Source organism: Phasianus colchicus, chromosome 1 (genome assembly GCF_987193195.1).
Source record: "Phasianus colchicus chromosome 1, bPhaCol1.hap1.1, whole genome shotgun sequence".
NCBI classification, from domain to species: Eukaryota; Metazoa; Chordata; class Aves; order Galliformes; family Phasianidae; genus Phasianus; species Phasianus colchicus.
Window position 1 is genome coordinate 173,303,759 of NC_143436.1, and position 249,578 is coordinate 173,553,336.

General features: G+C 38.2%; 3 protein-coding genes and 3 long non-coding RNA genes across 24 annotated transcripts; 3 read left to right on the top strand and 3 right to left on the bottom strand.

Moving 5' to 3' along the window:
• Nucleotides 1–58,404: 58,404 nt before the first annotated feature.
• On the bottom strand, nucleotides 58,405–64,829 carry LOC149920245 (uncharacterized). The gene is made up of 4 exons (XR_016470738.1): nucleotides 64,699–64,829; nucleotides 61,779–61,843; nucleotides 61,352–61,426; nucleotides 58,405–58,989 (listed from the first exon to the last, which is right to left on the bottom strand). It is a non-coding gene; the product is annotated as an uncharacterized LOC149920245 (long non-coding RNA).
• A 23,205-nt stretch (nucleotides 64,830–88,034) lies between these two features.
• Nucleotides 88,035–162,031, bottom strand: LOC116244230 (uncharacterized). 4 transcript variants are annotated; one of them, XR_016462611.1, is made up of 5 exons: nucleotides 161,906–161,994; nucleotides 133,179–133,247; nucleotides 124,924–125,077; nucleotides 90,891–93,498; nucleotides 88,035–88,156 (listed from the first exon to the last, which is right to left on the bottom strand). It is a non-coding gene; the product is annotated as an uncharacterized LOC116244230 (long non-coding RNA). The 4 variants fall into 4 exon arrangements; XR_016462621.1 differs by lacking the exons at nucleotides 88,035–88,156; nucleotides 90,891–93,498 and adding exons at nucleotides 109,913–110,059; nucleotides 126,940–127,039; XR_016462610.1 differs by lacking the exon at nucleotides 88,035–88,156 and having other exon boundaries at nucleotides 90,695–93,498; nucleotides 161,906–162,031.
• LOC116244237 (uncharacterized) lies at nucleotides 88,193–94,212 on the top strand. Its single transcript, XR_004170143.2, has 2 exons — nucleotides 88,193–88,538; nucleotides 93,979–94,212. It is a non-coding gene; the product is annotated as an uncharacterized LOC116244237 (long non-coding RNA).
• A 24-nt stretch (nucleotides 162,032–162,055) lies between the features above and the next one.
• SUPT20H (SPT20 homolog, SAGA complex component) lies at nucleotides 162,056–197,740 on the top strand. 14 transcript variants are annotated; one of them, XM_090132829.1, is made up of 24 exons: nucleotides 162,056–162,172; nucleotides 165,487–165,584; nucleotides 167,493–167,528; nucleotides 168,561–168,619; nucleotides 168,712–168,778; nucleotides 174,500–174,629; nucleotides 175,286–175,389; nucleotides 175,891–176,007; nucleotides 176,113–176,166; nucleotides 177,112–177,251; nucleotides 178,228–178,384; nucleotides 178,472–178,528; nucleotides 179,371–179,442; nucleotides 180,359–180,516; nucleotides 181,866–181,898; nucleotides 184,238–184,355; nucleotides 186,296–186,404; nucleotides 186,642–186,809; nucleotides 188,619–188,931; nucleotides 189,958–190,112; nucleotides 192,442–192,497; nucleotides 195,810–195,915; nucleotides 196,435–196,562; nucleotides 197,348–197,740. In XM_090132829.1, exons 2-24 carry the CDS (start codon nucleotides 165,582–165,584, stop codon nucleotides 197,483–197,485), a joined length of 2,478 nt encoding a protein of 825 aa, XP_089988955.1. In that variant the 5' UTR covers nucleotides 162,056–162,172; nucleotides 165,487–165,581; the 3' UTR covers nucleotides 197,486–197,740. The 14 variants fall into 14 exon arrangements, with proteins under 14 accessions (XP_089988955.1, XP_089989006.1, XP_089988959.1 ...); XM_090132880.1 differs by having other exon boundaries at nucleotides 188,862–188,931; XM_090132833.1 differs by having other exon boundaries at nucleotides 186,299–186,404.
• An 83-nt stretch (nucleotides 197,741–197,823) lies between these two features.
• On the bottom strand, nucleotides 197,824–206,701 carry EXOSC8 (exosome component 8). 3 transcript variants are annotated; one of them, XM_090132907.1, is made up of 13 exons: nucleotides 206,602–206,687; nucleotides 206,227–206,263; nucleotides 205,566–205,588; nucleotides 205,064–205,103; nucleotides 204,620–204,683; nucleotides 203,364–203,437; nucleotides 202,727–202,772; nucleotides 201,623–201,728; nucleotides 201,493–201,538; nucleotides 201,141–201,237; nucleotides 200,279–200,399; nucleotides 198,452–198,558; nucleotides 197,824–198,035 (listed from the first exon to the last, which is right to left on the bottom strand). In XM_090132907.1, the coding sequence occupies exons 1-13, from the start codon at nucleotides 206,616–206,618 to the stop codon at nucleotides 197,920–197,922; spliced, it is 894 nt and encodes a 297-aa protein (XP_089989033.1). In that variant the 5' UTR covers nucleotides 206,619–206,687; the 3' UTR covers nucleotides 197,824–197,919. The 3 variants fall into 3 exon arrangements, with proteins under 3 accessions (XP_089989033.1, XP_031471664.1, XP_089989042.1); XM_090132916.1 differs by lacking the exons at nucleotides 197,824–198,035; nucleotides 198,452–198,558 and adding an exon at nucleotides 198,565–199,165 and having other exon boundaries at nucleotides 206,602–206,699; XM_031615804.2 differs by lacking the exons at nucleotides 205,064–205,103; nucleotides 205,566–205,588 and having other exon boundaries at nucleotides 206,602–206,701.
• ALG5 (ALG5 dolichyl-phosphate beta-glucosyltransferase) lies at nucleotides 206,683–227,046 on the top strand. Its single transcript, XM_090132906.1, has 10 exons — nucleotides 206,683–206,842; nucleotides 207,595–207,766; nucleotides 209,191–209,237; nucleotides 209,908–209,976; nucleotides 211,011–211,103; nucleotides 212,651–212,764; nucleotides 214,828–214,887; nucleotides 217,208–217,359; nucleotides 224,462–224,547; nucleotides 225,774–227,046. The coding sequence occupies exons 1-10, from the start codon at nucleotides 206,765–206,767 to the stop codon at nucleotides 225,884–225,886; spliced, it is 984 nt and encodes a 327-aa protein (XP_089989032.1). The 5' UTR covers nucleotides 206,683–206,764; the 3' UTR covers nucleotides 225,887–227,046.
• The last annotated feature ends 22,532 nt before the right edge of the window (nucleotides 227,047–249,578 follow it).

Genomic DNA, 249,578 nt, shown 5'->3' on the forward strand with positions numbered 1-249,578 from the left:
CTCTGTGACAGTGAGGACTTTACAAAGCACTTGTTTACTATCTACTTCCAGGCATAAGAGATATTTCACATTGTAGCTGCACAGGCTTCACTATCACTTCGGCTTTTCCCTGAGGCATAAGTCCAGTACAAGATTTAGACAGTTCCCATGTCCTACCTCATCTTTAAATCACAGTGTAACTGGATAAAATATTCCACGTACACTACCTCAGGAAGATATTTTGCCAGCTGGAGAACCTCCTCTGAGATGTCCTCCAAGCTGCTTACTTCCCACCTCAGAAGCTTTCAAGGCTCCAACTTCTTTTCTTTTTACTCTTTTCTTTGCCTTATCCTCATACACTTTCCCACTGCTGTTCCCACCCAGCTCACCTATGAGGACCTACAGCTCATCTTCCTAAAAGGCAGCATAAAGAGCCACCCTTAAAGCTTTGTATACACAGTTTCTTCCTTTCCTATTTTTCTCTTAGTTCTCTACATAACATTGTTCCCTGAGAACAAATGTAATTCTAAGTAGTTATTTAATCCAGCATGAAGATATGAAAGTGGGTGTGGATATCCTATCCATGGACTCTTACACAGAGGAATTCATCTTTATGTTCTATTTTGGCATGAGATTATGTAATGTCAACCTCCGTCAATCCTACTGACTACTATGTGGTCTGGGGAAAGATCTGAATCAAAGAAATAAAAAACTATCTCAAACACATTTATATGCACACACACACACACACACAAAGGAATTTCACCCCAAAGAGGATGGATTAAGTTCTTGCTGCTCTGATGAGAAACAGAAGTGATGCAGCTGCAAACGAAGCATATCAGTGTATCTCCATGTGCTCTTTCTACTCCTTCAACAGTTGCAGCACCCAGCAAAACTTCTCAGGCCAGAATGTCCAAAGGAATAAGTGATTTACTATCCTCAGCCTGCTGCATAGTTTGCCCATACTTAGTGGTATCTGTAAGAAGTAGAGATTCACGCTGCAATTTCAAAATGCTTTGTTCTCAATTAGAAAGCTGGTATGACAAAAAAGTCATGAGGCAAGGTAATTTCTGGGTAAAGCTGGTATGGGGCTTTTTTGATTCTGACAGAAAAGAAATGATTTCCTCGTATACTTCTCTGAAAACAGTTTAGATTTTCCCAGAAAGTCTTTTTTTTTTATTATTAATTTATTTCAACAATATTTAATAACTTAATTGCTGACTTTTGAGGATTCTATCTCCCCTTAGCGGATGCTAAATTGCTTTCATTGCTTTGAGAAACACAGAGAGGATTCAGTTTTCCCATGTGAGCACTGCATAACCACAAAGTTTCTTTTTCCACTTGATCTTTCTGAAAATGAACTTCTATTTATCAGCCATCCTGTGTGGACAGTGATACCAGAAAATTCTGAGGAAGTTCTGGTCAAACTCAGTCTGCCTCAGTGGAATAAAAAAATGATAGCAACAGCAACACCAGTTGGCCAACTCACACAAACACAGAATGCAGTGAATTGTTGGAAAAAAAAAGTTAATAGATGTGGACATGCAAATGCAAAGAAGTTTAAAAATCTAGATTCATTTTAAAACTCTTTAAAGAGACGTAAACCAGAACCGTGGATGAAAATTTTATAGTTCTCTATCAAAGGTAGACATTCAGAACCAGACTTCTCTACAGACTGTTTTGTTTAAATCTAATGCATTAAGTTTCCTTCATTTTAGACGATTCTTACCTGAAAACTCAGACATGAAATTAAGCCCATATCCTAACTTCAGATCCTTGGCTTTTTGTTTGGTTAAATGTACAAAATTAATCTCCAGTATATTCTTACACCCCAACTAGAAAAAGAATGTGATCTCACCAGGTCAGATTTCACAATGCAAATATGCAAATTCACAGATTTGCATATTCTCATATATCCCCTCTGTGCAACTTCAAATGTTTAGAGAGGAGCTCAAAGAAGTACTACGCAAATCCCTCAGGAGGAAAGCATATTGCACATTAGCTGGTGCTCAGTGTAGGCATTAGCAAGGACAGTTGACAAAAAGTAGACCTATAATGAACTCCATATATATACATCTATCATGCTAAAATGTGTGAACAGGGACAACTTGAGCACTGGGCTCCTCTTTGCCCACAGACTTTCACTTTTCTCTCCCTAATTCTGATTTTGTCTCTAAGCCAGCACTAGGGCACAAGCATGAAAACATTTCCTCAAAGCTGTATTGACAAGGATGTAGGAAGCCCTCCTTCAGTGGGCTTGCCATCCTTTCCATGAGTTCCACAGGCAAAACTATGCAAATACATCCCTACCATAAAAACATCACATATACATAGGGAAAAAAAAAGGGGGGGGAAGGAGGGAAGGGAAGGGAAGGGAAGGGAAGGGAAGGGAAGGGAAGGGAAGGGAAGGGAAGGGAAGGGAAGGGAAGGGGGAAGGGGGAAGGGGGAAGGGGGAAGGGGGAAGGGGGAAGGGGGAAGGGGGAAAGGGGAAGGGGGAAGGGGGAAGGGGGAAGGGGGAAGGAAAAGCAGTACAACAGTACATGCAGTGCTCTAAGAAGACATCACAGGGAGAATGTGAGTGGTTTATGTAAGTTACTCAGCCTCAAGGCCAGAGAATTGTCCAATGCCCTCTTTACTGAGAGGAGGAAGGGTGATTAGGTCTATTCTGGTAGGTGAACTCCACTGAAGGTTTGATGCCTCTGTTTAGTTTTTGCTCAGATGAACAAGACTATGCTCAGTAAAATGAAGCTTATTTTAGATAGCAGGAACTGCTTTTAAACTAATGAGAACACCATTTATTCCTAAATTTCAATTTCAAAAATTCATTTTTTCAAAAAAATAAATATTGCTATGTAAATAATGAATGATTCTAAATGGGTATCACATATTGGAAATGAAGTAAGGAAATGTTTTAAAAGAGAAATCTAATATTTATCAGGAAATTTAATCAAATTTAAGTTAGTACATGTATAAACTTAGTTACATTTTCTTAAGAGTGAGCTGACAGGACAGAGATTCTCAGTGTCTGGTTTTACATGGCAGCTGACTTTATACAAATATTCAGTCTCTGAGACAGCACAAAGGGAACTCCTATAAGTCCTATAAGCTACGGAACAACACAAAGGGAAAATTCAAGGAGGATATCTCAGATCCAACTATTGGAATTTCAGTTCTCTGAGCATGGAAATAATTTGTCCTCTCATCTTGCAACATAGGATCTTCTCCTGAAAGTCAATGCTATTGTTTCTCACAAAATGAGTCTTGATTTAAACTTTTCTGTTTCTTAAGAACTGTGCAAATTTCTTTGAGCTTGTCTTCATTATTTCCAAGAGATAAATATAAATATGCAAATTATGAATGATCCTAAATGAATGTCATACACTGGAAACCAACCAAGAACTGAAAATGATGAGAAGAAAAACCAAAACCTTTCAGAAGACTCAGAGTCTGCAAAGATGCCTTAGAGCTCTTGTGATATAGATCAGTTAAGTTTCTTTATTTCACTGTTCCACTCCTTTTAAGTCAAAATGCTTTGGACACTAAAGGTATTTGAAAAAGGGAATAGACTGCCAAGACAAGAAAGAAATCATGTTTTCTACAGGAAATTTTTAGATGCTCATAGGTTTACTGAGAAATCTTGAAAAAAAAGTTTTCTTACAGTGTTCCTATTATAGACAAGTTATTTGCAGAATTAAGAAATTAGTGAAGCAGTTACCAAGATGAGATCAGGAGAGAGACTTTGCTCTTTTCCTCAAAATGAAAACATTGCTTTGTTCAATTAAAAAAAAAAAAAAATATCTAGAAGTTGCAGCTGCTTTTTAACAGAGTGGTAGCCAATTCCTCAAATTTTCACCCACTTCCAGTTCATATCTTTGTGCTTTATCAGATTAATCCCTTTTTACAGTCACCACAAGTACCAGAGACATTCAGTTCTACAGTGACATAGATGGTTGGTGCCCAGTGTGGATGCAGTATTTGTTATGGGTCTTCCAACCGTGGGTCTTCTGCTAGATTTCCACTCTAAGTAGATTACATCACAAGTAACTGCTAACTTTAACAGTCCTAAATCTCATGCTGAAGGAGTTTTCTCTAAACTGAAGTGCCTACTATGGCCATATGTGGCTAGTCTATGACTCCTGACTTAGCTAAATGCACTGTATTAAGCTAATCACAGGATTTTATTTTCTATTTATTGTTGTTAAATACATACAAAGAACAAAAAATATTCCCCTTGATTGCACGAGTATACTGCCAAATGTTAAAAGGAGAGAGGATAATGTGTGAATCTGAACACTAGAAGCCCTATTGGATAAGCTTATGATGAGTTGGATAGGATTTGGCTATGAGAAGTTGGAAAGCATGTACATGTTTGGTGTTCTGTGGCATAGGATTCAGACTTCAACTTTAATTAATCAAGATGGTCCAAGAGGATAGCAGAAATAAAGTCATCTATCTAACCAGTAGCACATGGTTCATCCACATGCCTGTGAGTCAGAGGGCCCAGTACCTCATGTGAGTATTACTTTTATTTGCCAAATTTCTGCATTTGGGGTACAGGAAAACCTGGCAGAAACCACCTATACCAGCCAGTCTGTTCATTTCATTTTTTGAAGATCAGCATAGTTTAAGAAGGGTTGAGCATTCACCAGAAATATCAAATATGGACAAATTTTGTTTTAATATCTTTGAGCCCTTTCGTGTTACTGAGAGACCTTTTCACTTTGTACTGCTGGGCTGGATCCCAAAACATTCATTCTCACTTGCTATTCCTTCAAGAAGAATCAAATATAATTCATACTCATAACAAAGCTGAAAGCAGCAGGAGTTTTACAGGACCAAGGAGATTAGAAATTTAGGGTAAACTTCTACAAATGGGATGGAAGACACAAGTGCTGGACTTCACTCAGTATTTTCCCCAGGGGAGCACGCAAGGACTCACCTCAAGGCACTATGCTTTGCTTTTTAGTATCTATATAACAAAGAAAGAGCTTTTAAAAAGTCACCAGCTCCATGAGAACTTTCCCCTGGCTTCAAGTCAGAGAACTTGAGACCAAGCTCACAAATTTTTGCCACTGATGTATTCTAGCCCTATTCTGCTCTGTTTTAACCTTAGTTAAACTTGGTAACGATAGGTATAAACATAATCTTTCTGTCTGCTGATCCACTAAGTCCTCAGTCTCCTAGAGGCTTCTTCTCAGGTACTTCACAAAGATTTCATGTCTCTGAGCTGGTATTAAGTCTCCCCACATTGAATGGACCCTACATCAGCTGCAGCGGCCAGTAATTAATTCTATGTTGCAATACAAGGTCTAATTTCTTATCTTCCTTGATCATGTTATAGAACTTGTTACCCAGCTTCCACCTATCTCTCTTTAAACAAATTGCTATTAATTAAGAACAAAACCACCTCAAGGAAAAATAAAGAAAACAAGGAGCCTCAAATTCATGTAACTAAATTACGTGACCTTTTATGTAGACATCCCAGCGTATTGGTCAAACAGTCATGCCAGTCTGCTCTTGGACCAAGTCTGACTCCATAACTAGGGTTGCTGTCTTGTGCAACATCATGTCCATTGTCTTTTTAGCCCCTTTGAAGCAGGGCAAAGAAGTTTGTGTTTCTTCCATGGTGGAATGGAACTTCAAAAGACTCACTTCAGGAACAGAAATTTGCATTAATAAAGGTCTTTAACCCTGGCAGGGAACATTCCTTACAGCAGCCTTTGGGCTAGGAATCCAGTCATTTCTTGTACTAAAACAGAGCATGAATTTTATTTTATGATTCTATGCATCATTAACAGTCTCATATTTAGTGAGAACTATTGGTGATTGGTGTATGGTTGGACTGGATGACCTTGTAGGTCTTTTCCAGCTTGGGTGATTCTGTGATTCTATAATTCTATGATACTATTAGCTTTCTACCTGTCCCACTCTATTAATGAGAAGCTAATGATATAGACAAGACAAATATGTATTTAGTATACCAAACCAAAAAATGAAATTAGAAACAGACCAGAGAAATTCCAATGATCTGGCTTGGAATTTCTCCCAGAAATATATCTTTGCTCTTTGTCAGAGGAACTCCTGTATTTGTACTTATTTGTTATATTTAAACACCATTAGGACATGGTATGCCAAAATCCTATTTAGTTTAGTTAGTACTAAAGGTCACTCTGCATATGACAAACTTAACATCTTGCACTGAAAATATCACTAGTTGTTAAATATTCCTATGCATAACTACTACACTGTCACACTAGAAAGGAAAGTACTGTTTATACTGGAAAGTTTGAAAAGTCATTTTAATTTGGAAGGACTCTACTTAAAAGTTGTTTCTCACTCTGCAGCTAGCTTTAAATGCTCATAGATCATATACAACTAAATGTTCAGCAGAAATTGACTCCTCTGAGAAAACAAAGCAAATCCCATCCATCAAAAACAAAAAGGCAGTTTTCAAGATGAATATTCCACAACCACTTTGGGAAATCAAATTTTTGAGTGTCAGAAACTTAAAACTTGATATCATTTATGGCGTCTATGCCATTGCAATAATCTTTTGGGCAAGATCTACAGTTCTGAGAGCCCATAGTGAACTGTAAAACTAAATATATAAAAATAGGCTAATCAGAGTTATGAAATAAGACTGAAGCTTCTGTTTCTAGAGAATTTTCCAAAATTCATTGGAAAATTATTGTTCACAATTCACTTCTTAGGAATAAAATTAACTTAATTCTTAGTCACTGAATTACGAAAACAATCAGTGCCACAATTAAACAATACATCACCAACTCCTAATCCCAAATAAAAGTTAAAAAAAATAATAATTTGCTTTTTAAGATGTTGGATGGCTGGACGTCAGGGCATTTAGGAAGCAATTAGGAAGTAATATTGATTTTATGACATGTTTCTTCAATGCAGGCTTGCTGATTTACTGTACAACAGATACAAAACTTTGCTAGAATTTATAACAGTGCTTTACAAATCAATATTTTTCAATCTCTACCCCAAAAATTGGCTTCTTACTTGCTCTTTCCTGTTTGCAGTTTTTTTCTAAAACTATATTTTTGTTGCTTCTTTACTCTTTCCTCCCCGCTTACTTGGCCTGCTAAGACATACTTGGGAAAGGTATATTTTTTATGAGAACTTAGCTTAATTCCCTAAACACTGGGACAAATATATGAAGAATTTGATAGTGTCACAGAAGGAATCAAAGTGAACATGCCATTTGCTCTTGTCCTTGTGTTAGGCCTCATCTTCTTTCAATTAATCCATGAGTTGGATCACAGAACCCATTCAGCTGAAAAATAACTTCAAAATACTATTTCTGCTCATTAAAATATACATATATATAGGTGTGTGTATATATATATATATATGTATATATTGCTATGTGGCAACACTAGCATCATCCCAACATTTGAGTGGTGCAAGGAAAGAGAATACTGATGGCAGAAAAAGTCTGAACTTTTAGACTTTTATTTTAGGTGGACATCTTACTGGACATTAAATTAAATGCCTGTCTTCAGTTTTATAGGTGTTCTGTAAGAATAACAATTTCTGTTCAGCTCTCTGCTTTAAGTTCGTACAGAGCACTAACAGAAATGGAAGTCCCAGGTTGATGCTCAAACCTGAGGAGCTTCAGGATATGTTTTTTACTGCTTATCATCAGCTCTTCATTATGCTACTAAATGAAGAAGAGTATATTCAGTCTTTGTGTGTCTGGGACACTTTACAAAAAGATAGGCAGCTAAAAGTACATAGGACTGAATGTAGCCTGGACTGTCAGGTAGTGAGATTTTCACATATCATAATATATCTAATATATCATAAAACTTTTATAATTCTCTCGAGGTATATTTCAAGTTTTATCCCTTAACCTCTGTATAGCTCATTTCAAATCCCAAATCACTGGAATGGTTAGCAGAAATCCAGCTCTTAGCACAGCAACCTTTTTCCTGTATGGATAAATGTGAGATCAAGCAATAAACTAAGTTATGATTATCACAAGAAGTTGTTAACTGATTTCATTCAGGTAATGATATCATCATATCTACAGCAACGCTCCCTACTGCATAATCTACTAGGAGACACTGCTTAGTGTGCCCATTTGCCACAGGAAGATGCTTTGTTGCCTTCTGTAAGATATTTTTTTATATTTCAACTGTACTTCATTCAATAGAAATTTTCTTTCAGCTCAGCAACTCCATAATGAGTCTTATAACAACTTTTTTTTTTTTACTGAAGTCATAGCTTCACACTGCTTGGAGAAGCCACCTAACACATGCATACCTCAGTTACGATACTGTTTCAAAATCTGAAGTCTTCCAGTTATGATAAGAAATACTTACTGGGTATTTTTATGATACAAGCTATCATGCTCGTCAGCTTTTATTGTGTAGTTGTGTGTTTTTTTCCAGTTTTCTAACAAGCATATCTATAGCTCAAGACTACATGTAGCTAAATCTTGACAGCGTTCATTTCCCACCTTGCACAAGTGTTAAGAGGTATGGAACTTAACAATTTGTAAATAGTAAACTGTTGCTGCACAGAACAGACTTCTGTATGATATTTAAGAGATGTCATGATAGGAATGAATTTTGCATGCACTGAGGTGGTAATGTAGGACCATGAGAACAGTGGTTTTTTGAAGACATAATTACAAGGAATATTGCAACTCAACCAATTTTCAATGCCAAACAACCACAAAATCATTTTGTTTGAAAGATCAAATTCCCTGTGCAGGTATCACATTTTTGCTAGAAGCTTTTCTGTAAAGGAATAAGAATCCTAATAGTCTTAATTCATCTGCAAGTATTTAGGAAGTTGCCTGATATTGCCACCCCTGATTTCTTTTGCCACAATAAATTCTCCCATTGATGCTGTGCTTAAGATAATTGCTTGTTTGAAGATTTAAAAAATCAGCTTTAGAGCACTCATTTTCACAACAGCAGACTTTCACAGACTATTGATATATTTATTCATGGAAGATCACTTTTTTAAAGGCCACAAGCCAAATTTCAGGGAGAAAATTGACTTGCCCAGTCTTATGAGTTCAGTTAAACTTGTTATTTAAAAAAATATATATTTTTTTTTAATTTAAAATTGATCAATCTAGGAATCTAGGATTTCAACAGAATGATGAAATAAATCCACAATAAGACAGAGAAGTATTCAGGAAACAGAACTTAGGCAGAGAAAACAGTCATGTATCCTGCTACATAATTTTGAAGCACAAAGTCAGATATGGAGACCAACATATATTAATGGACATTGTCCACATTCTTCAATACTATCTTAGTAATGTACTGAAAATGAAAAACCTGTAAAACCAAATACCATCTTCTGTTCTCTGGCCTACTCACAAATACGTTCTCTGTAGTCTGCACGATCTCACTTCCATGATCAATATAGGGCCATTAAAATTTATATTGACATAGAACATTTTCCTAGGAAAATTCTTTTTAAGTGTACTGAGAAGAATTATATGAGTTTATATGAATTATACAAGCCAAATAGTAATGTACCTGAATTTACTTTAGGTTTTGGAAACTTGGCAGCATCAACGCTACAATTTCTCTTAGAGACAAGTATGGTATATTTTAGCCTAAAAACAAGTGAAAGCTTTGTCAGAAGTGCTGTAAAGTAGGCTAAAAGTCCTCAACATATCACTATTAATCCAAGGAAGGAAATCTGCATCCCATCTTTATTCATCCTACGCACACTACAGAATAAAGAATATTCCAGGGAGACAAGAGAGAAAAACAAATAAATAAATGATTTCAAAGACATTTTTTAAGGAGTAAAGGTAATGGAAAACCAGCTTTAAGAGATGAAGAGTTTCACTTTGTTCACAGGCAGAAATGAGAAGCCACAGTCCTTCAGAACAGTGGCACAAGAAAGTGATGTCTGTAGTAAACTTTGAAGAGCTTTGGCTTTAACAATGCATTTCCATTACTTGATGAGTTCACCAGAAGACAGGTCTAATCCAAATACTGATGTAATTTATTGAAGTCCATGGAATACTTCATTTGAACAAAAGAGATCTAAAACTCTTGTGGCTAAATAGGCATGATGTTCTCGTATCTCAGACTAAAGTGTCAACATTTTCTACAGGAAGAATTTTATACAAACTACAAATTTCATTACAGTGATAATCTGTAATCATGCTTTTCTTCTTAGTCTTCATCCTCTGCAGTAGACATATTAACTTTCTTTGGTGCTTCCTCATATTATAGTAACATTCACCCTGGACCTAATCACCACTACCCATTCTTGAGATACTGCTTAATGGGTTCACACTGTGCACAATTATTTTCCTTCAAATGCTAACACTCGTCATTTACATTCCTACCATGAATAATGGTTTGCAACAAGTTGATATGAGAAAAACACTTGCTGAGCATACTGCAGTAAGAATAAGGACCCAAGTGTGATTGACACATAATTCCAATGGATGAAGCATTAGATCTGACTGTCTCATATGGATTGATATGAACACAAAAATGAAAAAAAGATTGCATATCAAAGAAAATACTTCAAGTTGCTTTAAAAACGTGACAAATTCTCACCTACTCAGGATTCTTAGATGCAAACAGGCAATAATAAGGAAACAAATTCAAGTATCAGATCAGAATCAAATTAAGCTCTAACGTAGTTCAAACTTCCTACCTAGAAAGTCATATCAACGAGAGAAGCCTGCAATGAAAACATCATGTTACTAGAAGCATAGTAATACATATGAAATATTTCTGCAGTTTCTGCTTGAACACACTGAATGCTGTTCACCTTAATGTATTTTGTGTGGCATTCAGAGGTATTAGAAATAAATCCATTTTATTACTGTGCAAATTCACTAAATCCACTGAATTGCTTTGACTACATTATTCTCATCATCAAAAGTGGTGTAAGTGAGACTTCACTGTTGAATTTTACTACACGTCCTTTGTTCAGAATAATGGAGTCCATCAACTTCAAACATTTTTACTTGAAGAAGGCAGACGGAATAAATAACATGACCAATTTGGTGAGCACCTGTTGAATGTTTTGGATTCCAGATTGAAGTTGGCAAAGTGACACTATTCAAATTTTTCAGCTCTGGAGACTTCAAAGGAAATGAGTTTGCTGGTGTTGGTCTTTTCCTTACAGAATATCTTCTGTATGCCATAAAATTATCCAGCATATTCATCTTGACTTTCTATAATCCATAGATAAAACACAAAGGAATCATGCAAAGTAAAGCAATGAATAACACTTTGTTGGTTTCTCTGTAGTCTACATCTGTTGGCCAATTCCTTGTGTGAGTATTAAAAGTCAAAACAGAATAAAAAATAAATGAATGAAGCAAGAAGGTTGTGAGGGACAAAACTGATTAAACTATGAACTCCAATGTCTGTTTTAATAAGCTCTATATTCTGGTGTACTTTTTGTTTGAAGTATAAATACTACATTTATTATCATTTTCATTATGACATTCTTTGTTTATACAATTGATTCAGCTTAAGGATATGAATTAATGAATATAATTTCTAGTAAGAAATTAAAAATGAATATATTTACCTCTATCCATTATTTTTATTACCTGTCTGCAATATTTTGTACTAATAAACTGATTCCTGTGCCTTTGTGCCTAAGCACATTTAAAGACTAGACTTATATACAGAATCATGGTTTCACTGGAGGCTTACAAATGATCCTTTTTTTTTTAGTGGAAACCAGATGCAAAAGATTTGGTTCTCACATCCTTAAAATTCAATATTTTTGAGTCATCAAGCTTTTTGATATCATAAAAAGAAATCACACTGGGTAGACTACTTGGCCCATTCAGCTGAAAGTAAATCAAGTAAAAATAAATAATTTAGTAGATCAAAAACTCTGACTTGATCAGACATGAATGTTGGAAAATATCTTCTGCCTCTTGGCCTGTGAGGTCTGTAAACAAACTTCAAAAGAGCAGATGAATGTTAAGCTGGGGATCATTTCATCTCTCAATCACATTTTTCTTCAAATACTCATAGAATTCACCTTTTTCTTTTCCTAGTAGCTTTGGAATTGGAATGCAAAACAAATTGTCAAATCAAGATCTTGGTTACTGCTTCAGGTCTGGATCACTCAAGTTCCACCAATTTATATAACACCATTCCAATTCCTTCAACAATGCCAGTTTGTTTTGTTGGTAATTTATGTGTGACTGTAGATGGATTCAAGCAAATGTATCTATGCCAAGTCTAGATTCCACTCCACTGACCAGAGTTCCTTTTTATTCCCAACAGCATAATAGATAATAATATCTCCTCCTCATATTGTTTAGAGGTCATATTTAGGGTATACTTCTATTCTGTGCCTAGTGGCTACCACAGTGAAATCAAAGAGTTGGACAAATCAAAGAGTTCCACACCCGAGATTGACTGGACAGTTATTGTATGCTCTGATAGTCTCCAGGACTAGTAGTATTTACCACCTCTCTGGGCAACCTTTTCCAGTTCCTCACCACCCTTACTGTAAAAAACTTCTTTCTTATATTCAACCTGAATTTCCCCTCTTTTAGTTTGAAACCATTTCCCGTTGTCCTATCACCACAGACCCTGCTACAGAGTCTGTCCCTTTCTCTCCTATAGCCCCCTTCAGATACAGAAAGGCTGCTCTCAGCTCTCCCTGGAGCCTTCTCTTCTCCAGGCTGAACAGCCCCAGCTCTCTCAGTCTGTCCTAGTAAGAGAGGTGTTCCATCCCTTGGATCATATTTGTGGCTCTCCTCAGATGCACACTAACAGGTCCATGTCTCTTCTGTACTGAGGGCTTCACATTTGACAGACACTTGATATTTAGTGGCAGAAGTCTAGACTGCCACTTAATTGATGAGTAAAAATTGTAGATGCAAATGGTGTGAGTACCTTCTACAAATGCTCCATCATGAACAAACTTTATTTTCTTCCCTCCGTGAGAGAGAGGAGACATGAACAATATTTTTTAGAGAGATTCTTTCAAATTAAATTAAAAAAAAAAAATGCATACAATTTTAAGCTATGCACAAATGTAACATAAGGAACTCTCTCCTTTTCAAAAGAAATCATTAAGAACATTGATAATAAGAACATTGATTTATACTGATTGTACACACAGTAATTTTTCTTCTTTGCATTTTTAACCTAAATATAAACTGGACACATTAGTCACATAAGGATGGTAATTGTGCAAATTACATTTATTACAAGTTTTCTTGCCAGGAAACTTTGTTCTATAAAGAAATCCATGATTGGTAGAATCTGTCTTGTTACTTCTGGCAGGAAGGTAGTGATTTTAATTTAGTGGTTATTTACACATATGAATGGTCCAGTCAAAAGCTTGTACAAGGCATGAGAATGAATCCAGATGGCTTGAAAAGTCTTTTAACAGTCATTTCTGTGGTCTTCATTGATAAATAAATATTTTCTCGAAAATTTTGAAGAAAATCATGTCAGTGTCTTTAGAATAATGCCTATTAAGAAAAATAAATTTTGAAACTTCTAGGGAAGGAGCTTGCTCATGCCAGTTGACACTGGTGAATTCTCAAACATAATTTTGAAATGTCTAGTTTAATAAAGCTTTTAGGTTAGTTGTTGGGGTATTTTTTAAAGTTTTATGTTTGGGAAATAAAGTCATTGGTTTCCAAAACATTTTTTGTGAGAGAACATATTTTTCAAAACATTCGTTTCTAGCTAACTAGAAATCTGGACTCTGAAGGCAGTCTCGATCACAGTCTTGAAAGTATTTCTAATTCTTCCAGGAAGACTACAGTAATACAATGCAAGATGCAACAGTCCAAAATTTTATTTTGCCAAAGTTAAAGAGAACTTAAGCCTCAGGAGTTCCAATTTCTGTCTAAATTTAGATGCTGTGTTTTTTGTGAGTCCTACATTTGGCACTGGTGATTTATTTTTTTTCTGGATTTGATTTTCAAAAAAAAGTAAATGCCTATTCAACAGACTTCCAACAGTAGTTGAATATGCATTGTGCACTCACCTCCCTTCTAAAATAAAAAATCATCCTAATTTATTTTATTCTGTTATCATTGGGCTTTCTCTTTTGTTGACTGGTTTGGTTTAGTTTTGTGTTTTTTGTTTTTTTTTTTTCCCTCAATGAGATATGAATAAGATTCCGTGCATCTAAGGTACAGAAAAATCTTAATTTTGGCCAACTGCAGCTAATTGGCTACTGCGACAGTGAGTTGGACTGATGGCCTTGATGCTGTCTCAGCACAGCTCAGCAATAGCCAAAACATTGGTGCAATATCAAAAGTGCAAAGCCAAGTGCTATATGGGCTGCTGTGGGGAAAGGTAACTACAGACAGCTCAAGCACAATATGGCACAGTTCCTGAGTTAATAGCTTTACTTGGAATCCTTGCTACAACTCTGCAAACCCCTGGACAAATTTTGCCAGTATTCTATGATGTAAATGACAAACATTGCCTTCTTCTTGATGCAGTATTTTCTGCTTCAGTATACCCTTTCTCGTTCGAACCACAGTGCTTCATCTGGAAATAGTGACTTGGCCATGAGTTTCTATATGTATTAATCCATAAGCACTCAAAGTCAATTTTAATATTGTCATTAACCTGGAAGGACAGAGTCTTTTTTTTTGGCTGGATAGGGTGGAGTTTGGGGAGAAAAAAATGAGGACGATATATTTCTTTTTTTCTAAAATCTGTGCCTGGTGTAAGATGTAAGAAAAAAAACTTGAAATGTCAGAAGAATTTAATTAATAATAAAATCTAATAAAAAATAAAAGCTAATAGTGTAAGTAATATAATAGATCTATCAAAGCACAAACCAAAGTTTTATGTGGAATTTATAAACTTTGTGTATAGATCCTGGACAAGAAAAGTTTTTGACTGAAAAAAAGACAGCGATTGCTTACTAAGGTATCTACTGTTCATTTTTTTCTTGACAAAGTTATGATGATTTCATCAAAAGATATGTTTTAAGACATATTGAAAAAGCCAGAGCAACAATATGTAGGCAAAATTGACTAGAAAAAGAAATAATTATGTAATGGTCATTTAATTTAGTAAGGTTACAAATCAATACCATTCTATAATAAGAAAAGAAGAAGAGTAAATTGAACAAAGGAACTAGTTAATTTTACATCTGAGCATGTTTATTTTCTGCTACACAACAAACTCAAAATCTCCACAGCATATCAAATGATATTTGCTCAAAGAAAGCCACCATAATTAGGTAATAATAAAATACATAAATTAATCTTTGTAGTAAGAAATATGCAGTGATAAAACTGTTTAACCTTGGGCTGATGGAAAACTGAACTTCTGTCTGGGCATAAAATTTTGGTTGTGCTTTTTGACTGGAATAAATGCAAAATGAAACAAGCTACACTACCCTATCAAAACACTTTGTAACATATGGACACCATCCAAGAGACACAGCAAACTTATTGGTATGTTTTCCAAGCTCTGACTCATATAAATTTGGACAAAGTCAGAATCATTTCTGGCAGTGATAAAATGATTTACACAAGGGAAAGAAAGAAAGAAAGAAAGAAAGAAAGAAAGAAAGAAAGAAAGAAAGAAAGAAAGAAAGAAAGAAAGAAAGAAAGAAAGAAAGAAAGAAAGAAAGAAGGAAAGAAAGAAAGAAGGAAAGAAAGAAGGAAAGAAAGAAAGAAGGAAAGAAGGAAAGAAAGAAGGAAAGAAGGAAAGAAAAAGAAAGAAAGAAAGAAAGAAAGAAAGAAAGAAAGAAAGAAAGAAAGAAAGAAAGAAAGAAAGAAGGAAAGAAAGAAAGAAGGAAAGAAAGAAGGAAAGAAAGAAGGAAAGAAGGAAAGAAAGAAGGAAAGAAGGAAAGAAAAAGAAAGAAAGAAAGAAAGAAAGAAAGAAAGAAAGAAAGAAAGAAAGAAAGAAAGAAAGAAAGAAAGAAAGAAAGAAAAAGAAAGAAAGGAAGAAAGAAAGGAAGAAAGAAAGAAAGAAAGAAAGAAAGAAAGAAAGAGAGAGAGAGAGAAAGAAAGAGAAGTGAGAGAGGGAGGGGATTTGAGATTTTTTCTTAGAAGGAAAATAACCACCAAGAAAATGCAATCTGTATGCATGTATGTTTCTGCTCAACTCAGCAATATCCCATTTTGTCATGAACTGTACAAAAACTTGCCTGTGTAAGTTGAAAATGGCACAATTTGTTTTTTAATGTTAGATCTTGGGGAAAAATATAACGTATACATGTTTCTTCCCATTTTATGTCCTCCTATTTATATTTGTTGAATGATTCAGATTCTTCCCAAGAAAATGAAGGAAAGACATTCTCATGGAGAGTAGACAACAGTCAGTTTCGTTCTCTGACACTGTGGCAACCACTGTTGCAGACAGATCACCTCTTGGATCAGGTAAGTATTGCAAAAGAAAAATCTGCAGCACCAAGTGAAAATAATTTCAAGACAGAGATGAAGAAAGCATTTAAGGAAAAACACTTGATGAAAGGGGAAGAATGGATGTATTATACTACTATAATAAACCCAGAAGTAAAAACCTTGATAAGTTAAAGGACTTTTCTACAGTATCCTTATGGTCCATTATGGCAGCAAACAAGCACAGCAATTTAGCTTCTCTTTTCCAGTGTGGAAATAATAAGCCAAAATTTGGGCAACATTTCATGCTGTCTAATTGCTTTATATCCTGTCCCTTGCTGTAAGTAGAGAAGAATATCATGCAAAGAATGGAATTTGATCCTTTTTGCCTCCCCATAAGAGTGTGCTTTTCTCATGTTCTGAAGAATAAAGAAGAGTATCTCAACACGCAGAGCCAAAACAACAGGTTAATTCTGCTTTTGCTGTAAGTGTTGGGAAGGAAATTACAGAGGCCAGGTGATTAAATGTTTCAGATATAAGTAAAAGTTTCCATTCTATCATAATCTAGCTGTGTGACTTGCAGGACCAGAAGCAAAAGAGGTCTCATGACTCTTCGTCTTGCAATGATGTCAACATAGACAAAAACAGAATGAAATTCCTGAAGTGCAGTTTAGACAGACTCTGGGCTCACACACCCAGTACGGCAGTCCAAAAGACCCTGCCCAGCTGGCAAGCACATGAGATTCTTCTGGCCTGTGGTGCCTGAAGTTGCACAGCTGCTTCATGTCCAGGAGCATGTTAGCCGGACTGACCAAGGAAATCTTCTGACAATGCCATTTTCCAGTAACTACTGACTTTTATGGAAATCAGATCTATAAGGTCATGCATTCTGCTTCTGTATGTTTCTCCTGTTCAGCCTACTCATGGGAACCTGATTTAGCAGAAATGTTGAACTAGATGATCCCTTCAACTCCTACACCTCTCTGATTCTTTTTTGCTTACTGTCTAAACAGCACTATCTTTTCTCAGACCCAAGGTATACATAGTGGTTGAAGATAGTGAGGTTTTTTAAAAACAAGATCTATAAAAGCGTCATGATGAACAAGGAACCACTTAATTTGGTCTGGCTTTTTTCTTCCCCATCAGACACAATAAACACTTCAGAAATCTAAAAATTACAAGATATTTCGTTATACTTTTGACATGAAGATATAATAGGGGATTTGTGGTTCGCCAGTTTATTTCTCATTGTCATAACTGGCTGTGGAACACTCACTCAACTGAAAAAGAGGTCTTACAAAAATAGTTAAAGAATCTGCAAGAATATATTATCACTCAATTATAATATATATAACAATAATTATATAATAATAATAATTTTTAAAAAAAGTAGAAAAAAATATGCTGTCAATGTTGAGGTTGGTGGTGCTGCCTGTGGCTGGGGATTTGGAGATTCATGATCCTTGAGGTCCCTTCCAACCCGGCCCATTCTGTGATTCTGTGGAAGAAAAATCTCTAACTCCAGTTTGGTATTAGACAGTGGCTTTCCTTTATTCCTCACAGTATGTACAGGGCAACTTGACAAACAAGTGCACCATCTTGGAGATCTACATTTGAACATCGAGACATACATATGCAGTACATTGGCATACATGTTCCTCTTTTCCAAGAACTCATTAATATATGCTAATGTTCCTCTGGGCATGCACAGTTGCATCAAAGGAGGTTGTATGACCACTTACTTTGTCTCCATTTTTCCAACATCAGCTTCATCACAGAGACTTTTAGCCAAACTTCAGTTGTTTTTCCCCAGTACAGAAAAATTCCATTGCTTGTTAGGACATAATGGGCAATTTCCAAAACAATATGTGTGAAAATTTGAGGAAAACGTTCTTGCACCTGGAGAAATGCAAAGATAAAAGTGGTCATAATAGGCTTCAGTGCTTTTTGTGAAGCAGAATCATTGGGTCAAACAAGGCTGTTCACACACCAAGGAAAGATGAAATGGAAAGTTTTAGAACTCATTGATTCCTTTTGCAAAACTAATATATTGGTCCTTAAAACAATGTACTAGCCCCTATTGCTAAACAAATCAACCTGTATCAATGCATAGATCTGAATCTTGAGATTGAATCAAACAGCAAGAAAGGATGTGTGCTTAATGTGAAATTCTTGTTCAGAATTTGAATTGAATTATTTACATGGAGATGAATCTTCCTCATTTAAGTCCATTTCATTGCCTATTAATTTAGATCTGGTTTAAGATAATTGAAAGGATAATTTGGAATACATGGTTAACATCATATCATCATCTGTCTTGTTTTCTTTTCTCTTTTTTTTTTTTCACTTAGTCTGATCACCTCACTGACTACTGTTATCTAATTCTTCCCCAGATATTTTGTAAATTCATTGAGTTATTTTTTCTGGGAAGCTTATGTTTAAGCAGACACTCTTCTACGAAGATTCAAATATTATACAAATTTGAGATGAATGAAGAGGGATTGTGAGTTTGTAATCATCTGTGTATTTCACTGCTTTTTGGACAAAATAAATAAATAAACATGTAATAGGTTCCATTTCCTTCACTTGTTTTTGCTATAGTTACAAGTAGGATATTTTGTTTTGTAACATGACTCTCCAAATACAGCCATAGATGTTTACTCAGAGGATGGCATTGTTTTCAGAACTGAAAAGACATGAGTGTATAACGTGATGATATTCACACTCAAGTGAAATGATCATAATAAGTTTTAATATAATGCTTAAAGGGAAAACTAAATATAAGGCACTATTCAAAGCAGATCAATAAAGGCAGAAGCTGTGATTCATTCCAGATCTTCTCAGCACATTGAACAGAGAACTAACAGCCCTAGTGAAGGACAGAAAAAGGCTTTCTGGAATACAAGAGAGTTAATGAGGCATGTTGTCGAGAGGAATATGAAGCATAAATTAGTAGGTGTGTCAAGATGATTCTTGTCCAGTGGAGAATCTGTTGCAATCTCAAAGAATCAATTGCATATGGGTGAAACAGGGTGTCTGTGAGAGCAGGCAGACATCCAGGCAAGCGAGGATGTACTGCAGGAACAGGGACAGCAAATACTACCAAATTCTTCCCAGGTTCTTGAATGGGTATTTCTGGCTTGATCTATGCATTTTTCTTCTGCATAGTATTCTCAAGATGGTTTTGCATTAAAGAGCTTCTGCTGTGATAAATTCTTTAGACATTGCAAACAGACAAAGGGCTGTGTTTGTTGATCTTGCAAGCCGAAGAATTTTGAATACAATTATTTTTTAAATATGTTCCGAATTAAATATATCCTTCAGTCATTTAGCTTTAACCTGAATTAATACCTTCTGCAAGAATTCCTCAATCAAGTCTATAGATTTCTCAGCAGAGAAGAAAGTATGTATGTGTATGACAGAAATAAGAATTCTACATAAGCCACATGTTGTTTTGGAGAAAAATCAATGTGATCCTTTTTTTTTTTTTTTTTTTTTTTTTTTTTTTTTTTTTTTCCCCACCATGGCTCTATAGGATAGGAGCAAGAACCACCTGAGAAAAGCATTCCCAAAGGCAAATGATTCTCTATATACCTGCTTTATGACAGAATGACACATAATACAATTAAACTCTAAAATTTACCAAAAGATGATAGTCAGACCACTTGGATTAGAAACCATTCACAACTTTGAACTAGCATATTGTTTTCATGGAAGCTATAAAAAGTCATCTATACAATGTTTTTATGTCTATTTTTTTTTTTCTTTTTCTTTAGTAAAACCAAAGACAAAACCTATTCCTGATCTGGCAAGCACAGTGGCATTCTGCAAAATTTAGCCTTCAGTTAGAATAACTGGAAAATTCCTGCACATCTTGGATGGCCCTGATAGACTTGTGAAGTTTTATGTAATCTAATTGATCACTGCACATGTCAGAGAGGCTATACTCCTTCATAGGAGATTCAGCAACTCAAGTTATGATTATTATCTAGTCTAGTTTATGTCTCAAGATGTGGCTTCATCAGCCTTCCATCAGACGGTTCCTACAAGTTCCTACAAAGATGTGTCATTTAATGTTTCATCTCCTTTCCTAGAAGTGGTTGCCACCTGTGGCTTGGCTCATTTTTCTTTCTTGTTTTGCTTGATCTTATCCACTTTTTTTCCTTCTTGTGAAGTTCTTTAATCTATTGATATGTTACTGAGTGCTGCACTAATGTTTTACACTTAGTTTTATTGTTCCTCTGAGAGAGATCTTTTTTTCCTATTTGAGCAGTCTTTTCTAAAATGAGTTCTTCTGAACTGCATGCGTAATGCCTTTTTTTCTTCATGAGCTATTTAGTTTTCAACTCTCTACTTTCTAACAGAGCAAAGAGAGATGCCTTTTTGAGGTCTCTGTATCAGATACCATGCTAAAAATCTGATGCTTTTAATACAGACATTACATTATCTCTAAGTATTTTCTATTGCTCATTTGTAACATTAGCTGCCTTTATTAAATTATTTTGCTTTTGTCTTTGGTATTTACTCTTATTTTTAGCCTTCTTATTTATAGATTTGATATGGTTAAGAACATGGCATTGATACCTCTTAGATGGAGTCTGAAGAAATAGAAAGTGGTAGCTGCTAACTTGGTATCACAACAATGGCAGTCCAGCTATGAGCTCTGTTTCAAAAACAAAGCGATGTGATTGGATTAATCCTTTACCACCACACTCTGGGATAGTTATGAGGGTTTAAAAGATGCAGATGATTCAGGAACCATCAGTAACATGATCAGCAGGCAGAGCCTTTGGGTTTACCCTTTTCCTCTTGGGTTCAGGCAGGGGCAGAAGGACTAGCAGAAAAAGATTGCCTAAGGTAAGTGGCAGTTTGATACCCGATAGTATCAAACAGAGACTACCAGATGAGTTAGTCATAAGGAGAACACTCAAACATCTGTTTTGTGGAAAAATATTTTCTTTTTCTTGAAATATCATGGCTGACACTACTTGCAGGTGTCTGCTTTCTGCTTTCCATGGTACAAATAATTCACTCTGATTGATTTTCTCTCTGAATTCTACCAGATTATCCCCCCGCTCTCAGCCCTTTACATCCCTTTAGATCTCCTTCCTAAGCAGAGCTGTACTACTTAAAGACAACAAAAACTGAAAATTTGTCTAAGGACTTTGTGTTATCACACACAGGTACTAGGCTGCATCTCCTTTAGTATACACTTTAAGACCTTTCAGTTCACAGTACTTGCATCTATTATCAGTCACTTCGTTTTCTTTTAAGAGAACATCTCACCTGTATGTGAAACCAGGTTTATTTACAACATAAATAATATGAAAGATGATTTATGTTTCAGGAAGGGTTTTTTAATTTTTTATAGTTTTTTCTATACAGTAAACTCAGAGTCTTCCAGAGAACAGTGAAGAAAATCTCATTTTTAAGTACTGTTTAAAGAACTCTTTTGACTTCTGTATCACTCAGTGGTAGAAATACAATTCCTTCTCTTAAGCTGTGTAGTTGGATAGTGGTTTAGCTTGCATCCATTTTAATAAAGGAAAAGAGAGTAAGATATATGAAAATCACTTTATTAAATGTATGCTGGCAAATGTTATCATTAGTGAAGGTCTTTGACCATGCAATTGCATTCCAGGAATCATACAGCTTGGTTTTCTGAAGAGCCATCTTGACAGAGAAGAGACATACCCACCATTGAAGCTACAAATATGTACTAAATTTCAACATACATTTGTTCTTCTTGTTTTCAGTTGAAATACATAGCTTTTCTAAAATAGTCCTAGCTGAATGATTTTGTGTTTAATATTGTTTCTCTGACCATTCAGAGTAAGGATGCATCTCCAGCTGCTGGAAAAAGTAAAAATAACCTCCTACTGTAATTCTCAATGCCATTGCTCTGAGTAAGAATATGCACCCCAAATTAAATTCTAGATGCATTTGCAGTAAACTTCCAATGCCTTTTTATTTAAATACAGATGAATTTTTTAGTCAGCAGTAGTTTAAATACAATGTTCTTTATATTATTTAACAGGTTCTCTGGTCAACAGAAAGAAAAAGTCAAAAGGATTTGACAAGGACATCTAAAGTAAGATTTAGGAACTTTAATTATTTTTCACTGATCATGACTAGCTTCAGAAATAAGTTAGTCTTTCTATTTGTACTGCCTAGTAAAATGTGTTAAATTAGTATTTATTAATATATTCAAAATATTTGACAAAGGCTATTGTTGTGGCAAACGGGTCTAGAATGAGTTTTCTTAAGAGTTACGCACTTCATTTGTCAAATGATTAAGACTGTGAAAATCATTTAATCTGGTGCTTTACAGAAGAAAGTTTGCAAAATTTGAGTCTAATGGCTTCTACTCAAACTTGCATCTGGAACTGAATGTTTGAATATCTTCCATCGGTTAGACTTCAGCCTGGAATTCTATTACTCTTGAGAGATGTCTGAGAGAAAAGCAAATTGATTGTTAGTAGTCTTAATTTTGGTGTAAAAACATCCATATACTCACTAAAAATCTTTCCATCACAGTACTTGTTGTGCTTCTGTGATTTTTATTATCAGTATTCCACATTATAACATAATGCAATACAGTGGGAGTAAAAGATTTAATGATGCAATTCTTGGACTGTTGATATTTCCAGGTACATGCTCTCAGAAGAGAATGAACTACAGCTCCCAGAAGACTTCATTGTTCTCTTTCTGTTTCCCGTTCAGAGGGAAAGATAAAACTGCCCAGGAGTCACAAGACTGATTTTTTCTTTCTGCCCACTTTGCTGGGTGTGCTCCCTGGCTGTCTTGCCTACAGCATTAGTGTAAAGGCCTTTGCTTTTGGACACTCTCTCTCTTATTTTATTTGATTTGTTAGCTTGAATTCTAATTATATTGTATTACTGTATTATATCACATTCTGCTATCACATTTAGTAAATTTGTTTTCTCTCTTAGCTCATTGCTGCTGTTTTTCTTTGTCTAGGCACATCTTCCTGCCTTTTTCCCTACTCCCTTTTCCCTTTTCGCAGGCATGGGACCATGTGTCCCTTTGTCCCCTGTCATGCAACTGGGCCAAACTGGGCTTAGTAACTGTGACAGTACCACTGAAAGTTCTCCTACTTAATGAATTTTCATGTTTAGGAATATAAAGGAATTCTATCATCTCTTTACAGAGTGGAAATATTTGGAAAGCGTGAAAAGGAGGACATGATGTAGATCAGATATTTGGAATATACTGTATACAGCCAACACTTTCACCCAGCTTTTCAACAACAACAACAACAAAGGCTTCTCCTGCCTAGTATAAATAAGCCCAGTCACTCGACAGCCTGAAAGACACTAAGGCAAGGATGAGTGAAAGACAAAGGTGGGCTTCTTCCCAGCTCTTCTGTGTGCCCTGGATACCTCACTTCATGCCCCATTTCAGGGGCAGTTTATAAATGTTTATAAATGTCCTCAGCAGCTTTTGCATATAAGAGTTTCTAGCAGCAATTTGTGAAATTTAGTAAATATGTCACATCTCCAGACATGATCTAGCACACGACTAGTGCTTAGACAAGCTGATTGATAATTATTGTTGTCTGAAAACATTTTTTCCTTCCTCTGTGATACATAAAGAATTCATAAGATCATAGAGAAAAAATTGAGTTACAGTCCTGAGATTTATGGTGAGTTGTTCAGTTTCACAGTGAAGCAATATTATCCCATAAACACTTCACTTCATCAACTGCTTGGTTGAATCACTGTTGCCAGAAATATGCTTTCTAATTTCTGTCTTTTCTGCTGATTCTGATGTTGCTGGATTCATTTTAATAGCATGCAGTATCCGTGTTTTGTTAAAATACTTTCCATCAGTTAAAATATGTTTGTGTAACACATTTGCCTGTATTTGTATTTGTGCATTCTCTAATTTTATGGTTTCCATGCACACAAATGAAATAGTAGTTATCCTACATTAACTGTGGGTTAACTGCTTACAATGCATTCTAGGAGTGTAACTTTTTCTAACAAAAACAATGCAGTTTGCAACATGATAATAGGTGGAAATAAAAGACAAATTGAAACTGGAGGAATATAACAAAGGTAAAGTTAGATCCTCAAAAAGTGTTTTTGAAAATGTCTTGTTGCTTAATAAATCTGGGCAGAGATCATTTTAAAATACACTTTCTAATGCTGATGAGAAATGTCTGAATTTTCCTTTGCTGGTTACTCTACTTATACACAGCCATCGCACCTGCAGCTTGTTATCTATTGCTGGGTAAAGTAATTCACTTCCATTCCAGTCTTAGCCTTCTCTGTGCTTTGTCAGAGAACTATCTAATTCATCACAGAGAGAATCCCAAGTGTAAATTAACATCTCTGCCATGTAGACCATAAAATGATGAAAGAAAAGGAGCAAAGAAGCCTGAAAGTGTAGATGTGCTTTCTGTGGCAATTCTGAGCAATTGATTGTTAATCAACTTCCAGCTGAATGGGGATAATTTAAGGCTATCTCACCTTCCAGAGACGCATTTCTGTAAAGCGGGGTTATTTTCAACTCTGTGAAATCTCAGCTCAGATGTATATATATGAAAGTCTCATCTAAGTTTCTATTCCACAGCTTTATATCGACTTTTTATATTGTACTAAATGTCTATAGCTGATAAATTGAGTTAATAATAATAATAGTAATGAATTAATCTGTGATTTATCCTTAAGTATTGCACAACTATACAAAAATGACATATGTAATATGTTAACTTGGATTTCAGCTTAAATTGTCTTCAGACTCAGGGTTTCCAAGTTTTGGTTAGTGGCCAAATTTTATAAAAATTACGTAAGATTATACTGGTGAACACTGAAGGTACTGTTTCTTTCAATTCAATGTCATGAAGAATAAACTATATATACGTTCATCCCACGTTTCCAATACAAGGTCTAATGATTCATATCTTGATGGACTTATGCACAATACACACTGAATTAAAAGCCTCACTTTATAGTAAGAAGATGTAATAAGATGTCCTCTTACTGTAATCTTTTATTAAGAAACAGTAAGGCTCCTTTAGTAACCCTCGTCTATTGTGATTTTCATCAGTTGACAGCCTCCTCTCATACACCATTCCACATGTACCTAGTGGTTCTGCCAGTTATTCAGATGGAAAGGGTGGGGTTAGAATCTGTCTTAGGAAGAAAATTAATATTTTGCACTGAAAATAGAATAATGCAATATTATAACTGATGTGTAGACTGGAGTTCAGTTAGCATATAAATCAACTACGTTCTTAGAACTCCATTCTCAAATAAACAAAATCTTGATTTTTTTATACTTTGACACAACAAAACTAATTTATTATATTACAAAAATAATATATCATTAATGAATCATCTTCCCTAGACAGAAAATTGGCAAATGTTGGATTACACAATGTACCTAACAAATCTGTACACAGGCTCCGGAGAATAAAAACAATATTGCCTATAAAATCTTCTAATAAAAAAAAATAATAATCTCTGCTATTAACTATAAATTATGGTGTGGGATGATTAAAAACAAATGGGCTTGGAGGAGTTCTTCAAGATGGAGACATCAAGTCTGCTTGAAGCCTGTAGTATTTACTATGTATGTCAGAAATGCGTATTCAATATAAGAATCACGTATTCAATATAAGAATCACATATTCAATATAAGATTGAGTACTTAGCTCAAATTGTACTGAATATTTATACTAAAATGTTTTTAACTATTTAAACCTAAAAAGTCATGCAAGTGTTACAATAACTAAATAATCTCATGCCTCCTCCCAGTATTCTATGTAGTGACTATATCCTGGATCAGTACATTTTATTGTATTTCATATTGAATGTTTCCTTTATCAAAACATCCAAAAGTGCATTTATTCCTAGAATAAGTCCAGTATAGGGTGACAGAGATGATGAGGGGCTTGGAGCGTGTCCCTTATGAGGAACAGCTGAGAGACCTGAGTCTGTTCAGTCTGGAGAAGAGAAGGCTGAGAAGGGATCTCATCACTGTTTATAAACATCTAAAATAAGGGAGCCGAGTCAATGGGAACAGACTCTTTTTGGTCAGATGTAGCAGTAGAACAAGGAGCAATGGGCAGAAACTGGAAGGCACAAAATTCCACAGTAGCACAAGGAAGAACTTCTTCACTACCAGAGTGACAGAGCACTGGAACGGGTTTCCCAGAGAGGTGGTGGAGTCTCATTCTCCAGAGATATTCAAGCCCCAGTGATATGCAACACCCATCTAGACACCTACCTGTGCAACCTTCTATAGGGTACCTATTTTAACAAGAGTTTGGATTCAATAATCTCTAGAAGTCATAGAATCACAAGATTGGAAACGACCTGCAAGATCATCTCGTCCAACCGCCCTCCCACTCACTACCACTGCTACCACAAGCACAAAACTATACCTCACAGCTCCTCATCCAGATGCCTCTTGAACACTGCCAGGGACGACGACTCCACCACCTCCCTGGGCAGCCATTCCAGTGCCTGACCACTCTCTGAGAGAAAAAGTTCTTCCTTATGTCTAACTTAAACCTCCTCTGGTACAACTTCTGGTCATTTCCCCAGGTCTGTTTGTTGCCTGGGAGAAGAGGCCAAACCCCTCTTCACCACAACCTCCCTTCAGGAAGTTGTAGTGCAGTAAGTAAGTGCAATGAGGTCTTCCCTGAGCCTCCTCTTCTCCAGACTAAACAATCCCAGCTCCCTCAGCTACTCCTCATAGGACTTGTGCTCCAGACCCCTCACCAGCTTTGTTGCCCTTCTCTGGACACGCTCCATGGCCTCAATGTCTTCCATGTAATGAGGAGCCCCAAACTGAACACAGTACTCAAGGTGCAGCCTCACCAGTGCTGAGTACAGGGGGATGATCACCTCCCTGCTCCTGCTAGCCACACTATTTCTAATGCATTGGTCCTCTTGGCCACCTGGGCACACTGTCGGCTCATGTTCAGCTGAGCATCAACCAACACCCCCAGGTTCCTTTCCTCTTTACAGTCATCCAGCCATTCATCCCCAAGCCTATAATGCTGCATGGGGTTATTGTGGCCCAAGTGCAGGACCTGGCACTTGGCCTTGTCGAACCTCATCTCATTCACCTCAGCCCAGTAATCCAGTTTATCCAGATCCCTCTGAAGGGCCTCCCTACCCTCAGGCAGGTCAACACCACCTCCCAACTTGGTGTCATCTGCAAACTTACTGAGGGTACACTCAATCCCCTCATCTAGGTCATCAATAAAGATATTAAACAAGATGGGCCCCAATATCAAACCCTGGGGGACACCACTTGTAACAGCTCACCAGCTGAACTTAGCTCCATTAACCACTACCTATTGGGCACTGCCCTCTAGCCAGTTCCTTACCCAAAGAAGGGTATATCTGTCCAACCCCTACAATTCTGTGAATATATGATTCTGTGATATTTCAATTTCCTCTGTTCAGTTAAAAAAATACATTCCACAAGATACTCATATTGCCACCATGATTTTATTTCTATTTGTATTATTCTTATTTTACTTTTTTCAGATGAACCCATCCCTTTTCTTTTGATGTTACACTTAGACGATTAACATAACAGAAATTGTCATGGCAGGAAAAATTTCTGGTCTGGCACTTGTCCCTACATCCATCTGCAGAGTGACATCATAGAATTTAGGTGGATAGAAGTTCTGGATGTCAGCTAATCCCACCTCCTTCTCACAGCAGGGCTAACTTCATGATGAGGTCAGGGCAGTACTTTGAGCCTCATCCATCCTTTTACTCTATGAAGCTACTGAGCATGACCTGTGGTGATAATGGCAAGGAAAAGCGTCTGCATTGAAGTTGAGACTGGGCAAGAAGGAGGAATGGATTTTGTCTTAGCGTTTTAGCATTTGTTTCCTTTTGCTGTTTTTGTCTTCCAAATATGTAATTCAATATTTATATTCATTGGTAATAAGTCAAGTTAATTTTCCAAATCTGAGTCTATTTTGACTCTGGCAGTAACTGGGAAGTGATTTTCTTGTCTTTATCTTGACTCACAAACTTTCTTGATCCCTCCTGTTCTTCCTCTCCTCTCCCACTTCCAACTGCAACAGGGATAAACAACAGGGTGAGTGCTTGTTTTCCAGGCAGGGCCACCACATCTTTCCAATAATGAAAAACAGCAAAAGGCTAAAGGCAAAGCAGGACAATAAAAAATGTCATCCCATAGGACGGGAAGGGAATTATGGGATCATTATCTAGTACTAACTGCACTACAATTCTGTTGTTATGTTATACAAAGGAAGCGTGTTGAAAGGTCAAGGGGTTTGTTCATTTTCCCAAGACTCAAGTGGGTTATATGAGTTGAAAATGTTCAGACTTATAGATTTGTAGGTGATAAACTGGACTGTGAGGAAAGGAAGGATTGGCATATACAGGAGAGATGGAAAAGCTCCGTGGGTATTTTGTAGAGCAGAAATCCCAGGATATCTGTGGGATCCAGAGTGCTAATCCTCCTTACTCTAATCTGCCAGGCATAAGCCAGATATAAAAAATGTGAAATTTTTCCTATGAGCTGGAACAAAATGAACAATCAGCGTCTTTTCACCCTCTAACAGAGCCAGGAAAGCCATCCAGCTGTGCTAAAGATCCAATAGAAGAGTGTCTAATAGGGTAAGATTGCACCTACTGTCCTCAAAGAAGCTTGTACTAAGACACATATGTATGCCTGTGTGAGGCAGGCGGTAACAGGAAGGGCCAGTGGAGTTATCTCCAAACAAGTTATTTGGCGATGCAAAGGCATTATGGGTATGCAATTTGGGACAAACATAAGCCTGAATTCTCTCTTTATTTCTCTGTTTAATTCAGCAGCCAAAACTCTCAGTCAAGCAGTCAACAAATATCCCAAAGCAATCTCCTTCATAGGCTGTGCTTTCCACATATGCAAGATGCATTAAGACTGTTTTCCATGTCCTACACACATAACCTGTGTGCTTACAACAGCCACCTGATTCATTATTTGTGATGCAAATTAACTTTACATCATGCGTACATCTGCTGTGCTGCCTTGAACACATTGTTCCCGGTTTAGAGTTGAACTAGATTCATGTTGCACGTCTGTCTTGTTCAGGACATGTCAGAACTATGCAAATCAGTGCAAATCACTGCAGGAAGCATAGATCTAACGCATCACAGCAACTTTAAGCATAGCTGGCATGAGCACTGTGACATACACATATTTCGGCCAGAATTCATCAGTCTTACAGAGAAGCTTCAGATATCTGAGCAATAAATAGATCAAATGGTCAGCTCTGCTGATCAACTCCGGGATAAACATAGCTCTTTCTATTCAGGACCGTACTGTCCACTGTTAGCGCCCACATCACAGAGGAATGCCTTAAAATGCCTTAAAATGTGAAGACCTATGTTTGAACTGTGGAGTCTGTGTCTGATTTATATTTTAATTTCCTCAGAATTCCTACTTGCAGCACATTTTATACAGGGCTGCATTTCCTATCTTTAGTCTTATTTGGAAGGTCAGAGGTTTCTGCTTTCAATGCTGAAATGAATGATAATTGTTACTGGTGCATTAAGTTCCTTCATTCTCTTTACTAACCATTTTTCCCATCCACATGTAGATGTAATACCAGAGATGCAAGTAGCACAAGACATCTGAGGGCATTTATTCTCTGCAGTAAAACAATGTACCTGGTACAAAAGTACCAGATGTCTAGTAATAATTTCAGTGTTCAGATGACATGCAATGTCACCATATAAACACTGCATCTCTTTTGTAGCTAATGGAGATCTGGAAGCTGCAACGAAATGCAGTGCGCATGAAAGGCTGCTAAAGAACTGAATGCCTTGTATGCCTTGTGAGCACCATAAAAAGCTGCATGGGGGTGGGAGGACAGGAGAAGCCTATTGCTTATTCATTTTTCTTAATCAGCGCAACCATCAGAGAAGTTCATCAGATACTAAACTCCTGTATACATAACTGAACACTGAACTAAGATTTTATTTTATGGATACTTATCTTTGCTTTCTAATATTAAGTGCAACAGCTGATATCCTATGTTTATCAGCTTGACTGCAGAGCCTTTTTTTTTTTTGTGTTTAACATGGATAAATGAGTATCAGTTTGTATATTAAGATAGCACAGCTCCATGACTATTACCGTGCCTTGTAACAAGCATGCTCTCTACCAGTCCAGTAATCTAATGAACTATGTTTGCCTCCTTATAGTTATTTCACATTACTAATTTGAAGAGGACCATCGCAGTGAAAACTTTGGACATACTTCTGATTCAGTAAGTCTCTAAAAGTAAGATTCTTTCACAATCTGCTTTCATTTATCTTAATTGTTTTCAAGCAACTGCGGTTCATCACCAGAGCAGGCAGAGTATCAGAGAAGATGAACCATCAGTTTGACCTGAAATTAACTTTAATTTGTTATGTTTTTATGACTTTGATCTTTTCTAGTGAAGGAGTTAAATAATCTGAACAGCCACATGTATAAGAAGATCCAAAACATGGGGGCCTACAAGCTCTTTGTGTGTCTGTGTTAATTGCATATGCCAAACTGAGCATTCAACAAAGGCTATTGTACTCATGAGAAATAAATGTGAGAAGAAGAAAAGAAAAACACTAGTTTGACTCATTAAAACCTACAAGAATGTCTTGTTTTTATTTACTTTGTAACTGGTTAATATGGCATAAGACATGGGGTTTTTTCCTCCCCTCTTTTAAAAGGCGTATGAAGAAAGTGACTTAAATTCTTCACCAAGAATGGAAGCAGAGATATTTTGTAAAACAAATGTGTGAAAAGTACCCTGAAATCATGTCACCATGTAGTAGGAGCATATATATCCATGTTAAGAATACTTTGCCATTGTTTATATCCACGTTTCATTTTGCTAATAATATTTTTGAATATATTATATACAGAAAACCCTTGAATAGCAGTAAGGATGTAGATGAGAAGTGTTAGTGATAATGCAGCATAATGCACTCAGCTGTAGAATACTCGGAAAAAAACAATCTATCTGAAGTATTTTTCACCTAAAAACTTAAGAGATTTTAGATTTTTTCCTGGACACATTTTTGGAGATTTTTTCCTTTTCCCTCCAGTCTGTGTTTTAAACCTCACATAGTTAAGTAGCAGAGGGTTTATAAAGCACAGCAGCAATCGGCTTCCAAAATTCCTAATTTGATCACCCAAAAATGTGAGAAGTGAGTCTTATTAGACCCAAAGTTTGCAGTAGATTGCTCTCTATGATGACCTGTACCATAACAATTTGGAATATAAAAGCCTCCAATCTTTTAATCTCCAAACTGATGCCTTCAGTGCTGTTTGAGGTACACGCTTCATGGATGCTTCTCTTTCCACCTTCTATTGTAACAGAGCATATTTCTTGAAGTAAATGCCAAAAAGACCAGTTAGAGATGTGTTTTGTCTGAGACTGCTTCCTGTGCTAAGCCCAGGAGCACCCTCTAACTGACTGATCATCTAACTGAAATACTCAGGCATCTATTAGTTCCATTAAGACAATCAGACATTCCAGACTTACAGCCCCACATACTATGCCAGAGTAAATGCCACCCTTTCTTAAGCTCTTCCTCTGAGAGGAAAATCTGTCCACTTGCAATTAGTACAAGCCAAGACATCGCATGCCAGGTCTTCAGCTGAAAGTCTGGAATTATCTTACAACAGCAGTAGAAGTATCTTGGGGCGAGTGATTGTCAGACGGGACTCATGGGACTGTCAGCGTTCAGCAGGACTTTGGCCAAAATAAACACCAAGTAGACAATGCTCTTCAGTCACTGTAGCAAAATTCCAGCCCCCTACTCTCTACTCATATATAATAAGCTTATTTTTAAAGCATAAGAAAATAAAGTTTCAGATGAAACTAAGCTTTTCATTCAACCTATGGGGAGTTTTGTTTTTTTCTTTTTCTGACAGGCAGAATGTAGAAAAGAGTAACACAAGAGAAGATTCATGAATGGCTCCAAGGAAAGAGACACTGGCTATCAGCATCCTGTGCAAGGGATTGGCAACAGTCCCACATTCCAGTGAGTCCTCTGCCCCAGGGTTGTTCAGTGATCTTGCAAGCAACTCAGGCTGTATTTCTAAAACAATGACTTTGAATTTGCAGTCCAAAAATCCCTGAGAGTTCATGGCCCTTTTCTGGAAATGTGAAGTTTACAAGACAATTCTCAAGAAGCAGAAAGTTGATATGCTGCCATCTACAGCTTCACTGGAAAAAGATTAAGCTCTGCTCGCTGAGAAGGATGGAAACTGCTGCTCCTCATTATCTGGTCTGACCATCTTCAGTAGTCATATGGATGCCGGAAAAAGTTTAAAGTAAATATAAGACTCAGCTGGCTGTGACTCAGCCTGGAAAAATAAAAAGGTATTATTGCTTATGAAAATAGCCAGAAAAGATAGGAAAAACTCTAGGGTGACTTTAGAGAGAAGTGTGGGAGCAGGTCTTTAGAGTCATATTGTACTCACAGCTGCTATTTGGAAAGAAAAGTGCAGCAATAGCCATCTCTATTTTTCACTCTATTTCATGTAATCCAGAATTCCACTTTTCAGGAGCAGACCTTACCAAATTGTTAAAGATCACTTTGAGGTCTTTCACAAGTAAATCTTATAGCTTCCACCATTAATGCCATGAGACCTCTGACCTAGACTACTAGGACAGTAATTTTTATGGGGCTAAACCATAGGCTTACCCCAGAGCTAAGGCTAGTTCAGAATTCAGAAAATTATTTGTTACATGGCACCTCTTTCAAATAGTGCATGGTATAAGGGACATCACACTTGCACTGGCTCCTCAAAGGTTACTATTTCAGTCACAAGCTTTGTCCTACAGTTCCACAAAGATGCTGAAAAAATGATTCTCCCCATTTCCATAGTTGTACAGGTGTTATCCAAGAATTTCTGGTATGGTGATGGATTCAAGAACAAAGGAAAGGATGGGCAGTGTTTTGGATGGATTTACCTGACATTTAGAGATTACTTTTTTTCTTTCAAACTAAAACAATTATAATTTTATTTTATTTAGAACAAGTTCAGATAATCAGAAATTTAAGGCAGTTATTAAAAGTTATAAGATTAAGCTTTGTGTTATGAAGTGAGCTATAATTAGTTTTATGTATTTTTGGAAGACAGTGACCTGCAAATTTTGGGTAAGAGCTATGGATCTTGAATACTTTATCAGGAAAACAACAGCATTTCAGTGTCAGGAAACTGTGAGAAAACACAATTTTTGCTTTGCTTAGAACAAAGTCTATTAAATTAATGCCTGTATTTGTTTTTAACCTAGTATACTTTCCCTTTCCTGCACTCTCTCTTCTCTGTATGTAGAAGTATTCAACAGACATTATGCATTAGAAATTCTTAGCTAATAGAAAGTAGCATTAATAGTTGGAAGTGCCTTTAGAAAGGCAATGTTTATCATTTTATAGATTGGATAGACTTGGACTGTAATCAGATACGTGAGATCATGAAGGAGACTCTTGAAATTGTTTAGAAATAAAGCTCTGAGCTTCTTCCAGGCTACTGGCTCTTGTTGGTTTTGCCCTTTCCTAGATGATAACAGACAAATGAGGGAGTAATAAGGAATAAGGCATCTAACTTTTAGACAAATTGAACCCTAAATTACCTACAGCACTGACCAAGGAGACTTCATCCTTAAGAACAAAAAATGTGAAAAATCTGATCTAGCTATTAGGAAGTAGCATAGGACTTTGTGCTTTCTACCCAAAGAAGGTGGCACAGTCAAGCAAATTATAACCTCCCATGAGGAACTGTGCTCTCTCTACCTGGCAACCTCTGTGGAAAGAGATGAGTTACCAGAGCCCAACTTACATGCAGTCACTCACAAAGCTACAGGCAGTGTACCAGTGGATTCTTAGACATCTGCCCAACAACCCATTTTAAAGTCAGTGTGTCAGACATACACCCCAGTCAACCCCCTTCATGGGAGTTGGGGAAAAAAAAAACAAACACCTGAAAGCATTACTCTTAAGGATACCTGAGATCCAAAGCTATGGGAAAGAACTGAGGAAAGTTTTTTTCCATTCTTTTACACAGAATCCAGGACTCTGTGCACAATTACTTAAATATCTGATGGATCTGAGGGATGGAGATAGTATGGTGAAATAAAATAACTGTACAAGCAAACTGACAAGAGAACGGGCCAAACTTTCTGGCCATGAATGTTTCATACAAAACTAATAACATTTTAAGAATAGCCACATCAAATGTTACCTTATATTTAACCGAAATGATTTTAAAAGTGCAACAAACAACAACAAATACTGAGCAAAATCTTACAAACAAATTGAAATCATTTTGTCCATTGCTGTTTTTATTCTTATTACTTTTATTCTGTCAGTGGATCAGGATATTCATTTTTGTGATACGTTTCATTTAGTCCTTATAAGAAGAATTCATGGTCTGTGGGATGCTTTCCTCCTCCTGTGGACTTGCATAATGGGTATTGTGAGTCATCACCTGATTGTACTGGAGGAGGTGCAGCAGAAAAGGATTTCTCTTATTGCCAGATAAATTCTTTGAAGTAGGATGGCTGCAAGCCTTTCTTCATGCCACACTTTTCTGTGAGGACTAATAGCAGCTGACCAACTTCATCCCTGCCTCTTTTGTTTGCTGCCTTTGGCTGATAGTCCACTGCCAGATGAAGAACCAGATGCCTCAGACATAGATGTTTTTATGTCTATCAGCCTCATAGTTCGTTCCCATAGCTTCTCACACTGTTGAACCTGAAAAGGGGGCCAAGCTGAACACATCCAAATCCCTCCACTTAATCCTAGTTCACATCAGCCAAATACATGTGGAATATAAAGCACTGGAGGCAGAAGGTAAGGATTAGGTTGAGTGCTGCCAGGCCTGTTCTGAAGAAGAGATCTCATTTAGGATCCATATCTGTCAGTGATGCTCACATTTCTGATACTGTACATGGAAAGGTACAGATGTTTGGAAAGTTCCCAGAACTCAGCAAATTTATTCTCCAAAGACAGACAACAAGACTTACTTACTGGCCTTATAGTTCCCTTTGGCTGACTTCACCAAATGAAAGGGTTTGGTCTCTTGGAGTGGACTTATGTGGAGACTTGTGTAATGATATGTTTGTGTTTCTTAACGAAGAAATTAAAAAAAAAAAAAAAAAAAAAAAAACAGTAAAAGAAAATCTCTGGGCAAAGTAGTTTATCTTGCAGATTTCTATTGTCCACGCTAAATATGAAAGCATTTGCAGAAAAGCTAGTGTCTCCAAGACCACTGGGACAGTAAGGCCTAATTTTCTAAGAAGCTGTGTTTTGGAGATGAATATTTCTGTACATTCCAAGGTGTCTAAGTGCATAAAGCTCAATTCTGTCATTGAAGTAATTAACAGAGGCTCTCTTCTAAGGAGCCTGTCAGAACTTAATATCTCTGATATCTCCACTTTTCTAATTGTGGGCTCAAATATTTTTAGACAAAGATTGGCCAAAAAAAAGAGTGAGAGATGAGTTAGCATCTTGTTTCCCCAGGAAAGATGGCTTCTGTATACTCACGTGCTGATAAAGCCCAGTTGATTTGGTAATAAGAGATACAGTGACTACAACCAGACTGCTTTTACCAATCCAAGTAGTTGTTCATGCTTCTGCAATTTGGGTCAAACACATACCAGCACTCAAGAGTCCATATTCAGTGCTAACTAAAAAGAACATCATGATTACATAGGAAAAGATATATTTTTTTTTCAGTTTTGTGGAAGATAGTCTTTGTAAATGTAAACATGAGTGTATGTTTCTTTCACAGTCTCAGTGCACATCTTGTGTTCCCTCAATAATTTCACCTTTATTGCTGTTCCTTCACTTTTCACTTCATACCATGCATGTGATGGCTACCTTGAGCTTGCATATATGCCCACACACTAAACCTCCATTAGGAAATACTCTGCTACAATACATATATAAAAGTTTCATCACTTTGTTAATCTTACAATTGAATTTGCTACTCAGCTCTCACTGAGTTTTGTGTTTTGCACACCACTTCCATGGTAAAACTACTCAATAGAACTGATTAGTATAAAAAGTGATTTTCCACCCACAGGTGGGAGCCAGTAGGGAGCGTAGAGGGGAGAGGACACACAAAATGGCAGAGATTTCAGGAGCAGTGCTGACTCATTTCTAAATTATTTACTTACTTTTAGACCAATTTTATATTTACTGTGGGAGCCATAAAACTTAAGAAGACAAGATTCCTATTCATGCTACATGTTTCATAACTTATTTTGAACTCCCCACCTGAAAAACAGTTTGAAAGCCCCATGACTATAGTATATTATCATTCATGATGCCTGCCCAAGAAGTGAGGGAAGTAGGAGACTGAAAACACATAAAACTTTAAGCTTCCTTAGACAATATGTAAGTTCAAACAAATATCATTCATTGGTGAACTGACCTTCAATAATTTAGAAAATTATTTTTTTCAACTAAGTTTGTGAAAGCATTTTTTTTCTTATTTGACTGTATATTTTACTATTGAAGTATCAAAAATTTCCAAGGGTGAGAAATGTCTGTTTCCAATCCTTTCTTGGAGTTACACAGACTTCTCATAAACCTGAGAAGATTTTACTTAATTTAATGGTTTTGTGGGAGATTAGAAAAATCCCCATAGAAAAAAAAAGACACATGGAAAATAATTTTGTAAATCAAAGATTGTTGTGATGAGCTTTCTGTTTTATTTCTTTTTGTTTTATACAAATGTCTTTAATATAAATTAGTAATGGAAAAATAAATTATATATATGCTTTAAATCTACTGAATCTTTTTTAACAAACTTAGCTTTAAAATCACACAGCACTGAAAGTAAGATCTGATGGGTTTTTTTTGTTTTTTTTTTTGTAATTATTTTGCTATGTTCTTATTCACTGAGTAATTCCTACTGCATGTAGTAAGACTGGGATTGAGATCTAAGATAGTTATTTGAAAACAAAATAAAGTTATTCATACACACACTCGTACACATATAAATATATGGTATAATTATTTTTATGTTTGCAAGTGTATAGCCCAGCAAACTTTAGCGGAGATCACAATGTTATTCATTACTGGTGCACTACATCCTGTTAAAATAGTTTTAAAAAAGTATAATTCTGAACAGAGTTTGCAACGTGTATTGAGCATATTGAGCAGCTATACATAACATCCTCCCAAGGTTTTGCAGATGTTACTTAGGTTTGCCAAAGAGTTTCAACACTCTGGATGAGGTCTTGAACTCAGGTTTGGCTGATCCAATGTAATCTACAAGTCCTCCTTGAGGCAGAAAGGAATCTACACAAGTTTCAGATGCACTGGTCAGCTGATCTTTCCCATAAACATTTATTTTGTTTTGGAATAATCCATAGCCAAAAATTACTCTCCCAAAACCAAAGAGGGCTTCAGGAGAAGTTTATCAAAAGCATCCATGTGGGTAAACAGAGCTATGTATCAATGTGCAACACTTGCTCTGATGTACACAAGATAAAGACAACAGAAGGACTTAGATTAACAGGAAAAAATGTTAATCACCTTATTTTATCCATGCTATAGAAATCTACTCATTGATGAGGACCTGATTCAGTGCCTTGCAAACATAAATATCTAACGAAAAATCACTAGGCTTCTGAGTAATTATTACTACTGCTTATTTACCTTCAATCCTTTGTGTCATGCATTACATTCTGATATAATAAAGGAGAACTTGAAGGAATATAAATAGTAAATAAGGATATAATCAAGTTAAAGAGCCATGAAGAAAAGACCATTCCATAAGTATTTCCCAATGCTGCTTTTTAGCCCACAGAAAAGATAAGATAAAAACAGTATTAGTCAGATGCATTTTCACTCCCTTAAGTTTGTCAGCCACCCACGCAGTTCCCATTTCAGTAGAAGTAATATAACATGGTACCAGTAATGTTTTATCTCTTATTTTTGAAGAGCAAATTCTCCACAGGGAAAAATTCTCTTGTGATACTGACCTTCCCAGTGAATGGGGTTTTCCTGACCATAAAGTTTCACTCATCTATTTTGATACTCATTTTGCTACAGAGTGAGCTCTCTGGAGGGATTCTTGTGAGTTTTCTGAAAAGTCCTCAGTAATTATAATCTTTTATACGTTCAGTTCCATCAACCTGTGACAAAATGAGAATTCAGGAACAGTCAGATTGGAACAATGTCATACTTGAAAAAAAAAAACAAAAAAAAAGACAAGTTGCCCAAGGTCACTTGGATTAACCAATATATGCCATATAAATATATGCAAAAGGAAACCCAGAACCCAGATACAGGTACATACCACTGGTGGGAATTTAACTTTCTAAACACAGTTATTTTTGTCTCCTACTTCCTAATTTACATTATATAAAAGTCATTGTCTCCACTGCATTCAGTGTCAAGATGAACTAGTTCCAAAGATACTAACCTAACTAATTGAGCCTGATACACACAATACTTTGAGTTACGGATTGTTTTCAAAAAGGAACATGGCATTTACCATTCAAAATGAGGCTTGAAAGTGAGCTAATTATGGCAAAATAATTCAATGGAGAAGTTGTAACCAGATCCCTCTAGGTACCAATTATTTCAAGAACAGCAACAGAGTTTCTGTACTTCTTTTTCCCTACTATTTCTGTATGGTTTTAATTGCCTTATTTTCTAGGTTCATCTAGGCAGCTGAAATTGCTAAACCATCAAACTACATAATGAAAAGGATGCATGAAGCCAAAACAGTCACTTGAGGAGACAGTTTACTTTTACATAGATTAGCAGATTTATCTTTCTTAACTTTCTCTCCATTAATGACCTCAGAGATCTTCAAAGATCTATAACAGCTGTACTTAAAAATGCTTGTGATCACTGTAAATTAATGCTTCATTACTTATGATAATTTTCAAACTTCTGGCATATCACAGAGCTATAACCCTGTCAGCAAATTAGAGGAACGAGAATGAAGAATAAAAATTTTAACTATGAAAGAACAACCTCAGAGCACATGAAAATAAAAGAGCTTTGGAGTTCATATTTGCTATTGTTCAAAAAAATTAAAACAAATTATTTAACTCTTTTTTTTTTTTTTTTTAAGGAGGAAAGGGATAAAAGGCCACAGCCTATTTGAATGTACTGCATTCACTTTCATTCTGCTGGTCAGACTAAATCAGATTTCTAACTTCTGTTGCTCTTTCAGAAGAATTGCTCAGACTTCAGGCACAGAGATCATTTATGTAAAAACCTGATAACTCCCTATAGAGTGAAGCATCAAATTTATTGAATCATGCATTTAATTTATCCAAAAATCTCTGGAAAAAAAAAATGTAATATCTAATGAGAAATATTTTTCTTACTACGAATAAATTTGGAATAATATTTATTAAAGAGAAAATCTACAAGTGAACATTCTGATAGCCCTCATTTTACAGCTCTGAAGATTTATTTCCTATGTTAAGGCTGAGCTTAAAAATTACGTGAATACATTCCCCTCTGCTCTTTTTGATCCAATTTCTCAGATTGTGTCTGCAGTATTTGCCTCTACCAAATGGTCAGACCCATCATCACAGACTAGTGTGGCTGTCTGGGCTGTTGGCTGCCCTCGTTTCCATTCCCAGACTCCTATTGCTTGAGTGACATGGGATGGAGCCTTTGCCCTGTTGCCACCCTTTATCTCTGGGCTCACTTGTTCTTAGAGAGCAGTCCCAATATTGTTGCACCCTGAGAGTCCTGCGTTCATGCAAATCAGCTGTTTCAATGCAGTGAATCTACCCTGGGTGTCCTCCAACTCCAGCAAGGATTTAAGAACTGAAAGCATAAGGCTGTCTTAATGTCAAGCATCAAATTCTGCACATGACAGAATTGGAGCCATTTGCAATCTCCAGTAACTATTGCAACTGAGAAATCAAATGTTATATAGACACTTCAGAAATATGGGTATTAACACAAAGAAATGTAATAGTTCTGAAATAGTACTTAAAGGAGTCAACTTTCAAAGAGCTGCTTGGTTCTTTCATGATGCCTGAACACTTAACCCTAAAAATAATTCAAAATGATGCATAGAACTTGGCCTGCTTTTGTCTCAGTGAAGTTTATCTGACTGAATCCTATGAAGGTTTTAGGATTAGACTTTTCAGTATACATCACTAGCAGTTTCTTAGAAAGTTTTGTAGATAGTTTATTTCTACTTAAGATTTTAAAATGAATGCTCTCTTCTCAATACAGCAGGCTGGTTGCATGATAACAATGACCATGATACAAATTGACAGAGCAGACTTCAAAGGACGCCGATTTTTAATTCAAGTTTCTTTGTATTAAAATGATATTAGATTTGCCACTGCATTGACTGAGGGGTGAATCTTGATTACTTCCTATGGAAAAACAGATCTGAAGATATGCAATAACAGACCAAATATGACTAATCTAATAGTTGGTTCCAAACAGGGAATATATTTTGCGCAGTAATCCACATCACGTGTAGCCCAATATAATACAAAATATATAATGAATGAACAGGGAATAGATTTACCATTTAGCATCATTATCTTAATGTTAAAATTCTTAACAAGAATTTAAATGCTTAGAATAGTGCTTAGAATTAGACAGAAAAAAACTAGGTTTCTGCTTACTTTATATGGATGCAGCATGGGGATGAGGAGTCAAAAGCATTAGAAGAGCTCTGCTTTGAGTAGGTTGAGTAACTCATCAGAAGATAGATATATCTGAAAACCCTGCACATTCCAATGTTGCCTGAAATTCCTGTGTTCTTCATCTGTATAACACTGGGAGTCATAGTCCTGTCTATAGTCTTGAGTGTTCTAATCACTGCTTTAAATAAAGGCTCCTAGAATGGTTATTTTTAAGATCTTTCTAAAGGGAAAGATGATTATTATCCAACTTACATTTATTAAAACAAAAAACAAAAACAAAGCAAAAAAAAAAAAAAAAAAAAAAAAAAAACCACCAGCAAAATAAGTATTGTGGTGGCAAAAGGGTAGGATTCATGGAAATTGACTTCAAAGTATGATGAGTTGCTAAAGTTTAATGTAGAAGGAACATGAATGTAGAATTTAAATTCACCAGATATACTGGCAAATGACTGAGAGAAAAGGGCAGTGATATGTTTAATTCAGTACCATGTGGAGAAGAGCCAAGGGAGATCCTCAGCTTTGCGGGCAGGATGTTTTATTTTGATGAATTCCAACTGATAAGAACTAAATGTCATGGATGACGAGCTAAGATATCTGATCTTACTATCAGATGTGTTTTACTGAGCCTGTAAATATATACATTTATAACCTAAAAAAAATACCACCTTTTCTAAACCTGTTGAGTAGAAATATTGCAACTTTACTGTCAAATAATATGACGTCTGTCCATGGTTATATTATACCTGTGGTGCCTGACCATGTTCACTTAAAATAAAAAGACAACTGGAGCAGCATAATAAAACGATAAATTAAAGCATAAATATTACATTTCTGTTATATAAAACATAAAGACACGTACAATGTCCTGACATTAGTTGTGTTTACAACTCCAATTCAATTACCTTCTCATATAACCAGTGAAAAGACATCAGGAGGTGGTCTATCTCATGGATTAATCAAAAGTGGATTTACATCTCTGAAGGTGAGATTTGTCTTTTTTGCTTCTCTAAGTGCTTGCTCTGCTGAATTGAACTTGATGCATTTTCTCTTCCACAGCTTCCCAATCTGCTGCCTGCCTTCCCCTTCCATCTGTAAACCAGAATGATCTGCTAACAGATCAAGGAGATCATGTCTTGGGATAACATATGAGCAGTCAACAAGTAATTTCACTATTTCGCTGGTCCAATACTGTGCTGCCTTCACAACACATGTGAACGGGATCTCACAAACACTGTCTTTTCTGGAGAGCAGAAGGCTGGAGTGATACACGTTGCTGTCTGCATTTCTGTCTTTGTTTCAAGTCAAGTAGGGCATTTATCATAAAACGTCTCCTCTGCACTGGAGCAGAGAGGGAATGGATTGCTCTGGAGTGACTTCAAATAATTCTGGTGGACTGATGCAAAATTGTCAAGGGTACCAATAAAAGTTACCTGAATTTCAGCAGTAAGTTGGAAGCCAAGCTTCAGTAGACATCTCCAGCTTGTGCTTCTGAAATATCTCTCTTCTAGGCCTTTAAGGACACCATAAAGGGTAATGGCACTGCACTGTGCTAGTTATATTCTGTGCTACAAAAGCTTTTTTCCAGGCATTTCCTACTCACCGGTAGGAAAGAATACAACAAATATACTTTGCTGCACTTAATGGGAAACTCTGGAGCACTGATCAGAAGACCCTAGCGGCGTGAATTTAAATTTGATTAATCAAACCACATTAAGACTTTCATCACCCCCATTCAGTATTAAAATTCCTTAATATTACATATTTAATTGGCTTCCCAAGTAAATTTAACAATGCTCTGAGTCATTTTAATATTGGAAGTGAATGTGACAAACCTAAATCAACCCACCATTTTCCACTTAAACAAGATGTCATAAAAGGCAGAAAATATTTAAATATCCATGCAAAAATCACAAGTCTATGTGTTAGAAAAGAGATAATACTTCAAAATCCAGCAATTAACATATATACAATTACTGCATCTTTTGATGTTGTCAGGTTCTCCCTGATGTCACGTTCAATTCTTCTTCCACTGGATGTTTTTCATACATCCCAATAATTGCAAGTATAGATGGAAGAAAAACTCTTTGTAGAAAACTCTGTTCTACTGTTAATTGTGTGTATTTTGGAGATGTTAGGAGAATTCTATGTAAGAAAGTCATATCATAGCCCTGCTATTTTATTTATTTATACATTTCTTTCTGTTGGAACATACTGAAATTAGAGGTGAAGAACTACCAAGTGTCATATCTGAATTGTGTAATGATTTAGGATGTTATTAATACCAAAGTATTCGAACCACAACTCATGTAGATCTAGTCAATTTTAGCTGAAGAAATGTCTTATTATGGAGAGAAATTCTAAACCAGAAAAAATGTGCAATAAACCCTAACATAAAGCTGTACCACTATTTCATACAGGAGTTGATGGAAATTTTCTACGAATGACAGCTTGCAATTCACCACTTCTGTTATTTGCAGAATGACAAAAATATTTGCCTGAATCCAAGCCAAAGGTATGACTCAATAAAGGTTCTTCCAGAATCAAAAGCCTGTGGACTTCTAGGAAAAAAATAATGATTCAGATGATGTTGCTTATTATTCATCAATCACTAGTCAAAATTCTCCCATTTAAAATACTTCAGCCTCCTAATGCTTCCCTCCTCTCCTCAAGGACTAAAACAATCTGGTCATTATTTGAGTTTAGATGGTAAAAATAATAAAAAGAAACCAGTGAAAACTATAGCTGAAATAAGCTCTTAATGCACAATTTGCAACCCCATGGAAAGATAATTACATTGTCACCAATTTGAAAGAACCTGTCAAATTCATGATGACAAAAAAAAAAAAAGCTAAAGATTTTGAAATATATATTTAATAATTCAGAGTAATACATTGAAAAGGCACATATCTCAAGAAGTTACTTGAGAAACATGGTCAGCACATTATACCGACAGTAAAGAAAATCTACTTCATGCAGCATGAGTGGCAAGACAGTTTTTCTGTATTCGTAACCACAATTCTAATTTACAGTTGGACTAGATGATCTTAGAGTTCTTTTCCAACCTTAATGATTGTAGGGTTCTATGAAACATGATCAGCCATTGCCCTTTTATTTTTTCCATTCAGGAAATCTGTTCACATTCATTTAAATTTTAAACTCAGATGTCTATTCTCCACATCTGCCCTACCATACATGTCTGTGTGAGAAAGACTATGAGGTCCAGGACATAGACCTGAACATTCAATTATGGTCATCTCTAACCTTGGGACATTTCAGTCCCAGGAAGCCTTTGCCCTTGTCTAGTTAGCAACCTTCCAGGAGTTTGTAGGTATGATTCAGAAGGAGTCTGTTCCATGGACTATTCCCCATAGGACATTTAGAGAACTGGTTGAGGCAAGACAGCTTTGCTTTGCTTTACATTTGAGGTGGAATTTGCCTTGGGGACTGAGAACAATCCCTCACCCTTAACATATGGATGTTGCCATGGGTATGCTTTCAAAAAGTAAACATCTGACTGATTACAAGATTAGAAAACTGATTAGACAGACTAGCCTGTAAATATTTGATCACAGGTTTTGTAAATTAGGGCCTACAATGTTAATTTTCACAACACATGGCTTTCTACTTTAGTTACTGCTGATGTCTTTAATATTTACCCATTTAAAGAAAACCATTCTTGAATTTGAAAAGGCTGCTGTATAACATAGTAGTAACTGGGGTGCAGGAGTTAAACCCAAAGGCATTTGGCTGAAGTGCACTTGGACAATGTGGAATGGTTGTCACAATTCCCTGCTTAATTATAAACTTGTTCTTGCAGCTATTTAAAGGTAAAGGGACTTGAGAATATGTTTAAATACTTTGCAGAATAACAGTGGCCTGCATAACTGAGACCTGGGAGCATTTCCACTGATTTCAGTGGGAATATTTGGATGTTGTATAGCTAAGCACGTGTGTCAATTTCGCAGATATTTAATAGAATTCCTCCTCTGAAGAAATACTATTTTGTTTGAGACAGTGTGGCAAAAGTAATTATGTAGTAGACAATATAATGTAGCTCTATATCTAAAGGAAATCATTATATATAAACAAAGCATAAATGCAAAACAAACATATGATTTAAAGCAACTAAAGAGCTGATTTTCTAATCACTGCAAAAATTTTGCATTGCCTGATAAATACCTGTATTAAATTCTGCCTACAGCTTTTCAGCTTTTTCCATAATAGTCTCAGCAAATCTCTCTGATCTGCTAAAGCCCCCAAACATAAAACGCTAGAAATGGAGGAAGTCTTCTAATTAGAAAAAGCCTGTTTTGTTCATAAAGTAATATGGATATTATATTTTCTTCTCCCAAAAGAAGGTTTAGGAATAGTGATATAGAGTGTGTTCAAATATATATGTCAAATAAAGTATTTCCCCATGTATCATCACTGTCCAATGAAAAATAATAGTTCATCTGAAAAGCAGACTGTCTTCTATTAGAAATGCATGTCCTTAAAGTATAACAGAACCCTTACCTTTCTGTAAGCTACAGAGTGGAGGCTTTCAAGTACTTAACACCAAAAGAAGGAAAACCCTTCCTTCAAGTTCATATGCCAATAGGCACAAACAGAATCAACAAAAAAAAGAATATCATTTTAAGAATTAAAATTTGAAAAAATGTCACCCATTCATCATCTCTAAGTATACTGATTTCAGGGATAAATTATTGGAAATTTCTAGATAAACATCTACAAGGAGTAAAACATTTTATTCTTCCTGCGGAAAAGGAGGTGGACTAGATGTCCTTCTGCAGTCTTTTCTAGGCATGATTGTCAATGCATCCATACGTATGTTGTTTGTCAAATAGCACATAGTTATGTACACAGATTTCAGTCCTGTTTCCTTGTATGGAGCAGAAAATGAGACATTTGAGACTTGTGCATGGTCTTTACATATAAACCCACAGCCATCTCATTCACTTGCTAATTAATTTCTGCATATGCTTTTCATTTGATTCTGTAACATCTACAAATCCAAGTCCCATCTGCTGAGATTATATGGTACACAATCTATAGAGAATACTGCGGGGAAATGTATTGTATTATCCTGACTTTGAAAAACAAATACTCTCCCTATGAGTCTACTAAAACACTATGACCATTATGCATACCTCAACTAATGGAAATACCTTGTGGGATTTGCATATGTAAATGAGGCACGATATATGTGTTATTGTGGGAAAATGTTCAGCTAGGCTCCAACATACTAAGGTTTGCTTTGCAGTCATTCAAACTAAGATATACTAAACATCTGAAGATTCATTTTACACACATCACTTTTAATAAATATCTATTTAGCACATGAAAATTATTGTTTATGTAGTTTATATGTGTTTTTAGGGAGCCTACAAACAGGAGGGGAATCAACTCTTTGAAAGGGTAGATAACAGCAGGACAAGGGGAAATGGTTTTAAGTTGAGGGAGGGCAGATTTAGGTTGGATGTCAGGGGGAAGTTTTTTACTATGAGACTGGTGAGGTGCTGGAACAGGCTGCCCAGAGAGGTTGTGGATGCCCCGTCCCTGGAGGTGTTCAAGGCCAGGTTGGATGGGGCCCTGGGCAGCCTGGTCTAGTATTAAATGGGGAGGTTGGTGGCCCTGCATGTGGCAGGGGGGTTGGAGATTCATGATCCTTGAGGTCCCTTCCAACCCTGGCCATTCTGTGATTCTGTGTTTTATTAAAAGACAGGATATTTAGTGTGCAGTTGGTGAAAATGGTTTCTATCTTTATGTCATTATCTATTAAAACAAAAACTTGTAATATATAGTCCAATATTCAGATTCACTTGTTTCTGTTTTCTTTTTAATTCACATTTCATACATTATTTATTCTTCCAAAAGCAGATCAGGGTATTTAGCCATTTCTGCACATATTCTAGAAAATGTGTAAGAGGGACCAAATTCACCACACACATACAAAAAAAGGAAATAGTTTTCACAAAACTACAAGGCCTCATTTCATAATTTGGAAGTTATTTTGATAGCCAAACCTACCTAAACACTCATATTTTGCAGTTTTAGTCAAGAATGGCAATATACAGTATGAATTCTGACACTTCTACACAATACTTATTGTATTTCTGTAATATAATTCATAGTTAATTCTGCTATATAATAAGTATTTTTTGCAGGGAAATATCACCTTTTATTAAACAAGCATTCAGTAACTTTTTGAATAGACAACTCATGGTAACTTTTTGTCACCAAACTGCAGTGCTGAACCATTGTTCTTCCAAGTATTGAGAATATTCTTGCTTTCATTTCCTCATGTCTAAGAGATAGTAGATAATGGTAGATAATCATAGAATCATGAAGGTTGGAAAAGATCACTAAGATCTTGTCTCATTCAACCATCAACCCATCAATACCAATAGTAGATACTTCTACTTATCACAGCTAATAAAACAAGTGTGCCTGCCATTTGCTTGTGCTACTCATTTTCCCAGCATAATTTCTTTTATAGCTTTCCTAACATTCTCTGAAACACAAAGTCTTCAGCCCTATATAAAAAGAAATTAAAGATCACATCTGGCGGGTTCTTCACAGGCATTGCAAAGCTCCTGCAGATAGACTCTCAAGGTAGAAAAGATAAATATGGACTCTCTGGCTACAAGGGTTTTCAGGGATTATGAGTCAAATCTGTTACATCTGAAAATCATTTTGCAGTGTCTGAGACTATTAGTGAAGCCAGAATTTTTGTACTGAGTTCGTAAGGTATACTTATGTGTGTGTACACAGGTATGTATATTTGCATACTTACAACAAAGGAAAACAAATTGAAACTGAGAAGGGTTTTGCAGGTGTTTGTCAGTTTTCTATGGCTGCTTGCTGAATTTGACTGACTACTTAAAGTGAAATATGCTCCATTAATGACAAGAAGGACTCAATGTTGCTATTTCAAAGGAATATCACATTATCTAATCTTTGGTTTATGTTTCTTATAAAATCTGCATAAATGTTTATGATTGAAAGGATGAGTCCCTTAATAAGAGATTAAATAACTTAGATGGAATCCAGCTGTGTACTACCAAAGTAGCCTGTTACTGGATAACAGCTTTTAACTACTTGAGTGTAATTTTGTACTTCAAGAAACAGTTTCTAACTAATGATGGCAGGAAGATATCTGTAACATATCAGTAGCTAAAATCTGTAGCTCTTCTGTTCCATTAATTTACATATTTTGTTACAGTGGCAAAGTCATTTTCAAGAAAACTGGATAAAGAAAAAGCTCACATAGCTTCTTAAATTGCTGCCTTTGAGGAGATGAGACATTATTCCAAGAGTAATTTCTCTGTTTTTCCCCAGTGGAAGCAATCATGCCATGTCTCATATGCAAGCATAAAGCAAATAAAGAAAACAAAAGTCACCACTTGCAGCTAGGAGTTAGTGCTGCTTCTCACAGTGACTCCTGATCCCCCTGTGTTCCAAGCTAATATTAATATAATATGTGAACTAATAAGAGATCTCTTCACACAACTGGGGACCCATTGGAGGACACTGGTCTCCCTTCATAAGAGCATACTATTAATGACTGTGAAGCTAGAGTTCCATGTACATTCATTGCATTAGGAAAAAAAAAAAAAAAGATGAAATTGCAGTATAAAAGAAGTACAGCAGAGAAAGCAGCTGGTTCATCTTCATCCCACGATATCAGTAGTGCAAACAGCCATGAAGGATCTTGCACGGCAAGGTGTCTCTGCTCCTGTATTCCTCCTGTAATTCCTGTGCATTCCTGCACAGCTCATTGGGTTTGGCTCTACTCCACCAGCAGTGGAAGAAAATGCTGTCAGACTACCAAACAGCAGTGAAAGAAGGGGAAACGTCAGGCAGCCTTATCTGTCCCAACAAAAACATGTTTGCCTGAAGGAATATAAAAAATACATGGTGTGAATATTAGCCTCCTACATGCACAGAAAATAACAGTGAAAAATGGGAGTTGGGCGATGCTGTTACCCTCCTGTGCTTGTATCTTTAGGTCAACATCTGTTCTGTCAGCACAGGACTCTGGGCCTCAGTTCTGACCTGCTTTACGTGTGCAGCAACAGCTGCTTCTGTGTTTGTTGCTCCATTTTAACATCCTACTGTAGTTCATGGGGTTTGCCATGTTATTTAAATCAGGTTTTCTATTTTTTTTAACAAGGTTTGAAGAAAAAAAAAAAAAGAGTTCATTCACAGATAGACATAAGGACAGCATTTTATCAAGAAGATATTTTTAGGAAACAGAAATCACCTGCCAGTCTGCATCAAATTTAGCTAGAGTGGTCAGTTAAAAAATACATTTTTCAACCGGAACAAAAAAAAGGACTCTTTAAAACGTTTTTATGAGGAAAGGGAAAGTGTTGCATTTCCTATCAGTCCAAAACAATTTCTGGTCTTAGGGAAGTTCAAGTGGTCTTTCCTTCCTGAAGGAGTCCATTGCGCTCTCTCTGGGATCTCAGAGAAGACTGCTCCCAGCAGCAAGCAAAGGCCTGAGGATGGCGGTTATGAATAGAACCATCATTCTGTTGGGTCTTTTGGTCACAGATCATCACTTCAAAACTGAGACAAAGATGATTACGAGGCAGAAAGCAATAATTCATATTGCTGACTGTTGGTATTTTTACTAATATCACTAAACATATACCAAAGAAGTGAAATGCATGACTGTTCAAATCCTAAATGTGCATAAACCTAAATACCAAGGAATGAAAGAAAAACTTTGTCAGTTACTCAGACAAAGCCAAGCAGAGGGAGAGAAAACAAAAAAACATTCAGACTTGAGAAATCTTATCCTAACCTTCTGTTTATCCATACTTGATCCACATTTCCTCTCTATGAATATGTGGTCTATACAGTCAAATATTTAACAATAGAAAATATTTTTATCTTCTGCTACTTGTTAATTCCTTAGCAGACTTTATATCTTAATTTCACTGCAAGAGGTTCTTCTTGATTAAAATACAGCTTTTCAGTGTAGATACATGATATTTTTAATTCACTTCTTTTTGCAGGGAATTACCAGGTTACAATTACTGCAGTGTTCTTTTTCATGTAGCTAATTTCTGAAGAATAGGTTCTATTTTCCTTAGTTTAACACCACCAGATGCTAGAACTCTCATATTTCTACAGAAATATTTATAAAAGAATAAATAAAGAAGACACAATAATCATTCCAAACTGAAGAATTTAAAATGTAAATAAACAGGTTCTCAAGAAGGCTTTATCTCTTTGGAGCTTATTCCTGTCCTCTCAGAACATTTTTCAAGCTCTGCAAGAAACAGTGTATATTACATATTATAGTTAATTGATATACACTGTATAAACAATGTGAATTTTTTTAATTTAAAAGTCAACTACAGTGCTAGATGACTTTGCTGCAGCAGAAATGGGCATCTCACTGGTACTGTAACGCCAGTGCAAGGGAGTTGCTGTGATATTGCTGGCCAGGCACCTAATGCTTTGTTATCTCAAGCACTGCGTATATCATGAAAGGTCACATCCTTAAGAGGGAAAATAAATTATTCTGAAGGAATAAAGATGTTCCATAGAATATTTCTGTGCACTGGTATTTTTCTTGAACTGTGAAACATTCAGATGGTTTTTATAAATGGTAGGATTTTGTTATTTAAGTTTGAAGTTTTCAATAAGAAAATATTTTGCATCTTTTGAGTAGATTTAAACTGAATAGGAAAGAAATAAGAAAAGCATTTACTTTACAAGATAGTTTAAGGTTCTGATGGTATGCTCCCTCACTCTTTCTCTCTGCTAAACAAAGTTTCAGCATAAGTCTACTTTTGCCACTGCAAAATCTCTTCTAAAACGTACGTGTCTTATGAAACTAATTTTCATGAGGCAAAAAATAGAAATATTGTTACATATTAACCATGCTGTTTGATATTGAATAAAGGTTTCTGAAGATGTTCCCATGTATTTTGAATAAAAGAATTCCAGTTTTGACAAGGATAAGATTCTTCCTTCTCCACACTCTGACATTAAACACTGTGGCAGGAAGGTTCAATTCAAATAGAGTTGCTGAGAGGAAAAGAATTTAGATGAATCTGAGAGAATTGGGACAAAAAATTCTAGGAAGTATTTCTTACAAAGCATGAGTCTCAGTAACAAGGCCAACTGTGTTCTGGGCTGCATTAAAAAAGCGGTGGTCAACAGGGAGAGGGAGGTGATTGTCCCCCTCTACTTGGCTCTTGTGAGGCCCCATCTGCAGTGCTGCATCCAGGCCTGGGGCTCCCAGTACAGGAAGGACATGGAGCTCTTGGAGCAGGTCCAGAGGAGGGCCACTAAGATGATCAAAGGGTTGGAGCACCTTTCCTATGAGAACAGGTTGAGGGAACTGGGCTTGCTTAGCTTGGAAAGAGAAGGCTCTGGGGAGACCTCATTGTGGCCTTCCAGTACTTGAAGGGAGTGTATAAACAGGAGGAGGAATGGCTGTTTATGAGGGTGGATAGTGATAAGACAAGGGGGAATGGTTTCAAACTAAGACAGGGGAGGCTTAGGTTAGATATGAGGAGGAAGTTTTTCACACAATGGGTGGTGATGCACTGGAACAGGTTGCCCAAGGAGGCTGTGGATGCCCCATCCCTGGAGGCATTCAAGGCCAGGCTGGATGTGGCTCTGGGCAGCCTGGTCTGCTGGTTGGCGACCCTGCACATAGCAGGGGGGTTAAAACTAGATGATCATCGTGGTCCTTTTCAACTCAGGTCATTCTATGATTCTGTGATTCTATGAATTAAAAGAACAGGAATATATGGTTATGTTCTTCCAAGACCATGTGAATAAAAATTACTAAATACATTTCTTAACATTCAGTAAGACTTCAAACAAAAATGTAATAGCCTTTAATTCTAAAAATAAAATAAAATAAAATAAAATAAAAAATTAGCAAAGTTGCATTCATACCAAATTGTGAATCACTTTGTATTTTTTAGGCATATACTCTGAACTTGGGACCAGAAAGAGCAGATGTAGTGACCAATAATTTCAGAAATGGACATTTCTCAATATGTCCAGATCCATTATTCACTGCAAAACAGTTACTTAAACATTGGTACATAGTCCAAGTAGCCCACCCCCAGTAAAATGTGAAAGATATTATCAGTCATTTCTCCTAAAAGAAGGTATAAGTAAAAGTTATTGGCAAGCTATCTCTCTTGCTTTAACCTGAAGGGATTTTTCAAGTCTTTCCTTGAGTAAGAATCCATATTTTGTGAAGATCCATAAAAAATATTTCCATCTGACTTCATAGGAGACTACTCAAAAAACAAACAAACAAACAAACAAACAAACAAAAAAACAATATATGAGAGTTTAACGTTATACATGCCCTAATCTAAATTACATTTCTCTCTTACCACATAGGGCTCAAAATAAAACTGATGTTGAGCCAACCTGGACCAATACGTTTAAAGAATTTAAAGTAGCTGTTAGAAATACATTCTTCTCTTATTTCCAATCTCAGAAATATACATCACCATGTTACGAACATTTTTACAGAATGGAAGGCACAGGTAAACAAAGTATAAAGGAAGAAATTGCAGTGTCTATGTATTTTTCTATGGCTGTTGTGCGTGTATTCTTCCACATTCAGAGGGATTTTACTCTTCATTACAGGAATATTTTTATCTGCCACAGTACCTGTAGGGAACTTTCCTATTCTGTTCATTTTGAGCATATAATAAATTTCTTTTTATTCCTTTTTTTTTTTTTTTTTTCAGTTATCTACAGGGAGTTTCCTTCTTGTTGTGCTGAATAAGTCTCATATCTGCAGGAGAGTAGGTCTGTAGGTCTAATCCAGAAATGTTACATTCACTAGAACTGCAAAAGAAAGGGCCATGATATTCAGCATTATGGTAACTATGATAACCATCAGCATTTGGGATCCACCTTTCAGCTGTTATCAGTGAGGCAGGACACTGAAGCCTTTTGTTTTTTTCTTTTACCTTATTAGCTTTCTGCTGTAGGACTACTTCTGATTTTGTATATGGCTTCCTGCCTGACTGCTCCAAAGGAAATCATGTGGCTTGAACTGTGGTCCAGCGGATGTTTCCCTTGGCTGCTCCTCAGTCTGCTCCACCCTTGCACAGAGGTATTCTTTCTTGTTCTCACGCCATACCCTTGCGCACCACAGCTGTTTGTCAGACTGTGAGATGAACCAATACAAGGAAGGGATTAAAAGGCTTAAGGTTAAAAATAGCCCTTTTTAAAAGATATTCTTAATCAGAATCGGCTGATATATGTGATTAATTGGCAAATCCATTGTGTCATAAGCATCTCTGCACTAGAGGTATGGATGGGAATAAGCATGGAGGCACGGGAGAAGGGCAGGAACAGCTACAGGCAGTTTTGTTGTTGGAGCACTATCTGTGGAACTAAGGTATCTCTGCCTCTGTAACACCCACAGATATAAAAATTTTAAAAAGTTGCTTTTGAACATCATCAATTTTAGGACTGATGGGAGCAACAGCCTCTCTGTTTATAACACTACTTACAGACAGAGTGTTTAATACATCAACAGCTTGGCAGGATTCAGTTTGCGATTATCTTTCTTTGATGGAGCATCTGGCGCCATCAACTGCTACCCAGCATGAGACATCAGGCCTATCCAAATCATGTGAGCTTCAGACATGCATCATGAAAAGAGTCTAACACATAGGACTGTTCAGTTGGATTACTTTCTCTTTTTTCCCCTCTGTGAATATTTATTCCAGCAGATTTATCTCTGTTCCTTTTTCCTTCTGTTCAGAACTGTCATTTTTAAAAAGCTCCAGATGTAATACCATCAGATACTATTTAGAAAAAAAAAAAAAATCTTCTGAATTTTTAGCATTGGTTATATATTTAGTTTGCAGTATATCTGGAATTTAAGTAGGTACCGGTAATAAGTCAAGCAGACAAGCCTGTATTGCCAAGAAAATCTATTACAAAACTGAATCCTAGATTTTCTGAATTTTTCATTTCTATCACCTCTAGGTCTAAGCTGAGGATTGATGGGTTGAAAGAATCAGTATTTTATGTCCTGGCCCCATTTTTTTGCACTTAACTTTCAAGAGATCATAAAAAGAATATGAAATACATATACTTATCAATGCCAGTCATCAGCGAATAAAATCCAGTCAGCACAAACACCAATCTAAGATTTGTAATTTCTACTTTTAGAATAGCTGAAACTGAATTCACAGTCTGGCCTACACTTTGTGATTCAGATATTGCTAGACCACAGATAAACACAATAATAATGGAGCACTGGTTACACTACAGTTTCTGTCTGAAGGGGGAAATATGTTTTTAATTGATTCTTGATTCAAGTTGTCTGAAATCTGTTTTCCTTTGAGTTTAGTGACTTTTAACATATCCAAAGTTTCATGTCAAAGGCATTTTAAAAATGATTTCTTATTCATTAAGCTATGTTTCCATAACTCACGATGTTAGTCTCTCCAAAAGTAATGCCTCCTATTTATTTCTAAAGAAACTACAACAAACATGATAGCACTATTTGAGAGAGCAAATTATCACCTACAAAACCTATTTTTCAACACAGTCACCACCATAAGCTATGTGTTTTCACCAGCAATGAACAAGAACCTGCATGCCATGCTCATAAAAATCTGCACAAGCAGAGGTGATCCACTGTTTCACAACAGGAAAATAGGAAAATGTTGCCCAAACAGTCCACCTTTCATCAGCTTTAACAGATGGAAGTCAGAAGGCACCAATCCAGAATAGGTGGTGAATGTAGTAGGACAGTCCAGCCAAGATTTACAATGCAATCCACAGTCTTCAAAATGATTTGGGGCCTGGCGTTTTCATGCTGTAAGAAAAAGACTGTCTTCTTCTCTGGTCTAATTCTGGAAGTTCAAGACTTTAGCTTAGTCAGTACCATGATTTAGTGGTCAGATTTGATGGTTTGTCTGGGTTCCAGGAAATCCAGAAGCATCACACCTTTCCTATCCCAAAAGACAGTGCTCATCACTTTATCTGCTGAGGGCTGCGTCTTCAACTTTTTCTTTGATGGGAATTCACATTTCACCACTCCACGGACTGCAATTTTGACTCCAGCTCACAGTACTGACATAACATCTCATCACAGGTAATGATGAGATCTTGTAAACAAAGAGGACTCTTCTGCCTCATACTGTTTCATTTGATTCTGAAAAACTTGTAGAAAGCCTTCATTCTGTTCCTGCGTATTTGAGGAACCCATCTGGTGCAAACTGCTATATTCCAATATTGCCACTGTTATTTCCAATGCATCAAACCATTGAATGTTCAGTTCCATTCACAGTTCCTTGGTTGTAATCTATTGATTATGTGCAAGTGAGCTGATGAAGATACTATTCATTTCATGGTGTGACGACAGTCTTTCACACTGTTGTCTCCACTGCTGAAACGTACCACCCACCACCTCATTGTGTTCATGTCTACTCTTGGTCTTCATAAATATTCAGCAAGCATCGATGAATGTAAGTGAGCGAAACGGTTTGCACAAGGACAGATTCAATCACATATCTTTCCTTCATATGCACTTCCATGTCAGGCACCATTTTGTCAGACTGCCCCTTTGCTGCCATCTATCACACAGCAACAAAATGGAATGGAATACTGGTGGGAAGGTTCAAGCATACCACCAGTATCTCTCTCTGACGTTATGGGAAAACATAATAAAACAGGAGGCACTACTTTCAGAGCAGCCCTCACATTTGATTACTTACAGCAACTTATGAGAAACGACTGCAGGAAACTGTCAATGATAAGAGTGACGTGCAATTCTGCAAATGTCTCACCTCTGTATCATTTGGCCTATTGTTGATCTTAATCATGTTGAAAAAGTTCACAACTGGGAATAAAAGAATGTAAGAGGGTCTGGTATGTCAGGATATAACATGAAAAACTGGATTTACTAATATAAACTGGAGCACAGGATTTTCTACTTGCAAAATGACTAATTCACATCTATCATTCCCCTCTTCTCTTGGGAACATTTTTCTTTCAAATTCACCTTTCTTTTTTCTCTCCCACGAACACTTTTGCACTTGGAAGCTTGGCTGCATCTATTAATGTATAGAGAACTTACCTAGACACAAAGGAATGCTTAAACTTCTTTAAGACTATCTGTACGTTTATCTAGAAACAAAAATTTCTTTGTTGTTTTATTTTTACTATGTACAGAACGTTTTCATTGTTTTTATATTGCTGATTTAAAAATAAACTCTTATCTAATAGAGATGAATTTATTTTTTTCTAATTTGTTCAAATTTCTAATTTATTGATTGATTTAGCAACAGCTATTCTTATTATTCACTTATTCAGTTTGTTTCATTGATTCCCCTATAAAAACGCCTGGAGTGAATTGAAGACCAAGTTAAACCCTAAATTTCAGGAGAGCAAACTTCAGACTGTTTAAGGAATTGTTGGATGAGATCCCCTGGGAAACTGTCCTTAGGGACAAATGAACAGAACTGAGCTGGCAGCACTTTAAAAACAAATTTTTGAGAGCACAAGAGCTCTCCATCTCCCAGAATAAAAAATAAGGCAGAAGAGGCAGGAAAACAGCTGCCTCAATGACTGAGCAGGACCTGCTGTCCAGGATGAAGGAAAACAAGGAAAAGTATAAGTAGTGGAATTAGGGATGGGTGTCCTGAGAAAAATCCAGGGATGCTGTCAGGATGTGCAGGGATGGGATCAGGAAAGTCAAGGCACAGATGGAACTGAATTAGGTGATGGATGAGAAAAACAACAAAAAGGGTTTATTTAGATACATTGGGCCAAAGAGACAGGCAAAGGAGAATGTACTACCTCTGATAAATGAAAAGGAAGAGCTGGCCTCTTCCAACATGGAGAAGACTGTGGTATTAAACAAGTTTTTTGCCTCAGTCTTTACAACCAGTCAGGCTTCTCACACCTCTCATGTCCCTGAACTTCTAAGCTGGGGTCAGGGGAGCAAAATTACTTCCAGTGTAAAAGTGCAGCAAGTCTGATGAGTCTGAATGTGTATAAGTCTATGGGATCAGATGACATGCATTGCAGGGTTCTGAAAAAAATGGCTAATGTGGTTTCCGAGCTACTGTCCATCATATCTGAAAAATTCTGGCTGTCAGGTGGATTCCCAGAGACTGGAAACATCAGTCCTATATTCAAGAAAAGGAAAAAGGAAGGCCTAGGGAACTACAGGCCGCTGAGCCTCACCTCTGTGCCAGAAGATCATGGAACAGATCCTCCTGGGAGAGTTGTTAAAGCACATGCAAAATGAGGAAATGATCCAAGACAGCCAGCATGGTTCACCAAGGGCAGATCATGCCTGTTCAATCTGCTGGCCTTCTGTGGTAGAGTGATAACAAAGGAAGAGACTTGTGCAAGGCCTTTGGCATGGTCCTCCATCATATCTCCCTATCTCTATACTGGAGAGATATGGATTTGAAGGCTGGCCTAATAGGCAGATAAAGAATTTGTTGGATGGTTGTAGCCCAAATATTCATGGAGATCAAGCAGTGGATGTGAGTACAGTGATGTGGTGGGTGGTGTGTTTCAGCAGTGGTGACAGTAGGTCATTTCTGCTGGTGCAGATTTTTATGAGCATAACATGCATCATCACTAACAACAATTCAAGGCTAATGGTGGTGACTATTTTGACAAGAGTGTTCTGTAGTGGAGAATTTTCTCAATCAAATAATGATAGTGCTCTTAGTATCTATTATAGTTTCCATGGAAATAAATAGGAGGCATTACTTTCAGCGTGACTTACGTAAACACACCAAAATAGAAGCTGTGATGGTATTTTGATTCATTTATTCAGCTTCTCTGTGACTTCCTGATTATAATTTAACTACTACTTCTGCAGTTAACAATTTATTTGAGCCTCTCTAAGTGACCAAGGAGATTTCACTTAAAGTAATGTATATCACAACCTATTTTTTATCACATTGAACAGAACATTTCACTCTACTACCGAGATTTTAAACATAAATCCAGTGCAAATCAAGACCACATTTAAGTCTGCTTTAAGGGAAAATACACTTAGAAATAAAGAAATAGAGCTGGAAAACAGATTTCTGTTTGAAGACTCTCTGCACATCATTTCAGTTCTTGACAGAAGAGAGAGGACAAGATCAAGCAAAAGAACAACAACACTTCTTCTATTCACAGTTCTGCCTCATATGTGTTTTTTTCAGCACAAAACAGAAAGTTTACAAAAAGGTGAACAAATGCAGGACAGCATTCATTGGTCAACATTAACAACAACTGCTAAAGTAGAAGGTTCCATTATTTTATTTCAGAAATATTAACATCTTCAAAATATAATAATGGATATTTCTCTTTCCATTTACCACAGAATCATAGTCCAAAATGGAACAATAATTCCAGAAGGATCAGCAGTCTATGTACCTTGGAAACATTGAGTTTCAGTTTACAATCTGAGCTTTATAGCTATAGTCCTGGGTTAACTTTCAAAAGAGGAAACCAATAAAAAAAAAAAAACTGGAAATCTATTCCAAATCCTAGAAATTATACTCGAGGGAACAATGCCCCTTTGGCAAAGACATGGGCTAGATGACCTAAAGGCGTTTTTCATTTCTCCTTAAGTCTTTTTATAGATATGTTTAATAAATTCTTTTAACTTCTACAAATGCCACAACAGATACCAACAGATCACATGAGTTTAACCAAAAGACCCAAATAGATCTGACCTTGAAAAAATATACGGTGGTTGTTACCTATAAAAGCAAGCCTTGAACTTGGTGAGTTAGACTCACAACTCATGAATAATATCAAAGGGATAGCAGGCTTTAGTTTCTGATCCTTCTTGGCTTGTAATAGATATGAAATGAGTAGAAGAGAATGAATTCCACTGAGGTATGAGTGTCCCTGTGCACAGACAAGTCTAAGAAAAGGTTTTGCAATTCAACAGCTAATCTATCAGTTCAGTCCCAGACTTCTTTCATTTGCTGATTGTCTCTGAATGTAGAGGGGTTTCTGGTAGGGCCACAATAGACTTCTTGTATATCACAGGAGACCACTGAAAAAGAAAAGGGCTTTATTTTGAGATAGGAAGTTGAAATCCTCTGTTTTTCATTACCTATGTGAGCAATAAAAAAACTGAAGCCCTTGATGAGTCTGAGATTTTAGAATATATTTTCAACAGTGAGCTTTGACAGCTGTAGTCTAATTACTAGCAAGTGTAAATATTGTCAAAGAAGTCTGAATAGCCATTCCATAAGGTCTGAAAACTAATTTCATTAGTCAAAACTATTAATTCTGATTTCAGAGTCAAAATGTGTTAATTCAGAAGCCTGAATACAAATAGAAATAAACATTTTCCCACATACCAGGTGAACTGCCAATGTGAAAATTTAATGTAATGTTTAAATGTTTTAGTGACAGCTACCAGAGCAAATCTATTACATTTTTTTCTATTTAAATTATGTTACAGCACAAAATCTGAGATTGGTATATGGCATACAATAGCAGAGACATAACTCTTTCCCAGGATTGTCTAGATAGAAAAAAATACGGAGTTTGTGTTTGTTTTATTCTATATCATCATTTCTGAATGGCTTCTACATCTCACCCTCCATGTTCAGGTGAAACGTGTTGGTAATGGAAGTTTTGAATGAAATCAGATAGTAGTGTACCTACCGAAGTTGGAGCTGAGCAAATATACAGGGTTTTTTTTTTCCTTTCACAGCAAGACTGAGAAAAGGCTTTTTCCTTTTCACTTAAAAAAGTACTGTGTGCAGCAAAAAAGATCTTTCGTTCACAAAATTCAATGAACACTGCTATTAATCTGGAGTCTACCTCACAGAGCGGCATGCTAGATGCAGTATTTTGAGTTGACAACTGACAAAACTGGGTGGCTCCCACACTCCTGAGGCACATGTACAGTTTACTTCATCTGGTCTGTCTTCTGCATGCAGATTATTTGTCTTCTGACTAAATCTGAGCAGCTCCAGTATCCCAGTAAGGGATATGAACACAAATCTATCATTTGTGGTTAGTTGTGTCCTAGCTTATCCCCAGCTAAACCTTTGAATTGTTTATTCATTCGGGAAGGATCTGTGTTTTTGCAGATTATACATTAACATCTGTTGTGGTTGAACCACAGCAGGCAGCTAAGTACCACCCAGCTGTTTGCTCAGTCTCCCCATATGGAATGAGAGAGAAAACTGGAAAGGGAAAGTGCAAGAACTCATGGGTTGAAACAAAGGCAGTTTATTAGGTAAAGCAAAAGCTGAACATGCAGGAAAATCAAAATAAGGGCCTCATTCATTATTTCCCATCAGCAGACACTTCCAGGAAAGCAGGGTTCATCATGCGCAATGGTTTCTTAGGAAGACAAACACCATCACTAAATATTCCTCCCTTTCCTCCTCTTTCCCCAGCTTTTAGTGTTAAGCATCACACCATATGTTACTGGACACCCCTTTGGTCAGTCTGAGCAAGTTTCCCTGCTTCTGTCCCCTCCCAGCTCATTGTGCACCTCCAGCTCCTCACTGGCAGGGCAGCATGAGAAGTAGAAAAGTCCTCGACTTTGTGTAAGGACTGCTCTACCACAACTGATCGGTTTGTTATCACTGCTATTCTCAGTAAAAATCTAAAATACAGCATCATACAAGTCTCTTTGAAAAAAATTAACATCAAAACCAAAACTATGCCAACATCACTTGTTAATTTGCTAAATCTGTCCAGTGAAAATTACAACTGACCACTTGAGCAGAGGGATTCTTCACACCCAAAATCAGGCAGCTCAAAACGCCATTATTCCCTGGTGATTAGCTTTGCCCAGTGGGGGCAGCAATTGTTAAGACAAATTTGCAGCTGGTCAGTAGCCATGCTTCTAGGACATAGGCAGTAAAACTCTCTCCATTTCTGGGACAAATGATAAAAATTGGCCCTCATGACTTTACTGGGACATCTGATGGTGCTAAGAGAGGAGAGAGGTACAGGGTAGATCAGCATGGACACAATGATCCTTGCAGCTTCTCTAAGTGGGAGTTTCAGTCACATAGCTTAACTTCCAGGATTCTCAGAGGTTTCTCCTCTTCAATATGTAGTGGCCTCTGAAAAAACTTGTTCTTTCTAATCCAAAACCCTTAGAGCAGTCGCTAAAGATTACAGTTAGCAAAACCTGAAGTTGACCTGCAGTTGCTGACAGCACCCTTCTTATTTGCTCTACAGAATATCTAGAAAATCCTAACAGAGTTAACTTGGAAAGAGTATTCCCAACTCACAAAACTTCATGAGCTTAGACAAACATTCCCAGTTTTCATCAAGACAAATCTAACAGGTTTTGTTTTGATTTTTTTTTTTTTTTTTTTTTCCATGAGAAGAAGCAAAAGCCAAGGAAACAGAAAAAGAAATTGTCAAGAAATTGTACTCACAGATTAGCAGTTATGGGAGTTGTCTAGTGTGTGAGAGATCTTCATCCTCTTCCCAAGACCCATGCATATTTACTTCTGCAGAGCAGTGCAATTCCAAGAAGAGAAAAGAAAGAGAAAGAAGGCTTTCTGACTGCAGACTGTGATGTAGAAAATAGTAATCAAGGTATAAGGTCAAAATAGTATTTTACCTTTTCAGCTATTTGTTGTTGTTCAATTTTCTTACTTGCTGCTTTTGACCAGAGCTCATATAAGTGAGCATTAGAATTAATTCTTTTTTATTTATTTATTTTTCTTTTTTTTTTTCTTTTTTTTTCTTTTTTTCTTTTTTTTTTTTTTTGAATGTTTGCAGGTCTAATGTATCTGGGAAAACTTTTTAGTGTAGAAAACGGGAAACACTCTAGAGCATTTCAACATCTAGGAACTTTACCTGTCATTTGGAGAGCCAGGTTCTATTTCAAAGACCTTTGAGTCAGAGTAGACAGAACAGATAAACTGTAAAAGAAAAGGAACTATGAGAGAAAGGAAACTAGTAGTTAATCATTAAATAGCTTTTTCTATTATATGAGATAATGAAAGACTCCACATCTCCTGGTTTCTAGAATATATCCTACTCAATTGCCCTAAATCAAGATAGGCTCAGAGAGACTCTTTGCCCTCTTTAATGATCGAATTGACCACACCATAAAATTTGTTACCTCCAAAAGACCAAATTCTAGCAGACTCTGGCCCAAGTCAGGGAGAATGGAAGCAGAAAGTGCCTAACAAAAATCCTGTTAAATATTTAGTAAGTTGGTTCAAACATTTTTTTCTCAGAATTTTCCTAAGAACATGTAGGCATAGTTCTTTTTAAAGCAAAGAAAGTATTTTTTCTCAGATCTTATAGCCTAAAGCATACTGTGTACATTTTATTTTAATCTTATTGTAGAAGTTGGAAATAGACTAAAGCCACAGATGCCTGGATATGAACATAAATATTTGCACCATGATTTTCCACTTAGAATCACGTTTTTCACCTTTCCATGCTGCATAGGCTTTTCCTTGCCTGCGGTGATCTTTTTCTCAATTTTATTTGATTTTGTTTTAGTCAGACAGAGTACTTACTGATGGAAACAATGAGGAATACCAAAGACATATGTATTTATGCAGTTATCTGATTTCTAAATAAAGCCATATTTGCAGTTTTTTTGACAGAATTTGTATGAGTCATGCAGAAGCTCTCACCAGTACACACATTAATGAAAACATTTTGCCTACAATTATTTTCGGGTACAACGTAAGTATGTCACTGATCTATCTCCTTTTCAAATGTTTGAGAAAGACTGCAAGTATTTCCCAACTATAAAAGAAAACTAAGTATAATCCATTTGCTAGCGTCAAATCACAGCAAGTATCAATTATATGGCCCAGGAATTGGTGGCGACAGGAAGGTCAAGGAAAGGACTGGAAGTTATTTCTTAGTTCTTTAATGCTTAACATATAAAAAATTAGAAGTATTGGGTTTAATATCTGACAAAGGAACTGGTCAGGTAAATTCTTGTTTAAGCCCATTTATCTTAACATATTTATATATTTGATTCAATAAAGCAGAGTCAAAGAGGAGCACTCAGACTTGGTGGGTAACCAGTCACCACATAAACCTTCAAAGTCATTTGACTTTTCAGATTGGTTGGAGTGGCAAACAGTAGATTGTTTATTAAACTGCATGTTTATTAAGAAGTCACTGTTTATTAAACTATACACATCATTTTATTATTTGGGACTGTATGTTGTGAATGAGAAAAAAAAATCTTATTCTTTGAATTGTCAATACATACGTCATTTATTGACATGAGTAAAACATCTGCTGCAAAGCAGACCCTAGATACCAAGATGCAAGAGAGGCTTATCTGTTCTGTCTACTCTGTACCAGTTCCTCAGGCAGCAGCTGAAGATTTGTATGTGTGTGAGCAAACCAACTCACAAAAGAATTAATGAAAAAATCATCTGGGCAGGAATATAGAGTTCTACATAACTGCCAGATGAAAGCCAGATTGAATGTAGTCCTCTAGCAGTGGGAGCCAACAATAATAATAATAGAAAAAAAACATACACAATATAATTTAATTGTAAAGACAAAGAATCAAGATTCTATATGCACAGCAAATGTTAAATAAACCAGAAGGACATTCTTAGATTTACATCATCAAACCATTAAATATCCTCTAAGTTCAAAGCAGCATAGTAAAAATGTCAAATTCTTAGAAAGCTATTTCTGCAGAATATATCATCACAGAAGGAAAAACACCAAACAAACCTATGGAAATTGCAAAGCCACTGCACTGCTGAATAAAAACTAAATTTAGATGTGTAAGCAAATTCCATTTAAAGGTTAAGCATTTCTGTACAGCAAGGAGCAGTAAGCACTGAAGATCTTTCAGTACAAATACTTTTCCACCGGTACAAATGCTTTTCCACAAACACTTAGAGCTGTACAAGGTGTGAAAAAACTTTTTCCTTCTCATTTCTCTTGTTTACCCAAAGAACTTAGAAATGGCCAGATACCCCAGAAGAGCTCCTTAGTGGGAAAGTATAAAATGTGGATGGGTGGAGAAACAAAATATTAAGAGTCTGAGTAAATCTTCTAGCAAAGCAGCAACCCTCTGAGTGCAATTAATTATTCATTCCTGTCAACATTTCTTGCTTGTCTTCATTATGTACTTCTGTCTACAGATCAGTTTCCTGTCACTGCCATCCAGGAGATGCTTTCAAGTACTCTGTGTGGTATGAAGTCTGTGAACTGTCCAGCTGATGCTAAAAAAAATATTCAGGTCAATATTCAGGTACTTCTCTGAAGGAAGAAGAGATATTTCTTTAATCTTTTTAATGGAAAAAGGCAAAGGACATGGAAGCATCCTTCCGTATGTCAGGGACATGTGTCTCAGTTCTCTTCTATGTTTATATCTTCACTTATTGCTGAACAGTCTTCCATGTCCCATCACAGACAGAGGTTGTCTTCGTTTTACAGAGTACATGAAAACTCTCACACAATAACTTTAAGACTTGAGGAATAAACAGTGTGAGTTCTTTTCGGCTTGACAGTTAATTCCAGAGAAACATTCCTTATTTCTTCAGTAGAATTATATATTTGGATTCAGTTCAGATGAGGAGGGGGATAATCAGGCAAAGTCCTGGATTGATTTTTTAAAAATCTGTGATATGGAATATTACTGTTGCTCAAAACAGCGTTGTTTGAAATGGGCTATTGCAAATTACCCCAAGTTGGGAACTTCATCCGGTTTTGACAGGACTACTCTACTGCAGTCTATGTTTCCAGAAGCTTTGTTCCAATAAACTTTTTAGGTACTTACCTATGTGTCATTCACACTGCAATTTGCAAGCTGACTTTCGGCTCTTGCAATATTTATTGACTGTCCCATGATCAAGAAAGCTGCAAAAACAAAGTGATGAGTTTTAACCATGGGCTAAGAAGTGATGAAGAACATTATTCTAAAGACAAAAGAAGTATGTCCTCTGAAATTATTTTTTTCCTCTTACAGATTTCCCAAATCATAAATAGGGAAGGAAAAAAAAAAAAAACCATAGGAATATAATATTGTTGCCAATTCACCTTCTTTAATAGGAAGAAATTTGCTCGATATCCCCCCCAAAATGCAGGAATTAATTTTCATGTACTTGGGAAATTAACACTGGCTGCTGGAAGAAAATTACTTTCACTCATATTTGCTCTATTATCTAATGAAAAAAATACCCATTAACCCATCAAATGAATCTTGGTTGACATAAAGTTGATATCAGAGGTGGAAATAGATATAACAGGAAAACACAGACTTTCATCCACAGGAAATACAAAATATGCAGCAAGCAGATATCTGAGAGGCACTACAGATGCAGCAGCTTTCCTGTTCCCTTTTTGCTACAGCAGAATTTTCTCTATCAGCTAGGGGCAGAGCAAAGATGTAGATAAAGCAGAGATTTCTCTCAGCTCACCTATCCAGCTTACCAAAGTCCCTCTGGATGACAGCCCAGCCTTCTGGTGAAGACATTTCTTATGTCTTCAAATTAAGATTAGATGCCTTTAGCCACAGTAGAAGAGAACTGAATGCAGTTGTTTGATCCATTTCAAACAGAAAATGAAACTAGATGATCTAACATTTCCTTCTTGTTTCAAGTACATCATTCCATTAAATGGATATTAATTTGTTTTCCTTAGCCTGTCAGAGATCCTCAGATTAATGTCTTCTCAAAAAGAAAAAAGCTTTTAATTTAAGACTGATGGCTAATTTCACCAGTGATTTCAACTACTTGGGAACTGAGGATTTTCTTTCATATAACAATTCTCTGGATAATTTAATCAAAGCCAGATGATCCACACTCTTTCTTTGTATTTCAAGATATTGTTGACTGTGCTCTGATGATAGCTTCTTTTCAACTAAAAATATAATTTCTCACAGGACCAATTGGTTATTAAGTCAAAAACTGTATTAACAAACTTTTTGGCCAGTAGAGAGGTTTACGTTTAAGTACTGAATCAGAGAAGGGTGCGTTAAAATAATTGTTTTCTATTTGTGACAGACTCCTGGCTTGAGGGAGCCAGTATCTTGCCGTGAAATCTGGAGAACAGAGAAATGATGATTAAGCTCCAAGACTTCCAACATGAGAAATGTGGGAAGGAATGTGTGTCTATGCAGGTATCAGTTTTGCCATTGATGACCCTTTGGGTCCCTTTCTGCTCCATCAGTGTTGCTACTGACCCTAGTGGTCACTCCAAGGCCTAGATCAGCTCCAACTGGAACCACTCAATTAAAGCTTCTCAGTCAGTCCCAGCATTAATCCAGGCTCCCCTGTGCATCCCCAAAAAGGGAATAAAGACAAAAAGCAGTTCTGGCCTCTAATCCACAGACTAAATAGGTCTGGATAGCAAAATTTATTTTCTTGAAAGGATACTTGACTAGCTGTGAATTTCCTTTCCTATACCTCTTGGGAAGTGCTTAGTTGGGAATCTTAGTTCTCAGAATCATAGACTAATTCAGGAGGAAAGGGACCTCAGGATATCAGGTCCAGCCCTTGCTAAAAGCAAAGTCACCTTCCATGTTAGATCACACTGTTCAGGATCTTTTTTTTAACTCACACTGATTTCAGGCATCTGCCAAACCCTGTATTGCCAAAAGGTGTCTACACAAACTGCTTTTTGGCTGTTTCTAGCAAATCAATTTAGATTTTATTCTCCTTCTTTAGCTTGCTTGTAACCAAGCCCTGCTCTCATAACCAGATCTCAGTTTTTCAGATCATGCTGCTGTAATATCTCCATTCAGAAACCTAACTCCCATCTGGTTGTCCTGTATTTTTATTTGAAACTATGAATTCTGTGAAGATTTGCAGAACCACTTGAATTTATTTGTTGACTTTCATGGCAGAAAGTTCAGTACAGAAGATTTTCCTAAGCATAATCTGATCCTGAATTACCTCATGTTTAAAATACTCCACATGGAAGTTGTAAGGAATTGAGTCATTTTTCCTATGGAGAGTACATTACTTTAGATAGAAATATTTTTCTACTGTCTGAAATAAATTAAGATGGGTCTGTCAATTCTAGTACACACAGATGCCAATTAAATAGGAAGAACTAAGAACTCCTTATATTCTGTTTAAAAATAAGTGGTATTCGTTCCAAAATGTGCCTTACTTGCCATAAGACTGCTGCCAGTTCTCTTTTCAAGAACTTTATTTAACCAGAGTAGCAGAATAAGATCAGCCAAATTTATAAAAACCAAACAACACTGAAGGATGAAGAGCTAGTAGACACAGTTTATGATTCTGAAGAACAGGAGCACTGGCAGTAAATTCCCTCCTGAGCAGCCAACATTCTGTGGGGGAAAAAACACCCTCACACTCTTTTTTTCAAGAGGTCCCTAATATGGTCTGTCACAAAGTGTCCAACCCAACTAGCAATGATCAGTGATCTCAGGGACCGTGTAACAAGTTCCTCAACAATTCTCAAAGAGCTCTCTTGATAAGGCTTAAACAAAGAAAAACGGTTCTGTGAGTGCAGGTAAAAGTCAGTCCATATCCTTCTGCTCTGGGCAGCAGCTAACTGAGAAGAAAAAAAATCCATGAAAAAAAAAAAATCAATCAGCAAAGACAGATTAACATTCATTGCTTTGGGTAATCATTTTTATGCAGGAATGAAATATCAGTTCCTGTCCATACATCTTGAGAAAATGATGAGAAATCCATGTAGTAAATCTGCTGCAGTTGGAGGGTATCAGATTTACAATGTGCATGCAAACACAGCATTCATCAACCCTTCCAGACTGACCACTGTCATTTGTACACACGCTGCAGAAATGCACACAAACCCAGTTAGAAGTACCATGCAATATAAATAGTGGGACCATTAGATTTCCAAAATAATAATAATAATAATAATAATAAAAGGCATATAATTATTTTGGAAGGAAAAAATATGCAGATAGAAAGAAGAAACTAGAGAAATTCAGCTACCTGGATGCTTGATTTACTTTCAGGAAAGCTTCCCTCTCAGAATATCCTTTTGGACAAAATGAGCAGCATACAGGTAGAAAGGTACAGTGAGTAAACAACTGGCTGATGGGTTGGACTCAAGGGGTTATGGTAGATGGGGTTCATCAGGCTGGCAGCTGGCCACCAGTAGGGCTCTCCAAGGCTCCGCTTTAGGGCTGGTTCTCTTCAATGTTTTTATAAGTGATCTAGATACAGAAGTCAAATGCATCTTAATTATGTTTGCAGACAACGCTAATTTCGGAGGAGCTGTTAACTCCTTTAGTAGAAGAGAGGTCTTGCACAGGGATCTTGACAGCTCTCTTTTATCTCAGGATATTCAGTGATGCTATTCAAATCACAAACATGCACATAAATCTTTTTCTTTTAATACCAAGCCTAAAGCACCCCAGAAATTCAAGCTAGCAAGAGACAGAAAGTCTATGGCCTGACACTGTTTTTCGTAGAGTGGAGTCTGTGCACTGTGAATTCCAGAAATCTGTGTGTGCATACTTCTGAAATCAGATCTTGGGCATCTTCCTTATGCTTGAAAAGGCCTTAACCAAGACTCTCTCAAAATTTGTATTCAAATAAATCAGTTGTAGAAATATTCTTTCTAGAAGTGAATAGCATTCATCTCTTTATGTGATCTAGTTACAGCGTTTCTCATGAGCTTTTCAATACTCAGATTTTGCTTCCAGCTGTAAATTACTTGTAATAGGCATTCATTTGTTTGCTTTTGCTTCTTTGTGTACTGAGGACGTGTCTGGCACTGTCTCTGGAGTATCAGGATGCTAGAATGTTGCATATCTATTTAAGCATGCTAATTTCATGTGGAAATAAAAGTTATCAATGAGAAACAGAACAAAGAAATGGTATCAGGAAAGATAAAGTCTGCTAGTATCTGTATATATGTATATATAACGGAATATATTCAAAAAACATGGGAGAAAATATTTCAGGAAGGTCTTTTCAGATGTGACAAGACGGTATAGTTCAGTTAAAATTTAGTATCTGCAAAATTCAATTTCTTTCTGCACAGGAAAGTTATTTTCTTCTTCTCCTTCAGTATATAAGTAGGTCACTCCAAAAGTCATGCCTCCTACTTATTTCCATGGAAACTGCCATAGATACAAAGAGCACAAAGAGCACTATTTGATAGGACAAATTCTCGGGTATCACCACAATCAGCTACATACTTTTGCCAGTGATGAACAAGAGCCTTCAGTGGCACTCATTTGGTATTGAGAAAAAAAATAAAATGAACACTTAAGAAAATACATTTCCTCCTGCTTCCCCAGTCTCAGCTTAAGCCAGGCACCTTTCCTTCTCTATTCCCAAACTTGCTTTCACATCTTCTCACCATGAATCACTCCTAGGCCAAAACGTGGTTCCAAAGTACCAAAGTTCCAAAATGAAGTTGTTTTGGGTGAGAAACCAGCTCGTCATGGTGCTCAGCCACATTGCCAAGCACTTTATGTCACTGTCACAGCAGACTCCCTTTTAACATCTTTATCAGCTTCAGTTGGACGGGTTGATGATCTTTCTAAGTCCCTTCCTTCTATTCTACTCTATTATTATTTCAGTTTTAAAGAAAGAGATGACTGAAGGGGCAAAACGGGACACGTGTCCCTATGCATCTTGGGAACACCCCCACTTTCTACAGGGGGCCAGGGACTGCAGGGATTGCAACACTGAGAACACCAACTGCAGAGCTTTAACCAGCATGACCTCTCTCCAGAGCAATAGTTGCTATTACTAAAACCATTTTTTAATAAAAGAAAAAAAATAAAATAACAGGTGAAGACAGATGTCGGTTTATAAGTTTGTTGATGTTGTTATTAAGCAGCTTCCCATCCCTGCAGCAGCCAACAGTCATGAAGCTGGACTCAGCTCTGATATGAAGTGGCCAGTCTTGCAGCAGAACTGGAGAGTATTTAACAATGTAGACATCACATTGACAAGGTCAGCCAAAACAAGCACAGATGTTAAATATTCCAGAACACGAAGTTTAGAATTTCATGCTTATCTACTAAAACAGTATGACATTAGCTATGAATTACAACAGAAGAATCAAATCAAATGCATATAAATTATGTATAATATATAACTTTGCATGCAAAAGAATTAGTTCAAAAATTTTTAATGCCAAACTAAGCAGTAAAAGAGATTTGTAAGCACAGATGCTGTATCATTACTCTTTTAAATACTTGCTGTTGTAGAACTGACATATGTAATTAACAAGTGACCTGATACCCAACTACATATTGCTGTGCTTTTCCCTCATGTGGAAAAGTTCTTAATAGCAGCCTACTAGCTTACTATTTGTGCTGTAAGATGAGATTTGAATGTAAAGACTAATTTTGGTTAATTATTTGTTCACATCCACAGTTAATAACATAGATTAAGGGCACAAATGACTGGGTTGTTAGATTTGCCTCTGTGTTGTATTATCTAAAACAGTCCCCACTACAAAAGATTATATTAAATATTATATAAATATTTGAGATCAGTGGTTTCTGTGGCAATAGGGAAGATACTAAAAGCATTTTGTCCTTTTATAGAATCATAGAACCATTGAATGATTTGAGTTGGAAGGGACTTTTAAGATCATCTAGTTCCAACCCCCCTGCTATAGGCAGGGACACCTTCCTTTAGACCAGGTTGCTCACAGCCCCATCCAGTCTGGCCTTGAATGCTTCCAGGGAGGGGGCAACCTGTTCCAGTGTCTCACCACCCTCACAGTAAAGAATTTCTTCCTAATATCTAGTCTAAATTCATCCTCTTCAATTTAAAGTCATTTTCCCTCCTCCAGTCGCTACACGCTTTTATAAAAAGTCCCTCCCTAGCTTTCCTGTAGGCCCTCCTCAGGTACGGAAGGCCATTCTCAGTTCTCCCAGGACCTTCTCTTCTCCAGGATGAAGAGCCGCAGCTCTCCTAGCCAGTCCTCACAGGGAAGGACGGTGCTCCAGCTCTCTGATGATCTTCATGTTCTCCTCTGGACCCACTCTAACAGCTTGATGTCCTTCTTGTGCTGGGAGGCTCAGAACTGGATGCACAACCAGTGTGTCCAATATGACGCAATGCAATCAATATGACTCTTCAAAGAGATGAGACTAACAGAAACTTGAACTATCTGGAGATAAGGAAGCTGAAAAAATGCACAGAAAAAAAACTATATAATTAAAAAAAAATAATTTAGACTGCTCAGAAATTTAGTTTGATCAAAGTTAGAAAGAAGGCTTGTCTTTTATTTTATCAATCAGAACTATATTTCTTTAGTTCAATTTTGATTTCTGGCTTTAAATACAAAACAAACCTTGAGAAACAATAAACATCAAGAAGCTGGACCTCTGTATTGATGGTGAGCCCTGTAGCAATGCTGATAGAAACAGGGTTGTAGATTTCTTTGGTTTTTCAATATGAACGAGTAAATAGATGCTGTACTAGAGTTTTCAAGTTTTGAAAATTTGCAGGACAATTTAATTTAAGAAGCTTGAGAACTATGTCAGAATTCAAACCTACATTTTGAACTATGACACATTTCCCATGGAATTACCCCCATTCTAACTTCATCATTCTACATGTTCTCTAGAAATCACTGGATTGCTCTTGAACATGATAGTCTCAGAGATTTACTGATTTATTTATTACACAGGTATTTTCTTAGAAAGTGGTTTCATTTACTCTATTGGTTGAGTATAAAATACTTGCCTCTTCTCCTGTATGAAAAGGAAAGAGTTCAGAATGGGAAGTCAGCGCTATGTCCAGAACGTGACAATTTAAACCTCCCTGTGAGGATCAGGTACAGAAGGATACAGTATAAATTAATAACATAAAGAGGTATCCAAAGCATCAGGTCGTGTGCTTTTGAGATGATAAATCCATTACAGCCCATTATTATTTTCTCTTTCCAGAGGCTGTAACACTCATACAGGACTGCAAGAGACATTTCAAGAGAAATCCAGCATTTCTGCAATTCTCATTTTTGGTTATTTAATTGTGTTCTTCAGTTTCTTCTGGCTTTTCTGCAGGAAAGTTTGATTCAGGAAAGTCTGATTCAGGAAGGCAAGCAGACGAATCTCTCCTTCCAGACACACTGTACAGCAAAAATGTCTAGAAGAATATTTTTAGAGTTATTTCTGAGGTAGCATATACAAAAACCCAAAAGGTGAAGCCAGCTGAAAACACACTAGGAAATTAGAGACACTCGTCTAACTCAAGTAAATCAGAAGGACCACAGAAATTTTGGTATAAGAAATCCCTCATTTATGATAAAGTCATGCTTCATATATATATATATACATACACATACACACAAGTAAGTCATTCCATGGAAACTACAACAGATTAAAAAAAAATACGATACCACTATTTGATAGAGGAAATTCTCAGATAGAAAACAGTATTTTTCAACATGGTCACCTCCACTGGCTGTGCATTTTTACCAGCAATGAACAAGAGCCTGCATGCCATGCTCATTAAAATCTGCAATGAAATGCACCACCCACTGCCTTACTGTGCTCACATCCACTGCTCAGTCTCCATAAATGTTCAACAGTTGTCAATGAATGTCAGTGAGAGCAGTGTTCTCCAGATGGAGAGATTCAACCACACCTTTCCTTCATATGCTCTTACACCTCAGATGCCAATCTGTCAGACTGCCCCTCTGCTATCTGTGGCACAGCCACAAAATGTAACACAATACTGACAGGAAGGTCCAACCCCTGCTGCCAAAGCACCAACATCCACTTCTGATGTTGTTGACTAAGGTAATAAAATAGGAGGCATTATTTTTGCAATAGCCCTCATACATGTGAATACATATTATATTTATTTTGAGCAAACCGATAAGGAAAAGTAACCTACTTACTCACTGAAAGTCACATGAAATGTATACAGGCATATATATGAGCATTTTTGCTAATATATATAAGCCTCTGAAAAAATAATATGCTTTGAGTTTTCTCTGATTTGATATCCCAGGTACTGTACTGAAGTTATAGCTGCCCAAGCAAAATGTGAAGCCTTACTCATGGAGATTTCAGTGACTGTGAACAGATTGTCCCTGTCTATGTACTGATCTGTTCCACCATCTTTTTCAAATGTGCTGTCATGTGTATTGCTGCCAATTGAATGCAGACTTTACTTATATGCCACAGCTGTTGGAATAAGTACTGAGAATAAATTCAAAGCCTCCAGGTGAAATCCCAGTTTCAGCAGCACTGGAACCAGAACTAAGACTGGCTATTTCTTGATTTGTGTGGAGTAAAGACAGACACAGAGAGCAGTAGCCAAAGGAAATCATACTTCCTCGGTCTTTACCTTTGGCTCCTATCTGTCCAGCAGTGATATACTCCCTTTGTCTTTGTGGTTTTGCTTGGTTTATTTAATCAACTGAAGAAATGAGATGGCTGTGGAGTATCATATGCTTGTGTAAAAAAAACAAAACAAAACAAAACTCTGTTTAAGAACAGTAAATTACAACCTCCCATAACAAAAGTCCATTTAATTTCTCTTAATTCATTCTGGATACTACAACTGCTGTGGAAGGACAGACACTATTTCTATTTGTTTTTACCAGAAAAAAATCTCAAAAAAATACATCTGTTAATATTTTTAAACAGTTTGTGATCTGCGGGGAACAACAACAACAAATTAATTAGTTTGTTTATGTTATCTGTTCCTTAGAAGTCTTGACCACTCGAATTTGATATGCTTAAGACAAAATATTTTATAGAAAAGATTAGACTCACGCAATGAAGCCACATCACTCAGGGATATGACTCATTTTCTTTGTAAAATCCAAATGGCTTTACAAAGCCAGGAATTTGTTGTCTATGCAAGCAGTGAACATGTAAAAAAGGAAGACATCCAGCCCACACAAGACACCACGTAATACATTCAGGAGACCCAGCACACAAACAGACCCCAAGGGCCTAGTCAGTAGCAGCTGCAGATGGACAGCCTGTTCTTCTCCATAGCATGACAGAATCAGCACCTCTCACTTTGTTTAGACAGGCAATCTTTGGATGCCTAGCTGAATGTTCTATCTTCATAGCCTTCTCCTGCAATATCTTCCCCACTCAAGCAACTTGAATTCATCTTTCTTGAGTATGAAAGGCACTATTACTCTCTGCACTAGAGAGCTCTATAGAACTATATTTCTGCCTTGATGCTCACATTTCTGTTCCCATATAGAAATGACTGTACACACAAGAGCAAGGAATTGACAGTTCCTCCCTCATTGCAGATGGAACTGAACTTGTCAAGGAATATTAAAAACAACAAGAAAGGATTCTATAGGTACATTGGGCAGAAGAGGCAGGCCAAAGAGAGCATATCTCCTTTGGTAAATGAGAAAGCAGAACTGCTACAACAGATATGGAGAAGGCTGAGGTACTAAATGAGTTTTTTGCTTCACCTGGTCTAGTGGTTGGTGATCCTGCACATAGCAGGGGGGTTGAAAGTAGATAAATTAAACTAGACAATTAAATGTCTAGTCCTTTTCAACCCAGGCCATTCTATGATTCTTGTATTTCTGCATCCCTAAGCCTCTAGATGGGAACTAGGGGAGTAAATTATCCCCACTGTAAAGGCAGAGCACGTCCAAGGCCAACTCATGAGGTCTTGGTCTTGTATACATTCATCAGACTGAACGTATATGAGTATGTGGGGCTGGATGACATGCATTCCAGGGTCCTAAAGGAGCTGACTGATGTGCTTGCTGAGCCACTCTTCATCATATTTGAAAAGTCATGGCTAACAGGGACTGGAAAAAAGGAAAAGTCACTCCCATTTACAAGAAAGGAAGAAAGGAGGACCCAGGGAACTACAGGCTGGTGAACCTCATCTCTGTGCTTGGGAAGATAATGGAACAGATCCTCCTAGAAGACATGTTAAGGCACATGAGGGATGTGTGGGTGATCCATTACAGCTAGCATGGCTTTTCAAAGGGAAGATCGTGCCTGACCAATCTGCTGGCTTTCTATGTTGGAGTGACAACATCAGTGGACAAAGGGGCAACTGATGTCATCTACTTGGACTTGTGCACGGACTTTAACATCGTCCCCCACCACATTCTTATCACTAAGTTGGAGAGATAAAGATTTGAGGGGTGGACTATTCAGTGGGTAAGGAATTGATTAGAAGGCCATAGACAAAGGGTTGTGGTGAATGACACTATGTCCAGGTGGAGACTGGTGATGAGCTGTGTCCCCCAGGGGTCTATCTTGGGACCAGTGCTCTTTAACATCTTTATCAATTACACTGATGACAAAATTGAGTGCATCTTCAGCAAGTTTGCCGAAGACACCAAGTTCAGTGTTGTGGTTGACATGTTAGAAGAAGTGAAGCCACACAGAGGGACCTCAACAAAATTGAAAGATAGGTCTGTGTGAACCTAATGAGGTTTAATGTAGCAAGGTTTTGCACTTCAGTCAGAGTAATCCCAGATATGTATACTGGGAGAAGAACTCCTTGATGTGGAGAAGGCCTGAACATGAGCCAGCACTGTGCTCTTGCAGCTTGGAAGGCCAATGATATCCTAAGCTTCATCAGGAGAGGGGTGGGCAGCAGGGACAGGGAGGTTATTGTCCCTCTCTCTGCCCTCGTGAGGCCCCATCTGGAGTATTGTGTCCAGGACTGGTGCTCCCAATACAAGGAAGACGTGGAACTGTTGGAGATGATCCAGAGGAAAGACACGAATATGATCAGAGGGCTGGAACACCTCCCCTGAGAAGACAGGCTGAGGGATCTGGGTTTGTTCAGCCTGGACAAGAGAAGACCTCATTGCAGCCTTCCATTATTTAAAAGGGGATTGTAAAGAGGAGGGGAATCAACTTTTTACTTGAGTAGACAGTCATAGAACAAGGGGGAATGGTTTTAAGTGCAAGGAGGAAAGGTTTAGATTGGATGTGAGGAGGAAGTTCTTTACAGAGATAGTGATGAGGTGCTGGTACAGGCTCTTCAGAGAGGCTGTGGATGCCCCATCCCTGAAGGTATTCAAGGCCAGGTTGGATGCGGCCCTGGGCAGCCTGATCTAGTACCAGCCCTGAAGGTTGGTGGCCTTGCTTGTGGCGGGAGGGTTGAAATTTGCTGATTCTCAGGGTCTTTTTCAACCTAAGTCATTCTACAATTCAATGATTCTCACAACTGCAAATGTTATCTTGTCCTTTCCAGAATTCCTCACTTTATGGCAATGCATACTGTACTAAAGAACAAATTTTTGTGCTGGTAAGTTTGGATTTGCACTACCAGTAGCCTCTGGTTGGTATCCTTCCCTGTGATTTATCACTCAATTAGGTTAGGATATTTTTACAACAAGTTCTTCTATTCACTTGAATATAAATTCCAAACAGTTTTGGACCTCTTTCATGAAGAAATTTCAAGGCTTTTTCTTTTATTTTATCAATCTTCTCTATTTAATTCAATACATGAGTTATAAACATACTTAAGATTATCATACTATAACACTACTCAGTTCTACTTTTTCTAGCTGATTTTGATAGATGATGATTATTTTTACCTGCCTTGTCACATATTTCTTTGCAATATGTAACCTATTTAACTGTGTCTTTCCTGAATAGCACCGAGTTTTCAACATCTGTTTCCAGTTGGAAATACTATTGCACAATGTTTCCCTTGTACTGTAAAGATCACTGGTTCACCCACTTTTGAGTCTCTTGAAGTACAAACATTTCTTCTTTGTCATCTAATTTAGATGGTCATAGACTATCACAGCTCCTTGCTAATTCATGTAGGCTTCCTTCTGTCTTTAGCAGGCCGTCTTCAAGTCCGTTCCTCTTGAAGTTGGTGGATGTGATCTTTGACAATCAATCAGATCTCCTGGAATTCCCTGGATAGATTTAGTTCTCTCATCAAATATATATATATATACAGCTTTTTTTTTTTCTAATTTAAATTTTTCTGTGTAGTGCTGTTGCACATTCATTCCCTTATCCCTATGAAATAAAAGAAAATAAGAATAGCTGTACTGAGTTAATTCAAAGGTCCCCATAACCCCTGGTCTTGCTTCTGTAGTCAATAGCAGGTGCTTAATAAAGATTACAAGTATATGGTGAGTCCTCTGTAATACTTCCCAACATTTTTCAGTGGTGCTCAGTGGGAGGACAAGGAACAATGGGAAGAAACTGCAACACAGGAAGTTCCATCTGAACATGAGGGATTTTCAAATTAAATTAACAACTTCGAAGTATTTGGCAGCATTTTTATTCAACAAAACAAAATTATGCCACTATTAATGCTCTATCACTATTCTAGAGGCAGAGGGTATAATCAAATTTGCAGTTGTAGTCACTAGGTCACTATCAGATTTACTGCAACATATTCCATTTATCTAACAAATCAGATTTCAGCTGAATTTCTTGCATAGAATCATAGAATTATGGAATCCTTAGAGTTGGAAGGGACATTTAAAGGCCCTCTAGTCCAAAGTCCCTGCAATGAACAGGGACACCACAGCTAGACTGGGTTGCCCAGGGCCTTATCCAGCCTTACCCTGAAAGTGTTCAAGGATGGGGCATCAATGACACTAGGCAACCTGTTCCAGTGCCTTACCACTCTCTCTGAGTTACCTATCTCATACCATGCAGAAAAAGACCTTTCTGTACATCCCTTGGAGATTTGAGGAGACCAAGCATTATCAAACTATCAGTAGAAATGCTGAGACTTACACTGAGACTGCAGAGGATAAAAGATTTTGTATAAAAATAGCTGGATTCATAGTCATGGCTAAAATATTTCTGTTTCAGTACCTGAAGGCATTCTGTCCTGTTATCCAAATGTGTTACCTCTTACGCATTCATAGATTATTTTCATTTTTTAAAATAATGTAACTGTACATCATTACTATTCAGTGGCTGCTTGATTGAATTAGAGGCAGGGAAAAACAATTGTTCAATTTTACTTTGATACATGGAGGTGAAGGTATCTTTTTCTTAATAAAATATATTGCCTTTTTAAGTAAATCTTGTATGTTTATGTGAAGGAAAACATGATGTGTTTCAAGGGGAAAGAATTGATGATGGAAAGAGAAAAGATGCAAAAGGAGCAATCTAGCAGATCAGCAAATTTCATATCTGGAGCTGAAGCTTAAAAGTTGAGTGCTTTCAGTTCTGTGAACCATTGCAGTTTGAGCAAATATTTTGTATCATCCACCATAAAACAAGGATGAAGTCTGTCCCTATGGCTTATGAATATGTTTCTATGTTTCAATTAAGGAGGAATGAGAGAATGCTCTCATTTACCTTAAAGGCTGAACATCAACCTTGTTCAAGGAGAAGCACCTCATTTGAGACTTTGAATATAGCTAAATTTTGCATGCTTGATTTCTTGTTCAAGAGGCATGTGATTCTTCTAGCCTGAAACTACTAACAGCTAAATCCCACTAAATGGCATGACATATTTTGGCTTCCATTTTAATTATGCAAGTCTCCAGAAGAAAGATCTTATTGATTTCCATTTCCAAGATTGGTCGTGTTTTTATGTCGTGCATTCCGACAGTTGTGTTACATATAGATTCATCATTTTACATATACATCCATTTCCATAAGTGTACACATTAGCAGTTACACTAGCATAGAAAGAAGTATGAGCCCATTCCAGTTTTTGAATCCATGGACATACCATTAATGTAATTCATCTGGTTTTCTCAAGCTGTGTCTTATGAACTTTAAGACCCTACAATCACAGTGCCAAAATCTGTCCTGTAATCCAGTACTTTCTTCAATAAAGAAGCTTGCTAGAACTCACAGTCAATCAGGATTGCAATCTAGAAAAATAAGACCTCTCTCTCTGCAATACCCAGAGTATTTTTCATTCCAGTTTTGTACAGACTGAGCAAAGCATTACATTTCCAAGTCAGCCACTATTCATTTATGGCCATGGTGAGTTTCAAGCCAATGCATCAGTTTCATACAGTCATAACAATTACTCCAGTGAATGTGCCCTCAAAGGCAATTAAATTTAAGTTAGTCTTAAATTACAAAAGAAAAGGAAATACTGCTAGTTTTTTGCTCTCATTACGATGTCTGCAAAGTTGTTAGCATTCTAGTCTCCAGCACTCAGAAACTGCTGTGTCATTTGGCTTTCCTTAATGTCTGCCCAGTTTAGAAAGGAAATGAGTGAAGTAGTTATACTGCCAAAAAAAAAAAAAAAAAAAAAGAAGAAGAAGAAGAAGAAGAAAAAAGAAAATATACCAGGACGATTAATGTCAAGTATAAAGACCAGAAAGAGGAAAATCTAAGTGATGTGGCCCTTCCTTCCTCTCTGCCTTACAGTCTAACTGCTGAAAGAGCCAGGTACATGTTGTACACTAGTTCTTCTAGTGCTCTGTCTTACCCTTCAGCAAACCACAGCTTTAGACAAGAATTTATGTCACCCAACCACTTCCACTTCCTGTAAATTCTGTGGCTACATTTGCTGCCCTCATTCCGCATCAATTAGACTTGTTCCGACAGCTCACAATTCCCCCTCACTGCTACTTATCTGGCTCTCTTTTTTTGACCATCAGCTCACTCATACTTCATTAATCATCTGCAAATGAGCAGGTGTACATTGGGTTGATCTATCTAAAAACCTTTTACAATTACAGTTGTACCTATCAGCTAGTTTCAGATCACTCAAATCAGAGTTTCTAGTAAATGTGAAGAGTCTAAACTGAGACAGGACTTCAAATTTAAAACTGATAAATATGGGGATCTTCTCTTCTTCCATGTGAATGGTCTCATTGATTCCATTTTCTTAATCAGTATGTGAACTTATAATATTAATGTAGTTCCAGAGAACTTGTAAAAGAACTTTCTGGAAAGTGCAGAGAAATTGGTCTTCTTCAAGTATTATCTGTCTTGTTTATCAATGGCAATTAACATGCTGAGAGGCTTTAGGCATTAAGAATTAATTTCTGGTTAAAATAACACATGATTTTATTCAGAATATCAATATGCTGTCAATTCTTTAAATCCATTAGTGGCCCCTTAAGAAACATTGATAAGATATCAATTGTATTCTTTGATTTTAATGCTAAGATATTTTCTTCATTGAAAACGTTGCATGGTTCCTTCCAATTTTTAGAGCACCTGCAAAATGCTTCCTACATATCATCTAAAATGAAAATCTGATTAGGGCAGTTTTTAAAATGTCAGATGTTTCAAGCAGTTTGGCAGATCTCTAATTCTTTCCTGAACTCCCATCACTTCATGTCTCCAAAAACATGGAAATTAAGCTGGAGTTCTTATGCCCCATGCAACAGCTTGGGCAATTATGAACTGTGACTGCAGAGACCAGGATTAGATGACTGGATGTGACCACTGTTGTGCTGTTTTGTGAAAGAAAAAAAGAAAACAGAATGCTCAGCTGACCAAGAATAACTAAAAATACAAAATTTCAGAAATGTGTGGTACCCTCAGTGTTAACCTCAAGTTACACTGTGTTTGATTCACTCATGGGTAATGCCTGCGAAGTGTCAGACTGTAGTGCAGTGAAGCTATAAGAAAGCTTCTAGGGAGCCTTAAAACATCTGTTAAAAATGAGAGGAAGAATACAGTAGAATGAAGAAGGCAGAATCTTGATGCCAGCATCATCTGTCATTTTTAGGAATAGACACATTTTTCTGCAAACTGGGATAATGTCAGTCTATTATATATGCATAATATGGAATTGTTTTTTATTTTTTGAATAGTATCTACAACTGTTCAATTATTGTGAAATAAACTGAATTTACATATGGCTACAATTACTGACTCAGACCCTCCCATGAAACCTATGCTCCTGGGAGCAGAACAATAGTTTTCAGACAACTTTCTCTTCTCACTGACAGTGAGGGAGTTTACTAAGCGATCTGATTCCTCAGAAATGTTGCTAGTCAGCATTTATATCAATTAGAAAACACTGTGGGAAGTCACTTGTGTAGTAGAAAGAACTCATTTACTCATACAGAGCACAAAGCCACAAGGCTGCATCATATGCTAGTTAACATAGCGGCAGAGTAATGTAAATACAACACAGAATGTTACAGTTAACAATTAAACCAGGCTAATTAGCTTTCCCTTATTTAGATAATCAGTTCAAGCTTATTTCTGTGCAATTTATCTAGGAGAAAAAATGTTGTGTCTGTTAAGTATCAATCTATCAGGATTCAAAGGCCTCTCTTCACCGAATACCAGATAAAAGCTAGAACAAAAAAGTACCAAATATGCAATCTTTGTCCTAGAAAGGATACAGACAAAAATCTGTGTCATAGTACCTTAGGATGACAGAACTGTGGCATCAAGAAGGTTGGAAAAGACCTCTAAGATCACTTAGTCCAACCATCCACCTACCACCAATATTGCCTACAGTCAATGTTCCTAATTACCATATCTACACTTTATTACCTTCAGCTGACAATGACTCCACCACCTCCCTGGACAGCCTGTACCAATGCCTCACCACCTTTCCTGAGAAGAAGTTTTTCCTGTTCTTAAACCTGAGCCTCCCCTGGTGCAACCAAGGCCAATAACTCTGATCCTATCGCTGTTACCCAGGAGAAGAAGCTGACCCCCACCTCGTCACAGCCTACTTTCAGTTAGCTGTAGAGAGTGGTAAGGTTTCCCCTGAGCCTCCTCTTCTCCAGACAGAACAATCGTAGTTCCCTCAGCTGCTCTCCATAAGACTTGTGCTCCAGACCTTTCACCAGCTTTCTTGCCCTTCTCTGGACATGCTCCTTAGATGGATTCAAAGAAGAAATATATGGTCATTCCCTGCTTTAACCACAACATGGAGAATCCTAACACCAACAGACCCTTTCTACACTTTCTGTTAGAATCTGCAACATGATCTAGTGCCTGATTTAGTGACTGGCGAGGCTGCCTACAGCAGGGGATTAAAACTACATGATCTTTGAGATCTCTTTCAACCCAAGCCATTCTGTGATTCTATTATAATACTATGATTCTATGATTTTACAATTCCATAATTTAGGCTTTTTTTTTGGTAGCTTCTTAAGAACCTTACCATATTAGTGGGAAATGTATGGGTGTATGTAAGGAAATACCCACTTTTTAAATTATTATTTTACCTTCAGGTAACATTACTATATTTCTATAATCATCTTCCGCTGAGTCACAAAGACTTGCTATCCCTGCATAAAAGGACCTGCAGATAGGTTTAGGTACTCATTTGTCTAGATTCTTTAGGGTCTCTGTATATGAACCGAGAAGAGGTGATTACTATAGCTCCTGGATGGGTAGGACTCTGGTCATCTCATTTTAAATAACCACAGTATAAATGTTTATCTACCTGAGTTAGTCATTTGAATCATTGTCAGTGGAAGAAAAGTAGCTGCACCAGGATCAACTACACTCTCATCATACCTATTTAAGACATCTAAACTGTGGAAAAGTGTTCCCATGTACTTTTTTATATCTGCCTTTGACTACAGAAGAAGTTCAAAACAGCTACAGTCTTTACTTGATGTGATGTAGTACATATGCATAGAATAACTGTTGGGACAAAGCAGAATATATCACCTATTGCTGTATGAAAATAAGCAAATACCTCCCAAAGGAGTCTGTGACAAACTACTTCAAATTAGGTGCTTAAAAAATTTTAAGGATTTTATTTAAAGAAAATGGTATTTTGCAGACGTCAGATTCTGCCACTCTCTTTCACAGAAAATTAATAATATATCTTAAAAGTATCCACCTTCATTGGCCAGAAGCTAGAGAAAAACATAATCTACTGTGAGAGAAGACAGACGAATATTATCTTAAGTTATAATTATAGATTAATGGTGTTGGAATGTGATTTTAGCTAAAGTGGAAGACTTGCGATGATGAATTATTCTCCTTATAAACAGAGGGAAAAAAATATGAATAATGCCAAGAAGCTTGGTGTTTGTAAACTGACTATATTGTATATTTTAATTGTTACTTCATTTCAACCAGTATGTTTTTTTCTCTTCTATTTTGGTACTCAACCTTTTGATCATAAAGTTCTTCATACCTTACTTACTGTGCTAGACCCTAACCATACAAGGCACAAGATAAATAGTATTAACTCCACAGATTCTCTCAATTATTCATCTAGTTTTGAACTGAATGCTTTCACTGAAATGTTAACTTATCTTTTGCTTTGCATAAAGTGAGTTCTAAGATATAATCTGAAGGATTAAATTCTGGTCCTGCTTCAACTAGCAACAATCTTCCGATTAATTTCAGCTAATTTACCATATGTTGTCCAGTTCTTATAAGATTTTTTTCTGCCATGATGATACTATATTTACTTACCAATATATATTTATTGACCTATAGTATTACCTAAGCCAAATAAACAAGACAGGAAACAGTTTTTAAACTGCCTTACTGTTTTGGGGGTAGGAGGGTTTGTTTTGTTTTGTTTTGTTAATCTGGGCAGTATTTACAAACAATGATGAAGGCCCTGTTTCTCTCAAAACTTCAACTCAAGTCACAAAATCCGTGATGAATTTTACTTTCTGATGAGATACATGTATTAAAAAGAAATAGAGCAGAAAATACTTTCTTCATAGAAAATATTCAGAAAAGTTACAAAACTGAAACATAGGTTCCAAATTATTTCTGAAATGCAGCCACAGTGCCTCACAGGAGTATACTAAGTAGGACTGTTCATGATCCCACCCTCCTGTCTAGACTGAGTGTCTTTTCTAGACTACATATCCCATCCTTCACCATAACCTATAGCACTTAATCAGTTTATTCAAAGGCAATGGTGTGTGACTGGTTATAAAGTTTCCAGGTCCAGTACTGGGCACAGAAAGGCAGAGGCTCCTGAGACAGCCAAAAACCAAGTGTGATGAAGCACCACAGTAGCACTTCAAGAAAATCAGTGTATTACTTTTTCCTTCCAGGCAAATTTTTGAGGTTTGGAGTAGTTTATGTGAACATCAAAAACTATTTTTTTGCTAATCTTCAAGAGCTCTACAGATTATACTCTTCACAGACTAAATACATGAAGCAGTATTAAATAAAGATCTCTCAAAGGTGGCAAGTGGACAAATAATCAGGGCACAAAAAGAAAAACTGTTTTGTGCAATGGTATAGAACAAACGCATTCTCCTGTGGTATTCACAGAGGCACTGATGACTTAGACTTATTACTAAGATGTCAGTGAAAAGACAACAATACATGGTTTGTCTGTCCTGAAAGGCCAAAAGACTGAGTCAGGCATGAGAGCATTTAAACATCTGTTCTCAAAGAGTACAAATGTTAATGCTTATTGACAAAAGCACTCCTTCAGTAAAAGACACTGTAATTCACATATTTGCTCTGTGTTTTTCACTTGGCAGCAATTTGGCTGTATTTCTTTTCCAGAGAATAACGTATTATCAAAGTGTGGCCAAGTCATTTAAAAATTAGAATATCCATGGATCAGTAAGAATTTTTTTTTAAAAAGAGCACTATTGATTACTTGAAAAATGTTCTTAAGTAGTCTCTTAAAAGTTTGGGGGATATGAAAGTATTTTCAGCTGCTATTCTGATGGGATTTCTTAAACAAAGATGTCTTCTATTGCTTCTTTCTTGACCTAAAAACATTCAGCGCTGGTGTATAACTTACATAATTTTCTAAGCCTACAAGTTCTGACAAGCTGCAATTCTGATTTGAGGTCTCACTGGTACTATAGTCCACTAATATAATTCTTGAAAAGATTCATTTCTCTATATAAATCTACATAAAGGGGACTTACGTAAGACAGTAATCATGGTGCACTTTTAAATTTTAGATGTCTCAAGGAAATGTTAGTCTTAAAATCTTGGGATAAAAAAAAAAGAATTCTAGCTAAGAAAAAAACTAGACATATTACTGGCTTAGTTCCTTAATGACAGGTTTCAAATTGTAGTTGCCAACAGGTATTAGGAAAAGATACATCACACAGACATTACTCAGGTGATGTCCTGGAAGGGTCAGTTATTGATTTTCCTATTAATAAAATTAAAAGCATACACCCTTACTGCTAGAGATCACACAAGTATGAGAGGTATAATTCATAATAATCTAGAGTTATTTTTCCCATTTCAAGTGAAATAAGGATATGTTTTTCAAATATCACCAAATCTGAGGTCAGACATCTATGATAACCAATTTATCCTTGGAATAAATCACTGAGGATGACTTGGTGGTCATTGTGAAAACCTCATTCAGAAACCACTGCATGATGGAGCTGAGATTCAAAGACACAATAAATTAACCCAAAGTAGGTAATTCAAAGACATACTGCTACTCATTCAAAGGCAACAATTATTTACAAAGGGAATAGAAGCTTGAAAATAGATGATTTTACAGCTATGTGACAAAGTTCATATGCTTAACAGAACTGGACAGTTTTCTTCATTTTTGAGATCAAATGAAGTACTGAAGTGATTTCCTAAGAGCAGTGCAAATATTTAAGAAGGGCTTGCTGCTTGCTTACACCAAATACAGAAGACTGACACTTGAGGAACCTGAAACTATCCAACTGCTGATGGCAGTGGTCCAACGCATCCTTCTGACTCCGAGGCTCTCCCTTCCTCCACTTCTGGGTGGTCATCTAACCCTGCATGGAATGTTCCATCACACGAAACAAGGAGAAAAGCAATAGGAATTGTTTGTGTTATAGTTGCGGTGAAGTATCTGCTCTTTCACTTCTCAGATTTATTTTCTACCTCTTTAGCACGCTCATTGCAGCATCAGAGTCAGTGGGTAAGGTGTGTGAGGGGTTGTTTTCACCAAATCTCACATTCCCACAGTGTCAACAGTTTACGGGCTGGTTCGGCCCAGTTCCGTGACTAGCGGGGCGGAGGGATCCGCAGATCCGCACCTCCGGAAAAAGGGAACAGCGGAACCCACAGTAATTAAAAGCAGCGGCAATGATCTGAGGAGAAACAAACTAATTTACTAAATATACTATCAAAATGCAAGATAACACACTATAATACAATATAATTAAATTTGAAGCTAATAAATCAAATATAATGAGAGAGAGAATGTCCGAAAAGTGGGTAGGCCTCACCACAACGCGGAGAGCTGAGGTGAGATGCGCAGTCCAGTTGAGCAGCAGGGAGAAAAGGGAGGAGAGCCGACGAAGAGCAGGCTAAGAAGAGTGCATCAGGTGACCTTGCCAGGAGTTGTATCTCAAGACTCTCTGTGACCGCAAAGTCCCCTGGGGAATGTAGTTCTTCTTCTCTTCCAGGCAGGTACCCAGAGCTTGAGCACCAACAGTTAAACTCCCACTGCCCCACATGATGTTATGATGTGGAATACCGAAAACCAAAAAATCACAAAACCATGACACACAACTAGATTGCAATCACTAAAATTCACAGGAGGTCGGTTTAAAATGAATAGCAGCAATACTTCTTTATTCAGAAAATTGTGATCTTCTCTAATCTGTTGCTACAGGAAATTAAGTGGATAGAGTGTTGGTAGGTTCAATGCTGAATCTAAATAGCTGACAGTAGGTTCAAAAAGACAGTAAGGAGGAACATGCCCTCTTCTATCCCAACCAGTGACACTGGATGCTTTTACTGTGGTCTTACCAATTCATTATTGGCTAATAGGATTGCTAAAACTATTGTAAAACAGAGAGAAGTACCACAAAGTACAAAATTGAAATCAGGCCATGAAGCAATGTAAATGATCTACACATTAAGCTTAAATGGAAATATTCCTATTAATTTCACTGTAAGTTTTGAAGAAATCTCTTCTTATGATTCCTTTATACCATTTCTCAGAACTCTATCTTGCTTGCTAGCAAGTTCCTCTTTGATTTCATGTTGTTTATCATACTTAATCAAATGATCACATAAAAAAATCAATTTTCTAATGTTTGTGTTCAAAAAAATGATTATCCTTTTTTTTTCTTTTTTCTGAGAAAATTGTTAATGAACCATAAAACAATCCTACATATGATTTACCTCAAAGAAGGTACCTCCTGTTTTATTTGGCGCCAAATACTGTTTGTCCATTTTCTTCTTGGATAAACTAAATTTAGTAGAAACCACTTGTATATTGTCCTGTAGAACCTAATCACAGATTTCTTCTTTCACCTACTCCAGTGGGCTTTCCACCAGCTTGTAAAAACAAACTATTCAACAAATGCTCAGAAGGTAAGAGATGATTACTAGAAACAAGACTTTGCGTAGAGGTGTTCCATATTTGTCTTAGATCCTCTTGGATCAAGATATTTCTAGTTACAAAAGCATATTGTGTCTGAAATGATATTATTCTCTCCAAAATTATCTTATTTTGACAGTTACTCTACATGAACTAAATATTATATATCTGTGCTTTCAGACTTAGCATGCATTAGTGCCTGATTTTATGCTACTTAAACAGCACCATAATGAACAAACAATTCTACTGAATATTTAAAACAAATACATTAGAAAATCAAGTACAAGCAAAACCAGCAGACTTAAAGATGAATATTGGTATGTTTACAGCTGAGGCCATATGATGGCCAGTGGTAGCCAAGCACATAGACCAGTGAATCAGGGATCACTTATACTCTTATGATCTGTTTTCCTTCTTGCTTTGTTTTCTGACTGGCAAACCTGGCAAACCACAGTTACTGGGGATTCAGAAACTGCTGTGAAGCCAGTATATTTTTCCTACACAGACCCATTGTGTTCAGTGGATTACAGTGAGTCTTAAGTCTTAAGCAAACAAAAATTGAAAGAGCCTAAAACTCGCAGTTTATCATACTGTATTCAAGACTGAGTGCTAAAAATGCTCCTGTGTACTGTTCTGCTAAAAGAACAGTGATAGCCAGGGTATTTGGGATTGTTTCTTTAGAAATGTGCTAGCTCAAGCTTCAGAAATAAGGTTAAGCAGATTTTTTTGGACACTTTTTTTTTTTTAGAAAAAGGTTGAGATTCAGCAACTTGAAAAAAGAAAAAGATATTTGCTTTGGTTTCAGTTAAAGTGCATTTTGTGTAACAATTTCAAAATAGAAAGTTTCAATTTTTCCACAGAAGATTTCAGTGTAAAAACTCTTTCAGCTTTTGTTTTTAATTAAATCTTCAAACTTATTTCCAAAGAATTAATAAATGTGAGAAAGCTCTAATTTTGCTTTTGTTCTTTTTCTTTTGCTTCCTTTTTTTTAAACTTTTCGTATAACTAATTTAGGAGGAATATTGCAAAAGTAAGAGAAAACATTGCAAAGATATCATACCTCTAGTCTCAGTGGTTAAAAGTGATGAAAACTTCAAATTAGTTAGTTTCCTGCTCCAGTAGGTGATGCGGTTTTGAGGGCAGTGAGATATTTGCATGTGTCTGATTATGTTGAGAAAAAAAAACACTATTAAAGTTAATTCAATATTCAGAACACCTCATTTATTTTAAAATTTTGTTCCACAATTAAAATTGCTTTCAGATCCTCTCCCTATTCAGAATAAGTAGAAAAGAGTTTGAAACAAAACTATTACTCTGAGCAAGTATTGTTTTGTCATAGAATCATAGAATCCTTAGAGTTGGAAGGGACCTCTGAGGGCCATCTGGTCCAACTCCTCAGTTTAGAGGAGTTTGAAGTATGATCCTGGCTATTGTTTTTCTAAGAGTCCTTAACTTTATGTTTTGATCCAAAAAATGTTCCAGGTGAGATGGTTTTGCTCTGAAATCAGATGTTAGCAGATGTCAGCTACCTGTGGCAGAGCAGGTAGGCTTGCAGCAGAGTCTTTGCATGCCAAAATCTATGTACTATCAGACTTGTGTCAAGTCTTGTGGTCTCTGCAATACTCCATTGCTCCACCACCTTTCCCTGGAACACCTCTCCTGCTGCAGCAGACACCAGCTGGCAAGTATTTCTGCAATGAGACAAGCTGGGAGAGCTGATACACAGGTTTCCAATGCAGAGAATTGTCACATTGCCCTGTAGCTATATGAGCATTGCATGGTATGGCTGTGGGTTGCAAGAAGCCCTAGCATAACATAAAGTTATGGAAGCTGTGCAGCATCACCTACTGCCACAGGTTCACATTCAGATCAGGTGTGCAGACTCCACGGGCCTCATCTGTGTCCTCACCTGTGAGCTGCAGCACAAATGCACCTTTGACAAGCCCACAGTATTCAGGGCTCTACTGTATGGGCACTTTTAGGAGTAGACCACATGGATGTTATGCAATAGCACCATCTCAGTTATTGTTAACAATCACAGGATGGAAGAATCTGTCTGATTTCAGCTGTTATTACGTGTAATTCTGAGAGATTTGAGGTCATTACACTTTTCAAGTAAGGCCAAGAATCACGCATCCGAGCTGAGATACCAAAAAAGCAGTCTGATTTGCAAAAGCATTACCATGACAATGCCAGGTACTTTTAGACATGCAATTTCTAAGTTAAACCTTACACAGCTAGCCTAGATCTTGCATTAAATTCCATTTCTAAGCCTCCAAATTAATAATGATAGTTTTTCAAATGTCATCTTCCAGACATCTCTCTGGGGAAGCTCCCAGAGGCTTAGATTCAGTCATCATGGTTGGGGCTGATTATCGAGTGAAATATGTCACAAAACAATGGCACTCCAACTTTCCATAACGTTGATTTGAGTAAAAAGGAATATTGCATACACTTTCTTTCACAGAAAGAGGCAAAATATTTCTTACATCCATTCACCAGGTAAATTCAGGACTAGCTGGACAAGAGGCAACATGAAAAGCAGAAGAGAAAAATATCCCCTTTCTAACTGCCTAAAGGCTTTCCAGCCAACATGTGTGACACAGAACTTTGATTTCATCTTTGTTGTGCTTTCCTGCCATGACTCCAGATCAACACAATAGCATCTTGTTCCTGGCAGTAAGGAGCCAGTGAAGGACTCTCCAGAAGTTAAATCAATGTGTTTGGAAGCTCCTCTTTTTTTGGATCTCTTGGTAATTTAAAAAAAAAAAAAAATTCAATTAAAAAACTTATTTGCTGCTGTATGCTAGATGAAATAATACCCAAGGAATGTTATAAGCTACACTTCACATTTCAGAGCCAAACTCTGCTTGCATTCCTTTTAAAATATCACACTTTTTGCCTCTTTGAGTAAGAGTATTGGAAACTTATTATTTTCATTTTCCATAATAATTTAATTTTAAAATATCATAGATTCAACTTCAGATGAAAAATGAACTGCCAAGAACTGCATAATTTCTAAGAAGCTTTGAGAGATTCAGAATACGAAAACCTGCCTTCTTTGTACAGTAACATGAACCTCTTCAGTGAACTAAACACTGAGACGATTTCTTCACTTGAGTTTTGAAAAACCTCATAAAAAGCTCTGGTGAAGACAATTAATCACATATGTAATTAATACTTGCAGCTTAAGGAACATTTTCTATCAGTGTGGAGACAGTTTTATCTCAGTAGGGGCAGTTAATGGAAAGACTCCTGTTTTCAGCAGCAATTTGATAAAACTTTTATGACCAATTCTCCTTTTGGGGCCTCCCAGAGGTCTCTCTTCAAACTTGTGCTTTTACTGCAGATTGAATGTAGAAGGTACATAGAAGATAAACAAAAAAAAAAGGGGAGGAGTGAATGTTTTAATAATGTTATTTGGCGGAGGGATGAATATTTGATATTTGAGAGGGAATTCTATTTCAATTGTTCAAGAGAAATCTTGTCCTCTTAGAATTAAACAAGGCTTCAGGGAGCAGGGACTTAGTTTGCTCCTGACAGCTTTTCCTGAAATTTCTTATCTGGATCTCTTAAGGATTGTGATGCTGTGGTATGTCTCAGAATAAGTTATCAGATACCAGAATCAATAATCTTTTGCACAAGAAAGAAATCACACAAATTATAATGACAGATTCATGGGGAAAAAAAAAAAAAAAAAAAAAGGAAAAAAAAGAGAGAGAAAAATCTAGATCAGTTCAGCATGGCACCACTACAGTCCTTCAGGCATAATTTGTTCTGAAAGCAGTGCCTCCTTTTTATTTCCATGGAAACTACTACAGATACGAAGAGCACAATAGCACTATTTGATAAAGCAAATTCTCAGATACAAAACACTGTTTTTCAATATACTCACCACAATAAATTGTGCACTTTTACCAGTGATGAAGAAGAGCCTGAATGCCACAATCATGTACATCTGCATGGCCATCCAGAACATGGCTTGTCTTTCACATCACTGTCACCACTGCTGAAATTCACCACCCACAGCCTCACATCCACTGTTTGGTCTGCATAAAAATTTACACTAAGATAAAATGAAAATTGATTGAGCTATCTTCTTTGCAGTGAGTTTTGTTTGGGGGGAAAAATAAAGAAGAAGGCCCTGAAATCCCCCCACCAAACTTAGTGTTCTCTTGTGTTTCTTATTCGTTGTTCCTTTCCTCTCATTTTTGTTCGGTTTTCAGAGAAGACCCAAATTCCAAGACCAAAATATTCATGGCTTTTTACATTCCATTGGAAGCCTCCAGTCCAATGTTGGTCACGTTGCTGTTCTCTCTATCACTTTGGCTATTGCTTCAGTGAGGATTTTCCAGGGCTGGATTTATCAAGTTGCTCATGTCTTTTGTGGATGCTGTCCCAAGAAAAGTGTCATCTTGACAGCAGTTCACAGATTTACTGTATGCTTTCAGTAAAACAGATTTGAAGCAATTCTTTCCAACCCAATACAGATTTTCATGCTCACAAAATTCTGTGATTTCATGTACATATGAAATGAATGATAAATTATTATTCATCTGTGCCTAATTGTCTCTTCTAATAATAAGTAATAATCAACTAATCAACTAATAATTTTAGTTGATTTCCTTTTTTTTTCCTCTTTTTGTTTTCCTTTGCCTTCTGTAGCTTAGTTATGGCACATTTAGATACTAGAAGGGAGATGGCTTTTGCACCTAGAGTATTAATAGCTGTTTCATGAGAAAACAGTGAATGCAGAGAGAAAAATTTCCCGTCACCTGAAAAAAATAGGAAACCTGATATTAACAGTTATAATACAATGCAGCTTCCACATGAAACTGCTATGAAAGTGTAAGAAACTTTGTCATCTAGCAGATTAAAATCAGACACCTTAACATTTCTTTCGTGGCCTTATAGGTAACTTCTCTCTGGACATATAAATATCAAATTATATCTGCTGAGGTTGAATGTCTACAACTTTGTAAGTCTGAGTAAGGCTATAGTTTTATAGCACCCTTTGAGCTTTGAGTTATTTTTATTTGATGTCATTATATATGTAACCGGATGGATTTAAGCAATATCATTTTGTATGTTAATAGGGATGCATACAAAGTTTTTATATTTTGTGAATGGGCTTGAAATGTTCATTTATAGGAATCAGTCAACCAGAAATACTATGTAAAAACATTAAAGCCAGCAGGTATTAAATATTTTACTAAACTGGTTTTAGTTAATCCTGGATTACATTGGTTCTACAGAAAATGCAAATCAAGCTGACATTTCCTCATTTGCATTACAAGCTTTCAGAAACACTGTGGTTACTAGAAGTGCTGGCTTAGCTATTAATCATATAAGTGTTGCTTTATGTGAGTACAAGTGCACAAGATTTTCCAGCTATGAGAATCTGGTCTGAGATCCAGAGGCAATAGGAGTGAAGAATATTATTAGAATAAAGTTAAGATCTGAAAGTCAGTGCTATGGCAATTGGTCCAAGTTGAATGCATACTAATGAATATTTTTAAACATGTTAGCAAGTAGGAAAATAAATTCAGTGTTTATAAGATGGGGACCTCTACCCGACACGGGGAGTTTTTCAGACTGTATTTGTTCCCAACACAGCATTAAATGTGTTCGAAAACTCAGCTCTTTGCCTTACATCCCTGGCTTACATATCTAACTGCAATAGCCTGATAAACCAATCCTCCAATTATAGAGCTTGAATGCTCTAATCACTGGAGGGGCAGATGCTGCTGAAGGGATCCAGCAAAACTCTGGTTTAAACACAGTTAGTGGGCAGAAAGTCTTGTTTCAAAGCTCATAACTGTTTCAAAGTTCATAACTTTCCTCCACAAACAACATGTGAAGTAAAGCATTTGCTTTAAAAGCATTATTTCAGATGTCTCTTGCAATCTAGTACTTCATCTAGTGTTACAGTTTTCTGACTTACTACCTCAGTAACTCACTGCCACAAGCATAACAGCAGACTCCAGAAGTAATGCACACGGGTCTCTGGACAACATGGTGGAGAGAAAGAGTCACAGTAAATCCAAGTGAGGAGACCTAAGGAAAAGGGTACATGGGCAAGGGGGACAGTGATCATAGAGAGAATCAGCTAATGCAGAAATTCGTTTTGAAAGGCAAAAGGACAGAAAAAAAAAATGTTTGAAGAGAAGAATTGGAGGAGTGAAAAATGAGTAATATTATATTGATTTATGACTGTACCAAAAACTGTGAGCTGTACTTTTCATCGGCGACAAAAGATTCAGAAAGGAAAGGGAGTTTCTCCAAGAGGCAGTGTTTCTGTCAAAACACAGTGCACATCATGAGAATGTATGAAACCCACAGCTTAGAGATGTGACAGTACCTCGTAAATTCTGTCTGCAAATTCAGTGCAAATTGGCATCAGAAGCAGTATAATCCAAAGGGCTGTCAACACAAGGTAATCAAAAGCATATAGGAAGTTTCCATGCAAACAGCCTAGATTATTTTTCATTTTCATTTCTGGCCTGTTTGATTACAGAGACAAAAAAGAAAAAAAAGTATTGTTTTATTAGCATTCCAACCAACAGCTGTTTCACCTGGGCCAACAATATGCCTTATACCCTTACAGGGGCAGTTTTGCTCATCTTCTGCAAGCAACGCTTCTTGGAAAGATATTGGAATGGGAAGATTAATGTCTAATTGACTTCGACAATAAGTATTTTCAAAAACAAACTGCAGTGCCATTAAGAACATAAACAACTCAATATTGAAATTGCAGATGTTTCTTGCCCGATGGGGAAAAAAAGTAATTTCTGTAAATATTGACTATTAGAATAAACAAAAAAATGTTTAGATGCTTGAGATTATGTTAAGCAACAGTTATGCTGTCTTCAAATGCTGTGTGCATTATTTTTCTGCATGTGGAATATACCAACTGGAGATTATGCCAAAAAAAAAAGCCATGTTCTTTTAAAACCACTAATGATTTTGTCTCTTGTTTTCAGATGCCCGTGATGGCTGGATTTGCAGGTTCAGGAGTGTGAATTTGGAAGATACTTAATGATTTACAAAGATGATTAAAACATTCTTTTCTGAAAATGCATAAACTAGACATGTCCAGCAATGTCCATGCATGGAAGAAAAGGAGTATTTTATTTTTGGCTATAGTCAGACCGAGATTTCAGCCCTTGAAATCAGCCTCTTATTAAAATGCAAAAGCAGAACATGGTGAAAAGAAAGTTGTAACTGGATTTTTTTTTTTTTTTTTTTTTTTTTTGTGATAGGAGCATGTAAATTTTCATTCACTCTGCAGCAATATGTTCCAATCTATCTTAGAATTCCTGACCATTTAAAACACCCTGTCCTCTCCAATCCATCCAGTTATTCTTCCTTTCTAGCAAAGCTGCATTACTAAGAGTCATCTTATTTCCTGGTGCAGTTCAGCACAAATATACTGTGCGAGAGTAAGAATAACTGTGCATCAATGCTTTGAACGCCTCTGATGCTAATGCATTTCATTTATTTATGTGCATCCCTTGTTCTGTTTATTTTAATTGTAGAATCATAGAATGCTTTGGGTTGGAAAGAACCTCAAGGATCACTAAGTTCCAACTCCCCTGCCCCAGACAGTGCTGCCAACCGCTAGAGCAGGTACTAGATCAGGTTGTGAGAATGTCATTAACTACTTTAAAATAACACATGGATTACTTCTGTAATTCATTGCCCTTCGGTACTACCTTACGAAAGTTATGGTGGGAGTTAACTAGCATGGAAATTCCATTGATATCTCACTGCCTACTTAAACTAGACATAGAGCTAAGTAATAACGATATTCCTTCTCACTAAAGTGTGCTGCTCTTTTCTAAGATAGTACAACAACCACTACTCAGAGCCCCCTACTGTATATGAGTCTTACACTCACTAGATAAAAACACAGGAAATGTGGCTCTTTGTCTTGGACCTGGTAACGGAAAGAAGCACAAACAGCTACATTCAGCAATTTTTTTTTTACTAAACTAGTATTTCTTCATCTGCTGGTAAAGCAACACAAAAGATGTTGTGTTATAACTCTAATGTTGTTTGATAACTAAATGTGACATCTAAATTAAAAGTTGTATCATGTTAGTATCTAAAATGTCCCAGATGTAGAAAAAGAGAAAAAACATTTTTCTCTGGTGTCAGCAGATATATTATCTGGTTTGAGGCCAAAACTTGCCATGGAGGCAGAGACATCCAGACTGAGCACAAAGTAGTTTGGGATGACAGAACTTATTAAGTCCTGCCTTATTAGTATCCATGCTGTACAAATAACTATGATTTTCCCAAGGTCACCACATTCTTCCTTTTTGCCAACATTTGCAGCCTACAAAGTGCCCAAAGGCTACATCTGCTCCTCCACAGGAGCCTGCTGACTTTTACAGAAGAGGCGCCCAGGAAGACAAAAGTTATGTGGGAAAGAAATAATTTACTTTAACTGCATTGGAGGATTTCCTAAAGCCTGAACCACCAGTTACATTTTAAAGAGTAAGTACTTTCTTCATCCATAAATGAAAGCAGGAAAAGACAGAGCTGAGGGAATAATCTGACCTGCTGAAGCTGCGAAGTATAGGGTGAGGGTGCAACTGAGCCATGTGTTGAAAGTGGTCCTAACTTCTTAACTGGTTGTACAGGGCACACAGGGAGGGAAGGTGAGCACTGGCAGAAGCTGGGAGCAGACCCTGTGCCATGGGCTTTGCCAATGATGTTATGCCCCGAGGTGAAAACACCTTTACAAGTTCAAGGATGTTTTCCCAAGATGCTGAATGATAGTTTTCCCGCAGGCTGGTAGGGGTGTCTGCCACTGCTGGCAGCTCTGCACACAGTGTGCTCTGAGAGACACCCCTCCACTCCCATCCCCACCCAAAGCAGCCTGGGAATGGACTACTGCCAGAAATTCCTCCTGGGCAGGGAAGGAATTTGGGGTATTAAACTCCTGACAAGCACTCCCATACACTGACATGAGCTTCTCTGAGCAGCTACAGTGCCCTGCTCCATCCAGGACTTCATGCAAGACTGAAGCCTCTTGACACTCAGGGCATTAACTGGCTTACCAGGACCCTGTCCCAGTGTTTGAACATCTTCAAAGTAAAGAAATTTTTCCTAATGTCCAGTCTGAACTTCCCCTAGCACAGCTTTTTGCTATTCCTATGCATCCCATTATTGTTTAACAGAGAAAAGAGCCTGGCACCTCCTTCTGCTTCCCCTCTGCATGAATTGGCAGAGGGCATTGAGGTCACCTCTTGGCCTCCTTCTCCCCAGGTTGGGCAGTCCAAGTGTCATAGAATCATAGAATGGCCTGGGTTGAAAAGGACCACAATGATCATCTAGTTTCAACCCCCTGTTATGTGCAGGGTCACCAACCACCAGACCAGGCTGCCCAGAGCCACATCCAGCCTGGCCTTGAATGCCTCCAGGGATGGGGCATCCACAACCTCCTTGGGCAACCTGTTCCAGTGCATCACCACCCTCTCATGGTTCTCATCCTGCTACCAGCTTTGTTGCCCTCCTCTGGAAGAATTCAAGAACCTTAACATTATTTTTAAACTGTGGAGATGAGAACTGCACAGAGTATTCAAGGTGAGGCTGCACTCAGGCTAAATACAGGGGGAAAAAACACCTCTTCCGATCATCTACATCCCCAAATGCAGTTTGCCCTCTTGGCTGTTCAAGCACTCTGATGGCTTATGCTGAACTTGCTGCCATTAGTATCCAGATCCCTTTCTACAGAGCTGCTTCCCAACCACTCAGCTCCCAGGCTTTGTCCATGTCTGGCATTACTCCATCCCAGGTGCAGGATTCATCATTTTCCTGCGTTGAACTTCATGCTGTGGATGACTGCACAGTCCTCCAATCTATCTAAATTCCTCTGCAAGGCCTCTCGTCCCTCTAGAATCAACAGTACCTCCCTCTTTAGCATCATCAGCAAACTTGCTAAGGGTGTATTACACTCCTACATCAGATCACTGATAAAAATGTTGAACAGGGCTGGCCCTAGAATTGAGCCCTGGGGAACATCACCAGTGACTGACTGACAGCCAGATGTACCCCCTCCAACAATGACTCATTGAGGTCCGCTGTTCAGCATCTCTCAGTGTAGCATTTACCTGTTCATCTCACAGTTGGACAGTTTGTCCAGAAGGATGTCACAAGGGACAGTATCGAAGATCTGACTAAAATCCAGGAAGATTACGTCCAGTGCCTTCCCTTCATCCACCAAATGGGTGACCTTATCATAGAAGGAGATCAAATTACTAAGTGAGGACTTTTCCTTATTGAAACCATGCTGCCTATGATAATAGATTTATTCTTTAAATGTCTTTCAGAAAAACCCAGGATAATTCAAGTTGGGAATAAGTTCACCAGTGTATGTCAGTAGGTCCATCATGCCACAGAGAAAAAGGCAGACAGTAATCTTGCTCTGGTCTTTACATCTTTCTCCACAGGACTGCTCAAGAAGAGCTCTTCTTTCTTGCAATTACAGAATGGTTTGTTTATGCCAGGGAGGAGCAATAATGGGAGACAGAGCCTAGCGATGCTGCTTTTCACTCTGTTGGCCAGACTGTAGAGGCTCAGTCAGGTGTGTTCTATCAAAACTATCCTCTTCTAAGAGAAGGCTTGTGACCAAACCCACTAATTCTGCTTCAGGACAGACAGACACAAGAGCAGCTGTAGTATTTGGTGTGTTCCACACTCTGGTCTGGCATCTCTTTCATGAAATAATTCTGTCATAGGGCTTTGTTCACTTGGATCACCTCTAATGCATGCAGATTCAGCTATCCAGCCCTCGGTCTCAGGGTTCAAACACAAACTCATAGCACATTCAGGTAGGAACCACAAAAGGACTACTGACTTGGGACCAAACTATTATTTTATTCAAGATCAATATCATATTTATTATTATTATTATTGTTGTTGTTGTTGTTATTGGGATAATAAATAACTGTTGAGTAATTATGAATAATTATAATTTAATAATAAATAACTATTAGCATAATTATAACTAAAATACAGTAATTACAAGAACTGTTTCTGTGTACTTCTGGTTAGCTATTTGGGGCATATCAAAACTCAGCTGATTGTCATTTCAGTTCCCTAGGTTGCAAAATTTTCTTGGAAATGAAAAAAAGGCAATAAAAAAATGTGGTTTAGTTGGCTCAAAGTTCAGAGCAATCCAGTTCTTAAGTTTCATATTCCTGTTCCTATTTGCATATTACTGGGGAGATGAACATGAAGACATGGAAGAAAAAATAAGCCACAGTTACTACAAGCAGAGGTGTGACATTCTTCATCTCTTCAGTTCGGAGCCAAACCAGTACTTCCTCTGTTACCCCAGGCAGCAGATGTTCTTAATGAAAAAAGATAATTAATAAAACTGATGAAGAGTACAGTACCTGTACAGTACAGAGTGTACATTATTCAAACTGCACGTGTGTTTTAAAAGTAGATACATAAAATGGGCAGGAAGAAGTCAAAGAAGAATTTAGGATTAGATAAACGTTTTTGTTTTGACAGAAAAGGCAAATGCAAGCCTCAAGTTGACATTTGTAGTTTTCTTCAGTTAAAAATACATACAGAAATAAAAAGACAATGAAATGTGTTTTAATTCTAAAACTGCAGAATTAAACATCTCCTTCTTCCATGTTCTTTGAAGCTCAGCATAATAACTTACTATGCATAAACTGATCTGCTCATATCTCTACAAATTTCAGAGCAAGATAAAAAGCTGCTGCTTAACTCAGCATATCTAAAGTCAGTGAGAAGACTAAATATATAGTTACAATGAGGCCCTTTCTGCTATCCTCAGATATATCATATGTAAAACACAAGGCATAATATGGAGGATCATGGACCATGGAGGATCAGTTGATTAGACCCATGTCTTTTTCATATTTCTGATAAGTCTTTTCAGATTTATGTTTTCCACCCACTGCAATTAATTTTTAAATTTTATTTTTAGAAATTCACATTTCAAATACTATCTTAAGAAGGAGTTTATGTCACTTTTTCCTATTAACAAACAACCTGACAGATACTTCTGGGAAATACCTTTTTCCTGAAAGTTATCTGTCTCATCTAAAATATGCCCTTGAAAGAACCATGAGAATGTTTCCCAATTACAGAGTCATGCCCGAGTTTGTCATGGGACTGCAGCTTTCCTGGGAAGATGCACTGGCTCTGGACATGCTTGCAGATCTTCTCAAGCTATTTGCAGCAAAGTAGTGTCTCATCAGCCAGTGGTTCCCAGTACCAAAATCAACCCATTCACAAAAGCTCAGTAGCAAGAGTTCCCAAGGTAGAATTAATATTATTAAGAAATTTCTGATGGGTCAGTGCTGTGAGGACAGATCAGAGCAGACAATGCCAAGTCCTGAAGTCAGTGATAGTTTTTTTCTTTAAGGGATGCAAGATAGTCTTATATATGCTACATGACAGTATCAGTAGTAAATCATTCAAGTACATCTGGATGAACTGGGGGCACTAGTAATGAATGAGGTTCAATTCCCTTTTTAAAACTGAGTTTCACTCCAGATAAAATATATAAACAGCTGTGCAATAAGAAAGCATGGCAGACAAGCAACCAGATGCTCACTAATACAAAACAGACTCTACAATGTGCTGAACTGCTCCTCACAAATGCTTCTCTTTAGTTCTCTGCTATGGAAGTGGTAAATATATAATATTAGGGTTTCTTTGCCTGTGTTTGTGGTTCTTTTTTTTTTTTTTCCTGGCTCCCAACCATGGTATTCATGTTAATATTTTTACATTTGCAAATTAACATCATTTTCACTGTCTCTTCCCTCGCGTCTAATTTTTCCAAGCCCAACCTTTTTAAGCTCATATTTTCCTTGTTCCTAGAAATGATCCCAGGCTTGGATTGTAGCAATCTTTCCTTTCATTAACTATTAATTAATTAATTGATTAATTTTTATTATATGCTGAAGAGAAGAAAGAAGCAATGGGGACAGGCAGTTATGTGTCTCTCAAATTATTTTGTGTATGGAGAGTAAACATGGTCAGGTACTCAGAAGGGCTGGGAAGACTGACTGGGAGAGATGATACTGTCATTTCTGAACATGCCTGATTTCCAGTAAGATAGTTCCAAAGTTCAGTCTCACTGTCAGCCCCTTGGGATTCATCACACACTATTCTTTCTGTTATTGTGACAAACCAAGGTGTCAGTGAAACACTTTAGCAGGAACTCAGACAGGAAGACCACATCCTACGACCTCATGGTTGTAGTTTTTGAGATCCAGAAATGAAGATAAGCAGATCTAATAGATTTACATCAACTTGCACCCCTCAAGTTGAGCCATGTTCACTGTGATTGCTGGCCCAGACCACAAGCTCTTTGAGTCAGAACCCACAGGAGTTTTAAGGAGAAAAACTCTTGATGTCAATGTCATTTCTTATTTTTTGAAAGTAACTGAAATGGAAACAATGAGCTCAACAGTTCTCTCCCTGGTTACCCCTAGCAAAATTCAGGACATTGTCTTACTTCATTCCTGCATGTATTTTCAGGTTCTAACAGCAGTTTTACTATCAAACCAGTTGCACTTATTGATGAAATTTAAGTGATGCCAGAAGTACAATACATAGTGCCAAAAAGTTTCAAATAGCTACCACGGAGCCTGTATAAGGACATTGTCACCAACTCTATCAATCCAGAGAAATACAAGCATGGAAAGGGTTCAGACAGCAAGCTGAACATTATAGGAAAGCCAGAGAGGTAAGTAAACTACAAATCCCAAGTAGATCTTTCACCTGCATTCAGCATTGCCTGGCTGGGAAACTCCGTCCAGTGTGCCTGGTGGAGCTGCAATGAAGAGGGGAGCTCTGAAGAATGGATGAAAAACTTGGAAGATTTTCATTTCTAAGCAGATTATTCTCACTTATACATGTATCCGCTTGGGATAAAAGCAAAGTACAAGGGAACTAAGTTTTTCACAGGCTTACAACTAAGATGCCAATCCTGTGAATGTGGCTCTTTAAATGACAGATTATGCTGCCTTTTAACAAAAAATGTCCTTGTAAAATTACCAAGGAAGGGCATTCAATACTAAAAATAGCCGATTACAGGAATATGCATAAAAGACGTAAAGCAGTATCAGAAAACAAAAAAAAAATCAAGTCCGGGATTATTGAAGGTGTTGTGTGCGTAATGAAAGTTTGTTCAGAGAAAGAAACGTGGCAATGAATCTGTAGACAGCACAAATGACCCCTGTAACAAGACCACTTAGTGAGTTCCCTTGTAACGAAAGCACAAATGCTTGGCTACAACGAAGAGGACACGTGGTAAAAGCTGTCTTTTAAAGTGGCACTGTAAGAAAATGTCTAGAATGTCAAATTTTAAAAGGAAAGAAATGAGGTGAGATCCACCACTACACTACAGGAACTAATGGAGAATTTAGTGGACCTGTACTGGTCAGAGCCAAAAATATTGTGACTATTTATGCTTGGAGATCTCAGAAGAAATGGAAATGACAGGAGGAAAAGCTTAACACCAGCTCCAGATACCTGGGAACGAGGCAGGCAGAGGCTGAAAATGGTTCATTAGCTGCTCCTGCTCCAGTAAGACCTAACTGATTGTGACCATACTCCCAGTGATGTTGCTCACTATAGAACAATAACTGAAGATACAAAGATGCAGATGAAGATAAATGCAGGCACAAGCTGTGTTAGAGCAGCTTAAAGGGTTTCTCTATTACATTTGTCATAATTTCTAAGTTTAACTTCATCATGTGCTAGTTCTTTCAAAAGAAATGTCATGTTTCTCTGCATGTGGTTTTCTCCATGTTTCCAGTAACACACTGGTGCTAAACAAAAACATGTGGAGTGGTAATTAGGTTCAGGCTACAGCCAGGGTAAAGTAAGAAGTTATGGTAATAACCTTATTTCAGTATATCATTATAATATAACTTGATTCTTTTTGATTTGGAATTTACGCTAGCAATCAGGACTCAATTCCTAAGAACAGTTAGAAAATTGGACTTGCTTCATCACTGTCCTCCAGATGGTGTATCCAGGATTGGAGAATGCACCTGTCTCCATCAGGCAGAGCAGGTGAGTATGCACAAATCAATATGAAGACATCACCTGCCAGTATTAGAAATCAGATTTGGTACTAATAGGCTTTCCTGATTCTGAATGAATCAGTGGGATAAAGTGACAATGACACTGACCAAATCCTAGTAGGAGCTGAAGGAGGGTCAGTGAAGAACAAAGAAGGAAGATCCTTAAGACAGCATCAAAGAAGTGGGATGAGGCCATACGTGTAGTGGAGTGGAGATGAGGAAGAAAAACAGAGCCAAAGCAGGGATGCTCAGTAAGTGCTAAGAGATGCACCAATCTGAGGGAAACAATACAACCCTATGTAATCTATCATAAAGAAAAAATATTCATGAGTATTTGAGACAGGTGTTACAATATACAGCTACCTATACATCGCTGCATGCAGCCAAATGACCTCAGGCTTAGATATTTAAATATGGATAATGTTTTTTCTTAAAAACATGAAGTGAGCTCTGGCCATTCCCAGAGCAAAGAAATAGGCTATCATATGGAAAGCTGGAAAATGTAGAAGTGATACATACTATACTATACCCATAACATTTTCTTTATATCTCACTTGATGGGCAGGGAAGGAAAAAAAAAAAAACAGAATGAGATAAATACTTTTTTTATTATAACAGCGATATAACCATGCAAATTTCAGCCAACAGAATACTTAAGGAGCTGAATTTTCCAACTACTCCTGCAAACTCATGAGGGTACAATGAGAAAATGTACACTATTTTGCAGGGACAGATCCAGTCACAGGGCTTTGAGGTAACATCTCCCTCTCAGCAGTGCCAGCAAGGGCTCACACCACACAGGAACAGGGCAGTTCCTCCACCCACATCTACCTGCTCACATGCAGCACTCTCCCTCCCGGACTCCCACACCCCCAGCACACCACCGGGTGTCAGCCCTGTTTGTGCAGTTCCGAGCACAATGACTCACAGCTGCAGGAGGGCTCCAGATCATTCATCACAAAGGCACTGAGACTCTTGCTGGCACCCTCTGACAGTGTAACTGCCAGCAGTGGTTGTGTTCTCGGATTATAATATTATGACCTTAAGTGTTCATTGCACTATATCTTTCCCCTGTGCTTTGCAAGACTCAGTATAAGTTTTTATAGCTTTCCTTTCCAGTTTCAGTATGGACTGTGATTATTAGAAAACTTTGCAGCCTCTGTCTCCCTTTGTTCTTGCAGTGCTTTTGCAATGGTGTAGCTGCTACAGGCTTCAAGAGGCTTTGAAACCATTTAATAAGTGTCTCTGATTTTAATCTCTTCTGTATGCAGATTTACAAATTTCGTGTTTAAAGTGTTTTGTTTAAGTGATGTTTTGTTTTTTTTTTTTCAAATATTTATTTTGAGTGTTAACTCTCCATAGCTCCTGGACTGTTCAGGATTCTCCCTGCCTGGGGAACATGTGGGTTGTGGTTGGACTTGATGATCTGGAAGGTCTTTTCCAACCTGAGCAATTTTATGATTCTATGATATGAGTACTTAAGCAAGACATTCCATCCGCATTGTGTTTAGTTATTTAACTTGAGTTTACTGGGCCTTGTATGGTGATCCAAAGATTCAATAAAGGTGACTTTCAGTACTTAACTGCAAATGAGGAATCCAGGAGAGATGGGAGATAAAGAGCATCAATGAAAGATACTTACTCCAACCTTAAAATCTTCCCTTTCCAGCATTTAATCATCCATACTTCGGTCCTGACTCTTCTTCTTTTGTTTCTGTCTTGCACTGATTATAACCAATAGCCATTGCTATCTGTCTACACAGTCACCTTGTTTTTAAAAGCTGTTGTACTATGCCTGTCACCAAGGACCCAATGAGAAGTATTCCTTTCTCAAGGAAACACTGACATTTCTCATGTCCAGTACCCAGCACAGCGCACTTTGTAAAAGAAACCCTCCACAGGATGATCGCTATTAATGTCTGTCTCGTGACCTCACAACATATAACACCAAATTTCCACAAAACCCTGATTGATTAAATTGGAAAAAAAAAAAAAAAAAAATAGCCTTTTTCCTCAGGTAAATGAGAGGATACATGAATTCATCACTACATTTTGGCAAAAAGATGCAGCCCATGAGAACTGGATCCTCCCGCTGTCAAGTGTTTTCAATTTGCAAGCCATTTTTAGGGACAGTGTGTAGGTTTAAATTAAGACAGGGAAGGTTTAGGTTAGATATTAGGAGGAAGTTTTTCACACAGAGGGTGGTGACACACCGGAACAGGTTGCCCAAGGAGGTTGTGGATGCCCCATCCCTGCAGGCATTCAAGGCCAGGCTGGATGTGGCTCTGGGCAGCCTGGTCTGGTGGTTGGTGACCCTGCACAGAGCAGGGGGGTTGAAACTAGATGACCTTTTCAACCCAGGCTATTCTATAATTCTATGATTCTGTGATATCTTTTTAAAACTTTTCTGTCTGCTATGCTTTAGCAAGCTCGTCTGTGTGCTTATGATTGAGGGAGACTGGATGCTTTTGATGTGGTGTCACTAATGGGTGTTTCCACTTGGGAAGCTTCCAAGAGAATATTTTTATGCTGTTTTATCATGACCTGTTGGAAACCAAGCCATTCCAACAAGATCCATCAGGTATGCCCTGAACTTTCCTCCCAGAGCAGCGGCAGCCAGCTGTTCCACCATGCATCAGTAACACCCCCTAGAGAACTCTGAAAATGGGAAACTTATTTGGGGATTTCTGGAATTGAAGGAAAACCTATTTCTGAAGTTTCAAAATTCTCTCTAGAAAGAAGTCATGTTGGTCTTGGGAGACATGTACAGCAGGCCCAGGGCAATTTCCAGATATTCAACCAGATAATGAAATGAAAGTTATAATTCTGGGTATCAGATTCAAACATGGGAGACACATCTCTAAATCTGCTTATTCATCTCTGCTTGCAGTGAAGCTTTAAAGACAGACAGATTTGCCCATGAAGACAGCTCATGCACTGTACAGCCTTTTAAAACACTTTATTTCCCAGTTCTGCTTAATTCTGCTGCTTGTTAGAGACATTCTGTTTAATCCATTAGTGACCCTATTTTCTCCTTGCTCTGAACTTTTTTATTCTAGGTTTTTATTCAGTTTAGCTATTTTTGATAGTGTTTCATGCTGCAGTTTTCACAGCTACTTAACTGTGAATCCAGCATCACTACTGTAGTTCCCAGTGGCCTCTCTGTCCCTGCTGTTCCTCCTCACATACCATCTGTGTGAATTAGAAATTGTTCAGAGGTGGAGGCAAATAGAAGCAATGAAATACGTGCACCATTAAATGAGAAAAGGCTGGGGACACAGCTTGATGCCGGCTGTGTTTTTAGATTTTTCCACAGCATGCTCCAGCTAGCACTCTCCCAAGCAAAGTTTGGGGATCCCTCCAAAAGGCAAAATGGAAACCACTAGATCAGATTCTTTTCCTGTCCTGCAACCTCCTCAGGTTCTGCACCCTGAAACACACCACACACACTCCTGTGCTCCCTCTCCCCAGGATGTTCAACACATAATTTACACTAAAGGTTATGAAAAAAATAATTTTGTAGCCTGCACACGGCCCCTGAGCTATTTCAAATACCATGAACTGAAGTAGACGCATGTGTTTATTGAATTTTTGGATCACCATACAAGGCCCAGTCAAGTCAAATAACTAAACACAATGCGGATGGAATGTCTTGCCCAAGTTTGAGCACAAAATCTATAACAGTCCAGACAAACCCAACTCTTTCAAGACATAGGTTATAGAGTATAACAGCCAAATCATCCTTTCTTACTAAGAGATAAACTCAACCTCTCTACCATCCTTTTAGTGCTCATTGCTAGTCACAAAGATATCATAGAATCATAGAATGGTTTGGGTTGAAAGGGACCTTTAAGATCGTCTAGTTCCAACACCACCACTATAGGTAGGGACACCTCCCTCTAGACCAGGTTGCTCACAGCCCCATCCAGCCTGACCTTGAATGCTTCCATGTAGGGGGCATCCACAGACTCTCTGGGCAACCTGTTCCAGTCTCACCACCCTCACAGTAAAGAATTTCTGCCTAACATATAGTCTAAATCTACACTCTTGCAGTTTAAAACCATTTCCCCATGTCCTGTTGCTACATGTCCTTATTAAAAGTCCCTCCTGTAGGGGGACGTTTCTGTAGGCCCCCTTCAGAGACTAATACAGTGTCACTGGAGCTGCTCTTATCCAGTCTGAAGAGCCCCAGCTCTCTCAGTCTGTCCTCATAAAAGAGGTGCTCCAGCTCTCTGATCATCTTCTTGACCCTCCTCTGGACCCGCTCCAACAGCTCCATGTCCTTCTTGTGTTGGAGCTCCAGAACTGGGCACAGTACTCCAGATGGGATCTCACGAGAGCAGAGTAGAGGGGCAGAATCACCTCCCTTGACCTGCTGGTCACACTTCTCTTGATGCAACCCTGGATACCCTCCATTGCCAACTCATGTTGAGTCCTTCATCAACTAACATCCCCAAATCCTTCTCCTTAGGGTTGCTTTCAAGCCATTCTCCTGCCACTAAGTCCTACTGTCCAGGAGTATGCTCACACAGCAGTAAGAATGTAGATGCCAGAGACAAATGTTCTTCATCTTTTTTTTTCACTTCTTTCAGACTCTTCTTTTCTTAGAGATAGGGCACTTGACTGCAGCTCATCAGTGTTTTGCATGTAACTGCGTTCACCCAACAATGGAACAAAGCTACAGAGCTTTTAGGATTGCAGCTCCAGCGGTCTGGTCACTCCCCTAAAAACTCTTGTGCAAACCTCCTCTCCAGCAGTGTCGGATCGTGCCAGACACGAGGTGTCTCATTATATCACACTCCCAGCACTCAGCTGCAGCTGGCACACCCTGCTGCATTTAAGCCTCCAATGTCAGATGTCACTGCTCAATGGTTCCAGACACATATTGTTGGTCTCCTTCAGTACCTCTGCTCCTTGTGAGACCTTTCCCTCCTTGTGAGACCTTTCCCTACCAATTTTTGTACTTTGCTTGGCAAACAACCCGCAACACTGGTTCCATGTCATTTTCCAGTGAATTCTCAGTCCTGTAGTACTTAATTGCCCTGGCTTCTTAAGTATATGTTTCCAAAGCATTTTTTAAAAGAGGGAAAAGGGAAGGGAAGGGAAGGGAAGGGAAGGGAAGGGAAGGGAAGGGAAGGGAAGGGAAGGGAAGGGAAGGGAAGGGAAGGGAAGGGAAGGGAAGGGAAGGGAAGGGAAGGGAAGGGAAGGGAAGGGAAGGGAAGGGAAGGGAAGGGAAGGGAAGGGAAGGGAAGGGAAGGGAAGGGAAGGGAAGGGAAGGGAAGGGAAGGGAAGGGAAGGGAAGGGAAGGGAAGGGAAGGGAAGGGAAGGGAAGGGAAGGGAAGGGAAGGGAAGGGAAGGGAAGGGAAGGGAAGGGAAGGGAAGGGATAGTTGTGTGTCCAAATTTCTTCCTTATACCAACTGAATATGGGCCTGAATGTTGCACCTCAGCTGATGCATAGGTGCCAACACCCGCTATGTTACTCTCGCCCATAAGAGGCAAAGGTTTAAATAATAGCTTTGCAGCTGGTTATCCATAACAGTACCAGTGCCTTCCAATGTTTAAAAGTAAAGAAATCGGATCAGTGACATTACAGCATGATATTTTTTTCCATTATTATGAGAAAAATTTTCAAATGTGAAGTATCAGCTTGTCTTGCAAGCTCTACATTCTTAAATATTGTTTATTAGTCAATGCAATTTACTCATAAACTGACCTACAGGATTTTCTATTTGATTAAAATCATCAGTTTCCCTCATTCATTCTGGGCTGAAGTGCAGTAGCTCCACCCAGTTTCAGTGCTGGATATAAAGGAGTAGCATCATCTCATCAAAGTAACTTGAGACTGTGTGGTGCCAGGCAACAGATCAGTGATCTGCATCAAAATCTTACTAAAACACAGTAACTACCCCTGTCTTGTGGAGAACAGGTTGGGACCCCAAGTAGATGGTTCCACTGAGGCCTGCAATGGTTGGAAGGTATGTTCAAGCCTCCACAGCCCATTATCCACACTGGTGGTAGCACTCCTATAGCTCATACATGGAGATGAGGTAGAAAGATGTCAAATAGGGTTTGAGATGCCAGCTTTGTTGAGGACCTCTGCTTCCAGTCCAGAGACTGAGTTTAGCTCTCTTAGCATTGGTTGTCTTATCAGACACATTCATGGGGGTCTGTGACATGCTTTACTGCCATTCTCAGCTATATCCTCAGATTTTCATGTACAATAAAAGCATTAGTTTCCCTCTAGTAGGAAGGAGTTAATTATTTGAATATTTGAAGAGTTGGAGTTGAAAGGGAGCCTGCTGTGTCACTGTCTGCAGTGTTTCCATCAGGTCCTCCTGTCCAAGACCTAATCAGGTTCAGCCTCCCAAGAAGAGAGCACTGGGAAAAGTGACTGGAAGGGAGAGCATCTCTCATGTAGTGCCTGCTAAGCCAAAACTTTTGGCACAGGGATAATGCAGATGTTTTCATGATGTTTTTAGAACACAAGAGGTTTGAGAGTTCCTCAGGATAAACGCACCTTGGGTTTTGTAAGAAATTTCATCAGTGGTCCTATGTGGATCATTAAAATGCATCCAAAAACAAAATAAAATCAGCCTTAATAGTTTCCATCATATTATTAAACATCAAGCGTAGACAAGATGCACGGGAAAGTTGAGAATAAACTACTGGTATGCTGCCTCTTTGAGACAGGGAGAAGTTATTTTGCTCTTTGTGTCCTCTCAGATCAAAGCTAAATAGAAAGCAAAATCACTTGAAAAGAGGTTGATAATTCCTTGAGATCTACTTAAAAAATCATTTTAGACAGAGTTGTATGAAACCAGGATTAAGTACATCTAAAGCACTTTAAAATTTTTATTCCATTCCTTACGTCAGTTTTTTTTCCTAATCCCCTGATTCTCATTAGTTACTTGGCTTCTATGTACTGCTTCCCACAGCAAAACAACTTAATGTGGTGATGATGAGATGGAAATATTGTTCCCTGCAATTGAACTTTGCCAGCTGAGCCCGTCTTTAGCAAGATGTAGCAGCAGAGCAGAACTCAGAGCTGCAGCTCAGAAACACACATTCCAGTTTTTTTCTTACTCACACAGGTCAATTATCAGTGAACTGAATTCCAATCATAATGCAGATAGCCCTAAAGAACATTTTAATATGGTGTATAAATGTCATAAAAAAAAACCATACATATTTCACATGTAATTGATGGGCTTGTTCAGTACATGAAAACAAGTATGTTGTTCATAAAATAAGAGTCTTTGCCTTGCACAGGGCTACTCCTCCCTTTGCTCCTGAACAGACCATTTTCCAAAAAAGCGTCACTCCTTTCATCAGATTTTTCTAAGACAGGCAATGCCTAAAATACCCATTCCAGCACAACAGAGTTTAAAAAGAACGTTATAAAAGTCTGGAATAAGTCATTATTTCAGTCTAGCAGATGTAAACCAAAGTTAATTCATATATCCCTGATGAGTTGATGCCCACTTAAACAACTGAATAGAAAATGTATTCTAAAATTTTCTTTTTCCTTGGGGGTAGCAACTGCCATTCCAGTGTTACCCAGAAATTCTCCAAAGTCCTGCAATAATCATTGCTGAATGCATCACTGTAATCTCTACATTTACCTTCAGCCATTCAGTTTTGCCATGGAATAATGGCCAAATAAAATGCATTCTTATAGCAAAGAAGACAATTACCACTAGAGATATCAAGAGCAAGAAGGTTGCTAGATATCTCATCAGCTAATGATATATGGGATTGTTCTTCTGATATGTGACCAAAAAAAAAATGCATCCAAACAGCTTTTGTAAGTTTTTGAGTGTTCTTATTCTGAATGTGGAGGGTAACTAGAATGCTGGACAAAAATTGAGAGCCATGATCAGTAGCCACTGGGCTATCCTTCCCCAGGAACTAGGAACATGCATCATGAAGTAACAAAGTGTTGGATGAAAGAAGTTCAATGAGATGTTGTTATACCTGTGAAAAAGAAATGAAATTTGGTCTTACTGCAGTTTGATATCAGAGAACTCCATTAAGTTAACTAGAGCAACATATGATATGATCAGTATGATCAGAGTGAGCCATCAAAATGCAGACCAGTAGTTCTAGGACTGTCAAACACTTGCTGAGTGTCACAGAGAAGCAATGATTCTGGAATCTGAATATAACTGACTAATGGTACGAATGGTTAATGACATCATTGCTAATGATTTGAAGATGAGTTTTCAACTGCTCAGGAGAGCAGAGGAGAGTCACCACTTCCCTTGCTGCCCAACAACTCTACTAGACAGACCTGTGGTCTCTCTAACTGTCTCAGGAGTGTCTCATGCCTTTGCAGGGCTCTTCACATTACACAGGTGATGCTGAATCTACCATCAACAAGACAGATATATACATGAGACACTGATAGAACACTGGAGATAATATCCCACATCACAGAGCAGTACAGCATCACTGACGCAGTTTTGTACATAAGCTAACAAGGACTTTCATCAATGCATATCACCTTAACTACAACACTGCACTGACCCAGCTGAGTTATTTGTACATAGAGAACTAGTCCTGACACCATGAACTTAAGTATCTATTGCTTGGTGCACAGTACTTGAAATCCTGTCTCTAGCACAAAGAATTAATGCCTCACCATGATGAACTCTGTTAGAAATAAATGTTGGCATGTGAAATATTGTTATCTGACCCAAGAAAAGTTAATTTTTTGTAAGTCTGTAGTGCAGTCCACCACAAGTATTTAGGCTATTTCCTCCGTCACACAGTGGCTAAGAGCTAAATTCATCTTCAACTCAATTTTGTTTATTTATCCATAAGAGTCACATTTATCAACACTTCCTAAGTTTATTATTTCTATGTACTAAGTGGGTAAACAATTCCAGAAATATAATATCCAACATCCTTCCAAAACTCCTTTGGAGTTACACTGACAGCAGAATTGGGCTATGAAACAGAGAAAAAAAAATTACTTTTTCTTTCTTGTAAAATGGTACAAATAAAACTTAAAAACAAAGTGTATCTGTTAATGAGGTGGAGAAAGACTGTAGTCTGGCACTGGGCAGGGAGGGAAAGAGAGAGCTCCTTTCTTCTCACTACTAAAATGAATTTTGTATGAAGTTATTACAAGATGTAATGTTAAGAAAACCTTGAGAGAAAAGACCAAAAACTAAAATTCACTGACCCAACCAATAAATTATAGACTCCATATATAAGCTCATTCACTTTCTGCACCAAGAAATATGTTTTTGCAGCAGTGTTTCCATGTGGGGACAGAGGAGCAACCCATCCACAAGCCCATGCACTGCTATTTACCTGTATTCAATACAGAAAGCCCAGAGCCTGATGCCTCGAGTATACATAGTGGAGGTAGAAAACACAGATTCAAAGCCCATGAAGATAAGACTAGATGAAGCAGCAATTTGTGACGCTCAGACATGAGAATGCTCAGGCACTGTGATGAGCATAGTGCCACAAACATGAGCCATGGCCATGAATTTGTAAGACATGCCAGGCAATGCTAAGAACATGACACCTTACTCCGAACTAGGCACAGTCAGACTATGTTTAATGGGTGAGTTTTCACATCGATTTTCAGTAGGGTAAGAAGAGAGCAATGAAAACCTAAATTTTCCATAATCTGTTGTAAAAATACAAAAATTAAAATTAATATATACGTATTAAAGAAAATTGTGGCAGACTTTACATTCTAGAAATAAGACAGTACAGAAGGATGGTAGGATGGACACTACCTTGCATACTGTGGATTAGTGGTAGTGATGGGCAACAGAGCCAAGTGAGTTTCTTACAGCATAATAATGAATATGACAAAGTAGATTTATATGATTAAACCTTTGGCCCCAGTGTTCAGTTGGAAGAAGCAAGATGCACTTCTTTGTTTTCCCACCCACTTCAAACTGAGTCCAAGCACGTTAAGGCCTCACTGCTTGGTGTGTGTACTCTGGTCATGAAACTATGCCATCAGCATTACTACAGGATGGTGAGAGGGAACAAGATGTGTTAGGGATACAAACTAGAGAAGGTTAGTGGAGCCAGCAGGATGACAGAATGAAATTGCACATACAGATGAGAGGCTTAGCAACCTGCCCATTTCCAGCAAAACTAAGACTACCCATGGAAGAGAAAACTCTCACAAGAATAATCACACAATCAGGACAAGGAATTAACACTTGTTATTCAATCTGTTTATGAAGGCTACACACATCACATTTTAAAGAATGCTCATAGTTGCTACCTGCTAGTTTTTATGCAGCTACAACACAGAGCCACATCTGAGGCATCCAAGATATTTTTTAAATTTAATATTTCCAGTAACGTGCTTTTTACATTTTGTTGGGGAGATCTGACCTTCTCCGTATCATAACCATGAATCAGCCTTTCATGAGGCATCGATTTGTAGCCAAAAGATACTGCTTATGCTTTCTCATGATTTACGGTCAGGCATTCCTGTAGGCATAAAACACTTCTAGCGGTTCAAGCCAAAAGGACAAGCAAAACCATGAGAAAGAACCAACATCCATTAAAACACTCTAGATTTTTTTTTTAATGTTTTCTTATTTCCTTTCTTGAGGGAGATTTAGGAAAAATGAAGGAAGGACTTTGCTATACTCACAATTGTTATAATATACCAATTAGAAAGTGGGTCAGTACTAATCCTGTAAAGAAGTAGAAATCATTCCCAGTGGGAAAAGGGACTTCTTTGTCCTACATCGGTCCTGACATCCACTAGACAGTGGATCAAGTCCAGAATAAGTAAGAATCCATGCCATTCTCAGAAATATTACTAGGAGACAGCTGTGCTGATGCATGAGATTCCTTGCTCATATGCAGAGACTCACCTTCCAGTGTTTTCACAGAACCACAGAATTGCTGTAGTTGGGAGACTGGATGGGATCACTGGATGTCATCTGGTATAATACCCAGAGCAGGGTGCCCGGGACCACAGCCAGGCAGCTTCTGAAGATTGCAAGAAGGAGATCCCACAGCCTCCAGGCAGCCTGTGACAATGCTCCATGTTCAAAGGGAACTTTCTGTGCACCAGTTTATGCCCACGGCCTCTGGTCCTGGCACTGGGCACAGTGACAGAGCCTGGCTCTGACTTCTTGGTACTGTCCATGCAAGAGCTTTTAATGCAACCTAGAGAGAGCAATCTTTGCAGGGGCAGATGAGATGAATTAAATATGGAATAGCTGTTTTGAAGCTGGTCAAACTCAAGGGACAGACTCCAGCAAATGAATTTCTGTAGAATTACTTTGTGGGTAATTTTTCCTACAGAACAACAAATTACATTGCAACCTCTTCCTTGAGGTATAGATGTGTGCTATTTTTACAACAAATAAAGTAAGACTAGGAATTCCTCACATGCAAATCTCTGTCATTTCAGTATAGCTGATACCTTAATTTACCAAGTTTTCCCCTTTAAAACCAAGCAATTTATTTACAGACCTGCCCTTCCTTATTTGTTCATTTCATATAGACTAAATCAATTAGTGACTACTCCAATCAATATTATTTCAATATTATTTTATTCAGACAGCTAATCAGCTTTAAAAGAAAAGAAAAAAAAAAAGTAAAAATTGCAATAGCACATTTTGATTAACTACTGTCTTCATGTTCATTCTCTGGGAGCCAAGGTCTCAGAAAAGAATTCACTCATGGGTAGTCATTACTCTCAAAAATGTGACAGTGATTTCTATAAATCACCATCAGGAAAATCTCTTTAATTAACATGTCTCAAAGCATTTTCCCCAAAAGTGAATTCTCTCCAAATTGGAAATATATGGATTTGACAGGTAGACTGTTTGATGGATGAGGAACTAGTTGTGAGGTTGCATCCAGAGAGTGGTGGTCAATGGTTCAATGTGTGGATGGAGATCAGTGATGACTGGCATCCCTCAGGAATCAGTATTGAGTATCTTCATCATTGACATCAACAGTGGGATCGAGTGCACCCTCTGAAAGTTTGTGGATGATATAAGCTCTTTGGTAGGGTCAACTCGCCTGAGGGATAGGATGCCATTCAGAGAGATCTAGACAAGCTCAAGCAGTGGGCCCAAGAGAATCTCGTGAGGTTCAACAAATCCAAGTGCAAGGTCTTGCCCCTAGGTCGTGGCAACTTCCATTATCAGTACAAACTGGGGGATGAAAGTACGGAGTACAACCCTGACAGAAAGGATCTGGGACTACTGGTGGATGGGAAGCTGGACATGAGCCAGCAATGCCCTCACAGCCCAGAGAGACTATCGTATCCTGGGCTGCATCTAAAGAAGCATGGCTAGCAAGGCAACGGAGGTGATCCTGCACCTCTGCTCTGCACTGGTGACGTGTCACCTGGAGTACTGCATCCAGATGTGGAGTCCTCACATCCATACCAGAGACCACTCTGCTTCCTAACTTATCACTGCAGTAAACCGACAGCTTCTGGCACCTCACCTATTCCTGCTCATCCCAGAACAGAACCAGAGATCACTCTGCTCAAACAGGACTTTCTTGGCTGAAAGCTGGCACCGTGGATGCTTCCCACACCTCCCCGTGGTTGCACAATTTGACCCTGAGAGGATGACTAGGCTTTTCCGGGGGTCAGCCCTGCACTTCCAGCTGCACATCGCTTTCCCATAATGTGCTAAGACATTACCTGCATTCATCATCATCAGCATTCCCAGGAATCTCTGTGATTTCTAGCTGTGAAAAATGTCCCCAAGAAGACAAGCCAATGCAGAGAACTGCCAGAACTGCTCTGCTTTGCAATCCAGAAATGCTACAGGGCAAATTGTGGAGCAGGTGTAGGAAAGAGTGGGTTGATATCCTCAAGATAGGTAAGAGATATCTCATAACCGATCCTCTCTACCACCTCAGTAATATTTAAGTATTAAAATTCATTTTCTCATAACTGCTGCCTTTACTTTATCTTGCATGGCAAATGCAGTCCCTTTTACTTGTGTTTTATCTGCACACTTACGAACCATGAGCAGATGTCCTCTGCTGAGTGCTCTCTTTTATAATACATTCCAAGCTGACAGACACAATATGTGGTTTCCACGGGGACAATTATAATAAATCAAAGGAAAACATCCTCTGAGCAACTGTGTAATTTCTAAGGAAGTCTTTCTTACTCTGTGAAAGAGGAGATTACTCACAGTATGACAAATCTGGAAGAACTGTTAAAGGCTTCACTCCCACTTGTCACCAATACTTAAAACCTGACACTCAGCTTCCAAACATATTACAATTTACCTAACATTTTCTTGGAAAGACCTTGCCAAAAATGAAAAACTCATTCTCTTCTCTTAAAACATGAAGAATTCAGCACAGTTTCTCATTAGCAGTCTTTTACCCTGGTGTCAAAGGAACAAGGGCCTTGATCCAATAAAGCATTTACGCACATGCACAACTTCAGTGAGATTAATTACCTGCGTAAGATAAACATATCCCTAAGTACTATTTACAGATAAGAGCACATTTGTTCAGGTCCATTTCTGAAGTTTGTTTAAATACAATATAATGCCACAGTACAAAGCAGTGATATTCCAGTTGCTGATACCTTAAATAAAAGAAAGAAATGTCTACTCCACATGATCACATTTCTAAAGAATATTGAGAAGCTGTTCACAGAGGAATAAGCCTGGCAGAGAGGAATTAGGAGAAGCAAAATGAGCAGAATAAAACCCAGTGAGGCTTTCAAAGGAAACACAACTTCAATGCTTTACATAAAGAAATCTTACACTATAGGGCAAATTCACCAAGCCATTGCCTCCATAGGTAGGGACAAGAGGACAGCAGATTTCTGACTGCAAAGCATAAAACTAACGAGGCAACAGAAAGAAAATGAGATACAGAAACAGAGCTGGTCGGCTACAGCTTCGTTCCCTCTCTCTGAGAGGTTTTGAACAACAGCTGCAGAAACAAGCTGCTGGATTTCTTCCCCTAACCCTCCTGGCAATTTTGCAATTGCAGTACAAATGCTCTAGAAGTCAGGATTAACTTTTTGTACATAGCATGCTGCTAATTGTCCCATTTAAGTGGAGGATGGTAGTGGTAGAAACTGAGAATCACAGCTATGTGATCATGCACCTAAGAAGGCAAGGAAAAGAGCCAGGCAAACAATCCTCAAACTGCTTTTTCCTGAGAAGGAAAGGATCTACCTTGTCTATGCTTTATAGCAAAAAAGAGTCCACTGATTAAACATTTTTAATATTTCTGCTGAATTATTAATTGTAATAATCAGAGATTAAGGACTCAGTGTTGTAGTGCCAAATGTTTGCTACTAAGGGAAAGATGATTTATTGTTTCATAAGTGACAGAATAGAAAGAAAATGAAATAATTCAGTGCTCTTGGTGCAATAACAAAATGGCTCCTGGACAGTTTTCCTTGGGCCTCAGATGAGGAACAGAGCATTAATTCCCTGTTTAAAAAAAAAACAAAAACAAAAAAAAAAACCAATGTGACAGCACAGAAAGTCAAAGGGTTAATACTAGTATCAATGCAATAATATTTGGTTATTACTTGAGGGCTGCTTCAAAAATAATGCTTCCTATTTTCTTATGGTGGCCCACAGTGTCAGAGGCAGATGGTGGTGGTATGGTGGTAGAAGTTGAACCTTCCCACCAATATCCCATTACATTTTGTTGCTGTGTGGCAGATGGCAGCAGAAGGGCAGTCTGATAACTTCCACTTGACGTGGAAGTGCATACGAGGCAAAGGTGTGTCATTGAATTCTTCCATGAAGGAAAAATGGCACCTACTGGTATTCATCAGTGCTTTCTGAATGTTTATGGAGACCAGAAAGTGTATGTGAGCAGAGTGAGACAGTGAGTGCCACTTCAGCATTGGTGACAGCAAAAGTGGGTCACCTCCGCTGGTATAGATTTTTACGAGTAAAGCGTGCAGACTCTTATTCATCACTGGTGAAAACGAATACTTAATAATGGTTTCATCTGTTCAGTTTCCATGAAATAAATAAAAGACATTACTTTTGGAACTAACTAAGTATATGTCAGTATTTAGAATGAGAATCACAGAATATCCTGAGTTGAAAGGGACCCACAAGGGTCATTGAGTCCAGCTCCTGGCTCCACAAAGACCACCCAAAAATCAAGCACTGTCTGAGAGCACTGTCCAGACACTTCCTGAACTCCAGCAAGCTTGGTGCCATGACCACTGCAGGGAACCTCTTCCAGTGCCTGTCCACCCTCTGTTATCCAAACTGATATCCAGCCTGAACCTTCCATGTCACAACTCCATGCCATTCCCTCAGGTTCTACCATCACCATTAGTGCCTACTCCTCTTCTCCCCTCGTCTCCTCTTCTCTGAGCTGAACAAACCCAGGGTGGGCCTTCATACATTTTCCCCTCTAAACTCTTCACCATCTTTGTAGCCCTCCTTTGTACATCTGTTATATATAGAATAGAACTGCTATGTTATGACTACTGTGCTGTACTCCATACTACTCTTTTCTCTAGTGGAGAATAGAGTGTTTAGCTGCTGTGAAATAAGGTTTTTCTCACTTTGTCCTTGACCCTGGATGCTGTGCCCTTTCAGCGGTTTTTAACATTGTGTATCTTTCTCCATTGATAGATACTCAACATAGGCACTGATTATTGCATGACTGCTTTGTTTAGTACAAAAATATATCTCTGGAGTCCCATTTAAGCAGTGCATATCCTACTATCATTTCTTACCATCTCCTAATTAATTTGTCTCAGACTGCTTTGACTTCTTCCATGACCACATCTTCAAAACCTCTTCCCTTCAATCCTGAAGTAAGAGTTTCTCCTAAACCATCTCTCATCCATGTATAAAAAGCTCTCACATGACCTCAGCAGTACTCCTACCTCTGGTTTTGTGATTCTGTGATTCTGCTCTCTGTCCTACAGCACAGGATAGGGAAGGAGGACCAGGAAGAAGTTCAGATGCAACTAACTCATAAGTTATGAATATAAAAGAGAAAAGGAGCATAAGGGTTCCAGTGCACAAACTGACCAGGATTAAGTTATGGTACATCAGTAAAACACTGCATCTTCCTGAATCACTTCAGCAATATGCCTGAAAATAGAGCAGGTGCAGGAGGAAATAATCCCTGACTGCTCAGCCCCTGTCATTTGAAAACCTCTTAATTAACCTAAACCATAAAACTTCCACAGGCTCTTGCATCATTTCAAGAGCTACTAGAGTTAATATACAGCAAACCAAAACTGCAGAAAGACCTCCTGGGAAAAAAAGAAGTAGGGTAATCTTTTTTTTTTGCATAACATACTTTCCTTTTCCCATCGTAGCAGTTCATAAGTGCCTCCAGGGAAAGGGTCAGGAAGATGATTACAAAACCCCTGAGAGTTTCCTTTGAGTCTCTCTCTCCTCCCCTTTTTGATGGTGAACAAATGTCTTAAATAAAGAGGAGTTAAGATTTTTCTCCGTTTTTGCAAGTAGTTCATTTCCATCCTCTTAGCCACACAGTGTTTCCAATAACATATAATCATAGTTTCATTTCTGGTTGTGTCTTCAATAAAACTGTTTTAGAGCAGAGATCCCCTGAACCCACAGGAGAATGTTTAACTGACAGTGCAGGACTGATTCCTAAGAGGCACATTTTTCTACAGTTTATCATAATCTGCTGCCTGAAGACTGGTAAGTGACAGCGATTATTTTAATATATGGCACTCTTTTATACTGTCATATGTGAACATAAATTAAAGAATGGGAAGGAGAACAAGACAGAACTCCTAAAGGATGGTGCACTTGGTTGCTATTTTGAAGAAATTCTCTGGCAGTCACACAGGAAAACTTTGTGCCTGAATCAGTACCTGCAGCCTCTGACTCATTCATCAGATCAGAAAATGCCAGAGGTCAAGAGGGGCCAAGATAGCTAGAACTAGTTGAATAAGGCCTTGCCAAACTCTACTGCAAGCAAATACGTGAAATGGTGAAAAATAATTTAATTAACAACAGAAAGATACTAAAAACCATACAAAAAAAATGGAGATTCCATGGCACTTATGGATTTGGAAGTGGACTATGACTCCAAATGTAAAGTTAAAAAATAATAATTTTTGCAGTGAAAATGAATTTGTGCAAATTGTTCCCAGCCTGGACATTTGCCATCTACACAAGTTAAAATTGGGAAAGGAAATTTTCTACCTACAAACAAGGCAGCTGCTGACTGGGCTGCAAATTAGAGGTGCTCTGCTAAGTGACATGCTCAATCCAACCCCCTGCTGTGGGCAGTGCTGCCACCCACCAGCTCAGGATGCCCAGGGCCCCATCCAACCTGGCCTTCAATGCTTCCAGGGATGAGGCATCCACAAACTCCCCTGGGCAACCTGTTCCAGTGCCTCACTACCCTCTGAATAAATACTTTCCACCTAACATCTAACCTAAATCTCCCCTCATTTACTTTAAAAAAATATCTCCCCTTGTCTTATAACTATTAGAAAATATGAAAGTTTGGTCCCCCTCCAGCTTGTAAGTACTGAAGCATTTTGAGTACTGAAAGATCACAATGAGGTTTCCCCTATCCTTTCTTTTCTCCAAGCTGAACAAGCCCAGCTCCTCAATATTCTTCGTAAGTGCTTTAGCCCTCTGATCATCTTTATGGCCTTCCTCTGGACTCACTCCAATATTTCTGCATCCCTTCTGTACTGGGAGCTCCAGGCCTGGACACAATACTCCAGATGGGGCCTCACAAGGGCAAAGTAGAGAGGACAACCACCTCCCTCCCTGCTGGCTGCCCCTCAGTTGAGGCAGCCCAGGATACTGTTAGCCTTCTGGGCTCTAAGAGCACACTGCTGGTTTATGTTCAGCTTTTCATCCATCAGAACCCCAATTTCCTTCTCCACAAGACTGCTCTCAATGAGTTCTTCTCCCAGCCTGTACACATATATGAGATTGTCCCAACCCAGGTGTATCATCTTGCACTTGGCCTTGTTAAACCCCATTAGATTCTCTTATGCCTATGTCTCTCCAGATGGTGTCCCTCCCTTCTACCGTGTCAGCTGCTCCACTCAGCTTAGCGTCATCAGTAAATTTGCTGAGGGTGCACTCAATCATTGATAAAGGTGTTGAAAAGCACCAGTACCCCAAGACAGACCTCTGAAGAACATCACTTTCCATCTGCACATAGAGCCATTGAACACAAACCTTTGGCTGTGCCCATCCAAATAATTCTTTATTCACCAAATAGTTCATTTTTCAAATCAAAATCTCTCCAATTTAGAGATCAGAGTCTGCAAAAACAGGCAGAATGAAAACAGACTACACAGCTTTCAAGAATTTGCATATACCATTGGGATGAGAATAGAGTGGACAAAGAAGATGACAGCAGAAGCCCAAGAAGTGGATGGAAAAGCCTTCCTAGTGCCAGCTGAGCAGGAAGAATCAATATAATTAGAACTTTAACCTAGACATATACGTGTCAGTCAGTGAGACACAAAAATGAAATCGAGTGTAAATAGAGGAGGAGAATGTAGATAGAAGTAAAATCCTAGACTTACAGTATCAATTTTGCCTAGATAGAGGAATATAGGAACTATAGGAGGGAGCAAATAACAAATTGCAGTAAATATGATGTGTAATATCCCTGAACTGCTAAAAAGTGTTTTGCTTTTGTTGTTGTCTAGAGGGAATACTAGGGATGGAACCAAGATATTTGAGCAAAAACTTGATATTTCTACAAGGTATGGAAGCTCCCAATAGAACACAGACTGGAGTGGGATAACCCAGTAGCCTCACATAATGACAAGTGGAAAGTCAGACACTAAAAAAGAGTCAAATAAGGTGGTTTCTCCAGAAATCATGGCCAAGCAAAATAGCCCATAGGGTTTATACTCTTACATATTCACAGTAGAAAAGAAATATATGTAAGCCACTTTTTGGAATAGACTGTAAAATATTGAAAAATACCAAAAGATATTTTCCACTGACGTAGTAAATGTTTGGATATTTTCATTTTTATACTGTTATTGATAGGAAAATTTTCCATGAGTGATAAATCACAAAGATTCAAAAACAGTGATCTTGTGCAGTCAGAATATGCTTTGATATATACTCACTCCTTAGACTGTATCTGGTTAATTAAAGTTTCCCTGGAAAATATGACCGATCTTCTAGAGAAGATAATAAAGTATAAGTAAATTATGTGAAGAGCAGACGGGAACATGACTGAGTCTCTGTGCTACTTTCAGAGGACATGTGCCTCTTATTTTTTTAAGGCTACATGAAAGCAGAATCTACAGTGAAAAAAAAAGACACAGTGAGTAATGCTGGGCTTGCTGCCCACATTCTATGGATAGGAAACTATTGCTTTAGAGCAGTAGGATCTCAGGATCTGAAGTGGTGCATAAGACACAAAAGCAATATGACTAGTCTGTGAAACATGCAAACCAAAGCCTGCACGTTCTCACCATGCAAAAATGCAAAGTAGAAATGTCTAGTAAATGGCCATTAAAAACACATCAGCTGATTGTAAATGAAAACCAGTACATTGTGTGAGACGAGCAGCAAGACTGTTTTTAAGAAAAGTTAGGTTACTTCTCATTAAAAATAAAATAAAATAAAATTATGAACACAGCTTCATATTATTTGAATGCAGTGGAGCAGAGCAAAGTCTCATGCTGTATGAGAAACAGCTCAAGTTTGAAATAAAACTTTTCTGAAATTCTGATCAGGAAACATGAAGCATGTCATTATGCCTTCAGTTTCAGTCCTTGACCAAATGAGCTTCAAAGGACCCTAGAGTTTGTGAAGTGAATAACTGTGAATGTATAAAATGTTAAAAGGAGAAGCTGAGAGCCAAGACAGGCCATGCATTGGCTCTAGATGCCACTGCTACTCAGAGCTGCACACTTTGCTGACTCGTTCATGGTTAAGATATCTCTCTTCAGTGTTCCGTGATTACAGAATTGGAGGGTATATAAACCACTAAGCATGGTGAATCAACTGATTGTTCCCTTAATAACATAATGTTCAAAACTAGTTGCTGACAGCAGTAGGAACAACAGACCTATCTGGTGGATGGCCTTTACACTCATACGAAAGCCAGTCTTCATCTGACACTTCTCCCAGATTTCTGATCTACCGTATATACATGTAAATGTATTCCAATGAAGCCATTGGAAAACCTGCAGTAGCATTTTAGTTTATTTAATTGGCTTGTTATCTATATTTTAAGGATAATAAAAGCTTCAAGTGGAAGACACAAGGTTGTGCACAAGGTTGTGTGGTTGGGCCTCTAAATAGTCTACATTTTGAGCCCAACGTGCTGTTGTGCCAGACTGACATGAAACCTGAAGTCTGAAAGGAGAAAATAGATACTGTGACTAAATGAAATTTCCTTTTATTCTGCCTTCCTGTACAAATGGGGCTTTAAAAATCAGTAACTTAAGTGCATTATATCACACATCATTCACAGGATATGGCATCAGTATCTATTTATGAGGCTAATATTATTTATCAGCGCATGAGACTGTTCCTGAAAAATCTGTACTCTCCAAAGGACAACTAACTTATGCAACCAGCCCATATGGTTACAGAAATTGCACAGGGTCCAGCACAATAAATCCAGTTGGTGCCCAAAAACTCTTCAAAATCCTTACTTGTTTTTCATAATTTACTGCTTACAAACAGCTTGGGGAAAAAAAAAAAAAAAGGAAAAAAAAAAAGAGTCTGATTCAGAGAAAATAATACAAAGAAAAAACTAAAACTACAATCCCATACATAAGCAGTCTATACACCATTCTTTTATTCTGTATTTCAAACTTTGGTATCTAAGTGTCTGAATTTGAGAACAACTATGGGCTAACCATTAGAATAGTGCACTGAGGTTCAAAAGAGCTGAATGCTTGTGTAACCCAAGCTTCACTACTGACTGCTATGTGAACTTGTCCCAGGCTGTTTGGGGTTTCTATTTCACTTTTCTCTCTCTATTTTTACTTTTTATTTGTCCATATTTGTACCACCAACCTTCTGGGATCTAAGAAAATAGGAAAAATAGAAACACTGTTAAACTTGAGTTGTATTTAAACTGTCTTTTGTAAAAGACCAATGAAAAGATCCATGATCCAGAAAAATAATGGATTTTAATTCTAAATATTATTAGGGCAATATTGAAAGTAGCGGTCAGATTACACATTAGTTGAGATAACAAGTGTCCAAATCCTCAGAATAAAGTTAACTCTTTCCTCTCAGTAATCCCTTTCCTCCTTCAGCTGTATCCCTTGTCCCAGCCTATTCTGAAGCCAGGCTTCATATTCAAAAAAGAATGAAGCATGGTGCTTAAACTGTAATACATCTAAATGAAACATTTGGAAGTGTCAGTAGGCTCCACAGCTCTCTAGTCATGCCTAACCCCAAGGAAGGAGACAAACAGATGCTTCTCTTCCTGATCTCCCTCCAACTCTCCTTTGTACTGATAAAAAACTTGGACACATTCCCCCAATGTAATGTAAGAGCTGCAAGGTCTTCCAACGGATGAGTGTGAGTGTGAACTATGTACTCCTCTGCTTAAAATCTCGAGGAATTATGTATGCTCTTGCTGCCCTAAGTGGAAAGAAGATAGAGAAAAGTTGAATCTAGATCCAGCTTTGATTTCAGTGGGGAGAAGCTCTAAATAGCAGATTTCAATTGCAAGTCAGAGATATTTGTGGTCTTTTTTTAATAATTTCACATTTCCATAAATAAGGTGTCAGAACGTATGTCTACCTATGGTAGGCAGAGCTGGTAGTAGTTCTGACAAGAGCTGAAGTATAACAGAAGTGAAGGACATTCCCAAAAATATCAGTGGAAGCAACAATTATGAGATCCATCTATTACTAGTTTTGAATTGCTAAGAAAAATTGTGAGACCAGGGAAAATACAGGAGCTCTTTCCCTGGCATTTTGATGGGTGGCCTTTCAAGCTGTTCCAGGAAGACTCTCATAATCAGTTACTCTAGCTCTCCCTACATTTCTCCACTTACACAGCCATTATCACAATTGTGTGTGTCACCAGACATTAAGCTCCACTTCCCATTGTTAGTTAGGCCAATCCATTGTATTAATTACATATATGGCTTATCAGGTTGTTAAAGTGGCTATTGTGGCTTTTCTCTTTACTCTTTTCTTTTTGTCCAAGATCTCCAGGAATTACATCTCGTCCATTTCTTCTTTGCTATATTAACTAAGGCTCCATGGCTATACACCAGTATCCACCACCCTCAGCTTTACAGAAGTTATCCAGTGACATCTACAGAAGGCAGCCAGAAAATGAAATCATAAATTGTCTTTCATTTCACAGGGTGGAACAAAATTATTTTATTCTTTTACTGCTACCAGCAGTATCAGATATTTTTAAACAGCAAGAAAAAATAAAATAGATTTACAAATAAAGCTATGGAATAGATGCTGATTTTGGAAATACAGAGGAGTAATACAGGAATAGGTAGCACTCCTGAGGCATGGACAAAGAATTCTGCTGGAGGATGGAAGAAAAATAGTCCACTACACATAGTGACTTGTCTGTATTTTCATAGAACTGGAGCAAGTATTGTGAATCCTATTTAGTATAATACTGACAGAAGAAATAATAAGCAATGCATTTCATAAAGACATAATATAAGCAGTAGAATGACTTGAAATCCACATTTGAAAAGCATTAGTTCAAAGAATTTTTCATAAAAAATAAATATTTGCTATTTTCTTTTCAGAATTGTTGACAGGGTCACTTCATACTTTCCATTAGTGAAGTATGAGGTAGAAATGCAGCATATTTCCAATCTGCCATTCTAATCCCATTCTATAGCCCTGCCAAGGCTTTAGCTTAAACTCAGTGAAATAATTTCACACTTACTCTGCTGCTGCAGGAGAGTTCTGAATTTTGACAGCACTGATGTGCTTTTCTTTATTCCTTTTTCACAGTGTTCCAGCATCAGGCAACTGAACGGGCAATCCTTCAGGCAGCTAAAGCTGTACAGACAGAATGCAGTTCAAATGCTTAGGAGAAACTGTAAGAAGAAAAAAAATGCTGATCACCTTTAGGTTCAGCAGAAGAAAGGCACAAGCAGTAAACAGCTAATCACAGTCTAAGGTTCTGCACTGCTTAGGCAGCATGGATATTCTGGTCCATTAAAAACAGTTACAATTATGATAAACGTTCAAAGAGTTTTTGAGTTTGTGTGGTAACATCACACATTAGGTGTATATGGACTACAGATGGGTAGTACTCAAACCTCCAAGAGAACTTGAAAACTTTTGCTAGATTCCTTTAAATGTATTCCTGCTTTTCTCTTTATAATACATGGTGGATCACACCTCCAGCTGATCTAAATCAGAGTGGTTTCCCTGAAGAATATTAAACATAACATAAATGAATCACACAAGTTCAAAATAGAACATAAAATTTAAGAGAAACTTTCCAAGTTTTTCATGGCATTTAAACTACTAGACAATGCATCTGTATTGTATGCTGTATTAATTCAATCTATTCTGTCAGATTTGTGTCCTTAATTCAAGAAGATATTCACTTTCTGTTAACACTACTGATGAGTCTTAATCTGCAGTTTTAGTAAGGTCTTGTAAAACTTTTCCATGGATTTTCTCCCATTATGAAAAGCCATTCATTCTATAGAAGGCACTTCCAGAATCTGTAAGAGTCAAGGAAGAAATGTTTTGTTGAGTGCAAGAACCTTGAGTTGGCTCCTGCATATGAACTGGATGCTTTGCTGACTGTAGAGAGCTCCTGTGAAGATCATGGAATCACCTAATCACACAATGGCTTAGGTTGGAAGGGACCCTAAATATTGCCAAGTGCCAGTCCCCCTGCTGTGGACACTGCTACCACCCAGCAGCTCAGGCTGTCCAGGATCCCATCCAACCGGGTCTTGAACACTTCCAGGGACATTCACAGCTTCTCTGAGCAGCCTGTTCCAGTGCCTCATTTTAAACTGAGTGGGTACTTTTGTGACAGCGCACGTGAGCTCTCCTGGTCACGTTAACACACAGTCACACACACAGTGGGAGCCCAACGAGACAGAGACAGGAGCCAAGCATGTGAGCGTGGCTAACCTAAGCCAATCTAAGCACGTGAGCCATGGCCAATAGGTACTGTACTGGAATGCCAGCTTTCCATAATTTCCAAAATCTCTCAGAGGTTCAAAACCTTTAACAGTTTTGTTTATATTAAAAATGAATATACCTTCTCTTAGCCAAAATCATCAAGATGACAAAATATAAAAGCGAACAGAATGAAAACCAAACGAAAGATCTCTCTAAGTCAACAGATTATGAATTAGTTAAAAGGACCATTTGGCACTGTATTTTTCTTTCTTCTCCTTGTAGCTGTTTCAGAAATCCATAATGCACATTTTTGGAGAGTTTGCAGTTGGTTCTCCCAGACTGCGTGGCTGTAGAATGATAATCAAGGTGCTGGAAGGCATATGAAAGGAAACTGAAAAGCAACTTACTTTACACAGAGGCCTTTTATATAACATTTCATAATCTGTGTGGGTCATTTCTATGAGACACACTCAAACACTGGTCAGCAATAAAAGCAGAATTAGGCATTCATACAGACAACAAGGCTCTTCTTGAAAAGCTAAAATTTAAAGACATAAATTATTCTTACCTTAGCTTGCAAGCTAATGAAAAATCCGGGAGGAGGAACTTTCTGAAATTCAGGCTTTTCCCATAACTATCAGCCTGACCATGCATATATCTTTTTTGGATGCTGGCTCTGCCGAGAACTGGATACTGAACTAACAAGCAGCCCTTCTTATCTCACAGATAAATAAAGTGTTCCTGCTATTATCTTTGGTGCTCGCAAGCATTTTCCAGAGGCCTCCTGGAAAAATAACATACTGTGACTTACCCTGTACCATGCCATTCCCCATGGTTCCTGAAGACATTGTGCCTCCCAGGGCTTCTCAGTCCATCAGCTGAGGCACCAGTGAGGTGTCCACAATGCAGAGCTACACCAGATGTTATAAAGTTAGTCTGCAAGAGCTCAGCCTGTGTCTAACCCAAGCAAGGACTTGGAGGGAAGGACCCAGTAGAACCGTGTCTGCAGCCCTGCTCAGTGTAGACAGGACTGAACTTCACAGGTGCTCAGAAGAGCTTCCCAAAATATGATGGAAACCAAAGCACACTGCAGAGCAGCAGTCTGCCAGAATCATACACACAGGGCCACATCTGTGCTAAGGAAATGGGCCCAAACCAAAGCCCATTTGCAAACTAGCAGTTATGGAAAACTAAGCGTCTGTGCTAATAACCCATCTCCTTACCTAAGTCTCTGAATTGGGATTTGAATCAAACACTGTGGGCAGAGTTTATGTTTAAAATTTAGTCATATGGTGCTTACTGTATCAACACTTAAAGGTCAATGTTGCCTTAGAGAGCTGCTTTTTTTTCAGTTGTTCCACATCATGCTGTTGGATAGAAAACAATTTCTATAAAATTAGGATCTCTGGATTCCGATATATATGTATATACACACATATATTTATCTTTCTTTTTGTGAAAAACCAAACTGATCAAACAATAGGTGAAAAAATATTTTCAATAAACAAAAAATCAATGGTCTAAGTTTCTATTTCCTAAAGGAATAAAAGCCTGGAAGCCTGAAAGATGCAGTCATTAGTAACTTAAGCTCCTGCGATCACAGAATACAGAGTTTTCCAGCAAGGGAAGCATTAGGCCTCTCTGTACATGCTTAGGCTCTATCCTCCTGAGGAGCTCAAGCTGAAAATGCCAGCATGACTTTCCCAGAAACACACTGTGCTTCAGAGCAATGTTCCAGCCTGCAGGAGGGATAACACCAGAAGGCCAAAGGAAAATGAGCACAATGGCCAAATGATTTCTAACATCCATTGAAGGCAGTGTTGTTAAAAATGAGGAAAATGTCTCCACTTTCTCCACTTTCTCCACTTTCAGCACTCAAGTCAATTGGTGAAGTGTAGTTATGCCAACGCCTCGCACCTTTTTATGCTGCACTGCCTGCTGCTTTCTCTGTTGAGCCTCCCCTGACAACTGAAGGATCCTCATCTATAAAAGCCATTAATAGTCTGAGGCTTGTGCTATTCTTTTTCCAGTTTTTAATTGCTTTCAGTACCAACTTAGTAGTTCTGTAATGCTGCATTATGAAGAAGCTTTTGAAAATATGTTCCCCAAATGAAGGCACTGCAAACATGGACAGGAAGTATGAGAGTTCTCCAGTGGAAAAACTGCATTGTTTCCAGGTGTGTTCTTCACAGTAATCAGGTGTGAGTGTCAGAGCCCTCCCCTCCTTGTCCCTGCCCAGCATCCTGCAGATCCAGATTTGTCAAATGCTTGTCTAGACTCTGTTTTTCCCCAGCAGGAGTGCAGTAAGGCCAAAGTAAGTGTTTTTTCTTGCATCTGAATAGATGCCCAAATTCTTATGTGTAAGGATCTGTCTGCCTTGACACTCATCAGCAAAACTTCCAGGGTATCAAACATATCCTTAGTAAAATAATGGAGTATGCATTAAGAAGTGCATTAATCAATTGCAAAGTAAAGATAATTTAACTGCTTTGGTTTGATGTTTAATAAGTAAAAAAAAAAAAAGGGGATTATCCTATAAAATCAGACTGCTGATCCACCTATCCAGTAAAAATTTGTGGGATAACCCATCCAGAGAAGGGTCTTGCTCACTCCAGACAGACATGTTGAACTGTATTCTGAAGTTCAGGTACTTATCCAAAACTAACTTAACGTTCCCCCTATACAAACATGCCTAATCTCTTGGTGCCTGCCAAATTTTGTTCCAACAGCTAATCCTACTATCATCTAAACTAAGAACTTCTCCATAAATTTAGGTCCTGATGGGTTGTCCAGACTCGTCTCCGGATGAAAAAGTACTAATAATTAGCTCCAGAACATGAGTCAGCAGGTTAACTTACATCAACATCATCAGTAAGCCTGGTAAAGAGTCAAAGAGAAAATGTATCAATTCATCATCAAATAAATTTTTTGTAGTGAAAGTGAGTGTCATTGGAGTGCAGAAAGAACAATTCTTGAACTGCTCTTCAATGCCAACAGAAAGTGTGTTACTGCAATTACAGAGGTCTTTCAGAGATTTCATGTCACTGATGGAAAATTAGATAATAGGAACTAGAAGGACTCTCAGCTTACATTTCAAAATCTGCAGTACTGAAAAGATTAGTGTATAAATATACGTAGGTTGCTCCAAAAGTAATGCCTTCTATTTTTTTTCCATGGAATCCATAACAAATAAAAAGAGCACAACAAAACTACTTAACAGAGCAAATTCTCAGCTGCAAAGCGCTATTTTTCAACACAGTCACACCCATTAGCTACGCATTTTCACCGGCAATGAGCAAGAGCCTGCATGCCACGCTCGTAAAAACCGGCACCAGTGAAGGTGACCTACTGTCTCTGTTGCTATTGCTGAAATGCACCACCCACAATCCACAGAGCTCACATCCACTCTTTTGTCTCCATAAACATTCAATAAGTGTCAATGAATGTCAATGGCTGCCATTTTTTCTGCATGGAGGAGTTCAGTTCCACCCTTTAGCTTTGTACACACTTCCACTTGTCAGACTGCCCCTCTGCTGCCATCTGACACAGCAACAAAATGTAATGGGATTTTGGTGGGAAGGTTCAATCTCTATAGCCATACCACCACCATCTGCCTCTGACACTGTGGGCCAACTTAATAAAATGAGAGTCATTATTTTCAGAGCAGCTCTCATATATTAATGTATAAATTAAATTATATATATATAAAATAATAGCAACAAATGCTTCTCACTCCTGAGTCCAACCCAGGCCAATTGAATTATGATGGAAATGTGGCTATTCATGTTCGATATGAGACAGAAAATCAGACACATCAGGTCACCCTGCAAAAGACCTGGCACCCAATGCTACATATCAGTACTGTGGTAAGCAGAAAGGCCCATGAAAACGTGCATTTGGCAAACGCGGAAGGACAGCTCAAGCACCAGTGTAGAATAATTGCTTCCTCTGAGTCTCCTAGAAAGCTCCTGCTGAGCCTGAGATTTACATGATGAGAAAAAGAAATAGGACCCATTTCAACCTTCCATTGTTTTGCAGAAGGAAATACTGCTCCAAGCTTTCTTAGAGACCTTGTATTTCCATGAAATCATGTTTTTAAAGAGCAGAAGATGTTAAAGAAGATCTGTGAGGTGCAAATACACAATCAAAGCCTTCTGTGGGAAGAGATTCCTAGAAAGACATGGAGTCAGCAAGTTCAGTTCCCTGGCTAGTTAACTTCTGCTGATCTGTGTTATGTAGATTAGCAAAGGCGTGATCTGGTTGGTTGGTTGTCTGTTTTTTTTTTCAGGGAGACCAATTACACCTAACCTTGGGGGAAAAAAAAAACAAAAAAACCCATGTTTTGTGGAGGTGTGGTCTATTCCTTCCTCTGGACATCTCAGGAACATTTTTCCTGGAACATTTTGATTTGATGACAAGAAAATAAAATATCCAACTAGCAATTCTGCTCTAACCCAAAGAAAAGAGGCTAAGAGCTGACCAAACTTATCTCATAGTGGACAGGCTTCAATGGGGAAATTTTCCAAACCATGACAGACAGAAACAAATAAATGAATTGCTTTTTTTTGTTTGTTTGTTTAATTTAACTGTGATGGAGATTGTATGCTAACTGCCTTTTCTGAAAGCGCTTTTCAGGACTGCATACAGGAAAACAGAGAGAGTGGTGAGGTGCTGGAACAGGTTGTCTAGAAAGGTTGTGGATACTCCATCCCTGAAGATGTTCATGACAGGTTGGATGGGGCCCTAGGCAACCTGGTCTAGTACCAGATCTGGAGGTTGTGGCAGGGGGTTGGAACTTGATGATACTTGGGGTCCCTTCCAACCCAAGCCATTCTATGATTCTATGAAAACAATTAACGGTTTTCTGCTTAGCACCATCTTGTGCTGACTTGTCTATTGCCAAAGAATGCAGCGTAAGGGAGAGAAGCACACTCAGTCTCATCAGGCAAATGCACGGTGTACTGAGTAACATGCTCTGGTGTTTGGGCTGGGTTGTTAGATTGGTTATCTCACAACTCTTTCAGAGCATTATCATTCAGAGCAGAGATTGCCAGAATATGTTATTCATTAACCAGAACAACAAAAAGCTGTATCAGCAATAGTGCAGTTAAGTGCATTTTGATTAGGAATAAGAGGAATAGCAAAAATATTATAATTTGTGGTTACATGTTGACAAAGTCAACAGATTGTTATGTTCACTATTCTACAGCCTGCAAAGCTCTCTCCAGCGTTAGCCTTTGCAGGAAGCAACGAGTGAAATTAGAAATGTTGGCTGTGTAAACATCTGAGTTTACTTCAATTAGCTGCTTTTGCAAAAATATGAGAGGGTAAAAATTTGTGTTTGAAACCCAGCCATCTCAGTGGCTGTGGGCTCTCTATCTCAGCCCTGTGGAGTGCTATCAGTGTTGCCAACAGTCCTGCTCCATATATAGCTCACAGCCGTGCACAGTTCATCCTCAGAGCATTTCTTTGCAAGTGTTGCCCTCTCTCCTTACCCCTAAACAGGCGGTATGCTTTACTCTTTGCCCACAGTTGTTATGTAGCACAGAGTGTGTGCTGTTATTCAAACCTTCGGGTGGAATGGCCACCACAAGACATGGGGCTACATGGCTATGCCCCCACACCTGGGGCTAGATTTCATCTTGGACTGAGCTTCTAACACTGTTTATGTACTCCCAGCTTAGAGTAAAGACTGACAAAAACCATAGTCACTTTTTCCATTTGCTTTCCACAGTTCTTGGATTAGATGCTGTGGGAACAGACGAGGTTTCATAAAGAAAAACTCTGCATCCTGCCAAAAGCCCTCTCTCATCAGAAAAACAAAACAAAACAAAACAAAATTAAATTAAGAAACACAGAATGAAACCATTTCAATGGCTTCCAAGTGTTCTGATTTTCTAATGATTCTAATTTTAAAGAACAGTCTTTTCAAAGCCTATGGATGGTCGTGAACTGAAGCGAAGAGCAGAATTTCCCCCTATATTCATGGCAGTCTGAAGCCCAGAGAGAAAGAAAGAGGTTTCTCTGATAAACTGTGGTTCTAAACAAGTTCTTACAGTGGGTTACACAAAGGGCTGGTGGCCAAGACAGCTTGTGGTTTCTCTAGAGCCAAACCTCCACTGTCTGCCTGGACAAGATGGTGAGGGATTTCACACCCACCTCTGAAAATGCCCTCCTGGAACAGGCAGAGATATATGCAAGGAGGGAAAGTATAATGAAATATTCCCCTGGAGAAGCTGTGTTTTCCCAGTGTGGAAGTAAAGTTAGTGCTGCTATGAGAACGCCTGCAGACAGTGTTCAACTTTTGGGGAGAAAATCATTTGAAAATGCTATGACACAGTCGCACAGCAAGAGATCTATCTGAGAATACATCCAAAAAAATTTTAGTTACTATAACAACAAAAAAAGGTTTCGTGATCAAAAATTATTAAAAGAAATATTTCCTCTGTTTTTTCTACCACTTAAATCCTGTCTAGTAAAATCTGCAGTAATCTGAAAACAGTCTGTGTCAAATGACAGCTAAATAAAAGAAAAAGAAACAGATAAAGGAAAGATAGATTAGCTTAAAATTAGTTTAAATCAATACCTCTCTATTAGTTACCAGGCAATAGAATGAGTTTGATATGCCACTGTAAGTCTGAGGAAACACCTGAAGGTAAAACATGAGTTTACTAATTGAGGGGGAACTGGGAAGAATTGTGTAAGTACTACTTCTAACATGCATAAGCCTCATTAAAGATAGCTTTGTGAAAACTTTCCTTTAAAGGCCTTTATTAATCTTCAGTGTAATACACAGCACACAAACTTGCTGTCCTTTTTACACTTTCAGTTTCTTTGATGTTCAGTGGCATCTTCTGGGAAATGAGTCAGACCTCCTAAAATTAGCACCAGATTACACTGGAATGTCAGTGCAAAGAAGCAACACCTCAAAAACCCTCGAGGGATATCCTGCTTCCCTGCTCTATTTTCACAGAAATTGATGCTTACATCCACTTTGAATCCAACCTACCTTCCATGTGGGAGAAAGGATTTGGTAGCCACATATCTTACCTTCTGCAGACAAAAGTGGGAGATGCTTTCTTCGTCTAGAAAAGACCCAATCTTCAGGACTGAAGGTCACTGAGGAGAAATTTCATAGTAGGATCAAATGATTTTCTGCCTGGATGTTTGAGTAAAGAGGCTTGTATTTTTAAAAGAGCAATTCCCAGCAGATCTACCTTCCAGTAATTTTCCCACAGCCCACCCAGACTTACTCACCAGTGCTGTCCATTTAAGAGTCACCATAGATTTAAGTATAGTACTTTAGTGAAAAACCTACAATTTTCTGAAAGCTAGGAATTTACATGACAATTTTCTCTGTTACCTGGTACCATAAATTTTCACATGGTTTGGAGAAGAGTTACATTTTTTCGACAGCAGTGTGTAAAACAAGCCACTTTTTGGACAGCCATGCATATTTTTCTGAGCACAGCATGCTGTTCATTACTGGCAAAACATAAGCGTGTGATGACTATACTGAAAAACAGTGAGGATTTGCTCTATCAAATAGTGTTACTGTTGCCTTTGTTTGTCACCCGCACAGCCGTGAAAACTCCCACATCTGAGGACACAGCTGGATGAGAGCTATTGATTCAGCATCCTTCCTGCCACACCTAGGTAGATTTCAAGCTGTCTCTCATTAGCCAAAACCTAGTACTTCTCGTTAGATCATGTCTAGACATAGTCTAGACCAGGTCCAGTCCCCATAGTCAGGTACTCACCCCAGACCTCAAGCCCACATATCCATATGCAATCCTCTCATCCAGATGGGTATGAGCCCACCTACACCCCTTTTCCACCCACATGCCTTGTTATTCTCATAGTAGAAACCTGAATTCCCTGGGCAGAAGACTTACCACCCCCATCAGCTGAAGATATATGACTGAGGGAGAGGCCAGGACTCTGGAGAGAGCTGATCTGTCCAAGATCAAGGTTACCAAACCAGATTAATGAGATGCAGGGAAAAAGCAAGCCAAGTTGAATTAGTCTTCAGGTATCTATGGTCATTTTTGATTACTTATAGTACTGAAGACACAGGGCTGACAGACAGAAGAAGCAGCTGTGGATGACCCAAGGTCTCTGACATCATACTAGATACCTAAACTAAGGCATTCAAAGCCATATCATAAATTTTGAAAACTAGTTAAAATTTTTGCAAAACGGACGTTTCCTGCGGAATGCATGATGGAAAAGAGTGTGAAGTAGATTATCTCCCCTAATGTAAGGACTTCTATTGCTTACTCTTGGTTCCTCTGACAAACATGCCCCAAACTCATCAATAAAATTTTCAACCCATAATTTACCGTGATTTATGTATGTGCAACACATACACTTTTATTCTTTTCCATTCAGCACCCCAACGGAGCCAGGATCACTTGCACTTACTTCCAATCAAAACTGCAAAGTATCAATGCCCAGCTAAAGTGCCGTAAGATACATAAAGCATAGCATCTATGAAACATAAAATTCAAGCTTGTTTCTCTAGTCTGGACCAAGACAGCCTTATCATTTTTCACAGAATACTGTGCATAATTAGGGCTGAAAGCTCTAGGTGCTTTCTGCTACTCTATTAATGTAAAGAATGGACAAAGTTGTCTTAGCTGTCCATTATCTGCACAAGATCAGGTCAGATCAGACCAGTGCTCTTAATCAGAGCATGGTAGATTCTGGGGCAGAATACACGGTGAAGTTACAGACATTTAGCAGCAGAATTCTATCTGAGTTAGGCACTAGTCTTCAGTTTAGTCTTTGCTGATGATGATCTATGCCTTGGGAGTATATAACACTTTAGCATAGTATATATATCACAGAAATCACAGAAATCACAGAAACACCAAGGTTGGAAAAGACCTACAAGATCATCCAGTCCAACCATCCACCTGTCACCAATAGCTCTCACTAAACCATGGCCCTCAACACAAAATCCAAACGTTCCTTGAACACCTCCAGGGTCGGTGACTCCACCACCTCCATGGGCAGCCCATTCCAGTGCCTGACCACTCTTTCAGAAAAGCAGTATTTCCTAACATCCAGCCTGAATCTCCCCTGGCGCAGCTTGAAGCCATTCCCTCTGGTCCTATCACCAGTTACACGAGAGAAGAGGCCGACCCCCAGCTCAATACAACCTCCCTTCAGGTAGTTATAGAGAGCAATAAGGTCTCCCCTGAGCCTCCTCTTCTCCAGACTGAACAATCCCAGCTCCCTCAGCCGCTCCTCATAAGGCCTGTGCTCCAGACCCCTCACCAGCTTTGCTGCCCTTCTTTGAAGCCGCTCCAGGGCCTCAATGTCTTTCTTGCAGTGAGGGGCCCAGAACTGGACACAGTACTCGAGGTGCGGCCTCACCAGAGCTGAGTACAGGGGGACAATCACTTCCCTGTTCCTGCTGGCAACACTGTACCTGATGCAAGCCAGGATGCCATTGGCCTTCTTGGCCACCTGGGCACACTGCTGGCTCATGTTCAGCCAAGCATCAATCAATACCCCCAGGTCCATTTCCTCTATTCATCTTCCAGCCACTCCGCCCCAAGCCTGTAGCGTTGCCTGGGGTTGTTGTGACCAAAGTGCAGGAACCGGCATTTGGCCATTTTGAAAAATCTCTTGTTGAGATTGCCATTTGAAATGACAGTCTCAACAAGATGTTATGCTGCAGGGGAAGGGTGCTGTTTACTTTATTCAACTGTATCTCAGCTTTTTTCAGAATTCAAAACTTTATAAAATATATACTGTGGACTTTATGTTATTAATGATAATTTTTTTAAGAAATGTTTTTTATCCAAACTACATACACAGGAGCAAACAGCAGAACTCTTCAGGTAAAATAAATGTTTCAAAGTTACATCTCATCAACATTTTACAATGAAATTTTTACTAGTTGCTTATAGAAAATGAAAGCCCGAGAGATGGCAACAGAGAAGATACAGAAATACTACTTAATATTTCAGCATAAATAGTTTCTGTTATAAATGATCCAGGAGTGAGTAGGATGCAAAGTGTCAAATGAGCTCCAGCTGAGAATTTACTTTTTAAAAAATGCGACTATCCTGCTGTAAAAAGCAGTGTCATATGATTCAATGCTTACTAGATCGAACACGTTGAATGCTAAATGAATATGTACATGTTTTAGGTTTGGGTTGTTTTTTTGTTGTTGTTGCTGTTTTTCTCTAGCACAAATGGAAAAAAAAAACCATGCAACAGTTAGCCAGGCTGGATTAATTCAGGTGCCAATGTTTAAGCTAGAAATTATGATCAAAATGGAACATAGAAGTATGGCTTTTTCTTGAGCATCTACAGACTCCAGTTCTCCCTCCAAGAGAAATCAAGGGTTCATTGCTGGAGAGATGTAAGTCTAAGGAAGCCTCCTCAGAGGAAGCTGATATGATGCAGATTTATGCTTCTTTTTAGCATGTTCATACGTATATCTTCAGATTATTTTAACTGACTGATAACAATAAGACAATTCCTTCTATAAACAAATTTAGAAGAATGAAACAGATTTTGGAAGAGCAAAATAGAAAGTTGAAAGATATACTCATGAACAACATTGTAAGAATGTAAAGATGGACCATAAGTAGAAGTTAAAGGGCATAGAGAACTACCACATTTGCATTTGGGTCTACAGTGGACTGCCAAATCTCTCTGCTTATTCTTCCTTAGAAGGGAAGGAAGGAAAAAAATAGTTATCAATGTTTCACTGATTGAAAGTAGCGTAAGGACTTGTTTTGGCATAAACCATGGCATCTGTCCAGTTTTATTCTTGCTCTCCTATGTGATTATTGCAGTACAATTTGAGCTCCTTTCACTTGGATAGAAAGGGCCATGCACTGTTTTATATTTTTCTCATCAGCTCTCCAGGAGCATAAAAGAGCAGAGTCAGAAACAGGTCAGTTTTGTCCTATTTGAATTTGGGTTTTATTTAGTTTGACATTTGAATTTTCTTAGGGAGTTGTTTATTTTCATGTTGTATTAGGTTATTCTTTAAAATACATGGTGACGTGTTTATCTGAGAAAAAGCTCATTTGAAATAACAAAATATACTGAGATTGCTAATGATCCTTAGTTCCCCAATGACTTCTTTCCAAATCCTCAGACTGCCAGGAAAAGTTCGAGTGTTGCATTGTGCAGAGAAGCACATCATCAACCTAGAGATTTAGGACAGCTTTTAGCTATCCCAGGCCTAAGTCACTAAGTATTTCAATGAGCTCTTAAAACCAGCGACAAATGCCATTAGGAAGCCAGGATTTGTCTGAAGGACAAGTTTGGCCCCTCTACAACTGAGGACACAAGCAGCAGTAAACTTCATTATTTCAGACATCCTCAGAGCCAAAAAGATTCATGTCCAGATAAGTAACATTGCTGTAGTGAATAAAAAATACAATAAAATCATGATTAACTACCTTAACATTCAAACTGCTTGAACATTATTGCACCATGTAACAAATATGCCTGATTCAGAGAGAGATTTTTTTTCCCTGGCATAGCCTCCCAGCTGCTAATCAATAACGGTTTAGGATGTACCTGAGCCAAATGTCATATTTTGATTATGAATTTTATTCGCTATCTGAGGATTTATCCTCCACAAGCTAGTTGAACTATTTTTGTTACTGTGTCTAACTTAGCCTTCTGTCATTTCAAACATTTCATGATTTACTTGTTCATTATATAAAAAGTGACTTCCTTCTGTTTATCTTGCAGCTACTGCCTATTAAGAAAAAAATAAAAAATAAATAAAATAAAAAAAAAAATAAAGGAAGATATTGTGGCTGGCAAGCTGTACAGAGAAAAAGGATCTGGGCTGTTGGTCGACACTAAGCTAAACATGAGCCAGCAGTGTGCCCCGTTGGTCAAGGAGACCAATGGCATCCTGGCTTGTATCAGAAATAGCACAGCCAACAGGAGGTGATCATCCTCCTGTACTCTCAGTCTGTGAGGCCACATCTCAAGTACTGTGTTCAGTTTTGGGCCCCTCACTACAACAAAGATATCAAGGCCCCAGAGTGTGTCCAAAGAAGGGCAACAAAGCTGTGAAGGTCTGGAGCACAAGATTGATAGGGAGTGGCTGAGGGAACTGGTATTGTTAATTCTGGAGGAGGCTTAGGGGAGACTTTATTGCTCTCTGTAATCACCTGAAAGGAGGTTATGGCAAGGTGGGGGTCTTCTTTTCTGTAATTTTTCCTGTTACGGTTCTTAGGATGACCTACCTTACCATGACAGAAGGAAGGAAAGTTATTTTTAAACTACAAATTGAATTGACCAACAAACCCTAGATATCCTCCAAGAAGAAAAGAACTCCCACAAAAACAGTGTCAAAGAGTCACTGTGGATTTTTCAGCATTCTTGGCCTTCCATCCATCCCTGACTTGCTCTTGCTCATCTTCAAGCTCCTGAATGTCCCAGTACACTCTGTAATTTTCCTCCTGCAGTGCTTTGACTGGAGGTGCTCACAGATAGTTCTAACACAGTGTGGATGTAATGTTGGGTCTAGAGCTATGTGAGAAAGTTGAGAATACCCTTGTCAAGCACCCCTCTCCAGGCTTGGGAGCTGAATGTGGGCTTAGACACAGCACACAGTCCTTGCCCACAGTGCATTGTAGAGATGCTGTGCTTGGCCTTTTGTCATCCTGATCTCATCCCCGATCTGCTCACCTGCCTTCCCAGCTTGGCCTCAGCTTAAGTATATCACCATGAACTTGTCTGGCATTCAAAGCCATTGTATACCCGGTTACTATTCCCAGACTTACTCTGCTCTTCTTACTTGGATACCATGGGATGGAGCTCCTTCTCCCTGCTCCAGGCTCACCTTCTGCAGAGCAGCCTAACTCCTGCTCTCGACAGGCACGAAAATGTTGAAATAGGTAAGATGACTGGGTAAGATAAGTAGATAAATAACAGTGAACACCACAAGTGCAAGACCAAATGCTAGAGCAGTGGGCCTCTTTCACTACGCAGAACATAAGTCTTTCAAAGAATACTTCTTGAAGTAAGATACCTCATAGTTAGGACTGTCAAAAACCTTCAGATAGACCTGACAGATTAGCATGAATACAAGTCCTCTGCTCAGTGTTAGGAAAATTTATCTGTTTCATTCCACATACATGAAATCATTTCCATGAGACAATGAGCTAAAATATAAGCAAATATTAATGGATATGAAAGCGGTGCTCTGCCAGCTACCTCTGTAAAACTGTTGTAGAACAAAGTATGTTATAAAGATTGTCAGATAGCTAAAAATTACATAACTAAGATAGGTTTCCATAGTGGTTTTAGGTGATTCACAGTCCTGTCACTTTTTAATCTTTTGGCAGGCAAACCTTACTAGTTAAAAGAGCTTTTGAAGAAGTCTTTATACACGGTTCAAGGAAAACCTCTTGCTGGAGTGGCTAAATCATTATAAATTCAAGGCCTTTCCTCTTGATGTGGAATCTTAACTAAGTGTATAGTCCCAAGATAGTATAAACATCCAGTGTAAGACTAGGAGAACTGTCTTTCTTTTCTAATAACTCATCTGGAATCCAGGTGGAATATAGCAGATACAAAACAAGGCCTAAGTATTCTAAATGTTTTCTCAAGAATCAGTTTAAAGAGATACTGTTTGTCACATTATAAGAAAGGACTACTTTCAAATTGAAATCTGTCGTATCAGAGCCCTAAGCTCCACATTCCACAATACTCCATGAAAAGTTGAGGGGAGGTTCCCTGTCTTTTTTGACAGCAAGTTTCCATTATTCTTAACAGCACAGAAGTTTAAAAAGAGCACTGGAGGAGGGAAGATAAGAACAAAGGGAAAAATAACTCGAAAATATTCCATTCCTTCTTTGAAGGACTTACCAAAATTTCAGCACCCAAACTTTTTCTTCATTTCCCCTTATTTCAATTACACATGCAATAAATTCTTAAAAACTTACACACCTAAACTAAATTTTTACTTAAAGAGTATTAAGTTTTTCTATTACTGATTCTCAGTATTTTTTCTAAGGCTTTACAGACAACTAACTTAATAGCATTTTAAATGACTTAAGTAAAGTGGTAGTCTCGATGCCTTAGTAAAAGGTTAATGTTGGCTTCACTGCTATTGTCTGGCCAAGCCCCAAAGTAGTTTGTGTAATACTGAAGGAGACAGGCAATAACTTTATAATTAGGAATCAAATTTCTTAGTAAGAATTTAGTGTTTTACTGGAAAATGTGGTTTTCTGCTCATAAGAACTGGCATCTGCATTTCTTCTGACATTTAACTTACAATGACCAATTCTTGTATTAAAAAGTTTACTCCCACCTCATTCCCCACCTCACCACCTTCTCTTTTGCCTGTCCAGACCACCACAAGTAAGCAAAGTTTTTTAGAATAACTGAAATCATGAGGACTGATGGTTTTTTTTTTTTTGTTTTGTTTTGTTTTTTAATATCTAGGCAGATAAGTATTTTAAGAATGCAGACGTGTGCTTTCACTAGCTGGAATTATTTTCAAGGTCATACAATGCAAAAGAAATCATGCAAGAAAAAATAATACATAATGATGATGAGTCACATTACTTTGGAACGGTCTAGAAAGCCATCAAACCTCATTACTTCCCACTGGTAAATATTTTGTAGTATACTTCATATTTGTCTACCACAGTAAATTTAATCTATGAGGCACAATAACTTCTTAATTATAACTTACTTAGCCTGGAATTAGTCTGAATTTGAGAACAATTACTTGCTGCAAATGCCCCTTAAGTTTATATAAAACTAATATTTTCCTCTCTTTCTAGTGAATAAACATAAATCTTTCCATCACAGACTACTAGTCTGTCAGAAAAACAAAACAACACATTACAGCATATGTACATCTTTTGCTCACATGATAAAAGCAAACTAGAAAAGGAAACATATCAATTAAAACTCTTGTTATATACAGATCAGTAACTCAGTATATAGCTGCTGCTGCATGTTTCATATATATGGACGTATACTCCTTGCATCTGTAATTTTCCCCACAAAAGTAGGTTAGCACCTCCCAGTGGGTCTTCTAGATATGACCGAAACTGGATCAAAAAGTGTCCAAAGTCCATGCTGTTGGTTACCACAAAGAACCGGAAGACCAGCATTTGGAAGACATCCTATCCTTAGGGCATAGAATCAACCCAAATTTTGCTGGTGAATGTAGTCATATATGAGTCAGCTGCACAGAGCAGGGACACTCCCAAGCCCTACATTTTGGCTTGTTCTGAAAATAGTCTAATGGAATCTCTTCACAATAACCCTGTTACGTAGTGCCTTTCAGTAATCATGTACAGATGTTCATTAGCTTGTTATTGTCTGTATTAACACAGTGATTGAAAGTCTCAAGCAACATGAAGGGCCTCTTATGGGAGATTATATTTTTCATTATGAGAGAAAAGTCCAACTCTGAAGGTCTGAATTAGAATTAAAGCACTCTGATTCCTGAAGGGATACGTCACAAAACAGTACCACTGTCACAACTTCCACCCCAGAAGTCTACTTTGTCTCCAGCAGAAGGAAAAAGCCGTGCTAAACTCACAAATCTCCCTCTGAGCTGCTCCAGTAAAGGCTGTGGTATTTCAGGCAGGCCAAAGCTAGTGATGCTTTACTTTAAAACATGACTCCGCAAATTTTGCCACTTCAACAGCTGGTAAAAAACGAGTTCAGCTGTCCTCACTTCGGAGAGGGCGTGAGGGAACAGAGGGCAACCTCATAACCCATTTTGCTTTCTGCTCCTTTCTTTCTGAACCGAGGCTCAAAGTAGAACAGACTGACAAGCAACGGGAGGGAAGACGGCTTTCCTGCAGACGCAGCTGGAGAGCGTCAGTGGTTAGGGGTAACATTTAGAATCCAGATTTTAGACTGACATCTCAGTTTTGTATCAGAGTATCCTTCTAGAGCATATGGCATCCTCATGAATTAGTTGGTGGTAATTTAAGTTCTGCTCTGTTTAGAATTACGAATAATGAACACTGATGAATGATGAACACTCATCTCATTTAACTCTATCTCCCTAGGTAAGTAAGTACATTAGTAGCATGAGTTCCTGCTATAGGCAGTATAATTCCCTTCATGCGTTGTTAAGTGTGGCTAAACAGGTGCTTTCATGCAACTGAAACCTGAACTGCCACCAGAAGCGGTTCCTGCATACCTCTATGGAGACACAAAGGATGCGGGACCCTGACCCTGTTCACTCCAGTGGCTGCTAAAAGAGACACAAAAGGAACAATGGAATAAATGAAGCATGAGGGGTCACCTCCTTCAGCAGTAGACAAAAGGTATATTAGCTTAAAGCAGGATTCTACCATGACCTCCACCACCTCTCTCCACTGACTGCCAAGGAAGTTTAAGTAACTAGTTCATACTAGGTTGTCTGTGAGGCAGAAATTAATCCTTTCTGCTGTAATTAAATGCATTTCATATTAAGTCTGATCAATCCAGCTGTGCTTCAGCCAGTGGCAAAACCCTGCAACCTTCAGTGGTTTTAAAACATAAATAAATGATTGTTTACAAGGGTGGATAGTGATAGGACAAGGGGGAATTGTTTTAAACTGAGACAGGGGAGGTTTAGGTTAGATATTAGGAGGAAGTTTTTCACATAGAGGGTGGTGACACACTGGAACAGGTTGCCCAAGGAGGTTGTGGATGCCCCATCCCTGGAGGCATTCAAGGCCAGGCTGGATGTGGCTCTGGGCAGCCTGGTCTGGTGGTTGGCAACCCTGCACATAGCAGGGGATTTAAACTAGATGATCTTTGTGGTCCTTTTCAACCCAGGCCATTCTGTGATTCTATGATTCTGTGATCAAGTTTTGTGTACCTGCACATAGTCCCAGTGGTGAAAATGTACACAAAGAAAAGGTAGAATTGTATTTTTTTTTTTTTTACTTTGGTTAGATATTGTGGCATAGAAAAATATCTTAACACATAGCATAAGAATAACAAAGTGTGCAAATTATCGAGAACTATACAAAAACAGTTACACACTGTGTTTATGACAATAATATGAGTCACAAAAACTCTCATAGAAGGTATAAGAACAGATTCAGTTCATTTTTAATATGGTCATTTTTCATCCGTTCATTGCTCTAATCACTTCATCTTTACAGGTACAAGTGTACCTGTAATCGCATTTAAGATTTACATATTTAACTCATTGGACATCTGTCAGTTTCTTTCAGTTTAGCTTGTCTGATACACTCATCTAAATGTTTCCATATGTCAATGACTTCATTCTAGTAAACACAGAAAAGGAATGACAGCACCAATGAATATTGCTAAGCTTCTTCCAGAACAAAATTTCTGTAGCACAAAAAATCAAATACTATAAAAGAATTACTTGGAATCAGTCATAAGAAACAGCTGCATAGTTCCACCGAGCAGATTAAAGCAACATAGCTAATGTTGGAACAACTTGGGCTATGACTCAATGGAGAAGCAGACTGTGAATGTTCAGACTACTTCTTAGCCTCTGCTTTCAGTATTACACATAGTAGTGTTTATAGCAGCAGCCTGCCATTCTTTTGCTCAAAGCAGTTACCTACTGTTGTTCATCCAGAAACCCTAGAGAAATACATACTAATGCAAAGGACACAGGAAACCAGTAAGCATCTCCACACTCCAAAGTTCATTTCTGTTCAAATAGAAGGCAAAAAGAGAGCTTAAAACAATCCTGCCGGAATTTTTACCACTTCTCTGCCAGAAATATAAACATCTGCATTCACAAAAGTGAAGAGAGCTGAAGAAGCTATGCAATATCTTCTTGAATACTCAAATCGCTGATTCACCTCAGTATTTGGCCATGCCTCACCCTCTGTCACTATGGACTTTGATATCACTATGTTAATATGATGTCAAATCTAGCTTACTTTATTGAATGTTGATTTTGTAATAAATAATCAATAATATAGACATGGGATCCACCTCACTTAACTTCAGACCTCTATACTGAAACACTAGGTGTTGAAAAAATAGATATTTCTACAGCATGGGTTATCTGTCATCTTTGATGAACAATCCAAGATGACTGGGTCCTTTTAGGACTGATTTTTTCATACCATTGATTAGAGATGCATCTCATTGTTTTCCACCTACTCAAAAATGTACTAATTTGAACTAATCTGAACAGCCAGGTGCCCTCAACAGTCAGTGGGGAAAGACTGTACTGGGCCCTGATCTATGTCAAGTAACAGTGTTCAGAAAGATCACTCCTATGGGTGCACTCAGATTCCTCTTCAAAAACCTCTCAGTCCCAGAAATGCCTACAGATCCAAACCACCAATACCCCATAGCTTTCACAGGCGGGCTCAGAAGTCCCAGTACTTGTTATTTCTTTTATGCAATGATCAGAGAGAGGCAAATGACAGCCAGTCTCTGAAATACCAAGGGGTAAAAAATGGAAATTATATGCATATCTTTGTCTTTTGCTTAAATGTTACAAGCTCATCCATTATCACTGCGTCTCACTGCCTGGAGAAAATAATGGATGAAAAGAAGCTGCCTGGAATATTAACCAGGAAAAAACATTTGATGGTGTGATACAAAGGATTTTTTCTAATACATTGTGGTATTGAAACACCAGTCTCAACATCAATCATGATTCCATAATTTCTGTTAAGTAAAGCAGCAGAAAACCCAAGGCTCGTACAGATCCTTTACACAATCTGTATATCAACAAGGAATGTCTCTTGATTCTGTAGCTCGTAAAAGAAACTCATCAATTTACAAGCAAGAAATCTGTGACACAGTGACTTGTTTTGCAGCCTTGCAAAGCCACTGAACCAACAACTTGCAAGCCACTGAACCAACAACTGTGTGTGGCTGCTGTGTGAACAACCCATTCAAGGAGCTAGAATCAGCTTAATTAATGACAAAGCTAAGTATTAACGCATCACCTCCATGAAGTCAGCTCCACTGCTTTCTTGTCTGCTTCTGCCTCAAGCTACGATAGTAACTCTAATTTAAGGCACTTATAGAACTAGAACCTGATAGACTCAGACTGAAATGCAAATACACAATCTGCAGAAACACAGCAAATGGAAAAATGCCTTCAGGTAGACTGCAAAAAAGGATTCTTGATAGTGGATTGCATGTATTAAAACAAGCCCCAGTTTTTGAACACTTCGCTAAAAATACAAAGCCTGTCAATTTACTGAAACTTTCACAAGAATGTAAAAAGAGAGAAAAGTAGAACTTGGGTTCCACTGAAGTAGAAAAACTAGACATGAAAGGAAGAGGGTATGCATTGGTGTATAAATCAGCGACACAGGCATAAAGAGACTAAGTATGCTCCCACCAAGAGAAAACCAGGTCTTAGTTTTAAATCTACATAATCTTTTATTAATTATTAGCATATATACTATATTAATTATTAGCCTGCATATTCATTACTTATATATTAGTATTTGTATTAATTAGTTGTTTGGTAGGTTTGTTGCAAGCAGTTCTAAAGATACAGGGATTAGAAAACTGCAAATTCAGGTGTGGCAGCTCATTTTATACCTTGTAAATCAACAAAAAGAGCATGGGATCTTCCTGTCCAAACTACAGCCTGCAGATTGTCTGCTACAGCTGCAACAGAAACATGCGCCCTGCCAACGGTAAGACTAGTTCACTGCTTTAGAGTCATAGAATCATAAAGGTTGGAAAAGATCTATAAGATCATCTAGTCCAACCATCTACCTACTACCAACACTGCTCACTAAACCGTGTCCCTCAGTGTCTCATCTACATGTTACTTAGACATTTCCAGGGACAGCGATTCCACCACCTCCCTGGGCAGCCTGTTCCAGTGCATCACCACTCTTTCAGAGGACAAGCTTTTTCTAATATCCAATCTGAACCTCCTCCAGTGCAACTTAAAGCCATTCCCTCTTGTCCTATTGCTCTTACCTGGGAGAAGAGGCTGACCCCCATCTCATCACAACCTCCCTTCAGGCAGTTGTAGAGAGCAATAAGGTCTCCCCTGAGCCTCCTCTTCTCCAGGCCAAACAATCCCAGCTCCCTCAACTGCTGCTCATAAGACTTGTGCTCCAGACCCTTCACAGCTTTGTTGCCCTTCTCTCCAGGGCCTTAACATCTTTCTTGTAATGAGTACCCAAAACTGGACACAGTACTCAAGGTGTAGTCTCGCCAGAGCTGAAAGGGTTACGATCCCTCCCTGCTCCTGCTGGCTATGCTATTTCTTATACAAGCCAGGATGTTTTGGCCTTTTTGGCCAGCACTGGGCACAGCACTGGCTCATGTTCAGCCGAGTGCTGACCAACACCCCCAGATCCTTTTGCCCTACGCAGCTTTCCAGCCATTCTGTCCCAAGTCTGTATTGTTGCATGGGGTTGTTGTGACTGAAGTGCAGGAATGGCCCGTGTTGTTGAAAAATAATTTTCTTGTGATCATCCCTCGTCTGTTTTTCCTAGTTTTTCACATCATGTTTCTTAATCATACACAGTACACAGAACTACGTATAATGTAGTTTGGCCTGCAGCCAAAATAACTTCCCACTCAAACATGAAATCACTAGAGGATGAAAAGACAGTGAGAAAGCCATACAGTGATTCAGCAGGAAACACACGATACACAGATGAATGTGAGTCAGACACAGAGGCTTCAGTGACAAAGGTTGACTTCTCCCCATTTCTCTGGGACAGATAAGTCAAAGAGTGTGCTCAGATGCATCCTATTCTCATAATGAAAATACAAAATGAAGAATGACGTTTCATTCATAAGACAATATGCATGGAATTAAAAATGCAATCTTAGTTAAAGCAGGTGCTAACACATTAAATACCCTAAAAATGAGAACAGTGTAGGTACCTAAGATCATAAGAACTGCCATTCCAGCTATGAAAGCAACTTCATAGAATCTTCTAACCTCTTTCCATCTTTTCCATCAGCACTTAATCCACCTCTTGCTGGGTTTGCAAAATAATTCTAGTTGGAAAATTTATCCGTTCAAAGCATATCTACTGCAATGATTAGCAGTGAATTTAAGGAAAACAACAGGAAAAGCTTAAGTATAGAGGGATCTTCTTTTAACAATATTTTCTTTGTTCCCACAATAATCAGTCCAGGGATAAGCTGGACCAAAGCTTATATTTACACCACCATTTCTAACAGTTACACAGGACATCTTTCATCCCTTTTACTTATGAGGACTGTTCATTTTAACTCTTTTTGTATAATGTTAAACTGTGCAAAGTCATTCTCTACTCAATCTCTCTACTAAATGGTATTCAGAAAGCATGGCAGTTAATAAATGGAAATGCCTTTTCCTCCTTTTAGCACTGCATACAACTGACTTAGTAAAGTTCAGAAGTTTCCCTCCATGTACAGACATATTTTATTTTTTCTTTCCACTTCTTTATTGCCATTTTATCATTTTTCCAATGAAGATGTTTTAAAACTTATGGACGAGGAGAAGGAAAATAAAAAATATATGAAAAAAAAAAAAAGGTTATTCTAAAACCAAAAGGAACAAAGAAAAAATAGTTCTGAATAAAAGAGCTCTAACATATTCAATCCACCTCTTGCTGAGTTTGCAAGATAATTCCAGTTGGAAAATTTATCTGTCCAAAGCATATCTACAGCATCTGTTATGCAAGCCATACATTATTTGCACAGTGCTGTTTTCTGGGAGCCAGGAAAGGAAAATTTATCAGTGGCAAAGCAGATATATAATGAGAGAAAAACTTAATCTGCTTTTTACTGAAACCTCATCCCTCCTTTATTAACTTTTGGGCTTTCCATTTAAGTGCTTGGCTAACTTTAATCCTTCTCCACATTTACAGCGTGATTATCATTCTTAAAGTGGGAATGATTGGAAAGTGATTTTTTTTCTAAAATATCTACTAGAAACATGAAACAACTGTCCCTTACTGGGTACATTTTGTATTGCTTTTTCTTTTAATTATAACAACTCCAAAGCAATGATATTAAGAGACAAACTTTACCACTTGATTCAAGTCAATTATATATTGTATGTACAATCGACCAGCTGCAGTAATCATATTTCTTTTACCTTGTATTTCAGCGTAGTCATTTCAGCACTGCTTAGCTTTAAAAATACCTTAAAAAACAAAACAAAACAAAACAAAACCTGCTAACAGGTCAAGAAGAGTTATTTTAGCTAACCAATTTTTTCTCATTCAGTTATATAGTAGTTTTTCTTAACTGTAGTAATGATAGTAATAAAATTAATAAATTACAAAATTAGTGAAAATTTGAAAAAATATAGAAATAGCAAATTTGAATATTCACCAAACAATACAATAAAGAATATTTTTAAAATGTTCTGCAGATAAATGCTGTGAAAAAAGATGCATTTTACACACAAGAGAAACCAGGCAGTATGTGATGCTGTCTGGCTATGACATGGACAGTGGGCTTTCCTCAGCCATAGCTGATAGCAGGAGCAATGCTTTGAGATAAATACTCCAGACAGTATAGCAGTGAAAGTGACCTCAGCTACAACATGATTTCTGATTTACTGGATCGTGTCACCATTCATTTTCTGTCAAATTCTTCGTTGCTCACTTTGCACACAGATTTCTGTGTCAGTGTCCACCTGTTCAGTATTTGGTTTACTCCACATTCACTGTCATGCATTATTTATTGTAGGCTATTCAACGCCATTCTGAAAACATCACTGAATTTTTTGGGGGTAATTTTTCATGGCTATTTCAGGTAACTGAAATTGTGTCTTGTCTCCTGGGTGCAATAAGGATTAAGTGCCTTTGATTTCCAGCTGTGAGTCCTTAGCACATCTACAATTTTATCCATAAGATCTCAGTCCGGGCAGCAGAATTGGCCACTTATTGGCCACCAGAAAATGATTTTTCCAGTGGCATAGCACAGTCATGACAGATATAGACAGATATAAAGGGCTCTCTACAATTGCAGTCAATAAAAACCTCTTCCTTCTTGGTAATATTTACTGAGAAACCTTCCAATTTCAGTAACAAGTTATGGTCCTTCACACTCCTGCAGATAAACATAATTTATTTCCTACAGAGGATGGTGAACCATTGCAAATATAGTGGTATATAGCATGGATAGCCTGTCCCACTAGACCTTGACAGATAGTTAAATAGAGACTATTGAGACAGTAGTGGGACAGCTAGCGAATAAACCTTTACTCCTTATGACATAGCCACAAGATGGCTTTCACTGTAAGAATGGTATCTCTTCAGACTTCTTGTTTGTCCTGTCAGCAGTCTTCTTTCAACACCTGGGACTGTGAGTGATTCAGCACTGAGACACTATTTGAGTGTTATCAGGTATAGGTCAACCAGCACTGAACTAAATCTTCAGCAAAATGATAAAAAAAAAAAAATCTATAAAAGTGTCTTTTTCTGTCAAGAATTGTAAACCTAGGTCTAGTCTCCGAAGTCCAGGAAGGCAGCCCTAATATCAGACAAGCACCAACTGAGGCATTTCTGTTAGTTCCTTATGTGGCTTTCTCCTCATTATTGTCATAAAATGTATACTTCTTCATATATTCCACAGTAAACTGTGCATTTGAAAGAGGTGGCTGATTGAAATGACATAAAGCTTATTTACTGTAAAAAGCACTGGTTTCAGACAGAAAAAACAGTGCCAAAGACTTCTCCAGCTTACATCTGGACCAACTTCAACAACTGATTTTTTGTCTAGCAATTCAGAATATTCTTTGCTGAGGAGAAGAGTGAGGTAATTTAATTAAGACTGTTCATTGTGTCTGCAGGAGTCTCTAGTTGCTGTCTACATCAGAATTGTTCAAGTTGCTTAAATGGTGAGAGTCAAATGAAAGGACATTCACTATTTGTAACTCCATCAGACAAATTGCATTGGTGGTAGAATCCTTCTTGAAAGCAAGTAATAATGACATTGATTACACAAGTTTAGAAAGATCCCAAAATTGCAAATAAGAATCACTTCACAAACAACTGAAATACAACACAGAGTGATACTTTTGATATATTATGTTATACTGTTCATAACGCGTTTTGAAAAGAAGAACACAGAGTTATAGAATATACAATTCAACTTTCTAACTAAAAACTTTATGACTATGTTTAACATTATATTGTTTGAATATGATCATTAACATAAAATAGAATTGTTTGTACAACATAAAGTTTAAAAGGCTGCGCAGAACCAGTGCCCAACTTTTGGGGCATGACAAACAAATCTGAAATGGATTAACAGAGAGGTGATTAGCAGGACAGTGAAGGGTAAAGGCTGGAATCAATTTCACATTGTAAAGACTACATTTTGGTACTCCCGTATCAGAACTAGGGTAAGATTTAGTGGCCTAAAGAGATTTGCATTGTGATGGACTATGAAAAACATTCACACAGTCCTAGCAGCTATGTCAAGAAACTTGCAGGAAAGTTGCTGAACAGCAGCTGAAGTCTGGGAACAAACCTCTCCCAACAAAACGGACACTAAAGTCATATGCTTAGACAATTAAATACTCCTCCAGCCTCTACAATCAAGAGAGCAATCCAGCTCATTTTAAAAGAAGTATCTATAAGTGATCAGCTTAAAAACCTTTTAAGACTGATGGGCTGTACTTGGGCAAATGAATCCCACTCCATTCACTATTAATTAGACATTTGTTTATTGTATGGGCACCTGAGACACATCAAGTGTATGCGGAAATTACTTTGGAGATGCAGAAACCTAAGTGTCTATAGTCTAAACATGATTCCCATCATGAAGGTACAAATAGAAAAATGATACATGAAAATACATAAGATTTTCAAACAGAAATTGCATGAGTGGTCTGGAGTTCCATAGAGATTACAAATGCTGTGAAAGGTTGGTATTCCACTTCCATGCCAACAAATCCTAAGCAAGAAATATCCATTCCTTACACTTATACACACTGGAAGCCATAACACACTTCTTATTTTCCATATCAAATATGATACTATTAGTACAGAAGACAAAAATCACAAAAAAAAATCAAATGTGCATCATGACATATCAAGGGCTTAGACTATAATTAAAAATACCAGCCAGTTGAGAAGTGTGTATGGCACGTAGAGGCAAAAATATACTACTCCTCGGGCAGCATTTTGTCCTACACATAGTAATTAACATTTCTTGTGAAATATAACAGAAACCTCAAATTGTGGAGGAGACCAAGTCAGTGAAAGGTGCATGGTGTTTCTTTCAGGGCTGCAGACCTTGGGCTGTCTGGTTTCTTCAGATAGCCTGAATGGTCATACAGCATTCCAAGACTGAGCTGAACTCACTATGAAAAAGTCCTTAGAATCATGAAGAGTGTGTGTGAGTACTGATAAGACATTTATTTTAAAATATAAAAGGAAATTACAGATCAATCACAATGGAACAAATTGGCTTTGTTCATGTAAGAAAGGGCCAAATACTCTTGATTTTAGAATAAGCTCAAGGCGTTGGAGTCTTTATCATTTACAGCATACTGTAAACCAATAATAACAAATGAACAAGAGAAGACAAAAAGCCAAATTGAACAGGAAGCAAATTCCCATAAGAAAGCTTTCTGGATTATCTACACAAAAAGATGCAGTGATTGTATTCTAGTTGGAACGCAACAAAACAAAAAATGGCTTTGAATCAATTTTCTTCTTAATAGACATACTTGAGGCTCATAAAGCTGAAAAGCAGAAGCTTCCAATGGCTGGAAATAAGAATATTCTCAATCAAAATTATGATCTGGTATATAAAACGAAGTTACATCAGAAGGACACTTGGCTTTCTTAACAGGTGATTTTTTCCATGCTATGTCAGTGTAGCAATATTTAATCTGATTTCTTTTCAGAACTACTTAAAAAAACCAATGCGCACCAATATTAATCTTACTGAACAAAGTTTTAAATTGACTTAAAAAAGAAGCATTTTGAAAAAAATTATCATTCTGAGGGAGAAAGAATAATAAAATACTGGTTCTTTCTGAGCTTGAGAAACCAAAGGGTCCTGCTTTCAAGTATAAATTTCATTGATCATTAATTAATTTTAAGTGCAGTAAAATTAATCAATAATAAAAATCCAGATTTCCCTTAAGTGCCTGAATCTTCTTATGGATGTGTCCCAACTGTTTTTCTGGATGTGTTAATTGGAAGTGAAGCCCAGCAAAATCACCATTCAGTATCTATTCAGTCTGGAGAAGAAAATGTACAGATGAACTCTGCTGGTCTGCTGATGCCTAGAATGCTCCATCCGGGAATCCTCAGAAGAAATGCAATCCTGACAGCTCTGAGAAGCTCAGCACTCATTTCATGTCTAAGCCACGTAGGTGTTTCTCCAATTTCTGGTCTCTCTTCTGTTTCGATACAAGGTCTCCACCTTCAAAACAATTTAAAGGAGATAATTCTGCTGCACAGAAAGTGGGAAGAGTTACAATTAACGGTATTATTGTTTTCAGTATTTTCAACAGCAGAGCAAATGTGATTTCCCAATCAGCATATCAGCATTCAGGAAACATCCTTTAGCTACTCAGTTATTCAGATACTTAGCTCTGCTCAATTTGGACTTAACAGTATGTTTATACTAGTAAAATGAGTACGCCAAAGCACTTGCTCTGCATCTCCAACAAGCTGGCATAGCATGATGGACTCACCATCTTCTTAAACAGGATGGTCTCACAACAAATACAAAGTAGGTGACAGAAACCCTAGCACAGAACATAACTCATAGAGCTTTGAAGTTGCCCACAAATCTTTCTAGCATGTCCTATAGGACACACACCTCTTCATTTGCCGCACATTACAGACAGCTTCACACTACAGCTGCTCTCTCATGGGCAGTTATTAAGCAAGCACAGTGTGTCTTAACATACTGCCTTTGCCTGCTTTCATTAAGCCTTCAGATACATGTGTTCCCAAAGCTCCTACTGCTTTGAGTTTTTGTTACTTATATCCATACTAGACAGCCTCTTATGTTTTCTCAGGCTGTTTGAGGATTGCCTTCTTGGCTGAGGCCAACAGAAGTGTTATTCAGCATAGGCTACATAACACCAGCCTCTTATATCTGGTTCTGGGATTGGCAGTGCCCAAAACAAAATGAATATTGTGGCCCAGGCCTCCCTGTCAAGGCCAATAGCAACAAGGATGGTCCAAGGCTGCTACATATTAGCACTTATCAGAAGGAGATCTAAGCCTGAAAGACTAATATCTAAGGTCACATTATGTAGTGATTGGGATGACCAGCAATGGGTGAAGTACTTCCTCATAGAGAGGACCATCTCTGTGCAGCTGCCTCCAGAAAATCAGTTCTGGATGGCCTGAGACCATCATAACACATTAGCCCATCCTGGTGGAGAAAAAGATTGTCATTCTTCCCTCTTTGCATCATTGTTAATCCAACCCTTGGCAACTATTGGGTAACAACAGTACTACCCTTACTGTAAAAGTACTTTTTCTTACATCTAAGTCTCCTCTCTTTCAGTTTGCAACCATTTCCCCTTGCCCTATCACAACAGTATGCTAAAGAGTCTGTTCCCTTCTTTAATGAAAGACTGCTCACAGGTCTCCACAGAGCCTTCTCTTTTCCGGGCTGAAAACCCTGACTGCATAGCAGAGGTGTTCCATCCCTCAGATCATTTCTTTGACCCTCCTCTGGATGCGCTCCAACAGGTCTCTCCTGCACTGAGGATGATCTGGATGCAGTACTCCAAGCGAGGTCTCACAGCACAGAGCAGAGGGGCAGGATCACCTCCCTCACCTTGCTGGCCATGCTTCTTTAGATGCAGTCCAGGATGTCTTTCTGGGCTGTAAAGGCACATTGCTGGCTTGTGCCCAGCTTCCCATCCACCAGTACCCTGCCAGGTTCTTTCTGGCAGGGCTGTGCTCTATATTTTAATCCCCTAGTTTGTACTGATAGTTGGGGTTGCCATGAATCTGGTCCTGTACCTTATGAGGTTCTCCTGGGTCCACTGCTCAAGCCTGTCTAGGTCTCCCTGAAATGCCTCATATTCCTCAAGTGTGTTGACCCCACCACACAGCTTGTTGTTATCAGCAGACTTGCTAACAGTGCACTTGATTCCACTGTTGGTGTCATTGATGAAGATATTAAAGAGCACCAGATCCAGTACTGACAGCTGAGGGACACCACTTGTCACTGATTTCCATCCAGACATTGAACCACTGGCCACCACTCTCTGGATACAATCTTGTAACCAATTCTTCATCCAAATAACAGTCCATTCACCAAATCCATGTTTCCAGTTTGTAAGTAGGATGTTATGGGGACCACGTCAAAGGACTTACTGAAGTCCAGACAGATTACATCAGTGGCTCTTCTCTTGTCCACCATCATAGAAGGCCATTAGGCTGATAAAGTAGGATTTGCCCTTGGTGAAGTCATGCTGGTTGTCTTGCATCTTCTCCCTGTCTTCTTCCCAGTGCCTTAGCACAGCTTTCGGGGGGATCTCTTCCAGGATTCTCTGATCCAGGAGAATAGTTGTGTGGTCATTGTAATTAACCATTTGTATAAAGTTGCTGTGAGCACTGGAGCTCTCTTTCACACAAAGAAGTATGAATTTTACCAAGAAGACAATATTAGAGAGCAGAAAAAAATAATATTAGCAAAGTGATCATGTGCTATATTATCTTCATTTATACTAAGATGAAGTAGGTTCTTATAACCAGACTGGAGGTCAAACCAAAATGTTATTTCAAAGACCCAGCCTATTCTTTGGATCACACATCATTACTATTGTAACCCATTCCTTCAAAACATCACTAAGAAGGTCATATGCCTGGATCTAGCCCTTAAAATATTTGTTAAATCTGTCTCAGATCTTCTTTAAGCCTATGCTTTCATAATCAGTGTATAGAACACAAACACAGAGCTAGAAATAAAACTTCACCAACATTTAAATAAAATTTTGGGGATATATAGGTTACAAAATATATTATTAATATCATGTCATTGCAAAATCAGCCTATGTAACTTCACATTAATGATAGATCTGCTGAAGGAACCTATTTTGCCCATATTAAATATGAGAGATTATTTCACATTAACTGAATAATATATATAACATTATAAATATCTAAAATGCAGAAACCGGTGACAGAGTTTTCACTTCTGGAAGCATCTTGTGAGATTTCTTGCTAGCTGACTTTTTAACTATGCACCTTAACAGTACAGCTCTGACCTCTAGTGGGTTGAGTGAAACAGTTACTGCAGGCAGGATAACTTGTTAATTGGATTTCATAGTAATTTTAATTTAAAGCTAGAATATGTAGAAGTTCCAGCAAAGCCATACAAGGAGCCAAGGGCTATTATTTTATTAAACAGATGAAAATTAAGCACAGGCCAACAGCAGTATTGTGTTTGCTTTATGGCAAAATCCATCTGATTGATGAAGTGTTTATGAGACTCACCAGATGAATGTTGATGCCTGTTGGGAGCTCTGTGTTAAATAAAGCCCATTATGAGCCTCTTAGCTATCTGCATAGTTTGGTTGACTTATCTTTTTTGATAAAGAGATATCTATCATTGTATTCAGAAAAAAAGAAAAAGAAACAGACAAGACAAGTTTGGGATAACTAAATTGCAATTTTTTTTTTTTTTTTTTTATAATCTAAGAATACCTCATCGCTAAGAAGTATCATCAACTATGACATTCGGTGAAAACTGATGGCCCTGAACGCTTCCATGATACACAGCAGATTGGGGATCTTAGATCTTTGGTTTCCTGCTATTTCTGTCCCACAGTGAAAATTAAATCCAGAGCTCCAAAATGACTGCTACAATGATTTTCCAGTGAAACATGGGAGGCTTCCATGTGAAGACTGCAGAAAATATGCAAGATATGCTATTTTCATAAATAAAGCCAATTGAAGAACAATGTGGTAGGAGTGAGGGCAGCCTCTTGGAAATTCTTTATATATGGATTTTCTTAACAGGATAGCTACTAAACTATGCTCCACAATCTATATCCTTCAGTCTCCATTACAGTAATGCTAATGAAAGCATCCATATAGTTAATTCTCTTAGTCACATATTCAGACTAATGTAATGTTGCTCTGATTTATCATGAACTAAGCAGAAGTGAATCAGACCAAACTAGATAGTGAACAAGTGCATCATGAATGAAAAATTTAAAAAGTACCTCTTCCCAAGAATTATTTAGTGCTACACTTTCACATCTGAATGTGATCAAAATCTAAATATGCAGATATGTTTTCCAGATTCTGACTACTTCAAGAGAAGACCAACAGATGTGTTGTTTATGAATTCTAGAAAATTCAGCCAAAGCACTTCATCTAAAAATCAGTTATGTAGGAATAGTTTCTTTGCTTATTTATTACAGAAGCAGTTCAATAAATAATGCATTTTTTAATCTTTGAAGGAAAACATTACCTTTCTATCATTATTATTAATTATCTCAATATCCATACTAAGTTTGTTCATTATAGAAGTATATATATATAAAGAGAGAGAGACAAATGAGGACTAATTTGATAAAAAATTCAAGGAATTCCTGAGTATCCTCTACATTTTGTGACATTGACAATCTTGCATTCAGACACCATAGCCTTAGAGAGTTTCATTTTATTCTCCCAGCGTAGTTTATCATGGCAACCTCACCGTTTAGTAAATCCAAGCTGACCACTATGATCTGTTATGATATACCAACTGGTACTGCCTCCTGAATTAGACAAAGTGTAAGAGGTGGTTTAAATGTATTCTTCCTTTCATGTACTAGTATGCTACAGTCTATTACATAACGTTGACATCACGTACTTAACCATTTGACTGTATCTACATGGCCCTAAGTTCTCCTCAAAATGCCCTCAACACCAAACCGTGCATCTCTCCACAAGGCTCTTTCTACAGCACAAGCAGGTTCAGTCTTACAGTGTATTATTGGCCCTGAAGTGCTTTGCAGCGCAACTTCTCAAGCACCACACACCTCCACCCCAGCCAATGGCTTTTGGACAGAGAAAGACAGTGATCCAACAGCAAGCAAAGTGGTGCCAGGTAGCACATTTTGACCTAGAATTCAGACAGAATCCTGGAACAACTATCAAAAGCACACTTTGTCAGTCATAACTGTTTCTAGGTAAGCATAAGGCAGGAAAAAAGCTAATGAAGTGGCTTTTCTATATAAAATGTAATTTGAACTGCTTAACTTCCTTACTTTGGCCCCGATTAGCTCTGCTTGCCTGCCTTCAAATGATCAGGGGGCTGATCTACTCTGTTTTCCAAATCCCCATTTTCCACTGCTTTCACCTTCTTTTTTAAAAAAAAAAATATATCAGAAAAAGAACATCCAAAATTCACTCCTAGTAACCTCAGCTTCTGACTCACCTTTCAAGCTCATGATGTTTCAGATTTACCATTGGTCTGCTTCTAAACCTTCTTGCTTTATTTGTTATCCTAAGAATAATGTTAGCTCCTAAATTCAGACTCTACTATTCACCCTCCTGTGCAGAAATCCCAGCAGGTCCTTACATTTCTTTAACAGAGAATGTAGTGATAGAACGAGGTGTAACAGTTTTAAATTAGAAGAATGGAGATTTAGATTTGATATTAGGAAGAAATTCAGAGCATGGAACTGTTTGTCCAGAGAACTGTGGATGGTCTGTTCCTGGAGGCATTCAAGACCAGACTGGATGGGGCTTTGAACAGCTTTGGTTAGCAGGAGGTGTCTCTGCCCATGGCAGAGAGGTAGAACTATTTGATCTTAGAGATCCCTTCCAATCCAACCTATTCTGTGATTCTATGATTTCAACTCCTATCAAAGTTTGTGCTGTGTCCTGTGAGAGCCAACAAGTTCAAGTAAAGGGAAAGCAATGAAGAAGAGACAGTAATTAGATATTCTGGGACAGGACTGATTGCCTTCTATTTCTATGAGACATTGCTAGGAGTGAGAAGTCTTTTGCATTGGACTGTAAAGTAAAATATTAGATATGCAAATAATTCAGCGCAAGAATAGAGCAGAGTGATAACATATTAGAGAATTTGAAATGATCGGTATAATAAAGGTTGCCTCCAAGTGTCCCAATACATCTGCAGCATGAATGTCCTATTTATTCTCCTAAATCTCCATTGACCTGCAAAGCTAGACTACTTTGTCTACGTTAAGTAGCCTTACTGCAGCTGCCATCAAAAGAGCCAAATCAAAACAACAATGTAGTTGGAACTTACTGACATCAGCTGTTATATTTTCAACCGATATAAATCATAGAAAAATCTTCAAGTTTGAGATGCTTAATTAATTGAGTATAAGTCAAAACATTCTGAAAATCGGGGCTGTTTTGAAGGTGTCTCTGGCTGCGCTTCCCAGAACTGAGGCACCAGAGCTATTGGAGAAAGAATCAGTCTGAGACAGAGACAGTAATTACAGGTGTTTACATGTCGATGCTCACAAGGTCAGTGTAGAATGTGACTCAGCTGACAGCTACAGACTAACTAGATATTTGTAATCAAGCAACTAAAGCTTACTCAAGATACCTTCCCTAGAGTGAGCTGTACTGATTTCTAGGCTTTACTGAGGATAAAAAACCCTACATTCCTAGATACTTTTTGTGTATTAATTTTGTACTTTGCTCCTATCAATAGTCACTTCAAAACTTATTTCAAAGCATTTCATGTTTTCTTCAGCTGTGCTGTCTGAAAACAAATATTTATCTGTAATTTTCTGTGTTTTCATGAAGGAAAAGTGTGTGTTCAGATAAATTGAAAAGAAATTGCATAAAAATGCTATTTGTATTTTTTTTTTTTCCAACTGTAAAATTCTGTTTCAGTGATCAAATTACAAGTGTGTGCCAACAAAAAATAATAGATTATTGTACCTGAAAAGGTGTATCTGACCTTAAAAATAAATAGAAACTGTGGGTCTTCAGCATGTCTGCAAATCATTTGAGACCTAAATATGGATATACATACTGAGGATAGGAAATATTAGCCATGGAGATTTATGAGAGCTCACACAGAAAGTCAGTGACATAACTGATTTAGAATTCAGGAGTTCATGGCTCTTTGCCCTAAGTTTAACTCACATGCCACAGTCTGGCTGACTTGAATAAGAGTTTTCTACTCGTGAGCATGCTGTCATTTCTCTTTTCATCTGTACTCAAATGAGACGGGCCATACTTGAATCGCTGTCTCAGCTCTGTCTCAGAGCACATAAATCTGTTTCAGATTGGTATGCCTGCATGTCATTTCATTTTGAAACAGCACAGGGAAATGAAAAACAGGTTTGCAATTTTGCGCTGGGACAAAAGCATCACTATGGCTACAGAAGTCTGAGACTCCATTCCCATGAATGCATCAAACACACTAAACAAGCAAATCTGTTTGTAGACAGATAAACATTATTAATGAAGGCTTATTATTATTGTTATTAAAGAATAATCCAATTTAGACAGACGAATAATGAGACTGACTTCTCAGCTACACAAACACATTTGAAGCTCTTGCTCCAGGAAGGAATCTGAAGTTGCATGTGCAGGAAAGTACCTGTCTGAGTAAATGGATTACCTTTCCTTCAGACTTGGAAGGCAGCAAAAGATGCATTGCAAATACTTCTTTTAAAGTTCACTCTCCAGTACAACCTTGCAGAAGCACGGTCATTCCCTATTCCTTCTGGGGGTTATGGGTATAGGACCAGTTGATTTCAAAGCAAAATTCAGCAAAGAAGCAAAGCTAAGAGAATTTAGAAGTGTTGAGTGTCAAGTGTTAGGTGTCAAATGTCAAGCTCTGTCAGTACAACAGAACAAAACTTATTCTGTAGACCCAAAACAGAAAATCCATACTACACTACAGTAGAAAGGAAAGTGGGAGGAATAGACCTTAAAGGGAAGTCTGTTTAAATACGGAAACTCAAAAGCAACAATAACACACCTGTATTATCTTTCTGGATTCCAGAAGTCAATTTATGTGATGGATCTGTACTGCAGTCTTTTATGTAACAAAGCAAATTGGCCTTTAGCAGCACAAAGCAGATGAAGCTGAATCAGTTCATCTTTTCTGTTACACCAGACAGAATATTTGACTCAAACAGATGAAAGTCTGAGGTCTGAAAGGGGAATGTTGCCATAAGATGAAGGAAACTGGGAGACCAAGTTTTGGATGGACAACTACTCTCATTACACTGGATGATAGAATTCAAGTTGCTGTGTTGTCTAGAGGCTAGAAGTAACAGATGAGCTTGGGGATGCTGCATTTGCTGAGGCCCACCTACAGACTCAAAGATGGACTGCTTTAACACGGACTTTTAAGAGTAAATAAGAATCAAAAGGAAGAAATGAACTAAACCATAATACAACTCAGACAGCATCTGTCTTCAAATGCTCTGGATGCGTAAGAGAAATGGCAATCAAGGAATTTTAAATGATGACTTTTAAAATGATACATGGTTCAAAATAAGTAAATAAGATGAATAAATTTAAAGACAGATTGAACTAATTGAAAGGCAGTATAGATGGACTATCAATCCCCAGGACTGATTTTCCAGTTTCTCACAGAAAAGCAGATCAATTCTATACTTCCAGCTTTCTTTCAACACCTAGGTTGAAGATCTTTAGGCTTTTGAACACAGATTATAGAAAGCACAGAGAAAACACAAAGACAACTGGAATAAGCTGAATGAAATCAAGAAAATACGATTTGCATCTTACTCTATGATTTCTGAAATAGTGAGTAACTGGGGAGAACAGGTAAAGATGACGAGGAAAAGATTATTGAGAAGTTCATATTTCATTATCTCAGTCTGATATTCAGAACGGTTCAGAATAAAAGAGGATGGTGAGGATTTTCAACAACAAATAACTAAATGACAAGGCGTATAATCAAAGAATATTAAGATAGTGTATAATCAAGGAAAATTGTATAAAGGAATATTGTATAATCAAATAATATTAAGATGTTATAATAATGAAATAAATGAGAGAGTCAGGCAAAGCAAGACAAAGAGAATAGATAGGATGCTTACCCATATCGTAGGCTCACTCAGGAAACTCCAGTGGAGTGGATCTTCAGAAGAGAGATCCTTCCCCACTGGTAGTCAGCTCTTAAATGGGTCTAGGAGGGGTGGAGCCAGGCTCCACCCCTTCCTGCAGCACAGGTGAATTGCTTTCACCTGTGCTCCCAGAGCTGACTCATTGCTCGCCTCAGGTGATCAATCAGAGGTTCAGGCCGTGACTCAGCAGTTCCCATACACAAGGAAAGCAAGTCCGGTGCTTCAACATTAATCACTGAACTCTGCAAAAGATTTCAAAAGGTAAAATCCCTTAATAGAAACAAGCATAACAAACACCAGAAACATACAGCAGGATTTTTACGTACATCACCAAACCCTTTCCTCTCCCCAGACTATCACCACAAATCCTGCAACATTTCCAAGAGGATCATAACATGGACAGAATCTCTCAAGGGATTCTTGCTATGTAATTACAACACTCTAACATTATTACCACTGTACAACAGTTGTACACATGGCCATTTTTTTTCTGGTAATGTTCTCAAGTCCAGATATGAACTAACTTTGAGGCAGTGCTGAGCTTTGTCCTTCAAAACAGTTGTTCACAATAGTATATACTGCTGAAAAGTGTTGACATGAATAAGATGTGATTGTGAAGGGAGGTATATGTTTCTCTGGTAAAGAGACACATTTTTTCTGTGAGTTGAATATCGGATTGGAACCATACATCTGCAGGTAATATATTTACGTCAACTTAAAATAGAGTCGCAGATATTCAGAAAAAAATTGATGCTCTTTTCTGCAATCTTGAAAGTTACGCTTAAAATGTTTTATAAAAACGGAAAGAAAGCACAGCTACCTATTTTTCGCCGTTCGCAGGGGCAGCCCACCGAGGGGCGGGGCTGATAAATTCCGCCCTGCCGTCTCCATGGCAACGCCGACAGTCCGTTCCCGCCCACGGCCGAACACCGTCGTCGCCATGGTGACTGCGCCCGCCCCTTCCGGCAGCGAGCGGAAGTGGCGGGGCGGAAGTGGCTGTGAGCGCCGCGGTGGGCACAGGAGGGGGCGGATGTGCGGGCGGCGGGGGCCGCAGTGCGGGGGGCAGGGCCCTGCGGGAGGCCGACAGGTAATGGAGCGCGGTGCTGCGGGGCCGTCTGCGCCGGGAGGGAGGTAGCTGAGGTGGGAGGCGATGTCGCGGCGGACCCCTGTGCCTGGCGGGAGGGACGGGGCGGGATAGGGTGTGCCTCAGGAGCGGAGGGGCCGGCCTGGCATCTGGGCTCGGCCCGGCTGCTGCGGTCTTTGGCTCCGTCCGGTCGCTGCCACCCCTCGGATTTAGGCCCTTTTCTGCGGAGTCGGCGATGCTGTCGAGCGATAAGCGTGGCTGGGCTGCCCACCGCCATCCTCTGTGGACTGCTCCTTGCCCGCCGCTCGCCAGCAGCTTTCAGGCTCTGTATGTTTTCCGTGGAAGTTGGTAACACGTTGGAATTGTTGAGCAAGGCTGTGTGTGCTGACAGATGCCTGGGAGGACATTCACCCAAAATAATACACTCACAGAATGGTTTGGGTTGGAAGGGACCTTTAAGATCATCTAGTTTCAACCCCGTACTATAGGCAGAGACACCTCCCTATAGACCAGGTTGTTCAAAGCCCCATCCAGCCTGGTCTTGAATGCCTGCAAGAAGGGGGTATCCACAGACTCTCTGGGCAACCTGTTCTAGTGTCTCACCACCCTGACAATAAAGAATTTTGTTCTCATATCTAGTTTAAACCTACCCTTTTCCAGTATAAAACTGTTTCCCCTTGTCCTGTCACTACATGTCCTTATAAAGAGTTCCTCCCCAGCTTTTTTGTAGGCCTCCTTTCAGGTACTGGAGAGCCACTATAAGGTTCCCCCGGAGCCTTCTCTTCTCCAGGCTGAAAAGCCGCAAATCTCTCAGCTTATCTTCACAGGGGAGGTGCTCCAGCCCTGTGATCATCTTCATGGCCCTCCTTTGGACTCACTCCAAGAGCACAGTGTTATTGGTTTGGGGAATCTAGAACTGGATGCAATACTCCAGGTGGGGTCTCATGAGAACAGAATAGAGGGGCAAAATCACCTCCTTCACCTGCTGGTCATGCTACTCTTGATGCAACCAGTTAGCCTTCTGGGCTGCAAGTTCACATTGCCAACTCAAGTTGAGTCTTCCATCAGCCAACACCCCAAATTTTTCTCCTCAGGGCTGCTCTCAAGCCGTTTGCCACCCAACCTTGTGCTTGGGATTGCCCCAAGTCAGGTGCACTTGGTCTTGTTGAACTTCATGTCGGGTCAGGGTGGGCCCACTTCTGAAGCCTGTCCAGGTCCCTTTGGATGGTATCCCTTTCCTCTAGCATGTCAACTGCGCCACTCAGCTTGATGTTGTCTGCAAGCTTGCTGGGGTTACACTCAATCTCACTGTCCATGTTGCTTACAAATATGCTAAATAGCACCTACCCCAGCACCAGTCCCTGAGGAATGCCACTTGTCACTGACCACCCCTTGAATATTGAGCTTTTGACTGCAACTCCCTGAATGCAACCATCCAGCCAATTCCTTATCCAATGTGTGGTCTGCCCGTTAAATCAATTTTTTTCCAGTCTGATGATGAGGATGTCATGCAGGACAGCACCAAATGCTTTGCACAAATCCAGGTAGATTACATCAGTTGCTCTTCCTTTAACTACTGACTCTGTAACTCCATCATAAAAGCTCACCAGGTTTGTCAGGTATAACTTACCTTTGGTGAAGCCATATTGGTTACCACCAATCATTTCATTTTTATTTTCCATGTGCTTTAGTAGGTACTTAAGAGGATCTCCTCCATGATCTTGCCAGGCACAGAGGTGAGGCTGACTGGCCTGTAGTTCCCTGGGTGATCTTTTGTTTCCTTCCTGAAAATGGAGGGAATGTTTCCCCTTTTCCAATCAGTGGGAACTTCACCAGACTCCTTTGATCTGTCAAATATGATGGATAGTGGTTTGGTATCTTCATCTGCCAGGTCCCTCAAAAGCTGTGGGTCTCATTGGGTTCTGTAGGCTTGTGTACCTTCAGGTGCTTTAGATGGTCTTGAACCTGATCTTCACTTACAGCGGTCGGGTCTTCCTTCTCCCACTTCTTACCTTTGCTTTAGCAGGTTGGCTAGAGACCTTGCCAGTGAAGACTGAAGCAAAGAAGTCATTGAGCACCTTAGCTTCCTCTGTATCTCTTGTGACCAGATCTCCATTTTCATTTCGGAAGGGGCCCACATCTTCCCTAACTTTCTTTTTATCACTGATATACCTGTAGAATTTCTTTTTGTTCTCTTTTATGTGCCTGGCTAGATGCAATTCTGTCTGGGTTTTAGCTTTCCTAACCTGCTTGTCCTCTGAGGTAACCTGTTCATCTTCTACTTCCTGTAGACTTCCTTTTTGCTCAGAAGTAATTCCAGGACCATCTTGTTGAGCCACAGAGGCCTCCTGGCAAATTCTTACCAGCCTTCCCCTTCCTCAAGATACACTGCTTCTGAGCTTGGAGAAAATGGTTCATGGCCATTTTCGTGGCCCTCCTCTGGACCTGCTCCAACGGCTCCATGTCCTTCTTGTATTGGGCACCCCAGAACTGGACACAGTTCTCCAGGTGGGGTCTAGAATAGAGTAGAGGAGCAGAATAACCTCTCTCAACCTGCTGGTCACACTTCTCTTGAACCCAGGATATGGTTGGCCTTCTGGGCTGCAGGCACATATTATCAACTCGTGTTGGGTCTTTCATAAGCCGACACCCCTTAATCCTTCTCCTCGAGCCATTCTTCACCCAATTTGTATTTGTGCTTGGGATTGCCCTGACTCAAGTGCAGGACTTTGCACTTGGCCTTGTTGAACTTCATGAGATAGAAACAAAACACTTAATTGGATATGCTAAGTATTCTGGCTAGTTGTAATTAAATATGAGCCTTTTGTGCTTCCCTAGTTTTGGTGGTTGGGGTGCCTATTGTAGAACACTATACTTGGCTGTTTAATTTCAATTGTATAGTTATTGCAACTTCTATTTTGTAGAAGTAATGTGATTGTATGAAGTCATTAGAATATGAACTTCTGCCCTCGAACTGAACAGAATGTGGTGGGTTTTTTTTCCCCAACTTTTGAAAGAAGGGATGCTATGAAAATGAGATTTAAGTACAGTTAACTGTTTTTCAGGTTGCTCAATGATGTTGAACACCAGTCCCTGGCAGTTCAAGGTCAGGTTGGATGGAGCCCAGAATCGTGGGCAGCTTGAACAAGTGCCTGATTTAGAGGTTGGCAACCCTGCCTGGGGCTGGGGGGGATTAAGCTAGGGGGTCTTTGAGGTCCCTTCCACACTAAGCCACTCTATGCTTTAAAACATTGTATCCAAGAAGAATGCTTGTTTAGTCATGTAGTGATTTTTTTTTTTCCTCCTTGATCTTTCAGTACCCCAAGCGTGACCATTAAATATGATTCTTTGCCTGTTGCACCAAACTTTATAACTACTTATCTCACAACTTGGTCACCTGGCTTCAACAATAATGGTAAGTTATAATAATATATTAAGATAATTTATTTTCAGATCTCTTTACTGGAGTCTGCTAGCTCTGACTGAGAAGGATTGATTAGATATGAGTTTAGATTGATAAGAGTGATTAATATTTCCTTTAAAAAATTGATCTTAATGCTTGAGGTTGTTTTTTTTTTTTCCCTTCTACTTTTTTTAATCAGTTTTCCTTCATAACTTATCCTAAATGCTGTAAATAACTATCCTAAATGCTCATTGCCCAGCACATCTCAGGAGAATCACATAAAGATCACAGTGTGTTTTGAGTCATGTATGACATTAAACAACTGGGTACAAAGTGCAAGTACTTTTTCTGCTCTACCTTTTTGTATGATCAATAAGTATACAGATGTTGTATAGAATACAATGAAGTTAGGCTGCTAAGATTATCATATTTGAGAAGATAATCAGAGATAAATGGAAAGTGCTCACCAGTGTTGTAGGCTCACAGGAAACTCCACAAGGAGTTCTTCCTCAGTGGCAGTCAGCCCTTAAATGATATCTGAGAGAGGTGAACCCAGGCCCCACCCCCTCCCGGTCACACAGCTGAACTGCCTTCACCTGTGCTCTAGTGGCTGACTCAATGCTCACCACAGGTGCTTAATCAGATTCAGGTCATGATTCAGTTGGGAACAGTTTCCATACACTTTTTTAATGTTCTTCTTTTTGCAGTTACTCGTTTTGCTATGAATTTTGTCTGCTGTTAAGCAGATTAGAAGCTTAGAATCGTTAAGGTTGGAAAACAACTCTAACATTATCTAGTCCTATCATCTACCTACTGATATTGCCCACTAAACCACGTCCCTTAGTACCACATCTACATGCCTCTTGAACGCTTCCAGGAACGGTGATTCAGCCACCTAACTGGGCAGCCTGATCCTGTGCTTGACCACACTTTTGAAGAAGAGAATGCAGTCTGAACCTTGCTGGCGCAATTTAAGGTCATTCCTTCCTGTCCCATCACTTCTACCTGAGAGAAGAGGCTGATCTCCACCCCACCACTACCTCCTTCCAGACAATTGTAGAGAATAATAATGTCTCCCCTGAGCCTCCTCTTCTCCAGACTGAATAATCCCAGCTCTCTCAGCTGCTTCCTGTAAGACTTGTGCTCCATACCCTTCACAGCTTTGTTGTCTTCTTTGGACACACGCAAGGGTCTCTATGTCTTTCTTGTGGTGAGAGGCTCAAAACTGAACACAGTAGTCAAGGTGCAGCCTCTTCAGAGCTGAGTATGGAGGAACAATCACCGCCCTGCTCCTGCTGACAACAGTTTCTTACACAAGCCAGGATGTTGCTGGCCTTTTGGCCACCTGGGTACACTGGAGGCTCATGTTTAGTCAAGCGATGACCAACATCCCCAGATTCCATAAGAATGGTCATAAGAAATTTCCATATTTTCTTGCATACAGAAATAATGTTCTGAGTGCAGGATCTACCTTCCCTTTTTGTAGAAAAATTACCATTCTTTGGCATTCATGCCTGAATGTTAAATGTTTTCTGTGTGGGCTGTGCGGTTCATGAAGACTTTGGCTTAATATTGAGTTAGCAGCCAGCTTAAAGGAGTACAGATTTTCTCCTCTGTGTCTGTAATTGTTTTTATTAATATTTGTAATTACCTTTCTGAGGTATAATTTCTATTCCCACTTTTAACTCTAACTGCCTTTCATTGTTCTTCATAATGTAGACATTTGGTAGCGGGATTAATTGTTGTTAATGCAGTTACTTGACGTTTCATTTACTAAGTTTGGTGGGGGCCAAATATTTGAGACCACATTCTATTAATTCATATCAGTAGAAATTTAGGGGTTTTTATGGTGGCTTTTATTTACAAGGTTGTTCAAACAATTAACGTGCTTTCTAAAAAAGCATCTTTATAATCTTGCAGCAGCAAGCTTTAGAACAGGCACTGGATCGAGCAGAGGTAAGCAATAAGTACTTGCTGGAGCATAGTATATTGGTATCACACTTAAAATATAAGAAATGCAATTGTGGAAAGTAGTGAGAGGACAGAGGGCGTGTTCATGTATGTGTGTGTGTGTGTGTGTGTGTAAATAATGACCCATAAATCTAGCAGTGGATTCTAAAATTCTAAAATTGCTAGGCCAGCCATTTGTCTCTTATCCATTCTACTGAGAATATCATCTGATGCAATGATTATGGACTTTGCAACATTTAAGCTTTTCCCCCTTTAAAAGCAACTAATCTGGGAGCAGTGAAATAAAAAGTTTTAAAATCGTGATTGTGGATAGAAGAAATACATGGCAAAGTTGTGTTTAACAATAGCCCAATTGGAATGAAAAGGCAAGTGCCCTTATATTCATGTTATTTCATGTTGGTATAATGGTTTCCTGCAGTAGTGCTCATGGCAATAGGTTTTCCCACAGATACACATTTTCATTGAAATACTGTTAATCTAAACTGTTTGGTGAAGTACTTTGGAGAAACGTATAGACATTTGTGTAAAGTTTGTTAGAATACTGGTGACATTTAATGAGATGGTAGTTTTATTCATATTGTTTTCTAATTAAAACTTAATGTAAATGCAAGAGACCAGGGGGTATAATTACATTTCTGTAAGTTGGCTATGTTGGAGAATGCATGATTTATAAAACACTGTTGAGCCAGTACACATTAAATTGATTATCTGAGAAAATTATCTTCAGTATGTTAGTGTGTTAACTTAAGCAAATATTTATTACTGTAATTATAAAACATGGATGTAAAATTAAGTCTTTGCATGCAACTCATGCCATAGCTGTATTTCATTGCTAAAATGAGATGGCTCCTTGTTGATGAATATAGCATACAGTGGACAACTTTTTATACATTTTTAACCATTTATTCTGTTAGTTACTTACTGTATACATAGAACAAAGTCTATTAATGACTAAAATTGCATGTTAACTAGAATTCTATTTCCATGTAGGATATTTTATTTATTTTTCTCTTCCAGTACATCATTGAAAGTGCTCGTCAAAGACCTCCCAAAAGAAAATATTTATCCAGTGGAAGGTAGTGAGAGGTTCAGACTTAATATCTTTTAAATAGCATTTCTTTTATTTAATTTTGGTTACATTTTAAGGTGTTGTTCTTTTTTATTTCAGAAAATCTGTATTTCAAAAACTCTATGATTTATATATAGAAGAATGTGAAAAAGAGCCTGAGATAAAGGTAAGTGAAAATTTCTCAGTAGATTTCCAGTGCTGTCTGAACTGGCAAGTTCAGAATAAGTTATTTTGTATTTCATTTAATTCTTTATTGAAAAAAGGGTAAGGACTGGTGACTGTAGTAGTTAACAAAGGTTAAGACTTCAGTTGAAACAGTTAATGACTTGTGTGGATTAAACTGACTGTGTAACCTTATAGAATTTTCTTAATTCAATTTGAAATAAAAGCAGGATGATATGAGTGCCACTGACTACGGTGATAACCCCAAATCTGTTTTTAAAAGTAATAAATTTGAATGCTACCAGAGGGTTGTGAAGATCTTACTTCTGAGATGCTTTTCTGTCTATGGGGACAAGATGAATCTGCAGTAGTTGGTTTTATGTAGTGTATGCTGATTCATATCACAAATGCAAGTAAAATATTAAGCAAAATACAGAGATGAAAAGATGAAGCCATCAGTAGCAAATGGGCTACAAGATACTTGAGCAGCAAGGAGAAGATTGGGATTGCTAAACTAGAAAATTTGGTAAAATTGGAGTTTAAATACAGTAGTTGTTGCTAAATCTGGACTAAGATGTGGATAGTTAACTGATATCTTGGTCTTATGCTCTGGATTCTAATTGCTGAAAATGAGAAGCTCAAAGATTAAGGTGTGGTGTTCAGAACACAATGTTTTTATGAGACTTCATCTATCAACATAGGACTGCTTATTGGTCTCAATTTACTACAACAAGAAGGAAATAGTATTCTGACTAGAGATTGACCAGTGACGTCAGAGATTTTGATGTACAGAACTGCCAAAATTTCTATTGCTGTACTGCATCCTTTTAGTGGTGTAAGTTGTAAACATGCTGTCCATTCAGAAGCAAATGGTCTGAAAATGAGGAAACAGTTGCCTGTAATAGTCCACTTTAAGTAAACCGTATCTCATTAGGATGAAACAAACAGACTTTAGACCACAGCTTTCCTCAAAGTTGATCTGTAAAAGCTTATCTTATGCATTAGTTATGAAACAAAATTATTTTCTTGCCTCTGCTGCAGAGGCTGCACACTTGTTGCCTTTACTAGCCATGTACAAGTCTCTGTGCTTAGGTAGCACAGCTAGCTAGTTGCAGTCGTCTTCTCTAAGAATCTGACTTATAGTCAATTAGGTCACAAACATCCTTGGGTTTCAGTGTACTCCTTGTATTTCATATCCAGAAAATGATGCATCTGTGTAATTTCTGCCAAGTTTTAAGGTTGATTGTGGTAGGGTAGGTTGATTGCAGGGGTAGGTGGGGCATCATATGAGACATGTTTTTTTCCCTTAAGGAATCATTACTAATTTTGGTATATGAATTATTCTAATTGTTTGGGGCATATTGAGTAATTAAAACTGGTTGGCTGTGGAATGAGTATTTCAATACGTGCTCACCTCTGCCCTTTTCTATAGCTTAAAAAAGAGTAAGTATGCCGTATGAAGGATTGTATCTGAAAATTAATTCTTAAGTGTTTACCCTACAGGAAGTATTCTGGAAAAAAACTTACTGTAAGATTTGTGATTTCACTTTGAATAGATCTTGGCCTTTCAAAATTCCTTCTTAAGTTATCTAACAGAAGAAGACGCTGAAAAAGGCAGTGTCTTACTGAAAATAGGAAATGCTGAGTGGTCACTTTTTTTTTTTTTTTTAAGCAATCAAAAATCCAGATCTTTTGTCTCTTTTTCCATGCTGCAGTTGAAAGGAGTGGAATAAGACAGGATACATACAGTGAGATGTATTAACCTTCAGGATTTCAAGAAAGTGATTCAAGAAGTGAAATTATGATGGCTGTTAAGAAAAATTTCCTGAAACCAGTGAGATTTACAGTAGGAATAAAATGATACGAAAAAACTTAAACTTTGTTTCTTCTAATAACTTAAAATTAGAAAAACTATGTGCAGATTATGATGGTGAGCACAGACAGACTCTTCTTTATTGACAACTTATTCCATTGTCAGGACCTGCAAGGAATTAGCGATGGTGTCCAGTCTGTGATTGTGCACCTTCTCTGTTTTTATATAATGATGTTGGGATTAATGAAATATGTGTAAAGGCAAGGGAAGAACTCTGTTAAGGACTCACCTGCAATACTGCATCTAGGCCTAGGCCTCCAGCACAGTAAGGATGCAGAGCTGTTGGAACAGGTCCAGAGGAGATCATGAAGATGCTCAGAGGGCTGGAGCAGCTCTCCTGTGAAGAAAGGAGAGGGAGGGAGGGAGGGAGCTGGGCCCCAAGGAGACCTCATTGTGACCTTCTAGTACATGAGGGGAGAAAGGATAAACAGGAAGGATATCAACTTTTTACATGGTCTAGTAGTGATAGGATGAATACACTTTTAAACTAAAAGAGGGGAGATTTATAGTAGATGTTATGAGAAAATTCTATACTCAGTGGGTGGTGAGGCTGGCACAGGCTGCCCAAAGATGTGGGTGCCTCATCCCTGAAGGCATTTGAGGTCAGGGTAGATGGGGCCCTGGGCAGCCTGAGCTGCTGGGTGGAAACCTTGTCTGTGGCAGGGGGGTTGGTACTGGATCATCTTTTAAAATCCCTTCCATCGCAAGCCATTCTGTGATTCTTTTCTTAGATTTTCATTTCACAGATAGTAAATAGCTACAAGATTTTTTTTTAATTTATTTTTATGTAGATATTCTCTTTATTTTATGTTTTTTGACCCATTTTTCAATTGTAAAGGCAATTGGGAAATTGATTTAAGGTGTTATTATGAGGGGCAAGAAAAGCACTCATAATAATGATAAAATCAATTTTTGTTCAACAGTGATGCATTGTGTGGAAGACTAAGATATTAGAGTTAACATTTTTATTACAGCCAAGAATGAAGAAGTAACAAACATAGCATAGAGCCACTGTGTAAGTCTTGTTAGGCAGGAGTATTCAGTATTTGTGTGCTCACAGGCACAGGGAGACAAGGGTGCCACTTTTCTGCAGGTGATGTCAGAGAGGGTTGGGAGTAGCTGATATAACAGCAGCGTAATGACTTGGTTGTTTTGTGTCTGAGTTCTTGTGTTATACTGTGATGAACATTTGAGAAATTTAATCCACCTCAATCCACTTCTTAATCTTTAAAATGTTTCCATACATCTGAGCTTAATGTCAGTTCAAAGCTAGCACCTGCAGTAGCCAGCTCAAAGGGGAAAGAAAACTGATTCTGTGGTTACAGACATTTTCATCTTAGTGAAAGGTAACTAACTAACTACCAGCTCACTGAAACTTCTGTACTTAAATGCCAGTTTACTCCAATGACTTGGGGAGGTTTTTTATTTTAAAATGTACTTAGCATCCATCTGAAGAAATTTAGCTCATATGGATGAAGTGCCAGAAAAGTTCCTAGGTGTGTTTGTTTGTTTGTCCTCTGCTCTTTCCTTTGCATCCTTTCTCATATCCCTCAAAAACAAACAAAAATACCTGCTGAGCTGTAATTGGTTAACAATTACTGAATAGAAAATAAAAACTGAAACCTAATGTCTTTCCCTGAATAAATTTATGTCATAGTAACGTGATTAACTCAATTTAATTACTTTTACAATTGAATTGCCACTGTATATGTTAGTTATCAGATGTTTGAAGAGCATAGTCCTCCTATAAAAATAAATTTTCTTGTATGCATGGACAAATTTCTGGGGTAGAAAAAAAGGTGACTTGTTTATTTAGATTCTGGTTAGTTAAAATTATTCTGTGCTTATAATTTTCGTGAAATAATATCCATAGTTGAATAATTGTTTTTCTTAAGCTCATGAAAATAAAAGGTTGAACTAGATATGTTTTTTTTGTTTGTTTGTTTGTTTTTAATTTTATATATAACTTTAGTTATATATAAATAAAGAAACCTGTCTTGCATATCCTGATCCAATTTTAGTCTTTGGTAGTTCACATATTCCTTTCTATCTTCCTAATGCCATTTTACAACTAAATATGAAAGTATTGATGTAGAGGGTGGGTAGCAGGTTCTTTTTGGTGGTGCCCAATGACAGGACAAGAGACAACAAGTACAAACTGGAACTGAACACGAGAAAAAGCACCTTTTGAGGATGGCAGAGCACTGCAGCAGGCTGCCCGGAGAGGTGGTGTAGTTGTCTTCCTTGAATATATTCAAAACCCACCTGGATCCTTCCTATGTAACCTACTTTAGGCAACCTTCTTTAGCAGCGGGTTGGACTCGTTGATCTCCACAGGTCCTTCCTTTAGGATTGGAGGGAATGATGTCACGTTGCTCCAGGAAGATTCATACTCTGAAGACTGAGTACTGAGACTGAGATTCATACTCTGTCTAAGTGAAGGTGATGGCTGGCAGGTGATATTCAGTGATGTGCTGGCAATTGAAGCTGTGTCTGTGCAGTCTCTTCTTTTGGGTAGATATCGTACAGGAGTCTTATAGGAGTCTTAACTGAAGGTTTTATTTATCTAATGAGCTACACCTCCAGAACAGTGGCATTCTTTATCTGTCTTGTTGCCAAGATGTATTTTCTCCTCTTCTGTCCCATTCCTCCAGTTCTTTCCCCATCTGTTTTCCAGAACTTGTGCTACTTCATTCTTTCCTTTGTGTTAGCTTCCACAATTTCTCAACTGTAAAAGGAAGTAGAATGAAGTCACCATCATTCATGATGCATGGAGAGTGTTAACTTTGTGCTGTTATTTCAAAACTACTTAGAGATGAAAGATTTTCCTCCTTTTTTTCTTTATATACCCATTAAAGTCATCTGTTGGATACGTTGCTGTGCTTACTTACGTTTGTTGCTTTTGTTGTTGTTTTTGTTTTAATTGTTGTCTCTTAGGAATGGTTTCTGTAGAAGTAATAATTCTGTTTCCTGTCTCCCCAGTTATCTGGAAAACGAAATCTGTTCAAAAAGAGCCGTCCCACTACTATTTAGTGGGTGTATACGAAATAAGCAGTTGGGCAGACTTAACAGAGCACAAAGCTTACCCTTACAGTGAATACCTTCATCTGCTACCAGTATTCAGCTATGAATTCTAACCTCCAGTCACAAGACATAAAATGACTTGAAGTTTAGAGATCACAGTTTTAATTTTTAAAGGGGTATTAAGTATGTTTACATTTTAAGGTACACCTGGGGTCTTTGAAATATCCATTCATTTATATATATAAAATATATCTATCTATCTATATATATGTATATATAAAAAATATAGTTTTTCAGAAAAAAGATCTTTCTTACACTTAATAGGGAAATAGTCTCTGTAGCTGTTACATCAGATTTCAGCAAATACAGGCAAGTCAATGCAATTAACAAAGGCTTCCAAATGCTGTAATTCAGTATTTTAATATGTTCTTTCAGAGTAGTAAATGCTTTGTTGTTGGTATGAAACAGTGTAAATTATATTTTAAAAGTGCAGACAGTGATGTTACCAAAGAAAGGCACAGCATAGATTTACGACATAGTAAGTTTTAGCCTAAGGCCATTCTTGCTAACTGTGTTGCCTGTGGAACTTGAGATTGTTGGTGGGTTTTTTTTGTTATTCAAATGAGTGATTAAAAAATATGTGTGCAAATATGTAAAATAATACATAATGAATATAATCTACTGAATACATTCAAATTAAATTTAACAGGGCTTATTTAGATTAATGTCGAAGCATTTGTCTTAATAGTATTCTGATTCTGGCAATTGTTTTTAATGCTACTAATTACTTGATAGTATTATGTTCATGAGCAATGTTTACTTTTAAAGCAGAAGCTGAGGCGAAATGTGAATTTACTTGAGAAGCTGGTTATGCAGGAGACGTTGTCATGTCTGGTAGTGAACCTTTATCCAGGAAATGAGGGTTATTCACTTATGCTCAGGGGAAAAAATGGTTCAGGTAATATTTTTGCTACTCAATTTTTAAAACTATTCAGAATGCTCTATAAATAGTTGGAATGTGTTGCTATTGCTTACATTTAACTGTTTTGCTTCTAACATAAAAAAACTGTACTTCACATTTTCATTTTCTCTAATAGCATAACATAAATCAGTAGATAATGATCTTTGGATAGCCTTTCACTCTCTTATTTCCCCATAGCTTCATAACTGTTCCCTTTTCTTCCTGGTTCCCTTATTTAATTTATTTAAAATAAAATAAATAAATAAATAAAATTAAAATAAATATTTTATTTATTCATTTCCCTTATATAAGTTTTCTCACTTCAGGTTCCTTCTAAATAATTTGTTTCATTACATCCTATATCCACACCTGCTAAAAATCAGCTGCTTTCCATTTTGATCATACCTTCATGCCACCTAGTAGTGTGGCATGCAGTAAGAAGGTGCAGTGTCCAGTGAGATATAAAGGAACATTGTTTTCTAGCACAGTGAGAATAAAATCATGCTCTGGGAACTGAAATGCATATAAAAATTAATATAGTGGACAAAAAATTGGTGATTTTGATAAGCTTCCACCAATCCTGTTTTAGATTTCACTTTGTTAAAGTCTGAACATGAAAGGGAAAATAAAAGCAATGTTCTGTTTAAATTCAGATTCTGAGACCATTCGACTGCCTTATGAGGAAGGAGAGCTGCTTGAATATTTGGATGCAGAGGAGTTACCACCTATTTTGGTTGATCTCTTAGAAAAATCTCAGGTTTGAAAGTTTTGTTTTCAAAAATGTACCTAGTTCTTTGTACCTAGATACACTTTGAACTGTGAATGCTTCACATAGGTGATTCCAAAAACAAGGTGTAAAATGCTTGTGCATTTGAAGCTAAAATACTGAATACCTCAAATAATTTGTTGATAACTGAAAAAAAAAATTCATAGCAATGAGGGAGAATGGGATAGAAGGTTTTGCTGTTATGTAGGCTGACAGGCAACTTAGACTCTGTGCTCAGCAAAACGTTCTTTGCTTTTCATTGTAATGAAATATACGAGATGAGAATTTCTTAAACCTGCATTGCTCACATGTGAAAGAAAACATTTGAAGCTTGTACATGACATTTGTTGTAACATCTCTGATTTTGTAATTGGTATTTTTATCCATAGTATCAGTAAATATTGTACAATAAGTAACGTATTTTTTGAGGCTGGGGTTGAGGCACATAAGCAAATATTTGGATATTTACAAGTTGTTCTTTGTTTCTACCAGGTTAATATTTTTCACTGTGGATGTGTCATAGCAGAAATCCGTGACTATAGGCAGTCTGGTAACATGAAATCTCCAACATACCAAAGCAAGCACATTCTTTTGCGTCCTACAATGCAGGTAAGAAGTGTTTCATCTATTTCTCACTGTTACAGTAGTTACAACTCTTACTGAACATATATTAATAACTCACAAAGCTAACTATAATTGTGCCTTTCCCATCAGACCTTAATTTGTGATGTTCATTCTATAACAAGTGACAACCACAAATGGACACAGGTAAGTCAGCAGTTATTTTAAAACTTTGCAATGATGTGGTGAATATGCTTAGCTTAAAAAAATCTGATAAGCATAACTCACAAAATTTTGGATTTACTCAAACTGATAATGACGTGCATAGCGATGCATGCTATATGCTCCTGAGAGCTGTTGAATTAACTTGTTAGTATTATCTTCCCCTAAAATATCACAGAAAATGGTAGGAATTGCTAATAGAATCAGATCTTGTCTTTTGATAATGCAAAATGATGTTATTGGAATTACTCTAACTAGTTTACCTTACTTCAGTAATCTTCAACATACAACTCTGAAGCAGTAATTATAGTCTTTTAATACAATTTCTCCTTCAATAGCACATTGCTACTGATGTTATTACAGTAAAGAGAATCTTAAATAATTCTGATTGTACAGTTAAAGTTAGTTAAATGTTGTAAAGCAAGCAACCACTCATCTGTTTTTCAGAACCATAATCTTGCTAAACTACATTTCAAATTGTAATCCAAAGTCTCATGCAGCCCAGTGCGGTTGTGGATGCCCCCTCCCTGGAAGCCTTCAAGGCCAGGCTGGATGGGGCTTTGAGCAACCTAGAGGGAGGTGTTCCTACAATAGCAGGGGTTTGGAACTAGATGACCTTAAAGGTCCCTTCCAACCCAAAACACTCTGTGATTCTGTAATCTTTATGTCACTGATTGCTTGTCCATCAAGATAAGAGAAAATTGATTTCATTCCCATTACTGTGATGTAAAAATAAAAAGGGAAAGAAAAGAATCCATGCTACATTACAGTAGTTTCTCTTTTCCTTTTAGAAACCCCAACCAAAGCTCTGTAACTCTTAATGACTGCTGACATAAATGTTGGGTATTTTCTCTCCTTGAGTATAGGTCTGTATTGACTTGATGTGGAAGTCTTCATTTTTATGTTTATTAATAGCTGTGTGTATTACAGGAGGACAAACTCCTACTTGAGAGCCAACTTATTTTGGCTACAGCCGAGCCTTTGTGTCTTGATCCGTCAATAGCAGTAACCTGTACTACAAACAGACTCCTGTACAACAAGCAGAAAATGAATACTCGCCCCATGAAACGGTATTTTTTCACTGTGAAGCATGTTTCAAGTTCTTATGGGGTGTTTCAAAGAGAAACAAGCTGTGCTTTGCACAAAAACTTGGCCTTCTGTTATGCAGTGCTCAAATTAGTATCTACTTAAAAATCTGGAGTATAGAGAACAGTTGTGAAATTGAATCTTATTTTGAACTATTCAATTTTGTAGTGTTTCAGTAATAGGTACTGCAGTATGCTTTTTTTGTACCTGAAAACAAGTGTTATACTTTTTTGACATAACTCATTGTAAATAATGTGGAGTCCACTGCATACAAAATCTTGATATTGTTTCACTTCTGTGCTGGTGATTCGCTGCTTTCCACAAAAGCTTGAAATAGTTTGTTATTTTTTAGTAAAAGAGGTGTATTCACTGTGTAGAACTAAAAAGTACTAACAATCGTTTCTGTTTGCTGAAGTATATTTAAAACAACCAGTGGTGCTGATTAAGTGTAAATAGAGAAATCAGCCAGGCTGCTGTTAAAATTAGAGCATGATGGTCAACAAGCATTCCATCAGAAGAGTATGCAGGTGTTAAATGAGTGTCCAGGATAGCTGAATATGTGCTGAAAGATTGGGTGTGACGCAAAGAATGAAGAATAGTTCCCATGCCTATGAATTTCTAAATGCACAAGCAGTACACAAATATTTTGGCAGAATTGAAATCTTTGATAATATACTAATTGTATATTGTAAGTTTGTAAGTTTGATACTCGTTTTGACATTTTAATTATGTGCTTCAAAAATAACACCATTCTCAGCTCCAAAATGCATGAACAGAATACTGGTATTCTTAAGAATTTGAGATTGAGTTTGAATTATGCTATATAATTAAACAAATGAATATTTCAGAACCTGTTTTCTAGTCTCAATTAGCATTTCATTGCATGTTTTTGTGCTCATATGTTGACAGTGGGGAATTTCATGTGATGGATTTACAGACTTATCTGTCATCTTACCATAGGTGTTTTAAAAGGTACTCAAAGTCATCTCTGAACAGGCAGCAGGAAGTAGCTCACTATTCAACTCCACCTCAGCTCAGATTAGTTGACTACTTACAGAAAAAGAAGGAGAAGAAAGGAGCCCAGCAGTATGACCTCAAAATTTCTAAAGCTGGAAATGTGAGTCTTCTAAGACATAGGTGGGTGAGCTTCTTAGCTATTTATTTTAAAAATTTGCACACTAACACCATTTTGTTCATCTTCTAGTGTGTAGATATGTGGAAACAGAACCCTTGCTACTTGACTGCACCTTCTGAAGTGGATGTAAGTTTGATTGTTACTTTTGCACTTATTAGCAATTGTAGTCAGTTGTTTTATGAGGGGGAAAAGGAAGTAGCTAAATATTATCCAATATCAAATAGCAATAATTTAAAAAAAAAAATTGACAGTTGAAGTGGAATTTTCTTTAGGATGAAAACATTGGAATACACTGCAACTGCACTGTGATAATTTGGATAAGATCAACAGTGCAAACTGACCTTTAATATTGTTCATCTGTGAGATTGTCTTCAAGTGTCTATTTGAACTTGTCTTGATAATATGTTAAAAAAATAAGGAAAGTATTTTAAAAGGAGTTGCTGCTCAGCCTGCTGGAATTTTTCTTTGTAATGTATACTTTAGGACGTAGAATTATCTGTTTAAAAAAATTGAAAATGGTATTGAAAATATTCATTGGAAATTCTGCTCATAAGTCTGTATGCATTCTGATCTTAAGGACATGCCTATTCTTGACTTTTGGCACTGTATACTACTAGCATACAGAAGGGGTTGGTAGAATAGCCAGGATTGTAGCTTTGGGCTTAGTAAAGATGGCAATGCACATCACTGGTCACATGATGCTATAGTTTTAAGTCACACTTTTGTTAAGTTTAACATAACAAGTACGGTGTAACAATAAATGTAAGGATCTCCAATAAATGTAAAGATCTCCAATTTAACTTTTCAGAATGCTAAATACAGAGGGTTGTACTCACTTTTTGAAGGCTTTAGCATTATCCACTTCAAACGAAGAAGCTGTGCTTGGCTGACATTAACTTGGGCCAATATGATCATTAGTTTGGGGATTTTTTTTGTTTCTGTTTTTTTTTTCCTATCTCCATTTTAAGGTGGAAAAATATGCCAAAGTGGAGACTTCTATCAAGCCTGATGACTCACAACCAACTGTTTGGCCAGCACACGTGAGTAATTCAGACCTTTTACCAAACTTTTCTGTCCCTAGTTAAAATGTCCCTCATTTTAGTAAAATCTAAATCAATATGGGAATAATCTTCCCTCTTCCAATGTAATTAACCTTACACGTGCTACATGTGTTTGGAAACATTATTATAGAAACTTGTAATTTCATACCCAACCTCATACATATGATTAGTGTTGTAATTTCCTCAGGTTTACCAGAAACACAACGGAAAGCAATTTTAATCTCCAGATTAATGAGCTGTTACTTATAGTAAATAAATATAAGAATTTACAGGGAACAGTACTCCAATCAACAAATTGCTTTCTTTATGCAGATGCTGTTTCAAAAGAGATTATGTAGTATTAAATGCCTCTTACAGAAAGCCCTTTCTGTGGTGCTGAAGTTAAGCCTTAAGATTTGATGCAAATTGCGTGATTTGATAAAGAAAGGTCATTTTAACATAATTAGTCATAAATCAGTTCATTAATTCTTCCTAATTTCTGAGGCATTATTAACAGTATCTTTATTAACAGCATCTATCAAGTGTCTTTTCAGCCTCGTGTTAGGAAAAAGTAAAACTTCCCTATAAAACTTCATTTTCATCTCTGGCATTTTATTTAGAACTTCTTTTTTTTTTCACTGCCACTATTTTTATAATACTTTGTACATGTGTTTACCTGGACTTCCTTTCGACATCTAACATCATTGCTTTAAGATTTGCAATGTTATGGTATTTATTAAGAGATGGTAAATGTTTTTTTTTCCCCCTTTTTCCTCCTAGTTTTTGTAGTAGCAACTATATCCCTTCTTATATGTTTATTTATGTTTTGTGTTGCATAGGACTGGTTTATTTTACAGGCTCTTTTTTGATACTGTTTTTGTAAGATTTATTTGATCTTTTTTTTTCTGTCTTCTAGGAAGTAAAAGATGATTATGTGTTTGAATGTGAAGTTGGTAATCAGCTGCAAAAAACAAAGCTGACAATTTTTCAGTCTCTTGGCAATCCGTTGTACTACGGTAAAATTCAGACACTTAAAGGTGATGATGAGAGTGACAGCTTATTAGTTCCACCACAGTAAGTTGTGTTCTTTTAATCTGTGCTGTGATCCAACAAATGAAAAGCAACAAACACTACTTAACATCTTCTGGCATGAGAGCATTCAGGAGATAGAAATCAGATTCAAGAGGCTTTTTTTGTTTTGAAAATTTCAGCTAATAAACCTCATTAAAATAATTCTGATGAGAAAAAAGATATTTAAGATATGATGTTGGTAGAGTTCTTTTATAAGAAGTCTGAATGCTCTTATATGTTAAAACTGTGTTTTAAGAAAAATCTCCAGTTGTGAAAATGTTATGCCTCATCCTGCCAGACATGGTTAGCATGTGTTTCACAATGGTTCTCACAATTTTAATCATTCTGATGAAATCTGCCAGATGCTGTGAAAACATAAGACTTGATTATACTACATTTACCTTTATATAGAGAATTTAAGGCTGAACAAATGAAGGCAGTAAACATGAGCTCCCAGAGAAGTTTAGTCCTGTTTGTAATACTGGTTTGAATCTGCTATTGTTAGCTTCAGTTTTTACAAAGGTTCTCAATTCTTAGCTCTTCTTGTTGTATGTGACACTACCTTACATGGGGAAATCTGTGCAGCAGAGTAGGCAGGGAGCAGTTAGCTTGAGTAATCTTTAGGTCAGTTAAAAAAAGAAAAGAATTGTTATTGTTGTTTGGCATATAATTGCTGTGTACTGCTTTTTTTTTGTTAAAATCTAAGGTTCTTTCTGTACTTAATACTGATCTACTTAGAACAACAGATCTAGTTTACAGTTGTGTAATAACACTAAGAGTGAGGAGGAATTTTTTTTTTCTTGAATTAAAACATTAACAAAAGTAATAAGATAGTTTGCAAAGCAGGAGCATTAAACAAAAGAAAAATGCTTGATTTTGGAAAATAATTGGAAACTGAAATTTGGACTTGTGAAATCAAGCAATGGAAACCAAAAGTTGAAGAACAGATAGGGCTGGTTTTGACATACAAACATAAGTACTGTATGGGTATTTCTGTGTTTCTGGGTTGGTATGTTGATTTATTCTTTTCACAGTAGCAATGCTGTAGTAGTTACTCGCTTCCATTTCTTTTAAAGAAAAAGAATTTTGTATTCTACCTTTTACTTTGTAAGTAATTTAAAGGCACCTGTATTAGACAACATGGACGTATTGTAACCATGGTTACGAAGCTAAGTTTTTACTTCAGGTACTAAATAATACCCAGTCCATCAAATGAGTAAAGTATCTCTTGTCTCTGAGAGAGTCTAAGAAGAGAATAGCATTGATATTCTTTCAAGGTTCGTAATTATAATAATCACGCTATTTTAATGCAGTTCATCACTGACAATGTTTTTTATTTTTTTACATTTCAGGTTCCTCATTGGTTCCAAGACTGATGCTGAAAGGTAAATTGTATATGCAACAGATATTGAGTATACGACCAGCTGAATTGATGCCAAATAATTAATTTTGTTCCTTTTTGCTATTATGACTGTTTATGTTGTATTTCTGGGAATGCGCAGAACAGATAAGCAAAATAAGAGGAATTAATTATTATGATAATAAGTGGGGTAGCCTGCAGTTCCCACATTTAATGAGCAAGGAAATATAGAGGAAAACAAGTGTGTGGTATGGCTTGTCCCAATATCTAAATTCCAAGCATGTTGTTCACTGTTTGCATTGTTATTCTTGATCACACAAGTCATGATAAAATTCTGAGAGCTCCTGCAAGGAATTTTGTCTTGAGATTTTGTGTGGCAAGTTAGCAGTCATGGAAGTTGTTAATTTCAGCTCAAAGAGTGATACAGAACTTCATTTATTTATGTTTTTTTAATGCTGCTCATTGTTTGTTTCAGCTTTCTTAGAAAAGCAAATACCAAAACAGCTCTCCAGTGTATTTAGGTTGTAGAATGATTGGCGTAGCAATGCTGTCTGTCATAACTGTGTGGTAGCAAAATAAGGATTTCTTTGAATATTTACCAGCATGCCTGATGTTATTGGATGTGTGTGTACCTTCTTGCATACGAAAGCAGAACCTTTAAAAAGCAGTTTCTCACAGTGCTAATTGCACATTTGTGCCCTCTTAGAAGACCTTCATGTGGTACACATGCCATAACTGCTTCTTGTATGCCTGGCAGGAGATGAATCCCAGATTTCATAAAAAATCGTAAATAATACATTTTATTTTAGTCATTTATTGATCAAAAATACCTATTTGCTTCTCTAGATCTTTTGTGCTGATAGAGGCTTTTGTTGCTGGTGCTGCAAGCTGAATTGAGGAATTGTTGGTTGAAAACCAGCACAATAGTAATAATACAGGAGTTTAGTTTTGATCAGTCTTATGATTGATTTCACATTTACTGTTCTGTCCAAATCTTTCTATCAGAATAAGCAGTTGGGTTTCAGGTGTAGAACAGGAAATATTAGAGGTGGAAGAGGGCAGGGCCACTGTTGGGGTACATAGCTTTTTATTACTTGTCCCATTTCAATTTTGGATTGTCTAGGTCCTAATTGAAGAAAAGGTAGGCTGCCTCCTTTTCTCTGTTGTTAAGCCTTGGGCCCCTGCTTATGGCAGGATATTACATCAGTATTATACCAAATTAAGATGCAGTTCATGGGTGTCCAACCTTTTGGTTTGCCTTGGCTGCATTGAGTGAAAAGAAATTGTCTTGGGGGCCCCATAAACACAGGTCGCTCTGAAAGTAATGCCTCCTGTTTATTTTCATGGAAACTACAAAAGATACAGAGAGCAATGTAACAGTATTTAACAGAACAAATTATCAGCTACAAAACACTGTTTTTCAGCAGAATCACCACCATTAGTTGTGCATTTTGCCAACCTTGAACAAGAGCCTGCATGCCACATGTGTGAAAATCTGTACCAGTGGAGGTGACCTGCTATTGCCACTGCTGAAACACACCACCCATCACCTCGTTGTGTTCACATCCACTGTTTGGTCTCCAATAAACGCTCAGCAAGCACTGATGAATGTTAATGGCTGTAGTTGTTTTTTTCATGCAAGCATTCAGTTCCAAACCTTTGCTTCATATGCACTTCCATGTCAGACACCATTCTGTCAGACTTGGCCTTCTTCTGCCATCTGTCGCACAGCAACAAAACGTATTTGAATGTTGATGAGAAGGTTCAGCCTCTACTGCCATACCACCAACATCTGCCTCTGTGTCATGGGCTAACAGTAGAAGTATTACCTTCAGAGCAGCCCTTGTAAAATTTATAAGATAGTTAACGTACATTTATAACATTACAGAAAGAGCAACAAAAACAAAACTAGTGGGGTATTTGTGAAAGTAATGCATCAGTCTCGTTCAGTGTAAGCAGTTGCCATTCTTAGTGAGTTCTCAGGGTGTTCATCAGAGACCTATGAAAGTTTCCTCTGCTTCAGCCTTGAAAACAGTTGTTTACAAATGTATGTACTGCCAAAATGCAATGAATAAGTGAATAAGGCATGATTGTGAAGGGTGGGATATGTTTCTCTGGTAAGATAGGTCTCACAGAAGCTCAGGCTTTATGTGGGAAACTGCTTTATCTGAGGAGCTGTAGTTGGCATTAGAAAGAAGAATAAGAACAGAACCCAGGAGCGTATGTCCTTATGTGTGTGTATTTTACATGGATATGTATTTTAAGTCCCTTTTATGCATAGTTATATGTTTATGTATCATCTGTGTTTATATTATTTTCAAATTATTAATCTTTTAAAATTTTTTATGTATTTGTTCCTTTCAGAGTGGTGAACCAATATCACGAGTTGGTGAAAAGTGAAGCTAAGTGTCCTGTGAAAATGTTTCATAATTCAGGTGGATCAATCAATCTTAGTCATCTTTCTCCAGGGAAGGAAATGGAAGTGAGTTTATTGAGCTGAATATTTTTTGTTCGCGCTTGATTATGGAATTATTAGAATTCTCCTCATTGTTCACATTTGTATGTAAAATAATGTAAAAATTCAAGCTGAATTAATTTTAAACGCATTGCCATAATCATCTATGGTGCATATATTGAGGAAGTCAGATGAAAGCACTTTTGTTTTTACTATTCAGTAATTGTGTATTTTAGCCATGTCTTTTTTTACAGTAATCTATATTAGAGTTAGCTCCAGTGGTTCAATGCAGCTTTTTTCTCTATTTAGATTAACCTTTCCCAGGGCAGTATAGTACAGTGCACCTGTTTGTTATATAAAATGCATCAGTAAACATAAAAGTAAATACAGTCGCTGAACTTTTCTTTTACCTTTAAAACTTATTTTTCCCTTAATTTTCTCAAATAAATCTGGAGGTGCATATGTTCATATGTATGCATCTGTTAGAAATTTCCTACATTCCTGAACTTTCATGCTTGTTGACATTGCCCTGTGCCTTTCTTATGCTGGCTCTCTTGGTGAGATTCAGTAGTGTAACTTCAGCTAGTAAATGAATTTGTGTCTCTTGTGGCTATTTGCGCTGCTACATCTTTCTACTAAATAACTTCTCTGAAGTGCCACAACCATGCTCTGAGAGCTCTTTGTGTCAGCCAGAAGAGCTGCAGCAGTTGCAGAAAAGAATGTGAGTGTGTGTTAGTGTGTGTATACGCATCTACACATGAGTGTGTACGTGTGTACGCATCTACACACAACTCACACACTGCAAAGTCATAGAATAACTTAGGTTGGAAGAGTCCTTCTGAAAGCCATCTCTTCCAGCTGTACAAGCCCCTGCTGAAGGGTGGAAGCAAAGTAACTTATTTTGCTTTATTTAATGATCTGTTTTATTTTGAATGGAGCTTTAGTCTTTATTTTCAAAATGGAGAAAGGAGTCTTCAATAGTAGAAGATAAACTAATGCTCAGAACTTTCCTCAAAGTAGTCTTTTTGTTAGCAATTAGAAATGGGGTGATGTCTCTTTTTGCTGCAAGTGCGTGGAGGCTAAGCTCTCCAGAAAAGTTAATTCTGCACAGTAGTGGTTGCTCTGCTTTCTTAACCTGTGTTAATCTAAGTTAGGCCTGCAGCACTGAAATGTTCTGTTTGCTTTACTGAGAGCTTCATTTTCTAGTTGCAGCTTGTTTGTGGATAGCAGGCTTGTTTAGGCACCATTTTCATTTATTGGATTATAGTCTGTATATGTAAATGTGTTTCACTGAGTCTTTTGATGATGTCAACTATTGAAATTATGGATTTAGGGTCTGTTGTGGGTGACTAAGAACTATAGATTTGATTTGCTGAAGTTGAATTGTTTTTAAACACCCTGATAAGGATGTTAACAGAGAAAAAACAAAAACCTAGCACATTTAATATAAACAGGCTAGGGAAATTATGATCCCACTGAAGTCAGTGAGAAAATATATTGATTTGTATGCATTCAGGATTTTCCTGAATGTATTCAGATTCCTATTCCAAGGAACAGAGATTTTCATTGATTGGAATAGCAGATGTTTGCAGTTGGTGAATGAATGAAATAACGTAATTTTTCAAGAGTAAACTGTCTTTTTATTCAAGTGCACCTGTCACTTACATTTGTGAAAAGTTACAAAGAAAGACTTCAGATTTGAGAAAAACAAAGTCCTTAACATTTTTCTTCTCAGTTTAAATTTTTCTGGAAGTATAGAGTTTCTTCTTGATGGTAAGCACTTTATCTAAAAAGGACTTTTTGTAGCTTATTTTCTGAATAAAAAAAAAAAAATCCTGAAATGTTTTAAGGATATTCTATCATCATTTTGAGAATTCTAATACCAGTTAACTGATTTATGTTATCTGTCAAATATATGGAAGCTCACATTATTGCTCTGGTAGTGTTAATTTCTCTTTCCCTCCTAGCAGCCCGAAAGTATATCAGGCTCTGTTCAGTCTTCAGTATTGGGGAAAGGTGTAAAACACCGACCTCCTCCCATCAAATTACCTTCAAGTTCAGGAAGTAGCTCTTCAGGTAATTATTTATCCACTTGAGCATTTCCATGCGTTCTGCTTATTGTAAAGTGATATGCTGACCCTTTAGTAAAGTTTTGCATTTTAAAAGTCAGTATCTTCTCTGTGAAATGAGATTTTTATGCAGCACTTTGTTAATTTCTGGTTGTGTCATTCACAAACGCATATCCTAAAAGATACTTGAGTTATCTTGTAGAACAAAAAGATATTTTAATTTTGTTTGTTTGCTTGTTTTCAGGTAATATCTTTAGTCCACAGCAGTCAAGTGGCCATCTAAAATCCCCAACTCCTCCACCTCCTCCACCTTCTTCTAAGCCACCTGGTCTTTCTCGGAAACAATCTATGGATCTTAACCAAGTTAGCATGCTCTCTCCAGCTGCCATGTCTCCTGCGAGCTCTTCACAAAGTGAGTCACGACCTAAATTCTCCATTAAATCTTAGGCTTTTGCATAAATGCTTCCTGAGATAAAACTTCTTAACCTGTGGAATGATTAAAGTTAAGTGTACAGTGTACCCTAAATTGTATAAGTTATGCAGCCTTAGGCAGGTCTCTTGTTCACTGTATGTATTTTTATGTTTATTGTAACTGTGTTCGTTTTTTCTGTATATATGTATGCACCCTTTGTGTATACGTTTTAATACCTTTTATGCAATTAGTATAATCTCCTCTTCTATGAAAGGCTGGTAGATGATGTGATGAAATTCCAAAGTGTAGATTTTTCCTCCAGTGTAAAAACAGTATGTTAGATCAGTTTGCCTTGACATAATTTAAGCATCTGATTTTTTAAATGTTATAGGAGCTGATGCAGTTGTATCTCTGTGTATGTATATAATCTGATCAGTCCCAAGGTGGTGATACAATAAACTATAAGATGATTTTTTAAAACACTCCTACACTGTTTTACAAATCATTGCTGATTGCAAGTGTGGTGGTGATGCTGATGATGATAGCACCATATTCTCAGGTGTTAAAATGTAAATTTCAGTAATAAATGACATCCTAGCTTAATTATTTTCATTAACACTGACAGGATCGTTGTAATCATAGCAATAGATCAAACTCCATTTTTAAAATATGTATGTGTCTTGAGACATTTTGTGAAAAGATCTGTACAAAGAAACCACAGCTGCAGTTTCAGTTTTAATGAATAATCATGTACTGCACATTCCAGTATCCTGCACAGTGTTATAATATGCATTTTTTTCATTAAATAATTTAAAATCTCTGTAGCTCAAAAGGTGTAACTTTTCTGCCTTCTTGTTTTGCACAAAGAAAAACTAGAAAACTTAGACAAGTTTTCTTCTACCAGATTTACTCAGTGCTTATTTTAGTGCTATGGATTGTGTAAATCTACTGCTCACAGTTGTTACCTTAAGAAGTAAAGCCCTGATCACAACAGCTGAACATCCACACTTCTTTCCTTTCTTTCTGCAGGACATGAAAGCTTTTTTTTTTTTTTTGAGAGAGAGAAAGAGAGAAAAACACTGAGCTTTTTGGTTGTTTTTTTAATTTCATTTTTCTATTGATAAGCTATGCTAACAGCATCCACAGATATTGCTACGTACAAACTACATTTAAGTGAAGACACCAAACAGTAACTTGTAAAGATGCAGTATTATCATCTGGTTCTTATTTTAAAAGAAGTTGTTCTTTTTATTTGATCAGAAGTTGGCAAATGGGAGTTTAGCTGTCTGATGAGATTCAGAGTGACCCCCGTGATGATTTAGTGGCAGTATCTGTTCTTTGTTGAATCTGTTGTTTTCCATGGTACGTTCTTAACATGGTGCTATTGTGCAGGCAGCGCATACAGACTGTGTGTTTAACATTTTAGGACAAAAAACATTAATTAGGTTAAGCTGGTCGCTAAGAAATTGTTTTGGTTTAGTTCAAGTATTTCTAAGTAGAGTTATGACTTAATGTATGGTAAACTATGGAAGGTTCTTAATTTAGGATACAAAACAGTGTTAGGCTTAAAGAACGGAGAATGGGCTTTCTGTGTGATTATACTGCATCCTTAACACTGAGTGCGTGCTGCAACACTCGTGTCATGTAGAAATTAACACTTGCCATTTAAAAAATGGGACAAATTTCAGTGCTAAATAAGATTCCATTAACCTTATTATACAAAAAAAAAAAAAAAAAAAAAGAAAGAAAAGAAAAAGAAAACAGGCCTTTTATAACAAACTAGCACTTTTTATTTTTCTCAATGAGCAGGGTCTGGAACTCCTAAACCATCTACTCCTACTCCAACCAACACCCCTTCATCGACCCCACACCCTTCTGATGCTCAGAGCTCAACTCCTATTACCCCTTCTGCCACCCCTACTCCCCAAGAATCAGGCTTCACCCCTCAGCCCACTTTGTTAACCCCGTTTGCTCAGCAGCAGATGTCTCTGAGCCAGGCACTGCCTGTAATGACCATTCCTCTTTCCACCATGGTAACATCCATTACTACAGGAACAACCTCCACCCAGGTCATGGCAAACCCTGCAGGACTTAACTTCATCAATGTAGTGGGCTCTGTGTGGTAAGTTCTTTGTTACGATGATTTCTTAGTTTGTCCTAGATGGGTTGGTTGGTGGTGGATGGGGTTGGGTTTTTTTTGTTTGTTTTCTTTTGTTTCATTTTTGGTTTTTTGTCCTTTTGCAAAAGCTGTTCAGCATCCTTTAGGAGGATAGGTATTTCTCAGTATCTGCGATACAAAGAGATCATTTACTTTGTAATAATGAAGTGAAAACCCACTAGAAACTATTTATATTTCTGAAATTTAAGGCCTTTACTACCAAAATATTGAAAGAATTCCATCAAGGAGATTTTACTTTCAGCTTTTCCAGATGCATATAATTGAATTCCATAAGCTGTGCCTTGATTTAAGACCTCTCTACATGAGAAATGGAAAGATTTTCATTGTTAACATGTCTATGAATGAAAAGTGTGTAAAACTTAAGAAAAGAGCAAGTTTTCTGACAGTTTAATCAAATACTGAGGTAAAAAGTCCTTTGATCTGTAAAGCTCATTCTGCGGTATTAAGAAATAAAGCTGTTGGTGAGAAAAGGTTATATGGTATGAAGTGAGCTGCTTTTAGACTGGATGAAAATACCACAGGCAGTATAGGATGGACTGTGTAAGATACATGGTTCTCTTCAATGCACTGGAGTTGCTTACATGAGCTGTTGGCAGTTGATCAGTGCTGATTAGCTGAGGAGACTTCAATATGGTGCTAGAGGAAAACATGAGCCGTTCCTCAGCTTTTTGGTGCAATAGTCCAGCCATTCTGAGGACTGATCTTTTCAGTTTTTCTAAAATAAAAGAACCACTTATGTTTTTTATGGATTAAACTAAATAAAAAATTGTTTGCTGGAATATGGATTTACATGTTTGTTACACCCTAGGCATAATGATTTTTTTTTTTTACGCTGCCTTGATGCTTTATCCATAATCTTCTTTCTGGCAAACAATTGAATTACTTTCCACAAAACAGAGGGCAAAAGCTCAGTTACTTGGCTTTGCTTGTACCACTTGGATTTGATGTGTTGTCTTTCCTCTTCTACAGTGGAGCACAGACATTGATGAGTGGTTCAAACCCTATGTTGGGGTGCAACACTGGTGCCATAGCCCCTGCAGGTATAAATCTGAGTGGCATTTTACCATCAGGAGGTCTGGTACCAAGTGCACTGCCCGCTGCAATGCAGTCTGCCTCTCAAGCAGGTTAGTGTGAATAACATGGAAAGCCACCCTTCAGAGAGGGACAGTGTGGAAACATCATGTGAGAACAGTGGGCCAAAGTGGCTGTTTGTGGATGGATGGTTTCTGATGACTTGAGCTCCGGATCAGCGTAAATATTTTTCACATTCCAAGTGTAGGCAAATGACAGATAATTTGACTATTAAAAGCTAGGCTGGGGAAATATACTCTACATCCAGATTATGCTTGACATGCCCAGCAGGATGTTGAAGGTCAAATCCAAATTCAGGTACAAGTTTGATAATAACTATGTGGAAATAGACATGACTGAATGTAGAAAGAGGCCTCCCTTTTTAAATGTGCAGGGTATTTTATTCTATTCTATCTATCTATCTTCTTAATTTTAGATGGACAATGAATTTGTTTCTTATCGCTTTCAAATATGACTATATAAATAAGTCAGTATGCTTAAATATTTATTAAAGCAGTATTGATTATTTTCAAAAAAATAATAAACTAAGAACCTGAAATTATGATTACTGAATCAAGAGGATAGAAGAGACATCAAAGTATGCACCTCTTAGACTGACGATGTCAGATCTGTCTCAGCTCATACTGAGCTGTCTGTATCTAAACTTTCCATAAATACCTTGGCTGACAAAGATTTCAGTCTCCCTCAGTAGCTGTTTAATGTAGTTCATTATCTGTATAAAAATGTTTTCTTCTAATCACAGCTCATCTCCTTAATTGCAAGTTAAATTACTTTTTCTCCTATTCCATGCAGACGTGGAATATAGTTGCTCATCACTTCTCTTTACCTTCTGTCAGAAACATGCTGTTGTGTCCCACATTTGTCTTGTCTTTCTGATAGGTCGTATTTTCAAACCTTTCATAATCCTGTCACTCTTTTCTAGACTGTCCAATTTGCTCACATCCTTAAAATGTGATACCCAAAACTGGACACAAGCTTGAGCTTGGCTGATTTACCACTGTGGAGCACAGCAGAATAACTGCATCTCATCTCTTCCACAACATTCCTGTTAACATTTCCCCAAGTGAGGTCTGCCTGTTTTTGTTTGCATTTTTTTTTTTTGCAATGGCATTGCATTAACCTACGATTGGCTGTAGTGGCTTAGGCCAAAAATCCACCCAGTTTATGTTCTGTCTCTGACAGTGGCCATTAGAGGATGCTTAGGCAAGAGTTTAAGGTGAGGCAGATGTAAAGCGATGCATCCTTTGGTCTATGACTGTACATCTTCTGGCAGTCTCCAGCTGTGGGGCTTTCTCAGCTGCAGACTGCTTAATAACCAGTGGCAGATTTAATTCTGGGATCTTACTTGATTGGTTTTTGAAACTCATTTGTAATTTTGTTACCTGCAGCATTTTGTGACAGTTTTATAAATGTAAACTGTGTGAAGAAGTTCTTTTCTTCTTTGCGTTCTATAATCTGTGCTATGGATTATTCAGATATATCTGTAGCTTCTGTAATTTCTCATTTTTTGTGTGTAGATGCAAAGCTGGTTACTCAGTTTTGTATTTGTTCGTTTGTCCTTTTTGAATTCAATGTCACTGATTTTGGACTTTATTTTCCAACTCATTAGGATCACTTCTAATTCTAATCCTGTCCTTTTAGGCATCGTCAACTCTTGCCAGTTTTGTCACAGATTTTTACACTCCACACTGTCATTCACATAACAAATGACAGTAGTGAGGTTATCTAAATCCATGGCAGACCTCAGTGGGGATTCTGTTTGACAGCTACTATTTTACTGGAGCATTCAGATCAGTTTGGTACCCACCTCAGATAACTACATGTAAACCTTTTTAGCGTAGCGTGGAAGAGTTCCATGTGGAGTAATGCCAAAAGCCCTGAGTCAGATGCATCTTCACAGGGGCATTTGGAGAGGAGGGCAGCTGCTAAGGTTTTGATCAGGGTTTTGTGGTTTTAATGATTGAGAGCCAGTGGACTTGCTACTTCATTCAGTTCTTGGCCATTAATTTGTTGTGCAAACAATAAAATGTTTCAAAGCCAGAAGGAGAATCGCTGAAAAAGAACTGCTGTAATGTTCACTACGTTTATCTTTGACCTAAAAGCAAACACAAGTTGCAGGTTACCATGTACAATGTTCAGTAGTTTTTCTGTACAGCCAGTTGTCTTTAAATCTGGAGAACTGTGAACATTTCAACTTACAGGAAAATGTAGCGTTCATGTTTAAATACAAAATTTAAACTTGCCAGTTTTCCAGCTTCAAAATATTTACAAATAATCCCAGTGGAATGGTGTATTGATTGCAATACACATATATAAATAAGTAAAGACTTCCTACTAATAAAAAGATGTTTTCTTTAACAGGCAGCCCTTTTGGTTTGAAAAATGCATCAAATCTTCGGCCCTTAAATCTTCTTCAGGTAATTAATACACATGGACACAATCCTTTCTTACATTTCTATAGACTCGTGCTTAGTGCTGTTTACTATATTTAGCCCACACGAATCTTTGAAGCCAGTTGATTGGATAAAGCATGTACTGCAATTGTTACTTGATGTTTTTTTTTAAGACATTCAAAATGGGAGGAAAAAGTTATTTCCATAAAGATGTCAGGTGGAAATGATGTTCTCAACTCGCAACAAAGCAGCTAGTTTTCAGTGTCAGTGTAGAAATGCTGACATTTGAATTCAAGAGATTAATCCAAAAATACTGTGCTTGAGTTTTTATTGCAAATCATTTTTTCTTTAAACTAATGTTATGTTTACATGAGAAGCAAAAAACAGTACAGTAAAATCAGTCAGGGTTACACCTAAATATAAGGTCTAAAAGTGGAGCTGAACATGCACAGATAGGTGCAGTGTTGACTTTAAAGAGCTGCTGGCAATGAAAGGCAGATTTGATGTGGGATAGGAGCTGTTCAAAAGGTCTGTGAATATTTTATTTCCTTTAAGCATACGTACAGGTAGAAACATGAGCAAAAGGTGATTATTATGTCTGACCTCCATTTCAGGGCAGAACAGCGTGTAATTTCTGGATATTCAAATTACTGCAGAGGTTCAAAATGCCACAAAGGCTGGATGTGGTTCTGGGCAGCCTGGTCCAGTGGTTGGCAACCCTGCAACACAGCAGGGGGGTTGAAACTAGATGGTCATTATGGACCTTTTCAAACCAAGCCATTCTATGATTCTATGAAATGTTGCACCATGCTTCAAAAAATGTATACCAGTAGGAGATCATGGGCAGCATTACCTACATTATTCTGACACTCCCATACACACTCCAGAGCTGTGGGAAGGGAAGAGCACAGGAGGCAGATATGCCAGAATAGAGCGCTTTTACAAAATTAAGTGCTTGTATTTATGTGATTCCAAATTGAAGTGTACCCTTTCACACTACCTCTGTCGCTGATAAGTCGGGAATAATTTGGCTGAAAATCAGTGCATTTAAAATGGGTTAAGGAAATGGAATCAAGATTCTTTTAACAGTTTTTGCATCAGACCTTGCAGGTTCTTAGAAGAATCTGCTAAAATTCAGTGGAATATTCAGAATGTGAAATTAATTCACAGTGCTTTTGAAGACTTTTTGAGTTACTAAAAAATTTCTGATATTGGTATAATCTACTATATTAATTAGAATACATTAAAATGTATTTTAATTATCTTAAAATTATCTGGCTACAGTGAGAGCAAGGTTGATCTCTTCTCACTGGTGACAGGTGACAGGATGAGGGGAAATGGCTTCAAGTTGCACCAGGGAAGTTTAGGTTGAATATCAGGAAAACTGGATTGTAAAGCACTGGAATAGGCTTCCCATTGAGTCACCATCCCTGAATGTGTTTAAAAACCATTTGGATGTGATGCTCAGGGACATGATTTAGCAGAGGGTTGTTAGAGTTAGGGTTGTATGGTTAGGTTGTGGTTGGACTTGATGATCTTTAAGGTCTTTTCCAGCCTGAGTGATTCTATGAGACTTCCTCACAAACAACAATTGTAAACCAATCAATTTTAAAGGATTATTATTTTTTTAATTTAATTTAATGTAAGGAGTACATCGTTATCAACGTCGTGTTCATTGTAGGATGGGGAAACTCAGCAGTTTGATTGAATTATGGAAGTCTAAAATTGCAGTGGAAACTGATCTGTCTTCAAAGTGACAGATTTTGAGTGGTTGGTACTGCCTGTGTCTAAAACTCTTACAAGCAGCAGTACAGCAATTTGGGAAAACTAGCTGCTCTGCTTTTACACTTCTGAGAATTACATTTGTCTTCCCAGATATGCAGGACTTCTGTACGTAAAATTCTCTATGGTTACACAGCTCAGTTTTTCATAATGTTCATTGTGCTGCTGTAGACCGTTCATAAGTGACTCTTTAAAATGGTTTCACGGTGTATAACTCCCTGCATCTCAGGCCTCATTCTGGAATGTGTGACTGTTTAATGGGAGACTTTGAGATTTATTCTCAGAATCCAAACATCAGTTACTTTTTGAGTTACTAAAAAATCATGCAAGCTTGTTCTCTTGGGTTTTATTTTCTGGGTATTGAACATTAAGGGCATTCATACAAAGGCTGATTTGAGCCTAGACCATCTTATGACAGAAAGTTCTTTTAGAGAAAATCCATCTCTCTGCATTGGCTAACCTGCCCCGAGGAACTGTTTTTTTTAGCACACCTTACAGTTTAGAGCTAGGGGTCATGAAGCTATATTGGGCTACTTTGTATACTAAATGCCATAGTTTTTACTAAGGACAGGAAGGTATGTGTTCACAGTGCTGTGAAGCAATTGCTTAGTGGAAAAAAAAACTTTGGCCCCAAAAGACCAAAAATTTTCTGTGCTGCCAATAGAATGCATATGTGCTTCTTAGGTTTTTTCTTCCTGGTGTTGATTCTGTGACTTTGTAAGTCTTCTTTGTAGTCTTCAGTGAAATGATGATGCATGTTTCAGTGTTCAGTCTTTTGGTCCAATTTACCCAAATCTTAGTGGCTTTATTTCATATTATTTCATATTAGTGGTCATTCAAAAGAAGTGTTGCAATTGCTGGAAAGGCACCAGCTCAAAAACTGATGGGGCTTTTTTCCTCCTTAAGACATTAGCCATGCAATTTCTGTAAGTCATATGTGTAATATGTACTTTATTTTCCTACCTCTTGAATAAATGCATAATTTAAGTTCTAGAAAAGAGTGTGATGCAGCACCCTTTCACATCAGTAGACACTGGATCAGGTTCCAGTAATTCCATTTGTGTGATTAATGTCAGAGCTACTTTGTTCAGAAAAGAAAACTTCAAAAGCAGTATTTGTATTTATCATGAAATTGAGGCACATGTCACACAGTTTAATGTTTTTATGCTTACACTGTTTTGATTATGATTAGGATCCTTTGCATATAGATGGCTTCAGGTGTCCCCTGAAGGCTTTGGGCTGAAGAGGAGATATGATACCATTACAACCATAAACTGTAATCTTTGCTGCCTGACAGCAGGGAAGCTGCTATCTGCATGGGACTTCTGCTGGGCAATGAGCATAATACCATTTCTCCCACACAGCTGTTTGGGGGCATTAGCATCTGTTTGTTATGCTTCAGTAGCAACTCCAGTACAGTTTGTATATAAATGCACTGTAATAGGTAGAATTAAATGTTTTCAAATAGCACTTGAAAAGATTGTCTTCACACTGGCTTTATTTACTTATTTGTACTAGTTTGGTAATAAGGATCAAGCTTTTCATTTTTGCTAGGGGTCTGACCAAGGTCCATCAAATCAAGATCAGGCATTGTCTGCCCAACAAGCTGCTGTCATTAACCTGACGGGAGTAGGGAATTTCATGCAACCTCAAGCCACAGGTATGTGCTTGCTGAGCCTCCTTTTGTATCTGTGCACATTGATAAATACACACTGAAATGAAGTTTGGTCTTTCTGATTTAAGAAGATCAGAACAACACACTATGTATTATCAGCATATGAACTGTACAAGAATTATTTGACTTTCAAAGCATGCACTTCTCTGCTTTGTTTGGCAGCTAAGTGCTGTAAATTTATTACGTCGCTGTCACATTTGATCTGAAAACAAGACACAGGAAAATTCCATGCCAGACTTCATTGAGGAATGCTTAACTGTGTGCTGAACATCTAGTTTAATAAACCTCTTTGTGTCTCCACAAGCACTTCATAATCTAATTATGTTCTAACTAACCAAGTATGTATATCACGTATATTTTATTCTGTACTGTTTCCAGTTTTACTCAGACTAATTCTATTGACTCTCCTTTTCTGTTACATTCTTCCTATGCCTTCCTTTCCCTACCCTGATAAACTTGACCTGACCTCTTTGACCTGCCTGCTTTCCCCTTCTCCTTTCTTAGTGTTGTCTCAGCTTGGCTCTGCCATGAACAGACCTGGGCAAAGCCTTCCTCAGCAGAGACTCCAGCTCTCTTCTGCCTTACAACAGCAACAACAACAAGCCTTGCAGCAGCAGCAGCAACAGATACAAGTAATCCAGCAACTTCACTCTGTTTAAAAAAGGAAAACAGTAATACAGTTCTTAGCTCCAAATTCAAAAATCTTGTTTTCTGTTTTTTTTGACTGTTATTATGGTCTTACAAAGAAACAAACCTCTGAATTTTGGCAAATAATTGTAATCAGACTTGAAATCTGTGATTCTCTCAGTTTGGAGCACTGAATTTATTTTTATTCATTTAAGCCATCCACCTTCCCGATTTGATAACATTCAAGGAGTGCTTGTGGCACATTACTAAATAAACTGCCAGGTGCCATTAGGATTCCAAAACAACAAAACTGTAAGCACCTGCAAGTTCAAATGTAGTGCAGCTATAGGCAGCATGTGGAAACAGCTCTGGCAAAGCATTCCTTCAGTATTATCATTCATACAGTCTATGAAAATATTAAAATACTTCTGCACAGTCTCCTTGTGAGGTACATAGAAAATAATACTTGCACGGAAAATGCATTATGCTAAAAGAGTGTCACCAAATGTTTCCTGAAGTTGCTGAGTTACTGCAATGGACAGAAAGGGCAAAGTAGTAGCTGTCTGAGAATATGTGTAAAACATGAGACATGCCCTCAGGCTTCTGTGCCACTGGTGCTGCTTGACTGTACTCATTGCCCCCCTGTACATGTTATGTTTCTTTTGTTCACCTAGCACTTCCTCCATTTTTGTTTTCCCCACCACCACCACCTTACTGTCATTCTTTCTGATGTGAACCATAGTTTTGTAGCCAACACTAACAAGCTTTTTCTCCTCCTCCTTTGTGGCAGCAGTTGCGATTCTTGCAGCATCAAATGGCTATGGCAGCAGCAGCAGCACAAGCAGCTCATCTACAACATCAGCAGCATTCAGGCAGCCACTCAAAAAGTAAAAGGAAAAGAGGCACACCTGTCCCTCCAAAATCCTGAAACTTGCTTTTTTTTTTTTTTCCTCAATATGAAAATGATTTAAAGGTGTGGGTTTTTTTTTCCCCTGTTTAAAAAGGATAAAGCTTAAAAACAAATCAGTGTTTTATAGTGCTGTTGGGAAACTGAATTTTTGACATTACACTGAAAAAGATGAACTTTTTGGAAGCCAACCCTACATAATGTAGTGACTTCATCAAGAAAATCCTCAGCTGAGGTCTGGCTTCCTTAAGTCACTTAATTTTTTAACAGAATGTTTTATCTTGTATTTTTTACCATTCAGCAGCATTGTACATAGTAAAAGGGTGAAAAACATTTTAGAAGAAAATGAACTTTGTAAATGTAGTATTAGTATTTGTTTATTTAGTATAAAAAGATTTGTGAACACCGTAACAAATACAATTTTTATAAATCCACTTTTGAAAAGATCTTTTTGTTCACTTGGGCTTTATACTTTTTATGACTTTGTCTATCAGCTTCTTTACTTCTTTGTGTCTCGTAATGGCTCTGCTGATGCAGTCCTGAAGCTTGGCTCCTGTCAGAGGACTTCCACCTAAGAATTGGGAGGAAAAAAAAAATGGTTTTCCAGTTGTACTTTGTTACATATCCCTAATTGTATTTTCCAAATTGAAGTATTAATACAGTAGTTCTCCCAGCCAGCAGTTTTCACCTGGGGAGTTACACAGCTTCCCCAACTATAACTTCAAGCACAGGAAAGAAACATTAAGGCTAAAATGTAGACATACTCAAAGTCTGCCTTTTGCTATACATAGGACCAATTATGACTTTTTAATATCAGTCATACTGCCTCCTTCAAGATGGATTTTAACAGTAAGTGGTTTAATCAGTACTTAAGCAATCTGTCATCATAAAGGGCCCACATTTTACAAAGAAATGCAGGTACATAACATACAGGTCAAGAAAAGACCACCCTCTTCTTTAGTTCTTGTGTGGTAAGCTTGGAAGTACCTGGTTTGTGGACAGAACAAAGTCTGTCATCTTCATCTGTGACAACAGTCACTGTTCCAGTTGCTAAGTCTTCTTCTTCAGCAGTTGGGTCAACAATGAGTAATGTGCTTTTGAAAGAAAAACATACACAGACATTAGAATGTGATGTACCATAAATATCACTGCAAAAAAATGTTACTAATTAATTTTAATGTAGTCTTACAAAATACTTCTAGGCTGATGTAGTGCTCAAGCTTATCTATTTTCTTATCGCACCGTACCAACTAAAAAAAAAAACCACAAATAATGGATGGATGTCTGTTAAAATATTAACTGTTCGAATGCATCTTTGTGCAAGTTTCAGAGAAGCCCAACAACCACAGTTCAGCCTTGGTTTTCTCTTTTAAAAAAATAACAAACACCACACAAGAAAAACCTGCAAAAACCACCACCAGCATTACTAATATTAAGCTGCATCCATAGCACAGAATCTAAAAATACTGAAGTGCATGTATCTCAACAAGGAAAACTGTATGTGAAGTTTTCATGAAATCTGAAACACTGGCACAGCTCCCCAGAGAAGCTGTGGGTGCCCCATCCCTGGAGGCACTCAAGACCAGGTTGGATGGGGCCCTGGGAAGCCTGAGCTGGTGAGGGGCAATTACCATGGCAGGGAGTTGCGACTGGGTGGGCTTTAAGGTCCCTTCCAAACCATTCTATGATCCCATGAACATTCTGTAGAAAAGTAAGCCAGAATTCAGAAACACACACACACACACACACACACACACACTCTTAAGAAAGTAAGACTTCTTAAACAACTCGATGCAACACTCATTTTTAGTGAAGTAAACAAAGACCAAACTGAAAACTTTCTTCCAGAGGCAATTTTTGGTCAACTGGGAAATACATGATTTATGTGCAAATAATAATCTCCTGCCAACTGTCTCCCTGTCACGTTATCCCAATTCCCTCACTTTCAGTCCACATCAAACGTCAGGTTCAAGAACCAATATTTAAGCCATTAATAAAAACATTTAAGTTATTGAGAGTTTTCCACTTTAAGTTTGGTATCACTTGGATGACATTTCAAGTTTAGCACTCCCCTCACTCCATCTCATGTACTGTAAACCTCTCTTAAGTACTTAATCAGTTTTGTAGCACAGTAAATAATAGTTGTGGTTTCCTACTTTTATTCTATGGAGCAAAAGAACACATACTGAACAGACTAATGAAGAGCCAATAAACAATTTCAGGTGAGCAATCAAGCTATCAAATGTGATTACTCTGAACTCTCAGATTCCTTACCTACAGGAACAAGGACTTAGGAATGCTGGTCATATTTCAAGTTGGGTAAATATGTTTCCATTATCAAGAGATTTTGTTCTAACTGGACCGGTATTTTGTAGTTCCTCTGTTGACAAATACTTGATATAAGCTGTTCAAAAATTACCATCTTTTATATCAGTTATGTATACACACTTTTAAAAGATTATCAGTGTTCCTAGCATTCTTTTGTCTCAAATATACTGCATAAACATACAATACCTGTTCCAGAAACTTCAATCCTAGACTACTTTCAAGCTTGTCTTAGGCTGGGAAACCATTCAGTCACAGGAAGAAGTTGGACAGACTTTGTTTCATTCTGCTGCATATTCATTCATAACACAACTACAGGTCAGCAGGACAGGCCTTGAAGCAAAAGGTAGAGGAACAGGCCTGCCCGAATTTCTTCACTAGCAGAAGTGGATGAGACATGCAGAATTGTCATCCAAAGCACCTTCTGGTTTTTGCTACTTCTTTTAAATACTCAGCAGTTTTTTAAGTATGAAACAGTTACAGACTTACTCATCAAATATAGCAAACGATGTGGCAACTGGATGTTTTCTGATAGCCAAGGGATTCTTCTGCTTTAAATTAACTTCGGACAAACCAGTTTCTTCATTTATAGTAACAGATGGCAGTTGTACTGAAGAAATGAAAGCATTGCATTGGTACGATATTAAGCATTGCTGTTTTCAGTAGGCCTAGAGATATCCAAGGCTATTGAAATAAGTTCAGCTGTTCCATTGTCATATTGGTAAGCCACTGAAAACAGATGAGAATAGAATTGTGGCTACATTACTGGTGCTCCTGTACGAAGCATTTTTTAAATTCAATGGAAGCGTTTAACTTACAACTACCTGTTCAAGCAAGTATTTAATATTCTTCCTTACACAGAAGCATTTTCTGCTTCCAAATACCATACACTTAAAATATCTTTAACAAAAAACATTTTTCCCCACCCAAAAAGCCTACTGAACATATAGACATTTCATAAATCTAGAAGACAGACACAATCTGATCATCAGATAGCTCTTTGCCAACCCACACAGTATTGGAGACAGGGAAATCAAGAGCTAGTAGCTATAGGAATTCAAAGGCATGCAGGTCACGCTAAGAAAGGAAGCCTTACTGTAAGCTTCTCTTTATGCCCTTCCTACATCTTGTGGGTATCGATCCATATATTGCATGCATGAAAACACTTATTTCAAACTATAATGCATTAAGCTTGGAATATTCTGTTCTGCCAAACAAGAAAGCTCCAAACTTACTCTGCCTACACAAAATCGACGAACAAAGGAAGATGAACAAGGTAAGATATTTAGATTAGTGACCATTTCTGCCAGCAGCAGTAGTCACAGTGTGTTTTACTCCACGAAAGACTTACCATTTTTCAGTGCTGCTAACAAAGCAAAGGTACTGGCATCCAAGATGTTCCCATCATAGTCCAGACATATGATATCACAGTATAACACCCAAGCAAGCTACCAAAAAAGGGTTGCACACGTGAGATATTACAGCAGCTAAATAAATAGTGCAATATCTAAGAAAACACTGGCCACATGAATAAATACGCTTATTTCTCACATGAGAAAGAGATTTTTGCATTTTAAACAGAAATCAAGCTATGGTGACTAAAAGACAAAGCCAACAAAATCTACAACCCCCCACATTTTCTTTAAAGTTCTAACACTCTGATCTTGCTACCGTGACCCTCTTCATTTGGAGACAGAACTTACCTTGCCATCTGCAATACACAAATCTTCTTTTGCTATTATCTGTGAACTAAAATAAAATGAGTGTAAACCAGGGAACAGAACTTCATCCTGCAGTTTTTTTGTATTTTAAATGCAGCACAATGGCTCTTACTTTTCAATCACATCTGCAATGAACTGGCTTGCCGCTTGAGCCTCTTCACCAGGAGGTCCGGAGCGAAACCTCGTTGAGCAGAGAGATGGCAATTCTACATTTGGAACTGGGGAACAAAGATCATTAGTTGTAAACTAATGGGAAATCATAAATAGAAATAGGACAATATGTACTTCTAATGCCATTTTATATACTTGAAACAAAAGGTAAAACCAAGACTTTTTCAGTCAAGCCTTTCCACCTCTCCCCTCATAAAAGAAATCCAATATGGCTTTGTAGTAAATGACTTCTACAAGTCTGTACTTGGAAATACATACTCCATTGAAAAGCCAATACTGATATGTACCATTTTCCACTTGTATTCCTGCTATGAATATCATGACCACATACAAACTCTTTCATAAGTGTTAAGCATTCTTAATTAGATCGTGAAACAAAACCATATTCACTCCACTGCCTGGCTTTACTGGTATGCTGTCTGCTCTTCTTCAATGGTTAAAACTTGATGCTTTTGACTGAAAGCAAAAACATGCATAAACAGTCATAGGTGGGGGGGGGGGGCAGAAAACCTGAGACCAGAATCAAGTTCACTGCAAACAACATACTTTGCAGATGATCTCAGTTCCACAGAGTTAAAAATCATACAGGAATGCAGATGTACTTTGATTTCTAGAGTTCCCTAAGAAGTAAGTAGATTTTAATTCACTCTTTTCACAAGAAGCACTTTTGGTCTGTTGAGACTTCAAGAAAAAAAATGCATGCCTTTGAAATACAGTGCTGTATAAGGCTGTGCAGAGATGAACTACCTTCCTCCTCCTTACGTACACACTTATCCCCCAGGGGACGTTTATTTTCAACCTCGGCTGGAACCAGGAATGAAAAGATATCTTTGCATGGAAAACTCACAAGCAGAGCAGGGGAGTTCTGAAATTTCAGAAGCAGTTCCTGAATGCCAATTTGGAAACTGATTTCAGGGAAGGTAATACAGTTCTAGCTATTTTCTTTCTTTTAAGAGGCCTTCACAGCACTCTCATGAGTGTCTCATGATTAGAGCCCTTTAGCCGAAGGGAAAAGATCTGAATAAGAATGATACCAAAATCTTACCAATATATCCCTTATTAGCAGAATCTACTGCAGGTGCAGCAAGCTCCTGGAATTAAAAAGGTAAAAATAAAGAGTTGAATTCTGTTCAAAAAGATTTTCCTGCTATTTTGTTTATGAAGTATCATTTTCTTCCCAGTTACTATTACAATTAGATTTAAAAGAACTATTTTTAATGAGTTGATTGCAAGTTCATAGGTAGCAAACTGTCTTTAATTTACTGATGGGAAAACTTCTCGCTGCAGGGGTGTGAAGTGATTTGTCTCAAGGTTCATGGCAGGCCACCAGCAGAGCTGAGCCAACAGGGCACCCAACAGCTCAGCCAGCTATTCACCAACCCACTTACGGATCAATCTTAAGGAACTCACCAATTATTCTGTTTGTTATTTCTTAAGAAAAGCTCTTATATCTTTTTGTATATCCCCCCCTGTGCACAACACACATCACAAAAACACACATTCTCTGAATGTACGAGTCTCACTGGATAACTAAATAATTATTATTTAGGTTTGAAGTAACTCCAGTGAAAGACTGTAATTCTGCCTGACTGGTATGTTACTGTAAATCTGTGGGAGAGGCATTCTACAAATGAGTGTACAAATTCAGCTAACATACAAGTCAAAATAAAAACCAACCATACCGCTTTCACTCCACAAATTACTGTAGTATTTCCCAATTTCACCAAGGCAGAACCATCTGCAGTTGTAATTGAACCTGAAGAAAGAAAGCGCTGTTTAGTGAAATCTGTTCTTTTTCATCTGAAGGGCCTTAACATCCACCTTTACAGTTTTTATTCTCTATTATTCTAAACTAAACAGTCTCAGCAAAGTCTTGATGGACCCAAGATGGGAACTGAGCTTCCCTTTCGAACAAACGGTCAAAATACTGGATTACTAGCAATCCTAAAATTCAAGCTAAGAATTGCTGAATCCATTATCCAAAATGTATTTCTAGTATTTTCCCCCAAAATGTTACCAAGTAAGTCTGCTTCATTATCTTGATCCAATTTTCCCATGATCACAATATTATTTTTGGCTCATTAATACAAATTTGAACTAAAAATATCCCTTAAATTAAAAGCACTCAGTGTTCTACTACAAGAAAACGTATCTCTTACCACACAAACAGGTAAAAATGCTACACAATCCTGCTTGGGGAAAACTTTCAAACCACTAATCGAGGATGGCACTGACAAGATCACCTTCTGACTGGCTTACAGCAAGACCTCATGAAAAGGCAATGTTAGACAAAGGAAAAAACCTGCAGTGTCAGTTTGAGCAATGATCAGCAGCTATTCCATGGCAGTTTAATGCTAACCTGCACAGTGCTTTTAGAAAGTGATGTCTAAGAAAGGCAGGTAAGGTCTCTGCTCACTGCCTAGAGTTATCTTGCCTCTGCTTGAGACAGTTGCTCATCAGGCTTCGAATAAAAGAGAAGCAGGGAGAGCTCTCTCTCAAGGTGATAGGCACTGACTGTTCACTGGTCAGTGTTGACACAGATGCTGCTTTCAGCATCTACAGTGTGAGCTGCTCACCTTTGAAACAAGGTGAGACAAGCTTCCAAGACCCCCTAAATAATGCTTTGCACGCCAGCCCAGGAGCAGCACTGAATAGATGTGAGCATGCTGTTATCTTTAACGTTCTTTGGAACTACAAATAAAAATGCTCTCTCTTGTTTCAAAATGTGAGCACCATGAAGACTGACAAATCAAAGCAAATCATTAAGTGTCCTGGCTATTATGAGATTAATACTACTCTCATTATTATTATTCATAGAATTATTAAAGTTGGAGAAGATGACTAAGATCATCTAGTCCAACTGTCAACCCATCACCACTAGGCCATGTCCCTAAAAAGAACTGTAGAATCATTAAAGACATTCCAAAAAAGTACTTACCTATGTTGACAGTGGTTGCTCGGAATTCACCTAACTCCCTCCCATCAGGTCGACAGTTCTCTTTCTAAACAAAATTTACAGAGGTCAAGTTAGAAAACATTCAATTAAATAACAGACCAAACATAGCATATTATATCAAACAACAGAACAATGTGTTTATTAAAGGAAAAAATTAAGCATTCTTTTTCTTTTAGTGGAAATATAGTTACAAAATTGCTAGGGCAAGCTCGATCTTATTCCAATTTGTTTTTCTATCAAGTGATACTCGCTTTGAGCTTCTAGATCAATTTTTTTATTTATTATTATTATTATTTTTTATTTAACTTATTTAGAAGATTAATATAACAGATTGACTGTCTGTCTCAAGGATAAGTACTACAGGCTAGATTCAGAAAACCATCCAGAAATGGATACTCATTAATGACTTAAAATGAGAGTTTTTACCTGTGTACAGCTCCCTTCCTTACTCTCACCCAGCAGAGTTCTGACAATGAAGGTCAGAGTGAATCAGACGAAACATAACACCTCTAAATACTGCCAAGTCAGACACTGTACAACAAAACCTGAATCTTAAATTAAAAGCAGCATCAGTTCATTTTCATGTTAGAGCTGGACTACTATTCATCACAAGTTCAAGCTTCTCAAAAATCACAGAATCACAGAATTGCCAGGGTTGGAAGGGACCTCAAGGATCATGAATCTCCAACCCCAAAATCAGAGACTTTTGGTTTAATTACAAGAAGTGCAGTAATACTGTACTCATTTCCAAGTAAAGACTATTTCAGTCAGCACAACTATTTCTGTCGTGCAGATTGCATGACAGAAAGTTAGCAGATTTCCTTCACAGTTATGGTGAGCAGTCAGTAGGAATATTTTCTATTAGCATTTAGCAGCATCGAGAGCCCTTTTTAAAAGAGACACAAAGCCAATGAAAGTATTTACTCACCTGCAGTTAAACAGGAACACAACCTGTGGTGGTACCAATACCATAAGCAGGAGGAAAGACATGTTTTGAAGATTCATGACCACGTTTCCCCAATTTGACAAGGTTTATGTCTTTCTCTCACAGCTTCAGGTTTCCACGTAGATAAGAAAGACACTGAGGCCAGAGAAGGGCAACAAAGCTATGAAGGGTCTGGAGCATAAATCTGATGGGGAGCAGCTGAGGGGGCTGGGATTGTTCAGTCTGGAGAAGAGGAGGCTCAGGGGAGACCTCATTGCTCTCTATAACTACCTGAAGGGAGGTTGTGCTGAGGTGGGGGTCGGCCTCTTCTTATGGAAAGCAGTGATAGGACGAGAGGGGATGGCCTTACACTGCTCCAGAGGAGGTTCAGGTTGGGTAGCAGGAAATTTTTTCTCAGAAAGAGCACTGAGGTGCCAGAACGGGGCTGCCTGGGAGCGGTGCAGTCACCGTCCCTGCTCAAGAAATGCATGGAGACATTCGAGGCACTGAGGGACATGGTGCAGTGGGCAGCATTGCTGGTAGGTGAGATGATTTTGAGGTCTTCCTAACCTTAATGATCGTATGATTCTAAGTTTAAAAACCGTATGCGCGCAAAAGAAAACTGCAAACATCAACGTATACGAGCACACCATCTTTTACTCACCAAAAATCTTCTGTAATATTCCAGCGGCTCCACTGTTCTAAAACAGACAGAAAAGGGGGGTTCACGTGCAAGCTCCCAAGGAGAGCGCAGGAGGGAAAAGCAAGCTGGAACTTCAGCAACACATCACTTGAGAACGAATGCGGGCAGCAAAGCCGCTCAGCAGCGCGGTCCCCGAAACACCGGGCAGCTCCCGGTCCCACGGAGCGCCGCTGCTTCGAACGCAGCCACCCACGGGCCTCGCGAAGCCCCGTCACCGATTAACCCCGCACCAGCGGCTTCCAGAAGAGAAGCCCGGCCCTCCCCACGCCGCCTCCCGAAAGCGGCGCGGCCCGAGCAGACCCGGTCCGTCCCGGCGCGGGGATCCCCCCGACTCACTTGAAAGCCGTCGCCATGGCGGCACCGCCGTCCTTTGCGGCCGTAGTTCCGGACCTGCGCAGCGGCCCGGCCCGGAAGCCCGAGCTGGCGGCGCGGCGCGGCGGGGCGGGGAAAAGGCGGCTTCCGCATCGCTGGAGCCGCGGCTCCTTGCCGCCACCTGGCTATGGCGTTACCGCTGCCCCTGTCCCTGCCCGAGCTCGGCGCCGTGCTGGCGGCCCTGGCCGCCCTCCTCCTGCTCCTGGTGAGAGCTGCGGGTGTCCCGCGTGGGGGGAGAGGGCCGCCCGGGGCTGGGGTCCCGTTGGCTGTGGGTCCCGTTGGCTGTGCTCGTCCGAGGTGCCGTGGGGGACGGAGTTCACACCGCGCCCGTGGGGAAAACCCGCCTCCGTGATCAGGACTGGTGAACCGTGTCGTGCGGTGGCAGCCGCTACACGAGAGGGTTCTGGCCCTCTGGTGCAGTCTGTGCGCTGAACGGGTTGCCCAGAGAGGTGGTGGGTTCCCTGTTCTTGGAAGCATCCCTGGTCGGGCTGGTTCAAGCTCCGAGCACTTTGACCTGGCTGGTCGTTGCAGGAGGTTGGGCTAGATGACCCTTTCAACCCCCTTTCACTCTATACCTCAGTGATAAAATCCTCTACTTTCGATCTGCCTTGTTACCAGAATATCTTTGGTTGCCCCTTGTACTGCGTTCAGCAGTTAGATAAACCTTTAACAGGATGCTGGTAGGAAAACTTAGGAGGAAGTTTTTCACCCAGAGGGTGGTGACACACTGGAACAGGTTGCCCAAGGAGGCTGTGGATGCCCCATCCCTGCAGGCATTCAAGGCCAGGCTGGATGTGGCTCTGGGCAGCCTGGTCTGGTGGTTGGCGACCCTGCACATAGCAGGGGCTTTGAAACTTGATGATCATTGTGGTCCTTTTCAATCCAGGCCATTCTATGATTCTATTCTATGATTCTATAAACAGAGCTCAAAAGGTTTTCTCTTCTTTTTTATTACAGGTCTGTATGATTGCTCACATAACCGCAGTAAAAATGCCAACCCTCCACCGACACGCAGAAGAAAAATTCTTCGTCAGTGCTGAAGGCAGGAAAGAACCTGTACCAAGTATCCACGACCCCCCTACAAAAGAACTCTCTGTTGTTGTGCCTTCATACAATGAGGAAGACCGGTGTAAGATTTGTCTTGTTTTGAGGAAAAAAAAAAAGTAAAGCCTGTTGTTACTGTGATAATGCAGAGGTCACTTTCTGTTGGTGGTAGTGTTTGACAGTCCTGTACATAGTTTCCAGAAAACTGACCAACTATGTTGAGTTTCAAAATTAAGATATTGTGTAATTTGATTTCTTATGCTAAAAATAGCATGGAACACTTGTAGCAATCTGCTTTATTTTAATAAATTGCAGCAAAAAGCTGCTTACTGCCCCAGTAGTTGCTATAAGGCATGATGTAGAAACAGACTTCTAAAATTAATTAGAGAGCTTCCTACTCTGTAAGCAACAGCTGCAGTCTCAGACAGCAAGGAAAAGCGTGATCTCTTGGCTCTCATTCTGTTATTTGGTGTGGCCTTATTTATGAGGACAAAATACTAAAAAGTGAGTGCTTTCCTATCTGATAGAAATCATTAAGATCTAGAGCTGTACTTGTTGTTGATGTGTGGTAGCTGACGTTATTCCTGTTCTTGGTGAGTGCAAGTACTGAGCTGTTCAGGATTCTATTGAGAGAGACATGGACAGGAGGTACACCTGACCCTTTCACAGAATCACAGAATGGCTTGGGTTGGAAGGGACTTCAAGGATCGTGAATTTCCAACTCCCCTGCCACTGATGCAGGGCCATCAGTCTCCCCATTTAATACTAGACCAGGCTGCCCAGGGCCCCATCCAACCTGGCCTTGAACACCTCTGGGGACGGGGCATCCACAACCTCTCTGGGCAGCCTGTTCAGTACCTCACCATTCTCACAGTAAAGAATTTGACCTTTCTAGAGAAGAGTGCATTTCTCAGTCCTGCTTCTCCATACATACTTGCAGTAAGCAAGGACTTCACACATTCCATGTGCTTTTCACTTAGTTATCTCTTTCTTTGAAGACAGAATACTCACTTGAACCAAAGGCAGCCATGAGGCTGAATATTTTTCTAACCTGCAGATAAATCAGTTGCCTACTCTTTGGCATCATCATGGCTAACAGCCTGAGTAAGAGAGGACATACTACTGACTGTCATTGGGAACTTTTCTTGATGTCCGTCACTTTGCTTGAAGAGGAGAAATCAGTGCTGATTTACAGGATCTGTCTTGGAGAATTTCATGTTTTTAATACTTCATATCATTACCTAATTCAAAATGGAATATTGGTTCTTATCTTTAAAAGAAATGATTTTATGTCATTGTGCATGTATGATTTTTTTCATTGCCTTTTTTGCATTCAGAAAGGACTTTGAATCGCAGGTAAACTTGTTCACTAGTGTTGTATGATTGGGGCAATTCGCTCATATTACCCTTCTGGTTGTTGTCAGCTTGGTTGTGCTAATGATGCTTTTTGGTGCCTTTGTGGCTTAGCCTATTATAATCTACTAATTATCTTTTCTTTTTTTCCTCTAGTACCTCTTATGATGGATGAAGCTTTGGATTATCTAGAAAAAAGACAGGTATTTTAATTTTGCATTCAAAAAATGCTGTCTTTCTATGTGTTATGTATAAGAAGTGTGTGATCTATTAACTTTGTTTTTTTGGTGTATGTTAAAGCAGTATCACAGACTCTTGGAAGTAACATGTGTCTTATCAGTTCACTTTCTTTTGGATAGAATGCTGTAAGGCTATTTTTTTTTTTTTATTAAATTGAAGGTGCTACTGTATGATGCCTGATATTGCTCCAAGACAGAGATGAGGATAAACGATACATTTAACATTCTAAACTATATATTGGTTGGTCCCAACCAGTTTTTAAACATTTGTTCTTCTTTAGGATTGGTTATTTGAGTTAAGAAGGTGTTTGGTTTTATTTATCTGTTTTAGCAGTCATGTTGCTTTGAGCTTTCGTGTTTTTATAAATTAAATTGATTTTTCAGTTCCAAAGAGTTGTTGAGGAAAAATATGACAATCAGTGTAATGGAAGAGGCATCAAATATGGCAAAATTATTTCAATAAAATAACTATGTTAGCAAATTTACTGTGTAATATTGGATGAGTTGACACATGTGGATGAGTTGAAAACTGCCAGACACAAAGAATGCTGATGCTTGAAAGGCCTACTGTGAACTTCAGAAATGGCATGCAATGCACTATTTGGTTTTTTGTTTGTTTTTTTTTTTTTTTAAGAAACGAAACCCTTCCTTCACTTATGAAGTAATAGTGGTTGATGATGGTAGTAAAGACCAGACCACAGAGGTAAGGAAATAACCAGAGGTATGAGTTTTTACATTGCAGTTGCGAAATACAGTAATGATGTATTTTGGCACTTGAAATAATTGATTCAAATTCATATTTCTGAACGTTTTCTGTTATGGTCCTACATGCAGTATGAATATCACATATACATAAGCATACACATATAATTATTTTTCAAATGCTCATATTCTTAATTGGCTGATGTGACAGACACTTTCCTGCAGCTGAAACTCTAGAAGTTCTAATCCTAGCTTCAATAAACAACTTCTGAAGTATTCTTCACGTGCAGTGTGATGTGAATCACGAGAAAGCATAAGACCCCTTTTAAGGTACCTGGTTCATACTTTGATTGACAGGAGAGCTGACATTTTGTCTATCTCTTTGCCATGTCTTTCATGACATTGTTCAGTTAAAAATCCCAATGCCAGTAGCAGTGTTTCCCACATGTTCAGTGTTTCCCTGTGTTCTTCTACTTCAATGAATATTGATTTGCAACAACTGTTAGAGAAGACAAGAGGAAAAAGCTCATGCTTTCTTTCCCCCGTAGCATGGAACAAAACCTACACATCCCTGCAGTGTGAATGGGATTTTACATCACTGAATTTTTGTTTAAGACCACAGAGAGCAGCAAGACAAGTGAGAAGTAGGTAAAGACGAGTGAGAAATAGGTGGTAGTAGTAGAAAATTACTTTACTTTTAAATGTTTGTGTTAGTATAAAAGGTCTGAAACAGTGTGGTATAAATTATATTAGGACTGGGAGCCTTCTGATCTTCAGTAAATGGGGTTTAGAATTGCTTGGAGGAATATCCTGTGCTTCCTGAATATGAATACCTCGTTCAGACTTATTGTATTGACTGTGAACTACTTCTTATTTTCCCAAACAGACTCCAGCAAACACTGGCTGTGTATTTGTTGAGACTGAAGTGATTATAGCTCTGTGCTATTAAATGAAAAAAAAAGGAAAGGGTGAGCAATTGTAAACTTCTACCTTGAGTTTTTTTTCTGTTTTATGCTGTTTTTGTATGTCTATCAGGTTGCAATGAAGTACTGCAAGAAATACGGAAGCGACAAAGTGCGAGTGCTTTCTTTGGTAAAAAATCGAGGGAAAGGAGGAGCAGTCAGGATGGTAATTGATACTTTCATCTCCTTCTCTGTCTGAACTACCTGTACCCAAATATGCAGAAAATACAGCTGTGCTGATACACGTTTTGAATTCAGTATAGTAACAAAATGACTCCTACATACAAATTCCATGAACTGAAGCAAAAACTCTTTACAAAATCGACTTATTTTAGATTCTGGGAATGTAATGTTCATATTCTTGTTCTGCTCAGAAATGACTTTGCAGTGTGAGGGGGAAAAAAAAATACCCTCACAGATTAAAGGTTTTGTAGAGGAAATATGAAGTTTGCAAGTATTGTTTTCCGGGTTGCCCACGGAGATTGTGGATGCCTTATTCCTGGATGCCAGGCTGGATGTGGCTCTGGGCAGCCTGGTCTAGTGATTGGCAAGCCTACACATACCAGGGGGTTTGAAACTTGATGATCATTGTGGTCCTTTTCAACCCAGGCCATTCTATGATTCTATGATCATTCTTCTTTTTTTTTTTTTTAAATAAAAAAGTACAATAGAGTTTGTACTTTAAGCCCACTGCTTATCACCTGTCTTTCATAGAACAGGCAGAATTTATGCTTCCACATACTAGTATTTGCACATAGATCTTGTCATAAAATCACCCTATCCTTAAACATAAAATAGCTGCTACACATTTGGAGAGAACATTTTTTTCCTAGGATAAATGACACTGTACTCTTATGGAAAAGGATGGTATCATTTGTGAGCTATCAGAGCCTTTATGAGCCTAATGAGAAACTGTAAAATGTAAAGTTAGTTATGATTCCACAAATATTTTTACTCATGCATACCATGTATGCAAATTTTAAGCTGTATCTTTAGCATGTACAGTTTCTGGGTGGTTTTTTTTAATTTATTTTTTTTAGGGAACATTAGTATTTCATATATAACAAATGGAGAAAGCATGATGTTGAGTCATTGAGTTATTTTTTAGTTATTCCAGAAGGAGGCTGATTGTGTATGTGATATAGTTTTGCAGTTCAGAGTGTAGAGTGGGGTCCCTTCATAACTTTTTAAGTCCCACATGCTCAGTTATGACAGTACATTTGGCAAACCCTCTCCTATTTTTCTTGCCCTTCAATAAGCATCAAAGATCTCATTGTCAAGAATGTGGCAAAACAGGCTACAAAACCTGCTGCATCATGGATGTTTTGCAGTGACACTGTATTACTTCTCAGACCTAATTTGAGATTATCTCTTGAATTCTTTTGAAAGTAAGTTAGAAGAACATATAGCACTGCATCCTCCTTTCCATAGCTCAAATGACAAAGGAAAGCTGTCCAGTGCAGTGGTTACCACTAATTACTGCTTTGTGCTCCCTTGTGTAGCTGACTGTAGCAACGTGTCTCACGATTTTACTTGTAAAGCTTTTAGTTTGTAACCTCCAGTAGATAAGAGGGATCCTTAAGGTCCCGTTTTCGTGCATTGTCTGTCGTTATGGGATGGTGTGCAGTATGTGCAATTTCTAGATGTTATTGCAATATAAATACAAACACTGAATTGGAAGGTGTAGACTTTTATTGGCTGTTGTGATTGCAGGGTGTTCTTAGTTGTCGGGGGAAAAAAATTCTTATGGCTGATGCAGATGGAGCTACAAAATTTGCAGATATTGAAAAAGTGGAAGAAGGTCTAAAACATCTCCAACCGTGGCCTGTGAGTATAAATTCTGCTTTTCAATTTAATACATGCACATACAGATGGATTTTTATAATTCACTTTGAGTTGTTTGGAGTCCAGCTGAAGTTCTAGCTGTAAGTCTGAAAACGTTATGCTTTGAAGTTGTGAGAGTGGGCTGTCAGGAGGTAGCTTGCATGGAGCTCTTACCTCCTTTGCATTCACTGTGCCTATGAAATATGCAGCATATTATGTTCTACTCATCATTCTTCCTATGAAGTTGTTACAGTCACTATAATAAGAAGCATGTCTTCCTACTCACTTAAAAAATAACCTTTATTTTGCTTAGTAAGTGTAGTATTTTATTCTTATCTGATATCATCTTGTATATCTAAGAATGCATCTTAATTTCACCATACTTTTTAGCTCTTTTTCAGAGTTGTTAGTTTAATGAGAGTATTTGGAATACCTTTTATTGTAAATATAAATTCAAAAACTGTGAAACAAGATCTCCTCCCTGGATAGCCATGGTCTTGTCGTGACCTGAAAGAACTGAGATTTTTTTTTCCTTAGCTCAATGCTTAAGCCAGAACAGAGGTACATCTGATGAGGTTTCCAAAAAGCAAGAAGTGGTACTCAGCTTTCCAGTGGGAGCTCTTCTGGCTGCAGCTGTGCGACAGGTGGCAGCTCCCACTGTCCATCTGTGAGTGTAAGCATACAGGGGCCGCCGGGTGGCAGTGTTTCCCTCATGCTCCTCACAACCACAGTGGCTGCTGGGTCTCCAGCATCCATCCCATGCTCAAATACAGCAGGTTTGGGAGTTTTTAGGAGTTGTCTGAGAATAAATTTAAAAATTCTGTTTTGATTGCCTCTTTTGATTTAATTTGAGATTATATTTGTAAGTGATACCATGGTAATTAATTTATTTGAAGATGCATCCATGGAACAAGTATTGTTATCCTTTTCGCAATGCAAATTAAAGGGAAAACATATAACTTTAGGTGCCTTGCAATGCTAAATGTTTATCTGTGCTGTTACTACATTTCATAGAATGGTTTGAGTTGGAAGGGGCCTTTAAGATCGTCTAGTTCCAACCCCCTGCTATTGACAGGGACACCTCTCTATAGACCAGGTTGCTCACAGCCCCATCCAGCCTTGAGTGCTTTCAGGGAGGGGGCATCCACAGCCTTGCTGGGCAACCTGTTCCAGTGTCTCACCACCCTGACAATAAATAATTTCTTCCTAATATCTAGTTTCAATCTGCCCTCTTCCATTTTAAAACTATTTCCCCTTGTCTGTTGTTACATGCTCTTATTAAAAGTCCCTCCCCAGCTTTCCTGTAGACTCCCTTCAGGTACTGGAAAGCCACTATAAGGTCCCCCCAGTGCCTTCTCTTCTTTAGGCTGAAGAACCCCAGCTCTCAGCCTGTCCCCGTAAGAAAGGTGCTGCAGCCCTCTGATCATCTTTGTGGCCCTCTAGACCCACTCCAACAGCTCCATGTCCTTCTTGTGCTGGCAGCCCCAGAACTGGATGCAGTACTCCAGGTGGGGTCTCACATGAGTGGAGCAGAGGGACAGAATCACCTCCTCAACCTGCTGGTCATGCTTCTCTTGATGTAACCCAGAATATGGCTGATCTTCTGGGCTGCAAGGCTCACGTTGAGTCTTTCATCAACCAGCACTCCCAAATCCTTCTCCTCAGGGCTGCTCTCAAGCCATTCTTCACCCAAGCTGTATCTGTGATTGGGATTGTCCCAACCCAGGTGCAGGACCTTGCACATTAATTGTATTTGTACTTGAGAGGAACAATGTAAACTAAATTGTCTGTAGTTGATAGGTATGAATAAACTGCAGCAACTTGTATGCACCATATACAGAGTGTATTACTCTTTAGATCATCTGCTAACTGTAGAAGAGATTTATTTTAAGCTTGGAAAGCAGCAGTAGATAAAGTGTAGCTACAGAAAGCAGAGAAGCTTTGAAGTTTTTATCATACAGTCCTTATCACTCTTAAAGGTTTCATACAGAGTCTCAACAGGAGATTCCAGTGACTCAGAAAATGATAGTTTAACTAATAAGTCTTTAATGTGTATTTTTGTGCAGAACCAAATGGCTATTTCCTGTGGTTCTAGAGCTCATCTGGAAAAGGACTCAGTAGCAAAGGTTTGTTTCCCTTTCTTTTTGTATACTAATACTCAAAGTATTTCCTTTGTTTGATTCTGTTATACAGATTTTACAGTTAAATAAACATCTGTAAGAGAGTGGGAGCTTAAAAATAAGAAATGCTGTGAGTGGATCTGGTGCTCCATCACATTACAAAGGATCTGTTCTGCATGTCAGAAACCATGACCTGGTTTCCGTTAGCGTTCCGGTTGAAGGATTTCATTTTCCTAGTTGAGAGCATCTTAGAAGCAGAATTTAAATTCCTGACAATCAATAGCTAGAGACCATTCAAGTTTGCTGTTATTAGGAGATAAAGTTTTAGAGACAGCTCTGTAGAAGGTAACATTTTGTGACTGATGAGTTAAAGCTTCTACAGGAGTAGTCTCTGTGTGAATGCACATCTTCTGCCAGTACTGGTGCTGGTGTGCAGGGCGACTGATGAGCTCATTTTTATTGATTCTCTTCCAGTGCAGGATCTTGTTGATCTACAAATCTTGAGATCTGTTCAAAATGAGTTAGGGATAATTAGCAATAAGCTGTTTGAAGGGTATCTTAATCAGTGGGAAAGTACTGTAATTTTTCTGTATTACTCATCATAGTGAAATTTTTGAGTTTTGAACACACAGATGGGTACTGTTCAGTCTGTGGCTCTTGTAGAATAAACAGTGCTGCATAGGCACGGTCTTATCTTGCATCTGGTTTTCTGATGTCTTGGCAGTCAGTAGTTGACAAAATGCAGGCATTGAACTTGTATTGCAACAGACATGTTGCTGGACTAATTTTTCCAGCATCATTGCATGTGTTCATCATTTTGAATGTTCTCAAGAATGAGCTTTTTTAATACTGATGTTTAATACTTGAAAATATTCACATATATATATGTGTGTGTGTGTGTGTGTGTGTGTGTGAATTATCAAATAGTTACAGAAGACCAAAAGAAGTTGTGTTGGTAATGTTCAGCCCCTGGTAGACCTTCAGGGTTTTTTTTGTGGTTTATCAGATGGTATTGGAACAGTTCTCTGGGAAGAGTTCCTGTAAATACTTGTGGGTATATGTCAATATCCTCAAACAAACAAAAAGAAAACCCACATAATTTTCAGAAATAAGGATAAATCTTTGACATGGAATTCACGTGCTGGTGTGGCTGAATACACCATTTGCTGTTGCTTGTTAGTTGTACAGCCAGTGAGTCCTGGGGGTTTTGTAACAACATTGTCTCCATAGAGCTAGATGGAGACAAACTGTAGCCCAAAAAATCCTTCATGCTGTATGGAAGCACAGAATATACATACAGGAAGCACAGAATATACATACATCTTCTTCAGTGCATTCGTATTTCTTATCATCTTTGAAGGATCTTACTAAGTGACTGGGTGCAAACTGCAGAAATACAGTTTGCAGGATGAAAGTATTCCTTCTTTGCTTTTAGTTTCTCCCCCTTTTTCTTAATTTTGATGGTGCATGGTGTTACTGAATGACAGTCATGCACAAGTAGCCTTGTGTTCCCTATCACACAGTAGCTCACTTTTGCCAGAATGCTGAAGAATCCACACCAGATCCACCATTAACCTGGGGCTAGAGTGCTTTTTTAGAGCTATGAATTTCCTTAAGCCAAAGACTGTTACATAATAAACTGAACATCATCTCATTTTGCAATCAAGGTTTGAAATTATTTGGTTTAAAGGCATCTCTTATCACCTGGAGATGTTTAACAGTTAAATTGCTGTCTCCTTTTTGCCTGGTATTCAGCTTGTGATCTTAGATACAATCATCTTAAATTCAACTTAATTCACCAAGTCCAGGAGTGAGTTCAGAAGTGATGGATCTGAGTTGTAGTTGTTTAGGAGCTGCCTCAAATACAAGACTGGCAGTGATTCTGCAAACACAGAATCAGCCTCTGGATTCCATTGACAAACGTATCTATAGATGACATGATATTAAGAGCACAAATGTAACCGAAGAGTAGACTGGGAGAATCACAGACTCTCACAATCTTGAGTTGAAATCCAGGTTTGGGCTTCTGCTGCACTTAATATGGTACCGTCCAGAATGAAAAGCTGCCATGGATTAGGGAAAACAGCAACAAGAACATGGACTTGTAATATCTCTGTGTGTATCCTAATCATGAACTTGACTGGCAAGTCTCTCCCTTTTCTGCTGTAATTTTGTTTCATTGTAACAACTGAAAAGTTCTGGTTTCTTTCCTGCATTAAAGAAAATAGTTTATGAACTTTGAAAGCTGTCTTGAAACAGGGCTCTTGTCCTGAGAGCCAGCTCTGTTTTAAAGGAAACCATCTAACTTCTTCCCTTTTGTTCACAGCGCTCTTACTTCCGAACTCTCCTTATGTACGGCTTCCATTTCCTTGTGTGGTTTCTCTGTGTCAAAAAGATCAGGGATACACAGTGTGGATTTAAACTTTTAACCAGAGAAGCTGCATTGCGGACATTCTCAACTCTCCACGTAGAACGCTGGTAAATTTTCTTTGTTGTTGTTGCTTTTCTTTCTTGATTAACATGATTTTGGAAAAGTAATTTCAGCATTGCAACCACTATGAAACACAATGTGGTCAAGACCAGGTTGGATGGGTCCCTGGGCAGCCTGGTCTAGTAGCAGATCTGGAGATTGGTGGCCCTGCCTGTGGCAGGGGGTTTGGAACTGAATGATCCTTGAGGACCCTTCCAATCCAAGGCATTCTATGATAATATTTAGACTAAACATCAACATATACTTACTCTTGATGTTAATATAAAATGCCTATAAAATCAGTTGTCTAATAATCCCTGCCCTGAATTCTTAAGCTTATTATTCAGAATATAAATATGCACACACAAAGATTTCCTTCCATAACATCCAGAGTGTATCTACTTGTTCTCTTGGGTGACAGAAGAAGGGATGATTTCAGGATGTAATTCATTTCATCCTGATACAGGGCTCTGAAGTATGCCAAGTGAAGCATGGCCAAGTGCTCATTTCCTGCCATCAACTACAGAGATACTCTGGACAACTTGTACAGGAGTTATCTCTACTGTAGGTGGCTGAAGTTCAGAAGGGTACGTTCCACTCAGTGTAGTAATATGTAAGAACAAAATGTGTCAGAGGCTTTTGCCTTAATTGCATCCGAAGGATAAAACCATTCAGTAAAAGGCCTTTTGGACTACTAACCCAAACTTGTATCTAAGGCAGCTCAGTTTCTGGTCCATGTAGGCAATGTCAGGGGTCTTCATAGACTAAAAGCCAAGACAATTCTTCCCTTCTGCTAAATGAATCCAAAAATGTCTGTACAGCAGACAGAACAAGTGTTAAATAAGCACTGAGTAGTAGGAGGCTGCACTGAAGTGCTGGATGTTGTCAAATGCAGAGAAGTACTTACCCAGTAAATAATACAGGTTTTGTCTGTGTGTCTCTCAGCAGCATGATAACATACCCCACCCTGTGTTAGGAGCACAGTTGCATTCTTGGAAGCTGAACATCTCATGTTCTGGTAATAGATATGTTCATGTGAGCAACATAGCTATCCTGCTGCTAGGTCAGAGAGAATAAAAGACTGTTAAGTAAATTTCCATACTTACATTATTATCAGAAAGACCACAATTAGACACTTACGGTGTTTTTAATATTTCACTAACACCATCTATACCATGGAGTCTTGCGTTTCCATATTCACTTTCTGTAGACAAAAGTGGGAGTGGGGAGCAATGGGACATGGCATCAAGATCTTCCTTTATATGATCCTCTGTCTGTTTTTGGCTGTTTCTAATATTAGTTTAAAGAGAGGGAAATAACTCAATTTCAGCTGTAGTAAAAATGAAGAAGTAGTTGCTCAGACCTCCAGGTTTTTTCTGGTTTTATCATGCTTCTCTTCCAGCTGACACTGACTTGAATATCATCTCTTTAATGTTAAAGACCCTAGAAAACTGAAACCACAGTTATCATCTTGCTATGCTGAGTTTGATTTATAGATGCTTTTTTTTATGAAATCTTACAAGCCAACTGAAATATACAGAGAAAGATAATGTTTTTATCTTTAGGGTGATGAGAATCATACAGCAGTTTTTCTAGAGAGGCTGAGAGACTTCCCAGAACATTTTATTATGCTGAAGTTTAGAAAGCATTTCTAAAATTAATAGGTACTGGATATTGTTTATATTTTTGATACTAAAAAGTCACGTTCAGATCCTAAGCAAGTTTTTCTTTTCCCGTTAATGTTCTTATTTACTTTTTGGTGGAACTGTTCCTCAGAGAGCTGGCTGTATATACACTAACAAAACCCAAACATTCTTGAAATTTACTTTCTACATAGCAAAGTTTTGACATTAGTTTGAAATAAGAGCAACCTTTTGAACAGAGAGCATATGCTTCATGTTTTAAGTTCTGAATCTGATTACAGCACTAATCTATTTTTCAGAAATGGATGGAGCACATTTTTTAAATTAAGACTTAAAAGAAAATTAAAAGAGGTATTTTAAAAACGTAATGAGGACAGTTGGAATTATTCACTTTCAGACTCCAAAAGAAGCTCCATTTCTGCACCCAGTCTTGTGCTGGGGAAGTGTAATTTTTATGTTAAATTGTAATGCGCGGGAAGAAAACTGGAAAATTAGATTGCCTAACTGACAGAATTTTTCTGTGCAAAATTTGATCATTGATTTTTTTTTTTTTTTCTTCTGACTACAGAAGAATCATAACAGTTGTTCCAGACAGAATATTTGTTTCCTCACCCAGAAGAACTAGACGTGGCAGCAGTTACTTTTCTACCTGGAATATTGATAAAATGAGTGGAAATTCAGAGCGTAGTTCATGCCCTGGCTTGATTGACAGTTTGTAAAGCAACAATTTGTAATGATATTAAGCAACTTACCAGATCATTGGTTAGGTAGTTTGGTTAGCTTAAAATGTTTATAGAGTAAAATTGATAGAACAAATTGTATTATTTTAGTCTATAAAAATTGCCTTGTGCACTGAACAAGCCATTTTTTTCACATTTAAAACTCACACGTTCAGCATAAAAGACATCCCATGATTTTTTCTTCTGTCACTAAGCTGTAAATGTGAATCTCTAAAAATTACAGGAAAATAAGTCAGTATTGCTTAGAAAAACATGTAAATATTTGTTACAAGGATATTTTCCCACTGCTTTGGCATCATAGGCCAACACAAGCAGTGGAATGAATTGTTTTTTCCTGTTTTTGTGCAGGACAAGTAGAATTGTTTATGAACATCTAATCATAGAATCACAGAATGACCTGGATTGAAAAGGACCACAATGATCATCTCTGCTATGTGCAGGGTCACCAACCACCAGACCAGGCTGCTCAGAGCCACATCCAGCCTGGCCTTGAATGCCTCCAGGGATGGGGCATCCACAACCTCCTTGGGCAACCTGTTCCAGTGCCTCACCACCCTCTGAGTGAAAAACCTCCTCCTAATCTAATCTAAACTTCCCCTGTCTCAGTTTAAAACTATTCCCCCTTGTCCTGCCACTATCCACCCTCATAAACAGCTGTTCCCCCTCCTGTTTATTTGCTCCCTTCAAGTACTGGAAGGCCACAATGAGGTCTCCTCAGAGCATTCTCATCTCCAAAATCAACACAAAAATATTTTGCTGTTAAAGCTATCTCTGTTTTGTCTTGTAGAATTAAAATATTCTGCTCCTGGCAGGTGCACGTGGGCTTTCAAAAGCTTTGTTACAGCTGGAGCTTGTCACCATATCTTATTCTTTGGCCACTGAAAGTTACATCTGCCCTGTTAAGAGTTCACTAGAACAACATTTTATCAATGAAAAGTTATAAATTCCAGTCATAATGATATAACAGAAGGCCAAATGTTGGATATTTGATACTTTTAATATTAGACAAGCAAAAAAGAGCCTAATGGCAATTTCAAAATAACTATTAAATTCTCAGGATATGTCAGTTGCTCCAAAAGTAATGTCTCATTTATTTTCATATAAACTGTAACAGATACAAAGAGTACAAAACACTGTTTGATAGAGAAAATTCTCAGCTACAAAACACTATTTTTCAACATAGTCACCACCGTTAGCAATGCATTTTCACCTGCAGTGAACAGGAGCCTGCATGCTACCTGCTGTCACCACTGCTGAAACACACCACCCATTGCCTCACTGTGCTCACATCCACTGTTTTGTCTCCATAGGAGTTCAGCAAGTGTCGCTGAATGTCAATGGGTGCCATGTTTTCCACATGGAGGAATTCAAAACACCTTTGCTTCAGGCACACTTCCACTTCAGAAGCCAGACTGCCCCTCTGCTTCTCTCTGTTACACAGCAACAAAGTATAACGTGGTTATTGGTGGGAAGGTTGAATTTCTACTGCTGTACCACCACCATCCACCTCTGAAATTGTAGGATGACATAATAAACCAGAAGGCATTATTTTTGGAGCAGCCCTCATAGTACTTTACAAGCTGGAACAAGTTCAGTTTAAAAGGGATTTAATTTCAGTTGAACACCCACCAGCTTGGTGTTGCATCAAGTTTAAGGCAGCATAGTCGTAACGGTGGTGACTATGTCTAAAAAATAGTGTCTAAGTTAGACAAAAACATTTAATGTAAATAGAGCCACATGGAAAAGTTTTCCAGTATTTTATACTTGGTGTTTGTGTTAATTAACACATAATGGAGCCACTGTTAGAAATAGATGGGCAAACTTCACACCATATATTTTTGGATGTCTAACTTGAGGTACTTAAATTAAAGGCTGAAGTTCCTACATGATCAAGGCAGTGTTAAGCTTTTCTAAGAACTCATTCAAGCCAGAGCCACACTCAGGTACTCTGAGCTGTGTTCTCCTGCCCAGAGGCTCTTACTTCCACTCTGCAGCTGGATCCTCTGAAGTACATGGTGTGAATAATACCCTGCAATTCCTAGCAGTGCTTCTGTCACACAGTAACTAGTTGCAAATGGCTGACGTGCTGCTTCATGTCAAAACACATGTACTGCATTCACCAACTCGTCCACTGGCACTGCTTTGATCTTTAGAGTTGGATTCAGCTAAAATACCCACGCTTACATCCTAAAACTTTGTACCACCTGGATTTTTTGTGAGGGTCATATTATCATGTATGGAATACACTGCAAGCTATATTTCCTGATTAATTATTGCAGCATACATCTGTACTCAGCACTGGTGAGGCTGCACCTTGAGTACTGTGTTCAGTTTTGGGCCCCTCACTGCAGGAAAGACATTGAGGCCCTGGAGCGTGTCCAGAGAAGGGCAATGAAGCTGGTGAGGGGTCTGGAGCACAAGTCTTATGAGGAGTGGCTGAGGGAGCTGGGATTGTTTAGTCTGGAGAAGAGGAGGCTCAGGGGAGACATCACACTCTACAACTTCCTGAAGGGAGGTTGTGGTGAGGAGGGGTTTGGCCTCTTCTCCCAGGCAACAGACAGAACCTGAGAAAATGGCCACAAGTTGTACCAGAGGAGGTTTAGGTTAGACATGAGGAAGAACTGTTTCTCTCAGAAGTGGTCAGGCACTGGAAAGGCTGCCCAGGGAGGTGGTGGAGTCGCCGTCCCTGGCAGTGTTCAAGAGGCGTCTGGATGAGGAGCTGTGAGATATGGTTTAGTGCTTGTGGTAGCAGTGGTAGTGTGAAGGCAGTTGGACTAGATGATCTTGTAGGTCATTTCCAACCTTGTGATTCTATGATTCTATGAAGAGGTCGTGGGGAGCAGAGGAAGAACTGTACCCAAGCAGTGCACTAACAGAAGTCGTCAGAAGTCCTTCTCCGTCCAGCCTTGAATGGCATTTTTTATATTTCAGGATATGTTCACTGCTGCACTAATGGCAACCACATGTAACAACGTTAATGTTCAACCTGATTAATTCCCATCCTTTTAGTCTTTTACTTTGAGCACAGTAGTTCTCCAGACTATTTAATGTTGCTGTGCTCTGATGTATATTGCTGACATTCGGGTAATTGGTTGTCCATAGGAATTGTTGCAAATCACAATTAGTTTGCTGGGCTAATACTTTATGGAGCAATATTTTTAGAACAGTTCATATAGTATAATTCGTCAGACAATTATTCTGTCTCTTAAGTTTTTTAGTCAGTTAAGTAGTAAATACTACAGAATTAGATTTACTGTTAATACACATGACTCACAAACATTCAGAGGTGAATACATGTTTTTTTTGGCTTACAAATGTAAAATGTCAGCAAAATGTCAAATAATACGATTTCAGTAAGAGACCATGGTATAATTAATAAAATAATATTCAACCCTAATTTAAAAATAAAACAACAGTAAAGTGTCAAGGCTGCTTGGCTCAGATTAAGTTGACAGGGGGGAAAAGAAAACAACCTACATCATCAATTTATTCCTGTAACTGTTTTCATGGCAATTAAAAGGCCTGTGTTCTAATCAAAATCTGATTTACAGACTGGTTCCAAATCCTCTAAACAGAATAACTGTAGTCTCTGTTGATAACTTCTGTTTATGCCACCTCTGCATGTTTTACTGCTGTGCACAGTGTGTCAGTAGTTCTGTCACACACGTGTACAGTGCAAGTCCAGGTTGATGTGTGTGTGAGAATGAGCTCACCTTCAGGCAGTGTGCTGTGGTCTGTACTTCAGTGGAACACACACGTATGTGTCACACTTGAGTACATATTTTAAAGTCACTCCTACTGTTGCATTCATTAATAGTACAAGGAAGTGATGTTTGAATGTGGTTGGCCAACACCTTCAATATGCCTTTTTGCTTGCTTGCATCTTTTTGTCCCACAGCTGTAGTGTCAAATGAGGTTACTAATACCTTGAATTCAAACAACACCAGAAGCACAAAGGAATAATGCTATTTTATTACTTTTCTGCATGCATTTTCTCCAATGGCAGCAGGTTCTTTTCATTTCAAAAAATTGTTTCAGAGTTAGCAGTATCAGTGTCAGTAGCAGCTACCAGTAGTTTCCTGTGCTGATTTCCACATAAGCATTGCAAGCTGTGCTTGCCAAAGCATTTCTATAATATCAGAACCTTTGGTGTCTTGATTCAGAGGCCCTACCTAAGCATTCACTTTCAAGAAAGAAATGCACAATTTTCTATGCAGAGAATAAAGAGAATTGAAGCATGATTTGGGCAAACTGGGCGGGGGGCAACTGACTTAATTAGGGTAGGATCTCCTCCCAAATTCATTTTGTTGCACAGCCTGCGGAGAATCGTGCCAGCAAAGAAAAAGACCGGTCTCAAGATGGTTTTGGTGTTGCACTTTAAATGGTTACTGGGCTCTGTTATTGCAGGTTGACATTGTCCGTTCGACTCCTTGGTCTTTAAAATTTTCTAAATTATGGTTGTGACAGAATGGAAAGTGAGCAGTGGTGTGGACACAGCATGAAATACACTTTCAGAAACAGAGTGCAGTGAAGTGTTATTATCTGTATGTTGGCTGTTTTCTTAGTCATTCAGTCAGGAAATTTATTTTCCTTTCATGTGCATTGGATCTGTAGAGAATTGGTATCAACTTTGTAACTGAATGCCAGCCTCTCTTAAATTAGCAGTGCCACCATCTTCCTCCTGGAAATAAATATCACTGAATTTGTTATTTGCTGTTCTACTGCAGGGCGTTTGATGTGGAACTCCTTTATATAGCTCAGCACTTGAGAATACCTATAGCAGAAGTTGCTGTCAACTGGACTGAAATTGAAGGTAAGGAAGCGCTTTCTTTTTTGTTAAGATTTCTTAAGTACCAATTCAGAATAAAATAGCTGAGGATTTTCTCAAAGTGAATCATATTTTACCCAGTTTTGATAGCACACAGCCTTCTTTCCATACAATTCAGAATTCTTGCCAGACTCTGTCATGGCAGGGCAATACAGACACAGGAAGAACAGGTGAACAGAGAGCAAGGGAGAGAAACTCTCACTGGAAACAAAGTAGGTAATTATACTGCTAGAGCTGCCAAAGTAGTGTGAAGCACTACTTCAGCACATCCTCTTGCTATAATGTGATAATAAAAATGTTGCTTTTGTAAAATGCTCTGCAGAAAGCCTGACTGTCATTTTTTATTTATTCAGCTCTGTTTTTCTGTATCTTTCCTTCCAAAATTCTCTTCCTACCTATCAAGACCATCTTTAAAGCACCCTCTGTTAAGATTTGGTTTGACTCTTTAAGATATGTACAGAGGTCTCTCTTATTGGGGTGCTAGGAAGAATAGCCCCATATATGTACCAAGAGGTACTGCTTGTTTCCACTTGCTTGCTTTCCTCCTATCAAATTCAGTTCCTTCCTTTTTTTTGCTCTGATGTTTTTTTGTTTTTTAACCTGAATCTTTTCTCCTCGGCACAACCCTGAACAACAAAAAGCGTGATGAGTTGTGATGGTGATAAAGGATGCAGGCAAGCAGAGAACATCCTAAGCCAACTTGACTGTAAAAGAGAATGTTTTCTTTCAGTGCAGTTCCAGGTGTATTGCATCTACTATAAATGTTAGCAGAGATAGAAGAGGAGTTATGGTGTGCGTTCCTTACATTGCCTGGACATTGGCACGTTCATATTGCTGTAAAAGAGCAGGAGATGATTGTCTTCCACAAAGTCACTCAGAAATCCTTTACTTAACTGTTGGTGTTCAGGTTCCTATTTACTTGAACAAAGCCCTTCTGCAAAGCAATCTGTGTATCCTGTGGCATATGCTGAATTACTGTGCTGCTTCCAAACTATATCTCTCTGCTTATGGTATAATGTAATGGCTGTAAGGCAATACATTTTAATACATGTTTTTACAGTATTTGTAATATTCCTTAATTAAAATTAAAGTCTGTGTTGTAAGGCTGAACGTGCTGAGAATGCAGAGGTTCACGACTAGTAAAAGTATGCTTTGCCATTCCTCATTTTTTCTAACAATGTCCTTCTGATTTTCTTCTTCATTAATCACAGGTTCTAAGTTAGTTCCCTTTTGGAGCTGGCTGCAGATGGGCAAGGATCTTCTTTTTATACGACTGCGATATATGACTGGTGCCTGGCAGCTTGAAACAAGAAAATGTAATTAGGTTATTTACATTTTTCAAATGTATTATTATACTTAATGGAACATGAGAACAGTTTCAATCAAGTGAAATGGTGTTGAAAGCTGAGGTAATTCTTTATTGCTCCTGCTGTATGTTTCATTTTTGCAGCATGTATGTGTTTTGTAAGATTCTCAACAAGGAATTTGTACAGTGTTCTGTAAAGAGAAAGCACTTCCAAAGAACATTTTCTTGTCTGGTTGTTGGGTCTTCCTTTTATTAAATAGTTGCATTACCGTGTCATATAAACTCACACACATAAATATATCTGCCTTTGTCTCATCATACATTCAGAATTTCCGCTAGTAAAATTTATACAAATTAAAGAGAGGCACTCTTTTCTACAAGATGCAGTTTTGGGCTGTGAATGACCACAACTACTTTTCTCTGTAATATCTGGAAATATATGGCCATATTACAACTTGAATGATCAATCTTGATTCGCACTAATGTGTATTTAGATTCAGTGTTATGGGAAACATTAATGCGCTTTACTGATTTATAAAAGCAATGTTCATAAGGCTGTTCTAAGAACTTTCAGTAGTCTCTTGACATTCCAAATGTTCTAAAGCTGTCTGAAGCTAAAACAGTTTGTCTGAGATCAAACTGCAGATCGCCTCCAGACTGCAGAAGTTCCAAGAGAAAGCACATTTCATTTCAAAATGTTGTCATTTATAAATGTTTTGTTCATACATCCTAATTAATACTGTGTGCTCAAGGCTAGTAGTCCTTGGCATCTCTGAAAAGAGTGAAAAGGGTATGGAAAACTAGTGCAGAAATGAGACCCAGTCCACGCTTGGGGGCCTGTGCATTAGCCATGCCAATATGAAGTTCTCACTCTTTGAATGTGATCAGAGGAGAAGAAAAGGACCTTGAGTCTTTCTTATAATGCCATACCTTATTATACTGCACAGCTTTAGTGCTGTCAGAACAGTTGTGGACTGCCAACAAACGAAGCCAAATACAAATATGAACAGATTTAAAGAATGAAGGGTATACGATCTGTACTTTCACATACTTTTCAACTGATGATTTTTCTTATTCCTTCTGCAGTGGTATACTGCAATATTGAGTTTTGCTTCTGTAAGGGTTACCTCAGTTTTCTGTATAATAAACTGCTGGAATAAATTCTCAAAATTATCTTCGATTTTGCAGATTTTGTTCTCCTGTTGATTTCACATATATCTCTTGTTTCTGCAAAACCAATCATATGATTGACTGCTGACACTACTTAAGTAAAAAACCAGCTTCCCAGTTTTGGTGAGAGAGATTGCCCTGATCAAACCTGGATAATTGTAACTCTGGCTGTGATTAAATAAGCTTGCTAGCCCACCCTCAAATGCAGATTCCTAAAATGTTCCTCATGTCTTACTTAAAATTGAATTTATTTTAAATATAACCAACATAGTTCATCTTTTTCAAACGATGAGACCTAGGTCATGCGTTGTTCTCTGCATGATCTGTAAAAATCCGGTGACCTCTTCTTCAAGAAATTCTTCTTTTGTATTGGACGTCAAAGCTTGGAAAGGGGGGTACTGTTCATGAGTTTATATATATATATATATATATATTATTTTTTAATTTTCTACAAAGATCTTTTAAAACCTTGCAGATAAGACTCTCCAGTAAGTCTCACTATTGAGCTGTCTCCTTTAACAACTGTGCATAGGTCATTCCAAGAAAAAAAACTTTATCTTCCATCTCAGAGATGCAGAGGTAAGGCCGGATTTACCATTTTTGAGCTTCTGGGGATTGGACAATGGAACTTGTTGGCCGAAGTTTCTCTTCTGGGATGAATGGGGATTTTCTCGGAAAATTTGAGCCCTGGATAAAGGTCACTTCATGTCTTAATGGTCCAGAATCTGTTCTGTGTCTCTGAGGTCTGTAGGCATGGCACAGGTCACAGCCAAACATCTGTGTCCTTCTCAGCTGCCTTTCAGAGCAGCTTTGGCATATCCACGCTCTGTGTTGGAGGTAGTCCTGAACCTCCACTCACTGCCAAAGTGGACCTGAAAAATATTTTAAGAGCATGTGACAGACATAGGCAGCTGTGGGACACCTGGCACAATTTAGGTTACTTGTGTAGGTGTAGCCTGACACATTCCCTTACAGAGAGGATAAAGTTGAACTGGGATGAAAAAAAAAAAAAAAAAAAAGAGTAAAATGGGACAAAAAGAGCACGAGCTGAAAAGGAGGCTGATCTGGGGCTGAGATTGGAGGGCAGTGAGTGAAATGGGAGACAGAGCACTGAGACTGCATGAGGAATGGGGTGGAACAGCACTGGACTCAGCAAAAAAATACAAGAGCAAGGGAATGGCTAAGAAGACAGATCAATTAAGCATGGAAAAAAGAAACGTTGCTAATGAGGGAAGGGGAAGCTGAAGGGGTTTGCTAAGCCAAGTCCTCCACAAGAATAAGGTTAGGACAGAAATGGCACGGTTTAAAGCAAGTTGGGACTGTGGATACGGCAATATTCAGAGTCTGGGCTGGAACCCAGGATCCCTTTCTAAGTGTTTCTCAGTTGTTATTTAACCTTCACAAAATCCTTTGGCAAATCATATCTCATCTTTCTGTGCCAGTCCTTAATTGGCTGCCAGTATCAGTTATTCTTCCAGCCCTGGTCGCTGCAGTCTGTTCCAGTTCTGAACAGCATTAAGGAGCAATGGAATCTTTAACAAAGATGGAGGAGACTATACAAACCAAACTTCGGTAAAAGATGGCTTTTCCAAATTAGAAATCCAGGTATGAAGAACACAGGAAACAAAAGTAGCCTTTCCGACATTTTCCCACATTGTGTTTATGTGCTGTGAGGAAATGTTCACTTGAATAAGGACAGCTTTTCCTATAGTCGTATTTCTAGCAATTTGGATTGATTTGAGAATTATAACTTGTATGGCAAAGGCATCTTGATTGATTGACTTGTTTATAAATTGGAAGCTTGGATAGTGTGTTCATGAGACAAGGATAAAAGAGGGGCAGTGCACTCTCCTTCATCAGCCTAAGGTTGCAGCAAGACAGGCAGATGGTTCTTATTCCCTCTTGGTGAAATGGTCAACACATTCAAAGGGATGTTTAAGAGAATCCAAGCCCACATTTTAAGAAATGGTGAAAGGATTCCCAAACCATTCTGAAAGTCATTTCAAGGGGGTATGTTGACTGTTCAGTGATATAGATGTGGCAATATCTCTATCTTTCAGCAGATCAGACTTGAAAAAAAATGAGTTCCAAGTTTGCTACAGAATGTTCTAGGGTTGAAACACTAACAGCTGCTTTTCTGATAGTACTTTGGATTGTTCTCAGGTCCAGAACAGTTTCCTGCCATTGTTGAAGCAAGTGCTTCAAGCTTTCCATTTTTGAAGCAGAGGCAGCAAAGGATACTTACTTCAGCTGAGAAGAATGGTTAGCTTTGCTGCAGAACTGGAGTGAATGGAGAGAGCTACAGGCAGTAATGTCTTGAGGCTACTTCATACAGATTCATCAGTGACAATACTTAATGTTTCACAATGTTCATATCCATTAGCAGCATTCAGTAATGCAACGGGGCTGTCATACTTAGTGCTCAGAAGTCTCCTGGGTAGTATCTTCAACTACTTTTATTTGCAGATTATGAAAGAAGCATAGGCTCACAGGTGAGCACGGCTCCATCAAGCACAGGCTCTAACAGAAAGTTAAGCTCATGCTTGGCTTGAGGCTTTTACTCAGTCACCAGCGTTCCTCTAACTGTATATTGGGCAGCCATACATAAACATCACAGTCTTTAGGCAAAGGTGTGCTTACTTTATAGAACCCAACAAGAACATTGGATTAGCAGAAAGTGACTTTATGCTATGAAAACTAAAGTGCATAAGAGCTTGTCCACAGTGAATTATAGTGTGTATGAGGGACTTCAAAAGATTCTACAGATCATGGCTTATCCAGATCAGTCCACTGCAGAGCAAAGATTTTGAACACTGACAAATTCCAGATTTGGGTGAGAAGTCTTAAGTGCACTCGTGTCTTAAGACTCATGTCAGTACATAACAATTTATTAATAACTGAATTCATGTATTTACTGAATGGAGAGAAAAAGAAGCACAATGGCAAGTATAGACTGAGAATATTAAGCAAATATAAAGGATAAGAAGATGTTTAGAGGTACACAATGGCTATGAATTTCTTACCTGAGATGACTACGTGGAAGAGACCCAAATTACAGCATCCAACAGTTTTGATGCCCAAGCAAGCAGTAGTCTCTGACACCAAAACATTTTACACAAACCAAAGAATTTTATAGAAATGTCAGAGGCAAACTGAAGGAAAACATAATTAATTTGTTTGAAACTGTCAGAAGTCAGATCCCTTAAAAGTTAATGACATCTTATTAAAATCTGGAGCAGTCAGAGATGCTGTGTCTTTGCACATGAAATACATGTGCAAATATGTATATGAAATACATATACTAAGTCATTCATATCCTGATCTTCTCCAAGCTTTTACCTTAAAAGGAGGAACTTTTCTTGTGAAATCTGTACATTTTTAGATACTAACTGATGACTCAGTTTAGTGTACTTCCAATATCTGTATGCAACTATCATCTGAGCCAATGGGAAGTTTGGAATCATGTATCTTGATCTTCCCATGAAGATCACATCAGATGACAGCTTTTGGACTGGATCCAATACATGACTTCAGAAGTTAACCATCAGGTTCCTGGGTGCCTGACCTTGTGGTTATTGGAATCCAGAATCCTGAACGAGGCACCTTTTACCCGTGTGAAGTACTACTTGTCCCAGACCAGTCTGTTGGCTTTAGTCAGTGCTGTCTGACATCAGCCCCTTCAGCAGAGAGGTCTGCTCACTGCACAGTCCAGAATAGAAGCCTTTCAGAAAAACAGGTCTGAGCTTTCCCTCAACAGAGCAGGAGCCTGCTTACAATTCAAATCAGTACCTAAGAAATGGGAGACCAAGAGCAAACTCCCACACTGGAGGGAGATCAAACCCATCTGTCTCATCAGATGTGCTCTAAATAACTCATTTATCATAGCACTTAGCTGAGGGTGAGGAAGACTTAGATGCCTTCTCTTTGGGGTATTTACTCTTTTACATCAAAATCAAGGATAGATTTCTTCAAAGTACTGCTCTCCTTTGTGTTCTTTCCAGCATAACACAGTTGGAATTGTTGCACAGCAATCCCAGAAGTGGCAGAAGATGCTCCTAAGTACCATTTCAGAAGCAGCTGTGCTGGTTTAATTGCACACAACCATAACAAGGAGCATTCCCTCTACACCTGTTCTGAGGCTGCTTGGAGTCTTTTCACCAATTCTGCTTAGTACAGTGGCAGGATGCCATTTTCCATTTTTGTTTTTCTTTGCTTCTGAGATAATTTTCTGTCATTTCAGTGATTGTAAGTGACTCATTGAGTGCTCCAGCAAGCATGCATTAAAAAGCAGGAAAAGGAGGACTTCCCCTTTTGACAGTTATGAACTCACCACAAGCTCATTGAATGAACTTGTCATCTATGGACTAAGCCAGTTTCCTAAAGTGGGAAATACAAATTTAAATTTCTTCTTTCCTCTTTCAAGCTGAGACAAGAGCTGAAGGTACAGACCTCCAGCAGGTAAGTCCTGGTGCTGTCTCTTTATGTATTCCAAAGCCACCACTTGGTTTTATGCAGTGCCACAACACAGAATGGGAGGCTCTAGCAGGTGAAACACTGATTGATTTGAGTTAGATGTAGTCCTACTTAACTGCAGAGATTCTATAGGGAGCTGAATTGTAAGTAGATTGCTTCCGTGATCACAAAGCCTCTTGTCCAAACAAGGGCTATGCCTAGCTTTTCTTCACTCCCCTCTGTAGGGGAAGTTTAGGTTAGATATTAGGAGGAAGTTTTTCACACAGAGGTGGTGATGCACTGGAACAGGTTGCCTAAGGAGGTTGTGGATGCCCCATCCCTGGAGGCATTCAAGGCCAGGCTGGATGTGGCTCTGGGCAGCCTGGTCTTGTGGTTGGTGACCCTGCACACAGCAGGGGGGTTGAAACTAGATGATCATTGGAGTCCTTTTCAACCCAGGCCATTCTATGATTCTATGATTAACCAAGTGAAGTGCAAGGTATTGCACTTGAATCATGATAATCTCAGATATGTATACAGACTGGCAAAAATACTTGAGAGTAGCCCTGCTGAAAATAACTTAGAGATCCTGGTAGATGAAAAGCTTAACAAGAGCCAGCAGTGTGTGCTTGCAGCCCAGAAGGCTAACAGTATCGTTGGCTGCATCAGAATAGGGCAGCAAGCAGGGAGAGGGAAGGGATCGTCCCTCTCTACTCTGCCTTCGTGAGGCCCCATCTGGAATAATGTGTCCAGGTCTGGGGCCCCCACCACAAGAAAGATGTTGAGCTTTTGGAGAGGATCCAGAGGAGGGCCATGAAGATGCAGAGAGGGAGTTGGGCTTATTCAGTCTGAAGAAGAGAAGGATGTGAGGAGATCTCATTATGGCCTTCCAATACTTAAAGACAGATTATGATGACCTTTAAAGGTCCCATCCAACTCTAAGGATTATGATTATAAACAGGAGGGAAATTAACTTTCTACATGGGTAGATAGTGATAGGACAAGAGGAATAGTTTTAACTAAAAGAGGGAAGATTTAGATTAGATGTCAGGGGGAAGTTTTTCGCTGTGAAGATGGTGAGACACTGAGACAGACAGCCTGCCCACAGAGGTTGTGGATGCCCCATTCCCAGAGGTGTTCAAGGCCAGGTTGGATGGGGCCCTGGGTAACCTGATCAACTACTTGATACAGCAGTTGGGAACCCTGCCTGTGGCAGGGAGGTTGGAACTCAATGATCCTTGAGGTTCTTTCCAACCCAAGCCATTCTATGATTCTATGATTAACCAGTTTTGGTAACTCTCCAGCATTATCACAAAGCAGGGTAACCCTGAAATGAATAGTAGCACAGCTGTAAACAGTTTTCAGCCATATAAAGCAATCAGAAATCTCTACTGTGGAGCATAAACAACCAAGTGCAAAAGACAGCTCCAGTTCATTCCACATCGATAGCAGTGTATCAGTTTACATCTCTCAGAGCTCCTGTGCAGACCTTTCAACCACCAATAAAGCAAAGAAGTCCAGGTAAGTGTTTCACCACGGAGAATGAAGTTGTATTCATATGTATAAACATACATAGCAATAACTCCAAGGCACTGGATAGTCCCAGCCAGTACATAACTTGAATCCCTCTGCCACTGTTCAAGACTCTGGAGACCTATCCGTAATTATTTATATATCTATTGTCCAAGTGTTCTTTAGGTTCATAGTCATCATGCTGACTGCAAACTAAAAATAGTCTAAATGCAGAGACAGGCAAAGATAGGAAGCTGCAATGAAGTTTCTGTATCTCAATCTTTATTACTTAAAATAGCATCTAACCTTATTTATGATCTGTGTACGTTTCTTAGGGATGCAGTGGCACGTCTGTTGTAGCTCAAGGGGCATGAATTAAAGTAGTGTTCAAGCACTGTTGAAGACTGCACCCTGCCAACTGAACCATAAGTTATCTACCTCTTCGGGATAGGGATTCAGAGGTTAGGAATTGGAGGCTGCTATGTCGTGCCTGTTGCGTTAGCCAACAGCACATAAGGGAGTCTCGACCACACTAGCCCAGGGGGTCACCAAGACTCTGGGGAGAAGCTACAGACAAACCTTTTGTTTCTTGCTGGAAAAAGAGATGGTATTTTTATATGACTGTGCTTAAATAATAGTTGTGAGATCATAGCTGAGAGGAGTGGGTTAAATATGATTTCATTTGAAAGATCTATCAATAGAGAAAGAGCTAACTAGCCTCCATTTTCCTGGATAATTGTTAAGATTTTCATAGATCCATCCATTTCATAAATCTGTTCAACTGCCCTAACTGCTTAAATAGGTATTTCCCTGTCCTAAAGAAAATAAAAAACTTTTTCCCAGTTCCCTCACGTTTGGAGAAGTCTTCCAGGTACCAGCACACTTTTGCAGGTAACAGTCATCAATTTCTAAGTTGTCTATCTGCCAGATTCTTGTACTAGATACATACATACACACACAGCCTTAGTATATGCACATTCATTAGTGCCATGGATAAAACTTATTTTGATAAAGCAATATGTTCCACGTCTCCCTTTCTGCAGAAGGAAGTGAACTCTTGCTGGATGTAATCCACTAGTCCGTAGCTGATAAACATAAGACACCTATTTTAGAAGAAAGAAGCAGCCAGCCCATTTCAAATCAGCAGCCTGGTCAGCACAGAAGCTCTGTAAATGCGTGATGGCAGTCATTAGAAATAATTTGACATACTTCAGGCAAATGGGAGCAGCCAAGCTGCAGCAGCACAGGGTTTGCAGTAGTACACTGTGTTGCCAACTGCAGTGTAAGCACTCCTACAGCAGGCCCACAGGGAATGCTTCAAACTGCCCATGAGGAAAGCCACTAATTGGGAGTGCTCCTCCTGGGACTCCTTGCAGCTGCCAGGTATTGCATCAGACCCTCCTCACTCATACCTCTTCCAAGGACACGTTTTACCATCACTGAACAGTAACTCAGTCATCAGCTCTCTAGCAGGCTGCGAGTGGTTATCTTCGTCTACATGCACTCTGCCACACTTCCCAGCGCTGCCATACAAGCAGCAAATTATACAAACAACTTCCTCAAGCTCACAGCCTCTTTCCATGTGTTTGTTCAGTATTCAAGAAACAGCAGCAGGCTGGACAAACATCTTCCAGTAATGGCTTAGCCACAGGTGATCCTTCTTACTTGCTCGGCCTTAAGTCCCTCTCAGGTCCATGATTCCACCAGTCAGGCTCTGCTTTCCTTCTGTCTTCATGTTCTGCTATTGAGATCACTGCCCTCCTTTGAACTATCAATAGTTTATTGTTTTAGTAGAGTGAGCTTCAAAATCTAGATTGAATCCAAGCCTTTGCTGCTGGCATGTTCTATGCAATATTCTTTAAGAATGAGGTGACATTAACTCTGGAATTCCCATCTGTTTTTTGCCATGTTCTAATGTTTCATCTGGGTTATTCTGAATCCGTATAAGGATCCCGCTACAAAACAAAGAGAAATACTGAGTGTCAGCTTTTGGACTGGAGATCAGAAGAGCTTTTTGAACCACAGAATGATGAAGAGTCATTCAGTTCTGCAAACAGTTTTGGCAAGTCCACTTTGCATGGTCTCTGGAAAGCAGCCTTCCACATGTGGGACAAATCTTTATCTTCCTATCTTTGTTAAGCAGTGAGAGGTTTAGCTGTGGAAGTCATTCAATTATATCAAGGACAGGCTTCATCCTGTAGCCACATTGCAAGCTCAGTTGCACGGACTGTCATGAGCTATCCTGCTGCATACTCTAAATCATCTGCTGTCAAACCAGGAACTAGGTCAAAACCACAAGGAATTTTTCAACTCTTTTTGGTTGACTGTGTCTGATGCCATTTGAGGTCTCAACAACAGAACTGCTGATAACTTTTCTATTTTGTTGCCAAAAAAAAAAAACCAAAAAAAAAAACCCAACACCATATCCATGGCCATCTTCCAATCTTTAAGCCAAGTCATAAGTTTTGGAAGTGCTAATCCACTGTGTCAGCTCTTCCTTTGGTAGTTTTACAAGTCTGGCTAGATTCTGCCTGGTAGAAGCTTTTGTGATAATGAAAGCTGAAGAACAGATGAGGCCAGGACAGACTTTACTGTTTTTTAATCAAACAATAAAATTCTGGTCTCAGAAAAAAATAAATAAATAAATAAATAAAATCTGTCTAATTCTATTGCTCTCAATGATTTATTTTCTCAATAAAATGCTTCATAAGAATAGGAACAGAATTAAAAATCACTAGTTTTCAGCAGAAGTGCTGCAATGGGACTACAAAAAGTCCAGTTACTCTCATAAAGGAGACAGCAAGTAATTTCATTCAAGTATTTGCCAGAAGCTATAGAAGGAATGGTTGACTACATAGGAATGTATTAGATTTAAGTAACTTTAGTGTGCACTATTCATTTATTCATGTATTGCCTCAACTTCTATGATACATCTGAAATTCTTTTACCCACACCTCTACCTGCACATAGGGCAAGGATCACATGGCAAGAAAATATGGACCTTTTCATTTAATTTATCAAAGGAATCAATTATTGGGAAATTGTTTACCAGAATTAGTATATACAGCTAGACTACTTATTACAGCCACTCATCTATAGCCTTTACTATTACTTACTATAGCCATTGCTTACTGTTTTACTAGCCATTCTTTCCTATCTTACTATAACCATTCTCTTCTCTTCTCTTCTCTTCTCTTCTCTTCTCTTCTCTTCTCTTCTCTTCTCTTCTCTTCTCTTCTCTTCTCTTCTCTTCTCTTCTCTTCTCAAGTGGTAAACAAAAAATATGCAATACTATGACCTACCAGACCCTACACAAATAATGCAGAATGGAGATGTAACCCAGCATTTTGCCTATGTTGTGTGATGTCTTTCACCAGTGCCATCCTAAGCTTCATGCTAACCAAGGAAGAGCTAACTTCATATCCTGTACACTGCCTTCTCTAGATAAGTGAAGAGGATCATGATAAAATCCTAAATATGGGGTCACTGCTCAGGTACCCTAGGACTGAGTTGCACCTGAACAGTTATTCAAAGGAGATTGAACATGGCTGCATCTTACAGAAAACAGAAAAGACTGGAAGGATGAAAAATCCAGTACAAGGCCCACTCCATTCCCCAAAAGCATGGATGTTGCACCTCCAATACTGAAGGAGTTTCAGATAAAATAGTGAGAGAAGGTTGATCTTGCTGCATCACCCTCCCTACGAAAGAACTGTTTCAGGAGTGGCTTGAACAGACCTGCACGTTTAAAGGAATCTAATTTTACATGTACTGATTTCTCTGGGTTGTAAAGTAATGAAGCATTCTTTCTATTCCTGGCAACTTGCGATTTATGTAAGATTATACAGTACATCCGTCTATCCCTAATGTGGAAGATGGGCATGATAATTTATTTACACTCAAAAAAAAACCACCCAACTACTAAATTTTCCATTGTGAGAGCAAAAGATTTTAATATGTTGGAATAAAAGCTCCTCACAGTGAATATCAAGCATTCACAGGGGGATGTGAAGTGATTTCATTGACCCTGTTTACCCTTTCAGCAGGCTGCACTAAAAATCCTGGGGGTTTAGCTCCTTTCTTCTCTATTAATATAAGCATAATGCATATAGCGCTGTAGGTGTACAGTCAACATCAATCAATTATATTCCCCACTTTAAGGACATATTATTATGTGGTGATTACTTTGGGGAGAATACTTCTGCTACTAAGTGCAAATCTAATGCATGCTAAAGTTGTACATGATTGAGCAATGAGCAAGAGCTTTTATTTTTCCATCAAGCAAGATGTTTTGGGAAAACATTTGCAGAGTGATCATTCATAAAGCTATCTCACTCAATCTGATAACCTCAGATTTAGGAAAAGTTAGCAAGCATGCAGATTGGCATTCTCAGTTGTACCTAGACAGTAATGGACAAGGAACCAAAAAGTTGCTCAGGAACCACACATTCCTAGCTCTGCAAAAGCTTCATTTTTTTCATATAAGACTCCACGTTCTGCTGCGGACTTGTAAACATTTTGCCCATAATTTGATCTGCATTCATATTCACTTACAGTTTAATCCCATACAGTCCTTCCAGGTAAGACTGAATTCTTTGTTCTCAGGGAAGAGATCAGATCAATATGAGCAATGCACCTATGGTGGTTGTTGCCTCTGTAGACAGTAAGACAGTTAAGAACTTCAAAATAAACTGGCTCACAGTTCCAAGGGTTTTGCTTTGCACAGCAAAAAAGCTTATAGGAAACATTCACTGGATGTAAAGTCAGTGGCAAACATTATCTTTCATAGCCAACAAATAAATTAATAATAGGGAAAAAAAATGGAAGATGGAATCATTATTTTAATAAGACACAAACCTGACATCAAAACATTATGTGACAACACAGCATTGTGTTTGCTAATTGCCACTAAACCAAAGTGTACAGATCTTCACCTGCATGAAAGTCTCCAAATGCCAGAATAGGTCCAGCTATGACTATTTTGGTTTTTGTTGTGAAGCATTATACATGCACCCTACATTTCAGATATAGACATCATTTAGCAGATTGATTGTATTAGCGTAAGGCTTCTCAAGTTTTATGATGCCATGGATTTTTCAACAGCAGGGAACAGTCAGTCTTACAGATCTACTACATTTTTGCCAGAAAGTAAAAGGCTAATGACGTGAAATATGAATGCCACAGTAAGGCATATGATTAATAGCCACTGAGTAATAAAATCATTGCTGACAAAATATGTCCAATGAAAAGTTTAAATCTTTTCCAATGAAAAGTTTAAATATCCTCTTGGGAAGCAGTCCTGGGTCTTGTTTCCAGTGCCGCAGATTCATTTTATTCAATGACTTGACAGGCAAGAGTTGTGAAGCAGTTCCCAGCACATGGACGAGAACCAAGAATTCCCATTCTCAGACATGTCCTCTGTAAAAAAGGAGCTGTGTACTTCTCCACTTAGTCTGTGTCCTCAAGAGTCTTGAACCCTTTGCTGGACAACAGCCCAATTTCAACAGGAGTTCAGGGACCTGATGCTTCACCTTCCCATAGCTTTCCATAGTATTTTAACAATGAAGAACCACGGTTTAAAATTTTAAGCTAAGGAGGACCCAGAGCCCCTCTGCTTCATTTTGCTACAATCATTATATTACTGTGCTAACACAGCCCTCACTTCCTGCCTTCCTCCTTAGATAGCATGGTACTCACTCTCCAAAAGAGAACTGCAAGTCCTTTGTGAAACCCTCTTGTCAAATGCCTTTTACAACACATCTCTTTATGTTGATTTCTAGCAGCTGATTCCAAATGGCTTTGCTCCCCTGATATAAAAATGGAAACAGAAATTGCCATACAAAAGCATACAGAATTTCTCTACCATCAATACAAACACATCACTGTGAGTCTGCCCTAGCACTAAAAGGTGTGATCTTGATCTTCTTGTACATCCTCATCTCTTCCCTCATGTCACTACTGAACAACCACACATATATCAGCATGTTATCCAGCTGAACACTAATGCATCTGAAGAGTGCTGTGTTTTCAGTTGTTCCTGTTATCCATCAACCTCCCCACATTCAGACCCAGTTATAAATGCTTGCACAAGGGAAGGCATAGCCAGGGAGGGTAGGAAAGTCCCTACTGATACCAGCCCTGTTTTGATCAGCTAAAGACCACCATGGAGCTACACACATATCACACTGACTCCATTACAGGAGCACCCTGTCTTGTCAGTGCGAAGAGCCCAGCCACCTACCTCAGCTGTGAATCATAGAAACATAGAATTGCTCAGGTTGAAAAAGACCTTCAAGATCCTCAAGTTCAACTACAACCTAACCATACTACCCTAACTCTTACAACCCTCCACTAAATCATGTCCTTGAGCATCACACTCAAATAGTGAAATTGTCCTATCTATGTCCACATGCCTACAGTCAACAACTTTCATCAGAAGGGCTAGGGCATGCAGGAAAAATTATGTTAGCTGCCATCAAATCTTTACCAGAAGTGGATCATACATTCCTGTTGTAGAGACAAGCCCCATTCCCAAACTCTTCATTAAGGCATAATTAATTGGGAGACCACTGTTTTGTAAGCAACAGACCATTCAGTTATTTCTGCTAGGGAAAACTAGATTAGAAGGTTCAAGGAGAAAGCAAACAAGTTGAGCGGGGAAATTTTTCCCAAACATGATCTCACTTCTACATCCCCTGAAGAACCACTGTGGGGCAGTTTTTATCAGTCAGTGATACATGCTGTTAGGTCTTGCCTTAGCAAGACACACAATGCGATACCCCGGGACATGGTGCCAGTCCATTGGAACCACCAAATAACATTAAAGCAACCTGAAGTGAGGAGTGGCATCAGCCAAGGGCTGGGTGGCAGATTCCAGCTCACAGGGTGGCTGACTCCACTGGGAAAGTCTCCTGATAATGTCAGTGAGCTAGAAAACAGTCTCCTAAGGCAAAGATCTCACCTGACACCTAGATACAGGGGTATCTCCACCACAGCCTGGCCCTTGCCCTCACTTCTTTTGTGCCCCAGCACCCCTGGCCTGGTGCCGCCACTCCAGACTAAGCCCAGCTAACTATTGGAGGGGAGGGCAGCATCCAGCTCCTTTCCCAAGGCTGCTACCTTTTGACCTGTTCTCTTTATTTTTGCAGGTTTGCCTCTCAGACCTGATACGAGGGCAGGAAGAGCACCAAGTGCCTTCCCTTCATCTTCCCTACCCACCTCTCTCTCCAGCAAAGCCCCACAAATCCACACCTGCCCCACAGCTGTCACTCAGTTCAAACAATCCAAATATGAAGTATTTCTGGCTCTGCATTGCTTTCAGTGGATCTGTAACTCTCATTTCTGGTCCAAAACTCACAGCTGCTGCTCTTCCACAGCAAGACAGTGAATACCTCACACATGCTGGTGCAGAAACACTTCATTTTATCCCATTGCTACTCAAATACCAACAGTAGCACAGCAGGATTTTGACCCATCCATGACAGAAATGCCAAATACAACAAAACTCACTCACTTCCAGCTAGGATATAATTTCCCATGGTGATTCCTCAACACTTGCAACTTAGCTTTCCTACACAGCTGGGCTGATGGTGATGTAGATCATTAACGGCCCTGGATGCCCTATTGCAGGCCTGTGTCCACACAGGCTAACATTCAAACTGACTTAGCCATGCAGCCATTAGCACAGCAAAGGGTAACAGAGTTGTGGCACTTCTGTAGGCCCTACTAAGCACGAGGCGTTTGCCTGAGACCTTACGTTTTCACACAGAGCTGTGATTTGTTATCCACACCTAGGCAGAGATGCTCAGGCCACACCACATTTACTCTCTCTTAAGAGCTTAAGAACGCTGCCTTCCCCAAATGTAAATGGAGAGTCTGAGGAAACACAAGCCTTTGAAGTGTGTGGGGGGAGATGTAATGCATCTAGGCAGAATATTTTAATTATGTGAATTACAACAGGGCAGCGTGCTCTTTTTCTTTTTTTTCGTGCTGAGTCATTTCCACTTGGACTCTGCAAACATGGAACCATGCACTGAGTGTTTAAGCATTTTGAATAAACTCTAGCTTTGGCAAGCCTTAAGCAGAGAAAAAGAAATCAGTCCTATTCTTCTTTATTTCCCCCAGCTTATTAGTGGCCTCTTTGGGAAAGACTGGAGCTAGCTGACTCTACCCACTGGAGACAGGCAGTGCCACGGGCCAGCATGCTGACACCATCTCACCCCATTCCCAGGAATGACTTCTGAAATGTCTCTGAGGCCGTCAGCTGCCATTCAGTCTCATTTGAATACAAAATATGGAGAGATGAATGAGAGTAATTTCTTGTCCTTCATGAGGAAAACCTGATACCCTGTGCATAGTTGTGGTATTTCTGTACAGTTTACATGCTTGCCACCAACCTTTTTCATTTTTTAAGTCTTTTGATTTTCTTCATAAAGCAGTTGTCCTGCTGAAGTCCAGCTAAATTAGGTGTTTATTCAGCATCTGTTCTCTCTAAATATTTACTAATGAAGAACTTTTAAAAAACTTTTCCCCTCAGCCTGCTTGCTAGGCAGCTTAACTTTTTCCATTTCTTTGATCCTGAAGTCCCCCCTTATTTTTAATTATTCTTCCCTTGGCAGCTGAAGGAAAATGTAGCAATATACACCAAGCCCTTCCCCACCCTTGCAGTTAACAAAGATACTGGTTGTAGATCAAAGAATCCATCAGAACACTCTGCTTCCTATGCAATAAGCCCTCTGTCTCTGGAATACGCAAGTTTATCTTCATTGTGCATTCCGATAAGATGTTATTATAGTAGTGACTTTAATTACATTTCTCATTATTGCATTAGTGTGCAGTAACATGGGGTTTCACTGCATCTAAATGTGATAGTTTGTAGAACATGGTGCCTTTAAGTCTTGGGAGAGAGGGAAGTAAAACTTCAAAAGCCACAAAACAAACAAACAAAAAAGCTTCATTTTACACACATTTGAGCAAAAGTCCCTGTGGAAGGAGTGAGAAAATTTTCTAGGATGTGGACTGGGAGATGGAAAAAGATGAAAAAACATAAGAAGGCAACATTGTACACACCTCTGTGTATCTCTGTGATGCAAAAACAGATTCTAGAAAACAAGTAACTATTCCACAAATTGAGAGATAGATAGCTTTTGTCCTTCATATAGTGATATTCGTGGAAGTGCATTTTAGTGGAGCATCTTTAAATGTTGATCTCTTTTTCTATGTAGGAGAACTATTTATTCTATAGTAAGATCAGAAGTCTTACAGCTGTGAGACTAATGCACTATCTCAGAGTATTTTGTCTTAGATAATGACTGGGTTAAAAAATTTTTGTAAGTGTAAAATACTCATTATGGTTTGTATATTTTGGATGTCTAACAAATATCAGCTGAACTGATATTCAGTAAAACAGATTTTCATATAACTCAGCTTCTCTGATAACATGATTAAATATGAGGCCTGCTATTTGGTGCCAGGTGATTCCCAGAGGATTGAATTTATCACATGCTTAGTCTTGCAATCTTTATTTAATAACTGCTTAATCTATAACTTACTGAAGAACGGTGATAGTTCCCATAAACAGCAGTCAACTTTAAATCAGAGTATAAATTATCAAATGCATTTCCCTTTGAGAGGCATAGACCTCAAAACAGACCTTTGCTACTGGTCCTATGGAATTAGAAATAATTTCATGATCTCCAACTGAATTGCTGTTGATGTATTTTCAAGGGGCGGATTGCAGCTCAACAGTTTTCTTCTTGAAGCCTCTAGCCAAAATATTCAGTCGGCCCCCAGCTTGTTTTAAAGAAACTACATTGTGAAATGGTGCATTGCTTGACCCCGTTGCTTGAAGCAACTATAAGTTTATGAGGCTTTTTTTACTTCTGCCAGATAGTGAAAATACAGATAGGTCTGATCCATATAAATCAAGTTTTTAATTAAAATACAGTGGGTTTGCTAACACAAATGGCATTTTTCCTTCTATTCACTGTATCCTGCTTTAATGCCAACACTGAACATAATATAAGCTGTGCTTATCAGTACAATGTTTTTGTCTGTCAAATATCACTAAGTTTTTTTTTTGTTTGTTTTGTTTTGTTTTCCTCTCATTATATTTTGAGTTTCTAATAGTCTAGTTTGTAGATATGTCTTTTTCCCTCCTGGAAGGCATATATTCTATCTTTGTTAAAAACGTGGGAGTGTTTTAAAATAAAACATTATTAAGAAGATGTTTGCCATCAACATTAATTGTGAACATCTTCTCATGTTTTCATCTGGAGAGGGAAATCTGAGGACACAATTCAGTGAGGAGAGTTTCAAATAACAATTCCAAGATGGTCTTTCATAGAAAATGTAGCATGTCTGTACAGAGATTATCCTTTCTATTTTGAGACATTTTTTAATGAGGTAGTAAGTCCATGAAAAAGGAAGACAGGAAAAAAAAAAAGAATGTTACCAACCTGTTGGTTTGACTGTTGTTTTTCCGTTTCTACAGCAAGAATATTAAGAAACCACATGAGCTTCTGAGGATCCAAATAACCTTACCTTCTAAGTAAACACAACACGCAAGGACTTTTTAGGGATCACTGCTCCACTATGCTGGCTTATGAAGATAAAATACGGTGAGAACTATCAGGAAGTTCACAGGCTACTGAGGTAATATTTCCATATGTCTTTCTCTTACAATTATAAAGACAAAAGTATTTTGCATCTATTTTGTAGCAAAGCTATGTAGGTAGAACTGGTTCAGATGAGTTTCAAATGAAGAAACAAAACAAAAACAAAACAAAAAAACAACAACAACCAAAAAACCAAGAACAGGAATTAGTAGGCTATGCTGACCACACTCTTAAAATATCTTTCAAAACATGTTGACAGTCTTCATAACTAATCTTCATTAAAAACATGGCTAAATGCCATGCATTAAAAATGCCTCTACATCCTCACTTTTAAATGTAATTCCAGGAGGGGTCAGGAAGGATATCCTCTAAGGTCAATAATTCCTTTCAAAAGTTCTGCTAACTAAAGTTGACATTTCTACCCCCAAAATCTTTGCATCTAACATGAAAGGAGTATGATTAAACTTAGGCTTGACTATTAGAGAAATCTGTCATTAAGCTAAAGAAATTGCTGAAGTGCAAGGTGTCATGACTTGGTTGTATTTGTGATGTGTAACCATAAGACAGTCCAGACAGCTATACATGCACTTAGTAATTTAACAAAGACACAAACAAAAAAAAGCAAAAAGCCAGTCTGGAACAAATCTGAAAACAGTTAAAAGCTAAATCAGCTGAAAAGAAAGAACATAAATAGAAAATGGAGTAATAATTAGGAACTGCCTAAAACATTCTAAAAGATGCTTTGAAAACTACTGTCCAGCTGAGAATGGAAGCAGTTCTAGTTAACAGAGAACAGACAGACTCAGAAGGGGTATGAATGCAAATACATTCTATAAAACACAAGGAGGCAAAAAAGAAGTAGATATTTCAGGAAAAAAAAAAAAAAAGAAGAAGAAGAAGAAGAAGAAAAAGCACCTTAGCAAACAAGGAGGAATAAAAAAATCCATGGCTATTAGAATTAAAAGTAAGAAAAGAGCTAAGCATCCCATAAATTAGAGTTCTTTAAGCAACAATTCATATCATTGGTGGAAATTACATTACTAGGTGAAAATGATAGAACTGTGAGTAATGAAGCAGACTCTTCAAAAAGTATCTGGAAAAAAGTGAAATGATACATTATCTATGCTACAAGCTAAAAACATATTTTCTATTTTAACAGTATTGAGGATGATGTTAAAAAGCAAAGTACGACTTAAGACATTGTGAAATCATCAGGTCCTGATACCTTGATCTCAAGAATTTTAAAGGTGTATGCTGAGGAGCTCTCTGACCCGTGCACGCTGTTTCAGTGGGTTTTGGAAGGCTGGTAACATTAAATCAGAAGACAGCAAATACAGTGTCAGCATATTAAGGAAGATATATAACATGAATGGTGTAATTAGCAGTCTCTCAGAGCTAAAAACAATTTCAGGTAGAACAGTGGACAGACCATACAGGTCTTAGTCAATAAAGAATTAAGGGAGGACTATGTGGGTTAACACCAATCAACAAAAAATATCTGCTGAAATTAAAACTGAATTAAAAGTTTGGCTGGTAAAGGAAATGGGTCTGAAGACTTTTTAGAGGTATTCAGCTTCATACTACCTGACATTTTAATTAGGAAATTAATGTAAGCTGTATTGAATTTGTATTATTCTAAACTGATTAAAAACTGGCTAGTTCCTACATCTGAAAATGTCATCGTAAATGGGGAAAATTTTATCAACCTGATGGGTTTTTAATGAGGGCCCAAAGAGATCATTCTTTGACCTTACAGTATTTAACTATGGTTTTAACAATGACCCAGAACAAACTATGAAGTTGTTTCTGAGAATTTTGCCAATGACACAAAGGGAAGAAAAAAAATTTCAAGACAATGTAGTCAGATTACAAATAGGGCAGGTAAGGACTTCAGGACCACTCCATCTTCAAGGAAGGACCAGATGACATTTAGCTAATATGCTTGTCAGTGAGAGGAATTCTGCCCATCGATAGGGAATTTATTCCAATACCTGCTTGTAAGCCTAGTGCTAGAAAACAATGCTTGTGTCTACATGTTTGAAAGTAAGCTGACGTACAGAAACAAGGAATGTTGGAAGACACATGAGAAAATGGAGACTCTGACCTAATCTCTAAAGAGGTTTTGAGCATGTGTCTCCTAGAGATTCTGTGATTTTGTGGTAGCCGTTTTACTTTACAGCAAGGATAAACCTAACCATGGAACAGTTGTACAACATGTACAACAGCAAGATCTGTAATGAATTTTCCATCACCAAAGGCTTCAAAATCTTTACATTTTCCAGAAGAATTGCTCTAGCTCAACCATTGCTATTGGCTTTGAAACCAAAATTCTAGAACTTCTGGATGTGTATGGACAGTGGTTCACTCTGCCTATGAATGTTTGTGAATCTTTACATGCTGTTTCTTTTCATCCAAGCAAATTTTCAACAAGAAAATTGTTCAAACTAGGATAAAGAATGGAATCAAATGAAATGGCTGAAGTTCATCTGATCCTTCCCAACATCAGGCATGAAGTTCAGAAGGTGGAGAAAAGGCAAGGAGTAACACTGATTCTTGAACCAGCAGAGACCAAGATACATTAATATTTCAGCCAGGACAGACAAACTGTAGGGAAGTGACACATTTCAGCCAGTGCTGGCTAAATGGAAACAGAATGGAAACAAAATCCTTCTGTAGTTTAACTTCTAAGGTCTACTCAGTCATCAATATTGTTATGCAAAAAGTCCAACAGATGCAAAAGTAGGTTGTCTCTGTCCATCTGATCTCATAGTTTCGAGGAGAAAGAAAAAGTCTGTCAACAGGGAGATTCTGTACTTCATAGTACTGTCAACTAGTTGGGATCTAGCCACATCTTTTGGAATAAAAAGATATCCCAATGATCACATTTTTCTAAGCATCTCAAAGTTGTATTCTCTGCAGCAGAAAACAAATTCAGCACAAATAGCAAGATGGATAGCTGGATCTAAATTCATTAAAAACTCTGGTGGTCTAAAGTCAGGATTTATAAAAGAAAAAAAGAAAGAAGGAAAAAAAAGAAAAAAAAAGAGGGAATATATGGTTCTTTGATATAATAAGATGATGACGACTTTCACTGGAGTTGCTTCAAATTTATGTTCTTGTAGATCACAGTAGAATTTGCCCCTAAAATCTTTAATCATAGATAATATGACTTCATTCTTGTGCAGCTGTTTCAGCAGGTACTTACACACAGAAACAAATATCTTTAGCTCAGTTACAATACTGGCTGGAAAAATCATTCTTCCTAGTTCTAAAAATTGTAGTAAGTTTAGTTGCAACCATTTTAAACACTTTTCTGAGATATTTTTGTTTGGCAACTGAAAGTTAATATTCGTTTTTCCCCATCATTGTGCTCATTTGCCTCTTGACACCTTTTTTGAACCTGAATGAAGAATGCCATGAAGATAAATGATAACTTTTGGATCTTACTAGTTGTCTCACCCCCAAAAGTGACAGAATCCACATTGTGGTGGCAGTACTTGAAACCACTCAGTATGCTCAACTCAGTGTCTCTTAGCATTTCTGTACTACCGTTATACAGTTTTCTCAGGTGCTTCTTGTTACATGCCAACTCTATTGATGATACCCTTTTTCCCTTCTCTCCCTTTAGTCACACATCTCCAAACCTCTCTGCTGCCTCCATCTTCTGCTTCTATGATTCTCTGAATTTATAGCTTTACTTCTAGAGTCTGAAGCAAAGAGTAGTGAGACAAGAGAAATTCTAATTTCTTTGCTGTGAGTGAACAAAGAAACCAGCTGCCCAGCACAGTCTCTGTGATTCTGTATTGACCAACGTGTTGCATAACATAGCAGCTGTTTTTTCCACCTGTTTTCCTTCTGAGAACTTGTATCTTATGCTACAAACATGCAGAAAATTGATGTGAGCAGCATGAAACATGCCTATATGGAACAAATGCTTTATTCTGCCTGTGCTGGAAAAGATGTGTGGCAGAGGACTCCCTGATTGTTCAAGTGTCTATTGTAAAAGCTGGTACAGATGCGCTCAAACTGCTCAGAGAGATGTCTGGATAGAAAGATCCCCAAACAACCAGTGAATAAGGGGTAAACTGAGCAATCTCCAAGCTCCTAGACATCACATGCAACATCAAACTTAGCAAAATCCAAGCATGCAAGGCTGGGGTTGATCCAGTCCCATGTGGGGAAGGGTAACAAAAAGAGTGGAGTGGACATCCCAGCAGGGTTTGGTTTTGTTCATGTACCCGGTAAGGGATAGTGATTGCTGCTACTTAAAGTAGCATCCTTCCTTTTCACAGCAATGCACACCAGGCTACATTCCCAGTTACAGAACAGCCCTTGCTTTCCAGGGCTCTGGCACAGAAGAAGCAGGCAGCAGAACCACAGCTATTTTGCTGTTCCCAAGAATCTGCTGCCAGAGGCAAGTGTCTGCTTTGTCTTTGCCTAGAGAGAGCCCACGAGGAAAATGTAACTCACACAGTAAAACCACGATGCTGCCCATGCCAGAACATATTGAGAGGGTTGAGGTATCTCCCTCGCACAGTTCATGACACTGCTGTTATAGCAGTTATTTCTTGGTGGGTAGTGGACAGTGCCAATACTTCACTGGAGCCCTGCAACAGCACATACACAGAGCAGATATATTTACAGCTCTTAGGAACTTGCAGTCCCTTCCAAGTGGAAAATCCATGTTATTCTATTCATTTTACAGAGTGCCTGTGCTAAAAATAATAATAATAATATATTTTTTTAAAAAATTAGTACCTGTCCTTTCCTTTTCACAGCTACATCCAATCTACTATTTTCTACATACCCATTTACTCACAATTTTGTTTACAGACCTATCCAGCATAAAAAGACAAAATGCAGACCAAAGCAAAGAGAACATTCTCAGATCAGGTTTTGGTTCATGAATAAAGAAAGCTGGTCCATGTTTTACAGACTGGGATTTGAGAAGGAAAGTTGTATTGTGTGCAGGCCAAAGTAGGGCATTTTCTCTTACAAGGGACAGGATAGGAAACCAGGCTGTCATCAGGGATAACAGCATGTGAGGAATGGAATTAGCAGATCCTAAGTGGTGCAGGGACTGACAGGTGGTCACAACAGCAGAAATGAATCCTGAACACAAGAGCACAGGATTTGAAAGCCATACTGACAAAGAGTTGGACTTTAGGGTAGGGTCTTAGTGAGTGTGTGAAGAAAGGGGAAAAGACTAGGTGTGATATGTGAGTTCCTCTCTTCATCGGTAGGTTAGCAGATGACAGGTAATGCATGCACATATTCAGCCATTGTAATAAGACAGCATAACCTGAAAAACAACTGTATTCCCCACAGTATCACTTATAGCATATCAAAGTCTAGAAATCTGTATACTCACTTGACCACTTAATTAGACTGTTTTCCAAATGGTGCAGTTAAAATTGGCACCACCACACATGGATGCAATCTACTTGTTTTAAATGTAACTGAGTCTATTATCAAAAAGCTACTATCAAAATAAAGATTCAAGGACTGAATGACAAATCCAGTCTGTCTGCTGCTATCCCCTGCTGGTCAGGATAGCTCCAGTAGCAGTACTGATTCACAACACCAATGATAATGGACTGTAGACCATGTAGACCACCTCGTTCTGCCACCTCTTCACTGGCAGCAGTAGTTGTGAGCAGAGAAACAAGAAATCACAGACTTCAACACTGGAATGGAAGCAGTGAGATTCAGTGGAACTGAATTATGAAAGCCCTCAGATTCACGATCAAGGAAGGAATCATGTCTCAGAGAGTTCTACTCCACACCACAGCCAAGCCAGCATAACTATCCATGCATCTTTACTCAATGGCCAACATGAGCTAATGCATCTTAGCAATATTTAAGACAAGTAGGGTAGAGGAGTGGAAACTGAAGGATATTTTATTTTATTTATTTATTTATTTATTTATTTTGAAAATTTATTTTATTTGTGTGACATG

Coding starts and splice junctions, on each gene's coding strand:
- ALG5 (XM_090132906.1), top strand. CDS start 206,765: ATGGCGTTACCGCTGCCCCTGTCCCTGCCCGAGCTCGGCGCCGTGCTG. Junction 206,843..207,594: donor CCGCCCTCCTCCTGCTCCTG/GTGAGAGCTGCG, acceptor TTTTTATTACAG/GTCTGTATGATTGCTCACAT. Junction 217,360..224,461: donor ACTCTCCACGTAGAACGCTG/GTAAATTTTCTT, acceptor GTTCTACTGCAG/GGCGTTTGATGTGGAACTCC.
- SUPT20H (XM_090132829.1), top strand. Junction 192,498..195,809: donor GGCCCTTAAATCTTCTTCAG/GTAATTAATACA, acceptor CATTTTTGCTAG/GGGTCTGACCAAGGTCCATC. Junction 196,563..197,347: donor AGCAGCAGCAACAGATACAA/GTAATCCAGCAA, acceptor CCTTTGTGGCAG/CAGTTGCGATTCTTGCAGCA.
- EXOSC8 (XM_090132907.1), bottom strand. Junction 202,773..203,363: donor TAATTTGTGGAGTGAAAGCG/GTATGGTTGGTT, acceptor TTTTAATTCCAG/GAGCTTGCTGCACCTGCAGT. Junction 198,036..198,451: donor TTGTTCTGTCCACAAACCAG/GTACTTCCAAGC, acceptor CCCAATTCTTAG/GTGGAAGTCCTCTGACAGGA.